Source organism: Paroedura picta, chromosome 1, assembly GCF_049243985.1.
Source record: "Paroedura picta isolate Pp20150507F chromosome 1, Ppicta_v3.0, whole genome shotgun sequence".
NCBI lineage: Eukaryota > Metazoa > Chordata > Lepidosauria > Squamata > Gekkonidae > Paroedura > Paroedura picta.
Genome location: NC_135369.1, coordinates 89,391,694 through 89,680,051, shown reverse-complemented (window position 1 = coordinate 89,680,051; position 288,358 = coordinate 89,391,694). Strand labels below are relative to the sequence as shown.

General features: G+C 42.3%; 2 protein-coding genes and 1 long non-coding RNA gene across 34 annotated transcripts; 2 read left to right on the top strand and 1 right to left on the bottom strand.

The window, feature by feature from the left end:
* The first annotated feature begins 73,479 nt into the window (after positions 1–73,479).
* On the top strand, positions 73,480–205,759 carry AFDN (afadin, adherens junction formation factor). Of its 29 annotated transcripts, none has more exons than XM_077347302.1 (35): positions 73,480–74,113; positions 99,147–99,342; positions 104,710–104,822; positions 112,483–112,637; positions 114,769–114,929; positions 117,600–117,757; positions 122,035–122,146; positions 122,774–122,941; positions 131,287–131,331; positions 137,400–137,494; positions 138,343–138,602; positions 140,195–140,264; positions 141,125–141,237; positions 150,207–150,268; positions 150,850–151,055; positions 154,252–154,272; positions 155,002–155,147; positions 155,879–155,973; positions 158,175–158,440; positions 158,788–158,931; positions 159,526–159,724; positions 162,755–162,858; positions 163,882–163,968; positions 179,614–179,679; positions 179,799–179,872; positions 181,591–181,709; positions 184,051–184,245; positions 184,495–184,586; positions 184,682–184,870; positions 186,491–187,519; positions 188,973–189,008; positions 192,463–192,597; positions 196,003–196,516; positions 200,070–200,154; positions 203,685–205,759. In XM_077347302.1, the coding sequence occupies exons 1-35, from the start codon at positions 73,994–73,996 to the stop codon at positions 203,827–203,829; spliced, it is 5,775 nt and encodes a 1,924-aa protein (XP_077203417.1). In that variant the 5' UTR covers positions 73,480–73,993; the 3' UTR covers positions 203,830–205,759. The 29 variants fall into 29 exon arrangements, with proteins under 29 accessions (XP_077203417.1, XP_077203399.1, XP_077203425.1 ...); XM_077347284.1 differs by having other exon boundaries at positions 104,707–104,822; XM_077347310.1 differs by having other exon boundaries at positions 73,481–74,113; positions 104,707–104,822; positions 112,480–112,637; positions 188,976–189,008; positions 192,469–192,597.
* On the bottom strand, positions 197,296–212,113 carry LOC143842411 (uncharacterized). The gene is made up of 2 exons (XR_013233092.1): positions 211,902–212,113; positions 197,296–197,419 (listed from the first exon to the last, which is right to left on the bottom strand). It is a non-coding gene; the product is annotated as an uncharacterized LOC143842411 (long non-coding RNA).
* KIF25 (kinesin family member 25) lies at positions 212,114–279,065 on the top strand. 4 transcript variants are annotated; one of them, XM_077347519.1, is made up of 15 exons: positions 212,114–212,437; positions 214,184–214,249; positions 225,723–225,845; positions 229,437–229,575; positions 230,058–230,161; positions 232,072–232,160; positions 236,235–236,277; positions 244,374–244,441; positions 249,666–249,740; positions 251,609–251,758; positions 257,208–257,384; positions 262,825–262,979; positions 263,994–264,182; positions 275,215–275,370; positions 278,784–279,065. In XM_077347519.1, exons 1-15 carry the CDS (start codon positions 212,129–212,131, stop codon positions 278,939–278,941), a joined length of 2,001 nt encoding a protein of 666 aa, XP_077203634.1. In that variant the 5' UTR covers positions 212,114–212,128; the 3' UTR covers positions 278,942–279,065. The 4 variants fall into 4 exon arrangements, with proteins under 4 accessions (XP_077203634.1, XP_077203651.1, XP_077203658.1 ...); XM_077347543.1 differs by lacking the exon at positions 212,114–212,437 and adding an exon at positions 215,815–215,988; XM_077347536.1 differs by lacking the exon at positions 225,723–225,845.
* Positions 279,066–288,358: the final 9,293 nt, after the last annotated feature.

The window sequence follows — 288,358 nt, the reverse complement described above, 5'->3', positions numbered from 1 at the left end:
CTACGTATTCTCAAAAGTTATTTTATTTCCTTGGTTTGTTTCTCATATGGGCTGTTTTCATGTCATAAGGGATAACAAGCTATTTTGTCCTGAAAATATATTATAACATTGTTTTTGATAATGGATAGCATTATCCAAAATATAAATTTTGCTTTAGAGAATTGTTCACATGTAAATCTCTTTAATCCTCTTCCTTGTATCTTTAGGATATATCCCCATAACAACAATTTCATTATAGGACAAGCAAAGAATAATGCATAATAAATCAATGTATATAAACACAGGTAAGGGAAAAAACAAGGAAAAACCGGCGGAAGACAATATTTGTAAATCTGTAAGAGTCCAAAGAGCCTCTTGTGGTGCAGAGTGGTAAGGCAGCTGTCTGAAAGCTCTGCCCATGAGGCTGGGAGTTCAATCCCAGCAGCCGGCTCAAGGTCGACTCAGCCTTCCATCCTTCCGAGGTCGGTAAAATGAGTACCCAGCTTGCTGGGGGGTAAACGGTAATGACTTGGGAAGGCACTGGCAAACCACCCCGTATTGAGTCTGCCATGAAAACGCTGGAGGGCGTCACCCCAAGGGTCAGACATGACTCGGTGCTTGCACAGGGGATAACTTTACCTTTACCTTTAAGAGTCCAAAACTTTGACACTTTGTTCCTTCCACATTGCCTACTGTCTGTTAGAAACCGACTCCCACATTATAGTTTCTAGATGTATGTCTAAGATTTTTATGTGCTCACCTAAACATAGATGAAATATTTGGGAAATGCATTATCATACAGAAGCACACATCAGATAGCCAGGAATGCCGGTACCTCTTGTCAGGTGCACAACAGCTTACAGAACTAAAGAACATTGATAATAAAAGGTAAAGGTAAAGGTATCCCCTGTGCAAGCACCAGGTCATCTCTGATCCTTGGGGTGACGCCCTCCAGCGTTTTCATGGCAGACTCAATACGGGGTGGTTTGCCAGTACCTTCCCCAGTCATTACCGTTTGCCCCCCAGCAAGCTAGGTACTCATTTTACCGACCTCGGAAGGATGGAAGGCTGAGTCAACCTTGAGCCGGCTGCTGGGATTGAACTCACAGCCTCATGGGCAGAGCTTTCAGACTGCATGTCTGCTGCCTTACCACTCTGTGCCACAAGAGGCTCATCACTTTGATAATAAATGGCCTCAAATTGCACAGCTCACTTCATTGCATTCTGTGTAAAGTGCATATACAGTCCTCATGTTCAGTTCAGAACAGGACCATGATGCATGAGACAGGGGGCTTAAGTGTTCCCCTTGTCATTTTCCTGCCCTGAAGCTGACCCAGCCTATTTTTCCAGTTGGAGAAGTCTCCATGTGCCCCATTAATACATGAGGAAACAACAGACAGGCAAATAGCTGCCCTTTCTGGTTAGTAAAAAGGTGCAGGGGGGAGGCTTAAGCACCCTCGCCCTTTATATCATAGCTCTTGTCTGAAGTGTGTTCCCATGTACTCGGCCAGGGTGTTCCCAGCAGAAAAAATGCAGAGCATGCATGATAGAAAGTTTTCGTGGTGGACCCAAATATGATGCAAGGGTGTGTATTTAAGCCCTGAGTCTATTGTCATCACCACAATCCAGAAACCATTTTTTTGAGCTGGTTCCAGGTTTAGGGGGGTCTGATAGAAAAATTTCCTCCTTCACCCTCCCCTCCCCTGATTACCAACAGTTTACATTTTGTGCCCTCTGTCTCACCCTCCTTCCTGCCTCCCACCTCCCTGTGTGTCCTTTCCATGTCCTTTCCATGTCTGCTGAATACGCTTGTGCACTAAGGGTCTAATCCGGACTGATTCAGCTTTGTCCAAAGTCACTTCAGACTGCTTCAGAAGTGTCCAATTCTATGGGCTTCCAAAGAGCGCACCCCCATCCACATCCACATATATCATATGGGACAGACTCTCCTTTGGATGTAATGGGGAGATGGGTGCACCCTCTTTGGGAGCTCCTAGGATTGGATCCCCTGGTCTAATCTTCTTGAAACCTGGAAGGGAATCACAGAAGAGCCTCCCAGATCTACCCAGAAAGTTTGGAGGCTGCAACTTAAACCCCCACACCCTGAGGCCCCACAAAAGTCAGAAACGTCAAAATTCCCATTAAAGTCAATGGCACCAAGACCTCAGCAATGAGTGAATGGCCTCCTATAGCAGTGGTTCTCAACTTTGGGGGTTGAGACCCCTTTGGGGGGGGGTCAAATGACCCTTTCACAGGGGTTGCGGCAAGGTGACCAGCTTGGCCAGGAGGGGGAGGAGGCATTGCCACTGTTACTGCTGCCCCTGCAGGCACCCATGGTCAGCCTCTAGCTACTCCAGCAGTGCCTCCAGTGCAACGCAATCTCCCATCAGGTGTTCTATGTGGTGGTGCAGCTCAGCAGGACAAGAGGCAGAACTGAATTTAGAAACCCTGGAGGAAAAAACAATTTATTTACAATCATGAACAATGGATCTTCATACCATTGGTCAGTTTTGGTTTAATTTCTGTGAAAGAACACTTGCATAATTTTATGGTTGAGGGTCACCACAACATGAGGAACTGTATTAAAGGGTCACAGCATTAGGAAGGTTGGGAACCACTGTCCTACAGGGAAGCTAGCCATTTGTCTCCCGCACTCCCCCTCCCCTTTGCCTTGGACAGGCCTGGACAAAGGGTGGGAAAACAAAGTGGGAAAGGTCAGGGTCTGGAAAGGAAAAGTAAGTGTCCCTTCAACTTTTAAGCAGCCAAAGTGCTTCAAATCACTTTGAATCACTTCAAATCACTCCAAAGTGGCTTGCTCCGGCTCCAGGTTTTTGATGGTTGGTTCAGACTGCCTCGGGACAATCTGTTTCCAAAGTGGGGCTGCTTCAAAGCAATTTGAAGTTATTTGATCCAAATTGTACAATTTGGAAGAGACCTTCCACTGCCCATGCTAACAACTGCCTGTGGTTCTTTCCCAGAGGGCTTGGGGCAATGTGCACAACAGGGAGCAATGCTAGCAAGTGAATGGATATGAGGGTCAGCAGTAGTAGGCTCTGTCAGAAGCCCTGGGCCATGGAAGCTACCCCACCTCATGGTATGCTGACACAAGCCCTGATACCATATATGTGGTTTTGGAGGGATGGAAGAGTGAGAGGAACAAAGACAGTATCTTTCCTTTCAGGGGATCAGTAATAGATAAATCTACAAGACTCTTAACAGACTTTAGCTGTCTCAAAAGGACTGATAAATTAGAACTAAAGGACTGTAGTAAAGCCACTTTACAATCTTTTTATTCCCAACTCAACTGCTTGGAGGAGCTATATAACATAAGATATACTCTCAAATAAAGGGAGTGCATCCAAACTCCGTAGAAGTCCCCTGTGACATACTGCAAGTTCTGTGTACTAAAGTCATCTTCAACAGAATAATGTCACAAGTTTTCCACTGTAAGATTTCTTAATGATACAGTCCTATACTCATTGACATCAGTGAGAAAAGGTCTATAGATGTTATTGGAATTCAAATAGTAATTCTCTTTGATCAGCTACACAACATTGTTGACATGTTTAAACCATCAAGTGGGTAGCTGTGTTGGTCTGAAGCAGCACAACAAAACAAAATCAGAGTCCAGTGGCCCCTTTAAGACCAACAAAGATTTATTCAAGTCATGAGCTTTCAAGTGCAAGTCTGAGGAAGAGTGCTTGCACATGAAAGCTCACACCTTGAATAAATCTTTGTTGGTCTTAAAGGGGCCACTGGACTCTCGTTTTGTTATGTTTAAACCAGTTACTATAGAGCATTTCCACTGATGTCAAATCTGTGTGTGCGTGGGGGGGGGATTCCTAGCAAGCAGCTCCTACAGAGTGGGTTCATGTGACCTGAGTTGTGATGGATTCCACCAACTGCACCACAACCATCATGATACCTTGTAAATGAGAATACACACTATAACATCAAATGGAAATCTGTCCTATAGTAAGAGGTACATGGAAAGGCTGTCTGCATTATTAGATGAAACTGTACACATGGATCCACATCAGCCAGTCAGCCTCTCTCCACTCAATCAACTGACTGTCTGTCACCATGAGCTTTCCTGTTAAGCTAGAATACTGAGAATTTGTACACACCCAACCGAGGCCTTATCTAGAGACAATTGGCAGTATTTATACTTAAAACACTCATCACACCATCAGGAATTAATTTGAATTGCTTAATAAAATACAGATTGAGTGATGTACTGCTAATCCAATGGTCAAAGTTGTTCTTAATGCTTTCCAAAATTTGAACATCCCCTTTTGATGTGGAGGTGGCACTTTATAATCCTAAATATATTCATGAGCAACTAAATCTCACTGAACTCAGTAAAACTTGTTTCTGAATTAGTATGTTTATGATAAAGCTGCCAATGTTACATGCTTCTGTGAAGATAAAGTCAATTCAGTTATTCTCTTGCAGAAACAGGAGATGCTTCCTAGTTACATCATTAATCTTGTGCATTATACTCTCAACACATTTGTCTATTGAAGAGAGAAATAGAAGCACATAAATGGCATCTTTGTATCTGCAACTTCCTCCTATTTTGTCTCCTAACCAGTGTCACCTAGTCCTGCTGAATGGGAACCGAACACAATGTAGCATATGTCTCCAAGGATTTTCAATTTTAAAACAAAGAAATTATAGTTACTGTTACTAATGAGTGCATTTTGCTAGCAACCGGTGCAAATCCAACAGACAGGGAATGACCCAAGAGAGTGTGGGGTCAGTGGTCTTGGTTCACTATCATTCTCTGCAGTAACTGGCACCTTTGCAAAATCACAGTAGTAAGCTTGAATGAGCAAGGTTTTCATGCTTCATTGACAAGACTCAGAATATTCTCAGGAAAGCACACAGAAAAGTCCCGAAGCAAGAGCTGACAGGTGAGGGAGAAACATCTGCAGCAGCTCTCTCCTTTAAAGTCATGAGATTTCTTTCCTAGATGGTTGGTATTCCAAGAAGAGGTAGACTTGTGCTCTGACAGGTCCTTCCCATCAAGCCTTTGATGGTTCTAAACGCCTTTGACTCTATATACCTCACAGAAAACCTCCTCACAGGAACATTCTTCAGATCTACTGACTGATTAGAAGAGGAGTTGGTTTTTATTCCCTGCCTTTCACTGCCCAAAGGAGTCTCAAAGCGACTTACAATCGCCTTCCCTTCCTCTTCCCACAAGAGACATCCTGTGGAGTAAGTGAGGCTGAGAGAGCTTCTGACAGAACTTCTCTGTGAGCAGCCTTCAGGGCTGAGATGAACCCTGATCTCAAGATGTCATAGTCCCATTATATAAGGCACTGGTCAGACCACACCTGGAGTACTGTGTGCAGTTCTGGAGGCCTCACTTCAAGAAGGACGTAGATAAAATTGAAAGGGTACAGAGGAGAGCAACGAGGATGATCTGGGGCAAGGGACCAAACCCTATGAAGATAGGTTGAGGGACTTGGGAATGTTCAGCCTGGAGAAAAGGAGGTTGAGAGGGGACATGATAACCCCCTTTAAGTATTTGAAAGATTGTCACTTGGAGGGCAGGATGCTGTTTCTGTTGGCTGCAGAGGAAAGGACGCGCAGTAAAGGGGTTAAACTACAAGTACAACGATATAGGCTAGATATCAGGAAAAAATGTTCACAGTCAGAGTAGTTAAGCAGTGGAATGATTCTATGATTCTATGATTCTATGATTCTATGATTCTATGATTCTATGATTCTATGATTCTATGATTCTATGATTCTATGATTCTATGATTCTATGATTCTATGATTCTATGATTCTATGATTCTAGCCCGAGGTCATCCAGTTGGCTGCATGTGGAAGAGCAGAGAAACAAAGCCGGCTGACCTGATTAGAAACCAGAAAAGACCACAGAAGTGTTTTAGCAGGCACTCTTGAACTCTCTTCTCAAAAAGAGCCAGCAGATTCCTACTCTGGTCATTTTCTGAATGCTATAATACATTTTGGAGCAGGAGAACATAAGAACATTACATGAGAAAAGATCTGTTGGATCAGACCAGTGGCCCAGCTAAGTCAAGCATCATGTTTCACACAGTAGCTAACCAGTTGCCCTGTAGGGCCAGCAAAAAAGGCATGGAGGTTAAGAACTTCCCATGATGTTGCTTTCTGGCACCAGTATTCAGAGGTTTGCTGCCTTTAATCACCATGACTAATAGTAATTGATGGATCTATCCATTAATGCTTGTGGCAATCCCTATGTCCAGTGGCAGTAAATTCCACTGTTTATTTACTTGTTGAATAAAGAAGTGTTTTCTTTTCTTTGTTTTGAAGCTACTGATTATCAACTTAATTGGGTACACATAAGTTCCAGTTTTATGGCAGAGGGGAGAAAAATTATTTCCACTTTCTCTCATGAATAATTTTATAAGCTGCCTATCCTTTCTCAGACATAATTTTTCAAAACTGACTCTTTGGCCTCTTCTCATAGGAAAAGTATTCTAACTCTATCATCTTGGTAACCATTTTTTGTACTTTACCCAGCTGTACACCATGGGGGTCAAATATGCAGTCCATGGGCCAGAACCAGTCTGTCCAGGTCTGTTATCCAGCCCATAAGCAACTGGTGTGAGGGAAGGAACAAGAGGCTGCTCAGGGAGGGAGACGGCCAGTGGGCAGAGCCACTTCAGCATGGCGGAGCAACCTTGTCTGCAGCAGTCAAGCAGAATCCCTTCACTCCAGAGGCAGCCTTTCTGGTAAGTCAGAGGCCACCACAGCCACGTTCACACCAGCTCAGCAGGTCATCCAGAGGCTTTGGCCAGAAATGATGGCTGCTGCACAGGTGTGTCGGGCTTATTGAGCTTTGCTGAGTTTAGGTCCTGCTGTGCATGCAGCCTCCCCACTTCCAAAGGGATTTAGTTCAACTCATTTTCTTGGTCCCCTTCTACAGCAGCCCAGGGGCAGGGAGCAGTTTGCATTGCAGTTTCCTCCTGGGGCTTGGGTTCACAGCATTGGTTGTGGCAGTGAGCTGGGAAGGGATTTGCCACAACCTTTGGGCAGTGCAGGGGTGTCTGCTCTGTGCTGCACTGCTGTGTCTATGGTCTGCTCATGTAAATTTTCCTCTGCATCCTCCCCCTCTAGCTTCATGGTCCTGAGCTTCAAGGCCATTCATAGTCCAGACCCGGCATATCTGAGGGACCATTAATTCCCTATGTCCCCCGCAGAACTCTTTGCTCTGCAAGTCTAATGAGGTTGGTGAGCTATGCCTGCCCTCAACCAGGGCCAGGGCCTTTTTGGTCCTGGCCCCTACCTGGTGGAATGAGCTCCCAGAAGAGCTGAGGGACTTGTCAGAGCTCTCACAGTTCCACAGTGCCTGCAAGATGGAGCTGTTCCACCAGGCATTCGGTTAAGGCTGAGACATAGAAAATCTAGATGGCCCCTCCTCCAAATCTCCAAAATTCAAAATCTGGACATTTCATGAGATTAACATCTGTCTCCTTCCGTAGGGCACAGAACGTGGTTATGCTATTGAGCTTCAGAGTGTGGCCTGGAAAGGGGGGGAGGGTTTTATCTTTGTTATTATGCTCCTGATGTAAACCGCTGTGAGCAAGCTGGCCTGGGAGCAGTGGGTAACAAATATAACAAACAAATAAATAAATAAATAAACAAACAAACAAACAAACAAACAAAACAAAATAATAAATGGTGAGGATGCACAGTGATCTTACCAGCTGCTGTCCTTATAAAGTTTATATTCTCCAGTACCCAGCATTATGGTGCACATGGCCCAGCCTGACAAAGTGACATTTATGTCAGATCCAGCCCCTGTAACAAATGAGCTCAATATCTTTGTGCATACACCATAATCAAATAAGGCCACAGTATAAATCTATACAATACAGCCCTTATATTTTCTTTTTTTTTCTTTTTTTTTCTTTTTCTTCTTTTTTTTTGTAATCTACCTTGAACCACAAGGAAAACTGGGACATAAATATTTCAATAAATAAATAAACCCCAATTATGGAATTTGTTCCCCCCATCACTATTGTCACCTATTAAGTTGACATTTTCACAGAACTATATCCACTACAGCCCCCAAATTTCTCTACTTCTCAGTCTTGACCAGTCCATACCCCTAGCATAAAGTTTCAGGAGCTGTCTGATATAAAATCATTTCAATTCCATAAATGATTTAGTACAGTCTGTTATTTAATTGGATTTTCTCCCAGTTTGTTCAACTGGTGAATGAGAGAAGCAGTAAGCATGCAGAGGTGTTCTGCAAATACCCAGTGGTTAGATTTGTTGCATTTGTCCTAAAGTTAGATTTCTTTTGCTGATATTATTTTTGTCATTTGAAAGCTGGAAGATGAGACATTTACACTCCTGCTTGTCAAAGATCTAGCACAGCAAATATGGGTGGGTGCCTTTGCAGATATTTATAGGATTTATGTTCTCTTTAACCTCCTTGTCAACATATGGGTGCAAGCATTCCTTTGACTTTCAAACAAGACTCAGAGTTGTCCTTCCAGGTTTTGTACCTTAGTTTCGGCTCTTCCACCGCTCATAAAACAAGACTCTGTCCTTGTGTGTCTTGCTGTGTCCTTCCCTTTCCTCAAAGGCTATGTTCATCAGTAACACTGATAGATAAGTTTTATTGCATTAGCCATACATATAACATATAATATTTCAATAACTATATTATTATTATTATTTATTATTGTTACTTCGATTTATAGCCCGCCACTCCCCTAAGGCTCGTGGCGGGCAACAACATATAAATTGAATTGGAAAATAAACCCAAGTTCCTTGCAATGAAATTTGGATTCTTCAACTGAAAAAAGTATGCAGTTAGTTCAGAACCTGTATGCAAATCCTACTTTTGAGTTTGATTTTTGCATTTGCAAGCTGGACTACCCCTGGCCAAAGACCTGTTTGCCATGAAACTCACTGCATGAACTTGGACCAGTCCATTCTCTCTCAGCCTAATCTACTTCACAGGGTTGCCATGAGGATCAATGGAGTTGGGGAGAAGGTAAAAATGCCACAAATGAGAAACAATGTAGCGTGAACCAAGAAGCACTATATTTACTTTGGGTATGAGGATGAGCCAGGGATACTGATAACCTTGGTATAGAACTTGCTTAACAAAAATTCTACTCATCGACATAAATAAGAAGATGTAGGTATTTGTAGCATGTTGAGTACTGCCCTGACTAGCCTGATGCTTATAGACGAGAATACAAAGTCTTGGCTCAAAACAGCAGGAAACTGAGAGGGAAGTTAAAGGCCAGCAGATATTAACAGATGGGGATGAGATCATCATTTCTACAAAGATTGGACTGAATAGGCTTCCCAAGAAAACAAATCAACTATGTCAATAATGTCTTCAGGATAAGTAACGTCATGACACGCAGTACTGCTTAGTGAAGCATTGTACATAGGAGTGTACATCAGCAGAAAGTACTACTTAGTGAAGCCCTCCTTTCAGCTCTTGTCAGCTATTTTCCATCAGCGGAGGATGAGAGTGTTAGTATATGGTGCTGAAGCACCTTGGGGGATCCATTCAATGGTCCATCCAGTGTCGTCTGTTTTCTCATGGTGACCAACTAGATGCCATGGAGAGCTTTCCATGTTGCTGCCCTACAGCAACTATCATTCAAGCATGGAAGTAAAATCCAGCCCTTATGTCTGATAGAACTATTATCTCCAAATCTGCGTAATCTACTTTGAATTTACCTGATCTCAAATAGACCAATGACCATAACTACATTTCTTAGCAAATTTCGCATATTCAATATGCACTGTATGAAAAGTAGTTTGTTTTATCTCTCTGTGGCCTACTGGCCATCGTAACAACATAAGGAGATATTTTTATGCAGGCACAGATTTAGTATTGGTACATATCTATATTATGCCTGAGTAGATTTTACAGCACAGCTCAAATCCTATAGAGAAATATGCTTCCATCTGGGGTCTGAGAAGAAATCATACATGCTACATACATACATACTCTTTAATACAGTTCCTCATGTTGTGGTGACCCCCCAACCATAAAATTATGCAAGTGTTCTTTCACAGAAATTAAATTGAAATTGACCAATGGCATGAAGATCCATTGTTCATGATTGTATATAAATTGGTTTTTTTTCTCAGTTCAGTTCTGCCTCTTATCCCACCATGCCGATCTCGCTCTTTTCCACTGCTCCAGACAGACGAATGCTCTCTTGATCTACCCTGCAAGGATGGTGCCCCCTGGCCAAACTGCTTGCCCTGCCACAACCCCTGTGAAAGGGTCGTTTGACCCCCAAAGGGGTCTCAACCTCCTGGTTGAGAACCACTGATCTAGTCCATCATCTTCTTTCATGTAATGATTAACCTGATACTTCAATAACATCTACAAGCTGGACTGAGAGGCCAAAGTGTCCTAACTGAGAGTTTGTTTTGTAGTCGCTTCTCTCTCTCTCTCAATGGATATGCCCTGAAGTTAAACTGAGATATATGATTAGCATTAATACAATATTTTAAAAATCAACAAATATGACAATGCGTTAATTTCTAGTACTAATATCATGCTTATCAAAATAAACAGGTAAGAATACTTTATGACCAGCATAAGAAATAGGCTTAGGCAGTATGAAGTTGTAGGAATTCAGTGCAACGCCTGGGTGTATAACACAAAAGGTACTTTTATTACACCCTGTTCTCTTTCAGGCACACCCAAGGAAGCCAGATGAGACAGTGTTCAGCCAAAAGAGGTAACACCCACTGACACTCCCCACTGTAACCAGATACAAATACAACTCTGTTTGCCTTTACAATCTTTCCTTTTACAGAAGTCAACACATAGAGCAGCAGTAATTACAGACATTCAATTCCCTAATAAATTTAATAGAAGTGACCTCTGGTGCACAATTCTACAATGTAATGCAAATTTAAATGAAAGTATTTGAGGGAGAATCCCCTCCCCCCCCCAAATAAATTAGGTGGGAAGGTGATGTGATGGGACATGAACTTGGCATGTTAGCTTTTATCCACTTTACTGTCAGCTAACAGAACTTTCCCACTTTCTTCTACAGCCCAATGAACTCCTCAAAACATTGCTTCTGAAGGACAGACCTCTAAAAACAGTATAGGTGTCAAAGTGCTAAGCTGTAGTAGAAGATTTAAAAAAAAAATTTTTATAATTTCAAATTTTATTTATAATCCATTACAAAAAATACATTTAGCCATCCCCAAAATTACATGAATATATTATATTACATTTTCAAATAATAACTTCTAACTGTATTTGTTGAAGAATATACGGAAAAAAACCATTAATTCTCCTGTTCAAAATTTCAATCCATTCTAATTTCCCCTTATAAATTATAAATCATAACCAATAGTCATAAATCCACAACTATACTTTTTTCTAATATACTCTATCCATAAATTCCATTTTGTCTTAAAGTCCACTATTTATTTATCTTCAACATAAGTTGTCAATTTTGCCATCTGAGCGATTTTCAATGTTTTCAACTGCCAATCAAATATGGTGGGTGCCTCTTTTAACTTCCATTTTTTTGCCCAGACTATCCTTGCCCCCGTTGTCAAATATCTAAATAACTCTCCATATTTTTTATCTTTTTCATTTACCAGAAAACCTAAAAGATAAGCTTCAGGATTTAGAGCTACAGAGTCCTTAAAGATTTTTGAGATTTCTGTAGTAGAAGATTGGATGAGCAAAAGTCTCTTTTCTACATAGGGAAATGCCATATTCATAGAAAATGACAAATGGTTCCAAGAGACACTATAATTTCATGGATTGGACATTAAATTTAGATACTAGGTTAAGAAGAGAGGAATTCTGAATAGGGCTATGCCACTAGAACAGCAATTCTCAACCTGTGGGTCATGATCCCTTTGGGGGTCAAATGACCCATTCACAAGGGTCACTTAAGACCATTGGAAAACACATATTTCCAATGGTCTTAGGCGGTGGTCCCCAACCACTGGGCCGCAGTCCGGTGCCGAGCCGCGAAGGCTCTGGCATCGGGCCACGGCTCCCTGCCTCCGCAGGGCTGCGCCGGGAGTGCCACGCATGTGCGTTTGCAGCCGCGCATGGCGCAAACATGAATGCGTGATTGCCCTCCCTGCCGCCGCCGGTCTGCAGCCTGAAAAAGGTTGCGGACCCCTGGTCTTAGGAACTGAGACACCACTCCTCTATCCGTCTTCAGGAGGGTCCACCCACATGCAGCTACACCAACCCCATTACATACACCCCATACAGATACAGGTGTATGTGACAATTATGTAGTAATGTAAATAATTTTGTGGTTTGAGGTCACCACAACATGAGGAACTGTATTAAAGGGTCACAGCATCAGGAAGGTTGAGAACTAGAATATCAAGACACCTTGTCCTTACATGAGAGCTGTTCAAAATAACATCAGAAAGCTTCTAATGAACAGAAATGAAACAACATCTATACTTGTAAGAGACTAAGGCTTTGGAGCTGAACTGTGTCCTTTATATGGATCCCTGTAAATGGAAGAAAGATGGGCATATAAACAAATTCAAATACATAATGTGAACACTCATTTAGATTCCCATCTTCTTTTCAACTGTAACTTTCATTCTGAGCTTCCATGGTAGATTTCGCAGCACAGTGTATCTTGGATGGTTCTCCCCCAACATGTACATAACACCCACTTTCCTCATGACATATACACAGCACCCACTTTGAAGAAGTGCAGGAGTTATTTTGATCTTCGAGCTGTTTGTCACACTGATTTATGGGCACATAAAGACAGTTCAGGTTCACAGATGTGGAAGGCTTGGTGAATATTTATTTTCTGCATTTGGGAACAGTAATGCATACCTTGGACTTGCAGTAATCCCTTGGACTGCAAGGCGAACAAACCGGTCAGTCCTAGAGGAGATCAACCCTGACTGCTCTTTAGAAGGCCAGATTCTGAAGATGAAACTCAAATACTTTGGCCACTTCATGAGAAGGAAGGACTCCCTGGAGAAGAGCCTAATGCTGGGAGCGATCGAGGGCAAAAGAAGAAGGGGACGACAGAGAATGAGGTGGCTGGATGGAGTCACTGAAGCAGTAGGTGCAAACCTAAATGGACTCCGGGGAATGGTAGAGGACAGGAAGGCCTGGAGGATCATTGTCCATGGGGTCGCGATGGGTCGGACACGACTTCGCACATAACAACAAATGCATACCTTGTGTCAGTTCATGCAGCATTAACAATGAATGTGTTTGCCCTCGTCCGTCTCTGACAGCTTTTCGTACTGATGTCAATGAGAGACGTGCCTTGAGACTGCAACAATGGGAGCCCACTGTCTTTAGTCCTAACTGCAGTGTCAAAAAAACATTCAGATTTGGCAGCTGGCAGCACCTCTGTTCTGTTCTGCCCTTCATACATAAGAAGCTAGAAAAGGTCAGACTCGATCTCTGGGATAGTCTTTGTCTAAAAGGCATCGCAGATATATTTTTCATGGGAGTTAACCAGTAGAATATAAATTTGATTCTAACTGCTGGTTTACTCAGTGCATGTATAAAGGAAGATCAAGCATACATTTCACACATGCATTAATTGTACATGCATTAATTGTAACTTGTGAACAGGCATAATAATATGATCAGGAATGCAGTGATTTTTCAGAAGCTACAAAGCAAACTCCTGCTATTTTAGAGCACAGGTTTGTGGGTCTGAGGTCCAACAGCTAGATTTGAGTCCAGTATCATTTAAAACCCAGAAATACCTGTATGTATTTGTATGTATTAAATGGGAGGGCAGTGTAATATAGGTAGTGCTTAGTATATCTGACTAGGACTGGATTGGGTGGAGAAAAATGTCTTGTCCTTTAATAGAGGCTTAAAAGGATCTTATTTATCACCATGCCATTAAACACTTCAGTGACACATTCCCACATAATAAGTCTCTGTTTTTCTTTCTTACTGTGTGTATGTGCGTGTACAAAAATATGTAGGTCAACAAATTTTTATCAGGTTTGTCCAGTATTTTTGTGCAGTCATTTGGCAATCCTACCAGCAGGACTTAAGGGAGAGAAGAGCTGCTGACATATGGAATGACTCCCAGTCTTAGTCTGCCAACAACAGTGGGCTGAGGGAGGTGGCATGAGCATTGGAGAGGATGGAAGGAGAGGCTGGAGGCCCACCTGGGCCAGTCACACTAAGTCACACTATATTGGCAATAGCTCCTGCCTATCAATGCAGAAAGGTGGGACAGTCTTCAAAGCCATCCTAAGAACCGGGGACATAGGCTAGGGAGGACATGCTAGTTTCCCCACAAGCTAACCAACAACGTGGGAAGGAGGGAGGGAAGAGGAAGACTATGGGTGCCATTGGCCTGTTGGGGCCTCCATGAGGTTGCTCTGAGGGTTGTGTTGGCCTGTCCTGACCTTGACAATACAGTCAGGAACTAGATTACCAAAGCCAGAATGATACCCAGAGAAAGTTACAAGACAAGCCCAAAAGACAAGCCTAACAGAACACCACTAGTAGTTAAATACAGCTTTCAACTCAAAACAGTTCAACGCATCATCAGTGACGTGCAACTTCTACTGGATAATGACAATTCTCTTTCACAGGTAATGGGTGCAAATCTTTTCTTGCACACATACCCCCCCCCCCGTCTCAAACCTTACTTGCAATATTATAACATCTATGTTGAACATGAACACTGGTACCAGAGTTTACAATGAAACTAGATGCCAACTTAGCTGCCATATATATCCAGACGACACAATTACTGGACCTAACAATATCAAGTATACCATCTCAGACTTATTCACATGCTCATCTTCTAACATTGTAAATGCCATTATATGCCAACAATATTCTTCTGTTCTCTATATAAGGCAAAAAGGTCAAACCCTCCACAAAGGATATATAGACACAAATTTAACATCAAGAATCCCAAGACTGAAAAACCTGTAGGAGAACACTTATCTCTTCCAGGACATTCAGTGAGTAACCGCAAAGTAATTACCCTCAGCATTCCACAATTATGGATGCACCTGTCCATTAATTTCAAATCTTGATATATTTAATTCCTTCACTATATTTTCCTCCATAATTACACCCAGTGGTGGACTGGGTCTAAAAATATTAGTTGCCAGGTGACAACTATAAGGCTATCATCTCATTTTTATAAGAAATAAATAAAATTTTCAAAAAATAGATGTGGGAAAATTTAAATGTTTGTAATTACAGTGTATATACATTGTTTATATTAATGGCAGTATGCAGTACATACTAAATGTAAATACAGATTGTTAAAATTGAGGGTTTTTAAATTTTTAAATAGTGGATATTTTTAAATAGTTTCCTTACACTGAACATTTTACATATTAACAGGTAATTCAAAAACATATTTCATGCAGTTCACTATATTAACAGCAATTGTTTGAATTCACTAGATTTGTGCGAATCTGTCAATAATTGCTTCTGCATCCAATTTATCTAACAATTCCTTTTCAACGGATAGCAACATGCATGATTCCAAGTTTTCCTCAGACAGTGAATTTCTTAGCCTTGTCTTTATGATATTTAGCTTTGAAAATGTCCTCTCACATTGGACTTGAGTAACTGATAGTGTGCAGATGACTTTATAAAGTTTGTAAAGGTTATCATATGCCTCGTCATGAAGTCTGTTGGATGCCATAATTTTTAGTACACACAATCAGCTGACGAAGCACATCCAAATTGATTCCAATGCTGTCTGTCTGTCTGTCTAGATAACACTGCCTGCAAAACAGGAGGCCTGGAGAAGGGAAAAAACACCTTTCCTTGACTTCTTCTCCTATTGATTTGTCACAGTGCCAATCTGTTAGGGCCTGCCCACGCACTTTCCTTCAGCCTCTTTCCCTGATTGGCTCCCTGTCCTCTCAACAGCCTTCCTATTGATCCATCCCACTGTCAATCTGTTAGGGCTTGCCCATCTCCCTCCCTCCCCCCACCTCTTTCCCTCCAAACACTCAGGGTGAAATGAAATCCTTACCACTTTGTTAGATCTATTCTTTGGGTTGGACCTGGGGATCTCCTGGAATTATAGCTCATTTCCAGACTAAATAGATCAGTGGTGGACTCCATAGCATTATACAGCCACAAGGCCCACTTGCCATTGGACAACCTGATACAATGGCTAGTCCACCACTGATTAAATCCAAACAAAAGATAACCTTATAAAATTAGCTTTTTATTCCTGTATGGTCCTTGAATCTGTTAAATATCTTCATTATGCTCATTTATTGCTCACACTTTGCCTATATGTGTGAACTGATAATTCCCATTGCATTGGGTCTGAGGAAGTATATGTACACAAGAAAGCTTACAGCTTGAATAAAATTTTGTTGGTCTTCAAGGTGCCACTGGATTCAATCTTTGCTCTACATTAACCTTTCTTTGCAAAATCACTTTGTAGTGTGGGTGCATTTATGTTTTGCAGCATAGCCAATAGCTGCAGGGGAGGTGCAGAATTCCCAGTAAACATCTGATTCAGTGTCCTTGTGTGAGGACCTTACAATTCATAGAGGGTCCCTGTTAGAAACTTGTTCAGGAAAATGTCCACCTTACCTGGATCAGCTGAAAAGGAGAACACTAGACTTTGGAAATGATGTTTGGCCATGTTAATCGGCCTCAGAGAAGCAGAAATCCACATATGTAGACTGAATTTTATGGCCAGATTTCACTTTTGGCCTGCTTTCATCAAGCCCCATTCATAGTCAAGAAAGCAAAGTTGTCACAACATCTGCATTTGATGAGAATGCTATGAACTATATGTATCTATGGAAAGAAAAAGCTTGAGTGCCTTATGATAGTCAAACAACTATTAAATTGGTCTCTTTCCTTTTCTATTCTCCACTTAATGGCATTGATATTCAATTTTTTAGACAGATTCAAGACCAGTAGTACTTTAGAGATAAAGTGTTTAGCCAGTCCCTATTAATAGCTTACAGAATGATAATCAAATATAAATTCCTATCATAACATTTTTATTGCAATGTTTTGTTTATCTTTATCTAGACTTTTCACACTGATCAGGAGCCTCTTATGCAGCTCTTTCTGATTTGTGACTTTGATTGACATTGCAAACATGTAGCAGAGAACATTCCTCCAGAGAAAAGTGTTTATCTCACTGTTGACATTTCCCTGAACGTTATTATTTGCTTTGTGGTTTTATCATTTGTTTTGTAGGAGTGAAACTATTTTTTTTTATTTCACTTGTAAAAAGTGACCAAGGCAAAGACAGACAGAGAGACAGAAAGGCAGAAAAATATAGGATATAGGGACTTTAAAATAAATAAATCTCACAATGGATTTTGGCCATGCAAGTTGTAACTCATCAAACTCATTTAATAACTTTTACTATCTGGGTGAGCAGCTGGCGATGGATAGGTAAGTGGAAGGAATCTAGCATGATGTGTTCATGGCTGTGCATTTATGTGGCTATGCATTAAGAGATAAGATACATCTGCCCTTTATTCATAGATGTAGCTTCAAGATACGCAGAGAAGAGGATGAATACTGTGTTTAATGACGAGCTGAGTTTATATAAGCCAGTTTGGCATTACTATATCAAGGCTTGCAAATTTGATATAGACTACAAGGCACAGACTACATATTCACTCATGACATTTACATCAGCGCCATGCATCTGAAAAAGTGCATAAAAGTCTGTGCCATAATGAATTTGCTAGTGTTGAATGTGACACAACATTCTTTGTTATTTCTGCTACAACAAAAGAAAAACCGACTTCCCTCTGGAGCTGATGTCAGTGGGATTTTAATTGTGCATTCAGCACTGAATTGTGAGCTTGATTTACAGAGTTCATCCATAGTCTTAACACATGATTAATGTATATTGATTGCCGTGTGAGAGATGTGTTAGGGATATACATAGTGTTGACAGAGTTTAAATATGCAAAGAGGAACCCAGCATAAGCAGCTTAAAAGAATAAAATAGTTTTATTAAGAGAAACATTGTATAGAAAGAGATGAAAAAATAGCAGGAAGCTCCTAGTCTAACTATGCTATGTACATATCTCCTCTGATGCCTGTTATAGGATTCTCCATATGCTTCAAATTCTGCAGTGGACACATTTGGTAAGGTAACATCTTATGTTTGACAGCCATGATGAATCATGAGATGAACCTCCAATCAGTTTACCTGACTGCCATCTGTCTTGCATGGCTGTCAAATAGCCTTGCAGCTCTGCAGTAGATGCAGTGGAGTTTCATTTTCTTCTGCTGGTGGAACTTAATTCCCTTTCCTTGTGTGGGCTCTTGCATATGCCCACTAGGTGAAATGATTCTACCCAGGATCATGGATCAGGTCAGGTAATTAAATAATGTGAAGGAGACAATTAGAACCCCACTGAAGTTGTATAAAATGCAGATAAGACACAGAATAAGGTCTGTGTCATTGGCTTAATGACACAGCAAACCATAAGATTTATTTTTAAAATCTAGGTTTATTTGTCATTGCTGGATGATTGGTTTGCTCACAGTTTATACAAACAGCTGTCCAGTGATGTGCTGTAATGACAGGTCATCAGGGGAGGGGGAAAGCAGAACTCCTATGGAGCTTTGTGGGAATATGCAGGTAGGAAACACAGCTGTACTGTGTTGTTTAAACATGTGAAAAGCAATCATTTACATTAGCTGTGATAGTAAAGATTTGTAACTCTTTGTTTTCCACACCGCTGGGATGAAGTTCCTAGAAATGGCAAGCATTATTCAAGGGATTTTGCTCTCAGTTTTCAAGCAGGTAAGACAAAAGCCATAAAATGTGCATTAACAGAAATGGCTGGGAGAAAAATAATCCTTAAGACAATACCAAGCTTAGGTCGGAGTAGCAAATTTGCTGCCTGTCAGCTGCATATTCTATTTTGGTACCCCCCCCCACACACACACACAATTGCTTTACACATGAATTGATGGGCTTGTGCATGATAGAGAAAGAATTAGCCTTTATCTTGCTTTGGCCTGGGTCTGTGGATTTCTCTGTTGCTTTTGGGCAGGCAGAAACCTCTGCTTCTTCTCTGCAAAACCAGCAGACTATTTATTATTAGGATGAAAAAATGAATTACACCAAACCAGGTGCTGGCCCTTTGGTAGCTCCCTCTCTCATGCAGAACAAAGGATCTTTCAGAGGATACAAAGAAGGTATTTGCCTGTTTTCTTGAAGATGGCAGTAGGGTTGCCAGATCCCTCCTGGCAACCAGCAGGGATTGGCTGGACTTACCAGTAGGAAGGAGTAGGCCTAGACCATGTCACCAGCATTGCATAGGGAGTGACATCATAATGCCAGCAATTTCCAGGCAACACTCATATTGCAGTTCCACCTCCCTTTAATGTTTTTGTTTCTAGTGTTATTATGTTAATGATATTGTTGTTACCACCTTACTGTTACCAGAATAATATTACCTGTACCATTCTGTTGTTTCATATAAACCGCCCTGAGCCTTCAAGGAGGGCAGTATATAAATACAATAAAGAAATATAAAGAAATAAAATAAATAAAAACTCTATGGTAAAACCAGCTTCTATCATAGTTTTTGCCCAAATACCAGTGTCACCTAGAAGTCATCATCATGATGACATCACTTCCTGTGTGACACCAGCAAGGTGGTCTATGCTTTCTTTCTGCTGGCAATTCCACCCCCACCAGCTGATTGGCAGCTAAGGGGCAGGATCTGGCAGCCTGTGATCCCTGACTCCACCAGGGAGTCTGGCAGCCCTAGATGACAAATAGTGAAATTGCAGGGGGGAATTGGACAAGACATAAATTTCTCTATTGATCTAGGAATTAATTCTTCCACCAATTGAGTTTATATACAAACAAATACATATACATTCTTTTTTAATGTAACAAAGTGTTCCAGTGCAAATAATAAACAGCATTATATTTCAGCTGAGAATTGTTCGGCCCTGTCGAAGGGTTAATGTACTACAGTTGGAATGACCCCACAAGAAGTTCTGCTGACACAGAACCTTCCCCACCTAGACAAGCAGCAACACGACTGGGGAAAATGCTGCATGCAGAAACATCAACCAGGGATGGCATAAGCATGGACTATGTCTTTTGGTTGTATAGCATATGCAGCAGGCATATATCTACTAACTTCCTTTTCTCTTGCTAGTTCTTCATTCATTTGTCAAAGTGAGAGCCAGAGACATTTCTGCTTGAGATTCCCTAATGAAGCTTATTGCAAAATGTGTAAGGATTATGTCTCTTTGAACCTTGGAGAGACTTTGACTTGAGGGAAGGGAGCATGGTATAGCCTGATCTTGTCAGATCTTGGAAGCTAAGCAGGGTTGGTAACTGGATGGGTAGACCACCAAGATAGCCTCTGCAGAGGAAGGCAAACCACCTCTAATTCCAATTTGCTTTAGAATCATAGAATCATAGAGTTGGAAGGGGCCATACAGGCCATCTAGTCCAACCCCCTGCTCAACACAGGATCAGCCCTAAGCATCCTAAAGCATCCAAGAAAAGTGTGTATCCAGCCTTTGCTTGAAGACTGCCAGTGAGGGGAAATCCCCTAGTTGGGGTTATCATTACACCATTGTAACTTGATGGAACTTATGCATGTAGACTATGACTACAACCTATCTTTCCTGAAAATCATTCTTCCCAGTCTTCTCCAGCAAGACAGCCTGCCTCCTAAATTAAATTAATGACCAAGAAAACTACCATTCCCAGCTCCAGTGCTGCCTTATGTATTCCCTTGTCACATGTATTCTCAGGCATGTGATAAGTCTCTAATTGGGCTCAGGACACTTACTCAGAACCAGAACCCATTTGGAAAAATTAAGTTCAATGACAGAAGGAAACCTCTTCCTGCTTCCACAGCCTGGTTAGCTTGGAAAGCTGACAAACTCATAATTTAGGGGAAACAGAATGTGTGATTCAAGGATGTTTATTGCTCAAAGCACCTCTAATAGGCTACCAGTAACCTTGAAACAGCCAGAGTTTTTCCAAAGCAAGGTTTAGAATTTTTGAGGGAAATATAGGGGTACAGAAATTAAAAGGATAAGCATATGAACAGTACAACTGTTGTGTTCAGAAGGTTGTGTCTATGAAGAGTTACATGAGACTAAAGGAAGAGAAAGTAAAAGAAGCCAAGCCTTTGGCTGAATTGAATTTCTGCACTAATTAATGGCCAAAAGGAGACATGAGGGGAGCAAGATTTAAGGAAGGAGAAAGGGGAGTTTTTAAGAGAAAAGGAGTGGACAGAGAAGTAGTAGTTGTCTGTGTAAACAATCCAGAGATTCAGTGTAACAGAGAAATGCTGTTGTGGCAATAAACTGTCCCAAAAGCCCCAGAGAAAGAAAAACTGAGCTGGCAGTCTCTGAGCCAGCAGAGGGGTGAGTTTGCACAATTTTGGCTAGCAGAACAGCAATAGCTATAGGAGTCCATACAAAAGAATATCAAAGAAGTAATTGTAAAGTCAAGTAATTCAGGATGGGTCAGGGATGAGAATCTGTTGGTTTCCTGACATTGAGTTAGGAACTTCCCAGAAAGGTAACAAAAGGTGATTGCAGCTAGGCAGGGTGGACAAAAGGCTGGCAGAGTGGAGGCTTCACCTATGCCTGTGTAATTTATGAGCAGACATTCAGATAATGTCAGTAAAAACAATCAAAGCCCACCTGGCTGCTTGATAGTAAGTAAATTTTGTACTCCCGAAGATTTGCCGTTGGTGATGAAATTACATGGATAAATCTAGGTGAGCACTGTGGCAATGGGTAAGCATGCAGATATCACATCAATGAGTCAGTCTGCTGCCCAAAGTTCTTGACAGCTTATTTGCATAGCCTGAGAAGGGCTTTGGCCTTGATGTCTTCACAGCATGATTTTGCTAGCTCCTAAAATGGCTGCCAAAGTGACTTTAGGACAGATAGCCCATGTCTTGAATGGGCAGAACAAAGTCTGAGTCCAGTGGTACCTTTAAGATCAACAACATTTTGTTTAAGATATGCTACCAGCCATGCTAATATAAATACTCCAGTGTGTTGCTCATGTTAAATTGTGATCAAATGAACAATTAGAGACTATGAAGTGAGAGGAAATGGGCACTGTGGCCAAAGTAATTTTGTTTTTGAGCATGTGACTTCAGGGGATTGCCATATAACTTGATCCCATAGATGAAAAGCCTGATTGGATGAAATTGAATGTTTTCTCTAGTCCCCTAGTAACAACGCTCTGCTCATGTCACTTCCTTAATCCAAGTTTACAATGTGTTTTGTGCTCTCAGTCACAGAAGAATATTTATTTTGAAATCAAGTATGTGAGATATCTTTGATGCAATCTCATAGGGGTATGCTGTGTTAGAGCTTGCTCACCACTATCTTATAAACACAATGCAAGTCTGAGCATGTCTGCTGACACAAAATAACAGCACAAAATGTTGAGGGTTGATACTGGCCTGTTTGTTAAATATTAGCATTAGAATGTACACCTCTCGACAAGCTTTGTTCTAACTCCCATCTGAGCCTTTGCAAGAGAGTTTCACTTCACAACAGAGCAAAAAACTCTTTAACCATCAATGGACTTTTCAAGCTCATTTAATTGGCTTGATAGCTCATAGGAAAAGAATAAAACACACATTAAATAAGATCAGGTTTCCATGAGAAGGTACTTTTCTTTTTTATTCAGATAGCATTCCCTTCAGGAAGAACATGATGGATCATATCAGAGGATCATCTTGTCAGCAGCATATTGGCTTTCCTCAGGCTCACGCCTAGTAGTTTTTAGAGTGATATGCAACCATATTACCAAGTAATATTCCCCATTATTTGATGAATATGTAAATTAGCCTTCAACCTTAAGGCAACAAATGTATTTGAAAATGCCAGCAAAATGACTGACTAATTAATAGATGCCTATATGACCATAGTCTTAATTTTCAGTTGAATATAAATGTTCTGGCACAGTTAAGTGGCCCAAAAACTGTTTGGCCTGGAACCAACATACTTTACAGATCACCTTCTCCTGTATAAGCCTACTTGCTCACTCTGGTCATCCTTGGAGGCCCTGGTTCTCTGAGGCTAGATGGGTGGTGACCTGAGAGTGGGATTTCTTTGTTGTTTCACTAAAACTTTGTAACTCTGTCCCCAGGGAGATGTATCCATCTTCCTCTATTAGTGTAATCTGCTTGTGAGTGAAGACTTTTTTTGTTTCATTTGGCATACCAATAACCTCCCTGGTATTGATATTGTTTGTGTTTTTACTTAATTAGTTTATAATTTTAAATGTATTTAATTGATCCAATGTGAAAAGTGGCATAAATAATCAATAAATAAACATACATTTTTTCTTAATATCCCTGTTCTTGGGAAATTAAGATTTGCTAAGTATTTCTTTCTAAAGAAATATGTTTGAAAACTTTTAACAATGAAGCTAACAAAAGTGATTACATTATCTAGCTTGTGTCTCTCATTTTCTGAGATGAGTTCTCCAGGCCAAATTTCCCTTACTGTGTTGGTTTTGGTTTCTTATACTTGTATCTGGTTCAAATAAGATTTTTCTTTCTTCCTCTTCAGAAGGCATCACTAAGGAACAAAGAACTACCAATCTTGATGGCAAAATACACCTTACAGCTTTTGATGAAAGTGTTGGTTTGCTGGCAACTATAGCATTGTTGAATGTTTTTTGGATTTACAATATAAACAGACTGTTGCATAAATATGAGTCTCAAACAACAAGACAAAGCATTACCATTTTCGAAGGAACTGATATTGCTTGGTGCCATCTTGGGGTAGATGTGCGGATTTCTAATCTGGCAAGCTGGGGTTGATTCTGCGCTCCCCACATGCAACCAGGTGGGTGACCTTGTACTCACCACAGTACTGATAAAGCTGTTCTGACCAAGCAAAAATATCAGGGCTCTCTCAGCCTCACCTACCTCACAGGGTGTCTGTTGAGGGAAGAGGAAAGGGAAGGCGAACGTAAGCTGCTTTGAGACTCCTTCGGGGAGAGAAGAGCGGCATATAAGAACCAACTCTTCTTATTCTTCTAGATTGGGCTTGCAGACAAACAATAATCAAACAGCAAATGATCCAAACAGCAAGGTGAGGCAAGAAATGCAGGATTTCCTCTTTTGCCCGTGTACTGTACTTTGTTTTCTAAAAGGGATTCTTGCTTCCAAGAGATCCTCTCCTACAGAAATAACACCTGTCCTCTGTATGTATGTGCTTCCTCTTTTCTTTTCTAACCATTAGAGGTGGAAGCGTCATCATCCATTTCTGTAGACAGGGTCTCTATTGCAAAGGAATGTGTGTGGAGGTGGAACTCAGAAAATCATTTTCTTAAATTTCCCCTCCAGCAGCATGGAAGTATTTGCATTTTACAGAGGACTCAGGCAAAGCTATTGTCTCTTTCAGTGAAGGTGATAGGTGGGAGGCTTGGAGGGGAGGTGTGAGAATGATGGGTGAAACATCTGCATTTGCCTCCACCTTTTTCTAGTGGCTTCAAGCAACATATTTGCTCAGTCCTGCAATTGAACTAATGCCCAGTAGCTGAAATGGCACAGGCAGAGTGTCCAAGCTCCCCCATTGGAGATCCTTAACTGGCAACTGGCAGACAGAGAAGATCCTTAACTGCCAACTGGGATTAAGCAGGAGTTAAGAATCAGTTAACGTGAAAGAAGCTATCTTCTCTGTGTTGAGGGCATGTCACAAATAACTGTAATTAGTGGAAGACTTCCATTTGCAGCCTCAGCATGCCACACCAAGAGAGACAGGAAGAGGGAGCAGGCAAGGGCAAGGATGAACCAGGTCCCTACCTGTCACAGAGAAGCTCCAGGGGATTGCGACACCTGAATTTATCAAAATAGTGTGTACTAGTTTGAATCCTGAGAGTTGGTTTTGTCCTGAGATTCTCACGAGAAAGGCAGGGATATAAATATTTTAAATAAACAAGATACAAAATCAAGAAGCTCCCTTTTAATCCTAAACTGAATGATAAATCGTACAACCTGGAATGTCAATGCAAATTCACTTTTTCATAGATTATACGCATGATACCATGCAGAACCTTTGGCCCATAGGCTGATTTAGGACATGTTGATTGACAGGCTGGTCATATGTTGCAGTAGTAACAAAACTGTGCAATGTACTAAATCACTGAAAAAGTCAGCTTGTCTTAAGCATACTACATAAGTATACTCATATATGTCAGCCCTAAATCTTGTAGTTTCATTCTGCTAAAGGTGGGATTTTTGCCCACTGCATGTGTCTTCCTCTGATGTTAAAGGCTCTTCTGGTAATCAAGATCCTCCAGCACCAGAGGAAAATGCTGCCATTTGCAGAATGGATACATGGATCCTACCCAAGGAATATGTTTTTCTGAAATCCATTACTAATACTTCCTGAAACACAGAGGCAGAGCACAATTTGTAAAAGCAAATGAAAGGATGGGTGTCTTCCCCCACCTAAGAGGTGTCTCATGAATTAGGCCCATGAATTAAGCATGGCAAGAATGAGCCTGATTCTATGGAACGTTGACTTTCCGCCTAGGAAATCTCATGAATGCTTTTGTTGCTTCTGCTTGCAGTTTCATAGGTGTGTTCTCTTGTCTGTTTTGAAAGCACACTTGTAACTTTGCACATCTAGCTGTCTAATTTGTGAGAACTTTCAAGAAAAAAGCTTGTCAAGCTTCCATAGTGCTTTATTCTGCAGCCTTTGCACTCTTTAGCTACTAGGAAGTTGCAGAATGTTTAGCCATTCTCTTGCAAAGTTTGGCAGTTTCATACCCCAGTGCTTTCAGTGAGTGAGTTGAGCATTTGCTGCTTGCATTTACTCCAGTGGATTCAATAGGACTTAAATTCTATAGTTGGATTATGCCCATAGTGTAAAATGTGATTGGTTTTCATGGCATATCAGGAAGCCAATCCTATCACAGTGGCCAGTCCTAATCCACTTCCCTCTAAAACAGCAGCTTTCTTTCCCAGGTGTAAACTGCACAGAGCTTTTATTCCAACCCCAGATCGATTCAGTCCCTGCCCTCTACAGAGAATGCGATTTCCATTTGGATTTTGGGCGATTTTAATTTTCCTTCTGCAGCAAGAAGGATTGATCCGGAGTGACCCTATCTTTATTGTGCGATATCTCAGACTGCTTTTAAACCTGAATATCCATTGTGAAAGAAAGCTCCGGATTGGGACTGGGAAAGAAAGCTCCATGTTAGAGAACCTCTGATAGGCTACACCTGGTCATGTGACACGCTTGGCTTAAAGGAGAAGCCCTTAATTTCTCTCAAATTCTGTCGGTCCTAGATTTTTCCTCCTCTGCCTTTTTCGATCCTCTCCCCCTCCCCTCCAAGAAAAGAAAGAGGCTCCCTGCCTGGCTCCTCTCCCCCCCCTTCAAGAAAAGAAAGAAAGAGGCTCTGCCCCCCACACCTTCTGAGCCTCCCTAACCATGTGCAGAAGACTTTCCTGTTTCAATGGGGGGAGGGAAGGAAGAATCGAGTTCAAAGTGATCTGAATTCAACAGGATTGACAATGGAATAAAGAAAGTAAGTGCAGACTCTGCCCCAGTCTGGATATTGAGGATTAACAGCATTCTGAGATATTGCACAATAAAGGTAGGGTCACTCCGGATCAATCCTTCTTGCTGCAGAAGGAAAATGTAATTCACCCAAAATCCAAAAGGAAATCGCATTCTGTATAGAGGGCAGGGACTGAATCGATCTGGGGTTGGAATAAAAGCTCCGTGCAGTTTACACCCTGGTTGACCCATGACAGTTTGCTGCTTATCTCTTCCTCCAATTCCTGTGATGGCAGCAGTTTCAAAGTGAGAATCATCTGCCAAATATAATTGCTCAGTTTCCTGGAAAAGGGGGTAAATGCCAAATTAGGGAACAGAGGTCATAAGAGCCAAAAAGTAACACTAGAACAGGCTTTCTCAACCAGGGTTTTGTGAAATTGTGGCGTTTCTTGACAGCACTGAAAGTGTTTCCTGAATGTGGGAGTTCATTTTTAAATTTTTTTTTAATTTGTTAAGCATGTATCGGGTGATATGACCATATACTGGTGAAAATGGCCAATGATGGGCCTGGAGGGGGTGGGGAGGGGAGGGGCCCTAGGAGAGCATGTACACAGCTCTACTTCCCAACCATATTCTGCATGATTGTGCCACTTCTGTGGTTTCTCTAAGCAAGAAGAATATTTCAGAGATTTCTCAATGGTAAAAAAGTTGAGAAATGCTGCAGTAGAATTTCTGAGGCAGAGTGTTTCTATGTTGGTGCTCAAATCACTATGAAAATACCTAGGAATGTTTAGCAAACTAAAAATGAAGGTACTCAACTTGTGGCACACATCACAATTCTGAATGTATTACAAATATTTCTAAGTGCTATGAGACATGTTTAGCCAGTTTGTCAGCTTTTACAACTTACTGTGTGTCTGAGATGCTAGTTAATTGCACATAGATTATGATGTGATGAATAGGTTAGATAAGAGAATAATTTGCTGTTATTTCCCCTACCCATATCAATATTCCAGATGTTTCTATTCAAGTTACAGCCCCTTAAACTGAAGCTACTGCATACACAAACCATTGTTTACTTTTGTGAGACAGCAAAAGAAGGCTGTTTGCACATTCTCCTTTGAAAAACATGAAAATATAGAAGCCTACATAAATGCATGCAACTCTTCTGGAATGATGACAAGTAAATACTGGAAGTGGCTTATATTTTTGAGATAAAGAAGTGTTTCTGCATAATGTCTAGGAGCATATCACATTATGAGTTTCTCTGCCCAAGGCTCCATGTGCCACTCCTGGGAAAAGTCTGTGGTGTTCCCAATTCATATGACAAGCATTCTGCAGTAATAAAGGAGAGACAGAAATGAGTTGCCACAGGGAAGCCACTTTCAGTAGCATTTTGGCAACACAGATATCATAGACCCTGGTTTTTAGACAGTGGAATGGGACTATCTCAAGACTTCAAGATTTTAGTGAATCTTAATCATTACTAATATTTGATGGAATGTGCCCATAGTATGGACTCAGATAAATGTACTTTTGTGGTTATATCACCATAACACTTTTCAGGATTATACATACATACAAATAATAAGTAGAATACAACATTGTCTTTTATAATACATGAACCCTTATGGCTTAATGTATAAGCACAACCTGATGGGTACTAAACATGGTTTAATATATTGAGATGGGATCCAAAGGGTTTCTCTTGTGCAAAGAGAAGTCACTCCAATTCATGCAAGAAAGGAGGCCCTGATTTCTTCCAATGTCGGTAGACCTGGCAAATGCCCCCCAACACTCGCATAAAGTATAAGCAGTTTGAGTCACTGTCTGAAACTAGGTGTGTGTAAGATAAACAAACTGTAGGAGCCTCTCACAGTTGGAATAGCTGCATATATTACATGACAACTGCAAGACAATTACAAGACTAAAAGTATGAATGGCAGATAAAGATATCTAAGCACTCCTGTGATATGAATTCTAATTGTGCTTTAGCATTTGTACAGGGATGTTTAAAGATACACCCATTGTTATTTGCAGCTCGTGTTTAATATGAGGAATATTATTACCAGTTTATGATATAATGTAGGCAGTGGTGACTCAGCTCCAGATACTCCTGGATTCTGCACATTATGTGTACCAGTGTCAATCTGTTTTGAGCCTTGTTTTGTAAGATAAATTGGGGACTGTGACATATTTATTTTCTTGGATGACTTGAGACCATGATACCCTTTTGGAACATTGTGCTGGGATGGAGATTAGAGGATTCAGTGCTGAAGAATACAAGAGACTTCCTAACTGAGCAGACCATTGTTCCATCTAATTCAGCATCCTGTTCCACACAATGGATAATCAGTTTGTTATCTGGAAACATGTGGGTACATGCAAATGTTCCTTCACAACTGTACTCCAGATTTTGGACTTTTCTTGAATGGACATAAGCTTTGGTAGTATCAAAGGAATAGACTAGCAGCAGGAGGAGACAAAATGAGTTTTAACCTGTACTGAACATATAAAAATAACAGAAGAAGCTGTAGTTCAATTGGAGGAGCAAAATAAAATATTAAATTTGGGGAATTAATGAGCTAAAAGTAACTATTGCCCAACAGAATCATTTAAGGAACCATTAGTAGCAAGTAGATCAGATGATCCCTAGTGGAAGCTGTCCCAGATATTCTAGCTGTGACCTTCCTGCAGGTAAGTCCAGAAACTAAACCCATCTTTGGTATTCTTATAGTTAGATAATATCCCCAGAGAGAAACAGAAGGTGGGGGGGAGGTGGGGGGGCAAGAACTGAGATTTCTCTCCAAGCAGCACTCAGAGCAGAGGAATAAGGATAGGTTTGGGGAGTGAGGAAGCTAGGATCAGGAGGGAAGAGACTGCAGGCTAAAAAGAAAAGTGGACAGTTGGAGAAGTTCCAAATAGTGAGGACAAGACTCCAAGCAGAAAGTGACAGTCTCTGTTCTGGGATTTCAGCAGGGTGCATGTGGGGGTAATTTTGGGGAAACAGACTGAACCTTACAGTGCTAAGCCTTGTCTTTTAGAAATGGGTGAAAAGACTGAGATAGAACAGAACCCACTTTGGTCATGCCAGTATGTCACCCTTATATTGTTTTTACATGGACATTTATTATTGGGGTAAAATAATAATGGTTGCATTTGTGGATCCTTTCTGTCATAGGGACAAATTTTAAGAAGTATACCACTGACTGGAAAAAATTTAGGATTGGAATGAGAGCAAGAATATACCAGTTCAATCATATATCAAATATTTCATATGTAGCAATGCTGTGGTGAAGGTATCTTATGACCTAATTAAGAAGAAGAAGAGAAAATAGGTTCCTGCTAAGATAGTGGGAAAGTAGAGGATCTAGGTGGGTTGACTGAATTGCCTGAATGACAAAACAAAGTTTGAGTAAAGTCCAACAAAGTTTTATTGAAGGTAAAAGCTTTTGTGTGCATGCAGACATGTCTTCAGATGCACATGAAAGCTTATATCTTGAATAAAACTTCATTGGTCTTAAAGGTGCCACTGGACTCAAACTTTGTCTGCTGCTTCAGACCAAAATGGCTACCCAACTGAATCTATCTGAATGATAGTTCAGGCTAATTTTGTTAACAAAGGTTGGGAGATGGGCATGATTTTTATTAGATTTTCAATAAAGTGTCGGTTGTGAGGCTGATTCCTGGATGGTCCTATAAGTCTGATTATTGTCCTGCAATACTTGATCATTAATCATGGTCTAACTTTGGTGAGTTTTCAGGAAAGCAAAGATTGTATCTTCTTCTTCAGGTCAGGAATCATGAGACCTGAGAAGTCATGGTTGAGGGTAAGGTTATCTTGGTCATGGTTCACCAGTTCTGAGCTATTTTTTTCTAATAGAATCATAGAATCATAGAGTTGGAAGGGACCATACAGGCCTTCTAGTCCAACCCCCTGCTCAACACGGGATCAGCCCTAAGCATCCTAAAGCATCCAAAAAAAAGTGTGTATCCAACCTTTGCTTGAAGACTGCCAGTGAGGGGGAGCTCACCACCTCCTTAGGCAGCCTATTCCACTGCTGAACTACTCTGACTGTGAAAATCTTTTTCCTGATATCGAGCCTATATCGTTGTACTTGTGATTTAAACCCATTACTGTGTGTCCTTTCCTCTGCAGCCAATGGGAACAGCATCCTGCCCTCCTCCAAATGACAACCTTTCAAATACTAAAAGAGAGCTATCATGTCCCCTCTCAACCTCCTTTTCTCCAGGCTGAACATTCCCAAATCCCTCAACCTATCTTCATAGGGCTTGGTCCCATGGCCCCAGATCATCCTCATCGCTCTCCTCTGTACCCTTTCAATTTTATCTATGTCCTTCTTGAATACCTTTGCTCTTCTCTTCTAGATATCTTATAAACATTTATTTTAACTTCATAAGCCTTCCTTGAATGATTTTTTAAAAATTTCTCCTACCCTTTTCAATGGGCTCCCTTTATTAATTAATATATTTCAATTTAATACATTCTACACTGTTTATCAGTATTAAAATTAATTTTACATGTATTGTCGTTACTGCCCTGAGCCAACTGGGAAGGGCAGGGTATAAAAATAAAGTTATTATTATTATATTATGGTTATTTTAGTATTAAATTAATCTTTTATTATAGCTGATTTTATTATGTTTTTGCCTTTTAAATATTATATTGTTAGTTCTTGTAATCTGCCTTGGGCAATTTATTTGAAAACACGACCACTCATCAATTCAGCATGATGGTCATGGTATAGAGCCTTTCTCAAACATACATTACAAGAAATGTTTCAGTTCTTCAAGGGCATAGACAGCTTTGGTTTAATAGGGAAAATTCTAATTAAGAGTTCCCACAAGTTGTGGCATCCTGCAATCATGGAATTCACTCAAGTAGATGAGAGGCTCATTCTTGGTGTGTAAAGACATCAAAGCATCTCTGTGAAAGGATTTCTCAAAATGTATAGTTCTACATAGAACAAAAACTAAGGGCATTTCTGCACATCACTAAAAATAGCATTACACCAGCTGAGTGGCATAGCGCTAAAGATTATTGCGCCTCTGGCCATTCCTCACCTTCTGGCTGTCTTGCTGTAGTCTGCTACCTATTCATGCTTCTTACACTTTGTATGCCTGTTTCAAATGGCTGAAAAGAGCAACACACTGTACAGGCAACTGTCTTCTGCCTGTCAATCAAGCCAGGCAGTCAATCCCCTTCTTCTATTGACTAAAATGGGAATTTCGGCATTTCCACCTTTCCAGGGTCCTGGAGGAGTGGGGGTTTGAGGTACAGCCTCCAAAGCAGCTCTGGAAGGCTCTTCCCAAACTCCCCTCCAAATTTCAAGAGGATTGGTCCAAGGATTGGTCCAAGGGGTCAGTTTTTAGGAGCTCCCGAAGTGGGTGCCCCATCCCTCCATTCTATCCTATGGAAGGATGGGGCGCCCACTTCGGGAGCCCCTAGAAGCCAACCCCTTAGACCAATCCTTTTGAAATTATATATATATATATATATATATATATATATATATATATAATGTTTATTCTAACTATAACTATGCCCTGTTGTACTTCCAGAGGAACTGGTTGGCCATGGTAGGTCTTCTCCAACAGGAATGATCTTATGTAGTTAACTTTTTAATTAAGAAAAGTAGGAAGGATTATAAATCTGGTTGAAAGTAGTCTAATTAAATCAATTATTTGCTGTCAAGCTCAGAAATAGTCAGAAATAGTTTTTGAGAGAATTACAGTACAATCCTAAATAGAGCTACACCCTCCTAAGTGCACTAACATCAAAGGGTGTAATTCTATGTTCGACTGCACTATTAGAAGTTCTTTCCACGGTGTGGACAACATTTTATCACTCCTGCTCATAAAGATTTTGAAAACCTTAAAAACTTATCATAAAAAAGGATACTACATTATTTCATAAGTAGCAGTGTATCGCACTACAGTCAAAATCTTTCAGGCTGTGGTCAGTAGATACCGGATTCTATATTCATTATTTTTTAATGTTCTAAAATAATTTCAGAGCCTTTTCAATGTCTTTTGTATGTGAAAAACTAGCTTCGTGAAATGATGATAGAAAATTGTCCTTTGCATGGGTAAAAGGATGTACAAACTTCAGATTTGCAAAACTCTTCCAACTTCTGTCATATCATGGATGGTTAACATATCTGGTGGCGAGTATACATGCAATCCTTGCTACTCAAGCCAGGGTTCACCCAGCCCTTCTAAAACCTTATATTGTCCATACCTTTCCTATAGGATACTTCTCTTCCCTTGAGATTTGGTTGCACAACAGTGGAAACAATGGTGCTGGCTGTAATTGGAGTAGTTCCAAAAGAACCATTATTTCATAAGAACACAAGGTTCACGGAATAATTCATCATCATGACATGTAATTGTGAGAGAAAGAGACCACTGGTTTCATTAGATTCCCCCTCCCATCCAAATATAGGTCTAAACTCATATTGTGAGGACCAGGTAACCTTCCTTAGAATTTTTGCTTCCTCCAGTGACTCTACTGGTCTCCCTTGCTATTCCTGATGCCTTGAAATTCCTCTCCGAACACCCCTGGGATGCTCTTTCATCTCCTTCAAATCTTTTTTTGGTGAATAGCACAATTATGTCCCCGTTCTTTACTGAAACTATGTGTAGGCACTGGTAAGTGAAATAAATGTGTATTAGTCACCACATCTACTTCCTTCCCCTCCATTTGTTGTCTCATTGTCAAATGTTAGATTAGGGATAGCATCCTATTTTCTTATTTTCTTTAAAGTGCTAGGCCGATTGATGGAACCAAATAACTCCGAAATAAATATATGGGTAATTGTAATCTACCATATGATTGGCAACATAAACAAATAACAAGGGTTTGGAGATTTCAGTGCAATCAACCAGCTAAGCAGGTTAATAAACTACACTGAAAATTACAGTATTCAAACACCAAGTTTTACTAAACTAGGTCTGAACTTTTTGTATCAGACCAGGGATTATTGAAAACAATAGGACCATTTCTGCATGAGGAATTTGCCCCTGCCCAGCCTCTCATTGTTCACAGGTTTTAATGCTGCTTCCTCATGATGTTGGCAGCAACCCATAGCTCTCCAGTGGTTGGCACGAGTTTTCATTTCTTGTTGCTGTGCACAATGAGGCGCAAACAGGTGCAAGCCTCTCTGAAAGAAGAAAAGTATGACAGTCTTGCTAGCATTTTGCCCTCCCTCCCCCGCCCTCTCCTCTCCATTTCTGGATCGCTATTTTTTTTAGTGGTGCAGTCTCCTTTGCTACGGGACCGCAAAGCAACATGCCCATGTATCACTGGAAATAAAATATACTGTCATATTCTCTTCAGTGTGCACAGTAATATTGGAAGCAAGCAGTAAACCTATATAAATCACATTCATGTTTTTGTTTTCTGACGGTAGGGCATGAATGGGGAAAGGGGGGGAACCTGCGTCAATTGACAATCCTAGGAGCGAGGGTTGTTCACGCTTCCATCTTTTCTGCCACCTCATCAGGAAATAAAAAGTTACAATGAGATGGTGGGATAATGCGGGAAGGGCCAAACACATGGCCCTTCCTCCAAAAGGGAGGAAGGATGACCCGGGAAACTACAGACCAGTGAGTCTGACCTCTGTTGTGGGGAAGATAATGGAGCAGATATTAAAGGGAGCGATCTGCAAACATCTGGAGGACAATTTGGTGATCCAAGGAAGTCACCATGGATTTGTCTCCAACAGGTCCTGCCAGACCAACCTAGTTTCCTTTTTTGACCAAGTAACAGGTTTGCTGGATCGGGGAAATTTGGTTGATGTCATTTACTTGGATTTTAGTAAAGCTTTTGATAAGGTTCCCCATGATGTTCTGATGGATAAGTTGAAGGACTGCAATCTGGATTTTCAGATCGTTAGGTGGATAGGGAATTGGTTAGAGAACCGCACTCAAAGAGTTGTTGTCAATGGTGTTTCATCAGACTGGAGAGAGGTGAGTAGCGGGGTACCTCAGGGTTCGGTGCTCGGCCCGGTACTTTTTAACATATTTATTAATGATCTAGATGAGGGGGTGGAGGGACTACTCATCAAGTTTGCAGATGACACCAAATTGGGAGGACTGGCAAATACTCCGGAAGATAGAGACAGAGTTCAACGAGATCTGAACACAATGGAAAAATGGGCAAATGAGAACAAGATGCAATTTAATAAAGATAAGTGTAAAGTTCTGCATCTGGGTCAGAAAAATGAAAAGCATGCCTACTGGATGGGGGATACGCTTCTAGGTAGCACTGTGTGTGAACGAGACCTTGGGGTACTTGTGGATTGTAAACTAAACATGAGCAGGCAGTGTGATGCAGCGGTAAAAAAGGCAAATGCCATTTTGGGCTGTATCAACAGAGGCATCACATCAAAATCACAAGATGTCATAGTCCCATTGTATACGGCACTGGTCAGACCACACCTGGAGTACTGTGTGCAGTTCTGGAGGCCTCACTTCAAGAAGGACATCGATAAAATTGAAAGGGTACAGAGGAGAGCGACGAAGATGATCTGGGGCCAAGGGACCAAGCCCTATGAAGATAGGTTGAGGGACTTGGGAATGTTCAGCCTGGAGAAAAGGAGGTTGAGAGGGGACATGATAGCCCTCTTTAAGTATTTGAAAGGTTGTCACTTGGAGGAGGGCAGGATGCTGTTTCTGCTGGCTGCAGAGGAAAGGACACGCAGTAATGGGTTTAAACTTCAAGTACAACGATATAGGCTAGATATCAGGAAAAAGTTTTTCACAGTCAGAGTAGTTCAGCAGTGGAATAGGCTGCCTAAGGAGGTGGTGAGCTCCCCCTCACTGGCAGTCTTCAAGCAAAGGTTGGATACACACTTTTCTTGGATGCTTTAGGATGCTTAGGGCTAATCCTGCGTTGAGCAGGGGGTTGGACTAGATGGCCTGTATGGCCCCTTCCAACTCTATGATTCTATGATTCTATGATTCTATGGTTTATAATTGTGTTTGTAAGCAGGAGGTGGTGCACATTGTCTGCCTCTGTATGGAAATGGTCTAGCTTATGATTTAGCATACAGATCTTATTTTGCCCAGTTCTTATCTGTAAGAAGGTCCACCTCCCCTTTCTGCCGTTTCCCAATTTGTTCCTTATACACTGAGCCTTTAGGTGGTTTCATAGGTCCCTCCTCTATATTTCCTGCAATTTTATTTGTCCACCGCTGTCCATGAATACTGTGCATATCAATGTCTAATAGGACAATCTTTGTTGTTGGGAACTTCTGATTTTTCTGCCTGGAAGACAGCCTTGTCTGTTAGGTTATCTGTTGTGTCTGTCTCTCTCCTCAATGTCCCCTCTACTACCCTAACCTCAAGCAGCTGTGAAAAACAAGCAGCAAAGTGCCAGAATTCCAGTCATTTTGGAGGATTCCTGAAGACTGTGGCACTTAGGTTTAGCCATCAGCTTCTGTATATGTTAGAGGTGATTGAGCCCTGATTTAAATTTTCAAATGTGCACCCCACAAAGTGAGACTGTACAAGAAAGAGATTAAATTATATACTGCCAAGAGGATACCAGGATGGGGGTGGGTGGGAATCTTGCAGCCAAGCAACATTATTATTCAAATATAAATACAGTTTGTGAAGGGTTCTTCTACCTATCTCCTCCCAAAACAAAACATCTGTAATTTAGGGTCATAATAATCCCTTTCCACAAAGCACAGTACATATTGAAAAACAAAAAGTTTAAGATTGTCTTCTGATGTTTCTATGCTAACAAAGATGTTTTCCATCTGTTGCCTTTTAAGAGAGCACAGCTAATCACAAACAGCAAGCAGGTTTTCACTGGTTAAGTAAACAGTTACAGAAAGCCAAACCTGAGGATTACATAAAAACTGGAAGATAATAACTGGTTATCTGATCTCAGCTAGACCAGGCAAATCAAGCAATTGGCTAAAAGGCAATGGTATATCTGTTTATCATATAACACCACAGTCTCCTGCCCACCCAGAATTTCACCAGACATGCTACCTTGTTGTGAACTCTCGAGGTTTTGTTTCATTCCTGTACATGGAGGCACACTGATCCCAGTGTTATTTGTTAATGGAAACAAGTCTCGAGGCTCCAGTGGGAGGTGAGTGCCTTCAGGAAGAGGAGCAACTAATGCACAAGTAGTAGGAAGGTGCCAAGAAGCTAATCGGTGGTTTGGAGGCACTCAGTGGGGTAAATTCCTATGACAGGAAAGTTGCTGACTATTCCTGGCGGTTTTAGTTTGGTGAGACAAACTGCACAGGTCTGTCATCAATTGTATACCATCCATGGTATGTTGAACTGTCACTTCTTTGCTATCCGATGCAGTATACCATTCATAAGGTTATACTTATGTCTTTCTTGAGTAATCTCATAAAACAAGCACACCTCTAATAATTATGTTCATCTTGATTGCATATTATAACAGTTCTTGTGACTATATCAGGATTGGTCACACTTCAGGGTGTTTTCTGACTATTCTAATGCATTTCAACACCCCTTTTTCTCATTTTCCCAAAACAGCTTTCCAACATTTTCTGTGTAATTATCTCAGCCTCAAAGTTCCTTCTTTGTCAAAATTTCTTAAATGAACATACTATGAGAGACATTTATATTAGCCAAACAGACTGGTGATGCATGTCTATTTACAAAACAGCTTGGCAGGGTAGGATCTCACTTGCTCTTTCTCTGCTGGCGTAATGGACCTAGTCACCCCATTGTGCTAAATGAAACCTGTGCTACAAAATATATATATGATGCACAGCTATATCAGTCCCAAGAACGCTGAGGCAGTTGCATGTACAAGGCCAAAAGCAGGTGGGGGAGAAGATGCATTTAAGGGGAAATGGAGGCATGATCATGTTACTAAGGGGCCTGTCTAGAGTCCAGTAATCTCTTGGTTGCTGCAAAGGAGGAGCTGAGCTTTGCACAAACATTTTGGCAGCAGCATCTGGCTTTGCTTACCTTCAGTATCGTCAACACATAGCCAAACCTGGCTGTGTAGTATTATGACCTGATGCAACTTAAAAATTAGCATTTTTAAAGAAAATATTTCAGACTTGCCCACAACCTTTGGTTGAAAACTGACATACAGGAACATTTGGTGCCCAGTTTTAAACACACACATGCACAAGTATGAACTCAAAACACATGTTGTTGTCAGCCATTCAGTCATGTTCAACTCTTGGCGATGCCATAGCACAGATACAGCCACAAACCCGGATCCTGCACCACCTTCCTCAGCTGTGCAGTTTTTAATCTGGTGTCCATTTTGATCATGCCCAACCACCGTGCTCTTTGTCAGCCTGATTTCCTTTTCCCACTGACCAATCCTAGCATAATTGCTTTCTCCATTGTGTTGGATCATGTGATATGGGCAAAGTAAGTGAGTCAGAGTTTCATGATTTTGCCTACCAATCATATATCAAACTTTATGTGCTGTAGTATTTCCTTGTTTGTGACTTTTGCTGGAATCTGCAGAAGCCTACTCCAGCACCAGAGTTCAAAGGAATCAATTTTTCTCTTGTCCAATTTTTTCATAGTCCAACTTTCACAGCCATAAGTAGCTTTTGGTAATATGATAGATCTAACAACTACATTTGGTAGTCATGCTTATGTCCTTGCTTTTCCATGTTCGGTTCAAGCTCATCATTGCTGAACGACCCAGAGCAATTCAATTGCCACTCACATAAATTTGTGTTCCAAGAAAAATAAATTAGCACAACCCCTGAGAACAACCCCTACTTCTAAATGTGAAGGAGAGGATTGAGACTAGCTCATGAGGAAAGTAATAGGAGTAGCAGAAGCAGAAGAGCTGAGATTTCTGTACCCTGCTTTTTACTACCTGAAGGAGTCTCAAAATGGCTTTCAATCACTTTCCCTTTCTCTTTTCACAACAAGACAGGCTGCTTAGTAATCCTGTGAGGTAGTTGTGGCTAAGAGACTTACGAGTTAACTATTTTCATTCATTCATTCATTCATTCAATAGATTTTTAGCTCACCACTCTGGAGACTTGTGGCAGGGTACAATATAAACCCCACAATAAAACATGATAAAACCCCATTTCATAACAACAGAAAATAGTTAAAAAGAGGATAAAGCAAGATTGACGGTATAATCCCTCCACCCATCCCTGCAGCCGTCCATACAACAAACACCCTGTGAGGGTAGGTAAGGCTGAGAGAGCCCTAATATTGAAGTCCCCCCAAGACATTGAAAGCCCCCAAGATTAAAACCTGGGCAACTGCAAAACCCAGACCATCACAGCCTCCAGGAGGCTCGACAAGCTTGCTGGGGGAGCTTTGCCACCCAGATAGCCAAATCTTCCAGCAAACCCCATCCCACTCTGACACACTCCATCCCAACGATTGATGGTGCTGGGAAAGCCCTGCAGAAGAAAGCCTCCTGGACCAGAATTGCCACCCCCCTCCCCTACCTTGGTGACAAGACTGATGAACATGAACCTGGGTGGGGCCACAGCCTCACCCTCTATTGCCCAGGTCTTGGCCACACATGCCAGGTCTACCTCCTGTCTATGTCTGACACTAGGTCACCCAGCTGGCTGCATGTGGAGGAAGGGAAAATCAAACTCAGTTCTCCAGATTAGAGGTTGCCACCAAACTGGCTCTCCAGAAAAAAAAAATTGGCACCCCAAGCTTAGTATAAGGCTCCAGGAACTTTAACAACTGGATCCTGGTGCACCTTACTACCATGAAAGACTGGGCTGTTCTCTGCTGTACTTCAGGGTCATTGCTGTGGATAACCAGAGGATGCTACTGCAAAAAAAAAAAATCTCAGGGCTTCTCAGAGCCAACAGGGTTTCATGTCCCACTCCTTCTGTCTCTAGCCTGGTTCCTTATTTCAGCTGCCTGTTCTTGCTTGCCAGCTTAATGACCTGCTTGCTGAATGACTTGCCTACTTTCCAGCATAACTGCCAGCTCTGATATAATTCTCATTCACAGCCGAACGATAGCCTCCTAACTCCCAAAATGTAATTAGAACAAAGTTTATATTTCAAGTATTTTGTAATAAAAGTGAACATCAGTGATAAAGTTAATTAAAGGAACAGGAAGGCCTTGGGATGGAAAGCAAAGTTTGCTAAATCTGGATATAATTCCCCCTTTAGCTCTGTTCCCTCACCCATATTAGGCTATAGGAAAAATCAGTTTGATCTAATAAAAATTGTACAAAATCTGATACATTTAAAATTTAGCTCCTTAGGATAATGTTAATTAACACTGCACTAAGAGACCGCATAGTCTGTTAAACATTTTGAAGTAGGTCATCTTTCAGGGATTAGACTAAGTTGCTATTTGTTGACATTTTACATGTGACATCATAAGCTTCTTAGAAATTGAATGAATTCTGCTTCTTTTTTTCTTGGAAGCTAAAAACAGACGATAGCTTAAATCTTGCCATTTACTAGGATGACAATATTTCTCTTTCAAAAGTAACATTGAAGAATTTGGAAGCCTTGATAGGCACATCTCAGGTCTGGCTAGGTTTGTGCAAATATGCTTTCTACTAGTGATATATCTTTAAGGGAACTGCTGGAAGTTGAAGTTGTTTTGAAGTCTGTCCCCAGCCCATTAAACCCTGGCTCCTAATTCCTGATGTGTGGGGCTGTCTGGTTGTGATTGCATCCTAAACACTCTCTTCTTACTCATATGAGTACTGCTATAGCAGCACCCACAGTATCCCGAGGACTGCGGATGTTCCTGTATTTCGATAACGCAGGCCTTCCATGGCCCTGGGCCGGGCCATGCCTGGCAGTGGGGGCGTATATAATCGAGGTATTTCCCCAATGCCCTGCCACTGCCAGCACATTATTCCCATGCATAATGGGTCTTAGAAAATTACTTGGGCCACGGAGATGGAAATTTGGAGTATTATTAATCAAAGTCCAATGAGCATTGATTCAGCACGGTGTTAATGACTTCTGGGGTGGGTTACCTCTTTTATAAGGCAGTGGTACTGGGATAATGACCTCAGATGGTACCAGGGGTAACTCCAAATAGCAGGTTTAGGGACTCAAGCTTGGGTCCCTTTGAACCACTTGGGCAGAAAAGCAGGTCTCAGACCAGTGGGTCCTCAAGGCTACGCACATGAGAGAAACCAGACCTTGGTAAATATACATGAAGGGACCCACCTGATCCCTGGACAACGAGTAGCCTGGGACCAGTCAGGCTGATACCCAACACTATGCGCCAGTCTACAGAAAACCCTGGGACAAAACCCCAGCCAGCTCCAAGGATTTGCAGGAGCAGCAACAGCTGCTTCAAATAAACAGCTGTCAGAAGATCAGCACGTTGTCATTCTAGATGTGGTCCAGGTTCATCTCCTTCCTCAAATGAGGATTAAACCCAGCTGCAATTCCTCTGCCTGAAGACCACTCTACCCAGTCTTGCTGCAAAGTAGAGGCTTGAGGCAAGCCGCTTCATGGGTGCAACACATGCATTTCCCTGCCCATCTTTCCAAATTTTTCTGTGTTCTTGTTCATTATGGTGAAGCTCTGCTGAACTGTCTACCGTTCCTTATTTCAGCTTTAACTTCAACATGCCTTGACTTCATCCTTGGCTCCTGACCTTGGTTTGTTCCTTGACTCTGCTCCTGGCTCTAGAACCCAGTCTGGCTTTTGACTCTGCTCCCAGCTACTTTACCACAGTACAGCTTCTGGCAAAGAACCCTGGTCTGTATTTGACTCCACTACGCACCCCGCCCTCCTTGGAGAATTGACTCCTTTGGCTAAGACCTTTGTTACTGGACTTGACTTTGATGCTGCCTTCTGATTTGGTTTCAGCTTCCTGGCCAAGGGGTGCAATTAACTGGTATCCAGTGTGCTACCCAGTCACTGGTGAACTGAGAAGTCAGCAGTAGCAGGGATGCTAGGCAGGCAATGGTGGGCCAGTAACTTACCAAGTCCCCTGAGACACTTCTGCTGACCCCCTGGAGTACTGGTCATGCAAAGCTGCCATCTGGACTGACCTCTCTTCTGTGACCATGAGACTCCTGTCCTGCCCTCCCATCAGTGTCCAGAGCAACTGAGTGTTCTCCCACCTGGAAGACACCCCCCCCCCGACTCCAATCTAGACTCAGTCAGGGTAGATGAGATGGCCTTCCTGAAGTCAACCTCCCACTGCTTGACCTCACAGGGAAAGATCCAGGCTGCCTGCTGTCCTTTGGCATGACCCCAAAATAGAATACAAAATTATGATTGCTTATAATAGCTTATTTAAAATTTCCTAGTTGGTAATTCTGATTTTTATATTGTCGCTAGTTGCATTTCAGCTGGGTTGGATCCTATTGCTCTGGGTTGGATCCTATTGCTCTATTGCAAGACACCTTCATTGATACAGGAAAGCTTCTCACACTGCCAGCGTGTTGATGTTAACAGAATGATCCATGGGATCCAATTCAACAACAGGGTTAGATTCTTCAAAATGATGCTCAGTCTTTTTAATTCTCTGGGGTTTTTTTTAACTACAGCATCCCTATCAGCATTGAAATTATTTCAGTGTTGTATGTATTCATTAAAACTGTTTCAGGGCTCTCTTAACTAAAACATAATAACAAAAACAGACACACTAGGACAGATTTTGTTTAAGTGATTTATTAGTTTGAAACATGCCCTTCCCGTCTCTCTCCCTTTTTAACAGTAATCACAAGCAAAATATTTACTTCACCCACATGCAGTTATTCCTTCTGAAGGAAGCATCAAGAATTGAGAGAGCCTTCCATTGTTAACAACATTATTCGCCATCTTTTAGCTCTTAGCATTGATCAACCTGATTGTTCCTCTCCCAGTATTAATAGATGGCCTATTCCCTGCCTTTAATTGAGTGTTAATTCATCACCATTTATCTACTGCTTCATGCTATTTGCTGGCTGTTATTAATGGCCTTACCCCGATTCCGCATTGCCTTTAATTGCCATTTATTTACAGGACAAATTGTATTCTTGATCAACAGCAGCAGGGGGGGGAAAAAGGTTAGGTCTCTTTAATAGCACCTGGACCAGTCACATGCTCACAGCCTAACCTCCCTCATAGGATAGTTTTACGGATAAAATGGAGAAGAGGAAAACCTACTGGGGAGAAAGGCAGGGTATACACTAAATAAGTAAACCCTTTCACAATTACAAGGAAATGTCACGGTGGTTGCACAAGTCACTGTGTGGAGGGGCTACAATTATAGGCTCTTAAATAGGAGGGGGTGGGATTGGCCTTGCATGGATTTCATATTTTAGTGTAGCAGGCAGAAATTCAGCTGATGCTGATTCAGTAACTTGTGGCTATAGTGATGAGAAAAGCTCATTATGCAGGGAATGAAGATGAAGACCAGGAATGGCTTAATGTGCATGAAGATAAGGAAATAGTACCACAATTAAATATGTTTAAAAGTTGGCAGTGTTTTTTAAAAAAAACACTTGAATAACAGACATAAAAGCTGGGCTTTTAAAAAGTGTAATTATAAGTGCTGGCAAGGATTAATATTAAAAATACTGTCCATATAAGCTTCATTTCATAGCATTTTTTTGGAAAGATAGACTTTCCAAGCATATGAAAGACTGAGTCATTTGTCACTACGATTTAAGGTTAGATGTCAAATGCTAAACTGTTAAACTTCGTAGGGCCCTCCCTCTTAGCAGGAAATCTGCATTTTATACACATGGAGGTGAGTCCTTGCTTGATCTTGCAGGGGTTGTCTAAAAGTTGAACAATAAGGAAGCCATGAAAATAAATTTACAAGCCGCTGCAGCCTCTGATGAAAAGGTCACATTACTGAGGGAAAGTACTGAAATTCAGATAGCTGCTAACACGTGTCTTACAATGACAGTGCACCCCGATGCAGCAATATGTTAACAGAAAAATGTCACAGCTTATATAAGGCTCAGTAAAATGCTCATTCATTTGTGACTTTTGGCTGGATGGCCCTAACCAATAATTTCCCCTTTATTTTTAAAAATTGGCTTTGGAAAAGTGCAATCGCTTTTCTGTTCTTTTAAAGCTATTTTTACAAAATATTTCCTCAGCCTTTATTGGGATGAGAGTAACAGATCTGAAGTGGGGGGGGGGGTGAAACAGCTTTCCAAAATATATTCCATCTTACTAAATAAAATTAGCATCAAAGGTGGCTAGAACATTTCTCTTCCCTGTATTGAATCCTTAGGGAACAGTGGTACATTGACTGACTTTGAGGCAGCAACCATGATTCTTTGCTCTTAAGACAGACTAAAACATTACCCTGCCGTCTTCTTCAGCAGAAGGAATTAGGCATGGGCTCTCTCTGCTGTGTGAACTTCCCCTTGTACATTTCTGCAGATGAGAAGAAATGTTATGCCAATTTGGTGTAGTGGTTAGGAGTGTGGACTTCTAATCTGGCATGCCGAGTTCGATTCTGCACTCCCCCACATGCAGCCAGCTGAGTGACCTTGAGCTTGCCACGGCGCTGATAAAGCTGTTCTGACTAGGGATGGGCGATTCTGGTTCGGAAACGCCCGAATCTCCCGAATCGGGGCCGATTCGGCCGTTTCCGAGCCAGAAACGGTCCGAATCGGCCCTCTGGCTCCCCCTAGTGGTCCAAATCGCGAGATTCGGTGATTCGGGCTGCCGAATCGATTCGGGCCGAATCGATTCGGGTGAGTCGGAGGCTTCAGGCAGCCGTTGCCTGAAGCCTCTCTGGCTGTCTTTTTTTTTTAACTTTTTTTTTGCCACCTAAAATGGCGGCGGGGGGAGGGGGGAGTGAGTGGCCAACCAGAATGCCTGTAGCTTTTCAGCTCAGGCATTCTGGCTACTCACAGAAGGGTTTTTACTTTTTAAATCCCCTTGCTTTGTAGCCTGCCTAGGAGGAAGCTACTTAAAGCAAGGGGCTGCTTGCTGGAGCTCACTTTGAGCTCTGGCTGGCTGTGCTGCTCCTAAGCTCCTGCTTGGTAGAGCGGCCTGCCTGCCTGCCTCCTGGCCTGACTGGTGGACCTCTGGACCTGGCCTGTGTGGAGTCTGCGCTGGAGAAGACAGCAATAGTTTGTTTTAGGGTTTTTTTTCTTCTCCGTTTCTATTTTTCTCTTTTTTCCCCTCCCTCTTCTCCCTCTCCCTCTCTCCTCTTTTCAAAAGTTTTTTGCCTTTGGGTTTCTGTGGGTGGGGGCCTGGGGGGGTTGGGGAATTGTATTTGCTGTTTTTATTGTGTTAACTGTTTGCTGTTATGTTTTTTGTAAAAGTATTTTGGGGGTGGGGGTTGGGGCTTGTATTGTAAAGTTGCATTGTTTCTGGTTGTTTTTTTTTGGGGGGGGGTTGGTTGTTTTGGGTTTTTTTCCACAGGTTTCCTCAATTGCCACCTTTGGGCTTCATGCCCTGGGTGGCAGCTGGTTGTTTGATAGGTGTGTAGGTGTTTTTTGGTGGGGGGCTAGTTTTAGTTTAGTTTGTTATTTAGTTTAGTTTAGTTTGTTAGGTTGTGTTTGTTCTTAGGTTGGTTTAGCTTAGGGCCTTGCAGGGCCAGTTTTTGCCAGCCATCTTTGGGGGAGTGCCCTGGGTGGCTGCTGCTTGTTTGTTGGGAGCTGTTTCTTTTGTAGAGTTAGCTTGTTTGGTTAGGGCCCTGCGGGGTACGTTTTTCTTGGTGGCCACCCTTGGGGGAGCGCCCTGGGTGGCTGCTGGTTGTTTGCAGAATCTTGGCTTGGTTTGATTTGGCAGTTTGGGCCACTTTTGCTTGGTTGCCACCTTTGGGAGAGTGCCCTGGGTGGCTGGCAGCTGGTTGGTGTTTTGGAGATTGTTTGTTTCCTTCCTGGGCGGAATTGCTGTGTTCTTCTTGGGGTGTCCAATTAGTGACCCTTTAAATAGGCAGTAAAATCCATAGTGTTAGGAGAAATTATAAAGTGCAGAGAGAGAGAGAGAGAGAGAGAGAGAGAGAGAGAGAGAGAGAGAGAACAATTTCCTTGTTCTGAAATCATTTTTTTTCTCACGCTTTTGGGAGCCCATAGGATGGGGACCCCTTGGTCCAATCTTCATGAAACTTGTAGGGGGGCTCTGGGGGGGGTCTTCCCTCCGTCCCCTGCAAGTTTCAGGAAGATTGCACCAGGGGGTCCCATCCTGGGGGCTCCCAAGGAACATTCCCCTTAGAAGTCTATGGAGAAACATGTTCAGCCTAAAGAATCTGACACTCCATTGTAACCAATGGAGCGGATAGGGGCACCCTCTTTGGGAGCCCCTAGCATTGGACCCCTTGGTCCAATCTTCTTGAAACTTTCAGGGAGCTCAGGGAAGACCCTCCCTGAGATCCCCAAGAAGTTTCAGGGGTGCAACTTGCACCCCCTCCCTCCCAGCTCCCGGGGAATGTGGGGGAAGGCTTTCCAATGCAAGTCAATGGAGACATTGACTTGCATAGGCCCCGAAACGTCTGAAACGATTCGGGAGGCTCCAATGCAAGTCAATGGCCTCCATTGACTTGCATTGGCCCCGAATCGGCTCGGACACCTCCGAATCGATTCGGGAGCCTTTCAATGCAAGTCAATGGCCTCCATTGACTTGCATTGGCCCCCGAATCGATTTGGACTGGTCCGAATCGGCCCGAAACGATCCGAATCGGGCCGATTCGGATCCTAAACGGTCCAAATCGGGGCCTCTGCGCACACCCCTAGTTCTGACTGAGCAGTAATATCAGGGCTCTCTCAGCCTCACCCATCTCACAGGGTATCTGTTGTGGGGAGAGGAAAGGGAAGATAAATGTAAGTCACTTTGAGACTCCTTCGGGTAGAGAAAAGTGGCATATAAGAACCAACTCTTCTTCTATATAGTACCTATTGGTATAACAAGGTATTGTCAATCCTTATCCATGGTTCCTCCATATATTTGTGAAACAGCCTGGGGGGGTGGAACGTGTCTGGCTGTCCAAGTTGGTATAGGGTCAATCAGGGTGCAGCCAGTAATGCTGGCTGCACCCTGATTGGCCCTGCCCCTACAGCTCCCTCCGTCCCTCCCTGGATGCTAGCCACATTCCTCTCAGATGTGCCAGAGAGAGAGACACACACACAGAGCCCTGCCAGACCAAACACGAGCCCTCATTCCCTCCTATCACCCTTGCTGTGAGGCATACAGAGAGACACACAGTGAGAGGGAATGAGTGAAATACAGAGAGATCTGCACCTCCCGGTGTCCCCTGGGTCCTAGCGCCTATTGCATTCCTGGTTGCAATGGGCTTTCTTGCTAGTTCTTTTATGATTTTCAATCAGAAATTAGCCAGGAACACATACAGAAATGTTTGAATGCAGCCAGCATTCCTTAGCCTTCTACAAAGCAGCCTATGGACTGTCAACCACTCCACCCAGAGCAATTCAGAAGCCTCTGACTGATCATACAGGCTTCTAGCTCTGATAACTGTGGCAACTAGGCAGAATTTTGTTCCACAGTACTCAGCACTACTGCCATGGTTGCTTCTTCTGTTGTCCTTTCTTGGCAGACCTGCTTTTATCGCACTTTTCGGCATATCAATCTTGATGGTCTCCCATCTAAATACTCACTACTTAGCTTTCAAGATCTAAAGAGCTTGGGCTAGTCTGGCCTATTGTCCTGTTTACTGGCACATAGAGACAGTTTCTAGACATCAGAGTTTGGAACATAATTCCAGAGCCAGGATCAAAATATAGTTCCAAGATTAGGCAACACAGCTTCAAGTCCAAAGGGAAACCCCAAGAACAAAGGTACAGATCAGGTTCAAGAACAGAGAAGTTAATTCAGAGTGTCAGTAGCTAACAGACAAGTTGCTTCTACACAGTCACTTCCTTCTCCGTTGCTTTTAAACACCACACTGCTAAACACCTGTACTGCATCATGCATGTGCTGACTGCCTCAGTCCTGCTCCTGAAAGCACTCTTCTTTACTATTGATGTTGGGTCAGTGCTGTGCTGCTAAATGGGCACTGCGCCTTTTATCTTGAAGGTTTCTCCTCATCTTCCTGTACCAACAAAATCTACATGATGTCTACAACATTGATCAGGATCCCCGGTACCTTTAGGAGCCAGTGGCCAAATTATACTAAGAACTACATTGATTTAGATTTTTTCATGTGAATAAAATACCAAAAATGACATTTTGTGAACAGAATATCAGGATAAGAATTTTTAGGGGCAACCACTGAGGAAAGGCTTGATCCTTGAAAACAGAAAGTTATCTAGATACCTTTTTGGCTTGATCTCAATATAGAAGTACTTTTCAATAAAAGGAAAAAAACACACAAGAAAACTGACTATAAGCAAGTTATTATTTGAAATGCCATCTGGTCATTCTGTCTTTTGGTTTGAACCCCCAGTTATGGCCTGGAGTTCCCTCAAAATTATATCTCCAAATATCAGTTTCTCTGGAGAAAAAGGCAGCTTTGGCAAGTAGACTCTATATCATCACATCACTGCTTAGCTCACTCCCTTTTTAAGCTCCACTTTCAAATATGCAGAAATTTTCAACCCGTCGTTGGCAACCTTAGACACTGCACTGAACTATTATTCCATTGTGCAAAGCCCTCAAGACAAAAGCAACAAGTACTTTCATTTATTTAAAAATATTTTTTTATCTAGCCTTTTTGCCCAATTAAGGCTACCAAGGTAGCTAACAACAATTAACAAAATAATAAAAATGAACTTTAAAAATACTACACATGTATAAAACCAGCAATTAAAAACAAGGGAAGTCAGTAAGGGAACTCCAGATGAATCAAAAGAGGCACAAAACTGTGGTCAAGGAAGACAGAAAATTTCTCTGGAAAGGGAATTTCATAATTTTGATGCCATGCCCAAGAGAGAACTTTCACAGGTTGCCGCACATCTAGCCTGTAACAGAGGAGACAGATTGTAGGGTCCATGAAGATGATCTAAGTGTTGGATAGGTTTGTATAGGAGTAGGCAGGCAGTCCTTAAGGTTCTGGGCTGTATAGCATTTTAGGAGGTATATAGTACTTGGGCAGAGATTACCATCTAATGACCCCTCCCCTATATAATAGCACCCCGTTATAAAAATCAGAAGACGATGCTGGAGAGTTGAGAGGTATTTATTAGTATAAGCACCCAATGCTGTTTTATGTAGGGTACTGTAGAATGATGTTTTATTTGTATTTGTATTTTTAATGGGATTGGTTTTAATGGTCATGAGTTGCAGCGAGCCAGCTGGGCTGGAAGAAGTGGAATAGAAGTCTAATAAATAAATTGCTAAATATTAAACACTTTGACTTAGGCCCAGAAACAGACTGAATTTAGAGCAAATGGAATAGAACTGGAGTGATATGGTTCCTGCTACTCATTTCTGACAATATTCTTGCTGCAACATACTGTACCAGCTATAGTTTCCAGATATCTTCATGGGCAGCCTCAGGCAGATCACACTGCAGTAATGTAATGCCCAGTAACATGTAGTGATGTTACTGGGCATAAATCACAGTGACCAAGACTACGCCTAGGCATTGGTTCAAGGTTTTCACAGTCTCCCTGAGATCTGCTGAAACCAAGAAATACTGCATCAAAAAAAAAAAAAAAGGAAACCAGAATATCTGGAATCCAAGGTACACTATAAAGACAGACATTATAATTTTACAGAGCCATTCCTGTATTGTTTATAATTCAAAATATTTCTACAAACAATATTTATATGCAAAAATTAAATGTGTATTACAAGGTAAACAACCAAAATTCCTTAATTTTAATTTCTCCAAAATTGTTTTGATTGAAGAAACTGAGGACTGTTGTTGAAGAACATGGCTGTTGATGACTGTTGATGATCATGGCAGGGAGGCAGCTACATAAATCACCTCATTTCAAGAATTCTTTTTCATGCCACTCAACAGGAGTGCCATTCAACAGGAATAAACCTTCCTTAATTCCATTTAAAACAGCACTCTGGTTCCAAATGATAACATGTGTAAATGGTTACATGCCTTTTTCCAAACAGAACACACATGTATATCTTATTATAAAAACTTAAAAATATTAGGTATACAACTCACCAACAGAGGGATAAAACTTCCTTGATCCAATTAAAAAGAGTCTAACCATAATTTTCTGAAACTTAATTGTAAAAGCGCCCTTTTTACAATGAAAAACTACTAAAATAAAAATGACCATTAGTTAACAGTGTGACATCACCCAGAAGTGACATCATACCCTCTAGGAATTGGCCAAAGTTTTGGCAATTTATAGAAAAGACTGACATCATTTGTGGGGGAACCTGGAAGTGACATCAGTCCTTTCTAGGAATTACCGACTACTCTGGTTTTACCGTAGAGTTTCTGCCATTTATTATTTATTTATTGTGTTTATATACTGCCCTCCCCTGAGGCTCAGGGGAGAAGCATGACATCACTTCAGGGTTTACCCCCAAAATGATGTGATTCTGTTGCCCAACAGCCATCTCCATTTCCTACCCTCCCACTGTTCCACTGGTTCTATGCTGACAGATCCAGGTGAATGAACAGAGTTGCACTCCATCTGTCAGCACAGGTTATCCATCGAAAGCTCAAACTTCCAAAATCTTATTTATTTATTTGGATTTGAGAAAGGTATATTTAACTTCTTTATATAACATAATTTGAGGAATGATACCAATGCCACAAATTGAGTATTACAAAAGAATTAATTTTCTGAGTAGACTCATTCAGTTTGCATATGTATTTTCCTGGAATAGATTGACCCAAACTTCTAGCAAGAGATATTCGGTGTTGAAAAAGTGTTTAATAAAACATGACTCTGCTTTATAGAAGAGAAACTAGAAGGTGTGAATAATCATAATATATTACCATAGCAACTTTACAAGGCTGGAAAACCATATTCAGTCTTTTGGGTACAGTTTTCTCATAGTAAAAGGGAGGGATAACCTAGTGGTGCATGGCATGCTCCTAGATTCCCAGGAGTCACCATTCTGTTGATATGGGAGGATCCCTTATTTGCTCCATTACCTTATGGGTTGTACTTTATATCCTCCTTCATGAAACAAGTATTTCAAAAGGAATGCCATCTACCAATTCATAATACAGACTAAGAGCACCCTTTTTATCATGAATCTATACTAATTATTACCGTTTACCCCCCAGCAAGCTGGGTACTCATTTTACCGACCTCGGAAGGATGGAAGGCTGAGTCAACCTTGAGCCGGCTGCTGGGATTGAACTCCCAGCCTCATGGGCAAAGCTTTCAGACGGCTGCCTTACCACTCTGCGCCACAAGAGGCTCTTAAACGGTAATGCCTGGGGAAGGCACTGGCAAACCACCCCGTATTGAGTCTGCCATGAAAACGCTAGAGGGCGTCACCCCAAGGGTCAGACATGACTCGGTGCTTGCACAGGGGATACCTTTACCTTTACCTTTATACTAATTATGTGGCTCCAGGTGGACTGAAAGATGGCAAATAAGGCTTTGTAATAAGTAAATTACACTTTCAAATGTAAAATTTCCAAGTAACTAATGAATGTTATAAGCTGCAATTCTATAAGCATAATGAATTGGGTATGATTTGCTTCCTATTTAATATTGTAATCAATAACAGCTGGCTTTTTCTATGGTTGCGTTGGTATTCTGGAACAGACAGTTGAGGTCACTGAGGAAGCCTTTTTGACATTTTAAAAAGATGTAAAGTTGAATTATTCAAGAGAGTCTCTAATGTTATCCACATAACAGGTTTCCTAATTTAGTTTGGGTAACTAGCTTTGAATCAGAAACTTAGTGAGAGGGGGTGACTTGGGATGTTTATAGCACCCTATCTAAACTTTTTTTAACATTGAGAAACCCTTGAAATACTAATCAGGATTTGAGCAACCCCAGGGTGGTATGATCATATAGAATATGGTTGGGAAGCATAACTGTGTATATGCCCACCCAGGGCTCCTCCCCTTCCCACCCCCTCCAGGCCTATAATTGGACATGGGGGGGAGCAGGTTAACATATATGGGTAAAAAAAAACCTGGGTCCCTTACAGAAACTCAGAATACCTAGTCAGGTGTTAAACTGGAAATGCTTTTTATTGAGGGGAATAAAAAGGGTACAGCAAAGATGTAAAAACTCACTGGAATACACAAACAAGGCTGGCACAGAAAATAAGGAGTGAGAAGGGTGATGGAATTGTTGGGAAAGGTGATATTTACCAATCACAACAGGAAGATTGGTTCATGGAATCAGCAATAAAATGACCAGCATTTCACAAAGAGAAGTGGATATACACACAAATAGGGATGTATGCATGAATCCATAGACACACATATAGACTGGGGCATGATGCTCATATTATATAGGAAAAATGTTTCCTGGGGCAATGCCCCCCAAACAATAAATTGATGAAATCTCCAGTGTTAGACAATTATTTTAGGAGATATGTGATGTGATGGGTTTGGCCTGAGAAAGACAATAGTCTGGGAGCAATCTTGATTACAAAGCCTGGAGAAAAGGAGGCTGTGAGGGGACATGATAGCCCTCTTTAAGTATTTGAAAGGTTGTCACTTGGAGGAGGGCAGGATGCTGTTTCTGCTGGCTGCAGAGGAGAGGACACGCAGTAATGGGTTTAAACTACAAGTACAACGATATAGGCTAGATATCAGGAAAAAGAATTTCACAGTCAGAGTAGTTCAGCAGTGGAATAGGCTGCCTAAGGAGGAGGTGAGCTCCCCCTTACTGGCAGTCTTCAAGCAAAGGTTGGATACACACTTTTCTTGGATGCTTTAGGATGCTTTGGGCTGATCCTGCGTTGAGCAGGGGGTTTTACTAGATGGCCTGTATGGCCCCTTCCAACTCTATGATTCTATGATTCTAAGATGGGGAGATGTGGAATTCACAATTCCAAGGGCCTGAAGAAACCAGTTCTAATTCCCTGAGTTCTCCACATTAAGTACACACATGTTGTTCTTATATCTGATGGGGTCCTGTGGTAGCTTCAGCAGTCCTGTTCCAGGGATGCTGGTAAAGAAAGTGGAAAGAAAGGATGGAAAGTCTCAACAGACAAGGACTTTGAATGCTTACTTTGCAATTGTATGGGTTTATGTTTATATGTTAATAAGAAGGGTGTGAAAATTCAGCTGTGTGAGCCTGATTAGTTTATTAAACTTTGAAAACACAGGATTTATAATCTGATCATTTATAATAAGATGTTTATTTAAAATGTATTTAAGAACAGTTTTACATTAATATTAGGAAACTGATGAGATGTAACAAGGCTAATTGCAATATGTTCCTCAAAATTATTCACAACTAGGAAAAAAAGCCCATTTTATTTCGTAATAAAATGGGCGCTAGACTGACCTTGTGGGAGTTGGAGCGGACGTCTTCGGTGCATTCCTTGAGACCTTGTAGCCCTGTTTAAGCTCTGAAGCGAAAAGTGCGCTCATGCCGCAGCCACGGTCCTTCCCACCGCATGACTACAATTCCCGTCATGCTCTCTCCACCGTCGGGCCGTGCGCCTGCGCGTTGGAAGCAGCGTCAGGGGCAGGCAGGCAGTCTCTCCGGAATGTAAGACGGTGGCCGGTCTGGCAGTGGAGCACGCGGATCCTGGAGATTTCCCATCTCTCACGTAAAGATCGTCGGTGGGGCTCCCCCCGCTCCCATCCTCGCTGCCCCAGAAGAGAGAGGGCGAGGAAGAGAGCGAGTGAGCGCGCCAGCCCCCGAGAGCCCCGTCAGCAGGCAGCCGGCCAGGGAGGCTTCTCTTTAAAAAGAGAAGCCGGCTCGCTGGGGCGGCGGCGTGATGCGGAGCAGCCATCCAGCCGGCCAGGGAGGCTGGGCAGGGAGCCCCCAGCAGCCGCGCTCCGCGCGACTGCCGGGGGCTCCCTGCCCAGCCTCCCTGGCCGGCTGGATGGCTGCTCCGCTGGCTGGATGGCTGCTCCGCAGGGAGGCTGGGCTGGTCGGCGGTGGGCTGGTCGGTGGCTGGCAGGTTGGCGGCGGCGAGCTTGTTTTGTTGGCGGCGGGCTGACGCGGCGAGAGGCGCTTTGCGCCTCTCGCCGCGTCAGCCCACCATGCAGGGAACCCCCGGCAGCCGCACTTCGCGCGACTGCCAGGGGCTCCCTGGGTCGGCGGTCTGGATGGCTCCCTGGGTCGGCGGAGGAACTGCGAGCCGCGCCGACTGCCGGGGGCTCCCTGCCCAGCCTCCCTGGCCGGCTGGATGGCTGCTCCGCTGGCTGGATGGCTGCTCCGCAGGGAGGCTGGGCTGGTCGGCGGTGGGCTGGTCGGTGGCTGGCAGGTTGGCGGCGGCGAGCTTGTTTTGTTGGCGGCGGGCTGACGCGGCGAGAGGCGCTTTGCGCCTCTCGCCGCGTCAGCCCACCATGCAGGGAACCCCCGGCAGCCGCGCTTCGCGCGACTGCCAGGGGCTCCCTGGGTCGGCGGTCTGAATGGCGGTCTGGATGGCTCCCTGGGTCGGCGGAGGAACTGCGAGCCGCGCTGCGCGCGGCTCGCAGTTCCTGGAGCTGGGAATCGGAGGGGCCAATCGGCAGGCGCTTTGCGCCTGCCAATTGCTCCCTCCGATTGTCTGTCGTGAGGAAGGGTCCAATCCGGACCCTTCCTCATCACGGACTAATCCCACCTCTACCCCCCTTACCGAATTATATAGTCCGTGGCGCCCGTGGCGCCACGGGCGGTTTAAAGATGTATAATGTTAATGTGCAAGAGAATAAATATATATTTCCTCAGCCATACTCATTACTGTAGAATAATATCTGTATCTTATAGCATGTGGTATTAATTTTAAAAGTTACATTCTTCTTTTTCAACAATTCACAGTGCACCTCAAGACTTACTGTGGAAGGAAAATCAGTTCAAGTATTGGAATCCAGTAAATGGATCATCGTGTGAACCATGCTTTTCTACCATGCTACCCCATATATCCTAAATACAACTTCCCTAAGGTAACTTAGTTCTCTTTCTGTTCCACAGGAGTATATTAGTCAAGGAAAAAGATTACTTGCAAATACATCCTTAATGCTCCTGAAAAATAGGATGTATCCACCCATTGGTTTAATATATAGCTAAAACAATAACTCAGAACTGGATTTTCCTGTGTGAAGATGCCAGTCCATCTGAGTATGATTGCTATAGCAAAGTGCAGCCATAGTGACACCACCTCAAAGCAGGTCAGTGAACAGGCAGACTGATTCAAAGTGTACAGTTTGGCTAATGATCAGTAACCAGAACTTCGTTATTTAAGATCTGCCCTGATCACAACCCATTTAAAAAAGGAAAGGTTTTTAACCTAACCAAAATTACAGTATTTGCTGGCGTATAAGACTACTTTTCCCCCCCCCTGAAAAACATGCCTCCAAGTGGGGAGGGGTCGTCCTATACACTGGATGCACTTCATTTGGGATAGACATAGCTGCCCATAGTGGCCCATAGTACTATATTTTGAGTGGAAATGTTGGGGGGTTGTCTTATATGCCCAGTCGTCTTATACGCCAGCAAATACGGTATTTCTGACATTTCGGAGTGGGCAGAAGTCTTCCAGTTTGATTTTCTTACAATGCCTTGTTGTCTATTTTTTGATTTCCCAGGTAACAGGAAGGTTGGAGCAGCAAGAACTTAGAGTCACTTCACATCATCAGAAGATATAAAACAGGAATACCATTCAACTGGAAGAGTTCCCATTGGTCATAAGCACGGATATTTTTGTAATCAGTTTTCACCAATCATTTCACTAGCTTAAAGACAGCTATAGCCATAGGTCCATTTTATTTGGGGAGAATCTCATATCAGGGTAGGCAGAGAGGCAAAACACTCCATTTGTAAGGCAGGACAGATGTGAGTAAAAAAATAGCCACAGAGGCCATGATTTCCTCCATACCATGACAGGTAGGTAAGCACTGCCACCCACGGACTAAATAAAAGGCTAAGGGGTTCTAGGGCGGGATGTGTCCGTGATGAGGAAGGGTCCAGATTGGACCCTTCCTCCGGACAGACTATCGGAGGGACCAATTGGCAGGCGCACAGCGCCTGCCAATTGGTCCCTCTGATTCCCAGCCCCAGCAACTGCGAGCCGCGCGCAGCGCAGCTCGTAGTTGCTCCCTTTGCCGCTGGCCTGGCGCGCCTCTGACGCCTCAGGCCGACCGCAAGGGAGTCCCCGGCAGCCGCAAAGAGCGCGGCTGCCAGAGGCTCCCCGTACGGCGGCCTGACGCGGTGAGAGGCGTGAAGCGCCTCTCGCCGCGTCAAGTTGCGCCCCAATGAGCCCCCGCCAGCCACCCTCCGCCCGCCCAAGGGCCCAGCAGCAGCGGCAACAGAGGCGAAGGCACCGGCAGCAGCGCCGCCAGCGGAGGCGCCGCCGGCACTGATGGAGCCAGCACTCGCGCCGGAGCTGGGAGCGGCGGCACATGCCGTCTCAGAAAACCAGCCACGACTGAGCCGCTGCCAAAATACCGCTGCCCGGGAGAGGCCCCGCCGCCCGAGAGAGGGAGCCGCCCAAGGGTAGGGCTTCCGTGTCTTTAACAGCTGATCTCAAGACAGGAATGGAAGGATAAAGCCTTCCTCGAGGCAAAAGACAGTGGTTCTATTTCTGCCTGTCTTCAAGCCCTTTCAGGTCTCCTCTTTAAAAAAAATAATAAACCCGGCCCAAATATCTCACGAGACTCTTCTTGCAAAGCCTCCCCGCCCGGCAACGTCCCACTCACCCTGCTTGGCGAGCTTCCCCTGGGGCGCCTCTGTAAGCTCAGCATCCAAAAGAGCCTCCCACGGCCAGGACGGAGCAGCACTTACAACGAGCGCGGAGGCATCCTTTGCCGCCGCAGTTCCATGGCCAGGGACGCGGTGCTGCACAAGGCAACAAGGCGGCAGAAGATGCAGCGGGAGGGCGCACTTTCACCCGCTCGCCGCGGCACGGGTTGGCTGCGCTGACCCAAGATTGGTTGCTAGGCGACGGAGGAGCGTGAAAGGCTAAGAGCCGGGGCAAGAACGCAGGGGGTGGAGTCTGAGGTGCGCGCACCACTTCCGTGGACGGGACCTCGCTGCAAAAGGAGGAGCGGAGAGGGGCGTGGGCCGAGATCCCTTCTGCTCTTAACGTGAGTGAATGGCAGACAGTCAAGAGTGCATCTTTTCAAGAACTTTTTCATCCACAACCACTTCAAGGGAATGGATGAAAAGGCATCGAATGGTTCCTTTGTATGGTCTCTGAAGACCAGATAGAGCTTCCATGTCAGAAACCTGTGAACCTGTGGAAGTGCCTTGGCCACAGCCCCTTTCAGGAACTTGACGATGTGTGGATGTTTAGACAATTGAAGTCTGTCCACTTGGGCATGAACTGAAGCTTAGGGCCACTACTTGCCTACATAAGGTGGCTGGACACAGGTCCTGTGAGAGACCTTCCTGAAGAAGTTTCAATATATTAGACACAGAACGTTGTAAGTATTTGATCTTCTTCCAATGTCCCCATCTGATGAAGGCCTTCCAAATCACGTTATATAACCTAACTATCAAGTTACTCCAAGATGCCAGGATTGTGTTGGTCACTTCCTCTGAATAACATTCCTTCTTCAAGATTGTCTTTTCAATTTCCATATGGTTAGATGCATCCAGTTGGGGTTTGGGTGCCATATCAATCCTTGAAGAAGGAGGTCTGGGATCTGCGGCATCATCAGGGGTGGTTCCACTGCCTGCTGAAGAACGGTCTTCCTGGTCAGTGTGGAGCAACCAGCCAGGACCTGAAGCAGACAATCTTGCGTAACAGCCTGGGAAGCACCGGTAGAGGTGGAAAGCATACAGCAGGCCACCTTTAATGGGAGTATCTTTGAAATATTTTAGAGATGGAGGAAATTAAGACAAGTGAAAAAAATTCTTTAGCCATGCCAAGTCTTCCTCTGGCTAGCAATTTAACTTCCTTATTTTTATTCCTTTTAACAGGAATTACTTTTAATGGCACAATACATATTTCATTAACTGCTCCAAAACTGATATTTTAAACTGAAAAATTAATATGAGTTGGAAGCATGCACTAGCAGCAAAATACTTTTTGGTTGTTTGCACTAATTGCATAGTAAGTCACCTACACCCTCTCATGGCTTGTTACCAGAAATAGATCTTTCTCAGGCTATGCCTCAGTTACTTAATAAAGGGGGGAAAGTAACATTTACATTTTATCTGTCTCAGAGGGCTGTTGAGTCTTAATTAGTTCTTGGGTTCTTTTTTTTCAAAAGGCATGTGTCATGCTGCCTTACATATGCATGCATATTTAGAATGGTTTTTTAGATGTTATTGAAATTTTATAAACATTGAGGTAAAAATTCAAAGAAGAAAAGGTTTTTAAGTAAGCTAATAATCGGAGCAGTGGGACACACACTCTGCCTCTACTAGTTCAAAATGAATGCTTTTGAATATACTGTAGTTAAGCTAACCAGATTTGGTTGATTGAGTTTCAAATCATCCTACATTTGGTGAGAAAAAAAAAAACATGGGGAAATTACTTTGGTCAACATTTGTTTCCCAAAAGCAAGCAAAAACAAACACAGAAAGATCAAAGGGTATCTACTTCCGCTTTTCTCTCAGTCTGTGTATGCGTTGAACACTTAATAGTTCTTTGAAGTTAAAAGGGTTATTCTAAGCCATAAACTTTGTATATTCAAGTATTTTGGTGGATTCAGGTAAGACTTGGAAGCTATAAAATGACATTGTTTCTTATTTTTGTCTTCTGTATTTTGAATCATTGTAATTTTTAAAATATAGGTTAAACTTTGTTGAAAAACTTGAATGGAAATAATTGGGACTCTTCTGATGTACTGTCATTTAAATAATGCGGAAAAGTCAAAATAAAGGAAAATAGCTGAATACCTGAGCTGTAAGAGAGTGTGGTATAGAAGTGTAACAAATAAATGTTTACTTCTGCATACTTCTTTAACATGATAAAGGATTACCACACAGCAGTATAATTTTACACAAAAGCAAGGCTGCAGGTTAGGGCAATGTTCATAAGGCCATTACTGTGCAGACTTAGGCAGGCTTAAGCCCATTAATTTCAAGGGGCTTAGGCACGCCAAGGTTTACATAGGGTTCAGATGTTACATGTATATACATTTGATATGAATTGGATGAAGGGTGTTAGGAGATCAAAGGTCATCACATATATTGTTTATCAAATGTATGTCACCCTTCCCTGAGTGCTCAGGGCGACTTGCAACAGGTTAACAATAAAACCAGAATTTAAAACAATCAAATTCACATTTAAAAATTGTCAAAAATTTGCTGCCTTCCCTCTGATAGGAAGGAGGAGATACAGTGCCTTGTAATTAGGCGTTTCTAGATAGTGTACAGATGTTTGTTAAACTTGTATAGGGAGGCCAGTTACTGATGTTGTTGAATTGTTTCTTATCAGTATACTAAATTCTTGTTAGTATACTAAAATCTGCCCCCCCCCCACTTCCTTCTGTGCTGGAATTTGTGAAATCTAATTGGACTGTTCAACTGATCCTTCGTTGCTTGCAATCTGCTCAACCAGGATGATTTAATTTGGCACTGAGGAGGCTTTTATTTTTCCAACTTGTGTTGTCACTGTCCAAACATGTCAACCCTACTCTGGATAAATCTTGTTCTTAAACAGGTGTTTTACTTCAGTATAAACAGCAGCAGGAGACATTAAATGCTTTTGTTTAACTTCCTTTTCCTGAAAGATCTTTCATAACACTGAAATTTTCATATTTTGAGCAGGTTACCATACAAGCACCAATGCCTAATTTTTCTGGGAGAAAGCAGACAATTTTAACCTGTTTCTGATTTATAATACCACAATGTGATGAGATATGTTTTTATTATTTTTGAAGTACCAGATTCTGAGCCTCTGCATCATCTAGATTTGCTGAATAGCAACAATATCAAATTAAAGGCAGCCTATCAATGTTTAACAACCATGTGGTGTGTCCCTGCTTGACCCAGAGACCTCAGGAAATTGGCAACATGCAGCAACAGTTAACAGTTAGTTATTTTAGATGTACAGCTAAAACTAATTGTTAAACAAGCTCCTGTTCAGTACTTCTCTTTGTAAAGATGGAGGTTAGAATAATGCACTAAATCAATTTAAATGCAGTGACCCAGAAACTCAAATTCTAGATTCAGCACAAAATTGTGCACATGAACAATATTATTCTGATGGTAGATAACTAGATATGCTGGAATTCAGGCAGCAGAAGGCAATGGCCTTTGATAAGCAGGGTCTGCCAGAGGTTAGTTGGTCTACCTTGCAAGGTTATTATGATTTTTGGAAAAGCTGCCATCCCTGCTGAGCCTTAGCAGTATAGTGAGCTAAATATTGTGTCAATATCAAAGATCAGCTTGACAAGGAATGGAGCAGCAGCTGATATTGGCTATTTTGAAAAGCTTTTCCTTGCTGCAATGAAAACTAAAGATTCTGTTAAACATTCTGTACCAGCAGTAGGTGCAAACTTAAATGGACTCCGGGGAATGGTAGAGGACAGGAAGGCCTGGAGGATCATCGTCCATGGGTTTGCGATGGGTCGGACACGACTTGGCACCTAACAACAACAACCAGAAAGCCAGACCAAAAATTCAAGATGTAAATGGGTTTGGGGGGGTTTCTTCTTCAGTAAGATGTGGCAAATAAATAAATGGATTCTTATCTGACTTTAATTGGTTTGGAGATAGTTATTGCAGTTTTATCTGTCTTCTCCATCTTTTCAGAGCCTTTCTAGAAAATTTGTTTCAGTGCAATACATTTTTTCACTAATAATTTGTTGTGTGTAATTCAGATGATTTTCCCTTCAAGAGTTCAGAAACATCACATTTTATCTGCATTCCCATTTAAGTATTCTGTACAAGAGAAAATTGTGTCCATTGCAAATACCACATGGAATTATGTGCAAATGATAGATGAGTCTATTGAACACATTCCAAGATGTGAAGGCTGACAACTTACAACTTCCATGATTATGCTACTCTGAGAATGTACAGGTTTTTAAAAATTATGATCTTAATATTTTAGTTATACCAACTCAGTGAAGGAACAAAGTGCCAAAATTTCATCATTGCACTAACACCAACACTTTACTGCTATGTAAACTTCCTTTTTCAGTTGCAATGTAAATGTATTCCCTATAATAAAGTATATATTACCCCCTTCAAGGATCGCTGCATTGTTGTGGCAAGGGGGCTTGCGTAGTTCAATGAAGCTATGAGCTATGCCGTGCAGGGCCACCCAAGACGGACAGGTCATAGCTGAGAGCTCTGACAAAAGGTGATCCACTGGAGAAGGAAATGGCAAACCACTCCAGTATCTTTGCCATGAAAACTCTATGGACAGTTCCAAAAGGCAAAACGTTATCACGCCGGAAGATGAGCCCCTCAGGTCGGAAGGTGTCCAATATGCTACTGGGGATGAGCAGACGGCTAGTACGAGTAGCGCCAGAATGAATGAAGCGACTGGGCCAAAGCCGAAAGGACACTCAGTTGTGGAAGTAACTGGTGGCGAAAAGACAGTCCGATGCTGTAAAGATTTTTATTCCTTAGGAACCTGGAACATCAGATCCATGAATCAAGGCAAGCTGGACGTGGTTAAACAAGAAATTACAAGACTGAACATCGACATTTTAGGAATCAGTGAACTAAAATGGACAGGAATGGGTGAATTTAATTCAGATGACCATCAGTTATACTACTGTGGACAAGAATCTCGCAGAAGAAATGGAGTAGCCTTCATAATCAATAAGAGAGTAGGAAAAGCAGTCTTGGGATACAATCCCCAAAATGACAGAATGATCTCAGTTCGAATCCAAGGCAAACCATTCAACATTACAGTGATCCAGGTCTATGCCCCAACCACTGCTGCTGAAGAGGATGAAGTCGATCAGTTCTATGAAGCCCTACAACACCTTCTAGAAGCAACGCCAAAAAATGATGTGCTTATCATCATGGGGGATTGGAATGCTAAAGTAGGAAGCCAAAAGATAACCGGGATAACAGGCAAGTTTGGCCTTGGAGTACAAAATGAAGCAGGGCACAGGCTGGTAGAATTTTGTCAAGAGAATACAATGGTCATAGCAAACACTCTTTTCCAACAACCCAAGAGAGAACTCTACACATGGACATCACCAGACGGTCAACACAGAAATTAGATTGACTACGTGCTCTGCAGCCAAAGATGGAAAAGTTCTATCCAGTCAATAAAAACAAGACCAGGAGCTGATTGTGGTTCAGATCATGAGCTTCTTGTTGCAAAATTTAGGCTTAAATTGAAGAAAGTAGGGAAAACCACTAGGCCACTCAGGTATGAACTAAATCATATCCCCAACGAATACACAGTAGAGGTGACAAATAGATTTAAGGAATTAGATCTAATAGAGTGCCTGAATAACTATGGACGGAGGTTCGCGACATTGTACAAGAGGTAGCAACTAAAACCATCCCAAAGAAAAAGAAATGCAAGAAATCAAAATGACTGTCTGAGGAAGCTTTACAAATAGCTAAGGAGAGAAGGGAAGTGAAAGGCAAGGGAGAAAGAGAAAGATACACCCAACTGAATGCAGAATTCCAGAGAAAAGCTAGAAAAGAATGCCTTCTTAAATGAACAGTGCAAACAAATAGAAGAAAACAATAGAATGGGGGAGGACCAGAGATCTTTTCAAGAAAATTGGAGATATGAAGAGAACATTTCATGCAAAGATGGGTATGATAAGGGACCAAAATTGTAGGGACCTCACAGAAGCAGAAGAGATTAAACAAAGGTGGCAAAATTATACAGAAGAACTATACAAGAGCGAGCTTAACATCCCTGATGACCACAATGGGGTAGTTACTGACCTGGAGCCAGACATCCTAGAATGTGAAGTCAAATGGGCCTTAGGAAGTCTGAGCAACAATAAAGCTAGTGGTGGTGACAGCATTCCAGTTGAACTATTCAAAATCTTAAAGGACGATGCAGTAAAAGTGCTACACTCAATATGCCAGCAAATTTGGAAAACTCAACAATGGCCATAGGATTGGAAAAGGTCAGTTTACATTCCAATCCCAAAGAAGGGCAATGCCAAAGAATGTTCAAACTACCGCACCATTGCACTAATTTCTCATGCTAGCAAAGTTATGCTCAAAATCCTACAAGCTAGGCTCCAGCAATATGTGGACCGAGAACTTCCAGAAGTACAGGCAGGATTTCGAAGAGGCAGAGGAACTAGAGATCAAATTGCCAACATACGCTGGATCATGGAGAAAGCTAGGGAATACCAGAAGAACGTCTACTTCTGCTTCATTGACTATGCTAAAGCCTTTGATTGTGTGGAGCACAACAAACTGTGGCAAGTTCTAAAAGAGATGGGAATACCAGAGCATCTTATTTGTCTCTTGAGAAATTTATATGCAGGTCAAGAAGCAACAGTGAGAACTGAAAATGGAATCACTAACTGGTTCAAAATTGAGAAAGGAGTTCGGCAAGGCTGTATACTGTCGCCTTGCCTATTTAACTTGTATGCAGAGCACATCATGAGAAATGCGGGATTAGAGGAGTCACAAATTGGGATCAAGATTGCAGGGAGAAATATCAACAACCTCAGATATGCAGATGATACCACTCTAATGGCAGAAAGTGAAGAGGAACTAAAGAGCCTTTTGATGCGGGTGAAGGAGGAGAGTGCAAAAGTTGGCTTGAAACTCAACATCAAGAAAACAAAGATCATGGCATCCGGCCCTCTCAATTCTTGGCAAATAGATGGGGAAGAAATGGAGATAGTGGCAGATTTTATTTTCCTGGGCTCCAAGATCACTGCAGATGGGGACTGCAGCAAAGAAATTAAAAGACACTTGCTCCTGGGGAGGAAAGCTATGGCAAATCTAGACAGCATCCTAAAAAGCAGAGACATCACCCTGCCAACAAAAGTGTGTTTAGTCAAGGCTATGGTATTCCCAGTTGCAATGTACGGCTGCGAAAGTTGGACCATAAGGAAGGCCGAGCGTCAAAGAATTGAGGCTTTTGAACTCTGGTGCTGGAGAAGACTCTTGCAAGTCCCTTGGACTGCAAGGCGAACAAACTGGTCAGTCCTAGAGGAGATCAACCCTGACTGCTCTTTAGAAGGCCAGATCCTGAAGATGAAACTCAAATACTTTGGCCACCTCATAAGAAGGAAGGACTCCCTGGAGAAGAGCCTAATGTTGGGAGCGATCGAGGGCAAAAGAAGAAGGGGACGACAGAGAATGAGGTGGCTGGATGGAGTCACTGAAGCAGTAGGTGCAAACTTAAATGGACTCCAGGGAATGGTAGAGGAGATCATTGTCCATGGGGTCGCGATGGGTCGGACACGACTTCACACATAACAACAACAACAATAATAAAGTATTGTGCTGAAATGTGGACTGGAAGGAATATTTCAAAAGGGTAAAATATGGCTGGAAGATGAATTCACTAAATGATGATCAAGATTATTTAGGAATGAATGATTTAATAATATGGTTTAAAACAGGGTGTTTCTTAGTTTTAAAGTTTTCTGACTCTTAACTCTTAAGTTCTACTTTGACTACTTCTTTATTTATTTTATTTATTATATTTATATACCACCCTCCCCGAGAGCTCAGGGTGGTTTACAGAAAACAGGAGGAGATACAATTAAAAGTATATCACAAATTTTTCACTTTCCTAGACAACAATTCAGTGTAGACACAAAACATACGATTCTCTTGTATGCCTTAAGCAACTCAGTATAGGCTCTGGGCTTACAAAAATCAGAGAGGAACAAACATACCACAGTGACTAATGGACTTGTGAGCACCACACTTAAAATGCCAAGGCCTTTGTCACTTTCTACCTGCTTTGTTCCTTATTTGCAAAGCTGTGATCTCAGTCCTCAGTTTTCCTTACTTTTCGAATGTGCAAGAAAACATAACTGAGCTAGGCCAAAGTACAAAGATAAGAGGCACACATCCATCTAGGCAACATTCATCAGAACAGGCAGTTTGCGCTGATGTTGAGTTGGGTTAGGTGTATGGCTATTACAGAGGGTTACTAGATGTCCTCTTCTTAAAGGACATGCTGTCTTTTTTTGTTTTTTGTTTTTGTGTCCATTCCCTTTGGGGCTCTTTTAAAAAAACTGATGAAAATGTCCCTTTTTGGTGTTGAAAGGTTAGGAATAGTCCTAGTTAGTAGCAATTAACAGAGCTTATGTACTAGAGGTATAGAAGAAGAAGAATTGGTTCTTATATACCTGAGAGACCATCTCTGTCTACACTCCCAAAAGAGCACTACACTCTGCCACCGCCAACTGGCTGGTGATCCCTGGCCCCAAAGAAATATGTCAGTCCTCAACCAGGGCCAGAACTTTTTCTATCCTGGCCTCCACCTGGTGGAACGAGCTCCCTGAATAGATGAGAGCCCTGCCTGAACTCCCACAATTCCGCACGGCCTGCAAAGGGGAGCTCAGTTTGGTGTAGTGGTTAGGAGTGCAGACATCTAATCTGGCATGCCAGGTTCGATCCTGTACTCCCCCACATGCAACCAGCTGGGTGATCTTGGGCTCGCCACGGCACTGATAAAGCTGTTCTGACCAAGCAGTAATATCAGGGTTCTCTCAACCTCACCCACTTCACAGGGTGTCTGTTGTGGGGAGAGGAAAGGGAAGGCGACTGTAAGCCGCTTTGAGCCTCCTTTGGGTAGAGAAAACGGGCATTTAAGAACCAACTCTTCTTCTCCTTCTCCACCAGGCATTACCCTGAGAATGACCAACCCAATAACATCTACAGGTCCCCACTCAGATACCTCCTCCATGGCCTACACCAGTCTGACCTCTCAGGGGGCTTATCTAAGTTGTTCGTGTTATATTATTGTTGGCTTAATTCATTGATTATGTTTATTTAAACCACTACTGGATTATCGTTGATGTTATTTTGATTATGTTCTATGCTTAGGTCGTTCCATCAAATATCCCCAACATTGTAGATTTGGTGTAGCCAGTTTGGTGTAGTGGTTAGGATGTGGACTTCTAATCTGGCATGCCAGATTCTGCACTCCCCCCACAGGCAGCCAGCTGGGTGACCTTGGGCTCGCCACGGTGCTAATAAAGCTGTTCTGACCGAGCAGTGATATCATGGCTCTCTCAGCCTCACCCAACTCACAGGATGTCTGTTGTGGAAAAGTTGCATATAAGAACCAACTCTTTTTCTTCTCCTTCTCCTTGGTCAGTGGTTCTCAACCTTCCTAATGCCATGACCCTTTAATACAGTTCCTCATGCTGTGGTGACCCGCAACCATAAAATTATGCAAGTGTTCTTTTACAGAAAATAAACCGAAACTGACCAATGGCGTGAAGATCCATTATTCATGATTGTATATAAATTGTTTTTTTTCCGGGGTTTCTCGGTTCAATTCTGCCTCTTATCCCACTATGCTCTTTTCTACTGCTCCAGACAGATGAATGCTATATCTTGATCTACCCCACAAGGCTGTTGTGTGGATGAAATGGAAGAAGAGCAATGTCGGCCACTTTGGGGCCCCTAGGAGAGATGGGCTGCTTGCCCTGCCACGACCCCTGTGAAAGGGTTGTTTGACTCCCAAAGGGGTCCTGATCGCCCAGGCTGAGAACCACTGTTCTAGATAAACTGCTCTGAGCCATATGGGAGGGTGGTATAAAAATCTAATACAAATAAATAATTATTAATAATATTACTAGGAATTAGGAGGAAACAGTAATCCAGTCGAAGTATATCCCAACAATAATTTTTCTCTGATATTTCTGCAAGAAAAACATGCTACTTTATTCACATTTAATGGATTAGAATAGGGATTGGGGAGATTGCTCTGATGATATCACCTTACTATGTTGTAAGCCACCCTGAGCTCTCAGAGAATTGTGGCATATAAATGCTAAAATAAATATTTTTCTTACCTGTGTTTTAAAAAACAGTTACCGTATTTGCCGGCGTATGACTTTCCCCCTCTGAAAAACATGCCTCCAAGTGGGGGGGGGGGGTCGTCCTATACGCCAGGCGCACTTCAGTTGGGATAGATATAGCTACCCATAGTGGCCTCCCGATGCTTGCCCGGTGCCCATAGTGTAAGGTGACCAGAATTAAGGGACGCGGAGGTGGTGGTGGCAGTGGCGGCACCCCCCCCCCTGACTGGGCTCACCAATTCTGCTGCTGTCTTGTGAACTCCCTCCGGCTCAAAACTCGCTGGGTCTGCCACACTTGTGCCTGTGTGCACACCCCACCTCGCCACGGAAGCGACGGGCCCTTCCTTCCACATAAGACTCTGAAGCGGGAGGGGGAGAGAGAGCTCCCGAAGCGCCGGCCGGGTGAGCGAGTGGCAAAGGAGTGGAGAAGGAGGAGGATGCTGGGGGAGAGGTGCCAGCCTCTGCTCTCCCTCCCTTTCCCTTTCGCGGTTTCTGGTGTTTTGAAGTCGCCCCCATTCAGGAAGAGACTAAACACGGCCAGCCTGGTGCTGGGGCCTGAAAGCTTGGCGCACAGGGAACGCTACTCCTTGCTCTGTCCTCCTCTCACTTGCTCGCTCCCTCTTTGCTTGCAGTTAAATAAGCAGAGGGAGCTGTTTCAGTTCAACGCAGAGGTGCCGCCGTGCACAAAAGCAGCCTCAACTTGCGAGAGAGAGAGAGAGAGAGAGAGAGAGAGAGAGAGTTACCCCTCTCCTCTCACCTTTTTTGGGGGAAGGGAGGTAATCACTAATCCGAGCATACTTTCTTGCTTTCTTTTCTTTTTTTATGACTCTCTCTCTATCTCTCTCTCCCCCCCTTCTGATGCTCTTTTACATTTTATTTGGTGTGTGGAAGCTGTGCGGAAGAGGGGGTAGTCTTATACGTCGAGTATATAACAAACTCTATATTTTGAGTGGAAATGTTGGGGGTCATCTTATATGCCCAGTCGTCTTATACGCTGGCAAATATGGTAAATATGCTCTCCAACATAAAGTGGGAAAACAGACACAGAACACTAATTTAAACCTAAATTTTGTTGTGTGCAATCCAGATGTTTTCCCCCTTGAAGAGTCCAGTCCTGTTTAGTCCTCTCTATCTAAGGAGGCTCAGGTCACAAGAGTAGTGCGGCTGGCATTCTTCCATCTGTGCCAAGCCAAACTACTAGCACCCTACTTGGCCCCGGAACACCTAGCCACAGTGATCCATGCAAGGGTCACTCTACGCAGGCCTATCCTTAGCCTGATCTGGAAACTGCAGCTGGTCCAAATGCATCAGCCAGAGTCCTCATAAAAATACCATGGAGGCCTGACATCTGGCCTGCTCTCCAGCAACTTCACTGGTTACCAGTTGAATTCTGGATCAGACTTCAGGTCTTGGTAATCACCATTAAGACCAGATGCAATCTGGGCCCAGTATACCTGAGGGACTGCCTCACTTTCTATACCACCCAAAGATTTCTATGCGCCACCATTTCCAACTGGCTGGTGATCCTTGGCTCCATAAAAGCATGTCTGACTTCTCTCCTGGTCCCCACCTGGTGGAATGAGCTCCCCAAAGAGATTAGGGCCCTACCTGAGCTACCCCAGTTCTGCAGGGCCTGTAAAATAGAGCTTTTCCGCCAGGCATTTGGTTGAGGTTGACCAAACCAACAACATCTACTGGGTCTCTCAGAATCCCCCCCCCCCCGAACTAATTCCCGAACCAACCAATCTGAGACCATAGTTGACAACATCGTCACCACTGATGCTGGAACTCTTATATGGAAGTGTTGTTGTAACTTTGTTACCAGCTGCTGAAACTTTTACTGTTACTATAGTGTTATTTGAAGTTGTTGTTCTGTACTTATTCCTACATTCTATGTAACCTGCCTAAGCCGCAAGGGAGAGCAATATATAAATATAAAAATAAATATAATAGTCAGTTCTAGGAATGAGGAGTCTTGCTTGGTGTAGCTTCTTAAGAGCCAGTTTGGTGTAGTGGTTAGGAGTGTGGACTTCTAATCTGGCATGCCGGGTTCGATTCTGCACTCCCCCACATGCAACCAGCTGGGTGACCTTGGGCTCGCCACGGCACTGATAAAATTGTTCTGACCGAGCAGTGATATCAGGGCTCTCTCAGCCTCACCCACCCCACAGGGTGTCTGTTGTGGGGAGAGGAAAGGGAAGGCGACTGTAAGCCGCTTTGAGCCTCCTTCGGGTAGGGAAAAGCAGCATATAAGAACCAACTCTTCTTCTTCTTCTTCTAAGTGTTTAGTATGGGTGTTTCTGCATTGTATAACACTGGGAATAAGCAGAAGATGCACAAAATGGTGCAAGAATGCAAAGTGAATGTTCATGTTGCTGATGATTCATCATGTTACAAAAATATCCAGCTGCTACTTATAGTACTTCTACAATCAAATTCTACCCAGTAATTTTAATACAAATGAATGGGCTATGTGGGGAAATGACTGTATTTTCTTTGTGCTAAATATTGCCATCTTAATGGTAAAAATGCAACAAAAGTACCACTTGATTGGAAGATAGGAAGGTAATAATAAAAAAGGAGCAAACCTCATGCAGCAATATACCAAGTGCATTGAAAAGTTGTAAGAAATGATATTAGAGTTCTGAAGAGATTATGGAATTTAAGATTTCCCATAATCCATTTTTAAAAAGCTTCCCAAGACCACTGTATTTCAGGCCTCCAGAGTACATATTGTTACAAGCAAAAGTATTATAAGAAATAAATATAAATACATTATGGATATTGAACTTTTCTAAAAAAGAAAACAACAAAATTCTTAAGCTTTGTAATGTTGTACACCTTGTACAATTGCCTGAAGTCAGCGGAGCTCCCAGTTTTGTCATTCGGCATGAAATAGAGTTGTTCAGGTGGTCCATACTGTATGGACTATAGGGATAAAATATAACAGATGGTTTCTGGAAAGTTTTATATAGGGAATGCAACTTTATTCTGTACCACTATATAGAGGCCATATTATTTGTTTGTGGCATGTATTATTGTGTTGTCACTGCACTGTATTCTACTGATCTAGTGTAATTTTCCTGCATTGATTCAGGTGGGGAGCCATGTTGATCTGGAGCAGCACAACAAAGTTTTGAGTCCAATGGCACTATGGTTGCCAGGTTCCCCTGGCCACCTGCAGGGAGGTGGGGGGAATAGGGTTTGCTGGAATCCCTGATTGGTATCTTTGAAGACCAACAAAGTTTTATTCAACGTATAAACTTTCATGTGCATGCACACTATTTCGATACCTTTTTCTACGTTGTATCTATACCCTATATCATGTTTAGTAAACTGTAAGATTTCTGTAATCCTAGTCCTATTTCATTGCTTATTAAATTTTATCATATTGATTGTATCAATTTACACTGTGGATTCTACTGAGACTATAAATATCACCACCACCACCACCATTAATAACCTCTAAAAGCAGTGGCTGCAGGGAGAGGATATGGGGTCTGTGTAACATCAGCACATCAGAGGATGCCAGGCCTTATGCCCCCTCTCCCCCATCTGTAGGCTCCTCCAGTTGAGCAGCATCTGCTTTGCAGGGTGGCAATTGGGCCAGATTGGGGAAAGCTATTAAAGACCCCGCCAAACAGCTGAGCCTCTGGATTAGCTGCTTGGTGGCATCTTTCTTCCCTGTACTCTCCCCCTATAAATCTCTCCCTCCAGACCCTTCCACAGCCTTGGAAGGGTCTGTGGGGTGAGAGCCTGCCAAACAGCTGATCCTGAGGATTAGCTGTATGGCAAGATCTTTAAATGCCTTTTTCCCTCCCAGACTGAATAGTTTTTACCTCCATGCACAGCCTTCTGAGGCTGTGGGGAAAGCCCTCTTCACAGCTGTGGGTGGGGGGAGTATTTAAAGATTCTGCCAAGCAGCTAAGACTCAGGGTCATCTGTTTGGTGGGGTCTTTCTTCTTCCACCCTTCTGAGGCTGCAGAGAGAGGGCTCCCCCCTCCCGCTTCAGAGTGGTTTGCATAGCTCCCCACCCCCACCTTTACTACAGCCCATTGCTCCTGCTCCCCACCTTTTCTAGAGCCCATTGTAGTTTTTCCCATAACAGGTTTTATTTCTAGTAGTTACATTACACATCTAATATTGAGTTAAATATTTCCAAGCAGTCAGTGGTTTTAAAAAATACATACACTGAATTTGCCATGGATTGAAACTAGATTTTGCATATACAAAGCACATGCTCTATCACTGCATGCCCTCACCTGGTTTGTACTCAAAAGAGGGAGAAAGGAACTGGCGTCTGTAACCCTAAGAACGTCATATTAAAACAAATGCATCAGAATGAACAAACTGACTTATACCTTTTCTGACCTGGCAATTAATTGGTTACTTTAGTGACTGATATACTTATTAGTATCTTTACTTTGTCTCCTAAGATTCAGAACATTTAATATTTGGAAACATGTTATTGTGAAATTACTTTCTCTCACCAAAATCCAGATTTTGATTTTGTACCTCATCTTACTTCTTGCCTTTTCTATCCCTTCTGAATGTCTCCATGCATGTGTTCAATATGCCATACTAACTTGTCAATCCTAAATATTGTGCTGGTATAATTGGTTAATATCCAATCATGTTCCATGCAATCTAAAAAAAATTATTCAGGTTTCTTTCAGTGCTTAAATTCCACTGATGATCCATAGGAGAACACTAGGTAACAAAAGTTCCAGCTTTCTCTTTACCCCTAATCATTTTCTGGCCTGTAGTGCCTTTACAAGCAACAATTATTCTCCTAGTCTCAATGACATATTAAGGGCATCCACCTTTTGTAACTGCTGTAGAAATTATATTCCTCGTAGAACCTATGATATATCAGAGTCTGCTCTCTGCAGCTGCCGTTTTCTCTAGAACCAATCTCTACAGTTTGGAAATAAATTATAATTACAGAACTCCAGGACCCACCTGGAGGTTGGTAACCTAAGTCACAATCCCTCAATTGGTTGCCATAGCTCCTTTATGTTCAAATATATATATTACTTCTCAGTTCCCTTGTCCACAGATGTCAGATTAGACTATGGAAGATGTCATTTTAAATCCCCACTCTGTTATGAAGGTGGCTTGGTAGGCTTGAGCCAGTCAGTCTCTCTCAGTGTAGCTTACTTCACAGGGTTGTTGTGAAGATAACATGAATAAGTGGTGGTTGATGTCTAGTGCCCTGAGGTCCTTGGATAAAAGGCAGGATCAAAATATGACAAATAATAATGTAATGAATGTAATAAATAAAATAATGAATCATATCTGCTGTCTCTATAAGTACCCACTGACTTTCACTGAAAAAGTGGTGTATACATTACAATAAATCAGTCAATCTTGCCTATTTATATTGCTTCTCTGGGGAAATGTGAAGAATTTTGGATTGTTCAAGACCTGTCAATGACCACACAACAATACTCTCTAAATTCAAATCCATTTTCTGTAATAGTAATCCCACTATGGTCCCTTCAAAATAAAATGTTGAGACATAATTCTGCTGTTTCAGAAATTACAGCATAAAACTCCATGGCTAACCAGCCCAGTATGTCACTTAGCATATTAACATTGAAGTGGAAATATGATACGATCACAACTTTTCATAAAGGAACACTGAACCACAGCATATGTGTGTTTTAAGTGTTCCATATTTTAGTCTGGGAAAAATATAAGTTTTTTGTGAAAGTCATTTGTAAAAGCCGCTTTGCATCCTCATTGGAGAGACAGACAGACAGACGAAGGAAGGAAGCCAGCCAGCCAGCCAGCCAGCCATGGAAAAATCGCCATGGTCAGGAGCATGCAGGAGAAGGCTTTTCCATTCTCCCTAAGATGGAGACTTTTGGAAAAGGGTTGACAACCCTGGATTAAGAAACTCCTGGAGATCTGGAGTGGAGCCTGGAAAAGACAGTCTGAGGAGCTGAAGGAGCTCAACAGAAATAGGATCCTATCCAGCACACCTTCTGAAGGTATTGCTTTCTTCGGAAGGCTAAGTAGAGTCAGTACTGGGATGGGGCACAAACAAGGAAATCAAGGATCACTACTACCCAGAGGCAGGCAATGGCAAGCCAGTTTGGAAGGTTTCCTGCTAGGAAAATGTAGCCACAGCAGGAAGAGTCAGAATGCTGCCCTTCTACTGCCCCCAAATTCCTCACCCCCATCTTTCCAGTGCTCCCAGAGTACTGCCCCTAATCTAAAACAATATTCAAGGTGCACCCTGTCTTGCTAATTTGCCTCTCTGCCATAACAATGATGGAAGATGGAGACAAGAAACTGGCAGACCAGACAGAAGCTGCTACTGGTAGCAAACTGATGGGTGGTCAAGCCAGCTGTTTGTGATATCCTCACTTATCCCAAAACTTTAGTGTGGTACTGGGTTACCTACTTTACCTACTTTTTGCAGTGATTGTAAAGAGACTAACTGGATCAGCAAGGGAGCAGCAGTGATGGTAGTGAGCAAACCTGCCATCGGTATACCAAACCCCAGCACTACACTGAAAGGATTTCAAGCAGTACTTCCTGTTGTTGGAAGGTTTGGAAAGAATTTTACAGAGTGCTCCTAACTGCGCTTACTCAAGAGTAAATTCAGTAGGACTTATTTCCAAGCAAAACACACTTAGGCTTGCATCTTTAGCCTCCCATTACCACCTTCTCAGCCAAAGCCTGCTGGAAGAAGTCTTACGTAACTTGAAACCTTTCCACTTTAACAGGCTACCATTATTTTACTTTATACATGGAAAACTGCAGGTGGAAGGGAAATTCCCACATAAATCCATGACATGTCTCTTCAACCCGGGACTCAAAGATCCGGCAAGTTCTACTCTCTCCCAGCGCGTGTTTTTATTTTTAGATTTTTTTTTACCCCAATCGGAGTAGGTTGTAATCGCCTTAAGGCTTTTGAATCTTCAGAAAAACAAAACCTCGTAAATTAACAAAAAGAAGCCTCACTCGCGTCCCCCGAGAACCCGCGACTGCAGGCAAACGTAAACCCAGCCCCCTCCGGCCGCCACCCTGCATTGTTCTTGCTGTCTCGGCAGGCTACTGCGCGGCTCTGTCTGTCCGCCCCGCTCTAACTGCTAATTTCTCCTCACACAGAGAGCAGCTTTGCTAGGCGCGAGCACCACGCGCTCAGCCCCCTTCCGGGGCGCGCACTCGCCGGTTGTTGACCCGACACGCTCACACACACACACGCACGCCCTCCGTATGTGGGTGCCTCGCGCGCGCGCGCAGGAGAGGGAGGGTGGGGGAGGAGGTGAGCGGCGCTTGTGACGAGCTCCTGGTGGAACGGCTTGAGCGGTCACGCGCACGGAACGGTGTATGCCTCGCTCGCTGGAAGAAAAGGCGGGGAGGGAGGCAAGCGAAGGAGACAACTGGGGCGGGGAGGCGAGGCGAGGCGGCTGCGGCGCTCTGGGAGGCGAAGGAGAGACGCCGCCGAGCAGGAAGCGCTGCCGCCGAGCCCGGAGCCAGTCAGTGCCTGCCCTCGAGCGGAGCGGGCAGAGTCCGCGCGGGGGAGAGAGAAAGGGTTCGTGCGGCGAGGGGCGGCACCGGAGGACTGACCGCTTCCAACCTCCCCGGCGCCGCGCTTTACAACCCGCCAGGAACTCCGCGCAGAAGCCGCGCGGCCCGGCCCGGCGCGGCCCTCCCGGCGTGTGGGTGGCTTGCAGAGCCCCGGCGGATTGCTGAGGAGGATGTCGGGCGGCAGTGGCGGCGGCGGCAGCCGGGAAGAGGAGCGGCGCAAGCTGGCCGACATTATCAACCACTGGAACGCGAACCGGCTGGACCTGTTCGAGATCAGCCCCCCCACGGAGGTGAGCGAGGGGGAAACGGGGAGGGGGAGGGGGAGGCCGCCGGACGCATCCTCCGGGCGTTCCCGTGCCCCGTCCATCTACGCCCCTCCGCTTGGAGGTGAGGCCGGCGGCGGCGCTTCCCACCAGCGCCTCCATCCTGGCCGCGCAGAGGCCCCGCCCCTTCCCGAGGTGAGAGACCCGCCAGCCCCAGTGGGGCACCCCCTGCCGCCTCCCTCCCTCCCTCCCTGGCGCGGCCGTCGTCTCTCCCTCTGGCTACAGGAAGGCGACTCCCACCGATCTCCCCTTGTTCTCGGTGGGAAAACAATCCCCACCAGTACCTGTACACAGTTGGACGCCCCCCTCCTCGCCCTATGCCCTGGTTCCCCGGATGAGATTGTCTCGCCTTTTGCTACCTACCACTGAGTTGTTCCCGGTTCACCCCCCCCCCCCCCGGTTTCCCTTTGGTGGAGATTCGGTTCCCAGTGCAGGCCTCGCTGGCTTGGCTGCCCCACCCCCTTGCAAACCTTCTTGTCAGTCTTGCCTTTTGATGGTGCGCTGTTATTCTCTGATGATCCCCTTTCCAGATCCTGAAAGAACCAACTGGTGGTCCCCATCATTATCCCTTCCTTTCCAAGGGCTCCCCTGTTTCAGCAAAGTGTATACAGTAATGCTGACACCTCTCCAGGGATTAAAATTTGGTATTTAGGACAAGTGGGAAAACCCAGGGTTAGTTCTGTAGAATTGACAGCAAAAAACAAAAAGGCATTATAGTGTTTGAAAGGCATTCTTTTTTTGTGTAATCTTTTCCTGTTTGTAGTTGGAGGTTGTAGAAAGTGCCTGTCTTTTAATAGGTGTGTGAGAGTCCTGAGATCTGGAGTGGGAGGGTGAGATCAGGAAAATACCTCTTAATATTTTAGGAAATGGGAATCAAGGTGATTTTGTTTGAGGGTAGAAGATGAACTCTGCAAAAGTGTTACACTGCTTACAAATAACTTTTTTGAAATGACCAATACAATGAGTAGTGGAGTGGGTGACTGACAGAGAATGCATTCACCAGTTGTAATAGAAAACTGGCAGAGCGAATGACTACAGAAACTCTGAACATGCCAGTATTCTTGAAAAGTAAATATTATGATCAAGCTTCACTGTATTGAAAACTGACAAGCTGTACTGGCAAAATATACTGGGAAATGTTTTCTTAATACTTCCCCCTCCCCAAAGGAACATTCAGGTCACGCCCCATTACTGTGTCTCATTCTTTTTGGCTGGTCAGTGTGTATGTGTGAGTCAGTATGAAAGGTGTGGGTGAAGTATTAATAGGCAGTTCATTCTGTTGCGGTCAAAACAGGATTGTACTCTCGTCATTGGATGCAGGCTGATCATGTGCCTGTTCTCAAGGAAGAGAAGGAAATTTACACTTGCTTTTGGCTCTGTTCTTCAGTTACTAACAAAAGCTTAGTGATTAATAATGTATTTGTTTTCTTTATCTTTAAATGGGCAACATTTAGCCAAAATGATTCCGACAACGTTCTGAATTTACTTCAGTTTGACGAAAGGAAATGTTTTTAGCAAAATGGTTAGTGGTAGGGCATATGGGTGGCATGTAGATAGTCTCAGGTTCAATCTTGGTATTACCAGTTAAAAATATCTCAGATAACAAGTGTTGGGAAATACTTTTTCTGCTTCAGTTGCTAGAAAGCTGCTACAAGTCAACATAAAAAACATTCAGCTAGATAGACAAAAGTTTGACTTGTTATAAAGCAGTTTCATATTTATATTCTCATGACTTCTATGCAATATTTGAGTCTGTGACAGTTGAACCTTTGTATGGGTATATAGTAAACCCAAACTCTATCTTTTAAATAACTTTTGGCATTAATACAGTTAGCCTTTCTTGGTTTTAGACAGAAGTAGTTTGCCAGTTCAGATTTTCATTCACACATGATCACTGGTTTCATAAAAACATTGGTGCGGAATTTTACATCTTTGGCTTCCCTTCCAATTTTCTGACAGGTTAGGTTTGTTCAGTCATTATGTTAGCAGCTGCCAACTAAGACTTGAAAATCTAGTTGTCTTAGGCCACCTGTGCAATATGCCATGATACTTTCTTCTGTGAAGAAAAAATTTCCCAACGTGATAAGACTGGAGCAACTGGAATTGCTTGTTGAAATATGTGGCAAGTTGTACTGTGGAACATTGCACAGTTTTAAAAAATATGTACCTTGATGTATAATGATAGAAATCTGCACCTGTGATTTACAGGTTACTAGATCATAATCCCATTTATCGTAGGGATGCATAATATATAATTTTTAATACACTGTAACAATTTGGTATAGCTTTTTTGTCATACTTCTATGTTTATAGTTCTCTCATGTACACACTTCATTCTGGGATTAGAAGAAGAAAAAGAGTTGATTCTTATATTCCACTTTTCCCTACCCGAAGGAGGTTCAAAGCGGCTTACAGTCGCCTTCCCATTCCTCTCCCCTATCAACATTATTATATGAATGGGGATACTGTGGGATGCCTAGTGGTGGAGTTAAGAGTGTTTTGTAAATTATCTGTGGATTCTTGTACCATTTTTTGCTAAGTTTTGCTTTGGACAGTGGCGTGGTAGTAGGATGTACAAGCACTGTTGTTGCAGTGGTGGCTGGGTCACTGTCACTGTCTTACAGTGGTTGTGCTATCTCCTCTTTAGCTATGATATGAGGGAAACAGCCCCCAAACTGTAGCAACCAGGTTCTTCATTGTCTGTCCTCTCTGGTATCTGATAAAGGAAGCTTTGAACCTTCACTAGCTTATATCCTGAATATCTTGTTGGCTTGTAAGGTGCTACTGGACTCAAATTTAGCTGTTTTGCTGCAGGAGAACACTGCTACTTGTCTGAAACTAACTCTTCCCTTTAGCTTTCATATATATTATATATATGCTGGTGCAGTAATGTAAATTTTCCAGGAATTTTGAAGCCATTTAGGGCCAACTCTTTTTCTGATCAATCTCTTTATAAACATTTTGAGAAATTATTACAGTATATATTATTGAACCTACACTTTTAATTTTATTCCTTTTAAGAACAAAGTGCATCATGGTAATAAATAACATTTCAACATTTGACATACTTATGAAATGTATATGCACAAATCCTTTATTCAAACAAAAATTGGAAAAAATACCTAAAAGCATACATACATCTTAGGTTTTCCATCCGAGGCTTTCTCCCTAAAGTTTTGTTATTCCAGTGACAGAATTTTTGAAGTTTCAGTTCCCTTCCTCCTCCTGGCTGTGATGATGAAGGCTGTGGACTGACAAGGGGGGGTGGATCAGCTGTGGTGAAGGAGCATATTGGCCATTGCTGTGGAAGTCCCACAAAACATGTCACCACCATGATCAAGCACTGCCTGTACCATCCTGAGTGATAGCTGGAAGAGTTTGGCTAAGGCATAAACCAGTTAAATGCATGGCTGGCTAGGAATCATTGTTGTCATAGGATAAGATGGGATCCAGTTCAGCTTACAAAAACATTAGGCAGATAGATTGGAGAGGGGCCCTCAGGACCCTCAGGTCCATTTCATGAGGTTGGCCTTAAAGGGGGTAGTACGAAACAGCCTGTGGTCTGACTAGGGGGGTAGTCGGTGGTTGGAGGGATTGGAATAACTTCCTGACTCTGGAAACTGGGGTAACAATGTTACAAAGAAGGTTTATCTTGAAGTAAAGGAAACATCTCAAATTACTTGCATCTCATGTTCTGTCCTGAGCAGGTGGACCTATGTTGTGCATAGAGGAGAAATGCCAACCTCCCAGCTCCTTATGCTCTTAAGTGCTCAAATGGACTTTCTTTATACTCTGGTAAGGCAAACCAATTAGCTGCTTGTTTCTTTCTAGCAGGTGTCCGGGTATTGATCCTTTAAACCAGGCTTTCTCAACCAGGGTTTCATGACGTCCTAGAAGGATTTCCTGAATGGGTGGGAGTTAATTAATTTTGTATATATTTTTTAAAATTTATTGGGTGATATGGCCATATATGGTCATGTTTACCCCCCTCCCAAAATTTTCAGTGACGGATGGGAAGGGTCACTAGATGGGTGTGTACACAGCTCTGCTTCCCAACTAATATTCTGCACAAAAATGAAAAATGTCTCAGAGTTTTCTCAATATACAAAAAAATTGAGAAAGGATGCTTTAAGGTTGAACATGAGGTAAAAAGGTTGACCATGAGGTGGGGGCAAATTAAGAGGACAGCAGATTCAGATTACTGATTTTAAATCTATATCCACTACAACAGTGGTCCCCAACCTGTGGTCCGCGGCCCGGTGCCGGGCCATGAAGGCCAGGGCGCCGGGCCGCGGTTCCCTCTCCCCGCCCCCCTGCAGTAAAAAACTTCCCCGGGCTGCAAGCTTGCAGTCTCCTACCAGGTGCTCCAGGTGGCATCGCAACATGGCGAGACAAGAGGCAGAACTAACCTGAGAAACCCCGAGAAAAAACCAATTTATATACAACTAGTGAATAAGCCCGCTGCAGTCTTAATGCAACGGGCGCTAGCGGGGTCGGCGTGGGGCAGGGCAGCTCTCCCGGGGCTCGTCAGTCTGCGAGGGTGATGGGGCTGCGGCGCAGTGAGGGTCGGGTGGGCCGCATCAAGTTGGGGAGCGGCGAGTGTGTTTGGCCGTGGCTCGGCGGGCCCCGGCGGTGCGCTGGCTACCTGGGGCAGCATCGGCGGCGAAGAGGCGAGGCGTCGGCGGCTGGGTGCTGAGGGTCGTGGCATTAGGAAGGTTGAGAACCACTGATCTAAAGTTTGCTGGTCAAAGGCAAGTAGGAGTCCACAAGCAAAGAGTATGCTCCTCATGATTTTTAAAATTTATTTTAATTAACTACCCTCTTAGGTTGCATTTCCTGCAAGAACCTCTGGGCAGTGTACATTATTCTTCAGTCTTCCACTTCACCTCAAAATGTTGTTGTGAGAACAGGAGAATGTGATTGGGCAAAGGTTACCATGCATAAGTTCAGAGATGCATTTAGGATTTGAATGTGCTTATGTTTATAGACAGGTATTATTCAGTGTCACAGATTTTTCTTGCATACGACTCTTCATACTGCACAGATCTTGAAAGGTACTTTGAATGAATGAAACCTTGTGTTAAATTTTTTTTAGTTTGTCCTGAGAGAGAATACTCCATGTAGGTTCCTCCCCCCCTCAATTATTCCCCTAAGTTTACAATTTTTTCATTGGGGAAATTAACAAATCAAGTTGTTTGCTTTGGCCTTTTTGTTACTCCTTACCCTTATTTGTACCTTTGTGGCATAGTTGCTGTTTATTACTCATAATTGTCAAGTGTTCAGTCAGGTAAATGAACATTTCTGTGAAAAGTGTAGCATTGCTAGAACATGTCTTGGAGAGGACAAATGTTTTCAAGAGAATAATTATGCTTGGTCTGTAGAAAGTAGATTAAGTGTATTTTTCTTCTTGCCCAATTAGTAAAATTTAGTGCTGATCAATGAAATACATGGGTAGTAGGTACAGGACAGACAACAGAAAATACTTTTTTATGCATCATATAATTAACTGGTGCAGCTTCCTGAAACAGCATGTTGTTATGGTTGCTACCTAAGATGGCTTAAAAAGGGATTTGGTGAGTTCATGGAATTCAAGTCCATTGCTAGTTGTTATTCATAATGGCTGAAAGGGACTTTGATGTGAGGAAATGTAGTATGCCTCTAAATGTCAAATCTTGGGATCAGAAGCTGAGGAGCTTTTGACCACTGCATCCCTGCTTGTTGCCTTACTGTGCATCTGGTTTGTCATTGTGGGAAACAGGATGGTGGACCATCATTCTGATTAAACAGGGTTGTTCTTATGGCTTGACAATTAGATGCAGTTGCATTGAAATTTAGAATTTTAAAGTGACGTTCATGCAAATATGTAATAATACTTAACAGATTTTATGTAAATAGCATGTTCTCAAAAAGTGCTGTCCTCATACATGAATATCCATCGTATTCATGAATGCCACAGGGCTTGGCCCCTAGTACTACCATAAATTCAGTTGGATGCATTTAAAGTTTAGCTGGAGAGAGATGGCTTGACCCAAGGATTTGAACCCAACCTGGGAGTTCTTGGCTGTAGTAAACACTGTTTCCTAAACATTTAAAATATTCTAGGACAAGATTGAAAAAGGCTTTCCTAGGGCTCCACCTTGTAAATGCTTAATTCTGCTGGTGATCATTTCTGTGTTGAATGTATCCTACATTTTTATCCAGCAAGGAACTCATAGCAGTATACATGATTATCCTTTCTTCACTTTTCAAATTCTCTAGATCAGTGGTCCCCAACCTGCGGGCCGCGGCCCGGTGCCGGGCCACGAAGGCCATGGCGCCGGGCCGCGGCTCCCTCTCCCTCTCCCCGCCCCCCCCGCAGTAAAAAACTTCCCAGGCCGCAAGCTTGCAGCCCGGGAAGCTTCTTACTGCGGGAGGGCGGGGAGAGGGAATCAGGGCCGGGCCACGCATCACGCATGCACGGCCCGTGTGGGCGCGGCATGCGCGGACACGGCATGCGCGGGCGCAGCCCGATGCGCGGGCGCGGCCCGATGCCCTGCCGGTCCCCAGCCTCAGAAAGGTTGGGGACCACTGCTCTAGATTATGAGATATTGATAATTCATTTTCGTCCTGAATGAAATATGCTGCAGACTTGAATAGATTAGGTGGTGCTGTGTAGAGAGGCAAACTTTAGTTGAAGATACAATAACCACTGGGTTGATAAGATGTCTCTGTAGCATCAGTTGAATGCATGGGTTCTCTGAAAAGCAGAGAAAATATGGTAATCATTATAATTACAAAATTATAAATAAATTTACCAGATCTGCTAGGTAAATAGTCAATGAAGTTCAAATTGGGTAATATATCAAATGGTGGGGAGGAGAAACTTCAGATAGTCTCATCCTATGAGGATCATGTTTTACCTCTGCTTTTAATGGAATATGTTTGTTACACTTGATGCTATAGAGACATTCATTCAGTCGTTTGCTTTTTATTATTTGTTTACTAGGTAAAAAGCCTGCTGCACATGTAAATGCTATGGGCACTAGCGAGGTGTTGGGGAGGGGACGTGGCGTGCGTGCGGGGAGTCTGGCTCCGCGAGGTGCAGAGCGGACTCCCTTCCTGGCCCATAACAGCATGTGCTGCTTTGGTGCTGGCACCGCTGCTGCATATGTGTGGCACCTTCCTCACAGCCGCGCCTGCCACCTTGCCACAGCCTCTTAGCTGCCGCTGCAGCACCTTCCACCTCCCACTTCCTCAGGGCCACTAATGCTGCTTCCCCACCACCTCCTCGCCTGCCACCTCTTTGCTGCTGCAGCTGCCTCCGGCGGCCAGGTGCAGCAGCAGGCTGGGCAGGTGTCAGCGGCTGGTGGGGAGTGTGTGGCAGCTTGTGGCTGGGGCAAGGCGTCCAGAGGTAGGTGGGTGGGCTGGTGTGCAGCGCTGGAGCCGCATGTTGTGTTGCCAGCTGGGGCAATGGCAAGGCAAGCAGAAGAGTGCCAGCATCTGGCTGCGAGGCCTGAAGGTGGGTGCTCCAGGGGCTGGCCCAATCCGGCAGCGCTAGCTTTGCTGGGCATAGCCACTATGGACTGTACAGGCAGAAGTGCAGGATGGACACGATGTGTCCCGGTCAGCACTCCACCCACAGGGGCTTTTCCAAAATATTAGATGGAACAATGGTAAGGATATTGATTAAAATAGTTATATCTCACTTTTCCTTATGGCTGAAAGTGGCCTACAAATCATTATAGAAAAATCACAGCTTTTAAGCATATGAAATAAAACTCCAGATAAGTCCTTCCTCCAAAGAGATATGTGTAAAAGCATACTGCATATAATGAAGAAAACAGACATTAAATAATTTATGGACTTTCTCCCTCTTTTGTGTGGTTAGATCCAGATTCATGGAGTTTTGAAAAATTAAGAAGTTTGCACACTGTATTGGGTTTTGTTCATAACAAACGATATTATATGGTTTTTGGATTTTTCCTTTGGTAAATAGTTACCTACAATAGTTACCTACAATCTCTGTCAGCTAAGTACACTGTCAACTAAATACAATCTGTTCCACATAATATATTTCTGGTAAGGGCTTGGAGGAGGAGCATGTCTCATGGTTTAAGTGCCACTCAGCGCTTAATACCCACTCAGGGCGGCTGTCCCACCCCTGAGTGTGTCCTCCTCCAGCCAGCTTGTCTCTCTGTCCAGTGGCCAGCCAATCACCATCCATCCCCCACCCTAACCACCCCGCCTCCTTCCGCTTCCCTCTGAGGCTCAGAGTTTGCAGATCCCTGTTGCATGAGAGTTGCCCCTGCAGGTGAGTGCCCTAACAGCTGCCTGAGGCCTTTCCAGGTCTTAAACTCCACCCCTCTAATCTAGCACCCATTGTATTCATGAATGCCACAGGCTTGGCCCCTAGTACTACCATAAATTCAGTTGGATGCATTTAAAGTTTATTTGGAGAGAGATGGCTTGACCCAAGGATTTGAACCCAACCTGGGAGTTCTTGGCTGTAGTAAACACTGTTTCCTAAACATATAAAATATTGATCCACCAATGGTGAATTATGTTTTTGTGTGCATTCTGTGCATTTAATCTTTTTAGACCCTTAAATTCATACATTGTGAAATTATTAAAAACATAATTTAAATCTTCAAGGGGGAAAACCATACCACATATTTCTGCTTTTAAATTTTTTATCCTTAAAAAAACCCCCTCAGACGTAGATACTGAAGCTCACTGGAATTAAAATCTAAAAGAACATCAATTAGAAATATTCCTCAGATGGAATTTTCATCTTGGCTAGACTGGTGTGGTCATGAGTGAGGCAGCTGTGAAATTAATGAATTCTGTTTGGCTTTTTGTTCATAATGCAAGGATGCCAAGTAATTTACTCAAAAAAAGGGCCACAGTTCAGGACAATTCACAGTCCACACCTAAGTGCCCAGATGTTTCTGAGATTCAGGACTGATAGTTGGTAGACAAAAGTGTGTTTCTTTATCAGATGGAAAGCACTGAATGTGCTTTGTCATATCATCATAAAATTAATAAATATAATCTGCAACAATAACAAGTGAGTATATATGATGCATTCCATTCATACACTCAAAGTCGCCACATCTTCTGCCTCTTTGCACACATTCTGAAAAAAACAGTAAGAAGATAAGGTGAAGGCTGCTCCTCGATGGCTCTGACCCTGGATTGGTTCTTACACAGGTAAACCTGGGTCTAGGTTTGATTTCATCTTCCATCGTCTTGTGCAGCCCCACATTGGAACTGCACGTGCACAGGCTAACCATGGGACATTTTCTTTCTAGCTTTAAAACTCCGAAGAGGTGGCACCCTACCTTATTTGGAGCTGGCACATGTGCGGGATGTGTCACATGCTCCAACAGCAAGCACCCTCTTCCATCAGTTAGAGGATAGAGACTTTTTGAGTGCTCTGGTGATTTTTGTTGCCATCATCATGGATAAAGAAGACTTCTTAGGTCAACCAAAGACTTGTTTACACTCCTTGTGTTGATTCCATGGAAAGCAAGCCCCATCATAAATTGGGCTATCCCTGTTTTGTTGTGTTTGTGGTCCCTTGTTATGGTGTCCAAGGCACTTAAATTTTTTTTCAAAATGTGGAAGAAAAAATGATGCACAGTGATGAGCTTGAACTCTTCCTTCTGTGCTAAGGAAAGCCTCATAATGTTGGAGCTTGTGCAGTTTGCCATTGCTTTACTCTGAACTGGCTTGGTCAGGTAGAGCCTCTAGGCTGAAAGCCAAACTATGGGACAGGGTTTTCACTTCCTCAGTTTTGTCCAAGATGGCTCTGAGTTTGGGTTCTACTGTCTTGTATCCACTTCCCTCGACTTGGGCCCCTATTGGTTCGTTTAGTTCGTACAGGCCCAACTAACAGGATGGCTTGGATCCCTCCAAAACTATTGCTTTGGTCACCCTAAGGACAGAATCTAGGCACCTATGTTGGCCTTCTCCAGGACCATCAACCAAACTTGGGTTCCATTCTTGAAGCAATATAACAAACATAAGAAGAAGATCGAGTCTGTGCTGGGTGTGACAGGTTTTTGCCCCTGGCTCAGGCCCTGGCCTGAGGGAATGCTCTCCCTAGTGAGATCAGGGCCCTCCAGGACCTTAAACTGTTCAGGATGGCCTGTAGTTGGTATGTTATTGTTATATTGTTATATTGATACTGTTCTATGTTAATGTTCAAAAATGTTTTATGTAAACTGCCCAGAGCCGTAGGGAAGGATGGTATAAAAATCAAAACAAACAAACAAATAAGACAGAGCTGTTTTGCTAGGCCTATGATTCAGGTCAGGAATATCATGATGAAAATGCTGGCCTCCCTGCTTGAGAATCCACCCAACTGCCCACAGATGAACATTACTGAACCCCCCTCAGAAGATCTGAAACGCAGTATTTAGCATGGAAACACAGTTTTTAGCATGATTTTAATGGTTTTCATAGTTTTAGAACCTAATTAAATAGTTGAATAGTTATAATTTGTTATATTTGTATTGTTTTTGATGCTACCTGACTCAACTGAGAATTTAATAATTATTATAAGGGTACAGAAACTGATCAGGATGAGATCCTGGTTCTCCCACACATCCCCTCGCCACATCTACCTTCCTTTACCAGTTCCTTTTCAGATGCAGATTATAACCAACCTAGCATCCCTGCGGATCAACTAGCACCTCAGAATTGGGACTTCATCATGGCAACTGGTGGGCCACCCTCAGTGTTCTTACTTTATGTTGCCATCCTATTTAAATAGATGGGTTGGGCATCACCCCCAAATTTTAGAGGGGCCTGACTTGAAGAGATGGGGATACATGGAAGCTCACCCCACTCTGGTTATGTTCTGGTCTCCATATCATAAGCCTGAAGAAGAGGTCTCCATGGCATCTTGCTATATTTCCAAGAGTGCCTCAGACCCATCACCAGGTGATACCACTACAGTATCTTCTAATGCAGATTTCTATCTCTACAGGGGATGAATGCTAAGAATGTAAAAGCCCTTGATGTTGATGTTTCCACTTAAGACAACCATCCAAAGGGCAGAATTTTGATTAATCTCTACTCTTGATGCTGCAGGGATAGTTGCATTTTTTATCCTGGAGGGTCTATTGGACTTCACAGATCCAGTTTGCCATCTGGACATTTAAAGAAGAAAGTTTTGCACTTCTGTCACCTTCAAGACCAAATTATCAATCAAGTAATTATGGGAGACTACCAAGTTTTCCTCTGGGAGAGAGTTTTCTAGTACCTGGGCAAATTGCATGATGATTCCCAGTCTCAGGTTAAACTTCCAGCGGCCGCAAGAAGGCAGAGTTGGGCGGGCGGGCGGGCGGCTGGAAAGGAGCAGGGCCCTGCTCCTTTCCCCGCATCGAAGTGGAGGCAATGGTGGCCAAGGAGGCAATGGCCTCCTTGGTCCAGGAGCTTCGCGGCTCCTGATTCACTCCTCCAAATTTTTATTCTGGACAGAGCCCGCCCTAACTCCTCCCCCAAGCCCTTATTGTTTTATTTAGTCCGAGGTGCCCGCGGCGCCGCGGGCGGTTTTAAGACTAGGGGCAAAGCCCGTTGGATCCAAGAATACAACGGGCGCTAGAGCTTGGCAGTGAGATGAGGAAAGAGAGGAGTTGTCCAGTCTGTAATGGCATGGGGTTGAATGTGTGTGTTGTGTGGGAGATTGTGGCAGCGTAGTGGCAAATGAGGGCATGGGTGTGGAGATATGGGTGTCAAGAACCTGTGGTGTGGAATGTTCGTTGAGTGTGGGAGAGGACTGGCCTTTGGGAATTGTGGCATAGTGGTTACAGATGAGCTTTACAAACACCGTTTCCATTTGTCTCCCCACAATAGTCAACCTGTGAGATATGTGGGGCTGTGAGAGGTCTGAGAGAACTGGGAATGGGCCGCAGTGACCCAGCAGGCCTCAAAGCATTTTCCAATCATCTTTCCTTCCTCTCCCTCTCACTAATTACAGTTTCAGGCTGTAAGTATTTATTTAGATCTTCCTGCACTTTCCCGACTCACAGGACTGATGCTGGTCTGCCTGTCTGTGCCCCAGAATACAAACAGTTGCTGGTAAGGGCTGGCTAAAGCCCATAGCCCAGGAGGGACACACCTGCACCACTCCCTCTCAACTGCAGGCAAAAATGGCTCCTTTGAAGGCTGGACTCCGAGGCATTGTTCAATTTTGAAGTCCCACATGCAAACCTCCAGTAGTATTTCCAACCCAGGGGTAGCTAACCTCTAGGTAAGGGCTGGAGAGCTCCTGGAATTACAGCTCACCTGCAGAGTATAAAGATCAGCTCCCCAGGCAGAAAGGGCTACTTTGTTAGAAAAGAAACATTTAAGGGCTCCCACATAGGTTGTTGCTGAATTGAAAGACTTGAGGCCTACTGCACAGGGTTGTTGTGCAGATGAAACATGAGACAAAAGAGCCAGTTACCTCTGCAGAATAACGCTGTGCAGTGGCCTCAAATCTGCAGAGAGTTGCAAAGAAGAAAGACGCATGGCTTGGCTGTGTCTAACCCCCGGCCAGAGCAGTATTTTAAGTGAGAAGAGGCTTTTCTGTAGCCTCCCTGTCAGGCAACTGTTTGGCAGAAGGGGAAAGTCCCCCCTCCCTCTAAAGGAAGGCCCTCAGGCTCCCCTGCGTTGCTCTTGGAAAGGCCTCCCTCCCCTCAGTCAGGGCCTGTCAGAGGTTCCTTCACAGCAGGCCTGAAAGGGGGGAGGGGGAGCACTCTGCAGCCTCCTGCCAGCTCTGTCAGGGTTCTGAGGCAATTTGCAGTTGGACATGACAGTTAGGACAGCCTTGGGGCGAAAAGGGCTGGCACAGCCTGTCCAGGCCTCTGTTCTCATTCCCCTTGGCGGCCCTACTGACCTTCTCTCCCTTTGGTGGTCAGGAGCAGACTGGCAGCCATTTCTCCGGATTGGCCCTGGCTGGATGGAATTTTGGTCTGTTCTGGTGAGGGACAATGACACCCGAAGTGTGTTGTAAAGGGCCAGGGGGGGGGGAGAAGGCGTCCTTCGGGGCCCACCTCCATTTAGTCGAAGGACCACATGTGGTCCGTGGCCCACAGGTTGGGGATCGCTACCTTATTGAATGTCCTGGAAGGTTGAAGTATTCCCCTACAATTTTTTTCAGTTTTGTGGGTTTTGATGTCAGACCTGTGTCCATTGATTCTTTGGCGGAGGGTTTGACCTGTTTGACCTATGTATAGAACAGAGGGGCATTGTTGGAACTTGATGACATATACAAGGTTAGAAGATGAGCAAGTGTATAAGCCTTTGATGTAGGTGATGTTGTTAGGTTCAGTAATTGTGTCATTGGAGTTTATGTGGCAGCAAAGTTGGCATCTGGGTTTGTTGCAAGCTCTAGTACCACTGTCCATGTTCACATTAGATATTGCATTGTTGTGAGTGAGTTGTTTGAGATTGGGGGGCTGAGTGTGTGAAAGAAAAGGTTTACCCTCAGTGCTTGGGAAAGAGAACTCATTGTCCAGTAGGGGTTGTAAGTCACTGATTATGTGTTGTATTTGCTTGAACCTGTGGAAGGCATTGTTAACATGTTATAATGATGGAAAACCATTTGTGATGGATTTCACTTTTTAAAAGTTTAGAAGTGCTATGCAAGTAGTTGAAAGACTATGGAAGGTTAATTCTTCACAGAAACAAAAGTGTTGAGTGGCAGGCTGCTCCAAGCAATCTGATTGGTTAATGTCAGCTTAACAGAGAGAGACTTAAGAGCAGCAGGCTGAGGAGAGAGTCAGGCAGATTTCTGCCATAACTGAGTTGTGGCTAAGCAGTTTTAACACGTATGGGCAATTGGGGAAAGTTGGCAAGAAAGTTTGGGAAGTAGGCAAAGACTTTAATTTGGAAAGAGGATAGGTCTTCTAGAGAGAAAGAAGAAAATTCCCTACCCAGTCTAGCAGGGAGTTAGCTCTGAAGACTGCAGAGATCTGGAGTACTGTGTGCAGTTCTGGAGGCCTCACTTCAAGAAAGACGTAGATAAAATTGAAAGGGTACAGAGGAGAGCGACGAAGATGATCTGGGGCCAAGGGACCAAGCCCTATGAATATAGGTTGAGGGACTTGGGAATGTTCAGCCTGGAGAAAAGGAGGTTGAGAGGGGACATGATAGCCCTCTTTAAGTATTTGAAAGGTTGTCACTTGGAGGAGGGCAGGATGCTGTTTCTGTTGGCTGCAGAGGAGAGGACACGCAGTAATGGGTTTAAACTTCAAGTACAACGATATGGGCTAGATATCAGGAAAAAATTTTTCACAGTCAGAGTAGTTCAGCAGTGGAATAGGCTGCCTAAGGAGGTGGTGAGCTCCCCCTCACTGGCAGTCTTCAAGCAAAGGTTGGATACAGACTTTTCTTGGATGCTTTAGGATGCTTAGGGCTGATCCTGCATTGAGCAGGGGGTTGGACTAGATGGCCTGTATGACCCCTTCCAACTCTATGATTCTATGATTCTATGATTCTATCTCTCTTCCGGTGGGGGTAGAAACTGTCTTCAGAGACCTTACGAGTCAGTTAAAGTCTCAACAGCAGTAGTGGTATTTCAGGGGAGGGTGTATGGATGCTGGAAAGAGTTCGCCAGCCTTCTGGGAACCAAAGGAGTTAGAGAAAACTCAAAGAAATTGTATTGAAGTGTTTGTGGAAAACACTAGCACACAAGCCTCTCAACATAAAGATTTAAATCACTGTGAAAAGTTTAAGAAACTCAATATTAGCTTGAAACATAAGAACTAAAGTCTGTGCTGATTAGCTTTACCACAGAAATTTCTATGTTGAATAAAATATTTTGTTAATTTGGAATATAAAAACACCTTGAGTGTCATTTAAGTTTTAAAAGTTAAAGTGGACTCCTGATCCTTTCCTCAGGAACCTGGGCTGATCCAGTAGCCAAAATCTAATACTGTGATAAGGTGGGACAACCAGAGTTCTTCAGCAAAGAAGAAAACAGAGTGGTTCAATCAGGAAAGGGAAAGAAAGACCAAGAGAAAATCTTGCCTCTGAGGAAGGGAAGTGAACAGGGCCATCATACCATCATTAGTTTTAACGTCACACTTGTTTATTAAATCTCAGGGTAGCGTATAGCATGTAGAAACACAGTGGATCTCTATTCAAGCACTGCAAACAATTTTGTAGCACATGGACATCTTCTATTGCAGGTTCCACTTGCCTCAGCGTTTGTTAGCAGTGTCATTGTCTTGCTTGTAGATATAGATTCAGGTGGGAAGCTGTGTTGGTTTGAAACAATAGAACACAGCTTGAGGCCAGTGGCACTTTTAAAAATCAACAAAGTTTAATTCTGTGTATAATATGTCATGTGCACACATATAAAAGCGTATACCCAGAATTTAAACTTCGTGTCATTGGATTGAAATTCTGTTCTATTGTCTTGCTCAGTAAGTGCGTAGTTTTGGAAACTTGCCCTTAAGCAATTATACAAGGAAAGCCATGTTGGCTACGTGGACAGAGGATGTGGAATATGCTCATCTGTCTCTCTTCATAAAACAGTAAGGGGTGTTGGGGTGGGCTGAGTCCGGGATCAAAACTCCCGGATTGGCCCCTTGGCCCCGGACTGACAAGCGGAGAGCAGTCTGCTATGGGGAGAGGAAGGGAAAATGATTGGAAACTGGTTTGAGACACCTGAGGCCTGCTGGGTCACTGAGGCCCATTCCCAGTTCTCTCAGACCTCTCACAGCCCCACATCCCTCACAACTTGTGTATTGTGGGGAGACTTTGAGACTCCTTTGGGTAGTAAACAACAGGGTACAAAAATCTGTTCTTCTAAGGAGCAACCATGAAAGAAGCATGTAGGCACATAACATTTTATCAACAGTGAAAAAATGGAGAACAGGATGGATACCTGTTTACTGTGACTACCCCATGTGTATTAGGGCAGAGGGGCATTTCGGTGTCTGTGGCCTAATTCACACAAGAAGGGAAATGACGCAGAACTGGGAGGAATTGGTTGCCATGTAATCTTCCCCTAAGAAGAGTCTCCAGTCTGATTTTCCCTTCACATATCTGAAGACATGACTCTGGAAAGCTCATCTGTAACCACTATGCCACAATTCCCAAAGGTCAGTCTTCTCCCACACTCAATGAACATTCCAAACCACAGGTTCTTGACATCCATATCTCCACACCCATGCCCTCATTTGCCACTACGCCACCACAACCTCCCACACAACACACACATTCAACCCCATGCCCTTACAGACGGGACAACTCTTCCCCTTCCTCTTCCCACTGCCAAGCTCTAGCGCCTGTTGTATTCTTGGATACAACGGGCTTTGCCCCTAGTATATACTAATTCTGTTTTTACTACAAACCAGTGTTTAAATTTTATGCCCCCCTCCCAAGGCTCTGAAAACTTAACCTATATTAATTTAGCATGCTTGAATAACTGTTCTTGATATACCTAAGCAGAATTTAACTCTCTTCCATAAAGGTCACTGAAGCATATGTTTCACTGTCACTTTCCATAGCATCACTTTCATTATTTGTTAATTCAGTTTTAGATCGGCATTTACAATATTTTTTAAAATATGTGCACCAAGACATACATATGAACATTAGCTTTGGTTTTGATTTGATCTGCAAAGTAAATCCTCAGGTGAATTCATATAGGGGTGGTGAACTGACCATTAAAATTACCTGGAAAATTGCTTGTGGTCCATTGCCCCGGGGAGGGGGGGCTCCTACATAGAGGCCTCCGGGTACTATTCTCATTCCCTCCTGGAGTACTTCTTTCTTTCTTAGTGCCAAACCTCACCTCCTTAGCATTGCCCCCCCCCCCACCTTGATTCTGGCTTCAGAATTCAAACAGCAATGTGAAAACTTTCGTTCCTTTTTTGGCAGGATTTGTTGGCCTATAAAATTACCTTCAACAGGTTAGCTCCTTTGGTTTTATCTGGCTGTTTTTAATCTGAGCAGCTGTCTTCGATTGTGTTATGTGTGGGAAGAAAGGTGGTGACTCACATGACCCAAAGAGAGTTTGTGAAAAATAATTTCTTGTTTGGCCAGTATAACTTAGGTGGAGTAGGAAGCGGTGTGACAAGTTTCATTGTTATAGTTGTAAACTACATAAACTACATAAATAAATTTTGAAACGAGCATTTTATATATAACATCAGCATTTCTGCTATTTCATTGAGCATGCCACATGAAGAATTTGTGCTCTTCTGCACAGTTTGAGAACTCAGCAGTCCCTCCTTTCTAATATATACTTTTAAAGTAAAAAGCTAGTAAAAACATAGAATTTATGTGTGTTGCTGGAATTGAAGATGAGTTTTACAATAATTCAGGGGTGTAGTAATATTTTTTATTGGGTTTTGGTGGAACAAAAATAATGGTGATATCCATCAATTTACTGGACAAAAATTAAGTGTCCTATTTGGTATCTTTATTTACTTCTCAGCACAGCAAGAGCTAGTCATATGTTCCTAATTTGGAACAGGCACCTGCTATCTTTCATTTCCATTCAGATAACTTATCCATGTTTCATCTCCCAGTTAGACAACATGTCCCCAGGTGCGTGTCCTACCACTTCAGGGGTTTCACATAAAGCAGAATGTAGAGTATAAAGGAGAGCATGAACCAAATGTGCAGTTAGTTCATCATGGTAGCCTAAGCTGCAAGTACCCTAGAATCGGGACTAGCATCAGATCCATTACATTTGCTGCAAAGAAGAGGGACTTCCATATGATACACTATTGGCAGCATGCCTGGAAAGAGTCTGTATTCTAGGAACAGTCTTTTTAGTAATTTGTGCCATTATTTCACTTTGGTATCCTTCTAGATTAATGCTTTAGATATTTAACTAGTAGGGGAATCCAGAATTTTAAACCAATCACATTTCAGCCCTATGATAATTGCAACTTCTTTTGGATATGCAAAGAAGCATCTTTGTGTATGCTGCTCATGCAGAATCATACAGCTCAATGACAGCACCAGTGAAAGCTCCCCCCATTATTATTCAGTCCGCTGATTGTCATCACACCAAATTGTTTATGACATTTGAAAGTCTTTTGATTCCTAGGACTGATCTAAAAAGTAATTTGGTCATTCATGGTGATTTTATGCTATATTATTCCTGGATGGAACATCTCCGATCTGATCCATATTATACATCCTTCTGAAAGCAGATCAGATGCTAGAGTAGTCGGAAACTGCTCAAGTTTTTATAGAGAGATTCAAACAAATCCTTTTCCTGGATGCTTACAGGATTCTTGGATTGATGAAAGCTGCGACCTGTAAAATGGATCTTTGTGCCTTTTATCCTAAGAAATTAAGGCCAAGGGAAATTTGGCAGAGGGAAATTTTTAGAGCCTTTTAAGGAGATAATATTGTTGCCTAAATGATGCGGCTAGAAAGGACAAAGCTGAAACCAAATCGAAGTAAGGTGGAGGTAATACTAATCAGTAAAGATGTTTCAAGGACACCATGTTGCCAATTTTAAATTAGGTGCTTTTGGGTGTTTTTTGATCTGACTCTGCTGACAGATATTGGTACGAATTACTTGGTGATAATATGGGTGTTTTGTTTTTATGTATTTGTTTCAGCATACTATGTAAACTGTGTTGGGCCTACTATTTAATTAAGGAATGTTAGTTAATATTTATTGTAAAAATAAATTAGCCAGTCAGTGCTTTAAATAAGGAATAACAGATCAAAAATAGTGCAGTACCCATTGCAAACGTAAGCAGTTTGGCTTTCTATGGAAGGGGAAGGATATGGTTATATCACCTTTTTCTTTTTTAAATTTTTATTTATTATATATACTCCCCCCCCCTTGTGGCTCAGGGCAGTTATAGAGAACATGGAAACATAATTGTTCTGAGCAATCCACTCAGGTCTAAAATGACAACCATGTATGCCTAGTCATGTCATTAAAAGCAAATCAGTTAGTGATAATTCTAGTATCTAAATTCATGTGTGAAATAACTTTTTGGAAAATTCTAACACAACCAGTATTTAGTGAGCTGCAAGTACCCATGGAAAACTTTTGGACAGTTTGCAACTGTCTACCAAATGGACTCTGGGGAATGGTAGAGGACAGGAAGGCCTGGAGGATCATTGTCCATGGGGTTGTGATGGGTCGGACACGACTTCGCAGCTAACAACAACACCAAACTGCAGTGGCAGTTGCAGTATACCTTTTTCCTTAAAAAAAAATAACATCAGTGTACAGGCTAGCTTTGGCCATAGACCTCTATTTGGATTCCTCTGAGTTTGTGATCTAGAAATGTGGTTGACATACTGCATGATATTAAGATGGATGCACATTGTTTAAAATGCCCAGAATAATTCCTTCTATGACAATACAGTGGTTTTGGTCCGGGATGTCTGTTATAATAGAACTAGGAATAAAGCCCATTGTAGTGTGAATACTATGGGCGCTAGCAGGGAGAGCGGCTTTATGTGGGGTGCTGGCAGGGGTGTGGGGAAGCAGCCCTGCAGCAGCAGGGTGAAGTAAGCAAGGGGTCCCGGGGGAAGAGCGAGGAAAAGGAGAGGTAAGGTAGGGAAAGGGAGGACAGCGTGAGGTGTACCTGAGGGAGCGATGATCTCGGTGTGCGGGCGGCGGCTCGGCGGCGTCCTCATCATCACGTTGGGCAGCAGGAGGACGCGCGAAGGGAGGGCCCCGCCTGTTGGGCCGGCTCGGCATCAGCGTCCTTGTGGCGGCAGCCATCTTGGCGCATGGGCGGTGGCCCGTCTTCCCCGTCGCCGTCTGCGTCCGGGGTGCGGTGGCGAAGTGGGCGCGGCGGCGGTGGGCAAGTTTGGGGACAGGCGGGGAAGCGGGGAGGCGCAAGTGGAGTGGGAGGTTGGGGGGGAAGTGTGTGCGCGACGGCAGCGGTGGGAGCATGTAGGGGATTGGGGTGGTAGGCAGGGAGGGGCGTCAGGGGCACGGGGGGAAAGTGTGGGCGTAGCAGCAGGGATGGCAGGACGTTGGGGATCGGGGTGGAGGTCAGGGAGGGGCGTCCGGGGGTGGCCGTGGGAAGGGTGGGTTTGTCCCAGGGCGGGCAGGCAGAGGACGATCGCGGGCGGTTGCCGGGGAAGGGCATTCCGTCAGTGGAGGGGAAGCAATGTCCCCAAAGCCCAGGGAAGTGGGGCGAGGGTCCTCCCTGGCAGCCATCCGTGCAGGATGGCTGCTCAGGAGGAGTGGAGTCTGTGGTGCGGCATTCGGGAGACAGGCCAAGTGTCCAAATGCGCGCCTCCCAATTGGACACTTGGCCCTGGAGTGCTACTCAGAGGAGCGAATCAGGAGCCGCTTTGTGGCTCCTGATTCGCTCCTCCGAGTTTTTATCCCGGACAGAGCCCACCCTAACTCCTCCCCACCAGCCCTTACTGTTTTATTTAGTCCGCGGCGCCCGCGGCACTGCAGGTGGTTTAAAGATGCTATTTATATTGAATTCATGTATAGAATGCTATTTATATTGAAAGTGCCTCTTGTGGCGCAGAGTGGTAAGGCAGCAGACATGCAGTCTGAAAGCTCTGCCCATTAGGCTGGGAGTTCAATCCAAGCAGCCTGCTCAAGGTTGACTCAGCCTTCCATCTTTCCGAGGTCAGTAAAATGAGTACCCAGCTTGCTGGGGGGTAAACGGTAATGACTGGGGAAGGCACTGGCAAACCACCCCGTATTGAGTCTGCCATGAAAACGCTAGAGGGCGTCACCCCAAGGGTCAGGCATGACTCGGTACTTGCACACGGGATACCTTTACCTTTACCTTATTTATATTGATTGCATATGTTCCATAGTAATAAAGATCCAGTGAGGATCCTCAAGTCCCCTTCCCCTTTATGTTCTTACATAGTTGAATGCTTCTTGTTGGAATGCATGTAGTATAGCTTCTGAGTCACTGCTCACTCATCTGTTTAGGGATTTACATTTGAAACTGTATCTGCATTGTCTCCTGGGGCTGCTTAATGAAGCTGTAATCATGAAAGGCAATAGGCATCTTAAGTATTTGTAGGAGCAAAGGGCAAATTTGGGTGGTTGTTAGGTACTCAAGATTATAGTTGTGTTTCCCATGACCCGTCACTTGAAGGAGTGCAATTTACACTGGCATGGGAGAACTTTGACAGTGTAGTGATGCAGTTGTGGTAGAACTGCAAGGGAAGCATGCCCTCCTGCCAATCTGCACTGTGCATATTTGCTTCAAGCAACTGTTCAGGGAAGTTGGGTGGTTGAGGCATGCACACTAAGTATATGTGTGTGGCCACGAAAATAGTTATATTTTGGAGCATGGTCTTCACTTATTTGTGTGGGGTGTACTGTTGTTGAACCCCTTTTGAACCCCATTCCTCTCCCCACAACAGACACCCTGTGGGGTGGGTGAGGCTGAGAGAGCCCTGATATCACTGTCCAGTCAGAACAGTTTTATCAGTGCCGTGGCGAGCCCAAGGTCACCCAGCTGGTTGCATGTGGGGGAGCGCAGAATCGAACCCGGCATGCCAGATTAGAAGTCCGCACTCCTAACCACTACACCAAACTGGCTCTCTAAGCAATCTGGCTCTCTAAGCAATCTAAGCAATGTCCTTACATGTTTGTCCTTTCTTTGTCTTACATGTTTGTGCAAAATCTTGTTTCTGTGGAATTCTGATCATCTGATTCCTACCATATTTATTTTAAACATGCATGTGGGGGGGGGAAAGAGAGAGAGAGAGAGAGAGAGAGAGAATATGCGTGTGTGTGTGTGTGTAAGTGAATGAATGAATGAATGAATGAATGAATGAATGAATGAATGAATGAATGAATGAATGAATGAATGATATCCTAAGCTCCACCAGGGCTGGAGGGCACAGGGTGAAATGGTGGGGGACAAAATATTTGCTATGTATTCATATGGATTTTAAAAGATATTCCAATGTAATTGTTGCTGTAATGCTATACCTGTGTTTGGAGATGTTTGGAATGCTAAGCCCTGCTGTTTTGCCAACATCCCCCTTATGCTACGCAGTTCTACACCAGTGCCAGAATTACGCCAGTGCTGAACTTGCATCTTTGACTATAGGGCTTCTTCACTGTTCTGTTCAGGGACAAGGACTGACTGAGATGTAAGAAACAGAATCTTAGTTTGTTGACATAACTCTGAAGTGCATTCTGAATTATGTCTAAACTATGGGCAAAGCTCGTTGTATCCAGGAATGCAACGGACGCTAGAGCTTGGGAGGAGTTGTCCAGTCTGTGAGGGTTGGGGTTGTCATGTGTGTTGTGTGGGAGGTTGTGGTGGCATGGTGACAAATGAGGGCATGGGTGTGGAGATATGGGTGTCAAGAACCTGTGGTTTGGAATGTTCATTGAATGTAGGAGAGGACTGACCTTTGGGAATTGTGGCATAATGGTTACAGATGAGCTTTCCAGAACCATGTCTTCAGATATGTGAAGGGAAAATCAGACTGGAGACTCTTCTTAGGGGAAGATTACATGGCAACCAGTTCCTCCCAGTTCTGCAACATTTCCCTTCTTGTCTGAATTAGGCCACAGACACCGAAATGCCCCTCTGCCCTAATACACATGGGGTAGTCACAGTAAACAGGTGTCCACCCTGTTCCTTAATCTCCATTTTTTCACTGTTGATAAAATGTTATGTGCCCACATCCTTACATGGTTGCTCCTTAGAAGAAGAACGGATTTTTGTACCCTGTTGTTTATTACCCAAAGGAGTCTCAAATCGGTTTACAAACACTTTTTCCCTTTGTCTCCCCACAATATGCAACCTGTGAGGGAAGTGGGGATGTGAGAGGTCTGAGAGAACTGGGAATGGGCCTCAGTGACCCAGCAGGCCTCAGGTGTCTCAAAGCAGTTTCCAATCGTTTCCCCTTCCTCTCCCCATTGCAGACTCCCCATGAGGGAGGTGGGGTAGAGAGCCTCATAGGGAAGCTGGCAACCCTAAGATGAAGTCTCTCTGTGCACAGCAGTCTTGACCTTAGTAAGGTTTTTATACATTCTTTTTATTTGCAAGGCCAAGGTTGAAAAAAATTAATTCCAGTTCCCATGTCTCTCCAGCGATTTACTTGTTCACCACCTACAGTTTCAGGCGGTAAATATTCTTTATTTAGATCTTCCTGCACTTTCCAGACTCGCAGGACTGATGTTGGTCTACCTGCGCCCCAGAATACAAACAGTTGCTGGTAAGGGCTGGCCATAGCCCATAGCCCAGCAGGGACACACCTGCACCACTCCCTTCCAGCCTGCAGCTTGCAGCCTCTACCATAGTATCAAGATCACTGCTCATCTCTAGATCAGCTGTGCAGGCAAAAATGGCTCCTTTGAAGGCTGGACTCTAAGGCATTGTATGATTTTGAATTCCTGCCTCCAAACCTTCAGGAATATTTCCAACCCAGGGGTAGCCAACCTCCAGGTGGTGCCTGGAGAGCTCCTAGAATTACAGCTCATCTGCAGAGTATAAAGATCAGCTCCCCGGGCAGAAAGGGCTACTTTGGACAGGGTTGTGGTGGAGAAGAAACATTTAAGGCCTCTCACACAGGTTGTTGTTGAATTGAAAGGCTTGAGGCCTACTGCACAGGGTTGTTGTGCAAATGAAACAGGAGACAAAAGAACCTCCACAACAGCATTCAGTTTTGTCTGCAGAATAATGCTGTGCAGTAGGCCTCAAATCTCCAGAGAGTTGCAAAGAAGTACACATGGCTTGGCTGTGCCTAACTCCTGGCCAGAGCAGTATTTTAAGTGAAAAGGGTTTTTTTGTAGCCTCCCTGTCAGCCAACTGTTTGGCAGAAGGGGAAATCTCCCCCCCTCAAAAGGAATGTCCGCACCCATGCCCTCAGGCTCCCCTGCGTTGCTCTCGGAAATGCCTTCCTCCCCTCAGTCAGTGGCTGTCAGAGGCTCCTTCCCAGCAGACCTGAAGGGAGGGGGGAGGGAGAGCATTCACCAGCCTCTTGCCAACTCTGTCTGTGTTCTGAGGCAGCCTGTCCCAGCCTTTGTTCTCATCCCCCTTGACAGCCCTACTGCGGTGGTCAGGTGCAGACGGGCAGTGATTTCTCCAGATGGCCCCTGGCTGGGTGGGCAGACCCTGTCAGAACTTTGGCCCAATGATTGGGCCAAAGTCCTGAGTGGGTGTGACCTGTCTGAGGCAGGGCTCAATGGGGACGTGCTTTCTGCATCCTGATTGGGCCCTGCCTCTGACAGACCACTCCGCCTACTTAGCCCTTAGCAAAATATTATATAACAGCTCCTGCTGTTACAGATGGAACATTAGTTTAAAGTATCTTTTGGTGCAACTTTATGTGAACTCTTATTTACTTGTCACATTATGATTTTATACAAGCCCAGTGTTTGCTGCTGTGAGACGGTTAATAACTTGCTGCTTTCTTACAACTTCCAGGGTTGTTATTCTGATATTGATTTTCCTTTCCCCCTCTCCTGGAATAGAATCCCCAGATTCAGATTCAGAGTACAAACACCAGAACAAATGATGTAGGGGAGACCTGTCTTACTGAATGTCCCTTACCTCATAAAGTGTTGAGTTTCAAATAGGTCTCTTACTTCTGGTGATGGGAATATATATATGTTGAACTGTTTTGAGTGACATACTAACTAGTAGTGACGCAGAATTCACATTTGGGAATATTTGGAATCCAATTTCTGCAATTTGGAAAATGAGCCAAATCTAAACCTTTGTGTGATTTGGGCATGGCTAGAGTTCCCAGATAACCCCCCCCCCCGCCTCCTCACAACATTTGCTCTGGTATTGGGGCAGCAGCAGGGACAACTGCTGTGGCTTCAGCAACACCTTTTGTTTTAGTGCCTGGATTTTCAACATCCGTTGTTACTGTGGTTTCTTGGAAATGGAGGAAGAGACAGTAAGAAACTACTTTTTAAAAATGTACCCCATTCTCACAAATCTTGCATGTTTAGAGTTATGTGAATTGCATTGAATGCTTGAATCACCAGGTGTATTGCAAAGATTAAAAAATGGTTGGAAATATATAACAACCTCTGCCAGATACTGGAATTTTGTTCTTTTCTATTTCATTACAGGATTTGGAATTCCATGGAGTTATGAGATTTTATTTTCAAGACAAAGCAGCTGGAAATTTTGCAACTAAATGTATCCGTGTGTCTAGCACTGCCACAACACAGGATGTAATAGAAACACTTGCAGAGAAATTCCGTCCAGATATGCGAATGTTATCATCACCTAAATACTCACTTTATGAAGTGCATGTCAGTGGAGGTTAGTGTATTCTCTTTGGGACTTACAAAAACAGATACATAGATCCTTCAGTTCAAGAGTGGTTTGTCTGCTTGTGTTGACAATGGAGTTTATATGACTAGGGTCTATGTACATACTAATGCCTGGGGGGGGGGGAATGGACTCTCTTCCCCCGTCCCCACCCCCCAAGGCTTTCCCCAATTTTTCTGGTGGAAAAATTAGAAATTCTGGGGAGTACTGAAAAACTCCTATGAAGTATATCATCTTTGAAATGAGTGGAATGCTTTTAAAGACAAGGTGGGCAAGCTGCAGACATATGCAGCTCTTAAATTTAAGGTGCAATTCTGACCTAGCAAGATACTGTATCTTCATGAGGAGAGTGCACAGGTCTCTCAAGGTTTCTCAATAGATGTATGCCTTTTTCTGAGCTGATATGATTGACTTTTCACCTTTTCTCAAACAACTGTGACACATTTACCCACAAACTAGGTAGCTAAGAGAAAAGATCAGAAGGAGGTGGGGCAGAAACTGCACAAAAGCCTCAGAGGAAAACTGAAAGCTTCATTGAGAACTTAGCTCTCTCTAACTAAATAGCAAAATTAAGGTACATCTCCTGAGATAGCACAGGGTACATCAGCTTGTAGTTTTGATTACGTATTGAATGTGTTTACAATTTTACTTGTACAAAACTAAGGCATTTTAAACTTTGTATTTACAAGCTACCTTTATTGCACCAGGCATCTTGAAGGTGGCTTACAGTGATGAACAGTTTAACAGGACAGTAAATATTCTGTCTATTTCAGTTTTCTCCAAAATTTCTATTTTTTTGGCTGAAGCAAAAAGGTTCTTCTCCCCATTGGCTTTACAATTTAGGAGATTTTAAAAGGTAAAGGTATCCCCTGTGCAAGCACCGAGTCATGTCTGACCCTTGGGGTGACGCCCTCTAGCGTTTTCATGGCAGACTCAATACGGGGTGGTTTGCCAGTGCCTTCCCCAGTCATGACCATTGCAAGCTGGGTACTCATTTTACCGACCTCGGAAGGATGGAAGGCTGAGTCAACCTTGAGCCGGCTGCTGGGATTGAACTCCCAGCCTTATGGGCAAAGCTTTCAGACAGCTGCCTTACCACTCTGCGCCACATTTTACATCTCTGCTAATTCTACAAACATTTTACAAAAGGCCACAGTTATAGGTGTAGTGCTAATGACTGAGCGGTTTCGATCAAGTATTCAATTAGGGCATATCTCAATTCTGGTTATGAGTTTGCATCACTAAAGGTGGCTCTCAGCTTCAATTTATATTCTGTTCGTGTTCATTCAACCCTGAGAATTTATGTTTTAAGCAATTACAGTAGTTTTTGCTATACTTCCCAAAGAGCACTCAGATCAAACAACCAAAATCTGCTCAGGGTTCCCATGTAACATGACTTCTACTTTCCGTCAGGAGAGATGTCACATTGCAAGCAATGCCTATCCCCCATGTTCCCATCCCATTCTCTAGCCAGATATCACAACAGTGCATAAACTTTTTTGTGCACCGGAACTAGGGTTGGACGCTTTGGCACCTGAAGTGGCTGGTGTCTCCTGGCAAAGCCAGCGCCATGGGGAGAAGGAGAGGCGCAGGTGTCAGTGCGCCGGTGGGCACACGCACGCAGGCGCAGAGCTCCACTCCTGCGTGTGTGCCCACCCGCGTGCTGATGCTCTTGCCTCCCCCCCGTAGCACAACACTGGCTGTGCTAGGAGAGACCGGGCACTTCGGGCACTGAAGTGCCCAACCCTAACCGAAACTCTTCCTAAGGCTGGACAGTGCAAAATTAAAAAAGAGGCAGATAGGGGAGAAAGAAATGTTCAGGCTGTGATTTTAAAGGCCCCACCCCTGGTATTTCATTGCTGAAGAGGGCATTATTACTCCAAGTATCTATCTCTTAGAGGAGGACAGTGAGCTGTTCTGGTTGGCAGCAGAGGACAGACTCTGAGAGCGGGGTGGGGGAGAAGGTTAAGCCTGGTCCAGGGTGTTATGAGAGGTGGTGGGGCAGTTCTGTTTTGGGTGCTAGCACCCATTGCATTCCTGGGTTCAATGGGCTTTAGTTCTAATACCTAAGAAAGCATACTGAAGTGTTCAGGGGAAACAGTGGAGCAAAAGCCTGTCAACATAAAGGTTTAAGTAATTGTGAATAGCTTAAGAAACTCTTAACTTGGCACGTAACTAAAGTCTGTACACATACTGAGTATACCTTAGAGCAGTGGTCCCCAACCTTTCTGAGGTTGGGGACTGGCAGGGCATTGGGGCGCGGCCCGCGGGCTGTGCCCGCACATTGGGCCGCGCCCCACGTATCGGGCTGCGCCCACACGGGCGCGGACGGCCCTGATTCCCTCTCCCCGCCCTCCCGCAGTAAGAAGCTTCCCGGGCCGCAAGCTTGCAGCCTGGGAAGTTTTTTACTGCGGGGGGGGCGGGGAGAGGGAGCCGCGGCCCGGCGCCATGGCCTTCGCGGCCCGGCACCGGGCCGCGGCCCGCAGGTTGGGGACCACTGCCTTAGAGTTATCTATATTGAGTTACCTCAGAAATTTTCAACCCCTGATTTCACCTCACCTTTCCCCTCTATTGAATAAAATATTCTGTCATTTTTTAATTTCCAAATGCCTTGAGTGCCGTTTAAGTTAAAGGGGGCTCCTGATTCTTCCCTCAGCTTCCTGTGCTGAGCCAGTGGCCAAAATATCAGCAAAAAGGAATACGGAATGGCTCAATTACTAAAGTGAAAAAAAAAAAACGGAAAATGGCGGGATGCATTTAGTTTACCCACAACTGGGAACGGCTGGTAAGGGTGATAATTACAAGGGTCTGATAGGTCTCTGTTCTTGTGTATTGGGCAGAGATAGCATGGCACCAAATCATATGCCTGTATCATTAACTGCCAAAACTTCTGCCAGCCAAGTTGAGTTTGATTTAAATAATTCAGGGACTACGAGGAGTCACTACGAGGAGCTTTACCTGACTTTATTTGTATTATTAAAGTTCGAACTTCTTCAGCTGAGTTCACGCATTGGTGCTAGAAGACAAAGTCAGCTGAGCGTTTGAATTGGACACAGCTGGATCAGAAAACAGCTTTAATTTCAGCAGTGTCACAGAGCTAGGTAGGCTCAGACATTGGCACCACAGCTAGAAATTTTAAGATTAGTTCTAGGATTTATATACTGGTCTTCAAAATCCCAAGGATACAGTTTTTCCTTGGGGGGACATAGCTACTTTCAGCTCAATCTATTGCCACTCTGATAGGATTGATGTTAGTCAGTAATTCTTCATAATGTCCTGAGTATCATGATATGTTTGTAATGGGTATAACTTGAAACATCTCAGGCTTTTTTTTATGCTAAGTACTTGAGGCAGGCTGTATTCCAGAGTCAGGAAGGCAAATTTTGGCCTCTAGGCTGCATGTTTGTTGTCTGTGTTTTAGATACATTTCTAAAATAAAATGTGCAAATTTATATTATGATAATAAATACACTCAGATCAGAAACTCCTGTAGTCTTATGAAAATACCTGTCAGCAAAGAGCAAAAAAGGAAATAATGGCATCATTGTGGCCAAAAAAGCCATATCAAGGGAAGAAATAATATGCAAACCTCAACATTATAATGCAGAAACAGCAAACACATTTCTACAATGAACTCGGAAATGTGTTCTCTGTATAAAGAAGCCTGTTTCCACCTTTTCACCATTGAGAAAACCCTATAACACTCTTCAGGCTTCAAGAAACCCAGAAGTGATGTCAGCAGGCCACATTGTGCTGCCACGTTCCCCCAGAAGTCACATATCACCAGAAGTGACATCATCAGGCCACTCTCACAGTACAGGAAATGACAGTGCAGAAATATTTTCAGGTGATTTGTGAACAGAACCATATCAGCATTCTGGGCTGACTACCACTTTGTTCTTCTTCACCAAAGGGAGCCTGCAATGGGAACCTGCAGAAACAGGGCCAGGGCAGGCCTATGCTGCTCTGTCCCTGCCAACCCCATGCCAGAAAGAGGCCACATCAGGCCTATGCTGCTCTGTCACCCCAACCCCCCCCCCCATGCCAGAAACAGGGCCGGGGCAGGCCTATGCTGCTCCATTGCCTCCACCCCCTCCCCCAGCCAGAAACCGGGCTGAAGCAGGCCTATTCTGCTCTGTTATCCCCAAACATTAGAAATGCCTCAGTGGCCTACTCCACAGGGCCAGGAATAGGACTGGGGCAGGCCTATGCCACCCTGTCCCCATCTCACACAGTTAAGTTAAAGTAATTAACAATGCCTTGGGAGACAGTGATAAGTAGGCTTGTGTGCTTCAGCTCCTGAATGAGATTGTCCAAAAGCTTGGAATGAGACTTCATCACTTCCGCTAACATCTGCGAATTCCAAGGAGCAATCCAGAGCATGCCTACCCAGAAGTAAGACTCATGTTATTCAATGGGGGCTCACAGGAAAGCATCCTTAGGATTGCTGCCTCAGTATGGTAACAGCTACAGAGGATGCGGTAATCAAATTTGCATCCAGATGAGACGTAGCTGATGACCAAGTATTCTTGGTCATGGGGTGCAGATTTTGGGGGGGAGGAGATTGTAAAAAACTACTTCAAGCTTACATTAATGTTGAGCTCTTCTGTATATGTACATTTGGCTTTATTAAATATGGTTATGTTTTACTCTGCTCCTTTTGATATTTGATTTTTTCAGTACGCTTTTAATTGTGGGATGTTGTGTTTGTACTGATTGAGGTCAGTAACAAACTGACTGATTTATTAACTGTGCTTTTGTATCTATAGGACATCAAAATTTATGACTTTTTAGTAGAAGAGTGTCTTGAGAATGAAAATTAAGTATGGCTGTCTTGTGGATCTTAGGTCCTCTTAGCCATTTGAAATATTAAGATGGCACTAGGGAATCATCCCCTAGTGTGTTAAAATCTTTAAATGCTGGAAGGCTGCATAGGAACCCCATTCCTGATGTATAGAGAAACCTTTGGTCTGTGCATTCTGGTACTGTAATACAATTACTATATCAGAAATATATATAGTAGTTCATAATTTGGCAACTGCTACTTGAGAGAAGGTTTTAGTAATTATTGTGATTTCAAAGCTGTTGAATTAAGCATACTTGCTATACAGGAAGTTTACACAGTTTGAAGATTTTGTTAAAGAAATGGGAGAAGAGGGGAGGCTTTGGCTGCTAGTGTAAGTGTTGATTGCAGAACTTAAATTGATTTTGTTTTGCACTGAAAAGCTACAGAAGAAAAATCATGACACATAAAACAATCTTATACTGTGTTACTGCAGTCTACTGTAATACAGTTTTTGATGTTAAAGTAGTAAGTAATCATTAACTACACTCTTTTTCTTCCATATTTTGAAGAAGAAAGAAGATTGGATATCGATGAGAAACCTCTTGTTGTGCAGTTAAATTGGAACAAGGATGATAGAGAAGGACGATTCGTACTCAAGAATGAAAATGATGCACTTCCTCCAAAGGTATGAAGAAGCAACATAAACATGTCCTGTAGATACTCTGGTGTTTTTATAATCTCCCTCCCCACCGGTGTTGTTGAAGAAGAAGAGCTGGTTCTTATATGCTGCTTTTCTCTATCAGAAGGAATCTCAAAGCGGCTTCCAGTTGCCTTCCCTTTCCTCTCTCCACAACAGACACCCTGTGAGGTAGGTAAGGCTGAGAGACCCTGGATATTACTGCTCAGTAATTGAGCTAACTCTTAAACCACTACACTCACACCCTATCTTGGTTGTACATGGTAGGTTCTCTCATAGGTAAAGGTATCCCCTGTGCAAGCACTGGGTCATGTCTGACCCTTGGGGTGATGCCCTCTAATGTTTTCATGGCAGACTCAATACAGGGTGGTTTGCCTGTGCCGTCCCTGTTTACCCCTCAGCAAGCTGGGTACTCATTTTACCAACCTTTATAGGATGGAAGGCTGAGTCAACCTTGAGCCAGGTGCTGGGATTGAATTCCCAGCCTCATGGACAGAGTTTCAGACTGCATGCTTGCTGCCTTACCACTCTGCGCCACAAGAGGCTCTAGATTCTCTCATACTTCTCCATTATACTCATGATCTAGGCTATGAGTGCGTGCCATGATTTGACTAGTCAGCTTTGATGGCAAGTTAGGTAGTAGTGTCATAACCGCTCTATTTGCTGAGATTAGGCAGTTAATGATAGAATCAAAGGAGATCTTTCTAAGGTTCATGGTCAGCATCTTAAGTGAAACTGTATAAATGTTATTTGTTTTGGCACAGTTATTGGTTGAATGATTGTATAAGCTGAAAACAGAAGTCCTGGTTCCTCGACTGATTTTGCATGTGGCTTATATACTGGTAAAATTGCCAATGTTCATATGAGCACTAATTGGAACGCCTTGACAGTAAATATACTTAGGAAGAGATGCGACTTTCGTAACACTTTTGAAGATCTTTACTAGAGTTGAATGTGAAATTGTTTTAGATCCACTTTGGATTGATGAATCCAAAAACATATTTGTGGGACAAAAACATATTTGTGGGAAAAATCCACATTTTTCTCTGGTGTCCATTAACACATAAGGTAGGCAATTCCAGGATCCAGGAGCTCATGGTTCACTGGAAAAATGCACCATACCTTTTTAACAGTTCTCTAGTGTGGTATATTAGAGCCAGCATGGTGTAATTGCTAAGAGTGGCAGACTCTAATCTGGAGAACTGGGTTTGATTCCCCACTTTTCCACATTCAGTCAGCTGGGTGACATTCGGATACTCACAATTCTGTTAGAGCTCTCTGAACCCCACTTACCTCACAGGGTGTCTGTTGTGGGGAAAGATGTTTGTAAGCTGCTTTAGGACTTCTTTGGGTAGTTAAAAGCAGAGTATAATAAACCAGCTTCTTCTCACTTCTTTATTTATATATATGGAATATGGATGGATTTATTATCCACACAGTCCTGATGGAGACATAGGTGTAGTATTCAGAATGTCCCTGAATTGTGCAAATAAGCATTCATAGAATCATGGAGTTGGAAGGGGCCATACAGGCCATCTAGTCCAACCCCCTGCTCAACGCAGGATCAGCCCTAAGCATCCTAAATCATTCAGATACCTTAAAACAAACGAACCCTTTGTTCACACTTGGGAGATTCCAGGATTCTTAATAAACTTCAGTGTTTTTCCAATGATCTCTGAATTGCTGAACCCTGGATGTAAATATAGACAAAAGGGATGGTTTGTGGTGTTTCCCCAAAAAGAGAAAAAACCTATCCCAAGGCTACTAACAATATTAACAACATTAATACAGGTTAAAGAAAACTAAAAAGTCTCTTCTTATTATGTTGGTTTCTTGTAGCATCCAACCAGGAGCAGTTGGATTAGTAGCATCCCGGGGTATACTCTTAACATTTTGAGATTGAATAGAGATATTGAAGTACCAATTTTCTCACAAGTGAGAGGAACAACCATTGAGGAAAATTCCCTTTGAAAACGGGAGATATCTGGAACCCGTTCTGGTTGGATGCTACAATAAACCAACATAATAAGATATTTTTTACTTTTCTGAACCCTGGATGTATAAACCACAAAAAATTAATTTCAGCCCCCCATCATGCAGTGTTATCACCAGGTGAAAGAAGGATTGAATCACCAGCAGAACAAAGCTGAGGAAATCTAATGATTATACCATTTGCTCATAGTAACTTTTACACTGAGGAATAAGCAGATGATTGCATGTTCGTGTCTAAGCTGACTACGTCTTCATTAAGAAGATTGGATGTTTTAACACAAACTGTAGAACATTTATTTATGTTTGGATAATTTAAAAGCCATTAAGAAATAAGCTATAACCAAACAAAGCCTAGACTAAGTCATACAACAAAAATAGGGAGGTTTTAATAATAAATTGTAATTGATTTCTTTCTGAATTTTATCAAGGAGCAAGAAGAAGAGTTGGTTCTTATATACCGCTTTTCCCTACCCGAAGGAGGCTCAAAGCGGCTTACAGTCGCCTTCACATTCCTCTCCCCACAACAGACACCGAAGTGAGGCTGAGAGAGCGCTGATACTCCTGCTTGGTCAGAACAGTTTTATCAGTGCCATGGTGAGCTCAAGGTCACCCGGCTGGTTGCATGTGGGGGAGTGCAGAATCAAACCTGGCATGCCAGATTAGAAGTCCGCACTCCTAACCACTACACCAAACTGGCAAGAACAGTTGCTGCTTACCTTAGACTCTGTATTTAGGATTATAAATACATGTTGGACAGCCAGCGTGGTGTAGTGGCTAAGAGCAGTGGCTTCTAATCTGGTGAGCCAGGTTTGATTCCCCGCTCCTCCACATGCAAACAGCTGGGTGACCTTGGGCTGGCCATAGCTCTGATAGTGCTCTTCTGACTGAGCAGTCCTGTTAGATTTCTCTGTCTCACCTACCTCACAGAGTATCTGTTGTCGGGGAAAGGAAGAGAAGGAGATTGTAAGCCGCTTTGAGACTCTTTCAGGCAGTGAAAAGCAGGGTATAAAAACCGAACTCCTTTTCTTCTAAAAGTTTTCAGATTGTTTAAATGTAATGGAATGTAATAGTCTCTGATCACTGTTGGTCTAATAATTTTGCTCATTCTTTAATGTGGGCTGGTAAGAGAACAAGTTGTCTTTTTAGTTCCATTCCAAATATGCAAAGTGTTGAGTTAATTATTAAATTGGATACACTTTGTTTTTTACATGGTATCACAGGGATCGTCTAGTTTTTATATAGTGCAAATATAGGAGGCAAAAAACAGAATGATAAACACTAGTTATAGTCTTTTTTGTGTGGCTGTACACATAATGACATCAAATCAATCAAAGTAAGGTTATAAAAACATCGTACATATCTTTGTGCCCAGGATTGCATCCAGCGTATATTCTTCTCTGACAGAGGGTTTTTTCACTGATCATTATCATTTTAAACCTCTGTTGTGTCTAGTGTTGTTACGGTGGGTACTGTGAATCCCAGAGACAATATCTTAGAGCAGTGGTCCCCAACCTTTATGAGGCTGGGGACCGGCAGGGCATTGGGCCGCGGCCGTGGGGGCCGCACCTGCGGATCGGGCCGCACCCGCGAGCCACGCCCGCGGATCGGGCCGCACCCGCGGGCCGCGCCCGTGGATCGGGCCGTACCCACGGGCGCAGCCTGGCCCTGATTCCCTCTCCCCGCCCTCTCGCAGTAAGAAGCTTCCCGGGCCGCAAGCTTGCGGCCTGGGAAGTTTTTTACTGCGGGGGGGGGGAGAGGGAGCCGCGGCCCGGCGCCATGGCCTTTGCGGCCCGGCACCGGGCCGCGGCCCGCAGGTTGGGGACCACTGTCTTAGAGGGCACAGGTGACTTCAGCAGGAGGGGATGAAAAGGAAATGTCCATTTCACAGGCAGAGCTCATTGGGTGCAACCCATATTCTGAAACTGCATGAGACCTCATATGTTTCTCAGAGTTGAAAACCAGAGTTCAGCACTAGCTCTATTGTAGAAATCACACGGATCACTCGTTGGGTTGAGGGGACTGTGCTGTTGATGCTTTGAGGCTAGGGAGTGTGGTCATGGAAAGTATAATTTAAAAGAAATTGAACTCCTTTCATGGGTCTTTGGTCTTCTGTGTAGACAAATGGGGAACAGCACTGGCCTGCCAAGGGAGAGGATTTTCTAGCTTCTAAGGAATGGAGAGGGCAGCCCTCCCCTCATTATATGCTCTGTACACCCACTGAAAGCATTCTAAAGTTGAGGGATGCTGTTTTCCCTCAGTTCTTCTCTTGCTGCTGAACTGAGAGGATCTTCTAGCTTCTCCATTTGCTCACCTTGCCACCTTCCCCATCCATTTCCCCATGTTCCTTTGTGGGTCCGTTAAGCTGGTATTGTTTCCTGATTAGCATTGTTCAGTGGTCAACTTTGTGGCACCCAGCAACCTATCTTGTTAGATTTCCACTGGCTGGGTCATCACTGTTGGGGTCTGGGGTGGAGCCACCATTCAGCTGTCTATGTATGGGGAGAGGGGAGGGTGTTTCCTCTTCAGAGTCCTCCTCTTCCACGTCACTTGTCTCTGGGGACTGTGTGGATTCTGCTGCTACTGCCAAGCTTGCCCCTGTTCTGGTCCCTGACTACTGCCCTCCCCCTTCCTCTTTTCAGCTGGCCTCTGCTCCTCCTTCATTTCTCTCTCCCTCCTCCAGTGTTCTTCTGTCTCTCGCACCAGTTCTTCTATCACTCCATTCTTCTTCTCTTCGACCATCACCGCCACCCTCTCCCAGCGCTTCCTTTTATCCTTCTCCATGAATCCCAAATCCACCATCCCTACTCCCCCCCCAGTTGGTTCCTGCTGTTGTCTCTTTTCCCTTCTCTGCTCCTATTGCCCCCCCCCTCCCTGTTAATCAGGGGCGGGCTCTTCTATCCCTATCCGTGACCAGCCCCACCTGAGCAGGGGTATGGTCAGTGTTCAGCATCTGTGATCCTGGCACTTGGCTTCACCTGGGCCCATGCTTAAGCTTGGAGCAGCTGTGTTGTCTGGCTGTCAGGTGAGCTTTGTCCCAGAGTTGGGGGCCAGTGCACCATTCAAGCTGGAGCTCCCATTGGGGTGCATCTTTGGCAGCCTTGGCATGCTGCTGCATGAGTGAGTCAGTGGACACTATGGGGGGGGGGCTGGGGGCAGCTGATCTCTCCTGGGGTTGGATAAAGTTATTGCACGTAGAGGCATTAGGCCTTGCCAAGCAGAAGATGAATGCTGGAAAGTATGCAGCAGATTGTTATTCGCAATCCATGGAATTTGACATAGACTTCCTTTGAATCCTCTGTGGACATGAGTTTCCTTGAACTTATGGCTATTCATTATGCTTTCGCCTCTTTTGCAGACTTGCTCCTCAAGTAACATGATCAAGTGTAGACAAACAGCACTATGGCAGTGTTTTATGTCAACAAGCAAGGTCATTGTCTCTCTGCAGATAAGGTGCAAAAATTTGGAATTGGGAAATGCAGAACATTTCCCTCCATCTTATTCATGTTACTGGGATCTACAATGCTGCAGTGGGGCAATGAGCATCTTCACCCTTCCATATCATGAATGGTCTCTGTCGCTATATAAATCTAATTATTTTATAAATTATTTTATAAATTTAAAAAAATCCTTCTGGTATACGAGCAGTGGGGCTACCCACTGCAGATCTGTTTGCCACCTTATACATTGTTAAGGTGCCTCTCTTCTGTTTGCTGGAAGGCCACAACTCAGTCCCTAGAGGATGCTTTTAAGGTCTCTGGACCCGAGAGTCTTTTATACACTTTCCTCTATCCCCTTATAAGGAGAGTACTGGGTGGGATTCGTACTCAGGACTCCCACTGCGTTTTGATTGCCCCTTTTTGGTCCTGGCAGGTTTGTTTTGCAGAACTGCTTCTCTTGTCCAATGTGTGTTTTATTCTTTGGAGCCTGCAGCATATGGCTCCTTACATTTGGAGCCTCCTTACATATGGCCCTTTCAGGTATTAGGATCTGTCCATGCTTAACCTGATGGTTTGGTTTCTCCACCTCTTCCTGGCTTAGTTTTTTCTCAGTAAGTGTTGTAGGTATTATTCCATAACTGGAAGTTCTCCATTCCTAACTCTTATGCTAGGAAACAGGTCCATTTTTCAGATTGGATAAGAAGCAATAGCTCTGTCCCTTCATCTACCTTCTTGTCCCTGTTTTTTGATTACCTTTTGTCCCTTAAGAACTCAGACCTGGCCCTTTCCTCTGTGAAGGTACATCTGGCAGCAATTTCAGCTTTCCATGATATCATGGATGGGGTATCAGTTTTTCCCATTATACCGCCGTACAATTCTTCAAGGGTCTACAGTGTATGCCCTCCAAGGCCACCTGTAGTACCACAGTTGGTTTCTTTGCTCTTTTTTTGTCTTGTTTAATGCTGACTTCCTTTGAGCCACTTTGCAGCTGTTCTCTATCCGAGAGCCAGTTTGGTGTAGTGGTTAGGAGTGTGGACTTCTAATCTGGCATGCCAGGTTTGATTCTGCGCTCCCACACATGCAACCAGCTGGGTGACCTTGGGCTCGCCACGGCACTGATAAAACTGTTCTGACCGAGCAGTGATATCAGGGTTCTCTCAGCCTCACCCACCCCACAGGGTGTCTGTTGTGATGGGAGGAATGGGAAGGCGACTGTAAGCCGCTTTAGACTCCTTTGGGTAGGGAAAAGCGGCATATAAGAACCAACTCTTCTTCTTCTTCTCCCTTAAAGTGTGTTTCTTGGTTGCCATCATCTCTGCTAGGTATGTGGAGGGAACTGGTGACACACAGGGGATGGACCCTAGTTTTCCAGTTTTCCCCTACAACCTAGTTTTGAATTCTTATCCAATGTTCTACAATGTTCTACTTGTTTCCAGCCTTCTCTTTGCCTGTGTTCTTTCTTGACTGTGTCGCCAGTAAAAAAAACAAAAAAAACTGTGCTTGGGTTGGAGGTTAAAAGATCTTGTGGTCTCCTTGCAAACTATATCCAAGTGGATTTTTTGAGCTATCAGGGTATGCTATGAGCATGCTGGGACTGCCTGTCCTTTGACCATTTGGGCTCATCCCACTGGCGCACAAGCCTCTTCATGGCATTCCACATGGGGGTCCCACTGTATGAGGTCTGCAGAGCTGCTACCTGGTTGTTGGAGGACATGTTCATCTGGTGCTATGTGATCAATGCAAATAACCAAAGAGACATGGCAGTTGGCAAGGTGGTCCTGCACTCTGTTTGGCTAGAGCTCTGTACTCAATACCTGGAAGCTAAGTACTCTCCCCTATGGACTGCCCAGAAGACCAAAGACAAAAACAGGGTTGCACTTACCTGTAACACTTGTTTATTGAATTGTCTTCTGTGCAGGCATACATTCCCTCCCTCCATAGCTCTTGCTGTGGCTTGCTTCACCACAGGGGGACTTGGTGGTGTGGAAGGACGGGGAGAAATGGTGCCCCTCGTCCTCAGCACAGCCTCTCTTAAGGATCTAGAAAATTCTCTCTGTTAGTGGGCCTGGGCATGCATAGTACCTGTGTGTGCCTGAACACAGGACCACTTGATGAATAGAAGTTACAAGTAAGTGTAACCCTATTTTGTCTTCAATTTTATGTAAGATTTTACTTGGAAGTTGAAGTGGTTAGAGTTGCTTGCTGGTTTGTTTCAGAAGGCTCAAAGCAACGGCCCTGAGAAACAAGAAAAGGAGGGAGTGATCCAGAACTTCAAACGAACTCTGTCGAAGAAAGAAAAGAAGGAAAAAAAGAGGCGAGAGAAAGAGGCATTGCGGCAAGCTTTGGATGACAGACCATTTCATGGGGATGATATGTGAGTTCCAGTTTCTAATTTATACATTTCTGTACATAGATGAATTGTTCCAGAGTGGATATAGAACACTCTTATAACATGGGTTGATGTTTGCTTGGCTAACTATGATTTGTTCAGAATATGTGGATTTTGAGTTTCATAATTACACACTCAAGATTTATTGTGGGGAGTGGGTCGTTTAAGTCTGCACTATTTGTACCTCTTTGTTGGCATGGATGTTTGTATTTTGTGTGTTTTCTTCTATGGTCGTTGCATTAAGGAAAATAGCAAAAATGACTGGAACGCACAGAATCTGCTGCCTTTGTCTTTCCTGTTGCTTGAAGCACTTTTGTTGTTTCTTTCCCCATAATACATTCAGTGCTTTTTGGCAGATGTTTCCTTTAAATCCTTTCCCTGAGCAAGAGCTAGACTTGCCAACTCTAGGTTGCAAAATTCCTGAAGATTTGAGGACAGTGTCTGTGGAAGGGTAGAGGTTAGGGAGTAGAGTGAGCGCATGAGAGATGACATCATGTTCATGTCAAAAGTTAACTTCTTCCATTCCTCTGATATTGCTTCCTTCTACTGAAATCCAGTGTTTGAATTTAAATTTCATGCCTCATATCACTGAACTTAAAAGCACCTCTCAAAATTTTCATCAGAGTTTTCTTAGTGTTAAGGTGGGAAAATATCTAATTTAGAGACTCAGGAAGATGCCTGCCAACAGCAATCCTGTCCTTTCCTAAATCCCCTCTAGCTTTTAGTACCTTGACAAGCAATTATTTATCAGTTTCTCTGCTTCTCTATGGTATACTATTGGAGAAATGGAAGTCCTAGAGCACTGACTCTCTGTAGCAACCTTAAGACATCCATTGGGAAAGAACCTTGTAGTCTGGAATTCTGTTTAGTTCCAGGAAAATGCTAGGTTCCAACTACAAGTTGGCAACTGTAGTAGGAACAGCAGCATGATAATATATTGTAGTCTAAAGATCTTCCCAGCACATGTGGTGCTCTATTAATTTCACTTTACTGTTGAATGGAAGTATTGATAGAAAGCTTGTGTTGTCTTTCAGTCTCAATTTAACTTAATAATTCTTGGTTTTACAGTATTATAATTTTGAAAGGCGTTGTAGATTCCACAGATGAGAAACCCAAACAATTCCTATCCTTGTTCCCAAAATTATACATTCTAGTTCATGTTTGTATTCATTCAGTATGTATTCCTTGAGTTGGATGCTTACTCCAAGCATATCTCTCCAGCAGGATCACAGGCAATCCATGCAACAAAGGCTTCCTAGTTGGGGAATACAGATTGGCAGGATATTTTTTTTGTACAGTAATATTTAGAAAAAATGTGGTAGCTGATTTATTAGGTAGACAAGAGCTATTGTTTTAGACTGAAGACATTCCTTTTATCACTTCAGCACTGGAATGCTAGGCAGCTGAGGCAATCATGACTACTTTTCTTTAAAACTGCTTGGACCAGTACATTCCCAAGTCTTTTCAGAATGAATGAATGGTCATCCATGTGTTTTTCAGTTTACCCCAGAAAAAGCTCTTGTATTCAGTTTTTAAAAATTCTTGTTCTTTTAAGTTCTAGAACTTTCCCACAAATATATATACTACTTCGCCTGTTCATGTGTGACCTCTACCAAATGGTCCTAATTAGGGAGAAGAGTTGGGTTTATTTTCCCCTGATTATTTCAAAACAATTTTCACTGTAGTGACTATAAGATTGCATGCATGTTTTGATAGTTATTTATCTATTTTGATATATGTGAATATACTTGAAGTTGGTATTTGTAGGCAAAACAAGCTTTCTGAAGGAAGCTGTAAAACTGCTGTTTTAAACTACTTTTAAACTGTGTAAATGTAAATGGATTGTTATTGAGCCCTTAATATATTCAGTTTAATTTTCTTGCTGATTTGTCTGCACTTGATATTTAATAGTATGTACATTTTTACATCAAGACATATCTTGGATGGAGTTCATGTTGTAAGACAGAAAAGCTTATTCTAAGCGTATTGTAACAAAATTTATAAGGAAATTTGTCAGTAAGTCATGCTGTTTGTATTCTTTTGTCTGCTTCATTGTGAATGATTCTTTGGATCAAGAAGAATAAATAATGTGTGATTCTTTTAATTAATTTGGCAGTGAGAATTCTCGTCTTGCAGCAGAGGTCTACAAAGATATGCCTGAAACAAGTTTCACTCGCACAATATCCAATCCAGAGGTGGTGATGAAACGACGGAGACAACAAAAACTAGAGAAAAGGATGCAAGAGTTCCGGAGTTCTGATGGCAGGCCAGATTCAGGTGATGATTTAATTGCAAATTCTATGGAAGGTGAAACTGTTCAGGAACTTTAGATTTTGCCCATTTCCCTCTAATCAGCTTGGTGTTATGGTTAAGAGAGGCAGCCTCTAATCTGGAGAATCAGGTTTGATTTCCCTCTCCTCCACATGCAGTCACCCTTGGTGATCTTGTGCCAGTCACAGTTCTCAGAATACTTTCAGCCTCACCTACACCACAGGGTGTTTGTTGTGGGGAGAGGGAGGACAGACGATTGTAAGCCACTTTGAAACTCCTTCAGGTAGTAAAAAGTGAGGTAAAAAACCCCAGCTCTTCTCTGTTCTCTAAGTCTTTGAATATGATTCAGAGAGTTGGTTGTGGTCTATTAATCATAATATTGCGTAGACGTCTACTGTAATGGTCTTGCCAGATTACAGCGACCTTTACAGTTCATTCAAATAACCAAATCAAGGGAGGAGATGAGATACAAAGTGGTTTCATTCCAAGGTTCAGGATTCCAGAGGTTAGGCAAACACAAAAGTCAAGGCTTTCAGGATTCAAAGAAGGATATCAGCTGCTCAGACTCAATCCTGCAGCAACTCATCATCACTTTCAGCTTGAAACAGTCACCTGGCTTTCATCTGTAGGGTAGGGGAAGATAAATCTGTACAAGCTCATGGCTGTAAGTCTTTGCTTGCACCTCCTCTACTAGTTTGATGGCTTCTGTTGCCTCTGGTCTAGCAATGCTGGCCTCTTCTTTCTGACGAGTTCTCAACATTGCTGAGACCTGGCTAAGCCATGATACCCACCTATCCTTTCTTCAGTTGTGCAACAAAATCTTTGTTATCCAGCCAAATGTGAACTGGGGGTTACTGGTTCATCAAAAGTGCTGGAAATAGAAGCTTATCTCTGCACAAATCAATGAGGAGTAATCACACCTGCCATTTTGGAATCATTATGGAGATTGCTCCCATTAGGACATGTATGTGCCTGAAGATACAGAGTTATGGTTGCTGTGTGGGGGGAACTTGCCATGAGGACAGTGTCAGTTAACTGAACATTATAGATTATTAAGTGCTGGATAATAAACCTTTAGCCTTAAATATTAAAATTAGCATGTCCTCATTATGTTTCACCCTAATATTTAAACAGTGTTGCACCCTTTTGAGCCCACTGACTTAAGTGGATTTAGAAAAGTGTAAGGATTGCACTTTGAAATAGGCATTTTTAAAAGACCCCTCACAAATAGAGATCCTGTTTCTTCTGAAGCTTAGACCAGTAGAAATTCATAAAATAATTTTCAAAAGGGCAGAACCAACCATTGCTTTCAAAATATCATCCTAAATAGGTCATAATTCTTAATCTTCTGAAGTTCAGAATAGATCTTGCCCAGTATGTTATCTCCCTTGAAAAGGGAGTTCCAAGCATGTATACGTTTAGTAGATATGCTTACAGCTACAAGAAAAATTTTTTGTTACACCAACTGAAGAAATGAGTTCAGCTGAAAAAAAGAATTGGACATGAGCAAGCTGGGTAAGTGGGGGGGAAGTCTACTTGGTCATTGTATGGTAGTATGTCATTTAATTTTAAATATATTTCTGTCTCAGTGGATGATTGTAAGGTAGCCTTTATTGATCTGCAGGTAGATAGGATCCCTAGAAATCATTTATGGCAAAAGCTGGAAAGGCTTTCAGTACATAGTAGACTTACTATGTTTGATACGAACACTATACGAACCACCTTTGAGGACATGTACAGTGTAGTATCAAAGGTCATTTAACTAATCTGTTTCTGTTGCAGAAAGGGATCTTTTGGCTCCCTTTCCATTCAACTTGTATCTTGAGGACATGGTGCAAAGGTTGAACAAACAATTTTTTCATTATCACATGCTGGCATTCATTCTGGCTTCTGTCTTGCCCTATATTAACAACATGATTATGTTAGCAAGAACTCCAGTATGATTGCATTGCCTTACGAAGGCTTTATCTGTTGCAAAGAAGGAGGACTAGTAATTAATCATTCTCAGTTTAAGGTGATGGAATTCTCCAAATACAAGTCTTGGAATGTTTAGAATTGGCACGTAGACAGGAAACCTGCTGAACAAGGTATTAAATTTAGTTATTTAGGAGTAATTTTTCATGCAAATATGAATTGGTCATATCATCTTAGAATTGCATACTCCATAGCTGCAGTAATAATAAAGGCAATTGACTATTTTTTTTTTTTACATGGGAGGCTTGCTGTTTGTCCCTGCAGTTATAACAACATTTAATATCAACATTGGGTCATAGTTTCTTTATGGTGCACCTATTTTATTTGAGGAAAGTTTGACACAATATTATTCAGTAAACAGTCCTTTCAGAGGAGGTAAGGATCATCCCAAATTGTTAAAGATAGGCTGAGCAGAATTGGCATAAAATAAGATCTAATCAAAGAAGGTGCAGTGTGATACATGATCAATGAGATTTGCTTTCTGAAGGTGGGTGATTCATCTAAAACCAACTCATCAGGTTAAAGCATCAATCAGCCTTATTTCAGAAACACTGTTCTGCCCTTTCTACTGTCAAGAAAGGTGAGTTCTTAACTGACCTCTGTCTTTTTGATGATCTCTGGAATAGATTTGTAAAATAAATGAATTTCAGTTTTGATGATGCATTTGTATCTCATTAAAATGTAATGAAATGCATTTCACAGGTGGAACACTGAGGATTTATGCAGACAGTTTGAAACCAAATATACCATACAAGACAATCCTGCTGTCCACTACAGATACTGCAGATTTTGCAGTTATTGAAGCTCTGGAGAAGTATGGTTTGGAAAAGGAAAATCCCAAGGATTACTGTATCGCTCGAGTAAGTAAATTGATTAAAGAAAATAATTTGAAGATTGTTTTGATTTCTGAAAGCTAATAGTTGGAGCACATTTTCTTACGTCTCATCTTAATACAATGTAATGATGATTCTCTTGTTCTATTCAATTTCAGCATCAAAATGTTTACAATGCATCCAAGTGACTTTCTATGTAGCAGCTTCCTTGCAAAGCCAGTAAAATAAATCAGAGCATTGCCTTATTTGAAGCCAACATTGAGTAGAGGTGACATGATAATGTTTTCAGGGCTTCAGCTAAGTGGGTTTCATACTTTGAATTAAATGGAGCTTTTTAAGGCCTAATGATAGTTACTGATTTAAATCTTACTATATTTGTTTTTGCTACAGCTATAATACAGGGTGGCTTGATGAGAAAGACTGTTGGCCATCAAGGGCTGAGTGAATTCATCTGTTCTGTCTGCCTGATTGCTCTCTGGGACTTTTATCTCCTTCCCGAGATAAAACGGGAAAGATCCTTACTGTAGTCTTGAGACCAAAACCCATAAATCTGATTCAGCAGTAAAGCTCTGTTGAATTACAGCCAGAGAGGCCTTTACAGTTGCAGTTTACAGGCTGGCCTGAATTGTCAGGGAGACATGAATTGTCAGGGAGACATGTTTGGTCCCTCATAGTTTTTCATATTATGTTTACTTGCCAGCTTCTTTGATTGTCCTGATTCGGCAAAAAGAAGGGATGTAAATTTTATAAATAAGCTAAGAGTTGATGAGGTTGGACCAATTTCTTAGTTTTTGTGATGCAAAGTGAGTGGATATTTATCTTTTACCCATTGATGAATGAGTATTATCTTTATTTGGCATTTAGCCAACATGTCCTTAGCCTAAGTGTTAACTGTTATGTTGACTATTTATGATAGTGTTTTTCATTTCAAATCGTTGCAAATATTTCAGTATATCTTCCTGTTCCCACCCTGCCCTGAGATATCATAGTGAGGGGTGGTATATAAATCTTTAAACCCCCCCCCCCCCGCTCTGGAGGAGCGGGAGGAATAAAAGAGTAAGGGCAAGTGGGGAGGAGTTAGGGCGGGCCCTGTCTGGGATAAAAACTTGGGGGGCCCAATCAGGAGCCATGAAGTGGCTCCTGATTGGGCCCCCGAGTGTCCATCCAAGGCCATTGGCCCGCTTGCCCAAGCCTCGCTTGCCCTAGCTGGAGAGTCACCAGACAGAAGACGCTGCCTGCCCGGTGAGTCCTCCAGCCGCTCTCTTCCCACTAGGGAAAGGAGCAGGGATGGCGCGTCGAAGATGCGGCGTCCCTGCTTCTTTCCCGCCCTGGGACACTTCCTCAGGAGGCTTCTGCCGGGCCCAGGCGCTCCCTTGCTGCCGCGAAGGACCGCCTGGGCCCGACAGAAGCCGCGCCTGCCCACCCCCGCCGTTCTCCCGGCTTCTCCCAGGCCCAGCCGCTCCTTTGCGGATGCGAAGGTGTGCCTGGGCCCGGCAAAAGCCTCGCCCTCTCTCCGCCGCCGTTTTCCGGCTTCAGCTGGGCCCAGCCGCTCCTTCGCAGCTGCGAAGGAGCGCCTGGGCCCGCCGCCATTTCCAGCCTTCTGCCGGGCCCAGGCACTTCCTCGCGGCCCCGAGGGTGCGCCTGGCCCCGGAACAAGCCACCAAACTTCTTAGGCTCCTGCCGGGCCCCGGATTCCCCGGGGTCCGGCAGAAGTCCACCCAGCACACACACACACTGCTCTTCCCCCTGCCCAACCCACCTCACCTCTCCCTTAACCCTCCCTTCCCAACCCACACACATGCACGCACATACACACACCTTTTACCCACACAAAGATGCGTACACACACACACTGCCATCTCCCTCCCACTTCCCCCTTGCCAACCCGCCCCTTCACATATACCCCTCTCCCATCCCATTCTATCTACCTCCCTGCCTGCCTTCTTCCTTCCTTCTTTCCTTCCTCCCTTTCTCCATCTCCTTCTTCTCTCTCTGTCTCTCCCTCTCACTTACTTCCTCTCTTAATTCCTTGATCCCTTCCTGTGCTTCTCCCTTCTATCCATCCCTGCAAAATCCTCTTCCCCTCCTTTCTCCTTCCCACTCCTCCTCCCCTCTTCTAACTTCCTTCACAACATTCTTCCTCCCCACACACTAGCGCCTATAGCACTAATATTTATTTAATTAAAACCCCAAGGCTTATAGCACAGCCTCAAAGCATACGCACATACTTAAGCCTCCACTGACCAGACGTGTTTCATCAATAGTCAGACATCAAATAAAACCAGCATACAGAAAATACATTAGATACATGTTGGCTCCTTTACATAAAATTATATACTCAGGAGACTATGGGCCTATATTGTTATTATTGTTATTAAATATATATCTTGCCACTCCCCAGCAGGCTCGTGGCGGGTAACAGCAGTCTTAAGACTCATTAAAAATTCCTATTAAAAGACTCTAAAATCAACTCTGTGGACCAGAAGGCCAGATAATGTTTCAAAAGCCGGCCCTGGTCAGGGTAAGGACTTTCAGTGTCTACTAAGCATCTTGTAATCAGGAAGATAGTTCCATGACTTTTGTTTGGGTCAGGATATTTTTTCCTTTTTGTTTCATCCTGACTATCTAGGCTTGGAATCTGTCAAGCCCTGATAAAGACTTCTGAAATCATAAGGAGTATATTCCCTCTCTGAAGAGAGTAGGCTTCTTTGCATAGATGATTCCCATTATTCGTCCACATCAGCTTTGATTTCTTGTCTCCACTGATGTGTGTGTGTGGAGGGGGGTCTCTCCAGTTCATTTCTGGCTGAGCGAAGGAGACCCATAGGGAAATTTGTCTTACTTAGCTTCCCTCTGGAGGTTTTTCCTATAGTACAAGAGAGAAAAAAATGCCTGGACCAAGTTTAGTGAGGGTATGCTTACCCCCTGTTCCCTACTGTGGTGCTTGGTTTGTTGGAAGATGGGAGTTGCCTTATAATGAGGCTTGGTATTCAGAATTAACAGATAAGAACTGCATTCTCAGTTTTACCATAGCTATACATAACTTGCCCACCATCGTGTTATTACGTAGCTTCTGTGGTATGAAGAAAATTCTTCATGTCAGTTTTCATTTGTGTCATAGTGTTCTTTACTGTATTCCAGCTTGCTTTTCAAAATGAATTGGGGGTGTTCACTGTTTATTGGTTTATGAAGCATCTTTATTGACAATAGAATCATTGTTTTTTTCCTATAGATTATGGTATCAGTGTTAAAAATGGGGGGGGGGGGTTAGTGTCAAGATACCATGTTAGAATAGACAGTGAGGATTTTACAACCCCTGAAATCATGGTAATTTCATCTTTTGTAAAGACTGCTTCTTACTTCAAGTTTATTTAAACATAAAAAATGAAGTGGCTGCTCTGATTTCCCAATAGTGGTTGATAGATCTTGGGCAAAGTCTATTAGCAATGACAATTCCCTAGCTGTCTGATTGTTGAATCCATAAGGTGCAAATGATTTCCAAAGGTAAACATCCTAAACAGTATTTCAGTGCTATAGTATATTGTTGGCTTTTACTGTGTTCACTTGTTTTCTTAATTATAAGCACATAGAGATTTGCTCGGTTTCCTCGTATTACCTTGCATTGTTTTGAGAGAGAACTATACTGCATTCATTGCCTGTGGTGACTTTTCTCCATACTGTCTCAATTCATATATTATGATACACAACTATTTGATAGTATATATTATCACCCCCTTACCTCTTTAGATATCAGTACTGAATGCCAGAATATACCCATTGGTGGGTGGCCAGGCTGTTCCTTTGATGTTTTGTATTATATTAATTAAGCTGTTAATGCTTTTTCCTTTAAAGATTTTTTTTAAAGCATGAAGATATGTTTTCCTTATTGCTTGTTAGATCACTTTTCGAGTGGGGAGGGAGCAAGCCAATGTGTTGGGAGGAACAGAATGTCATTTTTCATATTTTCATCCAGCTTCTATACTGAATTCATGTTAAAGCACTGCATATTTAAAGGCAAATATAAAAATGCAGGGAGGCAAGTATAAATCTTCAACCACATTATTTTTTCCTCTTTTTGATTTGTAATAACAGATGCATAAAATGAGACATGAGATAAGCTTGCCTATACATTCTTTCCTACTTGTTAGTTATGGATCTCAGTAGCCCAGTGGATTCAAGGAAGAAGGATGTTGTATAACTTGTAGCAACATACTTTTCATGCTGAGTGAGTAATAAAAGTAGTGTTGCCTTTAAGCACTATGGGTAACTGTTCTGAGTAAATTCACTGTTTATCTTTTCTGTAGGTCATGCTTCCTCCTGGTGCTCAGCATTCTGATGATAAAGGTGCTAAAGAATCTATTCTGGATGATGATGAGTGCCCACTTCAGATATTCAGGGAATGGCCAAGTGACAAAGGTAATTGTTCAGTATGTATTTTTAAATCTTGTGACACTGTGTTAGAGAGAATCCATCTTCATTTATGTGCTTGTACTAGGATTGTTGGCTCTTTAAAGAGAGCAGTATTAGAGTTTTTACACAGGAAATGGGAGTGTGTTATCAGTTTGCTGTGTGCATTGTACTGCTCTCACCACCTTTAAATGCTTATATAATTTTTCTGGATTTTTAACATATGGTGTCTAATTCTAATACTCTATGCTCTGTTTTGATTTGCTGTAGTCCTAGTCAGGTTACATTGCTTATAAGATGTCTTATCCTGTTGATTACTTCAATTTACACTGTGTAATCCTTCCTGAGTCTCAGTGAGAAACATGGGCTAGAAATAAAATAAAATTTATTTAGATTAGATAATGACAGTTGGATATAGTTGGTTAGTGGATTGTATCTTATATAATGTTTCTATGAATTGACACCATAACTTTCTCCCCTATCATCTTCTGCTATACCCTAACATTCTTGCAGAAATCCTTCCTTCCACAGAAAGGCTCAGTCGAAACCACACCAGTGTACATAATTAAAATTTTTACTTATACACGTACTAAAAGCAGTAGAGAACCAGTAAACTTTTTGTGTTTCTGTGTTTAGGAATATTAGTTTTTCAGTTGAAAAGGCGGCCACCTGATTATATCCCAAAGAAGTCAAAGAAACAAATTGATGCAAAGCCATTTAAAGGAAAGGAAAGAGTTGACGGGTCTGGTTATGGCTCTTCCCTTCCTCCAGAGAAACTACCTTATCTGGTTGAACTAAGTCCAGGTAAAAACTCCTTTGCAAACATTTGGATTTTAGAATAGTTCACATTAGAAAATAATTTGGGTAGACTTAAGTTGAGAGTTTCTTTTTTCTGTGATGCTTAATATTTGGCTTGGAGATGTTTTGCAGTTTACAAAATGCTTTAAAGAGTACTGTAGAGATTTATATATTATTTGTTTACATTATTTTGCCACCTTTCCACCCAAGTAGGGTTCCTAGGATGGAAAACATTTCAACGCTAAAGCTTCAACACATTAAATACATTTAACGTGTAGGTATAAACAACATATTTAAACAATTAAAAAATAACCTTGCAGTTTTATCCATAAAATGCCCATGTAGACATTTAACCCCCTTCAAGGATCGCTGCCTTGTTGTGGCAAGGGGGCTTGCGTAGTTCAGTGAAGCTATGAGCTATGCCGTGCAGGGCCACCCAAGACGGACAGGTCATAGCTGAGAGCTCTGACAAAAGGTGATCCACTGGAGAAGGAAATGGCAAACCACTCCAGTATCTTTGCCATGAAAACTCTATGGACAGTTCCAATAGGCATAACGATATGACGCTGGAAGATGAGCCCCTCAGGTCGGAAGGTGTCCAATATGCTACTGGGGATGAGCAGACGGCTAGTACGAGTAGCGCCAGAATGAATGAAGCGGCTGGGCCAAAGCCGAAAGGACGCTCAGTTGTGGAAGTAACTGGTGGCGAAAAGACAGTCCGATGCTGTAAAGATTTTTATTCCATAGGAACCTGGAACGTCAGATCCATGAATCAAGGCAAGCTGGACGTGGTTAAACAAGAAATGACAAGACTGAACATCGACATTTTAGGAATCAGTGAACTAAAATGGACAGGAATGGGTGAATTTAATTCAGATGACCATCAGGTATACTACTGTGGACAAGAATCTCGCAGAAGAAATGGAGTAGCCTTCATAATCAATAAGAGAGTAGGAAAAGCAGTCTTGGGATACAATCCCCAAAATGACAGAATGATCTCAGTTCGAATCCAAGGCAAACCATTCAACATCACAGTGATCCAGGTCTACGCCCCAACCACTGCTGCTGAAGAGGATGAAGTTGATCAGTTCTATGAAGCCCTACAACACCTTCTAGAAGCAACACCCAAAAATGATGTGCTTATCATCATGGGGGATTGGAATGCTAAAGTAGGAAGCCAAAAGATAACCGGGATAACAGGCAAGTTTGGCCTTGGAGTACAAAATGAAGCAGGGCACAGGCTGGTAGAATTTTGTCAAGAGAATACAATGGTCATAGCAAACACTCTTTTCCAGCAACCCAAGAGACGACTCTACACATGGACATCACCAGACGGTCAACACAGAAATCAGATTGACTATGTGCTCTGCAGCCAAAGATGGAAAAGTTCTATCCAGTCAATAAAAACAAGACCAGGAGCTGATTGTGGTTCAGATCATGAGCTTCTTGTTGCAAAATATAGGCTTAAATTGAAGAAAGTAGGGAAAAGCACTAGGCCACTCAGGTATGAACTAAATCATATCCCCGACGAATACACAGTGGAGGTGACAAATAGATTTAAGGAATTAGATCTGATAGACAGAGTGCCTGAAGAACTATGGATGGAGGTTCGCAACATTGTACAAGAGGTAGCAACTAAAACCATCCCAAAGAAAAAGAAATGCAAGAAATCAAAATGGCTGTCTGAGGAAGCTTTACAAATAGCTAAGGAGAGAAGGGAAGTGAAAGGCAAGGGAGAAAGAGAAAGATACACCCAACTGAATGCAGAATTCCAGAGAAAAGCTAGAAGAGATAAGAATGCCTTCTTAAATGAACAGTGCAAACAAATAGAAGAAAACAATAGAATCGGGAGGACCAGAGATCTTTTCAAGAAAATTGGAGATATGAAGAGAACGTTTCATGCAAAGATGGGTATGATAAGGGACCAAAATGGTAGGGACCTCACAGAAGCAGAAGAGATTAAACAAAGGTGGCAAAATTATACAGAAGAGCTATACAAGAGCGAGCTTAACATCCCTGATGACCACAATGGGGTAGTTACTGACCTGGAGCCAGACATCCTGGAATGTGAAGTCAAATGGGCCTTAAGAAGTCTGAGTAACAATAAAGCTAGTGGTGGTGACAGCATTCCAGTTGAACTATTCAAAATCTTAAAGGACGATGCAGTAAAAGTGCTACACTCAATATGCCAGCAAATTTGGAAAACTCAACAATGGCCACAGGATTGGAAAAGGTCAGTTTACATTCCAATTCCAAAGAAGGGCAATGCCAAAGAATGTTCAAACTACCGCACCATTGCACTAATTTCTCATGCTAGCAAAGTTATGCTCAAAATCCTACAAGCTAGGCTCCAGCAATATGTGGACCGAGAACTTCCAGAAGTACAGGCAGGATTTCGAAGAGGCAGAGGAACTAGAGATCAAATTGCCAACATACGCTGGATCATGGAGAAAGCTAGGGAGTACCAGAAGAACGTCTACTTCTGCTTCATTGACTATGCTAAAGCCTTTGATTGTGTGGAACACAACAAATTGTGGCAAGTTCTTAAAGAGATGGGAATACCAGAGCATCTTATTTGTCTCTTGAGAAATTTATATGCAGGTCAAGAAGCAACAGTGAGAACTGAACATGGAATCACTGACTGGTTCAAAATTGAGAAAGGAGTTCGGCAAGGCTGTATACTGTCGCCTTGCCTATTTAACTTGTATGCAGAGCACATCATGAGAAATGCGGGATTAGAGGAGTCACAAATTGGGATCAAGATTGCAGGGAGAAATATCAACAACCTCAGATATGCAGATGATACCACTCTAATGGCAGAAAGTGAAGAGGAATTAAAGAGCCTGTTGATGCGGGTGAAGGAGGAGAGTGCAAAAGTTGGCTTGAAACTCAACATCATGAAAACAAAGATCATGGCATCCGGCCCTCTCAATTCCTGGCAAATAGAAGGGGAAGAAATGGAGATAGTGACAGATTTTATTTTCCTGGGCTCCAAGATCACTGCAGATGGGGACTGCAGCAAAGAAATTAAAAGACGCTTGCTCCTGGGGAGGAAAGCTATGGCAAATCTAGACAGCATCCTAAAAAGCAGAGACATCACCCTGCCAACAAAAGTGCGTTTAGTCAAGGCTATGGTCTTCCCAGTTGCAATGTATGGCTGCGAAAGTTGGACCATAAGGAAGGCCGAGCGTCAAAGAATTGAGGCTTTTGAACTCTGGTGCTGGAGAAGACTCTTGCGAGTCCCTTGGACTGCAAGGCGAACAAACCGGTCAGTCCTAGAGGAGATCAGCCCTGACTGCTCTTTAGAAGGCCAGATCCTGAAGATGAAACTCAAATATTTTGGCCACCTCATGAGAAGGAAGGACTCCCTGGAGAAGAGCCTAATGCTGGGAGCGATCGAGGGCAAAAGAAGAAGGGGACGACAGAGAATGAGGTGGCTGGATGGAGTCACTGAAGCAGTAGGTGCAAACTTAAATGGACTCCAGGGAATGGTAGAGGACAGGAAGGCCTGGAGGATCATTGTCCATGGGGTCGCGATTGGTCGGACATGACTTCGCACATAACAACAACAACAAAGACATTTAAGGGGCAATCCTAAACAAGTCTGTTCTAAAGTAAGTCCCGTTCTAGTCAATTGGCTTATTCTCAGAAAAGTATTTTTAGGATTGCAGCCTTATTCTAATGATCAATATGAAAAAACGTGAAAAAATTACTATTTGCTGTCAGCTGATGTTTTATTCTCTGCCACAACATTATTTATATATATATATATATATATATATACACACACACACACATATACATATACATATACATATACGCTTGCTGGGGGGTAAACGGTCATGACTGGGGAAGGCACTGGCAAACCACCCCTTATTGAGTCTGCCATGAAAACGCTAGAGGGCGTCACCCCAAGGGTCAGACATGACTCGGTGCTTGCACAGGGGATACCTTTACCTTTACCTTTATACATATACATACATACATACATACATACATACATACATACACACACACACACACACACACACACACACACACATATATATATGTGTGTATATATATATATATATATATATATATATAAATGGATGCGTCATTCTTACAACTACAGAGGCTTTTAGAGTAAGCGTTATTATGTGCCTTGAGGAGCATGTGTTTGTATATAAAGCATTCATAGGAACTTGAAAAGCCTAGAACAGTGACTCATACAGAAACATAATGGTTAACAACCACGGTTGGGCGCTTTGGCACCTGAAGCGGCCGGTCTCTCCCGGTGTGCTGACGCCCCCCCCCCCTGTGGCGCTGGCTGCGCCGGGTGAGACCTGCTGCTTCAGGCGCCAAGGCACCCAACCCTAGAACAACTGCAGTGGTCAGTTGATTTTGTTGTGCATAGGTATCAATGGTGATGTATCCAATCACATCCAGCAGGGTTACCTACCATGAATTGAGACTGACTAGAAAGGAGGCATAGCCAGGTTGAAGAGGAAAGATTCCATCAATTCCATACATATTTTGTCTCTTTCCTTTGCTGGTAGATAGTTTAGGAAGTACTTGAGAGCCATTAAGCATAATGGGTCAGTTGTACTTGCTTAGCCATGAAACTTGTAAGATGTCATTTTAGTCACTTGCTAACTTTCAGACCAACCTAAATGATAAATAACCAAACAAAACCAGAAAAGACCCTTAACTAAGCAAAGCCATAAAAATAAGAGGAGAAAGGGTACAACACCATTCATGATGGAATGGCATGGAAAATACCCCATTAGTCAGTATCCTCAATCTGTGAAATGAATAAAGAAGTATAAACCACTTCAAAAAATTGTGAGGACAGTTGAATTTAGTCAATGTGGGAAGGATTAATTTCAAGTATATTTTGTCAAAAGCTTTTTCAGCATCAAGAGAGAGAATGGCAACTTTACGAGATCCCATGCTATTTAAAGCAATCAGGTCACAGTCCACTCTTACGTTTATCAGAACCTTGCCTCCCTCATGTAAATCCTATCTGTTCTACATGTACCGGAATTATAACCTTTTGAAGTCTGTTGCAGCATGCATTGACATCATATTTCAAATTTGATGAGTTGTAATATTGAAAGGCAAGAATCACAGATCCTAAGTAAATAAGCCCTTATTACACATGTGAGTAATATGTTTACAGTTCAGTCCAAATGCAGAGATGCACCTTTCTAAGACCAGCACCTTCAGTCAACTTAACTCTGTTTAGGATTGAACAATCACTTTCTTTTCAAAGTTATATTACCAGATTCTTCCAACCCGTTTGTGCCCCTTTTTTAAAGGGTGAAGAATTGTTATAAAGTTGACATTTGTTCTCTCAGACATGTTGGTTTTACTTCCTTAAGTCCTTGATTTTTATTTGAAATACTCCATTTTTATTTGAAACTTGTCTGAATCTCATTGACAAATCAAGATTTAGTTATAATTATTCACAGTATACTGATAAAATACATTTAATGTTTATAATTTTGTATGTTTATCTCCTTGTTTTATTCCTACCTTTTTGAAAATATTGTGGGTTTCGAGTGGAAGAGCAAGAACAAAACACATTAATTAAAAATAATAATTGTAGTACTTGCCATTCTTTGTTAGGTTTCCTGCATTTAAGATTAACATTATGGTAGAAAATGTATGCTGATATTTAGACACATTGATAACAAAGCACCTATTGATGTTTCTTGAAACTGTAGTTTTCCAGCACAATCCATTATTAGATAGTTGAACACTAGCAAACTGTTTTTGTGGCTGGCTGGTTTTTGTACTGACACTGTACATTTGTGGTTGGCTTTATTGATTTCATTAGGTGAAAATGTTTAATGTCATACAGTAGCTTTCAGAATTTTACATCAAATCTGACTGATAAAAGTCTTACTGATAACATTAACAATATGTACATTTATAGAGCATATTCAGATTGGATCAAAGCAAGCAAGCAGAAATATTGGTATTTATTTTACTACTAGCAGTTCTACCTGACTGGAGTCAGGAGGGGAGGTTGTAAGTCATACTGAATCATGTTTGATCAACGTTATCTTTTTTTTGTTAATGGTCATAGTTTTTCAGTGTAGGTTTTTTGTTTCATAATCAAAACACTGTACAGAACACAAAACACTGAACACAAGCAGTAGTCAGTAATGACATTCAGGGAAAGCAGTGTACTGTATTAATCTTCCTTCCGAGGTAAAAGAAAGTGACATAAGAGCGACCTGAATTTCTTGTCTGAGAGACAAATGGACTTTTCATCTTTCGTGAACTAATTTATATGAAAGGGTCTTATTAAAAGCTTATTAAGGTGATACATGCAAAATCGCATACTTGGTTCAGCTAAATAAAATTATTTGCCTAATTTTGGTATATATTAAAAATAGTTAAAGATCTTGTGGATCAGAATATCAAGGTACATTTTATTGAGTTGGTAAACAAAGTCTAAACTACCAAATAAGTGCATTTTGAATATTATACTATCCTAAACACATGCTAATTTGGGTGAGGGAAATAGGGGATTTTTTATTTTTCAAAAATGGATCTGTAGAAAAAACATTGTGTACATGAATATAATGGAATAAAATATTCTGGGAGCATTGATAAAAAGTAATTAAATTTGCCTAACTGAATCCATTAGTAGATTTGCTTCCACTTAGGAGATAAAGGATCTGGACCTTCCTGAAGTTGTAAAATATTTCTAAATGTCTAATTATCAATTACAGCTGCATTTATTTATTTGATTTATTTCCTGCTGCTCCCTGAGGGTTTGCGGCGGGTTACAATTCATTAAAACCCCAATAAAACTCCATAACAATAAAACAATCTCTACATAAAAACCAGCAATCAATAAGAGGATCCGGCGGAAAAACCTCATTCCAATTTAGTCCACTCATACTATCTCTAAGGGGGAGGGAAAGAGAAGAAGGAAGGACAGGGCGCTGATGGAATACGCTACCACCACTTCTATAAGGGGCACTTTACCTACAAGAAACTCTATTCCTGAAATGTAGAATTATCTTGCTCTGTCGCAACAAGAATTAACATATGCTTCGTGGGATATTTGTGTTATTTAAAACATTTCTGTGTTGCTTTTCCATCCAAAAACAGTCTGAGATATGATAAACATTGAAACCTTTCAACATTAAATGTAATTTAATGTTTTTAAAGTCCTGCCTGTTCCCCATGTCAGTATTTTTTCATACCAGCTATAGATATGTATGAAAAATTCCACAAAACTTCAAATCTGTGACTAAAAGGAGGTAATTATGTGACAAATTTTGTTGACTTAGCATGGAATTACTTACCTATATAAAATTATTTTAATACATTTTATATATCATTGTAGCTTACTTTTAATCTATTGCTTTTTACAAATATTAAAGAGCATTAAATATGAGCTGTGAGTTTTGTTGTATGACCATTCATAATAGAATTATCACAGATTTAATGAACAGAGATTTCCAGGCATTTTATATCTTCACCCTGCAGCATGTTATAGAATCATAGAGTTGGAAGGTACACCCAGGGTCACCTAGTCCAGCCCCCTGCAGAATGCAGGAAATTCACAACTGTCTGCCAACCAACAATTACCCCAACTCCATGTCCAGATGATTCCCCCCCCCCCGAATCCCTGGTCAGTCTGGACTAGAAGAAATTTGCCTCCTAACCCCAAAGTGGTAATCAGCATTTCCCTGAGCATGCAAGATCCAAATACACAATCCATTCTGCCCATCCACTTACAATCTGCCTAAGTTCACAGAATCAATTTGTGATGTGAATTCTTAAGATTTGGGGGAGGGGGGACCCCCCATGTAAATTCTATATATTGGAAAGGAGAACCTGCATCCCAGTATTGTAGAACATGTTCTCGTGAAAAAGCGGTCTAATCCTCCATGTGGGAGAATTGGGTTGTGGATGAATTTGTCATGGCACAGTACTCTTGGATTTGCATTGTGTAAGATGAAACCTCAGTGTGCCAATAAACAGTAAAAAAGACAACGATTTTTAAAACAAAAATCTAATCTGAAGCAAATTTCCAGTTCAGTAGCTAATTCTAGCCTTTCTACTTTGCTGGGTGATTTTTCTGTACTTTCTTCTCACACTAATTGCTTAGTTCTTAATAATCATATTAATCTATCCACAACACCAGTTTCTGTATATTCTATGCATTTAGTAATACTAGAAGTGATAAAATCACTTCATCCTTTGAAATTGAGTAAGTGTTCTGTGCTTACTGTTTCACTCTTTCCTGTCTTTTCTTTTCTGTGCCTTCCTCCGCATGTTCTGCATGGTATCTGTTCTGCTGATGCTGCCTTCACCTGGGCCCTGTGCATGTTTTCTAATCCCAGGGAGAAGGAATCACTTTGCCTACTACAACTATCACACTTATGAAGGTAATGCTATTTAATACTGTTATTTCTCAGTAGTCACTAAACCCTATACTAGCAAAAAGAGCTTTTGTCCGTTTTCTAAATTTATTTTTTTGTTTGAATTTATTGGTACTTAAAACAACTGACATGACTATGGGAGACTGAGTGAGCTTTTTTTTCTTTCTGTAGTTTCAGAATGCAGGAGGGACTTGTCAAATTTTGGGTTAAGTAATATGCCTTAAATATTATCATAGTTACTACATGTGGAGTCCACATATTAGTCTTCAGTACTTTTGCAGGATTTAGGTATTCTCACTTTTACCGAGCATTAGCATGCTGGGGTCTGCTGAGGGGAACGGGCGTTATAATACTTTCAGTTGTGAGGCACCCTCAGCAGTTCCGGAGATCATTGGCAGTAATACGATTCTGCTTGGAAGAGACAACATGGGGATGGATTTAGTGTCCTTACTTCCCACTCCTTATCTCCCGCTCTCCCCCTGAAATATGGGTTATTAGCACAGTCAGTAAAGTGTGATGAGATTATTCATGTGCAGTAGCCCATTGCTGTGTGTTGGCTTCGGGCTAACTGCTTGAACCCTTAATTTCTAATCTTTGGGCAACCTGTCTGACAAGTTAGTAGAAAACAGGGTTCTTCCACCTTCTTTCTATGTGTACCGTACAGGGGATTAGGGGACCAAATCCCCTGCAGCTGGAAACATTAATACATCTTTCTATAAATGGTGATAGAGCTTTTATATTGCTGTTGCTGTTTCTTGTGTATTAGTCCCTGCCTTGCAACTTAACTGCTAGCTGCAATATTCTAATTTCGCTGCTTTTACTTTGTCAGGGAAAAAACTCTGTATTTGGATACTGGAAGAAAATTTATTGGATGGAATCTTTTAAAATTTAGTCATGAAATGTTTAAAAGAGCAGAATTTTCCTTCTGAGGTTTTCAGTTCATTATGGTTTTTGAAGAAAATTTGTCGTGTCAAATTCCTACTTTCTTGTGACACATTTAAAATGTCAAGAGCATTTTTCTCTAGTAGCACAGAGAGAAGGCTATGGTTTGATACATAATTTCTGTTGGACTCTTTTGAGTTTCTAGCACTATTTTGAATACACTGTATGTAATTTGGGATTGTCAGCTTTGCTGTTATTTAACTGTTGACTGTTTTGGTATGCTATAAACAGGCCTGTTTAGCTGGGTTTATTTTTGTTTGGGTTAAGGATAGCAGTTGATAGTTCTCTGTAAGATAATTTAGCTAAGAAGATCTAGGACAAATAATCCTATCTGCTAAAGATCAGTGGAGCTTCTATGTAAACACAATGCTAACACAAGAAAAAATGTTTTTACGTAAATGCAGTGCTTGTCTCCCAAAATAAGATCTTAAGTGTGGCTGTTTTCTCCATTTCCTAATTACCTGGTTTTAGTGGACTGTACTTTAAAGCCCTTCTGGATTGAGGTCCTGTTTGAAGGATCACTTCCTCCCAGATTCCCCCCTGATCAGGACAGGAACCCCTAGTAGAAATTCCATTTATCTGCCAGCTGAGAACAATGGTGCCAAGTTAGTCTTTGATGGAATCTCTTCCTTAAGGAGATTTGGAAGGCAACATCCCTCTTGTTATTTTTAAGGGGTGTTATTTTGACTGGCATTTGGGAATTAAGAGTGAGGTCCATTCCGCACAACTGAAGTGTTGCTGAATTGTAACACTTTGTAAGCACTACATTTTTGACATCACACATGTGATACACAAACCGCAACACTCCAGCAACACTCCCGCAACATTTGCTTTTTTATAGCGCTTCAAGGGGAATGGTAAAAAGTGAATTCCCCCTTAAAAAAGCATTTGACTTCTGAGAACAACCTACAACTCATCAGCAAAAGACATGTGCATTCTCAAAATAGCATTAGAAAGAAGGTCCCTCCTCCACTCCTACCCCCAATCTTCCTGGAGATGGGAATGCCTTTCCCCTCTACAAACCATATAAAGCAATGAACAAACGAGCATGCTTTTCATTCGGCCGAAGGTATTTAACTTTATACTTTCAACTTTCAAAATTTAAATACCTCCCCCCTGGTTTAGCCTTATGTAAAAAGCCATTTTTGGAGGAATTTACCACAAAATACAGTTCCATTTGAAGCACAGGAGAAATGAATTCACATATTTATTGCCACGTGTGTTTTTTAATTAAAAAAATAAAATTTAAAGGGAAAGGGGCATTTCAGAGCCATGAAAGACCCGTTTCATTGGCTCTTCAGTTTGATTGATGGGCAGAAGAGCCACAAATTTAGAGCGACTTGTTTGCAATTCCTGCAAGACGGGAAATGTGTGTTACCAAAAAAGCGCTACGGGTGCATGAATATTGCACTACAAACTGCACTGTGCAAAATGTCAAAATTCTACTACAAATTGTAGCGGTTTGGGCTGCCGCAGACATCCAGCAACATTGGCAGATGTGTGGAATTGCCCTGACTATTCTGTAATTAGATGTTTTAGCCTGTAAGTGTTCTAGATAGTGATTAAATGTTTTCGTGATGGGTATTTGTGGTTTTATGAACTCCCCTCTTCTACATCACAGGTCTGGAAGGTCTTAGCATGTATATTAGACACACATGCAAACACTAAAAAGAAAATAAATAATCTTGAATTCATCTAATAACATGACATTTTGAAACCTGTGTCATATTCATGAAGCAGGACAGAATGTATACAAACATAATTGCCAGAAACATCCTTATTTTAAAATAGCAAAGTTTTTTTCTCATAGATGTTGTGGTTTTATGATGTTGGAAACTCCTAAAGTTGTTAGATGTTGCTTGCTGCTGTCTATTTACAGATGCCATGAACAAATCTCAGTTTGTTCATGATGGGTACAACCCACGTTCACTCATTCACTCCCTTCTCCTGTGCTTGTGAAGTAAGCCAGAAACAATAACTCGGGTAGCTTTGTATGATGTTTTCAGCCCTAATCCAGTACACACAAACACACACACACACACAATTGCCTAATCTACCAGAATTTTATTTGTCCTCTTAACTGCTTGTACATGAATGCTGTAAACATTTTATGCTTTTTTTCTCCCATGTAGTTCTACTCAATATTTTTCTCATATATACTTCCTCAAAATGTATTCCATTTCTATATGATTACTGAAGAAGTCATGGCTTACAATCTATTTCTATATGTTAAACTTGCAAATTCTCATTCTGGCCTAAATACGTTTCGCTTTACCAAGCTTGTTGAATTTTTTAAAAACTTCATCAGACAGCATTGGGTTCTAAAAAGCATCATGGGGTCATTCTTCTGTCCTTTTCTATATTTGTTGGTTTGGATAAGTATGCAGGGACAAAGCTGGGGAATTTCCAGAATTTTTTAATCAATATCAATTGTCAGAAGCTTTCACGTAATTTCTACCTTGCTTTCTTTAAAATCCTAATACAACCAAATACTTATGCTTTTGTATGTGCAAAAAGTACGCACACAAATTTGTTAAACCTTAAAAGAAAATCTGTTGATATTTTAGTGACTGACTTTGATCTACCTTAAATGATCTACCTTAATCAATACCTGAATCTGAAAAGGAGCCCATAAAGGAGCCTAGATTCGGTGACAGAGTTTGCAGGGGAACTGGAAATGATCTCCTGGTATGGTTTTGGTCCCCTAGAACAGTAGTCCGCAACCTTTTTTAGGCTGCGGACCGGTGGGTGTGGGAGGGCGATCCGGCGGCTGCACATGCGCGGCCGTTTCACACATGCACCCATGCGCGGCTGCAAATGCGCATGTGCGAAACTGCAGCGCATGCGGCCACGCTTCCCTCTCCCCCCTCCCACAAAAAGAAGCTTGCGGCCTGGGGGGGCGGGGAGAGGGAGCCGCAGCCCGGTGCCGGGGCCTTCGCGGCCCGGTGGTTGGGAACCACTGCCCTAGAAGTCATGTGTCATGCAAAAAAGGATGCTGGCTCAACTTTCTCCTTGTGTTTTGATTTCTTATGCTTCTTTGTGGGCAGTTCTGAAAGCATTTGAGCCTTAGCCAAACCCTAGAAGCGTAGCATCTGCCTCCTGGATGACCCTCTTTGAAGGGATCAGATCTGCCCACATACGTGGACCTGCATGAACCAAATGGACTAATGGTGGCCCAGAACAAGTTTCCATAATTAGAGCCATGGGAAGTGGAACCAAAGTCATCACACCCAAACTCTAGAGTTGCTCTTCTACCCAGAGGCAGTTTTTCTTGGAGGCAACAGGCTTTATAACCCCATTCTACAGGGGCCAAAGGCAGCACCGTCAATCTTCATGTGTATATCCTCAATATGCATTCCAGTCTCCTCACTTCTCAAAACAGAAAAATATCCCAAGATTGAGGCCTCCTGTTTAGAATCCCCAGAGAGATCAAGGCCAACAGTCAACTTTCAGACTAAATGCCCCTATAATTGCTGTCATTTCCAGTTTCTAGGAAAGGCTAGCAGAGTTAGCGAAGATCCGACAATAGATTAGTTGAGACAGTTGAGTTCTGTCTATAGTATAGGAAGGTTACAGGTAGAGATGTGCACCAAGAAAAAAATTGGCACTGAGTGGCACTTAAGCCATGAGACATGCTCCTCCTCCAAGGCCTTATGAAAAATACATAGTGGAACAGATTTTAAAAGATGGTAGGCACAAGCCTATTTTGTATCTCAGAAAATTAAACAAGTTATTAAAATTTTCAAAGTTCAGCATGGTCTTGTTTTCTTCTGTAATCTAATTCCCTGTCTGGGATATGTGGTCCTTTGATGCTAGCATAGGAAAAAGGACCCTTCTGCCAGCAGGCAGGGCCCTCAAAGCAATGGATTCTAGCTGCATTAGAAAATGTTGGCAGCCCGTAAGAGCAATTCAGAGTCTATTAGGGCTTATGGTTTTGACCGCTGTTGTAATTCAGTTAGCAAGGCTGCGCATGTGAATCTTGTCAATTTGGTTTGTAAAGAACATCTCCGAAGAAACTGCTTTCCTATACCTAGAAGGTTAATTAAGTTAATTAAGTTTCTCAAAGTGCCAAATGAAACTATATTCATATATCCCCACCCCTGTGGGGATACATGTGTCAAGTTGCTGACTTCTAAAAGTGGGGACAACATGTTTATTTATATTTTATATTTTAATTTATATTCTGCCACTCTGAATAGTCTTGGGGTAGGTTACATCAGCAAATAAAAACCCATATAGCATTAGAAGAAGAGTTGTGTTTTAATGCTGCTATTCTCTACCTGGAGGAGTCTCAAAGCAGGTTACAATTGTCTTCCCTTTCCTCTCCCCACAATAGATACCCTGTGAGGTAGGTGAGGCTGAGAGAGCCCTGATTTTACTGCTTGGTCAGAACAGCTCTATTAGTGCTGTGACGAGCCCAGGGTCTCCCAGTTGGCTGCATGTGGGGGATCATAGAATCAAACCTGGCTCACCAGATTAGAAGCTGTCGCTGGTTTCTATACCAAGCTGGGCTCTCTCTACTTCTTGGGTGAAACTCAGTACAGGAGAGAGGAACTAAACCCCTTATTCCAGGCCAGCTCACTTTTAATAAATTATATTTATTGTTGTGATTTTAATGTATGGGTTTTTATTGCGGTTTTTATTGCTGTAACTCGCCTCAAGCCTCCGGGGAAAGGCGAGTAACAAATCTTCCTCTAACAATAACAATAACAATAAAGTGAGGTAGTAGGAAAGGAAAAATGCAGAAGACATCCAAATTTCAACAAGGAAAGAGGAGAGAAATGATTTTGTCTATGCAGTCTATTTTAAAACCTTTCCCAGGTGAATAGATGGACTTGTGAACATAAGACTACTTGCATGAGAGGATACTAACATACTGATAATTTTCTTAATTCCTGTCTCATCTGTTAAATTTAGCTGATTAGTCTGAACACTGACAGCACTATATTGTCTTTCTATGTTAAAAATTCAGCATTACAGTAAAATGTCAGATGTTACTTAGTCCCTCCAAAGGCCTTACAAAATAAGCCTGGGTCCTGGAATGGTGTTTAGTATAATTATACAACGTAGTTTCATTCCTTAAAATTCATGAGGCTTTAGTTGTGTTTAATGTGTTGTTTCCTTTCTTGTAGATGGTTCTGATTCCAGAGATAAGCCAAAGCTCTATCGTTTGCAGTTAAGTGTTACTGAAGTCGGTACTGAAAAATTTGATGACAGTTCCATTCAGGTGAGGAACATTACTTGAGACAACAGGAAGAATTTAATGTATAATACCTGGTAACTATAGGAAGCTGAATGATAACTTGCATACCATGCAATTTCACAATCTAAACATAAGCAGTGGGTTGTATCCTTCTACTCTATTCTTCCAGTTTGTTCCTTTGGCATGAGGCACCAGTGCAAAAGATTGGTAAAATCCAACAGAGGATTGTTAAATATTACATTGTAATCCCTGCATTGACTTTGTTTGTTTTTTTAAAATAATGAGTGTACTAAGAAAGATAACAGTAGGAGTTTTAGTTTGGGATATAATAACATTCAATGCAGCAAAAAAAAAAATGTTGGATGTGGTTTATATTGTTCTTGATAGTAAAAGTGCTGAGAACTAACCAGTTTACAGATGCCCAGTTGAAATTTACATTGTAGTATTAGAAGCATGATCCCTGATGCCTAAAGCAGTAGCGGTTTGATGGCAGACATATTTTGATAATCTACACGATGTTATACTCGTTATGTTGATTTTGCAAATAAACACAATAATTTTTGCAAGCCATCTATAACTCTTATCAGCTTGTCCTGTATTAACCCCCAGCTTTGAGTTATGGGCACTGCAAGATAAGTATGTGAGAAAATTAATAGTAAAAGAATGACTGGGATATGTAATTCATTGTAGGTTTGTTACAGGCTATGACACGTTTATTTTAATGAAGTTTGTCCTTTTAGTTCAGAAGTATTTAATTTTGAAATTCAGTTCCTTGGTTTGTTAAAGCCAAGGCTATATGTAAACAACTATAAGCTTTTTAAACCCTGGGTTTTAGCTTGGCTTCTTTTTAAGTTTTAATAATGTGTTTTCAGTTGTTTGGTCCAGGAATTCAGCCTCATCACTGTGACCTTACTAATATGGATGGAGTTGTTACTGTTACTCCAAGAAGCATGGACGCTGAGACGTATGTGGAGGGGCAGCGGATTTCAGAGACAACTATGCTACAAAGTGGAATGAAGGTTCAGTTTGGGGCCTCTCATGTATTTAAGTTTGTGGACCCCATTCAGGATCATGTTCCTAAAGGACGTCTAGACACAGGACATATGGTCAAAGGATCACGACTCAAAGCTGGGTAAGTAACATTGTTTATCATTGTCAAGGATTCATGATTAATATCTGTGCTCCACCTTCCATTAGTACAATAGCAGAAATAATATACCACTGTGCTCGTTTGCTAGACTGCCCAGACAACTGGTCAGCTACTTTGTGAAATGGTATTCTGGACTAAGAAGTTACCACCAACAATTAAGTAGGGTCTTTGAATTATTCTGAATAGTTCTTCAGGGCTATCGCAATTTTGGTGCTGTCATCGAGCAGTCATTAAAACTGAATCTAACTTTATTATAGGCAATCTGGACCAGAGACTGTCTATGTATATTAAATAAAATAAACAAATATCCCTCTCCCCCCCCCCCAAAAAAAAGAGCTCTATGCTCCACCACTTCCAACTGGCTGGTGATCCCGGGCCCCCCAAAAGGATGTCTGTCTCAGCCCCTACCTGGTAGAATGAGCTCCGGGATACTGTGGGCGCCGGCAGGGGCTGGGGCGGCCCGGTGCTATGCATGATCAACAGCACAGGGCCTTTTGGCCCACCTGGCTCTGACCTACGGTAGGGACACCGCACGCCTCTGCGAACTTTGCAGAGCTGGCAGGGGCATTCCCCTGCCCCCGCTGTCGCATACAGTGGGGGCCCGGCCCATCCCCACTCACCCACAGCCACTGCCACGGTTAGGCAGCATGTGTGCGTGCGCTGCCCCAGGGCATTGCTGTATGCCGGGGAGCCCCGCCCCTGTACATACATGGGGAATGGCACGGCGGCCATCCAGAGTATCAGTCGCTGTGCATAATGGGTCTATGGGACAATAGTTGACATCATCATTAGTATCAGTACTATTATATGGGATTGTTTCCAGAATTATTATCACTAGTTATGGAAACCACTGTTACTATTGTTTTCTTCATGATGTTATTGAATTATACTGTATTATATTATACCTTCACTAGATTGAAAGCCCATTGTATCTGTGAATACAGCAGGCGGTAGCATCCCTTCTCCCTCCGGCCCCTGGACAGCCCTCCTGGCAGGCCCCACCCCACCCCACCACAAAAAGGGCTGGTGCGGCATTGTGCGGCCCAAGGAGCAGGGATGCCGCTTCTCCCCCATGGTGGGCCTGCTCCTTTGGCTGTGCTGAAGACTCCCCTTCCCGCCCCCCTACCCCCTGAGTCCCCAGCCTCAGCACAGTCCAAGGAGCAGGCCCACTGCGTCTCTGACACGGCGGGCCTGCTGCTCTGCCTGCGGTGAAGCATCTCCCCCCTGCCCCATTCCCCCTGGGGCCAAGGGGCCAATTGGGAGCCGCGTGGGACTTGACAGCAAAGGAGCCAATCAGGAGGTGCTTTGCACCTCCAAATTGGCCCCTTTGAGTTTTTATCCCAGACTCACCCCACCCCTTTCTCCTCCCACCTACCGCTTACAGCTTTATTCTTACCACTCCCAGAGCCATTTCCAGATGTTCCATGTAAACCACCCTAAGCCGTAAGGGAGGGCAGTATAAAATACATAATAACCCTCTAAACATCCAAGATTGTCTACTGTATTTTTATATCACATTTCTGTCTACTACATGTTGCTAGCTAAGAAATTCTGAAGATAGGTTGTCTTTTCAGAGCTGTACAAGAAACCACATTTGATTTGGAGGGAGATATCCATAGTGGAACAGGATTACCTGCAAGCAAGGTAAGACATTTTCACTGGATTTTAATATATAGGCCTGAATCTAAACTCTTACTAATGGAATGAATTGTGGAACAAGATTTTTTGCATCTTCTGAAAACGCTATAAAGTAGTTATTAAGGCTTGGGAAATCCTCCTTAAGAACACGTCATGCACCATAGGGCTGTGTCAAGGAGAGGTAATTGAACAGCCCCCCTTCCTCATATACACTCTGGTTTTATACTGTCTAAAGCAGGGGTGACTAAACTCTAGCTCTCCAGACATCAATAGATTACAATTACCATGGAAACATCTGATCATTGTTTTCACAGTGCATTGTATGTCAAGGAATCTCTGCAGTTCTCCTATGAAATCTCAGCAACATCTCAGTTTTCTAGATAGAACTATTCTAGTGTATGCTGTAATACTATATGAACTGAAAGTGTAACCCAGAATGCCTTCGGTGTCTTCCTGGAATTTGAAGGAATAGGTTTTCTCTTCTTCCCCAGCAACACCCTTGACAGCTAGGAACCTTCTGTTGAGGACTGGGGGCACTGTCCTGAAGAGTAAACTGCAGTAAGAAGGAAAATTTAAATCCTCCTTCCCATGAATCAGTGGAAGAGGCATTGGAGCCAGACAGTGCACCCTCAAAGAGATTTTATGGAGGATATGGGTAGCTCCTGGGGAAAATGGAAGATATGTTCCTATGCTTCTGTTCCTTCTTGGGGAATTAGGATATAAACCATAGGTTGAAAACCAGTGCTCTAGGATATTACTGAGGCAAAAAAGATTGCTCTATTTCTATTCCACACTTCTGTTTCTCTTATCGGCAATTTTGCAGCAGCTTCTCATATAATGTGTTAAATGTGTCTTATTTGGGGCAGAGTACCAACAGATTGGATAGTGACAGAATATCAACATCCAGCACAGCTGAACGAGGCATGGTGACGCCAATGATAAGAATAGAACAGCAGGATTACCGGAGGCAGGATGGCAGGTACCAAAAGGCATTTTCCCAGAATAAAAATGGGTGTTTTTGTTTTTTGGAAATTGAAGCATGTTGAACTGATACTTCAGACTGTGCTCTTCTTTGTGATTTTACATGAATAAAAAATGGCTTTGAAAGGGACTTCATAATTCCTCCCAAATGAAGTATTGTTATTTAGTCTATTGGTTAGAGTAGCGGTCCCCAACCTTCTTGTGGTCGGGGACCGCCTCCGAGGTCTAAGAGAGCCGGCGGCCCAGCCGCCGTAGCTGCGCATAAGCGCGCATGCGCAGTTGCTGCGCATGCATGTTTCGCCACCAGCTGGCGCTAATGTGCATGCGCAGAGTTGCAGCGCGTACACGTTTTCGCCAGCAGGGGGCGCAAACACACATGCGCGGCAGCTCCGCGTGTGCGCGATTGCGTTGCTGGCATGCCGGCGGCCGCGCCTGCTTCTTCCCCCCCCCCTTCTTGCTGCAGGGGGGGAGGCAGGCATGGCTGCTGGTGGCCCGGTACTATGGCCTTCACGGCCCAGTACCGGGCCGCAGACCGGGGGTTTGAGGACCCCTGGGTTAGAGCATTAAAGTACTTTGATCAGCATGGATGGAATCCTATACCAGTCTACCAGTCCTCTCCATGAATTACAAAACTCTTGCCTTAAATCAGGTCTGCAACATCAGTTGCTGAGGCAGCAATTTTTTGGATGATCTAAAGCTGAGAGTTGGAAAATAGGTGGTAGACTTAAAGGCATTTTATGGATTTTGTTTGTATAATTACAATTTATATAAATCTTACCACTGTCCTCTCAGGATTATACTGTAATAGTAGCTGTCATTCTAGAGAAATTCTATTCTCTGTAAATTTCTTAGTTCCCCCTCTACAAGTCCCAGCATGCTTTCTGTGGTCACATGACACCTCTGTACTTTGCCACTAAACAGGAAACACAAACTTCCTGCAGTCCTGGAAGTGCAGAGAGGCATCCAGAGATTTGGAAGTCCTTAGATATACTATGTGAAATTAGAACATGTTTGACTGTATCTGTTAGTTCATTATCCATCTTGTAGTGCAGCCCCACATTGGGACTGCGCAAGTGCAGGCCAGCCACGGAAGTCTTTTTTACCTTAAGCCCTATAGGGAGCACCACCACCCAAACATGGTGCGTATGCATCCAGGTTCCTGCCAAAATGCACAGGTGATAGACACGGAGCGCCCCCTCACCCCTCAGTTCCTTTTTTTTGCCGCCACGAACTGTTGTTTTCTCCAACCTCCATTCCCGCCTATATCTACTGCCTCCATTCCGGCCTGCCTGGAGAAATGACTGGCTCCATCAGTTCCGTTCCTGGCTCCCGCAACTACGGAGGCCATTATGGTTTGGACTACACGAGCCCAGTCTTCAGAGCCTCATTCTAAGAAGGCAAAAAAGACGAAAAATAAGGTCCGCTCTTCCTCACCAATTACGGAATGGCTAGTCGGTCCTTGAATCCATTGGTTCTGTCAACAGCTTCAGTTCCATTGACCCAACACACTCCATTTCCATATCTCCCCCTCCCCCCCGGTTTCCAGTCAAGAATCTCCTCGACATCAGTATGGAGCCCTGTTTACAGTGTGTTATTCTGCTTTACAAGCCTCCTATGATCCCTCCCCGGTGTATGTGGACCAGTGGGATCGCCATTATATTGAAGAATCACAGGTTGTCTTTGGCTTAGATGAACCTCATCCTTACACAGAGAACTTGGATATGGAAGAGGGCGAGCTTCTCCAACCTCCCCCAGCACAGCCTTCAATCTCTCCCTGGATGCCAATGTCAGGGGTCCCTCTTCCTTTCCGAAGACTACCACCTCCACTCTGGGCAGTTGCTTCGTGTGGTGAAAGCCTTGGAGCTCAACATCTCTTCTGATATCTGCCCAAAGGACAACATTCTCAGCCGTCTGTACTTTGAGACTCCCACTGCAATCTCACTATTCTGGAAGGGTTCAAAGACCTCAACCAGTTTCGGCACTGCCAGTTCCGAGGAAGCTGGACTCTTTCTATAAGGTCAACCAGGATTCATCAAACTTTCTCCAGGATTCATCAAACTGCATCCACCACCTTCTACCTCTACTGTGTTGGAGGACATGTAACTGAAACAGTGGCTTAGGCAACCCGTGGACCGTGAGAGCTGTAAGTCAGATAGCTTAGGTCAGAAGGCCTACTCTTCCACTGCTGTCTCCTTCCTCGTTGCCAATTAACAAGCTATAAACACCGGGTACTATATTGTTTCATGGGAAGGTATGTCCCAAGTATTTGGAGTTGCTCCCTGAGGAGCCTAAGGCCCTTGCCAAGCTGCTCGAAACAGGTATTTAGAACATCCAAACAGGCCATCAGTGCTGGGAAACATTCTGCTGATGTTGCAGCCTGAATTATGGCATCAGCCATCATCCTCCAACGTCACTCCTGGTTGTGTGGTATTTCCTTGCCCTTAGATACTATGGCCAAGGTTGAAGACCTAACCTATATGTTTTGCAATTGCATGTTCTTATCCTGTTCTATTACATTGATTACAATTCCCAACTAGCTGGCTGATAAGATGACTTATTTGACTGGCAGACTTTAATCTTAAATGCAACTGAGAATGCAGCTTTTATAGTGTCAACTAAATAGCTCTTCTGAAGGAACATAGCATCATAGTTTAGGGTAGGAGACTTTTTCTCCAAGACAAAAATAGGAGCTTAGTGGTTATTCCAGACAGTGTAAGATGTAATGTCATAGCTTCTATTTATCTGGAAAACTGTTGTTGGGTTGGTTTGTTTTTTGCTGGATTGTGGCACAGTAATCCAGAAAGCAAAATGCCTTATCTCAAAAATTATCAAGATGCTATAGTGATCATTTAATCAGGACATGTGATACTACTTAATAGGTAATGTTCAACTCATATGGAGGCTGAACAGACTTGGAAAATGGATATATGGAGCACACAAGAATATGACACTGCCTAGTATCTCAAGAAAATAGCAGATACAATCAATCATCTTCTTCCAGTCATCATTCAGAGTAATGTCATTTTAGAGTTAGGTTGAAGAAAATCTCATAGGCTAGTGGAACAAATCATAAGGAGAATGGAATTGGTGCACTGATGAAGATTTTTGTTGATACACTGTACATTCTGAAACACAGGTAACAAATGGTTTCCATTGCAGATGAGCAGCTTACACCTATTATTGGTGAATTAGTTGGACCATGCCTATTGAAAGACAAAACATAGTTTGAATGAATTATTTGAAGCAGCAGAGGTTCCATGGAACAAGAATTGATTTTGAGTGCTTGTGAGGAAGCTAAATGTTGAGAATGAGAGAACTGCAGATTGCACAAGATCCAGTGTATCCACCAGTGATGAAATTATAGTCACAGAAAATGTAGCTGTCAGCTTCTGCTTTTTTATGCACAAGCCACTGAATTATCCACTGTGTCAGAAATTTGTAATGCTTATGAGAAGAAAATTTTAACTGTAGAGTATTCTCCTAGTCTTAAATCAAGATCTGTATGAAAGAGCCACCGAAACAGCAACACTTGCAGAAGGATCTGCTAGTAAGAACATAAGAATTAACACTGCAGAATCAAACTAGCAATTCATTCAGTCCATCATCCTGCTTCATACAGTGGCCAGTCAGTTGTCCTGGAAGGCCGATGATTAGTCATACTCCTGATAGTAGTAGGTTTCAGAGGCTTACATGAGGTTACGTTTACCTTAAAAAATGTTTCTGCTAGTATTTCCAAGGTGGGGGAGCACTATGTGGATCACTTCCAGTTTATAAAAGATTTATTATTAAAATAGTGGTTCTCAACCTGAGGGTTGGGACCCCTTTGCGGGTCAAACAACCCTTTCACAGGGGTCACGGAGGGTAAGCAGCTTGGCCCTAGGGGCGCCATCTACACAACAGCCTTGCGGGGTAGATCGAGAGAGAGCATTCGTCTGGAGCAGTGGAAAACAGGAAGATTGGTATGGTGAGACAAAAGGCAGAACAGAACTGAGAAATCCCGGGGGGGGGGAAACAATTTATATACAATCATGAACAATGGATCTTCACGCCATTTGTCAGTTTTGGTTTAATTTTTCTGAAAGAACACTTACATAATTTTATGATTGGGGTGACCACAACATGAGGAACTTTGTTAAAGAATCGCAGCACTAAGAAGGTTGAGAACCACTGTATTAAAAGAACAAGGTTTAAAAAGTACTGTATTTGCTGGCGTATAAGACTACTTTTCCCCCCTGAAAAACATGCCTCCAAGTGGGGGGGTCGTCTTATACACCGGGTGCACTTCACTTGGGATAGACATAGCTGCCCATAGTGGCTCATAGTACTGTATTTTGAGTGGAAATGTTGGGGGGTAGTCTTATACGCCCAGACGTCTTATATGCCGGCAAATACGGGTAAGTATTTAGCACAGCACAGAGGTAAGCAAAAGAGACAAAAGAAACTGGATGAATCACAATCCTTTCGTCTCTCTGCTAAACATTCCCTATCTGGTGTTAAATACAGGCCAGGCACCTTTTCCTTTGCTTAAAGAGGCTTCAAAGTTTCAGTGCATTACTTACCGTATATACATACCGTATCTATATACATACACACACCGTATACCAACCTGCATATAAGCCGAGGCACCTTATTTTACCACAAAATCTGGGCAAATTTATTGATTCTCATATAAGCCGAGGGTGGGAAATACAGCAGTTACTGGTAAATTTACATTAATTGAGGCACCAGTAGGTTAAATGTTTTTGAATACTTATTTCAAAGAAAAAACAGTAAACTAGCTCTGTAAATGCAAAAGAGGGCCAGCAAACCACAGCAGAACAACAGTACCCAAAGTTGGCTATCTATTACAACAAGTACAGCAGCCACCAAACTGGGAGAATGGACTACTCTAACTACAGCTACAGTGCCCCCCCCCCGAACAAAACACTGAAAGAACTATAAAACTCAACACTGAAAGAAAGAACATCAACTTTTAAAAGAAACACAACCCCAAGAAGAAAAGGCAAACAATGCAGCTCCTCAGAAAAAAAGAAGAAATAAACATTAGGAGAAACAGTAAATCCCAAAGCACCCCCAAAACCCAAAATCCCATCCCATATATATATGCAATGGAAAGGAGCATAGGTGTTAAAATTATGATCACATGCAAAGCCAAATGAATGCTGCAGTTCTGCTACCTATTTCTGTATCTTTTGGATGCCCAGTTTTTCAGAAATCGCAATATTAATATTACTCATTATTATTATTATTATTATTATTCGATTTATTGCCCGCCACTCCCTTGCGGCTCATGGCGGGTTACAACATTCTAAAACCCCATAAAATCCATTAAAATCCAGTTAAAACAACTACAGTCCAGCAATTATTAGTTAGCAAGCTAACCCGGCAAGATTGGCTAATCCACTACCCTTTTCCCCTACTAGCAGGTGGAGAGGGGGTATTGGTGGTACCCATCTCTAACCCCAATCCCAAATCCCGAGTCCTGGGGGGGATATAGATGTTAGCCTTGGCCTCAACCGTAAACCTGGTGGAAGAGCTCCGTCTTGCAGGCCCTGTGGAACGATGGAAGATCCCGCAGGGCCCGCAGCTCACCCGGGAGCTCATTCCACCAGGCAGGGGCCAGGACTGAAAAGGCCCTGGCCCTGGTCGAGGCCAGGCGTGCTTCCCTAGGGCCGGGAACGACCAACAAATTTTCTCCCGCAGAGCGTAAGGCTCTGCGGGGGGCATAGGGCAATAGGCGGTCCCTCAGGTATGTGGGTCCCAACTCGCGTATAGCCTTAAAGGTTAGAACCAGAACCTTGAACTGGGTGTCATCAGCGTACTGGTGGCAACCCAGCCCAAAGCTCCGCACCAGTTGGGCCAGAGGGCGCATAAAGATGTTAAACAATGTGGGGGAGAGGACCGCGCCCTGTGGGACTCCACACGGAAGTCTGTAGGAGCACGAGAGCTCATCCCCCACTGCTACCCTCTGGGTCCGGTCCTGGAGAAAGGAGCATATCCAGCGTAAAGCTGTGCCCCGTATCGGCGAGGCGGTGGACCAATAATTCGTGGTCCACGGTGTCAAAAGCGGCCGACAGGTTCAGAAGGACCAGCACTGCCGACCCGCCCCTATCTAGCTGGCGGCGCAGATCATCCAACAGGGCGACCAGCACCGTCTCCACCCCGTAGCCAGGTCGGAAGCCAGACTGATATGGATTGAGTGCCGAAGTTTCTTCCAAGAATGCCAGGAGCTGGTCTGCCGCGGCCCTTTCAACCACCTTGCCCAGGAACGCCAAATGCGATACCGGGCGGTAGCTGTCTGGGTCCCGCGGGTCCAGCGTGGATCTTTTCAGGAGAGGGTGAACCACTGCTCCCTTCAGCTGCTCAGGGAACTCCCCGGAATCCAGGGAGAGGTTGATAATATCCCTGAGCCGGCCTCCTATCCTCTGGCCACCTCCTTTGAGGAGCCATGACGGACAGGGATCGAGGGGGAAAGTGGTCGCCCTAACTGAACCTAGCAACTTGTCCACTTGGGGTAGGGAGAGCCGTCTGAAGCCATCGAACGTCACCTCCAAAGGCAGCCAACAGGTCTCCAGTTCGTTTACTGTATTAACTGTGGCGGGAAGAGCGCGGCGGAGCGACGAGACTTTGTCTGCAAAATGGCTCATTAAGGCCTCACAGCCTAGTTCCAATTTTCTACTATTTTGGCACCCCTCAAGGGCGGTAAGAGATCTAACTGTCCTAAATAGTTGGGCCGGGCGAGAGCTTGCGGACATGATTTCTGCGGCAAAAAACTCCCGTTTTGCCACTTTCACCGCCATCTCATACGCCCTCATAAGCGTGTGATGAGATGTTCTCGTAGCTTCGTTGCAAGTCCTCCGCCACACTCGCTCCAATCGTCTCACTTCCCTTTTTCTCTCCCGGAGCTCCCTGGTGTACCAGGGTCCCCCTTTGAGTCGAGGGCAGAGAGGACGTTTAGGGGCGATCTCATCTATAGCAGCCGATATAGTCTGCCACCAGGGCCGCCAGTGAGTCGCCAGGAGGCATCGAGTCCCGCAGAGCATTCCGGAATCCAATTGGATCCATGAGTCACCTCCAAAATACGCCCACCGCCCAACTGGGGAGGGGGTGGCATCCTGAGCCAGGCCCGCAGGATACACATAGTGGTAATTCACTCTTGCTATTAGTGTACCTCAAGGGTTATTTGGACTTCTGCATCTGAGCTAGCATGGCATCTGTACTTCTGCATAGAAAGCAATTTGCTCGGATTTCTTGTCAGAGTAAAAACTTTACTTTTGTTAGATAATAAGTATGGTCAGAGCCAGGCAGTGCTACAAAATATTTCCCTAGATTCAGTTATGACACACTTGTTTTAACATGGTTGGATGATTCTTCTGCATCAACTACTGCTGTGAGTGTAAGATGTGGAATTTTTTAGGGAGCAAAATGTGATCATTTTAAAATAACATTCATTGTATGTTTTGATGCAACAGGGCAGAATTAAGACAGGACTTCATCAATCATGAGTATAATGAATGCATTTTGTTTGTGTTTCATCCAGAAAAAGATTTAGATATGCTGAGAAAAGGAAGGCGAGTTTGCCGTGAGGTCTTAACTTTACTCTCAGATGAACGTAAAATCCAAATAGCAAAACTTGAAACTATTCATATTATTTTGGATGATTTATGGCATAGTGTGCTCAATCAAACTTACATGTGCTGCAAGATCCTGTGCCATTCCTAGGGGAACAGCTGATGCATTTACAGAATTTACAAACATAATCATATGCTCAGGGTTCTGGTTCATAGTAATGGATAATATGCTTAAAGTTTTTAATCCACTTTAAGTCTAATATTACATGAGAATTCAAAGCTGTAGCAAAACATCTAATCAATTTTTCATAATACTGTCAATCCTGTAATCACTTTCAAAGTGTGTTAGTTTATTGTGAAATCTGTCTCAGCTGCAAGCAGGTTTTATAAAGAGGAGGAGGGCCAGACAGGTTGTTAAATGTAACATAGCAAGATCGATGGGAAGCCATTGTCATATTCAGTTATGGTCCAAAGCAGGAAATGTAAGCAGACGTAAATAAATGTTCTCTGCTCTAAATTTAACCAAGCCAAAGGAAGGTAGAGAATATAGACAGTGATAAGAAAAGATTGGCTACATTTATTTTCATTTGGAAGGTTTCAGTTTCTTATGCAATGTTAAAATAAGTCTACTGTTCTGTGATTTAAGCTCTGTAAGCCCTTTAAAACCATTGGGAATGCTCAGCTCTTGAGAACATAGAGGATTTAGTGGTGGTAGAAAAGTGAGACAGCTTACCTGTTTCAAATCTCATAGTTGTTTATTATTTTCTCTCTAAACAAAATTCTAGTTTAATACTGGTTAGAGGGAAGAGAGCAAACTAGTCTGTTGTTCTGTAATAATAAGCAGTTAGAGCTTGCCTTGAAAATACATTAATTCTGGTGCTGGTTCATATATTCATTTGTTAGTTATCAAGTATTATACATGTGGCTCAGCATTTGGTATTACATAATTTAAAATATATAGGTTTTGTCTCTGTAATATACTATAATGTAAAATTAGACATCAGAATGAGAGATAAGGCTATAAGCAGTTTATAAATTAATCTCTTAATTCTATTCATGAAGGTATGTGTGAGTTTATGTGTAACGTGAGTCTTCTACTGTGGGTGACAGGCTGCCTTTATAAGTTTATTGTGCTCTGCACATTGATTAATAATGCAGATTCTGAATACAAGTCTATACCATCATCTACTTGAGAGTGGGTCTAACAAGAGTGGTGAAGGAGAAGGAAACTTAAATGGAATCGTGTATTTTTAGTGGTGTCACATTTTTAATTAACAAATGAGTAAAAATGGTGTACTCAAAAACAAACCCTTTGGAGACGTCCATGTCTTTTTGACAGCAGAATTATTTTTCACTCTTTGAATTGGACTTTTGAATGTCTGCCTTTTGCCTCTAGACCACAGGATGGACATGGGCCTGAATTGATATTACCTGCGAGCATTGAATTCAGGGAAAGCTGTAAGTATTATCTCAAATCTGACTTCAGTTTTACAGAATTAATAGTACTTTGTAAAGAAAGTTCAGTAACAGAAAAGTTGATCAGAAAAAAATGCCATTGTTTTAGAAGACTTTAGAAGACTTTTAGAAGATGTTAATTATATATATATAAATAAATGAAAATCCACTGAGCGTTTATATTAGAAATACATGGATCTTTGTGAAATGAATATAGGATTCTTAGGAGTTCATAGTTATTAGAATCTATGTGCCATATTTTGTTTCTTTTGTCTTTGAAGAAAGAACAAGTATAGTATTAGGTGTTGGACTAGACCAGAAGGATCCAAGTTCAAATCCTTGTTTAACCATGAGGTTTGCTGGGTGATCCTGGACACATAACTCATAGTCTCATAGTGGGCATGGGGTTAAGGTAAAATGGCAGGCAATTAAGCCCCCTGAGTTCCTTGGAAGAAGAGCAGATTCAAAATAGCATTTTTTTGTGAGGTAGCGTCATATGGTACATTGTGTAGCTGTTGTCAATGATCAGAGACCCTCTTAAGGTTAAAACAAGTATTCTTAGCTTGTTATTTTTTTTTCTTCAGCTGAAGATGCCTTTTTGTCTGCCATTATAAATTATACCAATAGCTCGACAGTTCATTTTAAGCTGTCTCCTACTTATGTCTTGTACATGACATGCCGGTATGTATTGTCAAGCCAGTACAGACCTGACATCAGTCCTGCTGAACGTACTCACAAAGTCATTGCAATAGTGAACAAGATGGTGAGCATGATGGAAGGAGTTATACAGGTGAGTTTGTCAGGAAGAGACATACCAAAAATTTCTTGGAATATGTTTTAATACCCTGCTTTTTACAGTTTTTTTTTAAATGGGAAATTAGAACTGGCTAACACTTTGACATTCTTTGATGTTCCATAGTGGCACTACACATCACAGTGCTGTTTGTAATATCATCATATGAAATAACTCTTTAGTTACAGCAAAGAACATTTAAAGTCATCTGTTAAATCCTATCCAGAAAAATGCTGGTGCTTTTTGTATGGCACTTTGTTATGAGATTATAACTTTTTATTAGCAGAATTTTCTCTTTATGGTAATAGGTATGCACAAGTCTTTTAGTTGCCATTATGGGTCACTGGTATGGAAGCCTGTTATATTGGTATGGAAGTTTGAATCTGTTATTAATTTTACTATTATGACAACCGTATTTTAGATTCTGTCTTTGAAAGTAACTTATATACCCAGTCATGCCTTTCTATAAGGTCTGTGGATTATGTAGGATGATTGGCAGTAACTATGCTTAAATATAATTAAGCCTTTAATTGCACTATAGGTTGCATGCCCTCCCCTTTTTTATGTTCTATGTTCAAGATTTTATTTTGCATGGATTAAAAACATATTTCTCCATTTATTAATGTTCCTGCTTTATTATCTTTCATTTTAAATTGTCCTGTTTCTGTCTTTACATGACTCTCAGTTATCAGAATAGCTCTGCCCATACACATAGAACTGCTCTGTTGAATTCTTACATTGAGAAATTATTTCCTTGCTAGGCAGGCAGCACCACATGAAGCCATTTGTTCAGAGACAGATCTGTATCTTCCATACTCTCATTCAACAACTTTCTCTTGCCACAGGCACCTTTAGTATAATCTAGGAACACAGGAGTATAGCTGTACAAGGAGGCTAAGAATGGTTTATTGGATACTTGGAAGGGGAGGCATGGAATACCACGCCTCAGAAGGGATCACTTGCTCCATATACTCTGTTGTAAGGATTATGCTTTCTTAGGCAGTTAGGGATAGGACAGAAGAAAATTGTATATTTAGAAATACATTGTGGTGCTTTTTCTTAAGGAATCCCAAGTAATGCTTAGATTCCTAAATAATCTATTACTTTAATAAGTCATTGGATGGAATAAACTGAAACCAAATCTGGGTGATAGATAGGATTGCCAGCCTCGAGGTGTCGACTGAAGATATCCTGGGATTACAACTGATCTCCGGGCAACAGATCAATTCATTCAGAGAATATGATTGCCTTTGAAGGTAGAATATATAGCATTATATCCCACTGAAATCTCTCCCTAAAACCCACCTTCTTCGATTCCACCTCCCAAATCTCCAGGTCTTTCCCAACCCAGAGCTGGCAACCTTTTAATGAGCTATAAATATTGAAGAGCAAGCAACTGAAAAAGGGTATTGGAAGAATAACAATATAGATGGAAGAGTGGGTGAAAATATTCTCATCTGGATATATTTTGTTAGGCTTATCTTAAAATGCTTTCCCTCCCCCCTTTGCTTCCCTGAACATTTGGGGATTTAGGGAGGCGGCGATACAAATATCACCTTCATTTTTGGGTAATGGCAGTTATGTTTTCCACATCAGTCAGGAGCCATTACCCATCCTTTTAAAAAAATACCAGAGTTTAAGCATAAAGTATTGCTGCTGCTCAGTTTTTCTTTGACATGTTGTACAGACAGATCTGATAAGCATTTGCAGGTAAATGGAGAATGATGGGTGGGCAGGTAGTTGTGAGATCCTGCATTGTGCAGGGGGTTGGACTAGATGACCTTGGAGGTCCCTTCCACCTCTGTGATTCTATGATGCCAGGCTAAAGTGGAAAACAAATGGTCAGAGATAATAAACCAATGGGAGGCTTGTGAAATGCTCCATGCCTCTGAAAACGAGGTGAGAAAAGTAGGGTATAAATATCTAAAAAATTTTAAATGTCAGTGTGTTTAGGAATATCCATAAATATATTTCATTAGAAGATACTGGAACATTAGGAAACTTTGGGTTGCAAAAATCTGGATTATGTCAAAGTAAAAAATGGTATTGGATCCAAAGGACCTCCACAGAACTCCCTTATTGTATGGATCTTCTGTTTTTACTGCAACCTGCTTGGGGCAGGAATGCCAGGGAACTTTCAGAAAAAGTGTTGGATGTTAATTATGGGTTTGCAAAGAGAGATACGAATTAGCATTCACAAGATTACTTCAGATCCAGAGGGTGTTATTGGAAAGCGACTGATCTTTATCATGTCACATTTGAACACCCATGATGTTTAACATTGGTTTCAACCCGTAGGAGAGCAAGGGAATTTTGACTGTTGGGTAATAATGATGCTTTGAGGGTTTTACTGATTGTTGTAATGATGGCTGGATCCACATTCAGTGATGTAGTGCAAAAATATGTTAGTGGTGCATTGTCAGTACTTGTAAACTAGAATCAAATATTACATACAAAGGATTTAAAGAAAGTGACATTACCATAGAGTAGCTAATTTTAAACATACACAATCTTCAGAAAAGCTTTTAAAATAAAATATATAGGGTTGGATCTAGTGTTGGAGGAACATTTAGAGTGGCAGGGTGATTTTGATGGCTTGCTTTTCTGGCACCTGTGGCTTATTTTATTCAGAAAAGTTTTGGGAAATAAGAGCAGGCAGCTTGAAGAATGGAATGACAGGGAAGGATCTGCACTGCCAACACCGTATCTGAATTCTGCTGGTGGATCCCAGTGTACCTTCTGCATTCTATTTTATATGTATGAACTCAATAACTATATTTAGTAGTCCAAACTACAAACTATGTGCCTTGCAGTTCAGCACAAGGAGACCTTGTTGTAGGCAAGGCAGGATGTACTGGGTTCTGTGAGGGGACTTTGTATGGGAAGGGGATCTGTGCAGGATTATTATTTGGCATTAATGTTGCTACATCTAAATTGACTGAAGAAGGATAATCATTAGTAATGTACGCAAACTGGAAAACCCTTGGTTTTCTTCAAATTAACATTTGTGTACCATTTCATTGCCTTACACCCATTAAAATGTTTTCTAAGTTATAACATTCCTGGTAAAATGTTTTGATGTGACTGAGCATAAGTCTTGTGCCTTCATATTTGGTGTTTGATTTCTAAAACTACCATGATTGTTCACAAGTTTCTTTCTTCTGTTTGATTTCCTTTGTTCGTTTTTCTCCAGGAGGTAGACCAGGTTGATCAGGTAGGATATATTGCTGGGAACTGATCCTAGCTGTGTTGGCTTAGCTCAGTTTCTCATGCTGCTTCCATATAAAATACAATATCTCTACAGCTGGGTTGAACAGTTCATAACACTCATTCAGCAGCTGGAACATGCAGTACTAAAATCCTTTTTTGAATGCGCAACTTATCAGCATTCCATAATTTCTGCTTAATGCACTTCAGTATGGAGATGTAATGACAAAAGTTCTTTTTCGCCCTCCCCCCCCCTTTTTTTGTCTGTGGTTCTGTTCTTTGGATCTCATCTGAGGTTGCCTGGCCTAGCGTTTGTGGTCGGGAAATGGTGAGATAGATCAGTACTTGATACTGTGATGCTTGGTGTCAAAGCCAGTGGCTATAGCAGTATCTGGGTGGCAGTGGGCATTAATGAACATGTGCTTGTGCACACACAGATTACCAGATAATGCATACATTTACGCTTTCAGCATTTCATGACAACATGCTAACTCCATTCCACTAATAGCATTTGGAACATGCAATGATTGATAATTAAACTATATCTTATAATTTGGAGCTATTGCATCATGACCAGCATATTTGTGGTTTCATATAAAATCTTTGCAGATATCTGGTATCTGAGTTACGTTTGGTGATACTGGTCTATCTAAATAGAGCCTTTTAACAGTGACTTCAAACTGAATTATTGTGAAGTGACTTTTGTGTGTTTACACCTCTCATTTAATATTTACAGAAGCAGAAGAATATTGCAGGGGCACTTGCTTTCTGGATGGCAAATGCATCTGAGCTGCTAAACTTCATAAAGCAGGACCGAGACCTTAGCCGAATTACTCTAGATGCACAAGATGTTTTGGCACACTTAGTTCAAATGGCATTCAAGTAAGAATGACATATTACTGCATTGTATATTGGTTGTATTTTATTTTTACACTGTCAGACAAGCAAACGGTAGGACAAGAAAAGAGGAGGAGTCTATAAGGGCACATTCAAAAGTTTCTAAATACTGGTTCATATTAGAATGAAATTATTTAGTAGTAATATGTGAACAACTAGACACAGATGTACTACATTCTGAGAGTAATGTTATATGCCACAGTAACGCTAATATTGGGAAACCTGGAAAATATTATGAAATTTATGTTCTTTGTGATGAAGATTTTAGTGATAGAGCATATACTATCAGTTCCAAAACTTTTATAAAAGCTGATAATTGCTAGGATAGACTGTATAGAATGTACAAAAGGGGAGGGTGATGATAGTTAAAAATTAATTGTAATTTGAAAGTTTTAATATATTTCATAGGAATGTCTTATATTTTACAGTATGGGATTTTAGCCTCAATTTGTAATGCAAAATATTTTTAAATGAGGCCATTTCTTAGTAAGAATACAGGAAAGCGACTCATATTATTTTGATGTACAGAGTAGATACATTCATAAAGTGAAATCAGAATTTTGATTTTTTTTTGTGAATGCTTTTTTTCTATTTCCACAAGATTTACTTGGCTTAATAAGTTGATTTATTTGTTTTTACTGACCAAGTAATAAACTAAAAATATTCTGTTTGGATGAGGGCATTAATAATTTTGTACAAAACTTGTTTTTTTTCAGATACTTGGTTCATTGTCTTCAGTCGGAGCTTAATAACTACATGCCAGCATTTCTTGATGACCCAGAAGAAAATAATCCTCAAAGACCTAAAATAGGTTAGATCCTTGAAAATTACATGATGCTAGATCCAATGCCATTATTGTAGTTGGTAAGGAAGCTTGTATATGGTAGTGTCCTCTAGTTGGAGATATGTGCACACATACAGATTGCAGGTAAGATGAATCACACTCTACTATGGGCTTGAGACCAAAGATTTTAAGTTGTTTGTCAAAAGATTGCAGTGTTCTTCCTAGATGCAGTATTTTGTGAGACATAATATGGAGGTTAGTATCCATAAATGGTTTGCAGCTCAAGTTCACATTCCTACTCTGCTACCTTTCAGCATGGTCTTGGGCTAGTCTCTCTCTCTCTCAGCCCAACCTGCTTGATAAGGTTATTGTGGCAGAAGAGAGAGCTATATTCAGCCTCCTGAATGTCTTAAAGGGTGGGCTTTATCTAAGTGTAATAGACATGAGTGTGTTGCTGATATTGACTTGAATACGGAAGAAAGATATGCATTCTGACAACTTCAGGGTGAGGCTAAACCTGCCCTTCATGACTTGCTTTTTTGTGATTCCATACAAATTAGTTCATCTGTCTCTGTTGCTCTGTCAATATTCTTTCTTCTATTTATATAGGTAGCAATGGGAACAGAAAGTTTAGTTCTGACAACACATTCATTTTGATTGCAGAGATTCTTCCCAGCCCCAAGATTTTTAATTTTTTTTTCATCCAGATAAATTTGCTTGAACACTGTTCTCTCTTTTAGTAAAATTTTTCTTATCATTTTTGCCAAGGAGAGGGTGCTGGGGAGGAGGACATGGTGAGGAAGGTCACTTTAAAAGTGGGCAAGGATCAATGTCTGGCATGACCAGTGCACTGGAAGTTGGTAGGGCCCTACCAGAGAAGCTAGCGGGTGTGTGGTTAGATGTCTGCAGTCACACTTATCACATACAAACTCATAAATTGTCATTTGTTGGATTATGCAGCGATCCCCCAACATATTGGCAAAAAATAATAAAGTGCTGAAGAATCATAACTAATGGTCTAATTGCTGTTACTTCCAAATTTCCACCTTGTAATCATTCATTCCAGAATGACCTTAAACAGTTGTGCTGGATGCAGTTCAGCTAGTGCAGAGGAAAGTATTGCTTATCTGTCACTGTCACCTCATATGTTTACAGTATGCTCTACAGTGTGCTCCAAAGATTCAGCCTGATATTCTACTATCAACGGTCTAGATATCTCCCCACCCTCCTCAGCAATGACAGTATTGAAGTAAACTATGATGCCCGGCACTGATTTAAGAAAGGGAAGAGTTCACAAGGGAGTGACTGTGTTCAGTGGAACAGAGTATTCCAGACCCACATCAAGATTATAGCAGAACTGCCATTTGGACTCTTCACTCCCTCAGAGCATCTTGGGGTCTAATTGGATCTACCTTCCTCTGGTCTTAAATGGACTCCGGGGAATGGTAGAGGATAGGAAGGCCTGGAGGATCATTGTCCATGGGGTCACGATGGGTCAGACACGACTTCGCACCTAACAACAACAGACAAGTATAATGGACTTACTGCCTCTATAGGGACTGCCCCCGACCAAGTATTTCTGGGGATGTTTTGAGCTGCTGGGGGAGGGGGAATGGGAAAGCAGTGCTCCATAGGCAGCAGTTCTTGAATGGGAAGATGATTCTTTTAGTGGGCTTTTTTGGTGACTGGATATTTTTTAGGTGACAGTTGTTATTTGTCAGGTAATTAATAGAACTTGCAATTCTTTAATTTTTAAAAATCTGATATTTTTAACAACGATTTCCTGACCTTTATGGTCATTTTTTTTACCTTCTCTGAACTAAAAAGTATAAATATTTTAAATAAATAATTATCCCTTCTTAATATTTGCAAATAGTATGTTTGGCAAATGCAATTTGTAATTTCAGGAATTCAAACCATTGTTTGAAAGCTTAATTCTAATTAATGCCAGTCAAAGTGCAGTGAGAAATATATATCACTATTTAAGTTGAGTCCGTCTGATGCCCAGAAGTGTCTATATTCTTCATAAAAGATTGATTTAATTTAGTGATGCTTTTAATATTACCTTGTTTTCCAGGCATGAATGAGGAATGTTGGTAATATATATATGTTACTAATAAAATGTTGGTGATATAAGACAAGTGATAGAAGACTTTATTGTTATTAATTAATTAATATTAATACAGTATTGTATATTCATATAATGAGTTAATGTATTTCTCTTCTAGATGATGTATTACATACACTAACTGGAGCCATGTCCCTGCTTCGACGCTGTAGAGTGAATGCTGCACTAACTATCCAGCTCTTCTCCCAGCTCTTTCACTTTATCAACATGTGGCTTTTTAACAGACTGGTTACTGATCCAGATTCAGGATTATGTTCACATTACTGGGGAGCCATCATCCGGCAGCAACTGGGGCATATTGAAGCTTGGGCTGAAAAACAGGGCTTGGAGCTAGCTGCTGACTGTCATCTTAGCAGGATAGTTCAAGTGGGTATTGGCAAGAGACTAGAAAAACAAATACTTATTTCTATAATCCTTCAATGTTTCTCTTTCTTAATAGTGGAAATTCAGTGTAGCATCATTAGTAAACTGTATGGAAACATATGAGAAAAGTCCTGGCAATTTAAGGCTACCAAAGAATCAAAAAAAATTACTTAGATGTTTTCTCCTTATATAGTGTTTGCATTGGTTGATTTATTTTAACTGGTTTAGTGTGTCTAACGTAGATTGGCCTGTGACAGAGAATTTAAATGCATAATTCATATTTAAGAGCTATCTTGCATGCACTTATGAACTTTAAAACATTCTTCTTATAGATAACTTTTCTTTTTCAGGCAACTACTTTACTTACTATGGATAAGTATTCACCTGAAGACATTCCAAGTATTAACAGTACCTGCTTTAAACTCAATTCTCTTCAGCTGCATGCATTGCTACAGAATTATCACTGTGCCCCAGATGAGCCATTTATTCCAACAGTAAGTTAGACTTGGATTTTAATACATTGGAGATGGAAGGGAGATTGTGATTAAAAATGTTAAACAACATTTTCCAGTAACAAAGTGAGTTTAATGACTGAATATTTTGAAGGTGTACTGTGAAAAAATAGTGTTAACTTTACCAAGAAATGGCTGAACTACTGATATGTCAAGGAAGTTCCCAAACATCAAAAATGTCTGTGCTAAAAGTGTCAGCAAACATTTTGGGGTGGGGGAGGGGAGAGAAAATACGCTGCGATAAGAGCAGAAGGATTTTTGTGTGTTTGGCTAACATGTTAAATGATCAGTGCGGGGAGTACTCGCTTCTTACCACTTAGCAGGGCTCGGTTGCTGTACCATATCGTGTTGTAATGCCTGCAACCTCTCAAACAATGTCACTATGTATTAAGTTAAACACACTGCAGGTAGTGACACATGAGAAATTGTAAGGGGAAATCATAAATAGTAATTTATATTAATTTTCAGTCCTTCATTTTAAAAAACATTCTGACTTTTATTGAAGATTAACCCTAGCAGGTTCTGTTGACGAAATGAAGTCAACTGTTCATAACAACTGTTCATTTTTCTCCTCAGGAGTTAATAGAAAATGTTGTTGCTGTTGCTGAAAACACTGCTGACGAGTTAGCCCGTAGTGATGGCAGGGAAGTACAGCTAGAAGAGGATCCTGACCTACAGCTACCTTTTCTTCTCCCAGAAGATGGCTATTCATGTGATGTAGTCAGAAACATCCCAAATGGATTACAAGAATTTTTAGATCCACTTTGCCAAAGAGGTTAGTCTTGTCTTAGGTCAGAAAGTATTTTCTCTGTTATAGTTTTCCTAAATAAAATTTGTCCTTCTGCTGTTATAACTATGATATTGGCTGGCTTTGTTGTTCCTACTGTGAGGTTTTTAATTGTAGATCCCATAGATCAGACATAGCAGTATCGCTTGCTGTTGTAGTACAGATACACATTCAGTACATTCTACTTCCTTGTTTGCAACCAGATGTCATTATATTGGAGAATTTAGGAGATAAAATGCTGGCTTTTATCAGAGAAAAAACTATGAAATTCTTTTATTTTTTTATTATTATTATTGTTTTTTTACATAGTCCAAGACGCATTAACCATGATATAATCCCACCCCTTCGTAAATACTGCAGTTCCATCAAGATATTAAATTATTACATTGACTGAGTTGTAACTATTTAGAATCTTAACCTTACTCTATTACGTTTCTTTTCCCTCAAATTATTTACTAGAATTACTAACACAAATCCCACACTCTAGTCCTAATAAATCAATTGCCCCGAATACAAATAAAAGTTAAATATGTTAATAGCTAATAGCAATAATAGTGTTGTCGACATCAGCCTATAGTCATCTTCCTGGTCAAATTTACCTATACATTTCCTATCTAGATAGGTAATCTAAGAACCATTTCCACTGTTTCCACTGTTCTTGAAAGTTTATTAGAATTGTTAATCTGGCCATCTTTGCCAATTCAGTTAATTTCTCCACCCACATTTCTACGGTGGGGATTTCTTTTAATTTCCATTTTTTGGCTATTACCATTCTTGCTGCTGTTGTTGCATGAAAGAATAAATATTTTATTTGTGGCTGGGTATTGTCGGGTATGAAACTCAATAAAAAATATTCTTCTTTCATGCTAAAATTCAGGCCTAGCATCTTCTCCAATTCCAGATGGATTTTCTTCCAGAATTTGTGTATATTAGGACATCTCCACCATAAATGAAAAAATGACCCTATTTTTTTCCTGCATTTCCAACATTTATTGCTGTTTTCTTTCTTTATTTTGGCAATCGCCTTGGGAGTCATATACCAGCGGTAGTACATCTTGTACCAGTTCTCTTTTATGATCTGGCTTCTTGTTAATTTATTCACATTTTTCCATATATTCTCCCAGGCATCTACCGTGATTAGCTTTTTGAAATTCCTCATCCATTTAATTGTGCAATTTTTGACCACTTCCGTTTCAGTTTCATATTTTAGCAGTATCTTATATATGTGGCCTTGTAGATGAGATTTCTGTTGCAGAATGATTTCCTCAAATTCTGTGTGGTCCATTTTTATACTATCCTGCGTTCTAAAATCTGTTTTAAATCTGGATTTTAATTGGTTATATTCTAACCCGAGGGCAAAAGAAGAAGGGGACGACAGAGAATGAGGTGGATGGATGGAGTCACTGAAGCAGTAGGTGCAAACTTAAATGGACTCCGGGGAATGGTAGAGGACAGGAAGGCCTGGAGGATCATTGTCCATGGGGTCGCGATGGGTCGGACATGACTTCGCACATAACAACAATAACAATATTCTAACCATTTTAATGAGATTCCTTCTCGGTTTAATGTCTGCAGATCTTTCATTTGCAGATCTTTCATTTTTTTTGTCTTAGATATGATATCTTGATATTTTAAACATGTAATCCTGGCTTGTTGAGAAGAGGTCAAATATGCCTCCACCGGCGATTTTAACTTAAGAGGGCGTAGGGGACAGTCTTTCTTTATATCTTTCCCATATTTTAATAGCCTCTTGATTCCACAAGTTTTTCTTTAACTTCTGACTGGCCTTTTGGATTGTTGATGGTCAAAGAATTTCATGTAATCTGGTCCCAAACTTTTCTTTATCTAATGTTAGATCTTTATTCATTGGGTCAATCATCCAATCCGCCAACATTGTCAGTGTTGCTGCATGTGCATATAACTTTAAATTTGGCAGGGCAAGGCCCCCTCTTGTCTTAGCATCTTGTAGTATTTTAGCCGCTACTCTGTGTTTTTTATTCGCCCAGACAAAGTTATGTAATTCTGATTGCCATTTGTTTAGCTGTTTATCCCCCAACACTATGGGTAGAGCTTGAAATAGGAAATTGAGTTTTGGAAGTATGTTCATTTTTATTATCGCATACGAGCTGACCAGGAGATCTTCATCTTGGTCCACCTTTCCAAATCGCTTTGAATTATTTTCCATATTCTTTCATGATTGTTTTTCACCAGATCTACCAAGTCTTTATCTAGATATATATTCCCAAATATTTGATCCATTTAGGATTGATTTCACATCTAGATAATTGTTTGATAACGCCTTTTTCATCTTCCTTCATTCCTTGTAAAAATATATTTGTCTTAGACCTATTGATCTTATATCCCGCATATCGACCGAAGACATTTAATAAATCAAATAGTACTGGAATTGATATCATGGGATTTGTTACAACACAGACCACGTCATCTGCATAGCATTGAAATTCTATGAAATTCTGTTGTTTGCCATCAGTCTTATGGGAAGTATTTACTACTGCTTTCAATTTAAGCCTAAGAAGCACACTAAAATTTCCTAAAAATAAAATGATTTTTAGTTTTAAGTGATGGGGAGTTTTAAGTGATGGGGCTGTAAATCCATGCTAACATTTAAAGATTAATCCTTTCACTCAAGAGTGAAATTTAATTTAAAAGACGTTCAGAAATATTGGTTTAGTCATGGTTAGTAAATTGGCTTCGAGTGTTAATATTTCATTCAGTGCAACACATTATAATATCTGTGCAGCCCTATTCATAAATTTAATTAACATTAACTGCTTTACTTTTGTAACATTGACTTAAATATGTAAGTAAAGTAATCTGTATAATATATCTGTTTCCTATATTGTTAGTGAGGTAAAGGGAATGATATAAAAATCAACAAAGTTTCCTAATCTTATCTAAATTATTAGTATAATTTTGCATACGAATTAAATGGACATTCTAGTGAACTTCTTGGAAAACAGGGATCATGTTTAGTTATACCTTGTCATCCTTTTCTAGGATTTTGCAGGTTAACACCTCACCCACGCTCACCAGGAACATGGACAATTTATTTTGAAGGTGCGGATTATGAAAGCCATCTGTTGCAGGACAATGCTGATTTGGTATGTCATTATTATTATTTATTTGATTTTTATGTATCCGTTTTGTGGGCATTATGAGCACAAGTGAACAATTAGTGTAGTAGTGTAGTAAACTGTTCAGTGAAATAGAACATTTGAGTCCAGTGGTAGCGTTAAGACCAACGAACTTTTATTCAAGGTATAAGCTTACATGTGCTTGAACACAGAAGTTTATACTTTGAATAAAACTTTGTTGGTCTTAAAGCTACCACTGGACTCAAAACTTTATTCTGCTGCTCCAAACCAACACAGCTACTCACTTGAAACTATGTTCAGTGAACTATCTTTTATAGAAAAATTTGTCACCTGAACTGGATTTGATAGAGAATTGACGACATGAGTGATTTGCTCAACTGGATTTTTCTTACACCCCGTTGTTTCATTGATAACTATTTAAAAGCGTGCTGCTCCCTTTCAACTGACAGCAGTGATGATTAAACACAGAATTTGTTCAATTTTGTATTTCTTGATGAAAGAAATTAAATACTTTAATCCTCTACCTTAAGTATGCTGCTAATTTTACTCTTAAATATAGGAACACATGTGCATAATATACACATTTTAAAAATTACTTTTAAAAAGTACAAGAAAATCAGGTTTTGAGCTGGTGATGTGCTTCTGGATTCTCATGTAGTTAGTGCTTTTTTTTTTTTTTTGGCTGATTGAAATTTCCCTTTCCACTGCAGCCACAGAGCTGTAGAGTGTCCTCCCTCAGGAAATGCTTTTGATTTGCCTTCCTGTTACCTTTTTGAAAGGATTTTATACTTTCATTTTTTTTAATCTGCTTCTGAAGATTTATCTTGTTTACTATCCTTCTGCAGATTGATATTGTGAGTGGTGTGAATTCTTTTTATTAGAAAATAGTATAAAACATCTTAAATACATAAAGTGAAGTTTATAACCCATACGTTGTGTGTAGTATCACAATACTTATCATTGGTTAAGTATCAAGTCTTCTACAATATTCTGAGAATAGTGAAATTCATCTGGATTACTTTTCTTTAGGCTCAGCCATTGAGAAAGGAACCTGAGATCATCACGGTGACACTGAAAAAACAAAATGGGATGGGGCTGAGCATTGTGGCTGCAAAGGTATGAAAACATTTGTTTAGCTTTTTGAGAGAAATGTCTTTTATGTGCAGTTTTTATTGTGTAACCTGCTGCGAGATGACTTGCTGGGAGTGGTGAAAAATAAATATAATAATAATAATAATAATAATAATAATAATAATAATAATAATAATAATAATAATAATAATAATAATAATGTCTCCAGAATTTTTGAATGAGAACTGATGAGATCTGTGTGTGCAAAACAGATATTCTAAGTACTAACTCAAAAAGTTCGATACAGAAAGTTATGAGCCATCTTAGTATAGTGGTTAGAAGTGCCAACTTCTAATCTGGTGAGCCAGGTTTGATTCCGCGCTCCCCCACATGCAGCCAGTTGAGTGACCTTGGGTTCACCACAGCATTGATACAGCTGTTTTGACTGAGCAGTAATATCAGGGCTCTCTCAGCTTCACCTACCTCACAGGGTGTCTGTTGTGGGGAGAGGAAAGGGAAGGTGACTGTAAGCCACGTTGAGACTCCTTCTGGTAGAGAAAAGCAGCATATCTTTTTTTGTTCCATGTGAATTTGCCACACTAGCATTCCTTCTGTTTGGTAAGATGAGTATATGGCATAGGTCTTTTGGTATAAACCATAAAATCACAGAGTTAGAAGGGATCTCTAGGGTCACCTAATCCAATCCCTTCCAAAATGCAGGAAATTCACAACTCCCTGTCCACCCACAGTGACCTCAGTTCCATATCCAGATTATGCCCCTGTCCAAAACAACACAAAAAACCAGAATCCCTAGCCAGTCTGGTCTGGATAAAATTCGCCTTCTGACCCTGAAATGGCAATCAGCATTTCCCTTGGTTTGCAAGAAAGGGCCACAAGAGCCAAGCTCAGATACAATCCCTTTTGCCAACCCACTTAATCTATCTAAATTAACAGAACCAGCATTTCTCTCAGACAGCTATCTAGCCTCTCCTTAAAAACTTTCAAGGAAGGAGAACCTCCTACCTCCCAAAGAAGCCTGTTGCACTGAGGAATCGCTTTAACTGTCAGGAATGTCTGCCAGATGTTTAGCTGAAAATTATTCTGAATTAATTTCATCCTACTGGTTCTGGTCGTACCCTCTGGGGTAACAGAAAACAACTCTGCACCATCCTCTATGACAGCCCTTCAAGTACTTGAAGATGGCTATCATATCAAGTCTTGGTCATCTTCTCTTCAGGCTAAATAGACCAAGCTCCCTCAACCTTTTCTCTATTATTGGTCTCCAAACCCCCTCACCATTTTTGTTGCCTTCCTCTGGACTTGCTCAAGTTTGTCTAAATCCTTCTTCAATTGTGGTGCCCAAAACTGAACATGGTACTCTGAGGTCTAACCAGAGCAGAGTAAAGCGGTACCATCATCTCATGCGATCTTTGATACAGCCCCAAATCCCATTTGCCTTTTTAGCCACAGAGTCACACAGCTAACTCATGTTCAGTGCATGGTCTAGTAAGACCCCTAGATCCTTTTTGCACATACCACTGCCAAGACAGGTGTCCCTCATCCTCTAATAGTGGATTTGATTTTTCCTACCTAAATGCAGAACTTTACATTTTTCACTATTTAAATTCATTTTAGCCCAGTTTTCCAGCCTGTCAAGATCATCCTGTATCCTGATTCTGTCTGGAGAGCCAGTTTGGTGTCAAGGTTAGGAGTGCAGACTTCTAATCTGGCAAGTCAGGTTCGATTCTGGACTCCCCCACATGCAACTAGCTGGGTGAGCTTGGGCTTTCCACGGCACTGATAAAGCTGTTCTGACTGAGCAGTGATATCAGGGCTCTCTCAGCCTCACCCACCTCATAGGGGTGTCTGTTGTGGGGAGAGGAAAAGGAAGGCGACTGTAAGCCACTTTGGAGACTCCTTTGGGTAGAGAAAAGCGGCTTATAAGAGCCAACTCTTCTTCTGGTGTGTTTGCTACCCCTCTGTTTAGTATAAGCTACAAATTTAATAAGCACCCCCTCTATTCCTTCATTCAAATCATTTATGAATATGTTGAATAACACAGGGCCCAGGACAGATCCCTGAGACACACTCCACTTGTCACTCCTCTCCAAGAGGATGATGAATGATTAACAAGCACCCTTTGGGTGTAATATGTCAACCAGTTATTGATCCACCTAACAGTAATAGGATCCATACTGTATCTTATATGAACTTGTCAACAAGATTATCATGTGGAACCTTATCAAAAGGTTTACTGAAATTGACATAATCTATATCAGCAGTATTTGCCTGATCCAGCAAGGTAGTCACTTTCTCAAAAGAACACAAAATATTAATCTGACATGACTTGTTCTTGAGAAAGCTGTGCTGACTCTTAGCAATCACAGCCATCTGTTCTAGCTGCTCAAGGACCGACTGATGTTCTAAAATTTTGCCAGATGTCAAGCTGATGAGTCGGTAGTAACCCAGGTCCTTGTTTTTCCCCTTCTTGAAGATGGGGACAACATTTGCCTGCCTCCAATCTTCTGGCACTTCATTATTTTTGACAATTCTTGGAGAACAGGTAGACAGAAATTCAGAAATTACATCTGTGAGTTCTTTTAGTATTCTTGTTTCTGGCCTAGATGATTTAGTTTCATTTAATGGACTAGCACTACAGTGATCCTAGGCTGGAGTTACCATCCTTCATCACGTGATATGATTCTGCCACAGTGAGCCCGATATCCATCGCAAGAGAAGACTGAGGAGAAGTAGAAATTGAGCTGTTCAGTTTAGAAATCTGTGTGGAGTTTTCCTAATTGTTTTAAAGACAAAATTATTTTATTGATGTAAAGAGCAATATATTTTATGCCACAAAAATTGGTGGAATATGGTTAAGGCATTATATTTTTATACCATGAAAAAATAATAAGATGATTTAAATATAAGCATTGTTTCTATTCCGCATTTACATTGAAAATAAATGATACTCCCTCTAATTTGTTAAGGATATTCAACTAATGATTATATCCAAAAGTTACTAACTTTATTGCATCTCATCAGTTTGTCTTGTTGAAAAAATTGTCCAGGGAAAAGGTTTATTAAAAAAAAAAAAAAACTCTTCCAGGGTTTAAACTACAGGAGCACAAACCGATGTGAATTCTTGTAGCATTGTTTCCAGCCACCAGATGGCACAGTGCACTAGCACTGTGGAGACTACCATTATAAGTGTATTTAATCAGAAATTGAATTCCATTGATTGATTAGAAGTGTTTTGGACTAAGTTTTACAATTAGGGCTGCAAATTGTGTTTCACTTTGCAGATTCAGTAATTCTAATTTCATTATGTGACACTTGAGCTTCTTTTCTAGAGTAATTTATCCATGCTGGATTAAGTGGTGCTATTAAATGGATGCATATAGGACTCAGGTTTTAAGATTTACTGTCCCAAACAAATGAAGACTGTACATACACATAGGATGTAACTTCTGGATCAATGGCAGATGAAGAATTTTGCCTCTGGTTATTTGGAGCCAATGGTATCAGAATGCTGTGTAGACTATGAAAGTTCTTCTTCATTTCACTATTTGAGTTAAAGAATTCCTCATCGTCTAGCAAGACAAGCCAGAATTTAAGGAGCTTTCTGCCTTAGCAAGACCAGCTCTTTAAATGAGTCCTTAATTCAACTAGTTAATGATTTTTGATGTTATAGCATGATGATTTGCCCAGTGGCCTTATCACTGGCATATATATAAGGAACAATTACTTTACTTTAGTGCTCTATCATTAAGATGTAAGCAAACACTTGGCTACATCAACAACTTCTTGTTAACTTTTTTAAAGGGAGGAAGGTTCTAGCATTGTTTTTTCTTTGTTGACAGGAAAATAATATATAATATAAACTGAAAACAAACTGATGAACAGAGGAAAAAGTATTTTCCTCCCTCATAATGCTGGGCACTCATGCTGTGAAATTAATTCTCAGAAGGCTTCCTTCAAATAAAAAGGAAGTACTTCACTAATTGCAGTATTAAATTATTAAATTACAGAATGCTATACCTCAAGGTATAAAGTATTGCCGTTGATAGACCTATTAGTTGTGGTGGTAAATGGAACCTATGCATCAAAGTTCAACAAAGTCAAAGCTTATCCTATAAATCCTCAAATTCTCTCTTGAAGAAAAGTAATGGTAATAATGCAAATATCATGTATCTAATTGCCTTAGTCATAGAATCATAGAGTTGGAAGGGGCCATACAGGCCATCTAGTCCAACCCCCTGCTGAATGCATGATCAGCCCAAAGCATCCTAAAGCATCCAAGAAAAGTGTGTATCCAACCTTTGCTTGAAGACTGCCAGTGAGGGGGAGCTCACCACCTCCTTAGTTTTTTTTCTGATATCTAGCCTATATCGTTGTACTTGTAGTTTAAACCCATTACTGGTGTCTTCTCCTCTGCAGCCAACAGAAACAGCATCCTGCCCTCCTCCAAGTGACAACCTTTCAAATACTTAAAGAGAGCTATCATGTCCCCTCTCAACCTCCTTTTCTCCAGGCTGAACATTCCCAAGTCCCTCAGCCTATCTTCATAGGGCTTGGTCCCTTGACCCCAGATAATCCTCATCGCTCTCCTCTATACCCTTTCAATTTTATCTATGTCATTCTTGAAGTGAGGCCTCCAGAACTGCACACAGTACTCCAGGTGTGGTCTGACCAGTGCCGTATACAATGGGACTATGACATCTTGTGACTTTGATGTGATGCCCCTGTTGATACAGCCCAAAATGGCATTTGCCTTTTTTACCGCTGCATCACACTGCCTGCTCATGTTTAGTTTACAATCCACAAGTACCCCAAGGTCTCGTTCACACACAGTGTTACCTAGAAACGTATCCCCCATCCAGTAGGTATGCTTTTCATTTTGTACAAGTAGTCATTTGTACAGGTAGGCAAGTATCATTATCCCCAGAGTATGGTAAGCCAGAGGTTGAATGCTGGTTTATGCTGATGCTTTATTTTTAAACAAAAGCTGTTTTGAGGCTCCCACCAGCAGCAGGAGGACTGGAAAGTGATCTACACGTAGAGTAAGACCACCTGGGGAGGAGTTAGGGCAGGCCCTGTCCAGGATAAAAACTCAGAGGGCCCAATCAGGAGCCGCGAAGCGGCTCCTGATTGGGCCCTCCGAGTGTCCATCCAGTGCCAAGCAGCCAATGGGGAGGCGCACAAAGTGCCTTCCTATTGGCCCCTCACCAGGACAGACCAAAATTCCATTCACCCTGCCCAGTCTGGCTGCCAGTCTGCTCCTGACCACCAAAGGGAGAGGAGGTCAGTAGGGCTGCCAAGGGGGATGAGGACAGAGGCTGCGCCAGCCCTTTTTGCCCCAAGGCTGTCCTAATTGCCATGTCCAACTGCAAATTGCCTCAGAGTCCTGACAGAGCTGGCAGGAAGCTGCAGAGTGCTCCCCCCCCCCCATGAGGCCTGCTGCAAAGGAGCCCCTGACAGGCCCTGACTGAGGGAAGGAGGCCTTTCCAAGAGCAACGCAGGGGAGACTGAGGGCCTTCCTTTTGAGGGGGGGGGACTTTCCCCTTCTGCCAAACAGTTGCCTGACAGGGAGGCCACAGAAAAGCCCCTTCTCACTTAAAATACTGCTCTGCCCGGAGGTTAGACACAGCCAAGCCATGTGTCTTTCTTCTTTGCAACTCTCTGCAGATTTGAGGCCACCGCACAGCGTTATTCTGCAGAGAAAATTGGCTCTTTTGTCTCCTATTTCATCTGCACAACAACCCTGTGCAGTAGGCCTCAAGTCTTTCAATTCAACAACAACCTGTGTGGGAAGCCTTAAATTTTTTTTCTCTACCACAACCCTGTCCAAAGTAGCCCTTTCTGCCTGGGGAGCTGATCTTTATATTCTGCAGGTGAGCTGTAAATCCAGGAGCTCTCCAGGCCACACCTGTAGGTTGGCTACCCCTGGGTTGGAAATATTCCTGGAGGTTTGGAGGTGGGACTTCAAAATCGTACAATGCCTCAGAGTCCAGCCTTCAAATGAGCCATTTTTGCCTGCAGTTGGTAGGGAGTGGTGCAGGAGTGTCCCTTCTGGCCTATGGGTTATGGCCAGCCCTTATCAGCAACTGTTTGTATTCTGGGGCGCAGACAGGCAGACCAGCATCAGTCCTGTGAGTCTGGAAAGTGCAGGAAGATCTAAATAAATATTTACAGCCTGAAACTAAATAGAGAACAAGTAAATGTCTGGAGACATATCGTAACTGAAATAGTAACTGGCAAATAACCTTGGCCTGGCAAATAAAAAAACAGTATTAAAAACCTTACTAAGCTCAAGACTGCTGTGCACAGACAGTCTTCCTCTTAGGGTTGCCAGCTTCCCTGTGAGGCTCGCTACCCCACCTCCCTCATGGGGAGCCGATTGGAAAATGCTTTGAGACACCTGAGGCCTGCTGGGTCACTGCGGCCCATTCCCAGTTCTCTCAGATCTCTCACAACCCTACATACCTCACAGGTTGACTATTGTGGAGAGACAAATGGAAAAGGTGTTTGTAAACCGCTTTGAGACTCCTTTGGGTAGTAAGCAATAGGGTACAAAAATCCGTTCTTCTAAGGAGCAACCATGAAAGAAACATGTGGGCACATAACATTTTACCAACAGTGAAAATATGGGAGACAGAAGGAACAGGGTGGACACCTGTGTACTGTGACTACCCTATGTGTATTAGGACAGAGGGGCATTTCGGTGAATGTGGCCTAATTCACACAAGAAAGGAAATGACGCAGAACTGGGGGGAATTGGTTGCCATGTAATCTTCCCCTAAGAAGAGTTTCTAGTCTGATTTTCCCTTCACATATCTGAGGACATGGCTCTGGAAAGCTCATCTGTAACCACTATGCCACAATTCCCAAAGGTCAGTCCTCTCCCACAATCACCGAACATTCCACACCACAGGTTCTTGACACCCATAACTCCACACCCATGGCCTCATTTGCCACCATGCCACCATAACCTTCCACACAACACACATGACAACCCCATGCCCTTACAGACTGGACAACTCCTCCCCTTCCTCTTCCCACTGCCAAGCTCTAGCACCCGTTGTATTCTTGGAGACAACGGGCTTTGCCCCTAGTCACTTACATAAAAATTTAAAAGCAGCACTACTGCATCAGACCAGTGGCCCGTTTAGTCTGCCATACTGTTTCACCTTGGAGTGTCAGGGCATCAGTACCAAGATCTTCCCCTGATGTTGCCTCCTGGCACTGGGATTCAGATGTTTACTGCTTTCGCTAGCAGGGGCTCATGGGAATTGTAGTACATGGACATCTGGAGGCCTGCAGTTTGACTACCCCTGATGTATGCCTTTGGCCATCACAACATCCCCTTGCAGCAAATTCCACACTTTAATCAATCATTGAGTTACAGATTACTTGGTTGCTGGAAGAATTACTGAACTTCCAAGAACTACAATCAGGGTCTACTTAATTAAAGTCTCTTTAGCAGTGGATCCGCTGCTTTAAGTCTCCAGCAAGCTTTCTGTTCTCATCTGGCTACTTGAAACTGCTTATCCAGTTTGATCTACTTGACTGTTTGTTTCCCTTCTCTAGAGATCAGGAAACATCCATCAGTATATCTGCTTTGAATTCCTGGAGCATTTTACAAGGATGGATGGATTTGACTGGGAACTCTGATTTGTAAGATTTTGCTCTTGGAACTGGTTCTGGGTTTTGGCTTTGATGACAATTTTTGCCAGTAGTCCCTGGCAGATGCTTAATTGCATACACATGGTGCTTATCAGCAATGGCCACATTCCCCAATGACTCAAATCACCATTGGGTCGCCAATTATATAAGTGGCATTTATTCATCGTTGAGGGGAGTCCTTTTCATTGGAAAAATTATTTTGCATATGTGCATTTCTATACTACTGCCCAAGAACTGTAATGGGAAGGTCACAAAAATTGCAAAAAAAAAAAAAAAGGAATTTTAATAACTATCATTGTACTTAATCTACTTTTTCAAAAAGATTCGTCCTGAAAGACTGGTTGTTGACTTGGATGCTGCACATGATTCCTAATGATTGCTTTGTTGATTAGGAGGAAATTCACCTCTACCAGTCTCACCCAAATCAGACAAAAATGCCTTGTAAGAGACTGTGACTTTCTTGATGAGCATTTTACTGCTAGGTTCAGGGTACTGCACTGTACTTTGAAAATTTACCACACCAACCCATCTTTCAGTAAAATTTATCACACTCAAGTAAAGTGCTAACAGAATGAACTTCTGAGCCTGTGCCAACAGCTGTAACTGGATTTAGACATTTAGTCAAATAAATGCCTACTAGACAGGTTCAAAAGTACTATCTACGTTTCCCAGTAATATTCTTACTACTACATCTCAGATGGAGATAACAAACCCCATTTTTCCCCAGCATCTGGTATCCTGAATGACTGGTTCTGTAGTCAATAGATACAAAAAAGGACAGTAAAAGATTTCTAAATAGGCTTTGCAATACCTGTATGGCTTAAGGTCTCCACACCCCCCCCCCCACCTTTCCAATGATGACATTTTAAAAGCACCTCACGATGGATCAGACCAATTAGAACTGTGATTTGACATCAGTGGGTCCAAACCGGCGAGTCAGTTGCCTAGATGGGTGTATCTCCAGCACATACAAGCATCCCTCTCCCTCCCTTCCCGCAGTAGCAGCCCCTACCATCACAAATCAAACACAGTTGCTGCTCAGAATAGAGGTCCTTGAGTCTTGCTGGGAATGGGTAGTGGGAAAAAATATTCCCCTCCCCAAAACAGACCCCTGTAACAGCCGTCAAGGGAACTAGAGCAAAAACGTAAACTATATAACCCACTGCCAAATCAAAGGAACTAGCTAATGGTTCTCTTCTACTGAAGTACACTCTCAGATTCTTCTTGGGAAGGATATTTCAGGGGCCACAACAAGGATATATCATTGCTGGACACAGCACCCATGATCAATTTATCCGATATTGTATTCAATTGTATTTTTAAAGCATTTTATTTCAGTAACCATTACAACAGCTCTATCAGGTGAACTGATTTCTCCCATAATAGCAGGCATTAGATTGAGGATAATAGATGGTGTGCTTACAATCAGCTAGTGAGTCTGAGGCAAGAGACTAGATTTGAAGAAGTGGTTTCCTGCTCCACTCCACTACGTGTAGATCACTTTTCAGTCCTCCTGCTGCTGGTGGGAGCCTCAAAACAGCTTTTGTTTAAAAATAAAGCATCAGCATAAACCAACATTCAACCTCTGGCTTACCATACTCTGGGGATAATGATACTGGCCTACCTGTACAAATGACTACTTGTACAAAATGAAAAGCATACCTACTGGATGGGGGATACGTTTCTAGGTAACACTGTGTGTGAACGAGACCTTGGGGTACTTGTGGATTGTAAACTAAACATGAGCAGGCAGTGTGATGCAGCGGTAAAGAAGGCAAATGCTAGGGGCAAAGCCCGTTGTCTCCAAGAATACAACGGGCGCTAGAGCTTGGCAGTGGGAAGAGGAAGGGGAGGAGTTGTCCAGTCTGTAAGGGCATGAGGTTGTCATGTGTGTTGTGTGGAAAGTTATGGTGGCATGGTGGCAAATGAGGCCATGGGTGTGGAGATATGGGTGTCAAGAACCTGTGGTGTGGAATGTTTGGTGATTGTGGGAGAGGACTGACCTTTGGGAATTGTGGCATAGTGGTTACAGATGAGCTTTCCAGAGCCATGTCCTCAGATATGTGAAGGGAAAATCAGACTGGAGACTTTTTTATCCTGGACAGGGCCCGCCCTAACTCCTCCCCAGGTGGCCTTACTCTTTTATTTAATAGGACCCTGTCCTATTTAAAGATGTACATTCCATAAGGGGGACTGTGACACTAGAGCAAACCTAGCCAGAAACTCAACAACAGGATTCAATCCTAACAATGGAAGTTGTGCTTATATGCAGATTTCATTGCTAACTGATATATAGTTCTAAATGCTAAATACTACTAGTTTACATAGTAGTAGCTGTGAACATAGAATTAAAATAAGTCTGATGTATTCACTGCTCAAAGTTGAAAACATACAATGTTCCCTTGATATAGTGATCTCTGCTACTAGCCTTCCTAACATTTCATTCCTTTTTCTGGAATTTTTTGTATCAATATCATTTATTTTACCTGTAGTAATCCTTTAGAGGTGGTTGGATAACTTGAAGGTCAGGGGACAGCCCTGCTATGAGACTAAGGGCAGACTGTAGTACTCTTTGCCTCAAAGATGTTTTGATGTTAAAGACTGCCTAACTCTCAACCACACTGTAGTTATATTTTATGAAATCCAGATGATTTGGAAGCTGTGTGTGCGTGCAGTTTAGTTTAAAAATATATCACTTAGGGGGTGAAAGGAGGGGTTAGCATATGACTTCTTTCCATCTGTGGGCCAGCACTTTACTTCCTGTTTGGTTTGGATTTTCTGTATCGTATACTAAAGGCTGCCTTGATTTTTCTAGACAGCGTCTGAAGTTTTATAAAGCTTTCAGTGTTGAATGAAAGGCAGGACAGCATAACTGGCAATGTAAGAGCCAGAATATTGTATTGGTTACAGCTGATAAATGCTATGCAGAGTCCTAGTGTCCAGTGTGAAATTATCTTGCTGGGTGTTTTGGAAAATCTGGCAGCCTGACTTGCTCATTGCCTATGAGAGCTGAGAAAGAAGTGGTTTTATTTCTGGAGTTAAAATGTGGTTTTCTGTCGTTGGAAAAACAGAATCCTTGGTAAGTCTGTTCGGGATTTGTTTCTATAAAACTTTAAATACTGCTGTTGTATTTTTTTTAGTATTATGGCCAGTTTAAAATTGCCAATAGTTAGATGTTTGTGTATTAGTATTTAGTGTAGTATGTAACTCAGTATTTGTGGATAGTGGCAGATTTTCCAAAGCACAAGAAAATTGGACTTTAAGATAGTTCGTTTTAAGTACTATGAGTGAAAAAAGATTTGCATTTTTGTTTATGAGCAAACATCATTTCAAGTTGCATCTAAGACCTCTAATTAGAAAAAGGAAAATGGCAGTTTCCATTTGAGAAGGTAAAAGCCAGTGATTGATCTGCTGTATTGCTAGTATCAGATGAAATGCTTTGGTCCCTGTTCTCTCAGACTTATAAAGGGGAATGTGGGAGTTCTAACACTTAACAAAACTGGAGGCAAATCTAGATGATGCACTATATAAGACTCAATGGAAGCCAGACTACTTGGTAACTGGAGGGCAAAAGATTCCTAAGTAAAGTACCATCCCATATTATCTTGCTCCAACAATTGAAGAGTCTCTCTTTTACAGTTAAATTTGGAAGTTCCCAGATGGACAGAGATCATCAGTAACCATACTGCAGATGATTTAGGTGCAACTGGAAACAGCCACCTAATACAAGACACCTTAACATCATGGCCAGAATAATCTTTTCTTTATAATCTCACCCCACCCGCCTTTTAAAGGACATCTAGTCTGATGAGTGCTGGAGAAGTTGCAAGCTTGCACACTATTTTGTGGTATCGTTCTCATCATCACTCATAATAAAAGAGATTATATGTCATCTGTGTTCATTTGTTCTGCAGTAAAGTAATTATAACACAGAGATCTTCCTGCAAATGTTCAAAATTAGTAGAGATGAACATGCTAAGTATTTACCTCTATGACTGATCACAGTCAATACATATATATATTACTCTTGATTTTTTTAAAAAATCCTATGCAAGAGTATTTTACTGTCTTTAATAAAAGAAGATTCTTGTGGTATCCTAAAGAATAACAAAATTTATTCCAGCATAATTCATCATGTAGCGTTATTGTCAGCCGCCTTTAGGTTTTCAGTGATCACTACTTTTCTGTGCAGTTGCCCTCATGTTGAATGGATGAAACTGAGGAAGGCTTCAACATTGTTAAGATTCTGCAGGTTATGTATGATGTCAATATTCAAGGAGGCTTTTGACAATGCCACCTGTTTTTGATGATAGCTAGCTCTGCTATTTCTTATAGATTTATAACTAATTATTACCATTATAATCTGTCTTTATCCAGTTCTGGGGAAATGTGCTCTAAATGAATGTCTAAATAGAATTACATTTTTGCTTTAATAAATATTGACTATAACATGAATGAAAGAAGACTATGTTGGAAAAGGATGTGTTATATCAGCCAATCCTAATAACCCTTCAGTTTTGGAATTTAGGGAGGCTTGAGAGTAGAAATTACCTTGATTTTTCTGCCTCCAATTTTGTATTGTTTTGTGTTCTAACTTTTCACCTTCAAGTCCCAAAAAGTTTTATTCTAGGGATAAGCTTTGGTGTGCAGTTTCAGCCATGGTTGCTCACTGGATAATCCTGGCCAGTCACTCTTGGTTTAATGTACTTCCTACAGTGGTTGTTTTGAATGGAGAAGGGGAGAATGATATTGTATGCCACTTTTGCAAAATAAAAACTTAATGAGGTGAAAAACTCAGTTTTGTAATATAGATCTAGCATTCAAGCACCTCTTGCCTTTAGATGCAAAGATTCATTTTCAGAGCTTTGATTGTTCAAACAAAGCTGAGAATGTAGATTTATTATTATTATTTTATTCATGTAATTAAGCTGTTTTTCATGCTCACATCTGTAATGTTCATCAGTTTATGAGAATGGCAGTTTGTCAATTTATTTTAAAGATTGTAAGCAGCTGGAGTATTTTAATTTAAGCATTTATTTTGTTTTCATGTTTTAATAGTATTTATTTATTTTATTTATAGTTGGATTTATATACCACCGTTCGCCAAAAGGTCTCACGGCGGTTCACAATAAAATATAAAATCAAAGTAAAATCACATAAAAATAGTGCCTGCTGAAAGGACTGAATTCCTTTAAAGTTATTTACTACCTTTTAGACTGCCAAATGTTTGCTGCAACTGGAAAAATGACATTGTGTTGCGGCCCAAATAAAGTTCAAGATTTTGGTTTTAACCTTTAAGGCTGTTTGTGATTTAGGATCCACATATCTATGGGACCGTCTATCGCCTAATGCCCCCTACAGGGGCTTGCACTCTGTGGGTACAAATTTGCTGGTGATTCCTGGCTCACACAGGAGGTGTACCTGGCCTCAACCATCGCTAGGGCCTTTTCAGGGCCTGGTGGAATTAGCTCCTGGAAGAGCTGAGGACCCCTGCAGGAACTTTCTCAGTTCCACAGGGCCTGCAAGACAGAACTCTTCTGCCCCTCCTAACTTTTAACCAGACCAGCAGGTTTCCTCACACCCCTGAGGTGCAGGGTAGGTGGTTGCTGAGTGGGTGGGGGTTGTTTTAGTTGCTGCCAGTTTGAGTGGGTTTTAATGTTGGAATTTTATTTTTTACTGTGGGGTTTTATTGTTGTAACCTGCCACGAGACCACTTGATGAATAATAAATTTAAAAAATAATTAAAAACATAAATAATTAAGGCAAGTTTGGGGGAAAGTGGGAGGTGAAAGAACGGACACCCCTCCTCCATGGGCTAGCATCTATATTTGAAATCCTCCAGACTTAGACTGAACCCAGCTTGCTAGGACTTAATCTTTTCAGTAACCCTAGATGATGCATGAAAAAATAAAAATTAGTAGCAATGAAACCCTTTGCCTAGCAAATTTTTTTGTATGATTTATATTCAGTGTTTTTTTCATTTGTAGAATTTACACTAGTTGCAGTTTTAAGAAGTTTAATGATTACCCAGTTCCTGCCCTGTTGTAATAGCTACAACCCAATTTCACAGTGAGAAACCTGCACGCACTTGTGGCAGATACCTCACAATCCTGTATCCCCTCCTCACATTATTTCCTTTTTTTCGCCTCCTAACAGCCCTCATATTCTCATTGTCCCCTGCTTTCCTTCCCACCTACTAACCAAAACTACTTTTTATCTGCTGCCCATCTTCAGCTACATTATTTATTTACATTATACCCTCTCTTTCTTCCCAGTGTGGACTCAAAGTAGCTTACATTATTCTTCTATCCTCCATTTTATCTTCATAACAGCCCAGTGAGGTTGGGTTAGTCTCAGTGTCTGTAAATTGCCAAAGGTCACCTAATGAGATTCCATGTTGGAGTATGTTTGAATCTCAGTCCCCAAATCAATCTGACACTCTAACCCAGCCTTTCTCAATTTTTTTTACCATTGAAAAACTCCTGAAACATTTTTCAGACTTCAAGAAATCCCAGAAATGGCACAATCATTGTCTATTTTGGGAAGGGAAGTGGCAGTTCAAAATGACCATATATGGTCATATCATTCGATATGAATGTTTAACAAATGTAAAATATACATAAAAATTAACTTCCATCGATTCAGGAAACCCTTCCAGGACTGTCAAGAAACCCCAGGGTTTCATGAAATCCTGGTTGAGAAAGCCTGCTGTAATCACTACATCACTATAGCTTCTGTGTAGTTGCTCTTGTTGGGCAGTAGCAAGCATCTGAGCCTGGATAAGTCACACAAATTGAGTGGTAAAAGTTACCTGTTGGTTGCTACCAGCCCTGGTCATAAGTTGTCCCAACAAAGGCTTTAAAATCCTTTCAGCTTGACACAGCTTGCTTGACCTTGCTTTTACTGTTAGAAACCAAGGCTTAAAGGCTGGGAATACTGTTTTGGTTACCTAGCAACCCCAAAAACAGCCATCGAGAGGCTATTTCTTAAAGCTACATGCACTGATTCTGTTTTTTTTTGGGGGGGGGGGTAACTGCAGTGTTGGTTTGTTTTCTGTTTGCTTTGGATTACAGCTTTTTCTGAAAATTGAGTCTTTTGTTAGGTTTGTAGAAAGGTCTGTTCATTGCCTTCATCCCTCTGTTCATGACCATAATAAATTATCCACAGATGGAGCTATATTAAGAGTTATATATAGTTATATTTATATTTATATTTAGAAATGGATTTAGAAAACATAAAAAGTACCCAGTGTCTGTGTTTGTGTGGCAAATAGTCAAACTGGAATATCTGATTAGGAAAAAAAATTAAGTGTGTTTTGAGTGTTCCTCATTTTCACAACTTTTAGTTTCATATTAGATTGGTGAGTACAGTATCTTTTCAATCCTGAGAAATGAGGCATATGAATCATGATATTCATTTTGATTTGTATTTGACCTGTAAAGTCTATTAGGAATATTCACAATTTCATTTTTATCATGATTGTATGTATTTGTAGTTTTATATCTTACCTCCTATTTAAAAAATGATTAAACTATGTTTGTATTCTCACACAATTCCTAGGGATAACCCTTTACTTTTAAAAAGTATTTCTTCTTAAAACTGCTAAGCTTATCAGTAGTATTTGTCTGTGTCATCTGTTCATTGTAGTTAGGGTTATGAAACCATAAAACTTTAGAAATGATTTTTTCTCTCTGAATGTACTTTGTTCTGAGCCTCTTGTGTCATGTAAATGAAAGCAAGTACATCTTGCTTTTTTAAAGAGTCTGTTGCCATGAAAATGCTTATGATATTTTTGCCTTATTGATAGGCCCATCTAATTAATTCAGCTATTCCTAATGCTTAAATAATTCCACAGTTTAAAATTACTCCTCTCAAAAAACCTTTCCCCAGGTCGCTGAAATTTGAACAGGAAAACATGTAGAAAATGACTTCTTCATGTCTCTACCAGTATTGGAAAAAACATGAGAAATTTAACTGCATTCATAATTTTTGTTTATCTATTTGTAGGGTGCTGGTCAAGATAAACTTGGTATCTATGTGAAGTCTGTAGTAAAAGGTGGTGCTGCAGATGTGGTGAGTAATATCTGTATCTACTAAAATAACATATTTAGTGAATATTTCTAAACTTTTATCTGGTTTGCTAGACCCTGTATGCAACAGCATAACTTTTGTTTTATTAAATATTTAATCAGGATGGGCGGCTGGCAGCTGGTGATCAATTGCTTAGTGTAGATGGACGCAGTTTGGTTGGACTATCCCAAGAAAGGTAAGTTATGGTTTTATGTGTTTGTAAAGAGTGTGAAAAGGTGGGATGTTGTGGCTCCCTTCTTCTGTCCTCTTATACCATATTATTCATAAACTTTTATTTTTCCACCTTTATAGAAATCATGGAACATACAATGGAGATGAAATAAGATTAACCTATTGACAGCATGGTGCTGTGTTTTATAGTTTCTCTGGAATTGTCATATGGAAAATATGGAGGCAGCATACTCTTAACATATTCACAGCATTTGTATTAGAACTCACTTAGAATTTGAATTTTTTTCCAGATTTGTGGATATGAAAGTGCGTAAATCAGCACATCTTTTCCCGTAGCAGTTCCCCATGCAGATCCCCCAGTATTTTGAAAAGACCAGTAATAATGATACCCAACTGGGGAACAATCTTTTTTTATTATATATAGAGAAGAGTTTATAAAAGATAGTTTATAATATGATCATAAAGAGGTTAATGTAGACTGGTCAGTTGAATGAATTCTTTTAGACAAGAGACTGCCTGATATGTCCAGGTACTTGCATGATGAAGTGTTCTGATTTGCTGTATCTTTCCTTGTTGTCATACCTGTTGATTAATTGAGATTTGCAAATCTTATTCTATAATTAAAACCAATTATTCATTAAAACTTGCAGCCCTTAAATTTGAAAAGACAAAAATAAGGAATTTATTTTAGCTGTTTCTGCTGTTAAATATCCTGGAGACTTGGTGGTAGTTGTTTTTTGTTTTTTTGTTTTGTTTTCTTAATTTGGGGGCTGTTAAATTGACACGTTGCTTAATGAAAAGCAGTGATTCGGTCCTCTTTCAAGAACAGGGATCCTAACAGTTTTGAGCTTGTGAAAACCTTTGGAATTCTGATGCAGGGTGGTATGTCCAAACACAGAACGGCTGCAGAAATTGTTAAGAAATGAGGTCATGCATAACCCTGATATGGCCCTTCTGGGGGATTGGTGAGGATACAGGTGCAAGGGATTAATGAGAATAGCATATATAGTAAAATAAGAAACCAATATTCCTGTTAAATCATGCAGAAACTCTCTTTAATTGGATTGGCATTTAAAATTAACATATTATTTAAAAATATTTTCTTGCCTGAAAGATGTACATATATTACCATCGCAGTTAACCTTCAGTCATGTAGTCTAAAACTCTTAACCACCAATCAGATCTCAGAGGACAATGAGAAGCCCAGCAGGTCAAAACCCCTATCTGATCCTGCTTGCTTTCTATGAATACTTGGTGGGCACCATGAAAGGTATTGGTAGGTAATGGATACCTCTTTTCTGAATGTGCAGACGTGTAAAACAAAATATGTTTCATCCATGGTTCTAAAAGCATCCGTATTCCAAATATTGCCCCTGTAGTTCTGGCTTTTGTCAGGAACATTATAACAGTATTTTCTGTAGATTGACAATAGTAAAAGATTGTAATGCTGCAATATTTCTGCTACTCTATTTTCCTCTTCATTTACAACACTGGTATATAATATAATAAAAGAACATTAAAAAGGTATGTGTAAAATAAAATGTTCCCTTCTTATTTCATGTGTACTATCTTAATTCCATCTGTTTCAGTTCTAAGAGTATATTTACCCACAGGGCTTTCATTTTGGGTAAATAGTTCCTTCTCTGATATTTACTGTCTTCCTCATTATGCTAATAATCAATACAAACAAATTCAATTTATTTCTCTTAATTCTTACCTCAGGGCTGCAGAACTGATGACAAGAACTGGATCAGTGGTGACACTAGAAGTGGCAAAACAAGGAGCAATTTATCATGGTCTAGCCACTCTGCTTAACCAGCCATCACCAATGATGCAAAGAGGTAAACAAAATATTAATGTCCATATATAGTATGATAAGAACAGAACTATTACCTCCATTCTTTCCAGGGAGAAATAATTTTCATATAAATATGGAGCAGCCTGGATTGTTAAATACTTTTCCCCTAGGGAAGGGGTATTGTTACTATGTGGTGAAGATGTGTTGTCAAAGAAGCAACTGGGTGCTAGGAAATTCTGTAGCTGGGGGTCACCGCTACAATAACTAGCACATTTTTCCTCCGCCCATGAATTTTAAAGCCACCTGTGTTTTCAGTTTGATAAATTGGTGGTTTTTATATTTTTGGTTGAAGGCTGCAATTTTCCCTTCTTCCCCGAAATCTAGTGTGATATCATTTCTCCTCAGTACCACCTAATTTGTTCACGTCTGTGAGGTATTTTCTACAAGGTGTAGACTAGAGGTCTTAATATCAGGATTTGAATCAGCGACATTAATATCAGCGACATTGTGTGTATGCGGGGATTAGCCCTGCTGCCCTGCCACTGCCAGCCTGGCCTTTCCGCCCTGTGCTTAATCAGCCAGTGTGCTTTCCCCCTGGAGAGCTGGAATTCTAAAAATTAGGGCATTTCCGCATCCATTAAATGTAGTGAAATGCTTACTTTATCTAGTTCTTATATTCCAGCCCCTCCATATGACATCGCCAACATCCATTGTCTGGGCAGTAATCAGCCTGCTACATCCTCCATTTTAAAGTGCTAGTTGGGGAATCACAGTGCATTCCCCAACCTACTTAGCACAAGCTACAGGAGAGCAAACAGCAGAGGGAAGTTATGGAGGCTAAAACACACTTAAAGGCGCCTGCCTCGTCCCGCCCTCACTCCTGCTTCCCTCCCCCTTGTTCCTGCTGATGGGAATTTCTATTTTTAAAGGTCTAACATCCTGGAACAACAAATAGGTAGACAAGCATGCAGCGATTCCAGAAATAATTCCCCGCCCCAAGTTGTAACACAAAGCATGCTTCTCTAAAATCTCCCCCCCAGATCAGGAACAAGATTAATTATTAAAAGTTAAATGCATAAGCGCTTAAATGGAGAACTATGAATTTAAAAAAAAATAGCGGGCATCACAGGATCTTTAAAACATGGAGAAAGGGGAGTGGCTGCCTGGATTGGTTGACAGGCAGAAGAGTCGTGTGTGAAGTGTGTTGCTCCCTACCACCATTTCCAGCAGCAGTTGTGGAGGGTGAGAAGTGTGAAAAGGCAGCATACAAAAGCGAGGCAGCAAAAAGGTGAGGAGGGACTGGGAAGCGCAATAATATTTAGTGCTACCCCATTCAGCTGGTGTAACACTGTTTTTTTCTGATTTGTGGAAATTCCCTTAAAAGTGGCAGTGTCCCATATTTAAATGCCACCCCACCTTTGCAAACAAGTCTGCTGTGAAGGTGGATGAAGCATTTAAAGGGAGCGGCTGGTGTACCTAACAGCTGATAATGACAGCTGTTTGGAGAGCGCTTCCCCCCTCCCCCTTCTCAGGCTGCAGGAAAAAAAACCCTACACTTTTCAGATTTGGCTGAATCAAAAAAGGTGAAAGGGTATTTGTGCTATTCGGATTTGTCCTGAATTCTTTCGAGCCAAATCTGAAATGGTACTTTTGGGGGGTTTGGGGCGCATCCCTAAACAGTATTGACCTTGCTGGATGAATAAACTAATTCAGTATAAAGTAGTTTCAAGTCTTTGTGTAGTTTTACTGACAATTATTATTACTGTGACTTTAAGCAGTTAATGAACTGAGTTAATATTGTAGAAAATTGTTCATCAGTTTCTAAAGAATTTTGTACTCAAATGTTAAACTTACGTTGAATGTTGCATTTATTTCTCTAGAGTTGTAATGTCAACCCATTTTAAGGCTCCTGTGATTAAATCAGCTCCTCAACTTGGGTTGGGTTTGGTTAAGTACCAATAGAAGGTGGTTGTTTGTTGCCACAGCTCTTTTCTGCCTCTGCTTTCCCTTAAAACTCCCGAGACTTCCCAAAACCTGATTCTGAAAGTCATGGTACTTACATGTTAAAAAAACGTATGTGGTCCATGGAGAAGTCAGATGAAAGTGCCTCACTGTTCCCCAGTGAAACTTCTTTTTCAGTAAAAGCACACAGCCAGCGGAAAAGGAAAATACTAGTGGTTTCCATCAATTTCCCCTCTTCATTGCAGCCTCTTGAATTGCTTAGATTTTGTTGGGTGTCTCATAACTTCTAGGATCAGCTTTTCTGAGTACTCAGGGTCTGAGGGGAAAGATCTGCGAGCATTTTTGCACTCATACTTGGTTGGACTGTTCTGTTATGACTGTGGCAGGAAGCATTATTTGCAATATTCTTTTCCTTTTTGCAGTTTCAGACCGCCGTGGTTCAGGCAAACCCCGACCAAAGAGTGAAGGATTTGAGCTGTATAACAATTCTGCTCAGAATGGATCGCCTGAGAGCCCTCAGCTGCCTTGGACAGAATACAATGAACCAAAGAAGTTGCCAGGAGATGACAGACTAATGAAGAATCGAGCAGATCACCGATCCAGTCCCAATGTAGCAAGTAAGCAAGACATTATTATTGTGTATAAAATGATAGAAAATAACTGCTTCCTGTTTAAAGTCTGAGCTAGAAACTCTTAAATGAGTATTAAAGGAAATGTTAATCTGCAACATTTTATAGAATAGTTACTAGTTTTGGATAATAAATACAACAGCAAAAAGTAGAAAATATGATTAAAGGTTAGCAACTCCTGTTGAAAGCTTTGTACACTAACAAAGTACAATGTCCCAACTCTCTCTTTTTCATCAGATCAGCCTCCAAGTCCCGGAACCATAAATGCATATGCAGCTGGGACAGCTAATAAGATAACATCAGTCTCTACTGGAAATCTTTGCACAGAGGTTAGAAATAGCAAGCCATGAATTCTACCTTTAAATATTTGGAATATGTAAAGTATGTTTGTATATGCATATATACGATTTCTGTCTTTATGCAGGAACAAATGCTACCACCCAGACCTGAAGCATATCCTATTCCAACACAAACTTACACTAGAGAATATTTTACATTCCCAGCCTCCAAATCTCAAGATAGAATGGGTCCTGCTCAAAGCCAATGGTCAAGTTATGAAGAGAAACCCCCAGTTCATACAGAAAGTAATCATTATATGAGCACTGCATTGCAGGTCAGAAATAATTTTAAGACTAACTTTTCAGTGGTTTCAAGATTGTATTATAGAACTAGAATTATGATGACTAGTTTCTTGAATTTCTTGAATTTAATACTGTTAAAGCATCTCCAGTTTATACAGCTGCTGCACCTAGAAAATAAATTCTGTCAGTTTCTAAATTTAAAACTGAAGGTATGAATTTGAAACTAACTTGAATTTTTTTCTATATTAATAACTTATAGAAACATCCACACTATGGCGCCTTATTTGAAAAATTGTCAGCATAGAAGTTGACTTTCAAACACACAGTATGTAATGAAAATTGTATAGGAGACATCTTTATCTTTTCCTAAAGAACTAATTCCTAGGAATGGCTATAAGTGCAGCCTTGTACTGGAAAATTTCATTAAATAATGTCAAACTGTAAAATGCTTGTTTTAGCTATGTTGACTATAAATACCCAAGTCATTAGCAATCTGCTAGTAGCATTTTCACAGTGCATCTGACACAGGTTGCTTTGTGTTCAGTGCTTCTGGACTAATAGAGCATAAGAAATGCTTTCACTCCAGACAAGGCATTCTTTTTAGGTCATGCTTAAGGTCATTGATAGAGAATGCCAGAATAAGCTGTCTTTGTTTGTAGTCACCAATTACATTTCTTTTGCATACTGTCAATTTTTTGTCTAAAATAAATCTGGGAAGAAGCATAAGAGAGATTCAGTTAAAATTCAGGTCTCTGCAGAATTACAGAAATGGAAATCTAAATCTACCAATCTGTGGGGACCGTAGTTGACAGGTTAACATCATAGTTAATGTTGGAATTGTTATATGAAAGTGTTATTGGAACTTTTTTTATTTTAACTCTTACTATTGTATTGTATTTATATTTGATGTTATTGTATCATACTGTACTTACCTCTATATTCTATGTAAACTGCCCTGATCCACAAGGGAGGGTGGTATATAAATACAATCAATCAGCACTTATCAGGTATATAATGCCTCATATTTAGATGGAAATACTATGCTTTATTGATCTTCATAGTTCTAACAAATGAATAATAGCATAGCTGTAAAGAATGGGTGGCATAAAAATCCAAATAAAATAAATATCTGACATTTGGTAATCAGATGCTTTCTTATATTATTTCCATTATTGCAGGAAGAAACTGGGTGAACAGGTGGTTTCACCTCAATAGCCCTTATGTTTAATTTTGATTAGAAAAGAAGCTTGCCACAGCTGTTAGAATGTGTTTCAGTTATTCCATTTTGGTGCTAGCTCCAAGTTTTTCTGAGAGGAAGTTTCTGGACTGCTGGTGGTTTGATCTGCATAGTTCTAAGAAGTTATAAGAGAATGGGTTTATGGCATGAACTGTGTATCTGTTTATTCTTCTTCCAGAGTAGTTTTATAATCCTTCTTTGCAGCTTTCAGTTGCTTTAGTTTGCATAACTTGTTTGGAATGAGAGACTGCAGGGCTTTGAATTGTTCTAGTGTGCTTCCTATGAAACCATTGGTTTTAAGGAAGAGAGTAAACATTGCATTATCTTGGTGGAACTTTAAAATGGGCTATTCAGTAGTTTTTGCTGTATATAAATGTTAAATTATGAAAATTATGTGATTTTTCCCCCTTTCAAGCGTGTAACTCGTTCTCAGGAAGAACTGCGGGATGATAAAGCTTATCAGCCGGAAAGGAATCGATTAGAGGTCATAATACGAAAAGATGTAGAATATATTGATAGGAAATCTGATAGTGACCCATGGATGAACTCTTCTGTGGATTCTAGTACATCAAGCCAGGAGCATCTGAACCATTCCACTAAATCCCTCCCCCCTGGATCTTGTTTAACCAAAAGTGGACCTGGCCGCTGGAAAACTCCTGTTGCCTCTCAACCAATATTACTGACAGCTTCTCAGTCTAGTCGAACCGATCTTCCTCCTCCTCCCCCTCCTCCCCCAGTGCACTATGCAGCTGACTTTGATGGACTGCAGATGGATTTGCCTCTGCCACCACCTCCACCTTCTTCAAGCCAGTTAGGGCCACAGTCATCATCCCAAGTTGCTGCTGCAGAGCGGAAAAAAAGAGAGGAGCATCAAAGGTGGTATGAGAAAGAAAAAGCACGTTTAGAGGAAGAGCGTGACAGGAAGCGGCGGGAACAGGAACGAAAACTGGGGCAAATGAGAACACAGCCGCTAATTCCTACTCAGTCCTTCCTTCCTCCAGTGGCAGTTCAGCAAGTAAAACCAGAAAAGCCTTCAACATTGCAGAAGTCCCAGGAAACTGTCATTAGAGAACTGCAGCCTCAACAACAGCCTAGAACAATCGAGCGAAGAGATCTGCAATACATTACTATCAGCAAAGAAGAGTTGTCCTCTAGTGATAGCCTGTCTCCTGACCCTTGGAAAAGAGATGCTAAGGAGAAACTGGAGAAGCAGCAGCAGATGCACATTGTGGATATGTTGAGCAAAGAGATTCAAGAACTCCAAAACAAGCCAGATCGTACAGCTGAAGAGAATGACCGCCTGCGAAAGCTCATGCTGGAGTGGCAGTTCCAGAAACGGCTGCAGGAGTCAAAACAAAAAGATGAGGATGAAGATGATGAAGAGGATGATGATATAGACACTATGTTGATTATGCAGCGTCTGGAAGCTGAAAGAAGAGCAAGGGTAAAATCAGAATCATTTAAAAATGTTTTTCTCTAAAACTTGTATGTGCTTTAGTAAGTTGAAGTAAAAATAACACATCATTACAGGATAAAGGAGGACTGGACTGTTTTAATGTCCCTGTCTTTCATAATGAATCCTGGCCATAACTGTCACAATTTGTTAAATTAAATGGGATATCACAAACTACTAATGAGGAAGCTTGAGGAAGCTAGAGATAGCCTTTCTTCCAACCCCTTTTACAGAAAAATATATTTGTATGGAAAATTAAGCATCCACTATGATCTATAATTCATTAAAATAATAATTTAAAAGAACAATAATAACAAGGATAGTAATAAAAGATCTAATTTTTCCCATTATTTAATTTGTAAGACCAGTGCTACCAAAGATAACGTATTCATCTTTTAATTTGTCAAACCATTGTAGGTTTGTTCATTCAAAGAGCAGCATCAAGGATTTCAAATCTAGTTAACTATGTACCGACTATCATAATTGCAGAAACTGGTTCAAATTTTACAGAACCCTTATATAACTTATATATAAGCTTTTATAACAGTGCAATTCTGTGCAAAATTATTCTAGTCTAAACCCATTCAATTTAGTGGGGTTGGATTGGAGTAATTTTATACAGGATTGCAGCGTAAGACACTGATGAGTGGTCAAGTGTGCAATGTAATTTTATGTAGAGTTACTTCAGTATGGCCCATATTTTTCTTTGGCACTGATTTTTTTGTAAAGGCTGCTACTATTGCTATTAGAGCTGAACAGACGGTACTAGATTTCCAGTGTTTTTTTCTTTCTCTCTCTCTCTCTCTTCCCCCTACAGAATGCTTTGCACACTCTCTTGCTCCCTCTCACTCTCTCTCTTTGTTCTGTTGTGGCTGGTTTTCTTCTACACTGTGCTTAAGAAATGAAAGGAATGCTGTAAATATTTCCTTGACAGAATAATTATACTACATCCCATTTCAGCTTGGTTTTATAGATTAAAAAACATCTCACATTTTAATCTGTTTTCAGATTTCTTAATTGGCCATCTCTATTGTGTAATGTACTCACAAAGTTATTTTTGCAATAGGGCTGAAGGTTAAATTTTGTAAAGGTCTTGCACAGTTTTTTAAAAACTTAGTGCTTTGTTTCTGGTATAAATAAACTGAAGGCAGTTAATCAGCTGCTGTTTCACAACCTCATTTGCATCTTAAATATCCATGTACTGACAGAATGTGTCATACCTTAAAGCAAGGAAGCACTTCACAGAAATAAACAGTTTTTAAAATTATAACTGATTTATTTAGGGACAATCACGGGTTGTAAGAGTATCAAAACACTGCATGTTCTCTTTAATACACAGCTGTTGTAACAAATCAAAGAAAAATGCTTTTGGCATAGTGCAAATCTTAGTTTTCCCTTATTTTTACTGTGCATCTTTCTTTTTCCTTCTTTTTATTGCCTGCAGCAGACTGCTATGCCAGCAATCTCTGTTCTAGATTTGGTATGTTCTTATTTCTTTCTCTTCAATGCTTTTTCCTATTGCTTTTTTTGTTTTCTTTTTCTTTAAATTAATAATGATCCAATATGCATTGGATATTTGTCATTTTTGAAGTGCTATAAGGCAGGGGAATATTGCATTAAATTCGCTCATACGCTTGCAAATAATTGTTGCTGAAGATGTGTTCCTACTTCCTAACTTTTCCCATGCCTTTCTCCTTTAAATATTGTGTTTTGTTTGCATCTTTGAATTGTTTGCAGCTGTTAACTACTATAGCTATACTGAACCACACATTTAGCATTTTTTACAGAATTCAAGGAGTTGGAAACTGTAATATTGACGGAATGAGATTTTGTTTAATTTTATTTAGCTTTTCTTTCCCTACAAACCATAGACCCTAATGGGTGGTTATAGATATTCCAATTCCAATATTCAGCTTATTTTTTCAACAGTTGTAAATATGTTGTAGCATTTAGCTTCTTCTGGTCATATGTCATTTACATTACTTTTCTAGAAGCAGTCAGTTCCTTTTCACTTCTTGAAAGATTATCTCTAAGCTGCTCTTTCTGAGCGCATTTGTTGATCTTGCTGTAATTCTGTATTTATGCAGTCATACTGCTACATTTCACTAACATACTAACTAGTGGAGCACTAATAATTCCACCCCAGCCGAGTTCCATAATTTTAAATCCATTGAAATTCATGGGGTTAGGATGGTTGTAAGGGTACTTAGGATGGTACTGTAGGTATCCAAAGTAAATAACATCAAAAAATATGAAAAGCTCAGCATCCTAATATATTTACAATAATGTGAGCTACTTATAAGTATATGGCAACCAACTACATCTGTTGGGAACAGATTCATCTTTTTTTGATCATTTTCCCATATCCATTAACTTTATAACAACATTCTTGATTCATGCCCTATATAATGTCTTGGTGTGTTCTGATTGGCATGCAGCAATTTGATGTTTCTCCACTTAGCTTTTCTTTAAAATAAAAGCCAAAGTTGAATGTGAAAATCAGCTCTCAGACTAGAGATTTTAAACTCCTTGAAAGTTAGACACAAATCATATTTAGACAATATGAAATCACATCAGTTCCAAGGGAAGAGATTTAGGCTCCTGCTTATGAGTACCCAGCTTGCTGGGGGGTAAATGGTAATGACTGGGGAAGGCACTGGCAAACCACCCCGTATTGAATCTGCCATGAAAACGCTAGAGGGTGTCACCCCAAGGGTCAGACATGACCTGGTGCTTGCACAGGGAGATACCTATTAGCTAAAAGTAAGATGCTAAACTTTGGCTGGATTATGACAGCTAAGAATACCTCATATAATTCCATATGAGTTACTCCTAACAGTCATAAGACAGTCATAATTATACTTAAAAACCTGCTATGTGAAAGACTATTTACATTAATGCCACCTTGGTACAATCCTTTGAATATATACCACCTTGTGGGACACAGTCCAATAGTTCTCCTTTATTCTTTCATAACACTTTTGAACAGATTTGTGAAGTGGAAAATATCCACACCAGAGGTCCCCAACATGGCACCTGTAGACAACATTGTGCCCATTTTGACAAGACATTTCAGAGAGAAGGGGGCAGGTGGGCTTTTTGTTTTTACTCATAGGCTTCTGATTGGCCACTGGAGATCTGACTGACTATGCAGATTTTTTAAAATGTGTTTAGTAACAGTAGTCATCATAGCACAAGGATCTTCACTATGGAACTGAAGGTAAGCTGTGTGCATGTGAAAATTTTAAACATATGTTCATTTTAAAAGGCAACATGTCAAATAAAACTACTGCCTGAAATGCTACAGAGTTACTATAAGCATTGAGAACAGTGTCATTTTGTGCCTTCTGTAGAACTGTTTTTGTGGTTCCACCCACAATTCAACATCAGAATTTAAGCCTGCAGGCTTAAAAAGGTTGGGGACCTCTGATACACACTTTCTCTGAGGATGCTCCTTCTGAAATCTTTAATTTCTGTACAGTGTTCTGGTCTGCTGTATAGAACTGGATCCCTCTTAATCCTGAAGCAACACTTAATGGTTATCAATACAATTGTCAGCCTCCAAGTAGTTTGTACAAAAGATGAAAAATGACTGTTTAATGATAACACAACTAAGTCAAAATTTGCACAATGTAGAAAGTTTATTCAATGCTTAAAAACATAAACATAACCCAGTAGTTCTACAAATATGTTATGTAGGCCATCCATGGTAGGCTTGTGCACTTTGGCGGCCATTCAAGCCAGAGGTGGCCAGCACCGCAGCATGAGGGGGAGGGGCAGTGCCGGTGGTGGCAGGCAACCTGGTGCCCACACAGGTGCAGAGCTCTGTGCCTGCATGCATGTGCCAAGTGGCGTGCTGCCGCCACCCTGCACTGCGGCACTGGCCACCTCGGGCTTGAATCGCCACTGAAGTGCACAAGTTTAATCCATAGTCTGGGCCCCACATATCTGAGGGACTGCCTATCACCCTACGCCCCTTGCAGGGCCTTGCACTCAGTAGGTGCGAATCTGCTGGTGATCCCCGGCCCATGAGAAGTATGCCTGGCCTTGGCCAGGGCCAGGACCTTTTCATTCCTGGCTTCGAGCTGGCGGAATGAGCTCCTGGAATTGCTAAAGGCTCTGACGGTGCTTGCACAGATCGCAGTGTTTGCAAGATAGAGCTCTTGCACCAGTCATTTGATTGAGGCCGGGTGACAACTATGATGAGACATTAGGCCTCCCCCCCCCACTTCTTAATCCCCTGAGGTGCTGGACAGGGGAGATTATGGAACAGATGGGGCAGAGGTGAGGTTCAGTGCTTGCAATTGAAGGTAGAATGAATTTTAAATTGGGAATTTTTTACATTTTTTTACTGTGGGGTTTTATTGTAATTAGTCATGAGCCATCATGCTAGGAGCAGTGGTTAAGAAATCAAATAATCAAATAATAGAACTGTTACTCTGCAAATGCAGGCCTTACTGGTTACTTGTTTGGATTTGAATTTCCAGTGGCCTTCCTACAGTTATATAACATTTTTGAGGAATTGCTATGGATACACATTTTCTACATTGAAAAATTGCAAATACAACCAGGAAGGTAGCCCACCAGGCATTTTTCCAGCTTCACTTTCAGTAGGAGCATATGCATCCCCTAGACAGGAAGTTGTGCTTCCAGTACAGATGTCTTAAACACGTCTGAGAATGTAAGGAACTAAAGCATGCATATTCTCAGGAAGATGTTTGGTTTTTTTATGCATTTTTAAATTAAGAAAATAGTTTGCTGTGTTTTCCAAATGAAAACCTCACTATATTGTCACTGTGCCTACTGAAGAACATCATATTTACAACATATTTTATTGACTCACATTGGAGGAGGGCCTTTCATTTGTGACTTTTTATCCTGGCTCAGATATTTTTGCTTTTGTGGGGGGAAAATTGAGGACAAATTTTTGTTAGCTACAGGATGAAGAGCGCAGACGGCAACAGCAGCTGGAAGAGATGCGAAAACGGGAAGCAGAAGACAGAGCCCGGCAAGAAGAAGAGCGCAGGCGCCAAGAGGAGGAGCGGTCAAAACGAGAGGCAGAACAAAAGGTTATGGTCTCTCAATTTGCTTGACCACTATCAATTTGTTTTTCAGAATGTTCACATTGTTCCAATATTGAACTAGTTTTTTTTTTTTTGGAAATATAATTTTATTTATTTCATGGAAAGGGTAGGGGGGTGAAAAGTTTGGTGTGCAGTGTACAGTGCGGGATGGAGGGAGAGGGAAATAGGTCAATTTTCAAATACAGTCTCATCTTAACATTATCTACTAGTTGGCTGATTACAGTGATCCTGTGTTTTTATGGATAATTATGTCTCTTGATAATCCAGAAAGCATTTCCAATGGTTTCGAAATCTTTCTAGAGGTTCTTTGCATACCATGCTAGTCAGTCTTGCCATTGATACAAAGTGTCCCATCTTGTCCAACCATTCTTCAACTTCTGGAACTGATGTTTGTTTCCACTTTGCTGCTACTAGTAACCTAGCTGCAGCGGTTGCATAGAAAAAGAACTCGTTTTAGTTTCTTTGGTAAGTTAGTTGGGAGGAAACACAACATATGTTTAGCATACATAGGAAACACACACTTCATAATTTCCTGCATGAGCATGGTATTTTACACCAAAACTTTTGGATCTTTTCACATGTCCACCACATATGGTAGAAGGAACCTATTGCCTTTTTATATCTCCAGCACCAGTTATCCCCATTATGTGAGATCTTACCTAGAACTTTGGGGGTAACATACCACCTGAAAAACATTTTGAACCACCCTTCTCGCAAGGATTGACATTTTGTCAGTTTAATGTTTTTTCTTCCAAGTTCCTCCCATTCCTCTAACATAATTGGTTGCCTAAAATTTTGCATCCACTTAATCATGCAATGTTTATAAATTTGGCCTAGCACGTGAGGTTTATTTGTTTTTACTAGCATTTCGAATTCAGTGCAGTTATTAGGTTGGCTTCTTGATCCTCCCACTTCTAATTTAAATCTTGAAATTAGCTGTCTGTGTGTGAGCCAGTCAAGTTCTTTATGCTCTAGTTGCATCTCAGAATAGTCTTTTATTGACCCTTGAAGTGATAATAGGTCCAGATATCTTAATGGTCCCAGTCTTTGTTGTTTATTCTGTTCGGTATATGCCTCTACCGGTGAGTTCAGAAGAGAGGTTTGAGGGCTTATTCTCTCTTTGTACCTCTTCCAAACTTTCATTAGAGCTACTCTTATGTGTTTCCTTCCTGAGTTTCAAATGTTCAGCTGGCCATAACAGATTATGCAAACCCTGCTTAAGATTAAGCTTCTCCAGCACCACGAAATTTTTAGAGGGTTGATGATCCATTCTGCAATCCATGTCAATGCCGCTGCATGTTGATACAGTTTTAAATTGGGTACTCCTAAACCTCATCTTGATTTATCATCCCGTAGTACCCTGAAAGCAATTCTTGCTTCTTATAATTCCAGATAATTCCATTGGTTTATTTCTTTCTGCCAGTTTTGAAGTGTTTTATGCTTGATGTCCATGGGTAAGGATTGGAATAAAAAATTGATTTTAGGTAACAGTCATTTTTATTGCCGCTATTCTTGCTGACCAGGACAAGTTTTGTTTTGACCATATCAGCTCCTCCTTTATATGTCCCCAAACAAGTTTTCTTAGTGGTGAGCAGTTAGCATCAAGATTTATCTAGTAGATTTTTATCCTATCCCTCAATCAAGGAATTTCTACAACAGCTTGCAAATCAAGCAGATCAGTAAAATTTAGCATACCATAAGTATATCTAAATCTCAGCAAGACCAAGAAATTTGAGCAATGAATAAACAACACAGATGCTTCTGCAAACCTGAGAAAAGCCCCAGCTTTGAAGAGCAATCTGAAATCTATCCCCTCCCCCCCCAAAAAAAGCAACACTGGGGGGGAATTAATCCCTGCCCCAAAATAATAAAAGTAGTTCCTATAGCTTTAAGAAACAATTGCCCTCTGTGGCCATTGCTAGGTAACCACAACCCTATTGCCAGTTTATGCCTTGTTTTTGTCCATAAAAGACGGAGAGGTGGCAGGGCTTTGTCCAGGCTGGTTCTGGCCTTTGAGGAAGGACTCACCAGTGTCAGGATCACAGTCACTTGGCAACTTATTAACATGGGAATTCCATGGGTCACGCAGGTTCAGGTGCTCAGTGTTATTCAACAGCAGCCACCATGTGAAATCTAGTATGGTTGTGTTAAGAGCGTCAAATGAGGATCTGAGAGATGCAGATTCAAACGTGGGAAACGTAGGAACGTGAGGTACCTCCTGCAAGTCCATGAGGATTCCTCACTAAACTGCTGGGCTCAGTGCCTGGCTTTATACTGTCTTCCCAGGTAGAGGCTGCTGGGGGAGGAAAGGAAGAAAAGATGAAGACAGGAGTAGATAAAATTAGCTTGGCTGGTAGATGGAAAGGGAAGGGAAAGAGAAAGTAGTGGCGGACAGGTCCCTGCAAGCCCTTGTGGGGTCCCCACTCAAGAATGCTTCATGCACACACCTTCTGCCCTGGACAGTCCCGCCGCAGCTTCTGCAAGCCTTGGAGGCAGCTGCTCAGGTCAGGGAGAGCCAGGAACCAATGCTTGCCCTCACCCTGAGCAGCCCCACCGTGGCCTTTCCAGGCCTCAACTGCACCTACCTAGGTCAGGGGGAGAAGGAGCCAAGGAAACACCAACATCCCCCCCCCCCCCCGGTTCCAGCAGCCCTGCCTCAGCAGGCTGTGATGGTGCCTGCCAGGATTAGGGTGGGTAGGAGCTAGAGCTTTTATTTTTTCCACAACTGTTTTTTTACTAGATATGTTATAATGTTCATATAGTGATGATTATTAATGTTCTACTTCTTTTTTGCTTTCCTTAACTGCTTGGTATTAAATAATCCCCTTTAACAAAAAATGGTAAAGAGACATAGGGAGATGACACACAACTACAAAAGAGAGAAATGGGATTGAGTGTGTACTCGTTCTCTTAGTGTACTGCCTGTTAAGAGGGTATAAACAAACCTCAGTATATATAAAAAGTTCTCAATGTTAGCTGAGTGTTCAATTATCTTGTAACAGTTTTTTTTTTGTCTACCAATTCATGTACCAGATCAATTGGGGCAATAAACCCTACTAAATGTTAAATCCAAGTTTTCTAATGATGAAAAGAATGGAACAATTGAGAACCACACAGTCTATTAGTCTATTTTGATCAAAGGCAAAGTGGAACTCCTTAATGGTTATGCTCAGTTTTATTTTCATCCTTTTAAACTACATATAAAATTTCATAATACATTTTTCTCAGTGCAAGTTTATGCACCATCTAAATGTAGAAATAAGCCAATATTTACATAACCTCTTTATAATAGGAAGTGAATTGTATCATTGAATCTTTCATAGCAAAACATTGCCCTAATTGATTGTGGGAATTGTATTTTATTGACTAAATATCCTTTTGGCTCTTCAGAGGCGACAAGAGGAAGAATATTACAATCGCCTGGAGGCTGAAAGACGCCGTCAGCATGATGAAGCGGAACGGAGATTGCTGGAACCCGATGAGCCTGGTCTGTACAGACCTCCGCTTCCACGGGAATATGAATTCCCACCCCTGCCCCCTTCATCTAATGCTCCTCCTCCCCCACCTCAGCGAAACACCTCTTACCTCAAAACACAGGTCCTCTCCCCTGATACGATTTATACTGCCAAGTTTGTTGCATACAATGATGATGAGGAGGAGGATTCCTGTATAGCAGCAGGTCAGGATAAGTACTCCAGTACAAGAAAGTCTTATGGTGACCTTCTTCCTGCCACCCCTAAGCCACAGCAGCCCTCACGCCAGCCACGCCCAGCCTCAGATGGCATCTTCCTTTCCAACTCATTCCAGCCATCCTCAGTCAATGCCAACAGTACTGCTTCCAAACTGAGCCATCCCCCTCCCATACCAAACAAACCGAGTTTCATCAATCCCGGCAACTCAAAAGGTAGACACAACATTTTAAATAAGAATCTTTTTGTATGAAACTCTCTACGCGTTTCACACTATGATTTCCTGGACAAATTACTTTATGATCATTTCCTACTCGATAACTATCCTCAGCATGGTGACATAACTTTAAGTGGTATGCTTTGGTAAATGGTGTGTTCTTTCAATCAACTTCACTCCTTATCAAACTTTCCACAATTTGTTCTTTCATATAATGAAAGCAAAATGATTTTTTAGCTGAAATGATTTTCTAGCTAAAAGTACTGTTGGTTTTGGCTTTTACCCTATATCTTTTTCATTTTCTTAATTCATTGGCTCCATGGTACTTTAACATTTCTGAGCTTCTCATGAAAACAGGATGTGTGTGTTTGGTTCGTTAATTAGGAGAAGTTTCCATTTGCTTATTGTTTCGCATGCAAATAGTGTGCAAATGGCTTTAAAATTATACTAGCTGATGATGACAAGTGTTGTATTCTAAATGCTAGATGTATGTTTGAGGGAAGAAGTGCTAATCATTGACATGAATGACATGACAACAGCCCACGTTGATCCTTATGGTACAAATTGTCTCCTGTTAAAGGCCTGTTTTTCCCCCCTCTACATAGTCTTCTTTCTCTTTGAGTTATTCTTCCTACCTTTTTCCTTTGGAAAAAATAGCTCCATTATCTGTACTGCTATTGTCTGCAAAGCACAAGAATTCTAACAGTACTGCAAGTTTCGTGGCTAGTTTTGAACTGTTAATGAGTTGGCAGACGTAAACAAGTTTAATAGAATAACTTTTCACAATAACCCCAATTTAATGGAAGTACTTGGGCTTGAATATTGCTTCATTTTCTCTCTCTCCTGTCTCTGCATGCTGAGCTGAAGGATGAGTCCAAATGTTCTTCCAGCTTCACATTATCTGTGTGGAAAAGGAGGATGACTTGAACCATAAGATCCCATGGTTGTTTCATCATAAAAGCATTCCATTCCTGACTGATAAAATTCTTTAGACTCAATCTGCATTCAAATAGCAGAAAAATCTTCCAGTTTACTTATAGTGAGGAGCAGAAAGAGAAGTGATGGCTGCATAACACAACTGTTCCTCTTAAACTGTAATTTATGCACTACTTTTAGCACTTTGGTGTTATGTATTCTTTGGTGTACAGATACAAAATCTGCTATTAAACTCCCAGTTACTGTGAGATTACCTGTTAAAAGGAAGAATAATTTTCTTCTGCTGCTTCAACTGATAACAGTCCTTCCCCATTGAACCTAAAGTACAGCTAGGGGCACCAGCCCTGCATTGGAAAATACCTGGAGGGAGCTCAGCAGGATATAATGCCATCGAGTCTACCCTCCAAAGCAGCCATTATTTCCAGGGGAACTTATCTTGATCTCCCCTGGCGATCAGTTGTAATAATGGGAGATCTCCAGCCATCAATTGGAGATTGGCAACCCTAAGAACAATATGACAATAAATCACTTATTCCAAAGCTTCTATCATAATGTGTTTGGGAGAAGCTAACTCTTCCAGTGGTTATTGTCTTCTTGTGTTACCCAGTGATCTATTCTCTAGTTTCTCATTCCCCAGCATTTGTTTTGTTTTTTAATTCCAGTTTTATATTCCATTTTTTCCCAGAGTCACAGGATCCATGTGAAGTAACATCCATGCAGGTCACAGGACTGCAATGAGAAAGGAGACAAAATTGTCCTTCCTGCCTCATTTATCAGTAGAGCTATGCCAACAGAAAAGGGAGAATGGAGCAATTTCTCCCCCTTCCCTCTTTGGTGTGGTTGTGGTTCCATGCAGGTCCCATGACTCCAGGAACAAACTTCCCCAGGGTCAGAAATGGTTGCTTATCAGGATGGGAAAGAGGCAAATGTCTGGGTCCTTGCAATGTCTCATTTTAAGATGCAAATAAATGTAGACACATTTTGGTAATAATTGAGATGCTAGTTCTTCATCAAAGATACAATGCATGAACTATTTTACTAATTCTGTTATTTATATGTCATACATATTTAAAAAGTCTATAGAACAGGTCGTATATTTAACCTGAGTGTACAATCTGTGAAGACTGCCTACGTAAAGTACAAAGCTCTTTGCACAAAATGCAGAATTCGCTGTGCAGCTTGTCACCTCTCCATCTTGCTAACACTGTCCTTTCTATCCTTTTACGAGTGCTAACACATGGCAAATTGTGCTTCTGCAAAACTGAATTTTCTCAGCTCCTTCCACTGGATTGCTTGAGGCCACTTTAAATATATTGGCTTTCTCCAATTTGAAGTAAAATTGGGTGAGCTGCAGATTGTATTAAGGCAGGTTTTTTCAACAAAAACAATGGTTAAATTTTAAATCTGGCCATGACCAATATAAATTCATTATTTTGAAATTAGTTAGCTAACCTGAAATGTACTCCTGTGCATGCTTTTCCAAAAGTAAATCTTACTCAGTGGGGCTTTCTCCGAAGTACAAAGCACTACAAACTTAGTTTACTTCTGGTGAATCCACACAGTGTTAAATATTGCTTTACATTGCTAAACACTACAACCAAACTTCATTTTGCTATTCAAGTTCAGTAATTGAATACACTAATGGAAGGAGCATACATTTGCTTTTGTGTAGATCAAGGCTCACAAGACATAACACATGCAGTAGTAAGCAACTAAAATAAGTGGAAATGGATGAGGAATTGTGGCAACTTGTACAAAGATTTTTTTCTCCAGCAAAAATAATAATACTTTTAATATCTGTGTATAGGATCAGTATTTCAAGTAGAAGGCAGTGTGTTTAGTCTTGTGGTCTTTGGAAAGGATCTGTCGATTTTGTAGGAATTTTATTTTTGTGAGAGTTAAGTATAAAGGTGCAATGCTGTGCAATCTGTTGAAAATGTGAACTTACACAAAAGTGGGAAGAACTAATATCCTGTTCAAAATATAAAATTATAAAAAGCCAAATAATTTTCAGGCTAGCAAACTAATGTAGAAAGCTATCACAGGAATGTACCCTAACTTTCCTTCAATAAATACTCTTGCCATATGCCTCATAATTAGATCAGCTAAGTAATAGTCAACCATGAAAAAAGCAATTCTAATTGTAAATATATTCTTCATCTTTCATGAAAGTAGAAGGCTCATAAGTTTAATCCAGCACTCAGGCTGCCTGGATATACTTAACTTCAATAGGACTTAGCAGCTGAAGTGCGTGCAGGATTGTAGGCATCATCTTTGCATACTCACTGTTGTAATCATCAGTTGTGTTATTACTCTACATATATATTTTCCTTTTCCTGCTTACATATTTTCCTTTATTCATTCCATCTTGTCATGTCCACATTTTAAAATACAAGAGCATGGCAATAATTGCATTTCCTTTTGGAATTAACAGGCCAGTAGCCTTAGAGACAGGACTTTTTTTTAACTGGAAAGATGTCTACTTGATTATCTTCAAAGAATAAAAATCATAGGTTGAGACTTTATTCCAACAGAGCACTGCACCTTTAACAGAAGGGTTCACTTTTTTCATTACTCCAAACCTTCAACTGTAATTTTACTTTCTTTTGCATAAGGATCAAACTCTTACACTGGATCTACTGGAGCAATTGCAGGATCACAAGAATCTACTCTGGACTCAAAAGATAAAAAATCAAAAAGGTAAAATAAACAGCACTGTTTTGTACTGGATATGCAGTCCTAAATTTCTTATTTTAAAATTAGTTATGTTATTTATAGTTTGCCTTTTTCACTTAGACATAGGATGAGACATTTAATAAACAATAGGACTACGGTTGTGAACATCTGAAACAGGGCATAAATATTAAACATGACGATATTAATACAAGAAATACTGTTGTATGAGTAGACCTATGATGCAATGAGAGCCAGAATAAAACATAAAGTAACAGATAATACATAGTAGAATAGTATAGTCCATAGTCCCATTCCCTCTGTTTAAGTGTCTTCCTAAATTATTCTGTTATAATGCAGCCCTATTACTTTATAAAAAAATGCCCTCCTGAACAGTTTGCAGAAAGCCTTCCAGACCTGCTCAGGCAGGCCATTCTATAGGATAGGGGCCACTGCAGAGAATCCATGTTGCCAAGTAGTGGTGGTTCTTGGTCTTTTACAAGGTAGGATTTGTAGCAAGACCTGTTCAGATGAGAGAAGTCCTTGGCCATAGAAGGGAGAGGCAGCCCTGTAGATATGACAGTCCAAGGCCATGAGATACTTTGAGTATGATAGCCAGTACTTTGATCAGAGCCCATTTTTTGACCATTAGTTAATGGAATGACTGCAGAATCAGTGGGCTATACGTGCACCGTCTCTTTCCTGATGATAATCAAGTTACAGCATTGTGAATGAACTGGAGTTTGAATAGATTTTGAGGGCCAGATCTGTGGCCAGATCAACTTGAGTCAATGTAGGGGGCCATCTTCTGAGTTGAAAGAAAGCAGTTTTTGTGTTTAATTGGCTTCTCCAGAAATTAATTAGTATATTTACAGTCCACTGTCCAGCAAATTCCAACAACCAGATGACTTCTCCAGAAGAAATACTGGGTCTAGTATAAACCATAGGCCAGGCTTTCTCAACATTTTAACTGTTGAAAAACCCCTGAAACATTCTTCAGGCTTCAAGAAATCCCAGAAGTGGACTAAGCCTTTGAGATTCTATCAGATTTCCTTTTCAAGAAAACAAAGATCATAGCATCCGGCCCTCTCAATTCCTGGCAAATAGATGGGGAAGAAATGGAGATAGTGACAGATTTTATTTTCCTGGGCTCCAAGATCACTGCAGATTGGGACTGCAGCAAAGAAATTAAAAGACGCTTGCTACTGGGGAGGAAAGCTATGGCAAATCTAGACAGCATCCTAAAAAGAGACATCACCCTGCCAACAAAAGTGCGTTTAGTCAAGGTCTTCCCAGTTGCAATGTATGGCTGCGAAAGTTGGACCATAAGGAAGGCCGAGCGTCAAAGAATTGAGGCTTTTGATCTCTGGTGCTGGAGAACTCTTGTGAGTCCCTTGGACTGCAAGGCGAACAAACCGGTCAGTCCTAGAGGAGATCAGCCCAGACTGCTCCTTAGAAGGCCAGATCCTGAAGTTGAAACTCAAATACTTTGGCCACCTCATGAGAAGGAAGGACTTCCTGGAGAAGAGCCTAATGCTGGGAGCGATTGAGGGCAAAAGAAGAAGGGGACGACAGAGAATGAGGTGGCTGGATGGAGTAACTAAAGCAGTAGGTGCAAACTTAAATGGACTCCGGGGAATGGTAGAGGACAGGAAGGCATGGAGGACCATTGTCCATGGGGTCGCGGTGGGTCGGACACGACTTCGCACCTAACAACAACAACATTCTTGTTTAGATTTGATCTATGATTCAACTATTGATTGGTAACACTAGTAATTTGTCAATAATTTAAGGAATTTAACTTCAGCAGCCTTAAGACTTCAGACCAGCCTTTCTCAACCTTTTTACTGTTGAGAACCTCCTGAAATATTCTTCAGGCTTCATGACGTCCCAAAAGTGGTGTAATTGTGCAGAATATGATTGGGAAACGCAGGGCCCCTTTCTTTCCCGCCCCCTTCGGGCCCATTATTGGCCATTTGGTTAGAGAAGGAAATCAACATGACCACATATATGTTTCATAAACACCATAAATGTTTCATATATTTAATTTAAAATATATATATACTAGTAATCAAGCCCGCTGTAATCTAAATACAGCGGGTGCTAGACCAGGGAGTCTCCGGCAGTCGCGCGGAGCGCGGCTGCCAGGGGCTCCCTTGCCAGCGGCCTGATGCGTCGGAGGCGCTTCGCGCCTCCCAATGCGTCAGGCCGCCATCAAGGGAGCAACTGCGAGCCGCGCTCTGCGCGGCTCACAGTTGCTTCCTTGTCAGCAGGGTGGGAATCGGCCGGGCCAATCAGCAGGCGCTTTGCGCCTGCCGATTGGCCCGGCCGATGGTCTGTCCGGAGGAAGGAGCCAATCAGGCCCCTTCCTCATCATGGACAAAGCCCTCCCACCAAGGGCTTAACTAATTATTTAGTCCGCGGCACCACGGGCGTGTTAAGGATAATGTAATGAACTCTCATCTCTTCGGGAAACCCTTCCAGGGCTAGCAGTTGGTCCATGGTGGCCCTTTCAATCCCCTTCCCCAGAAGTGCTAAGTGCAAAATAGGTCAATAACTGGCCAGATCCCAGGGATCCAGTTTGTTTTTCAGTAGAGGGTGATCCACTGCCTCCTTCAGACCATCCAGGAAAGTTCCCTTTTGCCACACGGCCACTACAATGATATTTCATACAATTTATGAAGAAATTATATAACACTTTCCTCCATATTGCAAAAACTGCCCATGTATTCCTACTTGCTTCTTTTGGTCATTTATCCAAATTTTAATCCACTGTTAAATTTACTTAGGAGTCTTTGATGAGGTACTTTGTCAAAAACCATTTGAGTCCAAGTATATAATACCTACAGAGCCTCTTGTGGCGCAGAGTGGTAAGCGGCAGAAATGCTGTCTGAAGCTGTCTGCCCATGAGGTTGGGAGTTCGATCCCAGCAGCCGGCTCAAGGTTGACTTAGCCTTCCATCCTTCCGAGGTTGGTAAAATGAGTACCCAGCTTGCTGGGGGGTAAATGGTAATGACTGGGGAAGGCACCGGCAAACCACCCCGTATTGAGTCTGCCATGAAAACGCTAGAGGGCGACACCCCAGGGTTCAGACATGAATCGGTGATTGCACAGGGGAGACCTTTACCTTTATATAATACCTACTGGGTCACTATATGTTCACTTACAGAAAGCACTACAACAGGTTGATGAAGCAGGACTTTCCTTTGCGGAAGCTGTGCTGATTTGTTCCTACTGCAGCCTTTATTTGCTTAATAGTTCTTTGACTACAGGTTTACTAATTTGCATGGGGCAGATATCAGGCTAATTTTCTGGTTCACCTCTAGATCTCTTTCTTAAAAAATTGATGTAGCATTTGCTACTCTCTAATATTCTCAATGAAATAGTCCATACTGGAAAATACTTGCCACTAATAGTGCAATTCAGTTTACTCAGAAATAAACCCATTGTTTTCTATCTTCCAAGTAAATGTATTAAGGATTGTAGATCAAAGCATTTTTTATTGAAGGCATAATTTATGTCTATAATAATGAATAACCGTTTTCTATCCTTTGCAGTCAAGATGCAGATTTACCTGGTGCACCAGAAAATTTGACTTTCCGGGAGCGACAGAGGCTATTTTCCCAAGGCCAGGATGTCTCCAACAAAGTAAAGGCTTCTAGGAAATTAATGGAACTGGAAAATGAATTGAATACAAAATAGGGTTAAATGCACCTTATCAGAAGTATCTGAAATATCTTGGAGGAACTGGGAAAGGGGCTGTTCAAGAAAAGGAAAATGTCTCCTGATGAAATGAGATGGAATTCTCTAACTGGATTGTTTGAAATTTAGACCTGTTGCAAAAGCAAGAATACAAATTCTTTATCACGAACTTGTGGTTTATACAATTAATGCACTGTAAGATATATTTTACTTATAAGAATCAAGTATCATTATGTTCTTTCTCCTCACCCTTTCCTTTGTTTGGGGGAATTAAGTACTTCTGCAGTAGTTCTGGGTAACACTTGTTGAAGAATAGTTGTTTCCTGGTTTCTTACAGAAACACTTTGCTAGCTGCTGAGCAGAGAGAGTGGCTATAGCTTGAACTGCCTAAACTATAATCTGTGCCCAGACTTGCTCGTGTGACTAGTGTGATACGAATTCTAAGGGGGTTATACAGATTATAAGCATATAATCGAAAACTAGGATTGGAGTCAGTGGTATCCTTGGATATGATCTCTTGCAGTAAAATAACTTGAATACCTTGAATATAAAAGGACTGCATAGGAGTATTTAATCCTCAGACACAGAATGGTCCTTCTTTTGGATATGAAATACTTGATTTAGTTTACTGACAGTCCACTAATGTGACAAGAGTTGCACCTTTGGGTTTCTCCTTCGTTGAACTACTAACTGTTTCTTATGTTTGAGAGTTTGGAAATCGCTGAAGTCAAGATTGGGAAAATGTGTGGACCTGTGGTTGTGGTGTGCATGGATATGTGAATGGAGGCTACCAAGTTTTAGTACTATATAGAAATTTCAGAGATAAGCAATAGGGATTAAGCTGCTTTTAGTAGCATTCTGTAGCCAAGACAAAACCAAAGTTAAATATTCACTAAAAGAAGGACTAAAATGTCAATTACCAATAGTTAGGATACTAAGCACTACTTCAAAGGGGGGGGGAAAGTGGTATAAAAATGCAATGACTGCAATGAGAGACAATTAAGCAATGCCTGCCAATAAGAATTTTCACTGAGTTGGCCTGACAGTAGCAGCACATCATTCGTCATTCATGTTGAGAAAAATGATAGTCAAGCTGCCTCTCTGGTTTACTTTATACTGTAGAAAATATTGGCAGTTCAAGCTATTTTTCACACTATATTGCAGCATTATTTAATTTTAAATGATTGAAATCTTTTTCTCCCACTGTTCCTTCAGCTATGCATATATGGCTGATGATGTTGAGAATAAGGACCTCATCAGAGTTTGTTTCTCCTTGTATGATGTTTAAAATGAATATATTATATTGTGATTCTAAGCAAATTTTCTATTTGATAAAGCCCTTAATTGGGTTTTAGTTTAATTTTCTGTATAATATGTTCTCTTATAAATATATATTTAGGGACTTATGCACACTTCCAAATGCAGAGGGTAGACTTTCACTGCCTTAGAAATCACTTTTAATAAGAGTTGTATGATAAATAAATGCAAGTTAATGATAAATTGGAGTGTAAATATTTTTTTTACATATTTCAGGTTTCTTATTTGAAAGTGTACTTTACCGTTCACCTGTTAAATATGAAGTAGGAGATTAAATTGGTTGAAAGTGTTAATGAAGGATTTGTATACTTGCTTTGTCTGTTAATCAGGAAAAGCAAGCCTCCCCAAGATTTATCTTGAGAACACTAGATATGCTGTGGCTGGAATACTGTTGCTGCTAGAAGTGAAGCAAAGAAATAGCACCTAACCACGGAGTGGATTTGACTGCTATTGGCCATTCAGGTCAAGTGTGGATATGAGTAAAAATGCTTTTCATAACTGTGCATTATTATGAAAAAACATCAAAACTGCTGTAGTTTCCCATTTCTACTGTATTTCACTTGCAACCTATTTTTAATAAACTTTGTATTGTATTTAACTTTGCACTGTATAATCTGTATCAAGAGTATTTGTTCAGGTTACATGCGCATGCCACAGAAATGCCAATTTTTCTTATATATTTATGAATTAGACAAGTGGGGGGGCAATCCTATGAGGACTCATGGGGGAATGAAAAATTCCATCTTGCACTTTCGCCATTTTTGCTTTGCCTCCCACCCCATCACTGCTTTCTTCTCAACTGCCTGTCAAATGCAGGGGCTCCCCCTGTCTCTTGACCAGTCCCTAGTTTTTAGTTTTCATTATCTTTTTATCCATACAGAAACAGTCATTGCAATTAGAGATACAGTAACACAAACCTGAATGTTAAACTGGATGTAAACCAGTACTGTACTTAAATGCTCATTTACTAAACTAAGTAGGACTAAAACTACTTGTTGATGCTGAAGAATTTGCAAACACTGAATTACTAGTTAACAGGCATTGTTTGCCTAAAGGAAAAGGTATCCCCTATGCAAGCACAGGGTCAAGTTTGACCCTTGGGGTGACGCCCTCTAGAGTTTTCATGGCAGACTCAGTACGGGGTGGTTTGCCAGTGCCTTCCCCAGTTGTTACCGTTTACCCCCCAGCAAGCTGGATACTCATTTTACTGACCTCAGAAGGATGGAAGGCTGAGTCAACCTTGAGTCAGCTGCTGGGATTAAACTCCCAGCCTCATGGACAGAGCTTCAGACAGCATGTCTGCTGCCTTACCATTCTGCGCCACAAGAGGCTCTAACATATTTAATTCCATATTGATTATACCCTACCAATTTATTTTTTTTCTCCTGCATTGCACACTTGCTTTCTTCTGTAGCCCACTACAACATTCAGCTTTGGAAAGTTTTGGAGAGCCAGTTTGGTGTAGTGGTTAGGAGTGCGGACTTCTAATCTGGCATGCCAGGTTCGATTCTGCGCTCCCCCACATGCAACCAGCTGGGTGACCTTGGGCTTGCCATGGCATTGATAAAACTGTTCTGACCGAGCAGTGATATCAGAGCTCCCTCAGCCTCACCCACCCTACAGGGTGTCTGTTGCGGGGAGAGGAAAGGCGATTGTAAGCCGCTTTGAGCCTCCTTCAGGTAGGGAAAAGCGGCATATAAGAACCAACTTTTCTTCTTCTTTTTCTTCTTGTTCTAAATGGTTACCCAGATCCTCATTTCATGCTATGCAATAGCAGCCCAAAGTGTTTGGCACTGTCATTCTATACCCTATCACTGTGTCCCTACAAACTTATGCCCTTCTTATCTGTTCATTTTCCCTGCCTTCTTGAAATAGCATGGCAAGAAATGTACACCATAGAAGCTGGGAACATAAACCAGAAAGTGATATTTTGGGAACTGGAGTACAAAGCTGGCCACATAGCTTATTAAAAGGCCCCAGAGAGCAATGAGCCGGCACCAATGAGCAAGGAGATAGCTGCACATTTATCAGCATTTTAATAACTTCTTTCTTTACACTTACAAAGTAAAATGTAGCAGAAATGTTCTCCCAGATCTAAGTTAAAGTTCATTTAATAAACAATGTTTAACTTTTTCTCATCATTTGCTTGTCCGGGTCAATTCCTTTAAAGAAGATATCCAGAGATAATAAATTAAAAAGCAAAGCACTTCATACACAATTATTGCCTTCTCCAAACTTCTTGGGGTTTGAGGGTTTTTGTTGTTTTGCTATTTGCTTTTGGTAAAGAGTAAAAGAATAAACTATCTTGTTCCTCCTCTGGAGTTCTCATTCCTTGCCATGAGCAGCCAATTTTAATGGCAGGAGGAGTAACTTACCCCTCTTAATCACATATTTCGGGTAAGGCTTTGCGGGAGGAGTGTGTCTCATGGCTAAAGTACCACTCAGTGTTTAACATCCACTCAGGGCAGCTGTCCAATCCCTGAGTGCCTCTTCCTCCAACTGGCTTGGCTGTCTGTCCAGCAGCCAGTCAATTGCCTTCTGTTCCCTCACCCCCTCCTCCTTCCACTTCTTTCTGAGGCTCAGAGTCTGGAGATTCCTGCCATGTGAGAGCTGCCCCTGCCGGTGAGTTCCCAAACACCTGTCTGCAGCCTTTCCAGGTCCTGAGGGGAGAAAGAGGCCGTCCACAGTGTTCTTCCACCCCCCCCCCCGTCTAGTGCCAATTGTATTACTGAATGCAACAGGCTTGGCCCCTGGTCTCTACTTTTTCTGTTGAAATATGCAAGATCTTTAGCATGCACAATTCAAAAGGGTACGAAAAATATCCTACAAGGAGAAGCAAGGAAAATACATAATTCACATATTTAGATAGGAACACACTAGTGTTTTTCAAATAATATCCTGTGCCCTGATTGGTTCCATTGGAGACTTCTTGCTCCTTTGAGCACGTTTCCTCCTTGTCCCGAAAACGGGACGTACTAAAATTAAGGACAGTGACTGCCCATAGACAATACATGACTGCCTATAGGGAATAATGGGAAGCATGCTTGCCCATAGGAAATAATGAGATAAATACTTCTCCATAGGAAACAAGGCAAAGAATGCCTGCCCATAGGGAATAATGGAAAGCACAATTGCCCATAGGACACAAGGCAAAGCACACTTGCCCATAGGGGATAATGGGAAGCACACTTGCCCATTGCATCCAGCATCTAATGTAGATTTGGAGTATAATTGGAGTTAATTGTATCCTCCCTGTTTTCTGTAAACCAACCTGAACTCTCGGGGAGGGCGGTATATAAATATAATAAATAAATAAATCATCTCTTTATTTTCTGAATCCAGCATGAACACCTGTCATTTCTTGTTTTATATAGGGTCTTTTTTGTACGATTTTGAGCATCTCTTTACTTGTATGAGAAATTAATGCAATGTTTCAGTAGTCGCTGTAGTCTTTGATGTCCCCTTTTTGGGAATTTGAATGTATGTTGACTGCTTCCAGTCTGTGGGAGATTATTTTTTCCATGTTCATTATGAAAACTATCAGTTTCTGGAATGCTCTGCTGAATCCCATTGCTTATGACTCATTAGATGAGCTGGTTGATGACTGGCATAACTGGCAGTCCACAGCCATCGTTGAGATTGTATCCTAATGCCCTCTCTGCCCCCATCTCAAGCAAATGCCCTGGCATGCTGGGGAGTTATGCAAGAAGCAAGTGCTGAGATGGATAGAACAAGTTTGGAGGAAGACTCGTGATGAAGCTTCAAGAACATCTTAAAATATGCTTACGAAGACCTATGAGATGGCGGTGATGGTTGTGAAAAGAGAATTCTATGCAACCTCCATTGCATCTGCAAGCTCATGTCCAGCACAATTGTTTAGGGTGATTTGGTCTCTTACTACCCTCAAAGAGGGGCATGAATTATAGGCAATCAGCAGTTAGCTGCGAGGCATTTGTGAACCACTTTGCAGATAAAATTTTCTCTCTTTATCTCTCTTATTTATATACTGCCCTCCCTGAAGGCTCAGGGCAGTTAACATCAAAAAGGAATGATCCAGATACCTCAGTTTATAATAATACAATAATGACAAACAACATTATGGGACAATAGAACACTGGGGAGAACAATGTCAATGCACACTGATGGCCCAGTGGGATGGGTGAGTCTGCAGTGATGGTTGTAGGTGGTTCGGTTCGTCTCAACCAAAGCTCCCTTTTGCAGGCCCTGCGGAACTGTTCAAGTTCTGGCAGGGCCTTGATCTCTGGGAGCTCTTTCCACCAGGTGGGGGCCAGAACAAAAAAAGCTTTCACCCTGGTTGAGGTCCAGTGGGCTTCCTTGGGGGCAGGGATCACCAGGAAGTTGGAAGTGGTGGGATGTAAGGCTCTTTGGGGGGTGTAGGCAGAGAGGCGATCCTTCAGGTACATTGGGCCCAGACTGCATGTGGCCTACAATATGATAACCAAAACTTTAAGCCTGATCCAGAATTTGTCAGGGAGCCAGCACTCCTTTTGGAGAATGGGCTGGATGTAGGACCTTTGAGGTGTTGCTGTGAGGACCATGGTGGCTGCATTCTGGACTAGCTGGAGTTTCTAGATCAAGGATAAGGGCAGGCCAGTGTAGAGCAAGTTGCAGAAGTCCAGTCTAGACATGACCGTCACATGGATCACTGTGGCTAGGTGTTCTAGGACCAAGTAAGGTGCTAGAAGTTTATCTTGGCAAAGGTGCTAAAATTCCCTTCCTCACTACTATCATGATCTGAGCCTCCATTGAGAGGGAGGCATCAAGAGTCATCCCCAGGTTCCTGGTGGAATGGGCCACTAATAACTGCACTCCATCCAGATTAGGTAGGCGCATTTCCTCACCTGGACTTTTCCTGCCCATCCACAAGATCTCTGTCTTTGAAGGATTGAGCTTCAGACTAATCCGTTTGAGTCATTTCATCACTGTTTCCAGGAAGCTGGCTAATGTTTCTGGGGGAGAGTCAGGGAGGCCATCAGGAGGAAGAGCTGGGTGTCATCGGCATATTGATGGCAACACAGCCCAAACCTCCGCACCAGTTGAGCAGGATAAGGATATTGAATAAGATTGGAGAGAAAATCTTGATCCTTGCTCACAACTTTCTCCCCACAATAATTAATACAGTATGGGAACCCGAGGACCATTGATCATCTTTTTAGGTGTGTTTTGACAGCTTCTGGTGCCTCAAGCAAACTGACATGGATAGGTTGCTAGCAACAATGAGGCCAACCACTTGCCCCCTTGACCCCTGTCTCTCATTGCTTGTGGAAGCATGCAGTTGGAGAACCTCTCCAGGTGATACTAAACTTGTCTGTTATGTTGGGGACTTTCCCAGATGGTCTAAAAGAGACTGAAGAAACCATCTCTGGATCTGTGGGGCCCTGCCAATTATCACCCCAACTTGCAATATGTGTTTTTGGGAAAGGTGATTGGACCAGTAGCCATAGATCAGTTGCTAGCATACCTAGAGGAAGCTTTGGTCCTGGACCCATTCCAACCCAAAGTTTGGCCCAGTCACAGGATGGAAATGGGTTTGGTTGCTCTCATGGATGACCTACAACAACAGCTGGACAGAACAGGTTGGCGCTGCTTGTACTGCTTGATCTTACAGCAGTGTTTGATACTCTAGATCAGCCTTTCTCATCCTTTTTACCACTGAGAATCCCCTGAAACATTCGTTAGGCTATGTGATACGTTCATGCAGAATACAGTTGGGAAGCATAGCTGTGTACACACCCACGTAGGGACCCTCCCCTTGCCACCCCCTCCAGGCCCATCATTCACCATTTGGGGAGGGGGGAGTGGTTTGACATAATGATATATGGTCATATCACCTGATAAATGTTTAACAAATTAAAAAATATATATGAACATTAATTATTCCCATTCATTCTAGAAAGTCTTCCAGGGTCCTCAAAAAAACCCAGGGTTTCATGAACCCCTGGTTTAGAAAGCCTGCTGTAGATCATGAGCGTCTTGCTTGCTGCCTCATTGATGCTGGGATATGGGGGGCAGCCTTGAAATAGCTTTCAAAAGGGTTGAAGACAGGGAAGCTATTGAGGAGGAACAATCTTGCCACTTTAGTCTGTTGGATTCCACATGGTGTGATTCTCTCCTCAATGTTCTTTGACATCTCTATGTACCCTCTAGATTGGCTGGTGTGGGGATACAGGCTTGGGTGCAATCAATATGCAGATGACACCCAGCTCTGTCTGTTGATGAGTGGTCTGTACAACCCCTGTGTTGTTGACTGGCTATCTAGAGGCTTTGCCTTGTTTCCTATGGGCAGGCATGCTTTCCATTATTCCTTATGGGCAGGCTTGTTTTGCCTTGTTTTCTATGAGCAGGCATACTTTGCCTTGTTTCCTAGGGAGAGGTGTGCTTCCCATTATTCCCCGTGGGCAAGCATGCTTTCCATTTATTTATTATATATTTATATACCGCCCTCCCCGAGGGCTCATTCCCTATGTTGAGGTACGTATTGTCTATGGTCAGTTGCTGTCCCAAGTTTTAGTACATCCCCCAAAAGAGTGTGTGCATGCCGAATAACAGACAGCTGGGGCTCTGCCCTCTTTCGATACAAAGTGGCACCCTCGGAGGCCTGTCCTGCAGATCCCTTGAATGTAGGCTGTGCAGGGCTTTGTAAATGAATTTGGTGACTGAAAAGGGGGCCGAGGCACAGACTGCCGAATGGGTGTAATACAGCAGCAGTCCTGAGAAGCGGATGGCATCTTTACCTCCTCGGAAAATCAGGCTGGAGGTGCGCTCGAAGTGCCTTGTGTGGCTTCCGGACTCCTTCCTTCGCTATCCTACCACGATATGCTCCAGACCAAAGTGCAAGGGGACTGCGGCGCGAGGGGAGGGGCAGAGGCTCCGAACAAGGTCGCCTCTGGCTGCAAAGGGCGCGAGCGAAGCTCCCCGCCTGCCGGAGAAGAGGGAGGCGGCTGGACCCTCACCCAGGAGGATGTCGCTCTCGCCACCGCCTCCTCCAGACCCTGTTTCCAAATCCAGCCAATCACGGTTCTCTCCTGGTGTCCACGAGCGGATGATAACCACGGCAACTGCGGAGAAGCTTATCTCTTGCCCGGGATTGGCTGGTTCAAACGCCTCTTCGGGGCATTGCATTCAGGAGCGTGAGCGGGCGGCCGGGCGGCCGGGGAAGCTGCTGGGCTGGCCTGACGGGCTTCCGAGGAGCAGGATGCGGCCCCGCCGTGGATTCAGCCCTGGTTTTGCGTGCGAGGAGCGGATTCGACAGCTGGAGCAGAAGCTGCGAGTGAGTCCCGTCCAGTTGAAGCATCGCTGTGGGCATTTGGGATCCTGCAGGGGAATATCTATGTAGTGCTGATACATGTCTGGACGGAGTTTATGTGGAGGGTTAACGGGGCGAAAGGCGTCGTGATCTGTCCCTTGGCGGGGAGAGGCGTCGAGATAAGCAGCTATAATATTCTGAGGGTGTCGCTTTTATAAAATGCCCAACAAAATCTCCTAAAATGAGCTCTCAAACTGAAGGGTCTTCCGAGGGTTCTTGGGCTGAAGTTGCAGCGTGTGTCAAGCCCGCAGTGCAATTCCATGTCGCTTCAATGGACAAGTTGGAAGCGATAAAGTGTAATGAAATGCCTTATTTAGATAAGAAGTTGTTTTTTTTTTACTAATATGACCGCCTAATTCTTGGAAGCCATAAGAGGAATGAAGAGGGAGGAAAGGAAAAAATAAACTTTTGTAATTTAAAATAGCTGTGGTTTTTAAATATATATATTTTTATTAAAAGTATTCTGACAAAATTCATCTGAAGCACTGCAGACCTTTTTGGGGGCCCATGCCATACATTATCCCTATATAACAGTAGGAAATTAAATGGCATGTGAACCAAGCTTCATGTTACAGTATATTCTGATTCAGCTGTAATTGTATAGAAAGGCTCTTAAAGAGATCTCTATACACATGGGAAGGAGAAAATTCATATCAAACACACACTTTGCAGAACAGTTTATTGCTGCAATGAAGAGTCAGTTTCTTGATCCTTCTGTTTTTATCTCTAGTCTAGAGACTATATTCCTCTAGAATACAGAAAAACCTGCCACTTGGATAATGTCACATGTAATTTTGTTATTAGGGTTGGATCTACTTTTTTGCTCCATCACAGTCGTCCCCCCCTCCCCAGCATTATAGCACTTTTCCACCTGGCTTTATACTATGCAGGTTCCATGGCAGCTTTTTTGATGGTGGTTACTCCAGTTATTCTTAAATTAAATAAATCGGAATAACAATAATGCAGAAAACACTAGCATGTGCAATTTTCTGAATGCTTACCAAGTTTTTCAGAAAAGATTAGATTGGCTCAATGCAACTCAGATTTGAGAGATTCGAAGTTTAAGGTAGGGCTACCTTATCTGCAAGGTGAGAGCCAGTATCTTATCTGCAAAGTTAGAGCCAGTATCATGAGTGGCAGTCTCTAATCTGGAGAGTTAGGATGGATTAACCCACTGTTCCACATGCAGCCAGCTGGGTGACCTTGGACTAGTCTCAGTTCTCAAAGAACAGTTCCCTTAGAGCTCTCTCAGCTCTACTTACCTCACAAGGTGTGTGTTGTGGGGAGAGGAAGTGTTTGTAAGGTATTTGGGACTCCAGGTAGTAAAAAGTGGAGTATAAGAAGACAGCTCTTCTTATATAAAGTGCAGTTGTGTGAGCCTCACATGACTTTCTTAAACCATCTAATTTGTTTTCTCTAAAGGTATAATGTTAGGCATCTCTGACCATTCCTAAGAATAATTGTCTAATGCTTTGTGTCGCCTGTTCTGTGAGTTATTCTGGACATAAAGCCACTGATTCGTAAGTTATTATTCTCAAGGTTGAAGCTGTAGGTTTGTTGGAACACTGAAAAAAAATTATGTTTGCAGATTTACACAAGAACCTACTGTAACTTCGTATTCTCAAACCTACTGTGTCAGAACATCCTAAACAGTGATTTGAAGTGAAAATCCACAAAAAAATTACCCTGCTTTTTCATTTTATTTCTCAGACCAAAGAAGAAAGAATCATTGTGCTAGAAACAGAAAATGCCCTTCTGCATCTCAAGCTGGCAGAGGTAATGATGGCTACAGTAAATCTGTATTTTTGAAAACAAGAAAAACTGTCTTGCTATTGCCTTGTTTCTATTCCAATTCTATCCCTTAATTTAGGTTCAACCTGTACAGATAAACAACTTGATTAAGAAATCTACTTGTAGTATTCGTTTTCTGGATCAGGAAATCATAGACTCATAGAGTTGGAAGGGATCTTCTGGGTCATCTATTATTATTATTATTATTATTATTATTATTATTATTATTATTATTATTATTATTATTATTATTAAATTTTTAAACCGCCCTTCTCCAGATAGGTCTCAGGGCGGCTTACAACATAAACCCCTGCACTATGCAGGACACCCATAACCGTATCACTCATCTACTGTAACCTGCCATCCCCTTGAACCTTCACAGAATCAGCCTCTCTGTCATATGGCTATGCATCCTCTGTTTAAAAATTTCCAAAAATGGAGAACCCACCACCTCCCGAGGAAGCCTGTTCCATTGAGAAACTGCTCTGTCAGGAACTTCTTCTTGATGTTTAGATGGAATTTCTTTTGAATTAATTTCATCCCATTCGTTCTGGTCCATGCCTCCAAGGCAAGAGAGAACAACTCGGTTCTATCCTCTATATAAGTGGTCCCCAACCTTTTTATCACCGAGGACCGGTCAACGCTTGACAAGGTCTGGGGGGGGGTAGTCTTTTGCCGAGGGACATCGGCACCGTCGCCTGAGCCCCTGCTCCACTTGCTTTCCCGCTGGTACCCCTGACTTCTCGCCATCAAGTGGGGGGCGCTGCCAGCAGCAGCTGCGCAGTGCCACGCTGAGGGGGAGCCCCACGCCGAGGGGGAGCGCAGTGCCACGCCGAGGGGGAGCCCCAGCCATGGCGGCCGCTGGAGAGCACCAAAGGTGAGCTGGCGGCAGCGTGGCAGGGAAGCCCCCGAGACAGCAGCTGGGGAGAAGGATGAGGAAGACCCGCAGCCTGGTACCGACTGATCCACGAACCGGTACCAGTCCCCGGACCAGGTGTTGGGGACCACTGCTCTATATGGCAGCCTTTTAAATACTTGAAGATGATTATCATATCCCCTCTCAGTCATCTCCTCTCCCCCAACCTTTCTTCATATGTCTTGGTTTCCAAACCCCTCACCATCTTTGTTGCCCTCCTCTGGACACGCTCCAGTTTGTCTACATCCTCTTCAACTGTGGTGCTCCAAACTGAACATAGTACTCTAATTGAGACCGAACCAGAGCAGTGTAAAATGGTGCCATCACCTCCCATGATCTGGACATGATACTCCATTTGATACAGCCCCAAATCCCATTTGCCTTTTTATCTACCGAGTCACACTGTTGATACATGTTCAATGTATGGTCTACTAAAACTCCTAGATTTTTTTCACATATACTACTGCCAAGACAAGTCTCCCACATCCTATATTGGTGTAGATGGTTTTTCCTACCTAAATGCAGAACTTTACATTTCTCCCTATTGAATTTCATTTTATTCAGTTTAGACCAGTTCTCGAGCCTATCAAGATCATCATGTAATTAATCTGCATTTGTTGTGCTCCCACCAAAGGAGCTTCCAGCTTTTCGCAGCGCGTGCAAAACAGAGCCCTTCCACCAGGTCTATGGTTGAGGCCAGGGCAAAGAGAAGATCTGTGGGCCGCTCCAAAGGAGGATTAAGGAGGGAAGATACTCCACCAGGTTCTATCTATGGTGACCAGCTGCTCGCCCATGGTCCCCAGCAGGGGTAGGTGGGGGGTTGGTCTGTCGGTGTGTTCTGGTTAGATTATGTTTTATTAATTATTCTGTTTTAGGGGGATTTTTAGGGATTGCGTGTTTATTTATTTTATCTTGGAACCTGTCACGAGCCAGCTTTGCCGAAACAGGCGGGCAATAAATTCTAAAAAAAGAGGAGAGTTTAAATGGTAAAAACCTTGCTTCTGATGTTTCTTTGGGAAATATGTTCACTGCATGTAACAGATGGGCATTACAGTCTGTCAGCATAAGTTTCTTATGCTATTGCACACAACTGTTCTTTAAACATAAGCATATTTGAGACTATCCCTCAATGTACCCTCCCTGATTGATCGATGGACAAGCTCTTCATAGTATACAAGCAGAGAGTATACAAGGATATTATGGTGTCTGACTCAGATGAATTTCTTTTTTTTTATTATAAGATTTTTATTTTTATTTTCCAGGATTAAAGATAATGAAATACATGCAATCTACATTGTTAGTACAGAAAAAAGAAAGGTTATACTCTTCATTTAATACATTTAGTTCCCCGTTTCAATCCCCTTTTGTATTATTTTCTTAAATAGTTCAGGTAAGGGCCCCATTGTTCTCGAAAGGCCTTGAATTCTGTAGCGGGGTTGACTAGATGACCCTGGAGGTCTTCTCAGGTGGTTACAGCTTGCTGGGTCCCATGCTGCTTGTATTAGTGTTGAAGATCTGTCTTGGGACTGGAAAAGTTAAAGACTGATGTCCTAATGCAAGTAGCTTGGCATCTGCCATAACTTCCTTGTGGTTGCATTTCAGACAACATCCACTCATACAATCGCTTGCAGCAATGACTGAAGCAGTTTATTGGTAAATGGAATTTCATATCAGTAGGCCATCTAGCAATATTAGGGCTTGATCCATGTTACAGATTTTGCAGTTCCTGCCGCTATCATGAGAGGTGATTTGCTCATGTTTATTTTCATGTGATTAACATATGCACTAGGTAAACACATAGTTGGAAGCTGGGATCAAATGCGCCTCTCAGCAGCAGTTTCTCAGTGTGTTCGCACAGCTCAAGAGATGCCTTGCTAATACTCCTGTGGAACTGTGATTTTAACTGCATTTATTATCTCAACCATTTTGTTTTGTTGCTAACAAAAAATTAAGAGCTCCATGATGGATTGAAGAATCTTAAATGTGGCCAGATGTGTCTGTTTCTTTGTGTCCTAATTAATTCCATAATTTTTTGGAGCAATGATGGAAAATAACAGTAGGCGGTCTTTATGGAGAGTTTTTTAAAATGTCCGAACAGAGTCGTTACAGATCTGGAAAACTTGGAGCAGTTGGAGCTCAGGGCAGCATTAGGACAGACTGCAGGGATTAGTAGTAATAGCAACCGTCAGCCAAAGGCTTCTAATCTAGTCTAAGACTTTAAATGCTGAGTGACCTCATGCAAGTTGCTTGCCTATGTGCAGTCTTGGTTAACTCTTTCAGTATGAAAATGAGGATCAACTGAGGGTGGAGGGAGGAATTAAAGTTGGACTGAAATCCAGATGGTGCCTTTTGAGCTTGTCTTTCAATTGAACTTTTATAAAAATACTGCAACTCAGTTCAGAAGACTGCAATTTCTTCAGAGCTTTGAAATTCTCAGCTTGCATCTCTTTGGGAACTTGTGTCAACCTTTATTCAATTAATTCATTCCGTTTTACTCTGTATTATTCCTCAGTGGGGGACTTAAGGCAGTTTACAGCACTCTCCTCTCTTCCATGCTGTCCTCACAACAACTATGTGAGGTACGTTAGGCTGAGAGAGTGTGGGACTGGCCCAAGGTCACCCAGCCAGATTCCATAGCACAGGGGGGGGGGTTCAAACATGGGTCTCCCAGGTACTAGTCCAACAGTCTGAATGGTCTGGGACCCCTGTATTTATGGGTCCGTCTCCCACACAATACTCACCAGAGAGCACTAAGATCCAGTGAACAGCACTTGCTCAGGATCCCCAGCCCAAAAGAAGTAAAATTGGCCCTGACTGGGGCCAGGGCTCTTTTGGTCCTGGCCCCAATCTGATGGAACACTCCCTGGAGATATCTCCCCCAATAAGGATCTAAAGTAGCTTTCCTCCATTGTTTCCTCACAACAACCCTGTGAGGTAGGTTAGGTATGACTTGCCCAAGGTCACCCACCAAGATTCCATGGCAGAATAGAGATTGGCTCTTACAGATCATAGTCCAACATTCTGTCTATTGCATCACGCTGGTTCTTACAGAACTACTGTTGATCCATGTAGTACATGCAGCAGGTTAATCCATGTAGTACATGCAGTACATGCTACTGCCCTTTGCTTCCAGGGGCCCCACAAGTTGCCTTCCCCCCTATAGATCAGGACCATGGCCTCTCTCCTCCCCACTTTTCCCACTTTAAGAACACTTCAAGGGACACCTCTTTCCAGTGTTGGGAGTCCTTCCACCCCCAGTCTGGCTGCTCCTGCTGCAGTTGTGCTCTGCTACAGTCCCACAACTCTTTAAGGTAGCTCTGGTCCAGCAAATCCTATGGTCCAGCAAATCCTTAAACCACTCCTATTGTTGCTTATGGATTTAAACTGGAGTTACTGCATATGATTCCCCTGTTGATAAACTTCAGCAGTGATACAACTACCACCCTTTTCTTGTTATCCTACTGCAACTATAGCTGCATCCTTATGGGTGTCCAAAATCAAGATTCTTTCCACATCAAGTAGCAGGTGAGGCAAGAACAACAGCTACGTAGACCCATTCCCAGACCATTTGTTACTCTCTGTGCTTCACTCCTCGCTCCTGTTACACCCATAGAAAAGCACAGGCCATGAGGACAATATCACAGTACCCTCTGCAGGCCTGGGGGGAAATCCTTTCCCTACCGATCCATGCTGTGAACAATACAGTTCCACACTTGAAGTGAGGGGAGTAGTATGCAGCAATGAGCTGCCCTTTGCCATTCTGAAAGTCATGCTCCACACACTCACTGTAGTGGCAACAGAGGGAACATCCTGCATTCTGCAGGGGATTGGACCAGATGACACTGGTGGCCCTTTCCAACTCTATGATTCTATGATCTACACCAACAGTGCCTTGCAGTTCTTCTGTGAATTCCCATTTCAGCCCAATTAAAATGGTTTTATTTTTATTCTGGTTTAAAGGTGAAAGCCTCAGGAACACTATAAGCCATGTTTAGAAATGAGGATGCCATTCTATGAGATCGTTTCTACACTGGAGGCATTGCACCAGGCTTCAGGCTGGCGTTTCAGTCAGAGCAGGTTGCCCTGCCTCTTCTTGTTCCCACACAGGGAGCATTTGGCCTGGTATACCTTCTCCACCCAGGATTTGTGCTCCCACATGTGAGCTGGGGCAGGAAGAATCCCCACGTAGAAGGGAATCCTTCCACATGGGGATTCTGAGAAACCATTTCTTTCTGGAAATTGAGCTGGGAGACAGTTTCTTCCTGGAAATTTTCTAGGTAATGCAAAGGAGTAAAAGGATTTTCCATCTGTTTTATGAAAATAAAAGCACAGAAGTGCAGCAAAAATGTTTTTAATGAACAGGAGAAAGTAGACTCAAACAAGCTATAGTTTGATTTATTTCAGATTATTTTCCATGATAAAGTCAAAACTTAAATTTGAGCAGATACCTGGGCAGAGTACTTTGTTTATTCCATTATCAATCCTGTTGAATTCAGATCGCTTTGAACTCGGATCTTCCTCTTTCACCCCCCCTCCCCATTGAAACAGGAAAGTGTTCTGCACGTGGTTAGGGTAGTTCAGAAGGGGGGGGGGAGCCAAGCTGTCTTTTCTTGAAGGGGAGGGAGGAGCCAAGCAGGGAGCCTCTTTCTTTTCTTGGAGGGGGGGGATCAAAAAAGGCAGAGAAGGGAGAAAAAATCCAGGATCGACAAGTTGAGAGAAATTAGGGACTTCTCCTTTAAGGCAAGTTTGTCACATGACCACCTGTGGCCAATCATGGGTCCTCTACCACGAGGAGAGCCCAGATTCAAAACAGCCTTTAAATATTGAGGGTTAAAAGCACTCTAAGATATCGCACAATAAAGGTAGGGTCACTCCGGATCAATCCTTCTTGATGCAGAAGGAAATTCTTAATCGACCCAAATCCAAACAGAAATAGCATTCTGTGTAGAGGGCAGGGACTGAATCGATCTGGGGTTGGAATAAAAGCTCCGCGCAGTTTACACCCTGGAAAGAATACCCAGGGTTAAATGGACTCCTTGTACACTCAAAGCTGATCTTTGTTTCTCTCCGATGTATAAAAACTAGAATTTCAGAACTTTTTTCTACAAGATGCCAAAACATAACCAATTTGGGATGTCTGCAGCTAGAATGTCTCTCAGATGAGTGAACTGGGAGACAATATAATTTATGCAAAAATACCTTTTTCATAGCTTAGATGAAAAATACTTTTTTCATAGCTGGGTGATCCAAAGAATGCTTAAAGTCTTGGGGGTGGCTGCTGCATGAAAAACATGAGTATTTGTGTCCATGGTTCCTCTCCCACAATATTAATAGTTTTCAGGTATTCTGCAAATACAAATTAACTGTCACAAGCAAGTAACTGGAAAAGTGTTCTGTAATACATGCTTTTAAATAATCTTCCACAGATTCTGAAGGGTTTGATAATTAAAGTGGTGCAAAACATAAAAAGTTGCCCAAATCATTTTGGCCATTTTTCATCTTTCAGTGCCATCACATTTGTATCCTGCTCTCCTTTCCAGGAGCTCAGATCAGCCCAGATGATGCTGCACTCCTGTAGTTGATCCTAATATCCATCCTGTGAAAGACAGCAAATAGCTTAGAGTCGCCCTGTGATTTCAGTGCCAGTCTCCCAGTTCCTAGTCTGATACTATGATCATTATATCACATGGTTTTCAAGGAAGATATTGAGCAGCTTCTTATTGGAGGTTTTGTTGTTGTTGTTGTTTCAGGCAACAAAGTCCAAGAACCAGCATAGTGTAGTGGTTAAAAGAACAGCAGGCTCCAATCTGGGGAACTGGGCTTGATTCCTCATTCTTCCACATGCAGCCAGCTGGGTGACCTTTGGCTAGTCACAGTCCTCTTAGGGCTGTTCTCACAGAGCAGTTCTCAGAGAGCTCTCAGCCCTAACTACCTCACCAGGTATTGTTGTGAGGAGAGAAAGAGAAAGGAAAACTGTAAGTTGCTTTGAGACTCCTTCGAGTTGTGAAAAGATGGGTATAATTTTTCTAAAAAGAGGTAAGTAAAAAAAACACCCTGGTTTGTCAGCGTCTCGCCTCTATCCCATCTTCCAATAAGAGAGGGCATCCTCTACTGCCACCATTGCAGCCAGGTGTCTGAAATTAAAGCTTATGAATTTGCATTTTGTAACAAACTACTATTCACACAAACAATGGCTAATAAACCAGCTAAAAACCCTAAATTGAAATTCTGGTTTGTTATCAACTTGTAAATCCTGCTCTGTAGGGCTGCCTGCATTTAGACTTCATATCTTTTTAGGGCTTTGATTATTTAGAAACAGTCATGATGTTGGAATGCAGCTCTATTGTGGAAGCCGGCTTATATTCATCTTAAGGCTTGTAGTATGGTGTCCCAGAGAAGCCATTTGGATTTAAGAAATCAGTCCCTGAATTACATTAATTTCAGAATCGAGGTATCTAGAGAAAACCCTATAATTATATTAATTCACAAATGTGGTTAAGAATTGCCATTAGGCTAGCCATGGAACAATATGAAGAAATTAATCAGAGACATATTCTTTTTTTGTGTAACCCCCCCCCACACACACACACACACCGGCCTTTCTTACAAATAGGTATATGACCATTTCACATTCTTTGGTCCTAGGGGATTTCGATGAAACTGCATTTCAACTGTCACTTGCACTATATTAGCTTTGCTTTCCTATAAGAAACTAGGGACAAGAAGCTGTATTTATGTTTTGGGATTCGTACATAAAAACTACCTGAGTGAGAAATGGTTAAAATAAGTTTAATATGAAGAATTAAAATACCTTGTACAACATTCTCGCAGCCTTGTTCTCAAACTGAGGTCATAATCTTAGGGCAAGTCTCTAAATTACAACTTCTGTCACTACAACAGTGACTTGTTCAAAATCACTCTGCAGTTCTCACTGGTAACTGGATCACACTCTTTGAATTGACTGCAGATTCTAAAATCTCATTGGTTTTTGAAGGAAAATATTGTAACCGTGGTTGGGTCATACTAATTATTTAATACTTGTAGGTTCTCTTCCCCCCTTCAAGGATCGCTGCCTTGTTGTGGCAAGGGGGCTTGCGTAGTTCAGTGAAGCTATGAGCTATGCCGTGCAGGGCCACCCAAGACGGACAGGTCATAGCTGAGAGCTCTGACAAAAGGTGATCCACTGGAGAAGGCAATGGCAAACCACTCCAGTATCTTTGCCATGAAAACTCTATGGACAGTTCCAATAGGCATAACGATATGACGCCGGAAGATGAGCCCCTCAGGTCGGAAGGTGTCCAATATGCTACTGGGGATGAGCAGACGGCTAGTACGAGTAGCGCCAGAATGAATGAAGCGGCTGGGCCAAAGCCGAAAGGACGCTCAGTTGTGGAAGTAACTGGTGGCGAAAAGACAGTCCGATGCTGTAAAGATTTTTATTCCATAGGAACCTGGAACGTCAGATCCATGAATCAAGGCAAGCTGGACGTGGTTAAACAAGAAATGAGAAGACTGAACATCGACATTTTAGGAATCAGTGAACTAAAATGGACAGGAATGGGTGAATTTAATTCAGATGACCATCAGGTATACTACTGTGGACAAGAATCTCGCAGAAGAAATGGAGTAGCATTCATAATCAATAAGAGAGTAGGAAAAGCAGTCTTGGGATACAATCCCCAAAATGACAGAATGATCTCAGTTCGAATCCAAGGCAAACCATTCAACATCACAGTGATCCAGGTCTACGCCCCAACCACTGCTGCTGAAGAGGATGAAGTTGATCAGTTCTATGAAGCCCTACAACACCTTCTAGAAGCAACGCCCAAAAATGATGTGCTTATCATCATGGGGGATTGGAATGCTAAAGTAGGAAGCCAAAAGATAACCGGGATAACAGGCAAGTTTGGCCTTGGAGTACAAAATGAAGCAGGGCACAGGCTGGTAGAATTTTGTCAAGAGAATACAATGGTCATAGCAAACACTCTTTTCCAGCAACCCAAGAGACGACTCTACACATGGACATCACCAGACGGTCAACACAGAAATCAGATTGACTATGTGCTCTGCAGCCAAAGATGGAAAAGTTCTATCCAGTCAATAAAAACAAGACCAGGAGCTGATTGTGGTTCAGATCATGAGCTTCTTGTTGCAAAATATAGGCTTAAATTGAAGAAAGTAGGGAAAAGCACTAGGCCACTCAGGTATGAACTAAATCATATCCCTGACGAATACACAGTGGAGGTGACAAATAGATTTAAGGAATTAGATCTGATAGACAGAGTGCCTGAAGAACTATGGACGGAGGTTCGCAACATTGTACAAGAGGTAGCAACTAAAACCATCCCAAAGAAAAAGAAATGCAAGAAATCAAAATGGCTGTCTGAGGAAGCTTTACAAATAGCTAAGGAGAGAAGGGAAGTGAAAGGCAAGGGAGAAAGAGAAAGATACACCCAATTGAATGCAGAATTCCAGAGAAAAGCTAGAAGAGATAAGAATGCCTTCTTAAATGAACAGTGCAAACAAATAGAAGAAAACAATAGAATGGGGAGGACCAGAGATCTTTTCAAGAAAATTGGAGATATGAAGAGAACGTTTCATGCAAAGATGGGTATGATAAGGGACCAAAATGGTAGGGACCTCACAGAAGCAGAAGAGATCAAACAAAGGTGGCAAAATTATACAGAAGAACTATACAAGAGCGAGCTTAACATCCCTGATGACCACAATGGGGTAGTTACTGACCTGGAGCCAGACATCCTGGAATGTGAAGTCAAATGGGCCTTAGGAAGTCTGAGCAACAATAAAGCTAGTGGTAGTGACAGCATTCCAGTTGAACTATTCAAAATCTTAAAGGACGATGCAGTAAAAGTGCTACACTCAATATGCCAGCAAATTTGGAAAACTCAACAATGGCCACAGGATTGGAAAAGGTCAGTTTACATTCCAATCCCAAAGAAGGGCAGTGCCAAAGAATGTTCAAACTACCGCACCATCGCACTAATTTCTCATGCTAGCAAAGTTATGCTCAAAATCCTACAAGCTAGGCTCCAGCAATATGTGGACCGAGAACTTCCAGAAGTACAGGCAGGATTTCGAAGAGGCAGAGGAACTAGAGATCAAATTGCCAACATACGCTGGATCATGGAGAAAGCTAGGGAGTACCAGAAGAACGTCTACTTCTGCTTCATTGACTATGCTAAAGCCTTTGATTGTGTGGAGCACAACAAATTGTGGCAAGTTCTTAAAGAGATGGGAATACCAGAGCATCTTATTTGTCTCTTGAGAAATTTATATGCAGGTCAAGAAGCAACAGTGAGAACTGAACATGGAATCACTGACTGGTTCAAAATTGAGAAAGGAGTTCGGCAAGGCTGTATACTGTCGCCTTGCCTATTTAACTTGTATGCAGAGCACATCATGAGAAATGCGGGATTAGAGGAGTCACAAATTGGGATCAAGATTGCAGGGAGAAATATCAACAACCTCAGATATGCAGATGATACCACTCTAATGGCAGAAAGTGAAGAGGAACTAAAGAGCCTGTTGATGCGGGTGAAGGAGGAGAGTGCCAAAGTTGGCTTGAAACTCAACATCAAGAAAACAAAGATCATGGCATCCGGCCCTCTCAATTCCTGGCAAATAGATGGGGAAGAAATGGAGATAGTGACAGATTTTATTTTCCTGGGCTCCAAGATCACTGCAGATGGGGACTGCAGCAAAGAAATTAAAAGACGCTTGCTCCTGGGGAGGAAAGCTATGGCAAATCTAGACAGCATCCTAAAAAGCAGAGACATCACCCTGCCAACAAAAGTGCGTTTAGTCAAGGCTATGGTCTTCCCAGTTGCAATGTATGGCTGCGAAAGTTGGACCATAAGGAAGGCCGAGCGTCAAAGAATTGAGGCTTTTGAACTCTGGTGCTGGAGAAGACTCTTGCGAGTCCCTTGGACTGCAAGGCGAACAAACCAGTCAGTCCTAGAGGAGATCAGCCCTGACTGCTCCTTAGAAGGCCAGATCCTGAAGATGAAACTCAAATATTTTGGCCACCTCATGAGAAGGAAGGACTCCCTGGAGAAGAGCCTAATGCTGGGAGAGATCGAGGGCAAAAGAAGAAGGGGACGACAGAGAATGAGGTGGATGGATGGAGTCACTGAAGCAGTAGGTGCAAACTTAAATGGACTCCGGGGAATGGTAGAGGACAGGAAGGCCTGGAGGATCATTGTCCATGGGGTCGCGATGGGTCGGACACGACTTCGCACATAACAACAACAACAACAAGGTTCTCTTCTGAACATGTTTTTTTCCCCCTTTCCCCTGTAATCAGATCCAGTGTTAAGATAATCATACATCTTGTTGTTAGTTGCGAAGTCTTGTCCGACCCATTGTGACCTCCAGGCCTTCTTGTCCTGTACCATTCCCTAGAGTCCATTTAAGCTCACAATCATACATAGGCTATTTTATATCTTTGTGTTTTATGGAAATCTCTACATATAAAACCATATTTTTCTTAATTATCACTCTCTTTTATTATTTTTTCCGTAGAGTCAAAGCATGATTGGGAAAAGCTCAACTAAAGAATTGCCCCAAAGTTATGTAAATTGTAGACTGTGCAGTTCACATGGAAGTGCCTGGTCATCTGTAAGCCAGCTTTATGGAGCCATACAGGTAAAAAGACATACTAAAAGTTAAAAAATGGTGTGTTTTAGCATATGGGTGACTATTGAAGAGAGAAAGAAGGGAGAATCCAGCTCCCTGGGTTACTATGAAAGAAGATCCACAGACCACTTATGGAATGTATGTTTAAAAATACAGTAGTATAATAGCTGCATATTGACTCAGCATCAGCTTAGTTGTTGTTGGCATGTAGTTTCCATGTGTGCCTTCTTGAAACAGTGTCTGGGAATCTTGCTGCAAAATCATAATGTGAAAAGCTAATATAGTAGGCTGGATCCTCCACGTGTTTTCAATGTCTCAAGTGTGCTTCCAGCACAGAGGAGAGATTTGTGCCAAATACTCTCTCACTGCAGATTGTCCACGTAATGGACTGCACTGTTCCCTGCAGGAGGAGGAGAAGGAGGCTAAAGTGGTGATAGATGTGGGGATTTCTCTTCTGTGAGTGGGCTCCATTCAAGTATCCAATTAATTTCATGTCCCTTTAGGGTGTGAAAATTAAGCTGAAGTCAACAGAAACGGTGTACAAGACTACAACTTGCCCGTTGTAGTCTTGGTGTAGTGGTTACGAGTGCAGACTTCTAATCTGGCGAGCCGGGTGTGATTCCATGCTCCCCCATATGCAGCCAGCTGAGTGACCTTGGGCTTGCCACAGCACTGATAAAGCTGTTCTGACTGGGCAGTGATATCAGTGCTCTCTCAGCCTCACCCACCCCACAGGGTGTCTGTTGTGGGGAGAGGAAAGGCGATTGTAAGACACTTTGAGACTCCTTCAGGTAGAGAAAAATGTAAGAAACAACTCTTTTTCTTTGATGTTAGTTTGGTAATCATTTATAGAAATAAATTACTAAAGTTATAACCCTGAGTATAGTTAGGTGCTAGATGAGGGACAGATTATCTCGATTCTGCCACCCCTTGGATCCACCTTGTGACATCAAAGTGCCAGATGTAACATCCATGCCTGCCAAATATCTCACAAGCTGCCAATGAGGAACATTGGTGGCTCTTCCACTGTGTGTTTCCCCCTCACAGAGGTGTTAATCCAACAGGGAGAGCCATCACCCCATCTGAGGCTCCAAAACCCCACCATATGCCCTCCCTACATCAGAAACACATGGATACATCCAGCCTCCTGGCCCTTCCCTACCCACACCCATCAGAGATGCGCCCCAGCACCAAAGAACTGAGTGGGGATCTGGACATCAATGCTGCCATCCCAGCCTTACCACCCTGTTGTCCCAGCTATGCAACAGGTTGCCCAGCCCCAGCCACACAGACCACAAACCTAAAAGCTGTGAGGCTTTCCCATGAACTGTCTTGAATCAGTGGAGGGGAGGGGGGCAGCTGAGACATACTGCCATGGCAATGAGCACAGAGACAAATGCCATGGTTGCACACTAATGAATTGGTCCAGCACTGGTACCTGAGCCTATTGGGCTGCAAAGGCTGTTGACCCATGCAAGAACTGCTGTGCAAGCAATCCTATTGGCTTATTGAGGCTTTGTGGGTAGGATTCTGTGCAACTGAGCAGGGACCGTGGATTTCACAGGGCAGCCCCCTACAGAGGCCTGCTTGGAGCCCAGCTGCAACAAGAATATTTGCCTATACAAATGAAGGACTTGGATGACACATAGCAGCATCTACCAGGAACCAATGGTAAAAACTAAATGTGCCACAGTCAATAAGTGTATCATCTTACCAGATGGCTTACTTGCCCAACTGCCACCATGGGGGTTAATGCTGTCACTACATGTGCCAAGCCAGTTCCCAGCCTACCAAAACCATAGAACTAGGAGCATCCGTCAGCCTTTGAGTAGATGCTGGGGGCCTGCACCCAGGAGGGAGTGGTCATCTGCATGGATGTGTGGTTCCTTCCATGCTGCTTCCTCTCACCTCGCCCTCCCCAGTGCATGTAGAAATTGCACCTTGGTCTCTGGCCTCAGGTGCAACTTTCACATGGCATAACCATCTCGTCTGTCAAAAATTCCTAGCTCTGTAGTCACTGTTGCCCCTTTCCTTGTTCAGGGGACTCAACCCTTGTGAAAAACCTTGGGTGACAAGGGGAAACTTCCCATAGCTGTAGCCATGGGGCATCAAGGGCCACAGGAAGATGCAGGAGCATCCCACATTGTCAGCACTCCCATTGGAGTCCAGAGCTCTGAGGGCTGTGACATATGGGCCATGGTAATGCGACCAGAGACCCAGACAAGCCCTGAATCTGGCCACCTGGTCCTGCGGCTGCTGGTGCTGCAGAGGGGAGGACTGCAGCCACTTGCCAGGCCTCGAGCCAAGGGGTCCACAACTCGTACAGCCCATTATGCCCACCCTTTTCTCTGAGCGGGAATGGCTGGAAAGCCATTACAAGTGACAGGAAGCCTTTGACAGAGGCCAGCAAAGAACTGAGGGACTAGCAGCAGTTGTAATGGCAGCTGCAGGACACCTGGAGGGGCTTATTTCCATAATGAGGGCTGCTGGTGAGAGACATGCACAATCAAGGTGACCTCTCCGAGTCACTCTAACTCCCTGCCCCTCCTCCTGCTATACCTAAAACAGAGGTGGCATGTGAGTTGGTATGGGCATACCTTTGGTGGCATGGTGGTGAGTGGGATGCACTTAGACTCCACATTCTTGCCCCTTGCCAGCCACTGGTGGCCTGTGCAAACTGTGTTGAGAGGGCCACTGTTGGATGCCAGCAGGGCTGGCATGTGATGCCCTCCTCTGCACTGACAGGAAGCTGGGCCTTGTGATGGGAGCTCATTCTAAGGGGATGTCTAGCAAAGGAAGAACATTGCTCCTCTTGCCTGCCTCTCTCCACCCCCTGCCTGTGATGTACACTTGACCCTGCCTCCTCCACTCATGTCTACTGCTGGTCTTGCCTGCCCTGTCTATCATGCTGTCTCTGTTTTCTAACAATGCTGAAATGGAATGCTAAGATGAAATTGCGATGCACATGGTGCCAGTAGCAGATAGTAACATGGTTGAGACATGTTTTTTTTCTGATTAGGGAGGTGACTTGGGGCAACACAGGTGTGTGGCAGTTGGCCACTGCAGTGAGGGTGTAGCTCAAGATTGCTCTGTTCATTTCTGTTGACTTTCTTACACTACAGGAAAGTATAATAGTTTGCCATCAGCAGGAAGGCAGTTGGTCCTATGTTAGATTATAAAAGACAATTGTAAATTCCAAGAATTTTAACATTACAGATTCTTTAGCAACAATGCCACAATACTTTTCTTTAAAAATTCACTCCATTATTTTTGTCTAATAACAATAATGAAACTAATCAAAGGAACAATAGACAATGTAGCCTGTAGTAATTTTGTAGAGGGGCAGGGGGATTTCAGTTATTTCTCTAAATTTTAAAATTATTTAGGGGCCTTTTAAGATAACTGCTGATATTGTATTATCACACAGTAATAAAAAAAGAATTGCTCCACATTCTAATTATTTCTCTTAAAAAATCATCTGTCAATGGATGTCACTCAACTGTGCACATGCTCCAGGAATGATTCAAATATGTGCTTAATTCATTGGCGTTTTCCCCATATGTAATATTAAGCCTGTGGGTTTCCCCCCTTCTTACACAGAGACTGAAGCAAGACATGAAGAATCTCCATTTATCTGCTCTTGCACTTGCAAAAGGCTTACAGCATCAAAGCAAGAACTCTTTCTACCAAATTTTAGCAGCTGTCCGAAGACTACAGCTTCATAATGAGGATATGGCAAGTAAGAGATGAGCAGAGCTTAGCAGGCTGGTGTTTAGTACTTTTTGTTATGTCAGTTTCTACAGCAAGAAACAGCCGAAATCTTGTTTGGGTGGCACTCCAGGAGGGCTACAGTAGTTGTAGACTTAATAGAGCCTTTCTTCGAATCATAGAGTTGGAAGGGACCTCCAGGGTCATCTAGTCCAACACCCTGCAGAATGCAGGAAATTCACAACTACCTGCCCACCCACAGTGACCCCAATTCCATGTCCCCACCCCCCACCCCCCCAAAAAAGCACCTAGAATCCCTGGCCAGTCTGGCCTGTAGAAAATATGCCTCCTGACCCCAAAGTAGTGATTGGAATTTCCAAAGTGGGCATACAAGAAAGGGCCACAAGAGCCAAGGACCAACACAATCCCTTCTGCCCACCCACTTGCAATCTGCCTAAGTTCACAACCCTGTTCCATCCATATACCAGTGTGCTGTTTGTATTATCTTTTTAGCATTTCAGATTAAAGCTCTAGAACTTGAACAATCCTTGCTTGATGTAAGTGAAAGATATCAGAAAGAAAAAGAAACAAGAAAAATACTTCATAACAGTTTAATTGTAAGTATCTTCTGGTCATTGTCAATAATGTCTAAAAAGATCCATGTAAATATGTAAGCTGTCAATATGCAATTCCTGCAAAGTAGGATGTAGCTGTGGCTTCTGCCTGCTTGTTCTTCCTCTGTCCCATCCTTTTGCCTGTCTTCCCAACTGCTACTGGTTAAATCAGTGTTTTGCTAGGGCAGGCAGGAGAGGAGGATGGCAATGGAAACAGTAGGAGCATCTTGGGCTACATCCTTCTTTCTTGCCATGAGTGTGTCTAAAGAAGCTGAAGGTTTGTCAGTTTGCAACCTTAATAAATATGCTTTGGATGTATGCATTGTATTGTATGTTTATTTTTGTTAGCACCCCAGTTTATAGAGAAAGATGCTACTAATAGGAAAAGCCCTAAGCTGCCATGGAGTGTTGGGAGCAACCTGCTAATCTTTTATTTCCCAGTTGCCATTTTCTGCTTCCCACAACAGGCATGCCCCCTTTCTCAGGTTGGTTTATTCCAGGACAGGATTTTGAAATACCTCAATTCCCTTTTTCTTTTCAGACAGCCCTCTATAATCCATAGAATGAACTGATTGTAACTTGAATAAAACAGTTTGTAGAATACCTTTGAAATTAATTATAAACTGCTACAATTGTTAACTACTATTCAAAAATATACCAAGTGAGTGTTGTCTGGCCTTCCTGATTTGTTAACCATAAAGCTGATTTTTCCTTTGGTTTTATATTTATCATTCCAACACTCTCAAGTTTTCCTCAATAAAATAATAGCCAGGAATTTCCTAAGTACTTGCTAGTTTTCTGGGTGCTTCATTTGAAGAGACTGTGAGGACCTGAAATCTTTTGAAAGTGCTTTATATCCACCTATCCCAATATCTTTCACATCCTCACTGTAGAGCAGCTTACACAATGAAATCTTTAAAACATGAACCCCAAAACTGAGGAAGACTTGCAAGGTGCTGCTGGTATTTAGCTCTCCTGCCTTTTAGTGATGCAAGCAACTCCCCACTGAAGTGTATGAAGTACACAGTATAGCTGAAGAAAAGCAAGATAGAATTCTCTACCAAGAAAAACTGACTTCTGCACATCAAGCAAACCTGCTTATATTGGTTGAGTTCAGCTTTGCCTAGCCATGGGAATAGGCAAGGATCTGTGCAGGACACTTGCCCAGCCCATGAGAGGAATGCCTGGCTTCAACCAGAGCCAGGGCCTTTTTGGTCCTGGCCCCATCCTGGTGGAATGAGCTTCCAGAAAAGTTTCGCAGTTCTGCAGGGCCTGCAAGATGGAGCTCTTCCACCAGGCATTTGGTTGAGGCTGAGATAATTAAGATCAGCCCCTGCCACAACCTAGTCAGGACAGCAGGCCTTCTCCTTCTCAAGTCTCCTGAGGCACCTGGGATAGGGAGGTTGTTGAGTGGGTGGGAGGTGGAGAGTTTCCTTCACACTCGCTCTAGCTGTCTCACTGTCCTCTTCCTGTCCTGGAGCTCTGCGTTATACTATGGAGCCAGTTTGATGACATCAGGGAGCAATCTTGTCAAGTGGCCAGTCCTCCAACTTGCCAGTCCTCCACTAATGCTGCCAACAAGTCACCAGGAGGCATCATGACTTGCAGAGCATTCAGGAATCCAACACTCTACTGGGCTCATACTGGAGGGATATTTTGTGTTCTGTTCTACATTTTCCGCAAAGAATGGTAGCATTTGTATGGAATGATGATGATTAAATTGCCATCTTAAGTGCCAAGTCTGTAGTCATTGTATTTAATAGCACTGGTACTGATTCTACAGAGGCTAATTTAAGAATAAATGGTTTGGTCTTCAAGGTGCAATTAAATTCATGGGACAAAACTGTAAGCCTTCCTAGTTGATCTGATTGCTTTTGTAAAATATTAACTCTATCTCTCTGTTCTAACCCCAGGAACTAAGGGGCAATATCAGAGTGCACTGCAGGATCCGTCCACTGTTGCCACTTGATACTGCTCCTGGAGAGCTAGTATTAGAAGACAGGTAATTTATTTCAGAAATATAGTTATTCTACCTGACTTAAGCAGGCTTATTTTTCTCCAACATACAAACACTGTTTAAATTATATGTTTTTATGTATTGTGGTAGCAGCCCTGGTTTAAGGATTTATGGGATCTATAGCAGTGGTCCCTGGTCCGTGGCCCGGTGACGGGCCGCGAGAGCCTCAGCAGCAGGCCGCGGCTCCTTCTTCCTGCCCCCCCGCCCCCGCAGCCAATTAACTTGCGGCCCGGAAAGCTTCTTGCTGTGGGAGAGGGAAGTGTGGCCGCCGGCATGGTGCTGGCGCAAACGTACATGCACGTTTGCACCCAGCAGGGGGCTCAAACAATCATGTGCGGTAGTTTTGCCAGGGCCCCCACCGGGCGCAAACTCGCATGCACGGCAGGTACGCGCATGCGTGGGCCCTGGGCCCCCACTCCTTGGCAGCGGTCCGCAATCAGAAAAAGTTGGCGGACCACTAGTCTATAGCACCGGAACCAGAGTGGGGCCCTTCTTCGTTGTTGTGGCTAGATGCCATCCAGTCATTTCTGACATATATGAAAAAAGTCTGTGTCTGCAGTTTTTGTCTTTGTTTTTGTATGTCAGTCCACTTATATATTTAAGACCAACAACCCTACCCAGACTAACTTAGCTGTAGGTACCACTGAATGTACAGGCAGACATGCTTAGGAACACACTGCATTATTCAACACAGAGACATGTGGCAGAACAAGCTAGGTCAAAGAAACACTGAGTCCAGTGGCACCTTTAGGACCAACACATTTCTATTTAAGGTAGAAGCTTTTGTGTGCATGCACGCTTTATCAGATACAGATAAAACTGATTCATTTAAAAATCTGCCATCAAAGGGTATTTCTCACAAAACCAAATAACTAAAGCTCTTTTCAGCACAAGAGAGGTACTTTGGGATGAAGTCACCCCCTTCCATGTTTTGGCTGATTCATATTTAAACAATGGACAAGTAAAGTAAATCCTTGAAGTAAATCCTCTGACACAAATAGTGATCCTCCAAACATATGCGGGGGAGGGGAGCATTTGTACTGCTCCCCAGCTCCCAGCACTTGAGCATACCACTTTTGTTCAGTCCCTACTCCCTAGATGCAATGTACTTATTACAGGAATAGAGAGAAGAGCACTGAGGAAAGCAAGATAAGACAGCAGCACCTGAGGGAAGATGCTTGCTCATAGAATCATAGAAACATAGAGTTGGAAGGGGCCATACAGGAGGAAGAAACTGGTGCTAATCTGAAATCTCCAACTCCATAAGTTCCTCTTATCCCTGCCCCTCACCTACCATATCCAATCAGAAACTGAAGGTAGTAAGACAAGGCAGGTGTCAAAGGCAGACAGACTAACAACTAGGCTTCTGGATTAATAGAAAGCTTTATTGGTAGCAGTTCTGAACACTCCGACGTCTGTAGTCGATTCTAATCGATACATGGCAAGCAAGCAGTTATCAATGGTTCACTCCTGCCCAAATGCCCCCTCTTTCCCAGGGATGAATTACCCCCGCTCCCAGGTGCCATCCTGGGCTTCCTGCCAGACCCTCACCAGCCCGTCTGGCCTCGGGTGACAGGCGCCCTCCCTTTCAGATAACAAAGCACAGAGCAACATTTGCAAGAAGGAGACACAGCATGAAAGGATACACAAGGCAGTGACAAATAGTTCAGGGTTATAAAAGAGTTATTAAGGGTTCTTCAAAAAGGCATGCATCAAACCAACTTGGAGTCTCCCAAGTCAAACACAAATCATGGCAGAGATCAGAGGGACTGATCCTGACAGCAGGCTGTCTGTTTATATTGCTCCCTATCAGCCCCTGTAGAATTTATTTTGTAGAGGGCTGCAATCCAGCTAGCGTATTTTATCTTCTTCAGCCTTAGCACTGGAAGGTAAATGGCCTGGGGGGGGGGTATTACGTGGGGCCCTGAAAGTGCAGAGCCCTTAGCACATGCTATATGTACTATGTTGTTAAACTAGCTATGTGTGGAAGAACCTCTATGATACAATTGCTGCCCCAATTAAGAGCCTGGGATTATATTGGGACCAGCTTTATGGCTGGAGATTTACCAAGTTAATTGTGCCCCCCAAAGCACTTTCTACCCACTTAGCTAAACCCAGAAGATTGCACCCCTATGTGGATTTAGCCAATCTGGCCACCTGGATCCAAGTTATGGTAACTGTGATGCACAGTGAAGGTCTCCCCTCAAAATCAACTCAGTGACTCCAGTTGGTACAGAATTATGCAGTAACATAATTTACCAAGAATCATAGAATCATAGAGTTGGAAGGGGCCATACAGGCCACCTAGTCCAACCCCCTGCTCAACGCAGGATCAGCTCTAAGCATTCTAAAGCATCCAAGAAAAGAGTGTATCCAACCTTTGCTTGAAGACTGCCAGTGAGGGGGAGCTCACCACCTCCTTAGGCAGCCTATTCCACTGCTGAACTACTGACTGTGAAAATTTTTTTCCTGATATCTAGCCTATATCGTTGTACTTGTAGTTTAAACCCATTACTGCGTGTCCTCTCCTCTGCAGCCAATGGGAACAGCATCCTGCCCTTCTCCAAGTGACAACCTTTCAAATACTTAAAGAGGGCTATCATGTCCCCTCTCAGCCTCCTTTTCTCCACGTTGAACATTCCCAAGTCCCTCAACCTATCTTCATAGGGCTTGGTCCCTTGGCCCCAGATCATCCTTATCGCTCTCCTCTGTACCCTTTCAATTTTATCTACGTCCTTCTTGAAGTGAGGCCTCCAGAACTGCACACAGTACTCCAGGTGTGGTCTGACCAGTGCCGTATACAATGGGACTATGACATCTTGTGATTTTGATGTGATGGCTCTGTTGATACAGCCCAAAATGGCATTTGCCTTTTTTACCGCTGCATCACACTGCCTGCTCATGTTTAGCTTACAATCCAGGTTATGGATGGAAGATAAAGCCACGTGGCTGAAGTCTAGCAGGGTTGATCAGTGGGAAGCATCTTGGGACCTGTGCTTGACATACTGAGTTCCACAATGGAAGGAAGGCCAGATATAAAAATAGGAAAGTAATGAATAAATGAACAACTGTCAGAAGGAGAAGAAGAGTTGGTTTTTATATCCTACTTTTCACTACCCAAAGAAATCTCAAAACCATTTACAATCACCTTCCCTTCCTCTCCCCACAACAGACACCCTGTGAGGTAGGTGGGACTGAGAGAGCTCCTGAAGAACTGCTGTGATATCAGCTCTAACATGACTGTGACTAGCCCAAGATCACCCAAGCCAGCTGCATGTGGAGGAGCGTGGAATCAAACCTGTCTCTCCAGATTAGAAGCTACCACTCTTAACCATTACACCAACTTGGCTCTCTAGATTAAAGCCCATGACTCTAACTACTACACCAAGAGGCTCTATTAGGCACATGCAAATCCTTACATGAACCTTGCTTGTTTTACTGTAAGCAATATGGCCAGTGTGGTTTAGTGGTTAGAGTGTCAGACTAGGATCTGGAAGACAGCTTTGAATCCTTAGTCTTTCATGGAACCACAGATGTTGGGCGGTGTTGAGCCAATCGATTTATGAGCCTAACATATACTTCCTTGAGGATAAAATGGAGGGGGGGGGTGATATAAAGCCGTTTTTTGAGTTCCCAGTGGGGAGAAAAGTGGGGTACAGATATCTAAACAAAATGTCTAAGTTGGGGAATTTTAAAGGATCTCCGTGTAAGGTGCCAAATGGCTCCTCTGTCTATAAAAGGGTATTGCCAGATAGATGCAATATTAATTGGTGTTCCAGGTTTACCTATAGCTTCATAAAAACCTGGTTGCATTCCTCATGCATCCTGCACTGGTGAGCAGCAGAAAGTGTAAGCCAAAGAGAAGACCACAGTACCCCTGCCTAGCCAGAAGGTTAATGTGTATTCACAGAGAGGTGAACTTGGGCATGCAAACAGTGCATTGACTCAAGGATAAATCAGTAGGGGTTCGGTTCTTTTGCTTTTGGATAACATGTTGATACAATGCTTTAGTGTTCATTTTCTTAATAAAATTAAGTCTTGTATGTTTTGTCTTCAAAGGCATAGGAGCTTGTCAGAAAAAGTGGTTTGTGCAGCTGATGAAGTGAGTATACTTAATTATGCATGTATTCTGAATCTGAAGCAAACTAAGGGGCATTGTGGGATTCAGTAAACAGGATGCAATGTCCTTCCTTTCCTTGTGAATTTGAATTCCCAGATACAGCTTTCCCAAAGTAGTTCCTTCTTCTTTACACCAGTGTCCTGGAGGCTGCTCATCCCTGCTTGGAATATTGAAGTTTCTCTCTTTTTTTTTTTACACAATATGGTTTTGGTTTATTTTGTGTTGTTGTACATCTGGTCTCGGAACAGGGTTTTAGCTTTCTTCCTGAGCAGGGAACATACATGAGGCTGTAGCTTTTGATAGTAGATGGGCAGAACTAATATTTGAAAGCAGTAGTAGAATGGACTGACACTGAAACCCAGTCCAGGAAAAACTGTCAAAATTTGGTCAGTTTGACAGCTTTAGCCTTTTCTTGAGATTCAGGATCTGGCCACAGTGATCCATGCTCTGATAACATCTTAATTCTGATGCCTTTTCTGTGGAGCTTCCTGTAAATATGGTTCAGTTAGCACAGAATTTAGTTAACAAGGTTGATATACCATGTTGGTCATGCCATTTTAACAACAAGGCCAATTCCAGGTTTAGGGGGGCTTTGGGCAGAGATTGCCTGGGCCCTCTCCTGCCCACTGCCTGCATTTCCCTGCACCTGCCTGTGTCTTTTTCTCTCCTGCTGGGAGCTCTCCCACCCTTTCCATGATGGCACGGGGCAACTGAGAGTGCTGCCACAGTGGCTACCAGGAAGGCTTCTGCTGTACACTTTTTGCACACCTTCCCCTGGCAGAGCATATCCAACCAGGATTGTGATGACAGAGCCCTCAAAAGTGAGCAGGCGAAGGGCAGGCATCCAGACATCAAGGGACACATGTGAATGGAGCATGCAAGCAGTGGGCCCTGTCAGAAAACCTGAGCCCTGACAGCTGCCCTTCCTCAGTGTATGCCCTGCCTAGCAATTTTAAAACAGTTTCTGTGATTGCCTGTTGATTTCTTGGCACGATTCAAAGGGCTGACTGTGACCTAACTGCCCCAAGTGGCTTGGGACCAGGGTACCTCTTCCTATAGGTTTGGGATTAGGGTACCTGTTCCTCTCTTACTAATTGTAGTTTTTCTCTTGAGGTGAGATTGGTGGCCCCTTGACAGCTTTTCTGTGGTAATCTCTTGTTTATTTAATGCTCTCCTTACAGCTGTTTGCCTGACAGCTAATCTTTCCAGTTTCAGGTACAATGCTGAGATATTTTTTATTCCTTCTATTTCTGAGAATTGGGTTTAATTGTTTTTCATATATATTGCATACTGACTTTTAATGTTTCTTGTGTTTTTAATGCATTATGATTTTATTGATTTTTGGCTTTATGCGTATTGGCAATAAGCTACACCAGAGGCCTGTGGTTCAGAAACAGAATATACATAATTTAATGAATTAAGCAGATAAATATTATGTATGTATTTCATATGATTGGTATTCAGATAAAGAGCCCCATTATTTCTTCTAATTCACTTGTGTGATTTCTTTTCCTGTAAACTGCTTCTTGAGAATCTCCTTCTCTAGCATATTAACAAGTAAAAGGGCTTTTTTTTCATTCATAGTAACTTTTAAATGAGGACTTTGATTCTCATTTTTGCAGTGAGGTAACTGAGGACAGGAGAGTGAATTGCCACACATTACTTGGCTGAGCAGGAATTCTGAAAATTAATATCCTATACAATCTTCACTGACTATGGTGGATGGCTTACTAATACAGTGTTTATCAATCTTTTGCCCATGGAGGAGCCCCTGAAATAGCTTTTCTAGCTTCGAGGAGCCATAGAAGTGCTGCCACCTGGCCAAACCTCCTTCCATGCCCCTTGGCAGTGACATCACCACCCATGTTAACAGGCCAGCTTAAGGAGGACTGATGGAGGAGAGACAGAGAGCAGTTTAAAGCACAAATAGGCAAGCTGAAAGTAAGATCTAGGATGCGGCCTGCTTGATTGGTGGGCTCAACAACAAATTGCTAGAGCCCTAGTGTCACCATGGCTGACATTAGGTCCAGCCCATTCCTAGAGGACAGCAGCACAGCATTTCCAAAATAAGCAAATTATAATTAATAAATAAATTAATCTTTGGGGGTGTAGAGTACAGTGGAGTGTACAGGGAGAGGAAAGAAAGGTTACTTTTGTGGGCAGATCTCAACATGAAGTTCTTTGGATCAAATAGTTCAGCAGTGGAATATGTCAAATAGTTCAGCAGTGGAATAGGCTGCCTAAGGAGGTGGTGAGCTCCCCCTCACTGGCAGTCTTCAAGCAAAGGTTGGATACACACTTTTCTTGGATGCTTTAGGATGCTTTGGGCTGATCCTGCGTTGAGCAGGGGGTTGGACTAGATGGCCTGTATTGTTGTTGTTGTTATGTGCGAAGTCGTGTCCGACCCATCGCGACCCCATGGACAATGATCCTCCAGGCCTTCCTGTCCTCTACCATTCCCCGGAGTCCATTCAAGTTTGCACCTACTGCTTCAGTGACTCCATCCATCCACCTCATTCTCTGTCGTCCCCTTCTTCTTTTGCCCTCGATCTCTCCCAGCATTAGGCTCTTCTCCAGGGAGTCCTTCCTTCTCATGAGGTGGCCAAAATATTTGAGTTTCATCTTCAGGATCTGGCCTTCTAAAGAGCAGTCAGGGCTGATCTCCTCTAGGACTGACCGGTTTGTTCGCCTTGCAGTCCAAGGGACTCGCAAGAGTCTTCTCCAGCACCAGAGTTCAAAAGCCTCAATTCTTTGACGCTCGGCCTTCCTTATGGTCCAACTTTCGCAGCCATACATTGCAACTGGGAAGACCATAGCCTTGACTAAACGCACTTTTGTTGGCAGGGTGATGTCTCTGCTTTTTAGGATGCTGTCTAGATTTGCCATAGCTTTCCTCCCCAGGAGCAAGCGTCTTTTAATTTCTTTGCTGCAGTCCCCATCTGCAGTGATCTTGGAGCCCAGGAAAATAAAATCTGTCACTATCTCCATTTCTTCCCCTTCTATTTGCCAGGAATTGAGAGGGCCGGATGCCATGATCTTTGTTTTCTTGATGTTGAGTTTCAAGCCAACTTTTGCACTCTCCTCCTTCACCCGCATCAACAGGCTCTTTAGTTCCTCTTCACTTTCTGCCATTAGAGTGGTATCATCTGCATATCTGAGGTTGTTGATATTTCTCCCTGCAATCTTGATCCCAATTTGTGACTCCTCTAATCCCGCATTTCTCATGATGTGCTCTGCATACAAGTTAAATAGGCAAGGCGACAGTATACAGCCTTGCCGAACTCCTTTCTCAATTTTGAACCAGTCAGTGATTCCATGTTCAGTTCTCACTGTTGCTTCTTGACCTGCATATAAATTTCTCAAGAGACAAATAAGATGCTCTGGTATTCCCATCTCTTTAAGAACTTGCCACAATTTGTTGTGCTCCACACAATCAAAGGCTTTAGCATAGTCAATGAAGCAGAAGTAGACGTTCTTCTGGTACTCCCTAGCTTTCTCCATGATCCAGCGTATGTTGGCAATTTGATCTCTAGTTCCTCTGCCTCTTCGAAATCCTGCCTGTACTTCTGGAAGTTCTCGGTCCACATATTGCTGGAGCCTAGCTTGTAGGATTTTGAGCATAACTTTGCTAGCATGAGAAATTAGTGCGATGGTGCGGTAGTTTGAACATTCTTTGGCATTGCCCTTCTTTGGGATTGGAATGTAAACTGACCTTTTCCAATCCTGTGGCCATTGTTGAGTTTTCCAAATTTGCTGGCATATTGAGTGTAGCACTTTTACTGCATCGTCCTTTAAGATTTTGAATAGTTCAACTGGAATGCTGTCACTACCACTAGCTTTATTGTTGCTCAGACTTCCTAAGGCCCATTTGACTTCACATTCCAGGATGTCTGGCTCCAGGTCAGTAACTACCCCATTGTGGTCATCAGGGATGTTAAGCTCGCTCTTGTATAGTTCTTCTGTATAATTTTGCCACCTTTGTTTGATCTCTTCTGCTTCTGTGAGGTCCCTACCATTTTGGTCCCTTATCATACCCATCTTTGCATGAAACGTTCTCTTCATATCTCCAATTTTCTTGAAAAGATCTCTGGTCCTCCCCATTCTATTGTTTTCTTCTATTTGTTTGCACTGTTCATTTAAGAAGGCATTCTTATCTCTTCTAGCTTTTCTCTGGAATTCTGCATTCAATTGGGTGTATCTTTCTCTTTCTCCCTTGCCTTTCACTACCCTTCTCTCCTTAGCTATTTGTAAAGCTTCCTCAGACAGCCATTTTGATTTCTTGCATTTCTTTTTCTTTGGGATGGTTTTAGTTGCTACGTCTTGTACAATGTTGCGAACCTCCGTCCATAGTTCTTCAGGCACTCTGTCTATCAGATCTAATTCCTTAAATCTATTTGTCACCTCCACTGTGTATTCGTCAGGGATATGATTTAGTTCATACCTGAGTGGCCTAGTGCTTTTCCCTACTTTCTTCAATTTAAGCCTAAATTTTGCAACAAGAAGTTCATGATCTGAACCACAATCAGCTCCTGGTCTTGTTTTTATTGACTGGATAGAACTTTTCCATCTTTGGCTGCAGAGCACATAGTCAATCTGATTTCTGTGTTGACCGTCTGGTGATGTCCATGTGTAGAGTCGTCTCTTGGGTTGCTGGAAAAGAGTGTTTGCTATGACCATTGTATTCTCTTGACAAAATTCTACCAGCCTGTGCCCTGCTTCATTTTGTACTCCAAGGCCAAACTTGCCTGTTATCCCGGTTATCTTTTGGCTTCCTACTTTAGCATTCCAATCCCCCATGATGATAAGCACATCATTTTTGGGCGTTGCTTCTAGAAGGTGTTGTAGGGCTTCATAGAACTGATCAACTTCATCCTCTTCAGCAGCAGTGGTTGGGGCGTAGACCTGGATCACTGTGATGTTGAATGGTTTGCCTTGGATTCGAACTGAGATCATTCTGTCATTTTGGGGGTTGTATCCCAAGACTGCTTTTCCTACTCTCTTATTGATTATGAATGCTACTCCATTTCTTCTGCGAGATTCTTGTCCACAGTAGTATACCTGATGGTCATCTGAATTAAATTCACCCATTCCTGTCCATTTTAGTTCACTGATTCCTAAAATGTCGATGTTCAGTCTTCTCATTTCTTGTTTAACCACGTCCAGCTTGCCTTGATTCATGGATCTGACGTTCCAGGTTCCTATGGAATAAAAATCTTTACAGCATCGGACTGTCTTTTCGCCACCAGTTACTTCCACAACTGAGCGTCCTTTCGGCTTTGGCCCAGCCGCTTCATTCATTCTGGCGCTACTCGTACTAGCCGTCTGCTCATCCCCAGTAGCATATTGGACACCTTCCGACCTGAGGGGCTCATCTTCCAGCGTCATATCGTTATGCCTATTGGAACTGTCCATAGAGTTTTCATGGCAAAGATACTGGAGTGGTTTGCCATTGCCTTCTCCAGTGGATCACCTTTTGTCAGAGCTCTCAGCTATGACCTGTCCGTCTTGGGTGGCCCTGCACGGCATAGCTCATAGCTTCACTGAACTACGCAAGCCCCCTTGCCACAACAAGGCAGCGATCCTTGAAGGGGGGATGGCCTGTATGGCCCCTTCCAACTCTATGATTCTATAAATCACGTGTTGCTAAATTTGCAGTTCCTTCAGGATTATTTCTATAGTATATTTGTGAATTTTCGATGTCATTCTATTTCTTTGTTAACAAATGGAATGCCACGTAATTCATTTGGATTCATAAAACCCATAACTCATCTACGCTACACCATGAAATAAAACATAATAGGAAAACGGTATTAAGATACCAAATGTATTCAGCACCTGCCCTGAATCAGTTTTAACATGGACTGAGGACTCCTTACAGGAGGAAGATTTCAACCCAGACTCCTCAACAAATCTTCAAACATCTCAGGATCTCCAGCGGAAGTGATCACGCATATTAAGCATTCATAGGCTCCAGCCGAGACCCAGTGGAGATGGTGATTCAGGAATTCCCAAAGTGAATCAATCCACCTTCACCCCCACCCGATCTTACCTGAGACATTAAGAACAAAGAAGGCTGAAGGCCCCAATCAGAAGCCTGGACTAAGTGGAGGAATGAACATCTGGCAGCTTACAGTATCCCACAAGACGGTGCTACTTGGGAGGCATACAAAGCATTCTAAGTTTTGGGAGGATTAGGGTTGATTTTCTGGCCATAGACAACATAGAACGATCAGTTTCCTGTAAAGCTCCTCAGTTGGGGTTTTTGGAGGAGTAAAAGCTGTTGACAGACAATGGTCTATAACATGAAAAGTTGTTCCCACTTTATTTATTTAGGAATTCTTGCCATTAAATTTGCTTACAAGGGGCAAATTATTTTTTTCCCTCTAGAGCCTTATAAATCTTGGCTTCAGAACCATAATTTCAGTTCCAAAGTCTAAAAAGGGTTTAAGATTTTTTATTGCAAGTAAAGCAGTGTTTCATTTTGATTGTTGAGCTCATTCAGCCTTGTAAAGCCCCACAATTATTTTCACATGTGTGATTTTGGCTACTGGCACTGATGGTCTGACAGAGGGGCTATGTTCATGGCATCTTCTTGCTTTCCTAATTTGGTTTTAACAAGAAATTAGTTTGATCACATTGAAAGAGCAGATGTTGGGGCTTTCATGTGTATTTTTCTTCATTCCATGACATCTGGTTGGCAGTGCTTCACCTTGGGGTTACCAGTAAGCTTCAAAAAATGTAGTTGGCATTGTCACCTACCTGATTTGGAAGCATATGGTGTGATGATGACGGCTCATTAGAGGGTCCCTCAAACAGATATTAAGAAAATGCAAAATTTTGATACACTAAGATTTTGGCAGTTTTCTGAATATCTTACCCTGTATAGAATATCTCTGGAGATGTATAGACAAAGAGTCTAACTCACTTCATGCACCATTGATTAAAGAGAGTCAGCTTGATGTAATGGTTAGGTGCGCCAATCTAATCTGGCAAGCCAGGTTTGATTCCCCGCTCCCCCACATGCAACCAGCTGGATGACCTTGGGCCAGTCACAGCACTGATAAAGCTGTTCTGACTGAGCAGTAATATCAGGGCTCTCTCAGTCTCACTCACCTCACAGGGTGTCTGTTGAGGGGAGAGGAAAGGGAAGGCGATTGCAAGCCGCTTCTGGTATGGAAAAGCAGCATATAAGAACCAACTTGTCTTCTCCTCCTCCTCCTTTGAATTATTTCTGCACAGCTCTGTATTTCCTACAGTAGCATTCAAGAAAATCAGATGATTACAAAATATAATCTATAAAGCAGCAACACAAAGTATACAATTATAAGGCACTCGGGGAGATGTCAAAAGCATGTTTGTATTACCAACATTCAGAAAAACCAGACCATCTTCATTAGGACCCATTCCACACGCATAGGATAATGCACTTTCAATGTGCTTTGGCAGCTGGATTTTCCTGTGCAGAACAGGAAAATCTACTTCTAAAGTGCAATGAAAGTGCATTATCTATTGTGTGCAGAAAACTCAACAAAGCTGGCACCAGGCGGAAAATACAAGAAAGGAGTTCTATGGGTAGGATACCTATGAGAGAAATATGATCATTGCCTTACATTAAAAGGAGAATATGCAAAACAGAATGATCAGAACAGAATACACAGAACAGGGATATATGATCTTATTGAGTAGGCTCATGTAGGATTAGGTGGTCTTTATCCTGGTCTCAGAGTTTTGGGTTTCAAAGACCAGTTCCTCTGAATTACAGCAGGAAACTGCTTCAAAACCTCTAAAGACCTTCCAGGATAGATGTGTCGTCAGAACTGATGTACCTATTTCAGTCACCAGCTTTACATGAATTTATATGAAAACATGAACTGCTGTAATATTGCCTCAGACTACCCCTCCAGACTACTGCACTTAGTAGCCATGTATTAGACAGGATATGGCAAAATGACACGGTATGGAAACAAGAATCCTGCTATATAGGGAGCCTTTAATCATGCATTTTCATTTAGACCTTAATGATAACATTTAGATTTTAATTATAACATTTTAATTAGCCCTATTTTTTTTCCTGCCAGGAAACCGTATTGATAAAATGCAGCCGTCCTGGTCATGCTTTGATAAACAAGATATTGCAGTTTGAAAGGTGGGTGGTCTTAAAAACCCTGGTGGCTGCAGGGGCGGGTTGTTTTGTTTTAATGGCTTTGACTTTTGTGATTAGAGTTAGTCAACCACTACTTATTATGTCCCACAGGCCATTCAGAAACCAAGTAAAAAATAAATAAAAGCACTGATATAAAATTAATTAACTACAGAAAACATCTCTGTACATCAATTGTCTTAAGATACCTACAGTCAATCAAATGAATCTCAGTCAATTATGCACAGGGTGCTCTCTCAGCTGAAATATAAGTTGGTAACTAGTCTCTTACCATATCAGAGATCCCACCTTTACAGCTGCTTCATGAATTTTCTCATCTTAAAATGCATGAAACAAAACAGGATTGTTTATTTTTTCTGAGGGGATAAATTATTTAATTATATCTTTAAGTAAAGTGGCAGGCACAAAAGCAACTGAGTGTACCCACAGACAATCCTGAAATTTCTAAATATCCAAGGACTCCTCGTATGTAGAAAAAGATGATTTCGCAAACAAATTTTGAAGGTTTTTTTTTTAAACAAAAAGAGGACTAAGCATGCACTAGAATGTTCAGTCTGTTAAAGAAAGAAAACGGGCTGTTCAGTTCCCTGAGAGTTTATATTGTTCTAAGGAAGGGGAATATTTTTGTTAATTTCCAAATTGTTTATTTCCAACCTTCACCCATCTTTGCAGCCCACCACCCTATTCCCTCTAATACTAAAGTCCATGACAGCTCAGCTAGTGCTGTGGGGCCACACAAAGAAAATGTAAATGCTTCTACATCTTTGAGTGAACTCCCTCTGTATGTAGGAAAGCATTATAAATAGGAAACAACTCATCCCCAACAACCTGGTAAAGACTTGAGTATATTCATTGTCCTGTAGGAAGCATGGAATATGAAGAGCAACATCAGTAAAAGGGAAAGCAGGTAAGGGGTCCTGGAGGAGTAGCTTGTGGGTTGTTTATTTCTATCACCTCCCTTATTTTGTATTGACCCCAAATGTGTTTATTTATTTAAAACATTTGTAGGTTGCCTTCTCACAGAACTTTCCCTCAAGGAAATACAAAATGGGGAATCCACATGTGTACAGATGCAACTTAAAAGCCAACTGAGATAATACTTAAAAAGTGCATAAGGTCCAGTGAGGGAGCAAGAAGGGAGAGCAATGAAGGAAGATGAGGGAGTGGGGGTGCAAGGCAGTGGTAAGGTGTAATAGAAAGAAGGAGGATTGAGCAAGCAGAGAGGCAGGAAGGACCAGTGGGATGGGATGGGATTCCCTTCCCTCATGAATTCCCTGCATTTCCCCTGCTCATATTCCTCAAAAGGTGAGTCATGGTCAAATTTTATATCAGTTATCAGACTGTCAGTAATATATTTTAGGACAGACATGTCAAAAATAACCAGCTTATCTAGGGCTCTTATCTGGTCCACCAACAACTGGGGAAAACTAGTCCAAATGTGGACCAAAGGGACCTGTGTTAGGGTATACACCTACTGCAGTTCCTCCTTCCTCCAAACTCAGGTCCTCCCCAGGGCCTGCCCTCAGATCTCTGCCCAACCCAGAGTTGACAACCATAAAAGGCAAGGAGGACTGGTTTGGCCCTGAACTCTGCTGAGAAAGGGTGTCGGTTACGGTCAGTGGTAAGATATCTCAGGTACATTTTATTTATTTATTTGATTTCTATACCGCCCTTCGATATGGCTCAGGGCGGTTTACATAGAACGTCACAGGGGGATACATGGAACAAATCAGCATACAACATAGTCAAATACAACAACAACAATCCAACAGTGGTTCTAAACAACACAACTTCAGTGATCCCAACAACAACAATATAACAGGAACAGAAACTTAGCTAAAGCCCCTAGAGAGGTCAGGCTGATTCAGGCCATGGAGGGATGTCTGAGGGGGACCTGTGGTCGGTCTCAGGCAAATGCCTGGTGGCACACATGGCCCAGCCTGACAAAGTGACATTATGTCAGACCCCACCTTCGTAGCATATGAGTTTAACACCTCTGGTTTTGGAGAACTGCACTTCCAGAGAAGCAACCATTAGGTCAAAATGTAAGAATAACACTTCCGTTACTTGCTTTAAAATAGCTGCCCTCCATTTTGCTTCCTGAATACTGTTCAAGAGCTTATCTGCATAATTGCTTAATAAAAGTTACCTGTCAGTACAGCACTTTTTATTCTATCCTTCCTCTAAGAAGATGGGGGGGGGGGGGCTTACAACATTCTCTCATTTTGTCCTTGCCACAATCCTGTGAAGTTGGTTAAAGAGAGAAAGGCCCAAGTCACAGAACCAGCTTTTTGATAGTATGAAGGCAAATACCTCCTTTTCTGTTTTCAAAGCCACTGATTTTGATCAGCAAAATATAGTATGCTTCACAATGCAGACAAACCAGTGTTTCCATCAGAAAGCCAACCACCCATACCCTTTCCTATTTACATGAAGGAAAATACTAATTCTCTAATGTTAACACACATACAAAAAAAAAAGATTTCCAGTTTTTAAAAAAATCAGTAGCAGCCTTTACAGGGCATTCTTGAGTTGTGGTGCTGTATGTTTAGATAACATCCTCCTTCAAAAAGAGGGTGATTGTGTAAAATAGTGAATTCCATCAAAGAATGCTTGTAGAATTGTATTTCCCCCCTTCCTCCCCCCCCCAGTGTCCCTGCACAGTTTATTCTTATAAACAGCAGAGCATATGGTTCTTATGAACACCAAATGTTTATTTTTTTAGCAACCTTTTATGGAACTAATAAATGTCAAAATATTTGATTCCATTTCAGGAGTGGGGGAAGTTTTTCAGTATATTATGCTTTTCAAGGTTTTTTATTGGTGTGTTTTTCAACAAAGTACAATGGAGGCTTGTAATCCTCAGGTAGTGTTAAGTAAGCATTAGCTGCAAGACTGGGACAGAAAGAAATCTGCCATTGTAGCTGTTGACACAGATAATGAAAGCAGAATAGATCTAAATGCTCACTGGCACAAAGGTTAGTAAACCTTTTTAAAATCCATCTAAACACTGTTCAGACAGATTTTCTCATTTATCAAACTTCTTTTGATCACAAAACCCATCACTTCATAGAAGCCTATTAGGGCCTGGCCTTTAAAAATAGAAATAGGTTTTCCCCCCTCAGGTTAAATATAAATGTTTTGACACAACCAGATCTATTATGTATGGATTTTAGACAGTAATTGGTGCTATCATTTGAGCCCAGGAAATTATTGGCAAGAGACCATTGGCTGCAGGACATTTCTCTTATCACCTTAGGAAATTAACCTAATAATGGGATGGAGACAGATGATCTTTTTGTCTACATAGAAGTGGGTCATGGCAAGAACTTTGTGATTACAGGCGAAAACAAATTCCACAATCATAGAATCATACAGTTGGAAGGGTTTCATGGGTCATCTAGTCCAGTGGTCCCCAACCTGCGGGCCGCGGCCCAGCGCCGGGCCGCAAAGGCCATGACACCGGGCCGCGGCTCCCTCTCCCCGCCCCCCCCCCCGCAGTAAAAAACTTCCCAGGCCGCAATCTTGTGGCCCAGGAAGCTTCTTACTGCGGGAGGGTGGGGAGAGGGAATCAGGGCCAGGCCGCACCCGTGCAGGCCGCGCCCGCGCGGCCCGATCCGCAGGCGCGGTCTGCAGGCGCGGCCCGAAGCATGGGCGTGGCCCGCGCGGGCACGGTCCCCGCGGGCGCGGCCCGATGCCCTGCCGGTCCCCAGCCTAATAAAGGTTGGGGACCACTGATCTAGTCCAACCCCCTGCATTATGCAGAGCACTCACATCCTAATCGCTCATCCACTATAACCTGCCACCCCCTTGAGCCTTCACAGAATCTTCCTCTCTGTCTAATGGCTATCCAGCCTCTGTTTAAAAATGTCCAAAGATGGAGAACCCACCACCTCCCAAGGAAGCCTGTTCCACTGAGAAACCACTCTAACTGTCAGGAACTTCTTCCAGATGTTTAGGCGGAATTTCTTTTGAATTAATTTCATCCCATTGGTTCTGGTCTGTCCCTCCAGAGCAAGAGAGAATAACTCTGCTCCATCCTCCATATTGTACCCTTTTAAATACTTGAAGATAGTTATCAGATCCCCTCTCAGTCGTCTTCTCTCCAGGCTAAATAGGCCAAGCTCCCCCAACCTTTCTTCATACGTCTTGGTCTCCAAACCCCTCAACATCTTTGCTGCCCTCTTCTGGACACATTCCAGTTTGTCAACATCCCTCTTCAACTGGGGTGCCCAAAATTGAACACAGTACTCCAAGTGAGGCCGAACCAGAGCAGAGTAAAGTGGTACCATCACCTCCCGTGATCTGGACACGATACTCCATTTGATACAGCACAAAATCCCATTTGCCTTTTTAGCCACTGAGTCACACGTATGGTCTACTGAGACTCCTAGATCCTTTTCGCACATGCTACTGCCAAGACAAGTCTCCCCCATCCTATACTGGTGTGTTTGGTTTTTCCACAAGTCTCTCTGGTTGTGTGGATCCATGAATGGAATGCATGTGGACTCTTTTTAGTATTAAGTGCTTTCCTGTCACCTGAAAAAAAGTTTTTGTTTAAATGTACCACAATATTTGTGCAACAGTAAACTTCTTATTGGAGTACAATTGTTATACTCATAATTGTAGGGATCATGTTTACCCTCAACTTCCAGAGAATGTGTTCCCTTGTCTTTCTCCCACCAGCTGCATCCACTGTCAAACAATATCTCACTACCAACACGTAATGATTATCACGTTTTTAAATCCCGGGAGTACCTTACTCAGCTTGATGTTTCTATCTTTTTTCTTGTAACTTTCATTTTATTCTTTAAAAAAAAAAAACCTCATGAACCTCACAAGCTAATTTTGGTTCTGGCACTGCTACCAACAAACTGAGTCCAGTAAAACATATCTTCATCTAGTTGATGTCTCTGGAAATAGCTCTGTTTTGATGAGGACCTGCAGTCTTGGCAGCCTCCGGAGCCCTTTGAATTCCTTGCATTTGGCCACTGGAACAGAATTGTGGCTCAGTTCTGTGTATGTGTGTGTGTTTAATTTCCTGGTGTCTAAAGCAAGCTTCATAATAAGCATGACTTTACCTTTCTTATATCATGGTGCTTCTCAGCACATAATGCTGCTGTTGTCATTGTTCATTCACTGTGAACATTTATCTACAACTTTCCGTCAATGACTGAACTGCATATTTATAAATATTTGTATTCTTTAGAGTGTACAGTCCCGCTGAAACTCAGGAGACAGTATTTGCTGATGTATCACCTTTGCTAACCTCACTATTAGATGGGTAAGTTGAAAAATGGGACCATAGAAGTTAACCACCTTAATGAGAGCAGCTTTTGTTAAAGAAAAACACATGAACTGTCCCACACCCACAATTGAACTGGGATGACTCTTTCTTGAAATATGGTACAATACATTGTTGGCTAAGAACAAAAGATAATCATGTTTTAAGTTCTGCAGGATATGCATCACAATGCATCACAACAAAGCCACAGCAAATCTGGTTGCCATCATGAGGGGCTTTTCATAGCCCTCCTGGAAATGTTCTCTTATTGGAAACAAAAGTACTTCATGCTCTTTTTTTTATGTACAGAAGCAGATTGCATGTCTACTGAAGATGAGCTTCTTGCACATTCATGTTTTTTAATTGAATAAATAATAACAATAAAAATAATCAGATTTTCTTTTGTGGGAGGCATAAATTTTATTCCTTTAATTCACCTACCTGTTCTGTCTTTGGTCATTTTCACATTGGGTTGCCAGCCTCCAGACTGGGGCCTGGAGATCTCCTGGAATTACAGCTAAGTTCCGGATGACAGAGAACAGCGTTGTTGTTGTTTTTAAGTGTCAGTACTCATATATAAGATTATTTTTGCCAATTTCATCCCATGGGACTTGGGGAAGCCCTGTAAAATGGTGCTGGTACTGGTAAAGGTAAAGGTATCCCCTGTGCAAGCAACGAGTCATGTCTGACCCTTGGGGTGACGCCCTCTAGCGTTTTCATGGCAGACTCAATACGGGGTGATTTGCCAGTGCCTTCCCCAGTCATTACCGTTTATCCCCCAGCAAGCTGAGTACTCATTTTACCGACCTTGGAAGGAGGGAAGGCTGAGTCGACCTTGAGCCGGCTGCTGGGATTGAACTCCCTGCCTCATGGGCAGACAGCTTCAGACAGCATGTCGGCGCCTTACCACCCTGCGCCACAAGAGGCTCTTACTTACACCAAAAAAATACCCCAAAAACATCTGGGAGTAGACTTTGTGGCATTATACCCCACTGAGGTTCCTCTCCAGGCTCCATCCCCATATCTCCAGCAGTTGCTTGAACTAGGGTTGGCAACCCTTTTTCCAATATGGCTACTTAATCTATGCAGGGAGCTGTCAGGAAGGGAATATTTTCCTACTTCCACACATCTTTTGGGTACATGTATTTTCCATCTTCTCTGCATCCTTTCCAAAACCTAATTAACTCTAATATTTTTACTAAGAGTGCAGTAAAACAGTAGTAGCTGCTCCTAACCACTACACCTAGCTGAAATTATGTATCCATACTTAAAATCCTCTTATCTACTATATACAAAGCTGCAAACCATAGTTTACAAGATGATCAAAACTTGCTAGGCATTCCTACTTGGTTTTAAAAATAATATTTAGTCTCTTTTGTTGCCTTGACCTGGATGGCCTAGGCTAAGCAGATCTTGTCATATCCCAGAAGCTAATCAGGGTGGGCCCTGGTTAGTACTTGAATGGGAGATCACTGAAGAAGTTCAGGCTCCATTACACAGAGGCTGGGTAGTGGCAAGCTACCTCTGGACATCTCTTGCCTTGGGTTGCCATAAAAAAGCTGAGATTAGATGGCTCTTTCCACTTTCTTTTTTTATTACGGAGAACAGAATAGGCATAGGGTTTTTGCCCACCCATGCCAATGACAGTCTATGATGAACTCTGAACTGCTTTTATTCCTATTAATACTGTCAGCAAAAAAAAAAAAGTTGCTATGGAGTTGTGGTAATTTAGAATTGGGAACATATGTTGTGTTACATTATTTGGAATTGTTGGAAAATGAGAAACAGGGACTTTCTTCCCAGCATCTTCTGGCTTTGATCAGTAGTATCTGTTGAAATTAAGAATCAACATGTGTTTTGATTTCTAGGTACAATGTATGCATTATGGCTTATGGGCAGACTGGGAGTGGAAAAACATATACAATGTTAGGACCACAACCTGAAGAAAATTTTGCCTTCCTCCTGGAAGAAGAGCCAGAATTAGGAATTATTCCTAGAGCTGCTGAAGAAGTGTTCAGGTATTGATGATGACTTTATTGATGACAATATATTTCCTCCAGCACAGACAGAATTTGTGTTTGACTGCTCATGGTCTTCTAAATCCTTGTTGTGAAATAGTTGCTGTTAAAGGAAAACCTGAATATAGTGGAGAGGGGAGGCTGGAAAAGCCTGGCAGATCCAGTCTTGGGGTTCCTCCACTCACCACTGGGACTTAGTTTAGGATTTTCTTTTCAGCTGCAACTTCTCTGAATGCTTTTATGATGTGGAACTGGTAAAATTCAAAACAAACAATGAAATGGCAGGATCACATGGGTGGAACTTTAATCTTTTCTGATTTTATTTTTAAATCTTGAATAACCAAGCAGTTTGATCCATAAAATGCACATGTAGACATTTAAGGGGAGATCCTAAACAGGTCTGTTCTAAAGTAAGTCGTGTTCTAGTCAATTAGCTTATTCTCAGAAAAGTGTTCTTAGGATTGCAGCCTTATTCTAATGATTAATATGAAAAAATATGGAAAAAATTAATATTTGCTGTCAGCTGATGTTTTATTCTCTGCCACAATATAAAAACCATGAAAACTAACAAAAAAAACCCCCACATAATTAAAACAACTAAAACAAGACATGATATTCTTGGTAAAATGCAGAATGGATCCTAATTCTGTCAGGTGGATCAGTAACTGTCAGGATCAGTCCCTGTTCTCTGCCATGATCTCTGTTTGGTGAACCTATTTGACTCCATCTTGCTTGTTGCATATTTGCTTTGTCCTTGTGACCCATGTATTCGCACAGTTCCCATGTAACCAAATCTTGTAGTTGACTCCTTTGATTTGCCTGCTTTGATCCCTGCCTGTTCACACTGCATATTCTCCCCCTTACTGTGAAACATTGTTACAAGGATCCTGCGGTTCCTGCGAAAGGCTTATCAGCTAGTCTGTGGTGCCAGCTTGACCAAGGCCATGTTAATTTCAACCCCTCTGGCAGGAAACCTGAGCTGGCACCTGGGAGAGGGGGTGTCCCTTCCCATGGAACACTGAAGTTTTGGGTGGGAGAAATGTATTGATAAGTGCCTGTTGTCCCTGTATCGGGCAGATTTGATTTCTAACGTTATAGTGACTAGATCTAACTTCCATTAAAGCTTTCTTTCCATAGAAGTTTTGTTGTGAGTTTTGTCAGCGCTTGACAGTAAGTCAAATCTCACAACGCCTTTCTCTCATCACGATGGCCGTGTGGGACGAGGGCACCTTTTTAGATGACTGCCAGGACGAGGGGGATGTGACCGCTAGCGACACCGAGGACAACCTCGGAGCGCTGGGCTCCCTCGACCTAGGAGATGCGACTGTCCAAGGTGGCTCTACTCTGACCCCCTTGAGTACACGGACCAGGACCACCACTCAGGTGTTGGTACAGTCTGGGATGGCGAAAGTGCTGGGCAGCTTCAGTCCGGCGCCCCAGTTCTTTCTGGAGAGGCACGTCACCGAACGGCGCAGGATGTCCCGGTATGACCGGCCTACGGGGCAGGAGTATTGGCCCGAAGTGCTGCTGAAGGGGATTCCGGACCGTGAGACGGTGGCGGTGCTCGAAGTGATGGACCTCAGAGACCAAATGGGCCGAGTGGGAGACTGGCTCACTTTGGTGACTGGCGAGTTGGGAGCCAAGTCTCGCAAGCTCTTGCGCGGTGCCTCTCCTGAGGTGACGGCCATGGCCAACGCCGGAACTGTGGGTTTGCCTAGGGACTATTGGGATTTCCAAGACATCTTTGCGGAGACGGAGTGTGACCAACTGCCCCCCCACCACAAGACTGATTGCGCAATTGAACTTAAACCCGGGGAGCCGCTGCTGAAAGCCAAACTTTATTCCATGAGCCCTCGGGAAATGCAGGAGTTAAGGGCTTTTCTGGACAAGAAACTAGCTCGCGGCTTTATCCGCCAAGCCACCTCCCCCCTGGCGGCGCCTGTCCTCTTTGTGAAAAAGAAAGATGGCTCTCTACATCTCTGTACTGATTACAGGGGGCTGAATGCAGTCTCCATGAGTAATGTCTACCCGCTGCCATTGATAAAAGACTTGTTGGGGCATCTGGGGAGAGCCCGTATTTTCACAAAACTGGATTTACAGGAAGCCTATTACCCGGTGCACATTAAGAAGGGGCATGAGGACTTGACTGCTTTTAACACCCCTTTGGGACAGTTATAATATACTGTCATGCCGTTCGGCCTCACCGGCGCTCCGGGCGGATTCAGGAACATGATTAATGAAATTATGCATGATCTGTTGTACAAGGGGGCCCTAGTTTGGTGTAGTGGTTAGGAGTGTGGACTTCTAATCTGGCATGCCGGGTTCGATTCTGCACTCCCCCACATGCAGCCAGCTGGGTGACCTTGGGCTCATCACGGCTCTGATAAAACTGTTCTGACCGGGCAGTGATATCAGGGCTCTCTCAGCCTCACCCACCTCACAGGGTGTCTGTTGTGGGGAGAGGAATGAGAAGGCGACTGTAAGCTGCTTTGAGCCTCCTTCGGGTAGGGAAAAGCGGCATATAAGAACCAACTCTTCTTCTTCTTCTTCTAGTTTTTTTATATGACATTTTGGTGTATTCTGACAACCCTGTTAAACATGTGTCATTAGTCCGAGAGGTGCTGTGCAGGCTCAGGGCGCACCACCTGTACGCCAAACTCTCAAAGTGTAAGTTTCATCGGGAGGCGGTAGAATTTCTGGGGTTCCGGGTGTCCAGCAGGGGGTTCGAAATGGACCCTGGCAAGGTCCGGGATTTGTTGGCATGGGAACCCCCTGGGACGAGGAGGCAGCTCCAAAGTTTCCTGCGATTCGCTAATTTTTACTGTTCCTTCATCCCCAACTTTGCTAAAGTTGCTCTGCCCCTGACTGATCTCTTAAAGACTAAGGAGGGGGGCAAGTTGGCAGCATGCCCCGCCAAACAACCGCACCCCGTAAAAGAAGCAGGGCCACCGTGTCAAAGACGCGGCAGACCTGCTTGTTTCCCTATGCCCACGACACCGCCTTGCCCGAGGAGGGGCCTTCCCACGCGCCTACAACCACACCGCCCTCGCCGCTTGCCCGCCGCTACACCACCCTTCTCCCCAGATGGCCCGACCGGGATGCTAAAAGCTGCACTGCTCGCACCCTAGCCGCTCTCCCACTGCCACACACCCCTTCTCCCCACCCTCCCAGTCACCTTCCCCGGGGAGGGGCCTGCCCGCCAACGATAAGCCCCGCCACCTCCACGCCACCTGCGACCTCTTGGAGCGCCCACCACCCTTTTCCTCGCCGGCGACCTCACCTTCCCCGCGGACGACCCTGCCCGTTCCTCCATGGTGCATGAGGCCTCTGCCACCGCCTGCCGACGCCCCCTTATCCCCAGCGCTGACCACACATGCTGCCTCCACGCTGCATCCATACTCTTTCCCCCCACCCTGTCACGCTCCCACTTTGCCCACCGCCCTTTCCTGCCTGCACGGCCCCCTATGCTGGAAAAGCCCATTTTTATAAATGGGCTTTTCTACTAGTATATATATAATACTATATAAAACTATATAAAACTATGGGCTTGAGTCCAAAGGCACCCCAAAACTACTGACCTGATCCTTCAAGGAAAGTGCAGCCCCATCAAGAACAGATGGCACTCTAAATACCAGCTTCCATTCACCAATAGCCCTTCTGCTTTGCTGGGCGGAAGCTCGAGATTATTAGTCCACATCTGCTCCAAAACTTCCTCCAGACACAGCATGGAATCAGCTGGAACTGCAAGTTACAGTTGGTCATCATCAGCCCAAATATCGGAATGGCCTTGACCACTGGTTTGGGGTAGATGTTAATGAGCATTGTGGACAAGATGGAAGTTTACAGGTCCCCAAAGGGTAGTGGCAGAACAGCAGTCCCCACCCCAGCATCACCTTTCTCCAGATAGGTCTGGAATCACCACAAAACGGCACCTCCAATCTCAGCTTGGAAAAGCATTACAGAAGAATACCATAATTGATTACTTTGATAGCCATAGAGAGGTCCAGGAGAATCAACAGAGTTGCACTGCTATTTCCTGGCTCAGTATGACCAAGGCTCTTTCAGTTCCATAACTAGGCCAGAAACTAGATTAAAGGTAAAGGTATCCCCTGTGCAAGTACCAGGTCATGTCTGACCCTTGGGGTGACGCCCTCTAGTGTTTTCATGGCAGACTCAATACGGGGTGGTTTGCCAGTGCCTTCCCCAGTCTTTACCATTTACCCCCCAGCACGCTGGGTACTCATTTTACCGACCTCGGAAGTATGGAAGGCTGAGTCAACCTTGAGCCGGCTGCTGGGATTGAACTCCCAGCCTCATGGGCAGACAGCTTCAGACAGCATTTCTGCTGCCTTACCACCCTGCGCCACAAGAGGCTCTTTGCGAAACTAGATTGGAAAGGATCTAAACAATTCACCTCTTCCATGAAAGCTTGATACTGTCTAGATACGACCTGTTCAATCACCTTGCTCAAAAATGGAAGACTTGAGATTGATTTGTTATTATTGAGATTTCCCAAATCTAGGGTAGGCTTCTTTAGAAGATTCAAGGCTAGCGTGACCTTCTGGTCTACACTGTGCAGACACTGACCTAAACTGCTCTTGACAAGCCAGCCTTGGCATTAATGAAGTCCCCCCCCCTTCCGCTTAGGGGCCCTCAATACATCCCGAACACTTCAGGCATAGAGACTCTTAGGCAATGAGATGGGCAGTACACCAAGAGAAACCCAATCCCGTCTCTCAGTCTCAGGAGAAACCAGAAGTTTTCTGGATGGGGTACCATTTTAGGGGGAGACTGTCCTTATAAAGTGCAGTGATACTGCATCCCGTGTAGTGACCAGTTAAAAGCCATATAAATTGCTAGGAGGGTCATCTGCATCTTGATTCCCTGCCAGTTACTACAGTAAGGGATGCACCCATTACTTAGAACAAGAATGGCTCTGCTATGCATGATACAGTGTACCATTGTAAAGAGTGCTTTGCATGCTAAGTTTTGTCTCACTGTTTTTAGTATTGTGTTGACCCACCAGCTGCTTGCTGGCGAGCCACTGTCTATAAATATAAAATACTGAAGGAGTATGTAAAAGTATCTTGTAACCCTTATTGTTGCTTTTGTAAACAGGTGTGTTTTCTTTTCAAGTTGTGTTTTGTGCATAGATATTTGCTTGGGAGCAAAAAATGTATTCCTGGCATCATCCTATGTGGCTGAATTAGACAGTCAAAGAACTGTGCCAGTGTATGGAAACCACAGCAAATGGGGCAGGGTCTGATTTTAAAGGAGTCCAAGTTACTCAAGAAATGGTGTATGCTCTGAATTATGGATTTTTAGCATTTTGATAAGCATTTCAATGAGGGAGTAATAGACTCCTGGATCACATGCATAGTTTACTTTGGATTTTGTTTCAGCCTCTTAAGCTGTTTTTTGTTTTGTTTTTTGTTCTTTCCCCCCTCAGGCTTATTTCAGAGAAGCCACCAGGAAGTCATTGGGTTGAGGTTTCTGTTATAGAAGTGTATAATAATGACGTGTTTGATCTTCTAGCCAAAGACAACTATGGAACAACAATTGGTGTCAAAAGAGACATTGTCACAAATAAGGAAGGGAAGAGTGATGTCCCACTTCTTGTATATGAGTGAGTAATCCTATGTGCATTGGACCACATTTTTTAGCAGCATATAGTGACAGAGCATGCAGTGCCAACCCTCTTTATATCAGCTCATTTTCCCATCTCCATTTATGATTTGCCAACATCATCACATTGCTTTGCACGGTAAACATTTCTTCTGAATTTCCCCCTTCTTGTATCTTGCCAGCAGCACATGTTTGTCTTCTGTGTGTCAGGGAGGAATTTATTTTTGTCTACATATGAAACCTCAATATTGTAGCAAGAAGAGATTTTTGAGTGGAACTTTTTTTTGTCTGTTGTGCTATTTATCTATATATTTTTATCCTGCTGTTCCTCCAAGGTGCGTAGAGAGCATTCATTATATTCCCCACCTTTATTTTATCCAAAAGAACAACATTTCTCTGAGAGAAAGCGTCTGAATGAAGGTCACTCACAGTGCAGTCCTAAATAAAGTTACACCCTTCTAAATTCATTGAAGGGTAGAATTTTATTTTGAATTGTGCTTCATGACTGTGGACCAAACTATATGTTATGGCATCCACAGGTCCAACCCATGAACTTGGCCATTTTAAAATGCTGCAAGGATCTGCCCACAGCATGATGGATCAGACAAACATATTTTCCTCTGCACCTTTTCAGTGGCCAGTTAAAGCCCTGCAGTTGTTTCAGCTTTTGAAAAGTCATGGAGGAGGGAGAAACAGGTTTGCCTGATCTTAGAATCATAGAATCATAGAGTTGGAAGGGGCCATACAGGCCATCTAGTCCAATCCCCTGCTCAACGCAGGATCAGCCCTAAGCATCCTAAAGCATCCAAGAAAAGTGTGCATCCAACCTTTGCTTGAAGACTGCCAGTGAGGGGGAGCTCACCACCTCCTTAGGCAGCCTATTCCACTGCTGAACTACTCTGACTGAAAAATCTTTTCTAGCCTATATCGTTGTACTTGTAGTTTAAACTCTCCTCTGCAGCCAACAGAAACAGCATCCTGCCCTCCTCCAAGTGACAACCTTTCAAATACTTAAAGAGGGCTATCATGTCCCCTCTCAACCTCCTTTTCTCCAGGCTGAATATTTCCAAGTCCGTCAACCTATCTTCATAGGGCTTGGTCCCTTGGCCCCAGATCATCTTAGTCGCTCTCCTCTGTACCCTTTCAATTTAATCTACGTCCTTGAAGTGAGGCCTCCAGAACTGCACACAGTACTCCAGGTGTGGTCTGACCAGTGCCGTATACAATGGGACTATGACATCTTGTGATTTTGATGTGATGCCCCTGTTGATACAGCCCAAAATGGCATTCGCCTTTTTTACCGCTGCATCACACTGCCTGCTCATGTTTAGTTTACAATCCACAAGTACCCCAAGGTCTCGTTCACACACAGTGTTACCTAGAAGCGTATCCCCCATCCAGTAGGCATGCTTTTCATTTTTCTGACCCAGATGCAGAACTTTACACTTATCTTTATTAAATTGCATTTTGTTCTCATTTGCCCATTTTTCCATTGTGTTCAGATCTCGTTGAACTCTATCTCTGTCTTCCGGAGTATTTGCCAGTCCTCCCAATTTGATGTCATCTGGAAACTTGATGAGTAGTCCCTCCACCCCCTCATCTAGATCATTAATAAATATGTTAAAAAGTACCGGGCCGAGCCCCGAGCCCTGAGGTACCCCGCTACTCACCTCCCTCCAGTCTGATGAAACAACATTGACAACAACTCTTTGAGTGCAGTTCTCTAACCAATTCCCTATCCACCTAACTATCTGAAAATCCAGATTGCAGTCCTTCAACTTATCCATCAGAACATCATGGGGAACTTTATCAAAAGCTTTACTAAAATCCAAGTAAACAACATCAACCGAATTTCCACGATCCAGCAAACCTGTTACTTGGTCAAAAAAGGAAACCATCTTGTGATGCTTTAGGCCCTCTTGGCATTCTTAAATAGCCAAGTTAAGCTCTAAACAGCATCAGTGAACATAGATTGAACCAGTAGATACTGTGATGCCTAGTTTGGGTACGTGGGTCTCCCAGGTCCTAACAGTTATATTGCACTAGCAGTATTGTATTAAAACTACAGAAAATCTTAACGGTGCTACTCCCAGCAGAAATTAAGATTTCCCCCTCCTGTTCCTTTAATCACTGTGTGCAGCTACAAGTATTTATTATGCTGTTTTAGGAGGGAGCTAGAAGTTAGACACAACAATACAACAGACCTTTTCTTTTCTTCATAAAGTTATAATATTCTCTACCCACAATGGAGATAATTTAAGGCAGTATTTTTGTCTGTGGGTTTCACTAACATAAGCAAACCACTTCAGCTTTGTTTATGTGGCTCTCTGTTGTTGCCAAAAAATCCTGATTAAAAGTATACCAAATACACTGGAGGGTTGAGCAGACATAATTCTCTCTTTCTGGGTTTATGTTTCTATAAAACTTTCTATTTTATATTCATTGATTACCCCATAGTGTAGTAGGAACCACAGAAAAATTGTGAAATTCTTCGTTCCCGAGTTGGTTATTTGAAGTTTTCCTGTCATCACATAGAATACGCGTAACATTCTAGGTGCAGTGGGGGTTTTTTTCTTTGAGTTTAAAAGAGGAAATAGTAAAAACTAATTTCAAAGCAATATATGCATGATTAGCTTGGATGAGGAAGATGGAAGACAGATATTGGACCGCTTTCATTTATCCTTCACTATATTTAATTTCTGTTAAGCTAAGTAAGCTAAAATGAGACAAAATCATTGAATTCTTGTCACTCCTTTACATTGAGATTTGTAAAGCACAGGCACATATTACATTTCTATGCCTTGGTTGCTGTACCAAGAGGTAGTGCTTCCATTTGTTTCTTGGCAACTGAACTACTGCCTCCAATTCTATAAACTCAAGAGAAAATCCACTGAACAGTATCTGTAGCTTACAGGTTGGAAGGATCCAGCAGTAGATTGCTGCTAACGGAAGGGGAATCGATAGCAGACTTCTGACTCATCCTTCATGCTGTTCATTTGGGGGGGGGGGGTTCCTCTGTCCCACCCATACCCCAGAGTTTAGGAGAATATTCTAGGCTGCACTGCGATGTAGAGGTGAGAAAGTCCTGTTCTGCTGACAGAAAACCCATCCATCAGTGGAAATTACAGCTGGATCCAACCTCTCTCTTATGTAATGTAAGGAAACTTAGCAGCTGTTCCAGGATAAATCTAGTTCACCTCCGGATGACTGTCACATGCATGCTGCTTGGCCAGGCTCTCATTTCTCATCTTTCTCAACCTGTCCCATACAACTGTAAGGTAATTTGGTACCGTGGTCTTCTGTTTCTAGTGCAATGCAGCGCTGAAGCTCAGATGCAATATCATTCCTGGTTTATCCATTAATTATTGGGTCTTTCTTTTCCAGAGGTTTTAGTAAAGAAGCAATAAGCTACAAACTAAAATATATGTCATGTGGTAGGAAATTGGCAGGAGAAAGTTTCTTTTTTTCTTCCAATTGTTCTAGCAGCTTTGCTTTTATTGCAGTATATTTTACTATGTAGTTAATAACCTTCTATGAAGAAAAACCTTTTAAAAATATTTATGTCCAATAATATATGTTTGCATTGCGTTTTGATTCAACAGAATTAGTGGGAAAGATGTTCATAAATGCATAATATCAATAATTATACAGAGAAGATTAACAATGAAAAAACAAATCAAAACAAAGTAAGGAAACCATAGTACAAGGCCACCCCTACACTTTAGGTCTAAAGTAAACAACTAGGACTTAAATAGCATTTCATCTCTACATGCATAAAACCATCAGTATAGCACAGTTCCTTCAGGCTGGCTGCGAGGGGTAGTGTTCTGAAATGGTGTTTCCTGGTCCGTTAGTTCCTGGGGCAGCAGGGCTCACTGGCGTTACCTGTATGGCCCATTATGCACGGCCGCCGAAACAGCGATTTCGGGTCACATGGAAAACGCGAAGGGGGAAGACACGAAGCACACCGGTTATGCATGGGAGGGGGCACGATGGCGGCAAAACCCAGAGTAACTGATTATGCACGCGGCGATCCCGGCGCCGCTTCTGGTTGCGCCCCGGTCACCTGGAAGTTGCGCTTTCTTCCGCGTTTCACTGACGCGGCTTTTTCGGCGGCATGCACCAAAGCTGCAGCCGGTTGCAGCCGGCTCTGTGCGTTATTGGTGATTTTAGTCGCTGCCTTTCCACCCCGAATTTGCGTTATTCCCCCCCGTGCATAATGGGTCATAGAGAGCCAGTTTTGTGTAGTGGTTAGGAGTGCGGACTTCTAATCTGGCATGCCAGGTTCGATTTTGCGCTCCCCCACATGCAGCCAGCTGGGTGACCTTGGGCTCGCCACGGCACTGATAAAACTGTTCTGACTGAGCAGTAATCTTAGGGCTCCCTCAGGCTCACCTACCTCACAGGGTGTCTGTTGTGGGGAGAGGAATGGGAAGGCGATTGTAAGCCGCTCTGAGCTTCCTTCGGGTAGGGAAAAGCGGCATATAAGAACCAACTCTTCTTCTTTTTCTTCTACTTGAAACGAAGACAACCCTGAATATAAAGACCCACCTAATAAAGCTATATACCATGAAAAACAATTAACTGGATGTAACAGTAACTTTTATGAAAATGTAATTCAACTCTTTTGTGACACTCCTTCTCCCCCTGGGGTGAGGATATCTTGTTTGGTGAGTTTTTACCACAGGCTTAAGGGAGGCAGGAACTTCAGTGTTCTTCCGGCCACTAGGTGCAATTCACCCAACTTTCTCAATTCAGTTTCTGCATCAGAAGGGATTAAAATCATTTCTGCCAACCTTCTCTAATTTCCTTCCTGCCCTACTTAATTCCTTCTCTCCTTCCCTTTCATATATATATATATAATTTTCATATATATATATATAATTTTCATATATATATATATATATAATTTATATATATATATATAATTTTCATATATATATATATATATATATATATATATATATATATATATATATATATATATATATATATATATATATATATATAATTCCCTCATTTCTTTTACACCTCTGCTGGGAGTGAACACTGTTAAAGCCTCCCATCCAATGTACCATCTTTACTCCCATGGCCCTCAGACATCTGAGTCATAAGACTATGGCAGACAAACTCCTTTCCAAGGGAGAGCTGGAGGCACCAATAGAATCCATGGTCCAGGAGTCTCTGATGCTGGAGGGAGTGCTCAAATAGGCCATCCCAAACCCAGGTGCCACCAAACCTACCCAAAAGGACATCAAATGACACAAGACAGAGAGAGACATGGGGGAAAATATACCGAAACTCTAGATGTTGTAGGTGAGGAAAGAAAAATAGAAGCAATATTGAACATAAGGCTGAAGGAAGAGAGGGAGATTATCATGTATTATCATGTAACATTTGCTATATTTTGGGGTTTCTTCTAACATGTTTTGTTTTACTAGACCCGTCGAAGATGCAGTAGAGTTCATGGAGTTGGTTCAAAAGGGCCTACAGTTAAGAGTCAAACATCCAACACTTGTACATGCGCATTCATCCCGTTCTCATCTTGTGGTAACTTTGACTATAATGACAAAGGCTGTCTTGGGGGATGGCTTTGGTAAGTATCTTATCCCAGAAGCCACAGCTCTCAGTGATGTAACTAGAAAAAACATTTTAATATTAACACTGAATTCTAAATTAAAACTCACTGACATCCTTCTCTTTTTACTTAAATGCAGGCTAGAAAAATATCTGAGAATCACCCACTAGGGGTAACTGAGAAAGACATTTCAATTTAGATCCAAATGACAGTAGCTTTCTAATTTTATACCCCACCCAGCCAGTTTTCTCAAAGATCTATATGGCCTGCCTCTGTAGGTGCACATCTGAAAAACAGCCATAAAATCAGTTATTATCCCAATATAATCCTGCATTTAGACTATGTACTATATTGCCCTTTTGTATGTTGTCCCTGCACCAATTCTACTTTGAGGCTTCAACATGATTGCTTAAATTATTGTCCTGCTTTTAAAATATTACTACTTTTTAATTCATCTTTCTAAAATTGGGCCATTGCCGTTTAAAAACTAAACACTATACTTTCAAGGAGCTTCTCCCTCCTGTCAACCACCTTCTCCCCTACCTCCGAACAGGGAATAGAAAGGGTTGGACAGGCAGCAAAGAAAAAGGGAAATGAAAAAAAAGTCAATAAATAAAACAAAACAAAAAAGGAAAACATGAGGGAATGAAGGTGAAATTGATCCAAACAATTACAAATAAATACCGTATCCAGTTTCATAAAGCTTCAAAAATTCAGCCTAAATGTAACTGAATTTCATTGCTGCTTCCTGACTGTAAAATGCTGCTTTTTCCTTTGCAGCTAAATCCAAGATTTATTGACTAGTGTTATGATGTCACAATCTCTTTAACCAGTTCTCAGTGCAGGATACCCTTTGTATATCTGAGAGCTACTACATGCGTATGCAAGCAGAACAGTTGAACAGTTATCCCATTAAAGGGCCATTATTGGCCTAACCAAGAAATTACACTGAATTAACTTGTCTTTCCTGGTGGGTCTTTTTTCATTGTTGTGGGTTAAATGTCTTCATTCTGTGATTACTCCCCTGGGCAGGTGATTGTTCTAGCCGGAGGCTGAATAAAGAACATTTCTTCAACTCCCCACAGTCTGTGAATGATGATAAGCCCACCTATCCTTCCAGATCTTCTTCACCAGCCCAGTTTCTCAGTGAATCTACAGAAAAACATAAGCAAATGAGAACAAAACTTCTGTTGGTAGATTTGGCGGGCAGTGAATGTGTTGGTAAGTCAGCCTTGTGGCAACACAAATCCATGCTTGGAACCAATTTATGTTTAATTAATAATTAGTTTGTTTACTTCATTTGTACCCTGCTTTTCTCCCTGATGAGGATCCAAAGTATCCTCCATCATTCACCACTCCTCTTTTTTTATTCTCAAAACCTTGTGATCTGGGTTAGGCTGAGGGTATGTGGCTTGTCCAAGGTCACCCAGCAAGTTGTCATGAAGCATACTGTCCTCAAACAGCAATTTATTCAGTCCAAGGCCCATGTCAGAAATTGTTGGGGAAGAAGTAAGTTGGTCAAAGAGTAGCTTGTAGTTTCCTTCTATACCTTTTCAATGATTTAAATAGCCCCTCCAGAGCCATGGTTAGCTGCATTGGAACACAAAGACAGGCACAAGTGTTGAACATGCCCTTTTCATCCTAACTTAAAAGGGGCTATTTAAATTAATAAAGAGTCATGGGAGGCAAGACTTAAGAACTTCCTCCCCTAACAACTTTTCTCCCATCTTCAAAGCAGCCACAGTTAGCCACAAAGTATCAGTTTAAAGTTAGCCACAGTTGATATTCACTTCTTTCTGTTAGAAATTTCATGAACTCTCCTCTGACTTTTACCACAAACTGCTTAATTTTCCAAAGTACAGCTACGTATCTCCAAAGAAGCCTTTAACATTTTGATAAACAAATAAGCCTTGATCTTGATCTGAGCTCATCTTGGAATAGCATGAAGAGCAAAGATCAGTTTCGTGTATCAGACAGGTGGTACATCTAGTCCAGCTTCCCATTTCACACAGTAGCCAACCAGTTACTCTGGAGAATAGACAGGGTACAGAGGCCAAAGCCCTCCCCTTCTGGCACTAAAATTTAGAGATTTTCTGTCTGTGACTACGAAGGCTCCATTCAGTCAACATGACAAGTAGCCACTGATGGACCTCTACTCCATTAATCTGTCTGCTTCCCTTGTAACACTATCTATGCTCATCATTACCTCCCCTGGCAGTATATTTCAGTTCAATTACTGACATTTAATTAATTAAATGAAGAAATATTTCATTTTGTCTTTCCTAGCAATAACATTGGTTGCCTCAATTTGGCTAGTAATCAATGTGTTGGTAAGTTAGTTTTTGGAACACCCTATGCATAATGCTAAAACCTTTGTCTTGCCATAACTGGGTTTTTATCCTACACTGAAAAATCCCAGATTCTCCAGCTTGACACATAGGAAATGTTCTCCAACCCTCTAATCATCTTGGTTGCCCTCATTTGTACATTTTCCCCCATCAAAAAAAAAAAAAGTCCGACCAAATAAGTGAGGAAACCAGGGTTCAGCCCCCCAAAAAATCTGCACTATGCAGGACACTCACAACCCTATCGCTCATCCACTGTAACCTGCCACCCCTGGTCCTGGTTGAGGCCAGGCAAACCTCCTGTGGGCCAAGAACCACCAACTGATTCGCACCTGTAGATCGTGGAACCCTGCGGGGGTGGGGCATTAGGCAACAGGTGGTCCCTCAGATATGTGGGTCCCAGACCACAAAGGGCCTTAAAGGTCAAAACTAAAACCTTGAACTTGACCCAGGCTGCAAATGGCAACCAATGTAGCTGCCTCAGCGCTGGCTGGAAGTGGGTCCTCCAAAGTGTTCGAGTGAGGACCCTAACAGCTGCATTTTGGACCAGCTGCAATTTCTGGATCGAGGCCTGCATAGAGTGGGTTACAAAAGTCAGTTCTGGAGGTGGCCATTGCATGGATCACTGTGACCATGTTTTCTGGGGACAGATAGGGCACTAGTAAGCTCACTTGGTAAAGGTGGAAAAATGCCATACAGGTTACCCTTGTGACCTGAGCCTCTATAGAAAGGGAGGCATCAAGGATCACACCCAAATTTCTGGCACAGGGTGAGATGTTGAATTGAACCCCAGCCAGGTTGGACAAGCGCGCTTCCTGGTCTGCCCCTTTCCTACCCAGACACAGGACCTCCATCTTGGAGGGGTTGAGTTTCAGGTGACCCTGCTTGAGCCACCCAGCTACAGATTCCACAAATCTGGCAATTGTTTCCCGGGGGGAGACTGGGTGGCTGTCCATGAGGAGCTAGGTGTCATCTGCATACTGGTGACAACCCAGCCTGAAACTCTAGACCAGCTGAGTTAAAGGTAAAGGTAAAGGTATCCCCTGTGCAAGCACCGAGTCATGTCTGACCCTTGGGGTGACGCCCTCCAGCGTTTTCTTGGCAGACTCAATACGGGGTGGTTTGCCAGTGCCTTCCCCAGTCATTACTGTTTACCCCCCAGCAAGCTGGGTACTCATTTTACCGACCTCGGAAGGATGGAAGGCTGAGTCAACCTTTTTTTTTTTTTGTAATGATTTTTTTTATTTTCATAAAGATAGAAATATAGGATGCAACACGAGTTATTGATACAAAAAGCAGTAAATAAAATATAATCATCATTTGAAAATATACGACCCCACATTGACTCCACAGTGATATAAACTTTTGCCCAAAACTCTAAGAGCCATGAGTCTAAAAAAAAAAAAGGCCTGTTTAGATATACAAAAGAAAAGTTATTATTAATCAACTTACTTGAGAGATCGTAGACCTCACGTTAACTGCTTGATACAATCTAAGAGCTATCCTGGCAGATATTTCTAGGTTTAAGTTAGATGCTTAACATTAAACATTTCTTATAGAACAGTATGAGTTTTGGCCCTGTATCAGTACCCTGATGAAGGGAGAGGAAAGTAGGGCTTTGCCTTAAAGATGTACAAAGAAAAAAAATGACAAAAGGATTTCATAATTTCTCCTTATCCTTAATACAGATACACCTACAAACCATTTATACTTGACCCATTCTAAGAGCCATCCTGATAGGTATAAGTTGAGAGCTTTGCATTTTCTACAGATCAATATGAGCTTTGGCCCTATAATAATACACCAATAAAAAAAAAATAAGGGGGGAAAGCCCCATTTTATATTTCCAACACTAACGATTATATTACCTATATGCCTACTAAGGAAAAGAAACAAGAGAGAAAAAAGGCACTGCTTCCCCTTTTTCATAAAAATAGCAATGTAGGATACAGTATATGTTGTTAATACAGAGAATAATAAGATTTCCAGGTTTAGATTAAATGCTCAACATTAAACATAGAACAATATAAGCTTTCAGTCTTCTATAGCTTCTCCTTATCCTTAATTCTGATACATCTACAAAACAATTTATACTTGACCCATTCTAAGAGCCATCCTGACAGGTATATTTTCAGATTTACGTTGAAAGCTTAACATTAAACATTTTCTACAGGTCAGTGTAGGCTTTGGTCCTAGAACAATACACTAATAGAAGAAAGAAAAAATAAGGGGGGAGAACCCCATTTTATATTTCCAACACTAATGATTATATTACCTATATGCCTACAAAGGAAAAGAAACAAGAAACAAGAGAGAAAGAGACACTGCTTCCCCTTTTTCATAAAAATAGAAATATAGAATACAGTATAACATTAAACATAAAACAATATGAGCTTTCGGTCTTCTTAAGGGGGTCTCATCTCGAGGCTTGCTACATCTTGTCGTTCCCGTAGACTTATATTCTGTCCCATTGGCCTTTGGCGTAGAAAGTGCAGTTGTACTCTTTCCCGCAGAATATGCATCGATAAATCTTGAGGCCGTTGCACCTCCTGGACTCCAGTATCAATACAATTTTTTCCCCAAAGAGCTCCTTTAAATCGGTTACTTTCACTGCAGATCCATATTTCTTTGGATTGATTTTTGTACACTGTTGCTTTGAGATGGCTGTATGTCTTTTTAAAAAGGGTGTCCTTATCTGGGCTGCAGAACTCCGGCATCCCATTTTCCGTCTCCAGAATTTCAGATTTCTCTTCTACTGTTGGTTTTCCACCTTGTTTAGAGCTGTCATCAGCCACTGTTATTGATCCATCATTCCTGTTAAAGACTTCTTCCTTGGCATCTTGGATCTCCTTGAAGATATGAATTTCAGATTTCTCTTCTGCTGTTGGTTTTCCACCTTGTTTAGAGCTGTCATCAGCCACTGTTATTGATCCATCATTCCTGTTAAAGACTTCTTCCTTGGCATCTTGGATCTCCTTGAAGATATGAATTTCAGATTTCTCTTCTGCTGTTGGTTTTCCACCTTGTTTAAAGCTGTCATCAGCCACTGTTATTGATCCATCATTCCTATTGGAGACTTCTTCCTTGCCATCTTGGATCTCCTTGGAGATATTTTTGACCAATCCATCTATAAATACTTTGTAATCTTGGGTTTGTATCTCTATTAGATGAGCCAATCTTTTTAACATAGACATGTTTTTGACTTTAAAAAACCCCGGCCTCAAACAATTTTACAAGTGGCCAGTAGAGGTCCTCTGTTTTATCCTCTGGCATGTGACATATTGAAGTCAGTTAAGGCAGATATTCTCGTGCTGGCACAGAGTTTTCGTGAGATCTTCCCATTCACAGCTCTTATCTCTTATCTCCGAAAACCAAAACAATTACAATAAGAGCTTTTGCCAATTAATTTGAGTTGATTTGAGTCCTTCTTCTGCTTAGTTAGGAGAATTAGCCTGCCTCATAACGAGGTGGCTTTGGGCAGAGCAGAGTAAGAGGAGGGGGGAAACAAAGGGCTTTGATGCAGGAAGAAAGACGGAGAAAAAAAACCGAGAGATACTTGCAGTAAATGATGTTTTGGAACTCAGCCGATGTCCTCCCCTCAGTTCAAAACGTTCATTTGTGGTAAATCATCGTGTAGTGTTGAAGCAGATACTTTAAGATTAAAGAAAGAAAAGAAAGTCCGAGATAGAAAATGGCAGTCGTCCTCTGGACCTGGAACGCTGACAGCCTATAATCCAGGGAGATATACTCCCTAAAGGATTGGAGACGGCCCCAAGAACTTCCTGGGTAGAAAGGTGAGGTGGGGTTTGCGTACCCCTCCTCTTTTCTGCCAATTGCTTGCGCAATTGACCCCTGTCAGGCTTCAGAGATAGCAGAGCAGATGCCCTGCCACCCTCTCAGGACGACATCTTTTTGCTGTTCCCCTAGGCTGAGTCAACCTTGAGCTGGCTGCTGGGATTGAACTCCCAGCCTTATGGGCAAAGCTTTCAGATGGCTGCCTTACCACTCTGCGCCACAAGAGGCTCTTCAGACCAGCTGAGTTAGAAGGTTCATAAAGATGTTAAAAAATGTGGGGGAGAGGGCTGCCCCCCTGTGGCACCCCACATGGGAACCAAAAGGGGAGCAACAAGTCTTCTCCCACTACAACCTTCTGTGTCCAGTTCTGCAGGAAGGACAGCAACCACTGAAGGGCTGTCCCACGTATCCCCGTCCCAGCAAGGCAGTGGGCCAGAAGCTGGTGGTCGACCATGTCAAACGCAGCCGACAGATCTAACAACACAAGAATGGCTGAACCGCCCCTATCCACCTGGTGTTGGAGATCATCTATCAGGGTGATAAGCAGCATCTCCACCCTGTGGCCAGGACAAAATCCCAATCGATATGGGTCAACTGCCAAAGTTTTTTTCAAGTATGCCAGGAGCTGGTCTGAGGTGGCCCTTCAACTACCTTACCTTGAAACGCAAGATGCAAGACTGGGCAGTAGATGGCCGGGTTTCACGGATCCAGTGACGATTTCATTAGCAAGGGACAAACCCCCACCTCCTTCAGTACCTCAGATATTTTAGATGTGATGTTCCAAGCTTGGTGCCCAGCAACCAGGAGAATTTATAATTATACATGGATAGCTTTTTAAAAGTGCACACAAAAGCATAAAATTGATCAACTTAAGCCATCTTGTAAAGACATTTTAAGTTTTTTATGTGTGGAGAGAAGCAAAGTTTGGGGACCAAACACTCCAAATAGACATGTATCAGCCCTGGGGGCACTATTGGAGGTTAAAGGAGTGAAGGGTCTATTTAATAAGAAACTAATTCAAAAATACCTATAAGGTACCATACAAATGACACTTCTGGTTGAACATAGATTCAGTTACCATCCCTGTGTTTAGCTTGTTTACATAGCCAGTGTTGGAGGACTTCCCCCACTGAAAGAGAACAATACATTGGCTTACTTGAAGGATTCTTCTCTTCAGTGGGGCAAGGTCCTCCAATATTTCCCACCACCTAAATTGTTTGAAAATTGACCTTGCAGAGCTGTTTCCACAAATATTTGGTTGTTTTTTTAAATATTGTTAAAACTACTTTTTGTGATTATTAAAGAGTCTTAAGGCTATTGAAATCCTAGTAAGTTCTTATAGGGCTTGGCAATACTATGCTTGGAGGGATAAGCTTATCACGATACTGGAAAGGCATACTAATTTGTATAGCCTTGCTTGGAGCAAGTGAAATCATGACCTAACCAGTTTTGGAGGACTTTGCCCCATTGAAGAGAAGAAACCTTCAGGAAAGCCAATGTTTTGTTTTGTTTGACTTATTGGCAGCTTATATTTGTTTTGCCAGAATGCTTCTATTCTTATTGTGCAGGTGAACTTTCCATTCTTTAAGCCTTTTTGACTCTTTAAGACCGTTTACGCACTGGAGGTTTCATGCCAGGCTGCAGGCTGGAGTTTTAGTCATGGCAGGTTGCCCCACCTCTTCCTGCACCCACATGGGGGAGCATTTGTCCCGGTGCATCTCATCCCCCCCCCCCCGATCTGTGTTCCTGCACGGGAAGTGGGGCAGTGAAGTTCCCAGTGCATAAACGGTCTAAAAGAAGGCTTTTTGCTTTGGGTAGTTAGGCATGCAGCTATTTCAGCCTTGTGCATGCCTTCCCTGATTTGATGTATGCATTTTCCCTGGGCCTTAGTAAGCACAGATTCTAGGTATCCTGCAGGGATGTGACTTCCCTTTATCAGTCTTATGGCTAGTCCCTTCATTTATGCAAAGGTCCCTTTTTAAAATCAATTGTAGGTATTTTAGACTTTGGGCCAGCTTTTTTGTTGACATGAATGCCAAAATTGTGGTCACTGTGTCCTGTCAGTGAATAACAATTACATCTTGCACCAGGCATCCTATTCAAAAGCAAGTCTAGAGTTGTTACACTTATAGTTGACTCTGTGACGAACAGCTACAGTACACAATCATTTATGGTATCTAAAAAGCTTACTTCTGTGTCATGACTTAAGCATATATTTGTCCAGTCAATGTGAAAGTAGTTGAAGTCATCCAGGATTACAACATTCTCCTGTTTAGTCACTGCCCTTATTTCCCTCTCTATCAAGACCTGCCTCCTGGTTTCAGTCAGGTAGATAATGGTACACCCCTACTTTTAAGTTACCCTTAGGGCCTGATGTATCCATCCATAGTGCTTCCCCCATTCCCCACAGCTCCCCCATTTTGGCTTGGAGACTTCTAATATTACCATTCAAATATGTGTACCTAATTTCCCTTTCTTAGGATCCCTGCTACCCTCAACTCTCCATTTTCCTCAAATGAATCTCCTTTACTTCCCTGCTCTCATTCTCAAGGTCTAGCCCTGTCCTATCAGTATTTTCCCAGGTTCTAGCCCTCTTCCATCCATATTGTTGTTGTTGTTATTATTGTTGTTGTTGTTGTTGTTATATTTATTTCCCACCTCTCCCGACAGGCTTGAGGCGGGTCACAACAACTAACCTCATTGAAATTTCCATTAAAACATCAATCTACTAACATGACGGCTAAAAATCCCATCCCTCCCCCAATTATCAAAGAGGTGAAGAGGAAAGGACACTCCAACTCCTAGGGGGGGAGCAATGTTCCTGATTCGCTGACTCCAGCCTCAACCATAGACCTGGTGGAAGAGCTCCGTTTTACAGGCCCTGCGGAAAGCTGACAAATCCTGCAGGGCCCGCAGATCACCCGGGAGCTCATTCCAGCAGGTAGGGGCCAGGACCAAAAAGGCCCTGGCCCTGTTCTTACCCGCAGAGCATAAGGCCCTGCGGGGGGCATAGAGCCCCAAGAATTTACCACCCATATGAGTTCCAAACCAGAAGCTCTCCAGCTCCTGTTTGTTAATTTGAAAGCTATACTGCCATCTTTTATGCTAGCAGCCTAGTTCCCTTTTAGTTCAAGTGAAGCCAATCCATTTTGAAAGGTTTGGCTTGTTCCTGAAAGTTCCCCAGCTACTGCTAATCAGTCTCACTTTCACAATAGTAAACTCTCAGAATGCCTGCAATTTTATAGTAGTTTGAAATTTGTAAATGGTACACAATATTTATCAAAAGTGACTTTATTTGGTATTTCAATTTTATTCCCTTTGTGAAAAACAATACCAGGAGGGATTGTGTAGTAATTTCCTGTTTTATTTGGCTTCTCAACTACAAGTGGTGGCTGCTGCTTCAAACACAGTTCTTTCAGAAACCTGATTATTTATTTCCTAAAAGACAAGCTGCCTTAGCAAGACAAGCCATTCAATCAAATGCAGCATTCCAGAAATAATGTTTTGGAAACTGAAGCTGTGTTATGAAAGAGCTCTTTACGTTGCTGCCAAGGGTTCTTTTCCTTAGTCACCATCAGCATTTATTGTGTTTTTGAAAAGAACCTTTTCAATATACATATTTTATTTGCTGTAGGTGTTAACTTTATTTTGGCTAAAAATGTTTCTGTGATACTGTTTGTTTCCATTTTTGGCGGGAGGGGTGAGCGCTGCTTGGTCTGTTCTTTCAAAGGCAAACACTCCAGCTATCACTCAGTCCAGTTAATAAACTGTTACTGCTGTGATTAACTCCAATTGGTCTATAAAAGACTGACTCTGCAATCCTAAGCATACTTATCCAGAAGTAGACTTCATTGTTTTCCATTGGGGTTCAACCCCAAGTAAGTGGTATTATGTTTTCAACATGAATTCTGCTTGTTCTTAATTAATATTTTTATAAATTCAGAAGGACTTCACTGAGGACAACAGAATAGAACTAAATTATATTTAACACAAAGAACAGCCTTTCTTTTGTTTTCTAATATTAGTGACTTAAAGAAGCCCTTGCATTACTTTTTGATTGGGTAGAGGCACTTTTACCCTCTCAACTTTACATTCTGAATATTTAATTTGAATACATCCTCATGATATTCCATGTTAGGGTAAATGTTAATTTGTACCGAGATCCCATTATATGGTAAATGCCAACTTTCATGATACGTCAGTACATCCAGGTGAAGTTACAACAGACAACTTGACATGGTAAAATTACTTGACAAATAATCTGACAATTAAAGGTAAAGGTATCCCCTGTGCAAGCACCGAGTCATGTCTGACCCTTGGGGTGACGCCCTCCAGCGTTTTCATGGCAGACTCAATACGGGGTGGTTTGCCAGTGCCTTCCCCAGTCATGACCGTTTACCCCCCAGCAAGCTGGGTACTCATTTTACCGACCTCGGAAGGATGGAAGGCTGAGTCAACCTTGAGCCGGCTGCTGGGATTGAACTCCCAGCCTTATGGGCAAAGCTTTCAGACGGCTGCCTTACCACTCTGCGCCACAAGAGGCTCAATCTGACAATTAGGCCTCTGTATAAAAATCATTTAAAAATGATTTTGGGATAGGTAAACTATACCTCTAGCTTAATAATTCCATAGGCAGCCATCTTGAAAAACTGAGCTATATTTTACCTTTCAGACAAACTACCTTACATTTTATTTCTTTGTTGCCTGTACATCATCTCAAATTGTAAAATATTTAATATACTTAATATTTTAAAGAACAAGTCTTGTTTTCTAATACTAGAGCCTTAAAAATAACCTTGCTTAATTCTCAATTTTTTAAATATTCTTAACATTTTCATAAGGAAAAAGATTGTTTGTATTAGTAAACTTTGTGTTTTAGGGCAGTTCAAATGCTATTGTACTGACTGGATGTAACAGACCAGAAAAATGCTGAGAATGCATTATGCAGGCGGTGTATAATTTATTGCCAGTGAAGAACTGCCTATTTTAGTCTCATGTAAGATGAGAAAATAACTATTTCATGACACAACCATCAGTAAATGTATTTATTTCTTCTTTGTTTAACAGACAAAAATATTATCCCAACTGAAAATGTTGCCTAGTTTTTCATGATCTCTGGGTATTCACATAAATGAGCCCTGTGTATCTGTTTGTGAAGAGTCCTGATTAAGAACATTCAGGAACTAGGCTTTTAGATGCCAAATCAAGTCTGAGCAATTGTGCATGCCCAGGAGGTGAAGTTGTAACTTCACCCTCAGTTCTCTTTCAGCCTTCAACAGCAACATCAGTGGAACCATTCTGCTTAGAAAGAAATTCTGTCCCTTTCATCTTTACTACAGCATTTACCCTCTTTTTTCTCTTCTCACTTTTATCTTAATTTTTGAATGATTTAAAAGATTTTTAAAAATATATGCCCTGCATCCATTTCACAAACTCTGGGCGGGCGGTCCCGACATTGGATCTGGGCTCCCTGGGTTCATCTGAATGATCTGATTGCCTCACTCCCATATTAGCAATCTGATGTCCCTCGGCTAACGTGGGGCAGTTGGGGGGGAGGTTAGTTGGGTTAGTTAGTGCTCGCCTGTTGCCTAACATTGATAGTGTGAATTGGTTTTAATGGTTTTAACTATGGGTTTTATTGTAATTTTTATCATGTAAACCACCGTGAGCCTAAGGCAACGGTGATATAAAAGTTTACTAATAACAATAATAAAATAATAACAATCCAGTTTGGTAGTGTGTTCAGTGATGGGGGCCAAGTTACATTGTCAACAGCTTTTTCTGCACCTAAAATTAGAAATGCTGCTTTCTTTGTTTTCTTATTCACAAGTTCAGTCGCATCCATTGTCTTTCATGTACCTTTTTTTATACAGATCCGGATTGGTCACTATGCATTAGATCTAGGATGTACTTCCTTAATCTTTCTGCCATTATTGAAGCAAAAATTTTTAGTTGATATATTAGTTGATATAACTGTGGTAAAGTTTCTTCAGTGCCTACTTTGGATATTAATGATACATGGCTTCTTGCTACGTTGAAGGTATTGACTTTCTTTTACCTCATTCATTACTCTCTGTAGTGGTATTAATGCTGATTTTTTTCGACCCCCCCAGGAATGTCTGGTGTGACTGGAGCAGTGCTCAGAGAAACCTCCTTCATTAATCGCAGCTTGTCTGCTCTGGCAGATGTACTTGCAGCAATATCAGAAAATCGCTCTCACGTTCCCTATCGAAACAGCAAACTTACACATTTGCTCCAGGACTCTATTGGTGATTATAGCCTTTGTTATACATTTCATTTTTTTTTAGAAGATCTGTAACCTGTTTCTCAACCAAAGGTTTCCAAGGCATCTTCTAGACTAAAACAGATACCAGTTATTAGTGTCCATCAGCAATCTTGTTCTTGTATTTTGTTCTATTTGAAAGTTTTGAACAGCTATTGGAGACATCCCCACACAAGTGCAGCCTGGTTATGATCAAGGCCTAGATTACTGTGGCTAGATGTAATCTATCAAGGAAAGAACACAGCCAGCATATCAATCAGATCTGGGCAAAAGTCATATCAGAGGTCTGTGTTTCCATTTGTAGACATGAATCTTACAGCATTTCTTGGCTGTGAATTTAGGAACAGGCTGAGTGTTGATTCCTGGTTGCTAATAGGAATATGCGAGCCATCATGGAGTATTGGTTAAGAACAGTGACCTCTAATTTGGAGAACCAGGTTTGATTTCCCACTTTTCCACTTGCAGCTACCAAACCTTGGGCCAGTCACAGTTCTCTGAGAGTTCTCTCAGCCCCACCTACTTCATAGGGAGTCTGTTGTGGGGAGAGGAAGGGTAGGCGATTGTAAGCCACTTTGAGACTCCTTTGGGTAATAAAACGTGGGATACAAAAAACCAGCTCTCCTATTATTAACCAACAGTACCTCTGTCTTGTTGGTAGCAAACATCAGTTACTATTTCCAGTTCAGAATACTCATTGTCTAACATAGAATTAAAATAAATCTGAAGTCCTCTGGTTCTGTCCTTTTATTCCTGGCAGCATCCTTGAGACATTTAACAGCTGGGTGACAAACAGAAATTCAACAGGTAAAGAAGATTCCTTATCTTTGAATCTCCCTGCCAAGAAAAGCTGTCCCTGTTGAAGTTCAGTCTGTCTCGGAGCTGTTATTTATATAGGAGCCCATCGACAAAAAAGGTGAGAAGTCTTTGTTACTCTTCCTTTCTTTGTAGGTTGGCCATGTAAATGAAATAACATGATTTTGGAAACAGTCCTTGTGCAACCTAGCATGTTTTCAATCATTCTGAAGGCATTCTGAGCCTTCGGGGAGGGCGGTATATAAATCTAAATAAATAAAATAAATAAATATATTGTTGTTATCCTATAGTGGCATTTATATCAGGAAGACGTTTAGGGCAGTGGTCCCCAACCTTTTTATCACCAGGGACCACTCAACGCTTGACAATTTTACTGAGGCCCGGTGTGTGTGTGGGGGGGTAGTTTACTCCTCTACTCTCAACCACTGCCCTAATGCTCTCTGATCGCTATGGTTATGTTTAAACATCCCTTCAAAATAAGATACAGACACGCCACAACAATGAACATAAGGAACATTTTATTTTCATGGAAATTTTAACTCATGACAATGACAAATCAATGGGAACCCTGAGCTTGCTTCTCTGCAACGAGATAGTCCCACCTGGGAGTGATGGGAGACAATGACACCCGAAGTGTGTTGTAAAGGGCCGCGGGGGTGGTGGTGGTGAAGTAAAGGGCCGGGGGGGGGGAGAGAAGGCGTCCTTCGTGGCCCACCTCCAATTAGTCAAAGGACCACATGTGGTCCACGGCCCACACGTTGGGAATCGCTAGTTTAGAATATAGTCCAGGGGAATGTTCATTTGAGCAAGTCCCAACTTATAATTAAGAATTTCTTTGCTACCTAAACTACAGTTGTCTAGTGAAACCATATGAAAAAAAAAACATTTTAGTAAGATTTCTGGCTTCAATCTTTACCTAGTACTGTTTTTTTACTACTTTTCAGCTATATTGCTTTTATTGTTTAAATTTCATTCTAGAGACCATTTTTTCCTCACAGTTATTTGCTCTCTTCACTTGTGTGTGCAGTCATATACAGATAGAATCTTTTTTACTAGAGTGCATACTAATTTTATCCTGCCTTCTGCCCTTAAAGAAATCACCTTCTGTTTGTGGTGACTAAAATACTAGTGCTTTCTGCTACCCAAAAAGGCATGTCAGGAGACAGGTGTTTGTGGGGAATGGCTAGGAAGAGGTCAAGTAACTTAGCATAGGACTGAAATCGCCTATGTTTACGAGGTAATGGACTCCTTAAGAACTCAAGGTAGACAACACAGTAAATCAAATAATAAGTAGGCTTCATTACAGCAGAAATCAAAATAAAATAGACATCAAACCAACATAGAACAGGCACACTAACAAGTTAACAGAAATGAAATAAAGTGTGGAAATGAATAGAGTCTGGGGAAAGTGGGTCAGTGGAAGAGATATTTACCAGTCTTGGCAAGGTGGGAGGACAGACAGGATGACACGGTGACCAGCAAGTTGACAGGCAATCTGGATGGATCTGATGTCCAGAGAGGCAATTTGTCTTGCCAGGGAAGGGATTTTAATACCCTGTTGGAGGGCTGTGCCTGCTGGAAACTGTAGATACACAAGATGGGCTGGCTCAGGATTGAGACAAAAGGGAGATGGGTGGTTCTCAACTGCCCTAATGCCACGATCTCTACAGCAGGGGTGGCAGAAGATAACAATTTAACAGAATAGTAATCAAACAGGCCCGTGGTTTAGATTTGGATACATGAATTCCTGGGAGGGAGGTTCAGGGGTCCAGTGGGTGTTGTTGATTCCAGCTGATCTCAACCAAATGCCTAGTGGAAGAGCTCCCTTTGCAGGCCCTGCGAAACTGCTTGAGTCCGTCAGGACCCTGATTTCCTCTGGGAGCTCATTCCAGGGGGGGGGGGGGGGGGCGTGGGCAGGACAGAGAAGCCTCTGGCCATAGTTCAGGTCAAGTGGGCTTTTGGGTCAGGGACCAGTAGCCAGTTGGCAGTGGCAGAACATAAGGCTCTTTGAGCGGCGTAGGCAGAAAGGCAGTCCCTCAGGTACACTGGGCCCTGACTGCATATGGCCTTGAAGGTGATTAGCAAAACCTCTAGCGTCCAGGATCATGCCAAATTTCCTGGCGGAGTAAGCCACTGAGAGCTGCACACCATCTGTTACAAATCTAGACCACAGAGAGAAGGGAAAGCCACAACAGATGCAACAGGGTTCTGATGGTTGTAGTAATGCAACTCAGTATTTCTGAGACAAAATGCATTGTTTGTATTATCCATTAAATGAGTAAATGAACCATGACAATCCCAGATTAAACCGCCAGTGTGGAAGCAACTGGTATTCTGTGCTACCAGTCCATAATGAAATAGACGGATAGAACACTTTTTACACTAGCAGAGCATTATGGAATGGATAAATGGTAACCTTACCCTGTAGTTTATACTGAATAATGGCCATCCGGTCCTGTTTTCCATAAATAAATGCTCTGTGCAATTGAAACAGTCCTGCTGTTGACCGCTGGACAACTCCTCCCGTTAGCATTTTTGCAACATATTGAAATATCCATAAAAATGTTTCTTCTTCATTTTCCTTAGGTGGTGATGCAAAATTACTGCTGGTGTTGTGTGTCTCCCCCAGCCCAAAGTACATAACAGAGTCCCTGCAGACCTTGGGATTTGGAACACGGGCAAGACAAGTTCAGCGAGGACAAGCCAAGAAGAGAAACCAACCAGGGCCGAGCAAATCCAAATAAAAAAGCAGGACTGTGGTTAAAGTGTTATTAATGAGTTCCTGAGACTGAAATCTAGCTTGTTTTTGTAAGATGTAAACTGCCAGTTCAAATAAACACTATTCCATGTGGATTAGCAACCCATAAACTTGCTGGGTGACATCTTCATTCCAACAATAATAGCAGGATTATCAAAATGCCACCACATGGGGAAGGAGGATGAGCTTGTCTGTTGCCCCTTCTGGGAAGAGCAGAGTTGAGAAGACACATCTTTGAAGGGCAGCAGAACTGTCATGATACAGACTTCTGCAGTGCTACTTTTAGCAGCATTGAGCAACCACAATGCATCAAGACACTCCATAACAGATAGCATGGACACTTTCAAGGTTCAAAATGTTTGCAGTATGGCTCTGTAGCACACCATCGTTCATTCTGTACTGGTGGAGAAGTTGGTATTGGGTGAGAAATTTTGTCCCCCCCCCAACAAAAAAGACCCACCTCAGTTAGCGTTAATTGAATTAAAGGGAACAAGAGATTGTAGGCAAAGATTGGGGGAAACCTGATATTGAAATGAACAAGACTTTTTTTTAATGACAAGCAGCTACAAAGCCCCGTTTTCCATATTGCCAAGCTCCAGGGAATTCTTGGCCATGTTATCATCCACTATGAAAAATGGGAAAGTCACATGATCTCATAATATGGTGGGAACACATTGGGTGTTCAGAGTGCACAGAAGAACCCATTGATACTGGTATTGCAAGTTGTGATTGTTTGCAAGATCAGCGGCAACTCTACTATGCTTTGCACAGGGCTGCAATTTCTATGGAGGAGTCGTCCTCTGGCAGAAGTTCTGGAGAGCTTTCTAGTTTTGTGCAACTAAGCTTTTTTGGGAAGCTGCAGAATGGATGGTATGATGTTGATATGGGCAGGGAGTGATATTCAAGGGGCAAGAAAGGCAGAGGGAAAATCCAAGGGAATCTATGCTTGTGGATTACCTTTAGTTTGGAAGTGAAATAAGGGGAACATCAGCACAATGGCACTCCCAGAAAGCCAAGGAAGCAGTAACCAGAAAGCAAACTGAAGGCTAAAGGGAGGGAAATGAATGCATAATAACAAAGAACCCAACAGACATGCATACTGAAAGCACTGGAAAATACCCATGCATAATTTTGTTGTTATGTGCGAAGTCGTGTCCGACCCATCGCGACCCCATGGACAATGATCCTCCAGGCCTTCCTGTTCTCTACCATTCCCCGGAGTCCATGCATAATAGGTAGAGAGATTTTATCTGTAAAAGTGCTGAGCTGTAAAGTGCTCACCACAGGTCAACAAACAATTCACCACCTGCAGCCCAGATCCCAACCATATGACCACCCAGAACAGCTCCCCTGCCCTATATTGCTGTAACCTCTTCCAGTAAATTATCCATCAAATCCCTCTGTCACATAGCCTCTTTATCTTGTGAACCAAAGTGAAAGACAGCAAAGTCATCTAAAGGTCTGTCTCTTCCCATATATACCACGTTTAGCTGCTACATTCCTCTGGCTGCTCCCTCATTTAAGAAATCCAACTGCTACCAACCGAAATTACCTTTAGTTTGGAAGTGAAATAAGGGGAACTGCATTTTGTACTGTAGTTCCCTCTTTGCAGAACAGGCTACCTGGGGAGTTAAGTGGGGTGCCATCTCTGGAATTTTTAAGAAAGCCATTTTTATCTGCCAGGACTTTGGAGGTATCTTTTTGTGCGTAGGAAGGTTATTTGGGTTGTATTTTATTTTGTATGTTTTAAATTGTGGCTTATACGCTGCCTTGAGCCACAGGAAAGGCAGGATATAAATGGTTTATTGAATAAATGAAGTAAGTTTGGGGCAAGGAAAGAAGAGGCAGAACTAAGTAGCATACTTATCCCCCCCCCCCATGTGGTGAGTCGGGGCATGTGTAGGGCATGACAGCAGGAAGAGAGTTCTAAGTAACTAAAGGTCAAGAGAGACTGGTATGTGATGGGGCTTTAATAACCTCCTTGGTTTTATATACTGCCTTAGTACTCTGGGGAAGCCCATGATTCACGCTGGGGTTTTTGTACCTCTGGTAGATCACAACTGTCTCCAGACTTGGGTAAGAGGTCATTGATGGGTCAGTATGAAGAGACTTAAATTGCAGCTTGCCTATCCAAAGGACTGGCTCTTACAGCGTTCCAAGTCTCTTAACCTTCCTGAGCATAAATATTTACTTAGAAATTGTATCGCATGCTCCAATTGGAATTTCACCCTTCAACGTGTACCAGCTGCTGCATTATGCAGGGCATGGTCTCTGATCTTTTGGAATGTTCACAATGCAGTGGGATGAATGTATACCGCAGTGACAGGAATGGCTGCATACATTAGCTTATTCTAAAATGCTAATGTGTTTGTAAGGAACGGAACACATGTTTTTATATTTGATAGAAGTCTTATGAAGGCCTCCTATAATTCACATCTATGGATGGAATATGAATTATAGAATCATAGAGTTGGAAGGGGCCATACAGGCCATCTAGTCCAACCCCCTGCTCAATGCAGGATCACCCCTAAGCAACCTAATAGACATTTTATGTGCTTGTAATTTGATTGGGAAGGGCTTCTGTGAATTTTCTAGAGCATGGGTAGGTTCATTTCTCTGTTTATGGTGACAACTTATTCACACAGCCAGAAACTCTTGTGCTTCATGAGTGTGCTCCATATATATATTAAAGCCTCATGTGCCTGTCGGATTGGCGTGAGTATGGGTATTTTCCCTTTTGTTTCTCAAAATAACATGCACATATCTAACCATCATGGTAGCAGAGAAGAGCTTCAAAATATGGATGCTATGGGCTGGAACCCCAATAGGGATTTACCTCTCTCTCTGTTCCTAAAGCACAATAAGTAAGGTCTGCTGAAACGACCACTTTGCTGGGACTGCTTCAAGAGATGCAGCAACTCTTTGTTCCACATGACTGTCAAATAACAAGCCTTTGTGCATCTTTGATGTCTGGATGTGAACGTCCAGCTAGGTGTGAGTGAGTGAATGCTTTTCCCTTCAAGTTACTCAGTGCCTTTTGCTGTGTCAGTAGTGCACCTATTTTTGTCCTGATCTGAAAGCCGTAATCTTTCTTCCATTAGATTATCACCTCCAGCATCTGTTCTGCTTCAATTGCTTCTTATTTTAAAGACACAAGGAGAACCATAATGTTTGCTATGCATTGTGGTCAAAAAGATTTCTTCAAAGTGACAATACAAGTGCTCAGTTGGCCTCCTCCCTTCATCGCCTCATCTGTTATGATGATGTCCCTGTGGGACATATTTCTTTCTTTCTTTCTTTAGACCATTTTATTTCTCTCCATTGAATCTGTTTAAGCCAGCTTGTCAATTAGAGCACAAGAACAAAATACCATATAAATGCTATAACAATAAACGATTAAAGCCCCAGCATTAAAAACCAAGCAAGAGCATAAAAACAACCAAAAACATATAGCTCCTTCAAACACTTCTTAGATTAGAAACGAATTGTAAAATGAGGGTTAAGAAAGAAAACACCTAACCCCCTTAATTAAAAGCCTGGGTTAAAAAACCCTGTTTTGTGCTTGTGGCTAAAAGGTAAAGGCAAGCACCGAGGGTGACGCCCTCCAGCGTTTTCATGGCAGACTCAATACAGGGTGGTTTGCCAATGCCTTCCCCAGCCATTACTGTTTACCCCCCAGAAAGCTGGGTACTCATTTTACTGACCTCGGAAGGATGGAAGGCTGAGTCAACCTTGAGCTGGCTGCTGGGATCAAACTCCCAGCCTCATGGGCAGAGCTTTTAGACTGCATGTCTGCTGCCTTACCACTCTGCGCCACAAGAGGCTCTGCTTGTGGCTAGAAGAGTAAAATAAACACCAGGTTGTAGTGTTTTGACAACACTGCTCCTTCACACTGGGCCAGTGTTTAGATTGCAGCGGTCCACTCTGGGACTTTCTGTGGGCATGAACAAGGAGAAAGGAAATTGTTCTCAGTGCAACTCCAGACAGGGAAAGAATTGGAGTTATTAAACTGCTTCTCTCTGAAACTATGCTGCCTCTTTATTTTGATGTATAGCATTAAGGACACAACACAGCAACGCTAAAGGGAAGGGCATTCCACAGTTGGGTGCCACCCCTGAAAAAGCCCTGTCTGGTTGTTCCCCACCACATCTCTGCAGGCAAGAGAACAGAGTACATTAGGTTGGTCTTAAGCAGGCTGGCAGAATAGTATGACATGATGCAGCCTTTCACATTCCTTGGTCCCAAATCATTTAAGGCCTGAAAGGCAAGAACCAACACACTGAATTGTGCCAAAAACCGATGTGCATGTAGTACAACTGTACCCCACTCTAATACTCACTTAGTTTTGTCATTCTGGACCATCTGAAATTTCTGGACTGTTTTCAAACATGCTGAGCACATTCCAGCAATCTATCCTGCATGTCATCTACGGCATCTTTCCCCTCCCTAAACCTTGCCCTCTTCAGGCTCCACCCCCTCCCCAAATCGCCAGGTATTTCTCAAATGTTTCTGTGATAAACATTATGTTGAAAATGTGTTACTATTATTACTATTACGCTTACTGTTATTGAGGTGATTAAAGTTATACCATGTTTGTTGTACCAGGGACCTTAGCTATTCTGTGCATGGAAGGGAGAGCCCACTCAGCCTGGAGACGCATACTAATTTGCATGGCCCTGGTTGGAGTGAGTGGAATTGTGACCTAATCAGTTTGGGAGGACTTTGCCCCTTAGAAGAGAAGAAACCTTCAGGTAAGTCCAATGTTTTGTTCATTTGCACAAGCCTGATTGTGCCTTTTAGCTCCAGCATACTAGTGTGCTTTTCCTCTGTGGGTGGCTGATGTGTGTAGGGTGAGTGTGGCTTAGGGTTCCTGTGTGAGGTTGCTCTTAGGACTCCAGTCCTAAATTCCTCCATGCTGAGTGGCCCTGGGAGATATGCTTCTACAAAATGCGAAAGGAAAGGAGAGGCCATTTCTCAGTGGTATAACACATCTATTACATTAGAAGGCTGGCTTAAAATCCAGAGTCTTGTCTTTATTTTAGATAGCAAGTCTAGGAAAGTCCTCTAGCCTGAGAGAATTGATAATAACTGCAATAGACAATATTGGACTTGAAGGACCATAATGCAGCTCCTTGTGATTCTTTTGAAGTCTTTGATGGTGACCAGAAGTCTTGAGCTTTCCACCTGGATGCTTGGTACAAAATGCAGATGTAGTCAGCGTTATTACACTTGCTGTCCTTTCTCCTCAGGCTACATCTCTTTCCTGTTCTCCTGGTTTGAATTTAATATCTTCTTACTAACTGTCAACTACTGCCAAATGGCTCACAGAGTAAAATGCTTTATAATTTTTGCCCATCTTCTGTGGATCCTTCTTTTCTCTTCCTGTTCTTTGTTTACAGTAACTACTGCAACAAAAAGCTCTTGGAAACTGGAACCTATGCCAGGTGCTTTGATGACAGAATGGAACCAGAAGTTTAAAAAGGGTATTTCATTTCTCCCCATGAGAAGATTTTGAGCTAACTGTGTTGCTCCTCTTCTATATCTTCAGTGGGCAAAACAATGGTCTTTTTCAGGAGCATGAGCATTTAAAATAGCAGTTGTCATGTCGACATTTCCCCTCTACACTGCTTGCCTTTTGAAGTTTAGGCTATAGGCCTTGGATCATTTTAGCAAGCCAGGACAATTTTGAATGTAGGATATTTCCATACACTATTTTTGATACATGCATAATTACTCTGATTATTTTTATCTACTTATGATCCACTTGTGTCATGAACAGCCAACTTTATACATGTGTGCATGCACACATACATGTATACATGAGACACCAGCTCCTATGAGTCAGAGTCCAGAGCAGGCACACCTACCAGTGTCCTTCCCTTAGCAATTACAAGGGTTAGGTCTCAATTTAAGGAGAGGAGGGGGGGTTAAGCTGCACCCTGAACCTCTTCTCTCTAGGCTTGGACTTGGATTAGTCCTTTGGGCTTTCCTCCTAGGGTTAACCTTGGCTGGCCTAATAAAGCATTGTCTGGAGGGGGGAGGCTACCCCTGTGTTTCCCCAGTGCCCTCTCCTCAGGGGTGGGCCCACAGCAAGTGAAGGAAATCTAGTCTCTCTGGCTGGGCCCTCTCTTTTCCTCCCCTGCCCTCGCCTAAGGTTTTAAGAGGCTGCTGTGCTGGCCCCAGGAAGCCCAAGCTGCTGCCAGCATATCCCTCAGGCCTGTTCCCAGGTCCTGTCATCTGCCTGAGCCGCACCTCCCTTCTGAGGCACATGTGCCAAGCCTGCTAGGGTCAGAGGCTCCTGCCAGTCTACTTCTGGTCATGGCCTCCCCCTTGTATCTTTCTCCACAACCCCTAATCGTGATGCCTGACTTGGGCAAGGCAGTTCTCCACCAAAGACCCCTCTGGAGCAGGTAAAAATGCCAGTCTGCAGTAGAAGCTGGGGATCCCTTGGTTTTACAGCTCATCTTCAGGTGGCAGAGATCAATTCCCCTGGAGGAAATGGCTGGTTTTGAGGGTGGACTCCATAGCATTGTACTCCCCACCCCAAATTCCACCCATTCCCATCTCCACTCCAAAAGTCTCCAGGTTTTTCTGAAACCAGTGCTGGCAATTCCAGGAGCAGTTGAGTGTGGGAATGTGGCCACACAAACAATCTGTAACCACTCCTGCAGAGTGGTAATAATAAAGCCCTAAGGGGTAGGTGGGAGGAGAAAGGGGCGGGGCCTGTCCATGATAAAAACTCAGAGGGGCCAATCAGGAGCTGTGATAAGGAGCCTGGTTAAAAGACTGCAGAGTGGGGGTGGGGCTGACCCGGATGGGAAGGCCCCAAGAACTGCACCAGTAGAGACAGATGAAAGGGGGTGGGCTGAAGGAGGTATATGCCTTCTGAAGCATTCCCTGGACTCTATCTACTGGGAGGATGCCCAGAGGGAAGGAGACTCATAGGCTTGACTGGGGACCAGGATGGGATTCCCAGGGCACCGCTGAGGCAGAGAATTTGGGTTGGATGACCCATATATTGAGGATGGGCTCCCTCTCCCCTTGCCAGCAAACACACAGGTTGTTCAATAAAAGTTATTGTTTGCCTGTTTGCCAAAGAGTTTGTGTGCGAATCTTATCCCCAGACCACATGCCCGCCTGCAAGTCAATAAGTACAGGGGGGAAAATCCCACAAATGATTTTACATTTGAGAACATTTTAGCTTATTTTCTTGAATTCTAGGACCCTTTTAAGGTTAACAGTAATTATATTTGCTTCAGAACAATGAGGACTAGAGACTTTTTCTTTCAGGAAGGGTACATTCTACATCCACTGTAACTTTTCATTATAGTCTTGTGGCCACCCCTGCTATAGGAATCAGATTTCTGTTTCTTAGCATTCAGTTACCAAAACCAAGGAAATGGAGCAATTGGCACCTAATGACTGCAGAGCCCTCTCTACCATGGGCCAGGAACAACACTTGATCTTTCAGCACTAATTTAGCTTGCACTATGGAAGTGGTTTGCTTTGAATTAAATTGAAAAAGGCTGTTTTACGTACTGTAGATTATTCATAGTGCAAAGACTTTGAGTTAGATTGAATCCAGCTGCTTTGCCTGCAACCACATCAAACTCTGCTGTTAATCAGAATACAGAGAAAGAACTACCCTGGCCACAGCCCATGGCATATAGCGGCATCTGTACAAACCACTCATGATTCCCAGAGCTTCAGATTATATATTCAAAGATTTGGTGGGGAGGAGGGTGAGTGAAAGGAAGCCAAAAGTAGCATCAAAATGTGATAGATCCCCCACATACACACACACACCAGCCTTACCTATATCTGTACTTAAACAGCAATCTGCTGTTTACTTTATTTTTCATGTCAGGCTGCTTTTAAAAGCATATGATTTGGGCCAATAAATACATGGCAATCCTAGAAGCTAGAGGCATGACATCCTCTATATACTGCCTTTTCCAAAGCCTGACCATTTCTGCATGAGGAATGTGTTCCTGGACAGCCTTTGAATGTTGGCGGCTTTTAGAGCCCCTGCCACATGACATCGCCTGCCTCCTGTGGCTGTTTAGGAGCTGGGTCGAGTTTTGGCCATTTTTAATTCGCAGTGAAGAAAATCGCCAAAACTGGATTTACAACCCTCATTGTCAAAGGTAAAATAAAATTGTCTTTAAAGTGTCCACAGTCTTTTTGGGATCAGGCAGGCAAAACACAATCCCTTTTCTGTTTTCTGGAGTTGGTGAATGAACTGGGAAAGGGGGTGGGGCGGGTGATCTAGCAGCCTTCTCCCGATCATACAGGGGTCTGAGCACTTTGCTATTAAGCCAATCATTTACACAAAATGTCCTTTTGGGCCCCAGGGACCATGTTCAGTGTCTCAGAAATCCACCCAGACAGAAATAGTCCAAAAAAACATGAATCCAAAAAAAAGGGGGGAGAATGCTATATCGTTCTGGCATTTCTCCATAGCAATGCAGCAATGTTGATTTTTTAAATTAAAAATGCATCTGTGTTGTGACATTACCGCCTAGCAATGTGGTTGTTATGTGTGAAGTCGTGTCCAACCCATCGCGACCCCATGGACAATGATCCTCCAGGCCTTCCTGTCCTCTACCATTCCCCGGAGTCCATTTAAGTTTGCATAGCAATGTGGAGAGTTTTCATGCCATAGAGTTTTCATGGCAAAGATACTGGAGTGGTTTGCCATTTCCTTCTCCAGTGGATCACCTTTTGTCAGAGCTCTCAGCTATGACCTGTCCGTCTTGGGTGGCCCTGCACGGCATAGCTCATAGCTTCACTGAACTACGCAAGCCCCCTTGCCACAACAAGGCAGCGATCCTTGAAGGGGGTAGCAATGTGGAAGTGCCTTAAAAAAAATAATACTTTCAGAGTTGGGGGGGGGGGTTGGAGAAAGTTTCAGTCCACTGCAACTCACATTCCATTTCTTCCAACAAATTGTTCCTAGCCTTAGGGTTGGGTAGCACAGAATGTATATACCAGCGGTCTCCAAAATGGTGCTCATGACACCATGGAGCCTGCTAATACTTTTCCTGACACCCGGCAAGTATTTTGAGAAAGTGTGCGGGGCTGAGTGAGGCTGAATGGCTGTTGGAGATCTGATTTGCTGTGCAGTTTTTAAGCCTCTCCACAGTGTGAATTGAAGGTAAGCCACAGTAGTCATTTTGTCATTGATTCCACCTCCTGCGGCAGCCATTTGGGGCTAGCCATTTTGTGGTTGTGCCCACCCTCCTATGTCAGAACCCCTGGTATACACACGGAGAGATTATTGTAACCTGCCACGAACCGATCTTGGTAGTGGCGGGAAATATAATAATAATAATAATAATAATAATAATAATAATAATAATAATAATAATAATAATAATAATAGTTGAATAACTGCTAGTCA

Bases quoted from the DNA above. Each gene is read 5' to 3' on its own strand.
- AFDN (XM_077347255.1), top strand. From the start codon at position 73,994: ATGTCGGGCGGCAGTGGCGGCGGCGGCAGCCGGGAAGAGGAGCGGCGC. The intron at 99,343-104,706 runs GTTAGTGTATTC...CATATTTTGAAG, and splicing joins TGAAGTGCATGTCAGTGGAG to AAGAAAGAAGATTGGATATC. The intron at 122,147-122,773 runs GTAATTGTTCAG...TTCTGTGTTTAG, and splicing joins GGAATGGCCAAGTGACAAAG to GAATATTAGTTTTTCAGTTG.
- KIF25 (XM_077347519.1), top strand. From the start codon at position 212,129: ATGTCGCTCTCGCCACCGCCTCCTCCAGACCCTGTTTCCAAATCCAGC. The intron at 236,278-244,373 runs GTGAGTATACTT...TTTTCCTGCCAG, and splicing joins TGGTTTGTGCAGCTGATGAA to GAAACCGTATTGATAAAATG. The intron at 262,980-263,993 runs GTAAGTATCTTA...TCCCCTGGGCAG, and splicing joins TGTCTTGGGGGATGGCTTTG to GTGATTGTTCTAGCCGGAGG.